At 45.5% G+C, this 288,358-nt stretch overlaps 5 protein-coding genes across 10 annotated transcripts; 2 read left to right on the forward strand and 3 right to left on the reverse strand.

Annotated features, from left to right (window-relative positions):
* Window positions 1-939: 939 nt before the first annotated feature.
* On the reverse strand, window positions 940-4,930 carry SRM (spermidine synthase). The gene is made up of 8 exons (XM_036925195.2): window positions 4,687-4,930; window positions 3,990-4,110; window positions 3,387-3,479; window positions 2,414-2,567; window positions 1,765-1,848; window positions 1,542-1,687; window positions 1,334-1,456; window positions 940-1,228 (listed from the first exon to the last, which is right to left on the reverse strand). The coding sequence occupies exons 1-8, from the start codon at window positions 4,851-4,853 to the stop codon at window positions 1,208-1,210; spliced, it is 909 nt and encodes a 302-aa protein (XP_036781090.1). The 5' UTR covers window positions 4,854-4,930; the 3' UTR covers window positions 940-1,207.
* A 5,137-nt stretch (window positions 4,931-10,067) lies between these two features.
* Window positions 10,068-29,209, reverse strand: EXOSC10 (exosome component 10). Of its 3 annotated transcripts, none has more exons than XM_036925188.2 (25): window positions 29,054-29,209; window positions 27,358-27,494; window positions 26,574-26,697; window positions 25,456-25,560; window positions 24,996-25,161; window positions 24,719-24,833; window positions 22,970-23,045; window positions 22,659-22,769; window positions 22,321-22,464; window positions 21,613-21,803; window positions 20,498-20,654; window positions 20,186-20,334; window positions 19,959-20,009; window positions 19,197-19,308; window positions 17,859-17,909; window positions 17,649-17,727; window positions 17,450-17,559; window positions 15,755-15,850; window positions 15,412-15,486; window positions 14,177-14,264; window positions 13,005-13,078; window positions 12,307-12,478; window positions 11,498-11,559; window positions 10,862-10,938; window positions 10,068-10,208 (listed from the first exon to the last, which is right to left on the reverse strand). In XM_036925188.2, exons 1-25 carry the CDS (start codon window positions 29,162-29,164, stop codon window positions 10,178-10,180), a joined length of 2,664 nt encoding a protein of 887 aa, XP_036781083.2. In that variant the 5' UTR covers window positions 29,165-29,209; the 3' UTR covers window positions 10,068-10,177. The 3 variants fall into 3 exon arrangements, 2 of the variants coding, with proteins under 2 accessions (XP_036781083.2, XP_036781082.2); XM_036925187.2 differs by having other exon boundaries at window positions 10,165-10,293; XR_005032611.2 differs by lacking the exons at window positions 10,068-10,208; window positions 10,862-10,938; window positions 11,498-11,559; window positions 12,307-12,478 and adding an exon at window positions 14,916-15,018 and having other exon boundaries at window positions 14,177-14,877.
* Window positions 29,210-31,828: 2,619 nt separating this feature from the next.
* On the reverse strand, window positions 31,829-176,475 carry MTOR (mechanistic target of rapamycin kinase). Of its 4 annotated transcripts, none has more exons than XM_036925182.2 (58): window positions 176,354-176,475; window positions 173,540-173,753; window positions 172,792-172,900; window positions 171,885-172,117; window positions 170,387-170,587; window positions 169,473-169,607; window positions 165,888-166,163; window positions 165,695-165,803; window positions 162,788-162,974; window positions 161,828-161,956; window positions 160,896-161,140; window positions 159,613-159,828; window positions 159,056-159,261; window positions 156,392-156,514; window positions 155,686-155,775; window positions 155,470-155,562; window positions 154,667-154,801; window positions 154,317-154,446; window positions 152,710-152,960; window positions 139,033-139,119; window positions 136,325-136,492; window positions 135,760-135,872; window positions 135,280-135,454; window positions 134,161-134,253; window positions 133,324-133,470; window positions 129,272-129,414; window positions 109,828-109,990; window positions 109,544-109,689; window positions 73,872-73,947; window positions 70,793-70,932; window positions 64,656-64,756; window positions 62,740-62,855; window positions 61,477-61,554; window positions 61,157-61,264; window positions 58,352-58,477; window positions 58,124-58,255; window positions 54,448-54,563; window positions 53,503-53,620; window positions 50,942-51,187; window positions 50,226-50,326; window positions 49,459-49,555; window positions 49,022-49,120; window positions 48,609-48,731; window positions 48,231-48,413; window positions 47,686-47,820; window positions 47,306-47,480; window positions 45,572-45,707; window positions 44,799-44,946; window positions 44,062-44,184; window positions 42,920-43,002; window positions 40,310-40,382; window positions 39,735-39,809; window positions 39,216-39,351; window positions 38,491-38,556; window positions 36,528-36,608; window positions 36,185-36,265; window positions 33,425-33,530; window positions 31,829-32,779 (listed from the first exon to the last, which is right to left on the reverse strand). In XM_036925182.2, the coding sequence occupies exons 2-58, from the start codon at window positions 173,699-173,701 to the stop codon at window positions 32,764-32,766; spliced, it is 7,659 nt and encodes a 2,552-aa protein (XP_036781077.1). In that variant the 5' UTR covers window positions 173,702-173,753; window positions 176,354-176,475; the 3' UTR covers window positions 31,829-32,763. The 4 variants fall into 4 exon arrangements, with proteins under 4 accessions (XP_036781077.1, XP_036781076.1, XP_036781078.1 ...); XM_036925181.2 differs by having other exon boundaries at window positions 173,540-173,715; window positions 176,354-176,472; XM_036925183.2 differs by lacking the exon at window positions 176,354-176,475 and having other exon boundaries at window positions 135,280-135,442.
* On the forward strand, window positions 95,918-101,954 carry ANGPTL7 (angiopoietin like 7). The gene is made up of 5 exons (XM_036925186.2): window positions 95,918-96,561; window positions 98,854-98,954; window positions 99,544-99,738; window positions 100,395-100,593; window positions 100,825-101,954. Exons 1-5 carry the CDS (start codon window positions 96,192-96,194, stop codon window positions 100,992-100,994), a joined length of 1,035 nt encoding a protein of 344 aa, XP_036781081.1. The 5' UTR covers window positions 95,918-96,191; the 3' UTR covers window positions 100,995-101,954.
* Window positions 176,476-180,316: 3,841 nt separating the features above from the next.
* UBIAD1 (UbiA prenyltransferase domain containing 1) lies at window positions 180,317-190,503 on the forward strand. The gene is made up of 2 exons (XM_036925180.2): window positions 180,317-181,191; window positions 188,052-190,503. The coding sequence occupies exons 1-2, from the start codon at window positions 180,663-180,665 to the stop codon at window positions 188,537-188,539; spliced, it is 1,017 nt and encodes a 338-aa protein (XP_036781075.1). The 5' UTR covers window positions 180,317-180,662; the 3' UTR covers window positions 188,540-190,503.
* Window positions 190,504-288,358: the final 97,855 nt, after the last annotated feature.

The following is a 288,358-nucleotide window of genomic DNA, read 5'->3' on the forward strand; positions in this document are numbered from 1 at the left end:
AAGGCAGAGGCACGGTTGGGGATGTTCCAGCATCACCTCCAGACTGGGGCCACTCTCTTTCCTCCCCCCTGACCCCAAGTCTCTCCCAGGCTAACTCATTCCCTGGTGTGCCTTGGCCTTACAGTGGGGAAAATGTTGGTGACACCAGCTTTTTCAAGGACCAGGGGCCTTTCCTGAGATCCAGACACAGGGTGGGCTAGAGGCCCTCCCTTGGCTGCACGCTGCTGCGGTGGCCCCTCTCCCACCAGCAGAGCCTGTCCTGGAGGCCAGGGGAGGGGAGGCACCAGGACACACTCGATGGTTCAGCACCTTGGAGAGGGGACAGGCCTGTGCCCTGGGAGTCCTGGAAGGCTCCCACACCTGCTTTCTCAACCTCTCAACCTGTGGGGTAAATTCTGGGAATTTAACAGAGGGCACTAAGGAGGAGGCAAAATTTGAACCCAGGTCTGAACTGGGAGCCATGTCAGGGCCCCTGATGTGCTTAACACCCCAGCCAGCCGCCTGTAGGGTCACTGCCAGCATCTACCCCAGGATGGGCCCTGGCAATCTTGTGAATGGCCCAAATCCTTCTGAGAACACTCAACGCTGCCCCAGAGGAAGGCAAAGGCCCTGCGTGGCCCCACCATGGTCATGTCAACTCCACAGCCCTGGCCCTAGGGGCCTGTCATGTCCGGCCTCTGGGGCTTGAGGGAGTAACTAACACAGCTTACCAGGGCTGACTTGACTGCTGTATCTGGGCAGATGACAGCGGTGTCCCTTGGTGCCACTGAGGTCTTGGGGCTGGTTCAAGGTTACACAGGGAGAGCATGGCCTGCCTACTCACAGACACGCAGTGGGCACTGGAGGCCAGACACCAGGCCAGCTCAGAGCCTGGCACCCATGAGTGCCCAGAAGTGGCTGCTGCAGCCCCTGCAAGGTCTGGGGACACACGATTCAGAATTTTGTTATAAATACACGTGTTTGGTGAGTAAGGGGTGACAGAAGGTGGAGACAGTGCTATACACAGCTGGTATACGCGTGGAGGCTGACCCCCACAGAGAGAGACAGACAGTCTGCCCAGCAGGGCAGGCCGGGCAGCATTCTGGGGCCTGTAACACTTGGTTGGCGGGCACGCTGGCAGAGGTCTTGTCCAGGGCTGTCAGGGCCCAGGCGCCCTGGAAGCTTCCTTGCTCCAGGTCCTGGGCGATGTCTGCAGTGGCAGCAGGGCTCAGCTCACATCATTCAGGGCCTAGTGGGACACGGGGACTCATCAGGAGGATGCTGGGCCATGTGGGGGTGGAGGCAGCCCCTCGGGGAGCCCTGGGTCCCCTCCCCCACCCCGCAGGCAGCTCACCTTGCGGGCAAACTCGGGCAGAATGAAGGCTGCGCGATGTACATCAGAGTTGTAGTATTTCAGCTGCATCTGTTCCACCTGCTTCTGCATCAGCTGCCGCACAGGCTCCCGGAAGTTGGTGCTCTGGGGACAGGGGTGTGGGGGGGGCATCAGGGGAGTTCTCTCGGGCCCACCTGCCCCCTCCCATCTCAGGACAGCCCCAGCTCACTGGGTCTTTGCTGCACAGCATGAAGCCAATCTGCCCGCTGGGATAGGTGGGGATGGTGCAGTACGCGTAGTCCACTACGGGGAAGAGAGACTTGCAGAACTGCCGCATCTCCTTAATGAGGTCCAGGTGCAGCCACTGGCACTCCCCTGCGGGCAGTGGGCAGGGTCAGCGTCGGGCAGGCGGCCCCCTGGCCCGGCCCCTCCCGACTGCCCCGGCCACTCACCCTGGCAGCAGAGGATGCCATCCCCCTTGAGGGCCGTCTTCATGAGCTGGTAATAGGACTCCTTGAAGAGACTCTCAGCAGGACCTGCGGGGCAGGGAAAGGGAAGAGGGGCAGCGCACACACTCTGGCTAAGACCTCCTGAGCCTGGCTCTGGGGGAGGCAAGACCACTGTCACCCCACACCAAGACCGGTGCAGCTGCCCACGGGCAGAGCGGATTGGAACCCAGTCTGTGACATTCAGCAAGCAATCGCGAAGAGGCTGTTTTTGAGGTGGGGCAGGGGTCCATGCCAAGTGCCTGAGGGGGCTCCACATTTTCACCCCATTCCTGCGGGATTCTCATTGGCTCTATGTCAGGGGACTCGCCACCCGGGCCTTGGGTTGAGACTAGACCCCTGCCCCTACATTTTGCTTGTCAAGAGCAGAGAGGAGGCTGAAGGGGAAACTAGGGCCTCAGTGGGCCAAGGCTAGTGCCCCACTCTCCTTCAGGTCCCCAACTTTGGGTAGTAGCCTGGTCTCCCTACTCTGCGGGGTCATGTTTGAGTGACAACAGAGAAGGGAAAAGTCCAGCTCTAGTTCTGCGGACCCCCCATCCTCTATTCTGCAAATCAGGCCAGGGGCACAGATGGCCCAGGGCCAGCCCTTGCTTACCCATGGGGTCTGAGGAGTCAGTGATAATAACATCGAAGGCATCCTGGTTCTGTTTCATGAACTCAAAACCGTCACCCACATGTAGCGTCAGCTTTGAGCTGGAGTAGCCAATGGCCATGCTGGGCAGGAACTTCTTGGAGACCCGAATGACATCCTGGGGAGCAGAGGGACCAGGCTGGGCCACAGGGACTGGGGGCCCTGGAGTCAGATGGAGTGAGTGGGACGCCCGGCAGCCCCTCTCAAAGCCTGGACATTTTGGGCGAGCCATTCACTTTGTGGAACCTTGGTTTCCACATCTGTAAGATGGGGAGCACTGTGGTACCACCCCCTCAGCTCGGTGGGCTGGCTCCTGCCCGCTGCTCAGCCCACACCTCCACCTCCCAGTTCCCTCCCCCGAAACCAAGCTGCCCCCGCTGAGTAGCTCTGCTGGTATTTCAGAGGGTCGCGATTCTAGCCTCACCAGGAGAGCCTTTCTCCGTCTCCATGTGGCCGGCTGCTTCTCCTGCAGGCCCAGCTCACACCCACCTCGAGGCCTGTCTTGACCAGCCCCCTGCAGCTGTCCTGCCTTTATCAGATCACTCTTGATGCTTCCTTCTAACTAGAACACCAGCTTCAAACGGGGCAAGGACTGGGCCTGTCTGTTCACCACTGGACCCCAGCACCTAGACCAATGGCAGCCACACAGAGGTTCATTAAAAACATGCTGAGTGTGAAGGGTACATACCCTAGTAGTTGGCATGCCCTGGGCCCTGAATTAAAAACCAGCTCAGTCTATGAACCAGCATCACGGCTCACCTACGATTATGATGTGCCAGGCCCTCACTATCCAGTTTTCCTATGGAATCCTCCTCAACATGTTTTTGAGACGAAGAAACAGGCCTAGAAACGGTAAGGGACTTGCTCAAGGGCATGCAGCTGGTTTAGGGCAGAAGCAGACTTGAACCCAGACCACAGCTCCGCTCTGTGCGCTCACCTCATCGATCTCACACTGGACCACCGATTCCACGGAGGGATGCTTCACCACCTCCCGTAGGACACCCCCATCCCCGCCGCCGATGATCAGCACCTGCGAGGGGAGGGGTGGTCAGGAGCGGGCTGGAGCCGGAGCGGCAGCCCCACCGAACAGGCTCCAGCAGAACTCGGTGGCCTGGACCCTCACCGGGCAGAGGCACTCACACCAAACCAGCTGGAACCAGCTGGAACCATATGGTACAGGGTATGTATCTCAGCTCCTCTGACCCACAGACCCCCTTATTTCATTTGCTACTCTCAGAAATCCCTTCCTGCCTCTGGAACCTGTTGCCAGGTGAGTGTTCCCTTTTTCTGGAAACTCCTCCCAGGGCTGCTCCTTCTTGAGCTTCAGGCGTCAGCCAGAACTGTTTGCTTCTCAGGGCTGTGTCAGCACGAACTCCCCTTGTCCTTGCTGGCACTTTCTCTGACAGCTGTTTAGGAAGCACCTGCGCTGGGCACAGGGCACATCCAGGACCTCCAGCACTGTTCGGAGGACACTAAGTAGTGGGTTTCCTATGGCAGGGGGGTGGGGGGGTGTCTCGGGGCTGTTCTTGGGGGCCGGTACCTTGCGGGGATTGGGGTGGCTGCAGAGGGGCAGGTTGGCTATCATCTCCTGGTAGGAAAACTCGTCTCTCTCTGTGCACTGGATGACGCCGTCCAACACCAGCACGTTGCCGTAGCTCTTACTGTGGGGCAGGAGTGACAGTCAGGTACCTGGGTCCCCTGGAGAGGCGGGCAATGTGGCCCAACTGGCCCTGGGTGAGACGAATCTCCCCCGACCTGACAAGGGGTACCAGGGGTTGAGTACTGGGGATGACACGTGGCAAGAATCTGCAGGAGGGCCTGCTGGGGGGCGGCTAGGGTTGGAATAGGGTCCGGCTCTGACGTGTCGGGGACTGACACGTGGAGTTCCGTGCGTCGGGTCGGCGCACACTCCGGCTTCCTCCCGCCGACGAGGACTGCTCCAAACGCCGGCCCCCAGCCCGGGACACGGGATGCTGGGTCGGGAGGGAGCTCAGAGAGGAGACGGGCCTAGTTCACAGGAACTTCTGACAGTTTTGCAGGAGGAGGGGCGGGGGCAGAGCCAGCCGAGGGGCATCCGGAGGTAAAGCGCTCAAGACAGGGGTCTGGCAGAAGAGGGGTAGTCCGGGCCGAGGTCAGGGCAGGAGGCGTCTCGGCTGGTTCGCGCGGATGGGCAGCTGGCGGTCTGGGTTGAGCGGACGCAGGGGCGCCAGGGCGCAGGGCGGGGCGGGCGGTGGTACCTGCGGAAGACAAGGATATCCTGGTACTGCGAGCGCTGATGGTGTAGCAGCTGCTCCACCTGCAGCGACAGGGCCTGGCCGGGCCACAGGCTGCACGTCTCCCGGAACCAGCCCTCGCGAATGGCAGCTGGGCTGGAGGCGGCGGGGCCGTCGGGACAGGGCTCCATGGCGGGCGGGCGGCCGGCGCGGGGCGCGGGCCCGGACTGCAGGCCGCGCGGAGCCGCAGCACAACGGGACCAGCTCCGCCCGCCGCCCGCGCCGCAACCTAACTTGGCTGGAGGGGCGGGGCCGGCAGGCAGGGGCGGTCCCAAACTCGCCAATGGCGGCGCGGGAGCGGGCTAGTGGCCACGCGGCGGCCCTGCCCCCACCAGCGCTCTAAGCGCGCTGGTTGGCCGCAGGCGCTCAGCGCAGTGCCCAGTGGCCCCGTCGGGCCGTCAATCGGTGGCAGCAGGGTAGTCCGGCCCGCTCGGAGGGGCCACGTGGGGCCGAAGCCGGGCGGCCTGGCGGAGCTGCGGGGCGGGTTCCGGCTCCCGGACGGACCGGGCCGGCGGGAGGGGACCGGGCGGTGCAACCCCCGGAGCCCTGACCCCTCCTCGAGGCGCGAGGGGCCACAAGAGCCGCAGAGAGAAAGCGAGCGGTGTCTGACTTGGGAGGGGAAACGAGCGGACATCTTCGGCTCGGGCGGAGTTGCGGACTGCTGGACGTGCGGACCTCCGGCTTCAGCCCTGGAGCTGGCGAAATGGGAGCGAGTGGCTACCTGTCTGCGAAGAGTTACGTTGTCGCGCTACATCTATAGAGTGGGATGTCTCTCTCGACGCGTCTCGGAATTTGGCTCCTTGTAGGACTTGAACAGTGTATGTGGTTTGTCGGGGGCGCAGGCGGTTTTTATTTACTTGAAAAGGACCATCACAGCCCCGAGACTTCAGCTGGATTTAACCATTTTCCCTTCGATTCTCTGATCCATGAGCTTATGGCTGCTGAATAAGAAGTTCTTTTCTAGAGGAGCTTCTAAATTTACCAGCAGTATCGCGGAAGAGGCCAACACATGCAATCAATATTCAGCACCAAAACGACTGGCACGTTTTTTTTTTTTGTGACAAACTGGTGTTTGCCTCTTGAAGGGTGGGCGGGAATGTGCTTTCTGTTTCTATGAAAATGTCAAGGAACATCTCTGAATCACATTAAGCATGCTAATTAGCAAATATTAAATGCTAATTACTTTACACGCGAAGTTTCACATGCCAACGAAGGGGGATGAAACTGGTATAAACTACTGGTGACATGGCAGGGATGTTTTCTGACTGACATTTTGCAGCCTCCACTCGGAGGTGGGAAGCAAGTTCTCTCAACCCCAGATGAGTAACACATCATTCATCAGTTCGTGCAAACTTCAGGCTTTATTGCAACAATTTTGCCTTGGCCAGCTTTAAGCTCCCTTTAAAGGCGAGGTGAGCCAAAGCAGTAAAAGAATTGTTAGCAGATGACCTGACTAGAACAGTTGCCCAAGGTCATTCAGAAAAGGATGACACAGCGGGTAAGACACAGTCAACCAGTATGTCCTGTTACTACAGGCTTGACTGGGTTCAGGCCTGTAAGTGGGTCACGGTGTTCACATCAAGCCTGCACTTCCTCTAAGACATTTACACCTCTGAGCTGTGATTACCTGTTTACTTCCATGTACCCTGAACTAGACTGTAAGCGCCACGAGACTGGGGATGATGTTTAGCTTGGCAGCACTTGCGTAACGAGGCTGAATGTGTGTGGGAGGCCAGCGTGCTGGTCCAGACATCTTAGAGTCAGCTGTCTTGGCTTGCTTCCAGCTGCCGCACAGCTGAACCCAAACAGGGGCTCTGGCATTCCAGGGACACTGCATGGGGTTGGAGGAGGGGAGCAGTGGAGGATCAAGTACATTTCATCCCTCCTGCAGGTTGAACAAAGTTGCTGCAGCATGTGCATTCTCAAATGAGGATCATACAGCCTTTGCCCTCCTGTAGAGGTGAAACCATGGTCTTGGCATCACCAATAGCAAATTAGACCTCTGGGCTAGTGTGTATAGCAGTAGCTCAAACCTTCCAAGTTCAAAGAAAATGAAGGGCCTAAATTACTAGCAAAAAAGCCCTCACATGTACAGGACCTCTATGAGCCCAGAAATGTCACCCGACTTCAGATCCCAAGGAAGAAAAACAGGGTTTGCCAGAAGTTGCCATCATATTACAGCGCAATTAAACTCACAACTGATATGGAAAATCAGTATGGAGAAAACCAAGATATAATATGAAACACTTCCCCAAATTAGGGCCAATGTGCATTTAAATTTCAGTTGCAAAGCCTAGGGAGTTGACTATCCCAACCTCCTAAAGCATGGATACACACCTTGGAGATACCGGGGATTTGGTTCCAGACCACCACAATAAAGTGATTATTGCAGTAAAGCCAGTCAAATGAATTGTTTCCCAGTGTATATAAGTGTTTACACTATACTGTGTAGTGTGCGTTGTCTAAAAATACAACGTACACGCCTTAATTAAAACATATTTCATTGCTAAAAAATGCTAACCATTACCTGAGCTTTCAGCAAGTTGTAGTCACTGATCATAGATCACCATAACAATTACAGTAGTGATAAAATGTTTGAAATAATTGTGCAAATTACCAAAACATGACACAGACAGTAAGTGAGCAATGCTGTTGGAAAAAACGATGCTGACAGACTTGACACAGGTTGCCACAAATGTTCAATTTGTGAAAAACTATCTGTGAAACAATAAAATGAGGTATGCCTGTGGTTTATAAAAGGGCAGAGGGAAGAGGTGGGTGGCTACTGTCCATGGCCATGGTTTAAGTGGGGGCTGCCACAGTGTAGGTATGTGTATCCCTCTCACTGGAGAGACTTTTGAGCAGTTAGCACCTGAGTCATTTTTTAAAGCATTGTGTTTAGACAGGCAGATGGCTGTGGTTATGAGTGGGAACAAATTTGGCCATTATCTGGTATTACTTGGTTGAAAATGCTTATGGCAAGCTGCCTAAGCCACCACCCACAGCAGGGGCCGCCTCGAGCTAAAAGCCTTTCTGCTCAGAAGTTCTCCCTCCACCTCCAACCCTGCTGGTCCTGCCAGAGCCCTCTTTTCAGAGCTCAGGCCCAGTCACGGCCTCCATGGTTCAGCGTCACCAAGCAGTCCCTGTCTGACACCCTCCCTATACTCACCACGCCTCTGCTCCTAGGCACCCAAGCACTCTCCCCATGACTTGCAGCTTCAGTGAAACAGAGATATGGCCGTTCTCCAAACACCCAGAAGGCTCGCATTTCTGTCCCATGGTCAGCAGTCCTGGACTTTTGGGTTCCATGGTTCAGTAAAATTTCAAAAACACATCTGGGGACTGACATCAGGTTGCCAATGTTTCCTTTTGTAAGAAAGGACACTTAAAAAGACCTCAACTCCTATGGTCTGGTGGTCACCATCATTTTAAAAAACAAAAAAACACTGTCGCTAAGACAAAGCTATAAGGATACTTTCCAAATAAAGGACAAGGACTCAATTTTACCCCTATGAGAAATGTAACACATCTTCCCCCTTGGTCTCATTTCACTGCTGACCAGTGGGTAAGCCCACTTGGCGCACTAATAAAAGTCTGGGATGCGCTGCCCTGCTTACAACAGTGTTTCTTAAACCTAAGGATGCCTAAGAATCACCTGGGAGCCTGCTAAGACCAGGTTCCCACGCCTGCCCCTCGGTCTTGATTGCGCAGCACTGGGAAGGAACCTGGGATTCGGCCTTCCTAGCCAGCTCCCAGCTGCTGTTAGAGGCCCACGCCTTGAGTAGCACTAGCTCCAAAGTTCTCTGGACTACTTTAAATGTTCAAGGTCCAACCCAAATGCACCTTTCATGATGCCTCCTCAGGCCATTTTCAGTAAAAAATAATTTCTCACTTAAAAAAATTCCCATCTGCCCATTTTTTATAGCAGAGACCGACATTTTTTGGCAGGCAGCTCATTGTGCCTCAATATCCATTCTTTCCTGATTCTATAACAGGACCCTGCATTTTTCACCAGGCATGTGGGCAGTAAAATGACCTTTCCCAGTATTTTTGGCTGTGGCCATTTGACAAAGTTCTGGGGAGTGGAAATAGGCTGTATCCTTTTAAAGGGAGTTGGGTGCTTCTCCCTTTCCCTCCTTCCAGCTGAGTGGCTGAGGATGTGATGGGTGGAGCTGGGGCAGCTACCCAGCCTGCGAGGTGGGAAGCCCTGTGTTCAAACTGAGGATGGTAGAGCAGGAAGACAGGAGCCAGCATCTGATGACACTAGCTCTGGACTGCCTACATGTACAGGAGAAAGAGGAACAACATGTGCTTGCTAAGCTACTGATAGTTTGGCTTTTCTGTCAGTTTCAACCACTCCAGTGCAAACATCAGCCCATTTTGGGACAAGCTGTTCTCTGCTCTTCTGCTCACAGGTTGCTCTCTGGCAGCAGAGCAAGGTTTGATTTGGCCTTATAGTCCCATAGTCAGCCCTTCCAATAATTTGTGGGAAAAACTTCCAAGAAAATAGGTTCCTTATTTTTGTGAAAACAAAAATGGCATTATGTTGGGCTTCCTTGATTTAATAGCTCATCTCAGCATTAAAATCAAACAGAATTCTGAAAAAATAATCAGAGATCAGGCCACAAATTTACACAAGAAAATCAATCCTGCATTATTAATAGTACAAAAATGGAAACTTCAATGTTTAATAATGAGGGTTAGATAAAATGAATTTTAGAATAAGCAAAGTCTCTGAATATAAACTTTAAAGGTAAAAAACTATAGATACAGAAGTCCAAGTTTGTAAATTAAATATATATACACATGAACCAAAATGTCAAAGGCTATCTTTGGTAGGACTACAGATGACTTAACTTTTTTCTTTGCACTTTTCTGTGTTTTCCTCATTTCCTACAATGAACATACTACTATTTCTCCAAATAGGAAAAAAAAAGCTAAAAAAAGGGGGGGAGAGAAAAAGGAACAGAGGAGAGAGCAGGCCCTCTGGAAGCCAGCGGGCTCCCAAGCACCCCATGAGCTTTTCTTCCCAGTGGCACTTGTTACCATTTGGCTTCATTCGCATTATCTGAAGGCCTGTGAAGGAAGTAAAATGGCCCACAGAACCCTCTTTGGGTGGCGAGGCAGGTGAATGTCACCCTCTGTGCCCTGCAGATGCTGCCCTTTTCTGAGTCCCAGGAGAGCCTCCTGCATCCACTCTTGGGGGCAGCTCTGGATTTCTCCAGAAATCAGTGTCCTCTGGAAGCGCACTCACCACAGGCAGCTAAGGATGCTGATTTGCACAGCCTGGGACCTGCCCTCCTGCCAGAACTGTGGTGGCAGCAGAAGAAAAGTGGGGAAACAGCTTTCGTCTAGCCAGAATTATCTTTAATGGTTTAGAAACGAGTCTGTACAAAACGAGCACCACCATGTGGTGCTTCCAGTCCGCCGGGGTATCCCAGAGTCTCTTCCAACATTATCTCGTCGGCCAGTTGTGCCTGAAGCCTCTGCAGAGACAGTATGGGAACACGTTACTTCTTTCAGTTTGGCTGGATGAGAGCTCTGGGAGCTGGCTTATACAATGTGGCAAATCTTACTGCAGAAATGAGGGTGCACGGTTTGTTCCAGGGTCCTGGAGAACTGACTGAGGCGGGCAGCAGTGCGCCCTCACTTCCCCACCCACATGGGCAAACTAGAATGTGGGCCAGGGCCCAGCAAGGGCCGTCTGAGCTGACCGGACCTAAAGGCACATCATGCCGCAGCCTAGGGGCGTGTTCTTTGACCTCAGGGTCCGCTCTAAGGATAAGGGTTTCAAACTTTTAGCTACAATATGCTTAAACGATGACAAAAACCCGTATTTACTGACTTTTTTCTCATTCCTCAGAAAGGGGCTGATCTAGAAAAACTTCAAAACCTATTTGCTTTGAGGTGATCCCAGAAGCCTCATGGAATAGACAGGAAGCGCTAAGAGTGCACTGGACCCCGAGTCTGGGACGGGTGCCTACGCGGTGTGTGATACCCAGCGATCCCCTCCCGACCTCCTATCTCAGCTTCCTGAGTGACAGGATTTGGCTGTGAGAGGCTCTCTGTGAGTCTTTCCAGTTGAGACCTCTGAGCTGCTGCGGAGTTCCCAGGGCCATGCCGGCCCTCCACCACATACCTGTCTGACTTTCCAGTTGGAAAGGACATGCTTTTGTTTCCCACAGATTGTTTAAGTTTTTTGGCCGCAATGCATTTCTGAAAAGATAAGAAGCCATTTAAGCTTAGTAACAACCATGATCACAGATACACATGATAACACACCTGAGCTCGGATGGCCTGTTCAAGACACGAGCACCACTGGTGTGACTGGTTTTCTTGCAACTGGACATTTTTGGGTGCTTCTGAGGGCAAGGCTGTCAGGATAACATACGAAAGGAACACGAGGGCTCCACACTGGCTTCACCCTCCGTATACCAAACTTTTAGTCACATCTGCCTCTGAAGGGCACTGAAACCCACACAAGGCAAATGCAGGCTTGTACTGGCAATGCAAGGTTTTGGCTTGTGGCTGTAATTCTCATGGTAGCAAACACAGAAAAACATCCTTTAAAACCACATGCCAGCCTTTATAGCCTCTTAAAATTTTTTTTTTATTGCTGGAATAGTTGATGGGTATTGTCTGTACTTGGGAAGAAATGAAGTGAGGAAAAAGATGCAAAGGAAGAGGACTCCTAGATGGACCCATCTTCCCAGCAACCGAACAGGTAAACAGCAAGCCCCATGAGCACGCTGGCGTCCTCAGGTGTATTTCTTACCTTGCCAGACTGGGTCTGCTTGTTTGGATCAAACTGGGAAGAAGGTTTGGATTTGCCGTTTCCTGAAAGGTGAGAGAAGAGAGATGCCAGTGACCGTGTAAATGAGTGCACACGCTGCAGGTTTATTCCTGGCTGGGAGCACAACGGTCAGAAGCGTGGGCTGTCAAGGCTGCCCCCTGACCACAAAGGCCTTATGGCTGACATGCATTCACTCATCACATTCCCAGTCAGCCCGAAGACCAGGCACATTTCTTACAGGCCTATTCTCAGGAGGCTAGTGGCAGGTGGCCACGCACCGGGCACTTTTACATCAAGGAAACTATTCTGGTCTCTGTATGCCAGATGGGGCCACTGCTGGTGCAGATTCTGAGGTGACAATCCTGCAGAAAAGACCATCCTGCACTCTTCCTCCTCAAAGGGATGTGTTCCAAGGTGGCTGCTATATACCATCTGCAGCCCCTTCAAAGGGGATGGACTCTTGCTGGCTGAGAAACCACAGAACTCCATCTTATAGGTCAGCCTTTTTCGACAGAATCTTCACCATGTTTATGAGAGTACTGCCCTGGGACACAGCTACTGGGAGGCAGGATGGAGCCAGCATTAGGAGGGGTGCCATCTTCCTACCCCTCCACAGGGGCTCCTGCCAGTGAGCTCCAGGGCAGGGGGTTCTGGGCTGCTCTCGGAATTCCTGCTAGTGTGCGTCTCGAGAAGGGAGGAGTCTGCCTACCCTGTGCTCTTGCCTCACTCTGCTGCTCCCTCCCATCGAACGTGGCCAGACGTTCCTCATAGGGGACCAGTTTCAGCCTTACCAGCAAAACCTTGGAAATCTGACTTGCTGTAGTCGTAAGGGGTAAAATCTTTTTCTGGTGGATCTGGGTCTTTTGGCTTTTTGGAAATTTTGAGTCTTTTCTTCTCTTGCTTCTGTTCTATGGTCCTGGGGTCACTAGTTGTTCGCTCTCTCTTCTTGGCAGCGTTTTCTAGCTGTATAGGAAGCATGGACGTGTGTGAGGCAGGAGGCGGTCCCCCAGTGCTGGCACACCACTTGGGACTCAGCTGCCTGCTGGGTGATAAGCCATCATCTAGCGACGGGGAGAGGAGCGCTGACTGGGGTCTGTGCGGGGCCAGTGCCAAGTGGAACATGGTCTAGCTGGAGAATGACAACAGGCCATTTAAGAAAGGCAAGGGTTCAGTACTCCAGAGTACTCTGGGGCTGGCACAGAAGGAAACATTTACCAGGGCTTCCATACCATGAGCTTCAATACCCTGTCTGCTACGATAGGCAGGTGGTATGGTATAGAGACACGGTAGAAAACATCAAAGAGGAATTACAAAATAAACTTTTCTGAGGGAAAATGAGGCAGGTACTAACTGACAAGCCCAAATGAAATAGGAAAACAAAAGCATTTAATCTGAAGCATAGGGCGGGCCCTCCGATATTCCAGGAAAATCCTGACCACACCCAGGGGCATCTCGTTTCTGGAGAGGAAGCAGAGAAGCCAGCACGTACGGCAGCCTGCTGTCGGACAGACACAGCCTGTTCCGCTGGGGCTCTGCACTCTTCCTTGGCCTGGTCCTGCACAGCTGCGAGAGAGAGAGAGAACTGTCCATGAAATTGCTGCCTCCAGCAGCCCAGCCTCCCTCCCCAGCTGTTGAGGTTGTTCCCACACCTCCCTGAGCCCCAGCAGCCTCTGCTGTTGCCCCCACCACCCTGGTCTCGAAGGATGGCGGCCTTGGCCCACACTCTCCTCTTCACATGCACGCTCCCTCTGCCGGCTGACCTGTTCCTCTCCTAAGAGCCCCCAACCAGGCACCTGACAGCCTCTTTGACATCTCTGAGGACATTTAGGAGGAACCCCAACTCTAACATGTCAGGGACCAGAACCAAGAGCACCCCTGCCCAACCCGGCTCCCTCTGCAGTCCTGCTGCTGACGGCAAGCCCATGGGTCTCGGTGCTCATGCCCACAGCTCCCTCCTCCACACACACCGTACTTGCCGTCAAATGCTGTCAGCTTTGCCTCAGGACACATCTGGGTTCTGGATGGCTTCTCCCGCCTGGATTGCTGCCCTGTCTCCTAACCAGCTCCCACCCTTGCCTCCACTTTCTCTCCCATAACAGCACTGACTTTCAGAAATGTAAATCTGTCTGTGCCATCCTCTGCTCAGAGCCTCCAAGGCTTTCCAGCTCACCCGGAGTGGAAGCCACGGTCCTCACCACGGTCCTGCCGTCTCTCCTTCCTCACCCCCACCGCTCCCCTCCACGCATGCTGTCCTCCTCGCTCCTTCCTGGGCATGCCCAACAAATGACCACCCAGGCCCCTGGACTTGCTGTGCCCTTGGCACAGAACACTTTTCCCCTGGACTGCTGCAGGTCGCTGCTCAATGCCACGCTTATTAGACTGCCACCTCTAAGGACTGCAGAGAAACCGCCATCACACTCCCTCGTTCCCAGCTGCCCAAGCACTTCTAGGTGCCCCCTGCCATCTGACAGGACATACGTTTATTGGTTTATTGACCTCATCCCTCAGTGGAAGGCAAGCTCCACAGGGCAGGGGCTGTGTCTGTCCTGTTCAGGGCTGTATCTGGCCCTTTGCTGAATGACTGAACCAACAGTATGACACACAGAACTCTTCTCTAACAAACACACGGACTGGCTGAGTTTGTAAGGAAGTGGTTGCTACCTGTTTGCTCAGCTGCCTTCTTCTTGGCAGTTTCTTTAGAGTCTTTCTGTACCTGTACCTGGCTTGCCAGCTTCCAACGGTTGCTGATCTACAATGAAAACAAAACAGAAAAACTCCAAAATTCAGCCACCGAGGAGTGTTTTATTTTTTCAGTGAGGTGATGTAGGGCATGCTAACCTAACAACTACATATATTTTAAGTCATAAATTCCAAATCTGATGACACGGAAAATAAAATCTCATGCTAGCTTTATTTATAAGGACAGAGCACAACTGGGCTGGTGCTTTCACACCCACTGTCTCACTTAGCCCCTTCCATAATCCTAGGACAAAGGGTTTACCATCACCACTGCTTCAGAGACAAGAAACAGGCTCAGAGAATCTAAGTAACTTGTCCAAGGGGACACAGTGAATGGTGCAGTTGGGATTCAGGTGGGACTTCTGCAAGTCTGATGTGCTCCTTTATGAAGCATTCACCTGTGGCATCAGAACACATCTGGGTAATATGGAACATATGCACGGTGAAGGATGCACAGCTGTTCAATGTGCCACAACCGGTGGGGGGGAAGGAGAGAAGGCAAAAAATCCACCTGATTGCCCATTTCTAAAAACAGCTGGCTGACTACCAGCAGCAGGCCCAAGGCCCATCAGCTGCCCAGCCCGCCTCTTGCTGCCTAGTGCAAGACCAGTGCTGGTGGGCAGGGGAAGCCAGGCCACCCATCTGATCAGAGCAGGCACTTCCTGCAGAGGGAAGAAGGCTTTTAACAGACAATTAACACGCTGGCTCCCAGGAGCATCTCATGGGGATCCAGGGAAGGTGTTTTCTTATTCTTATTCATAATGCTGTTAAAAACAAACCAAATAATGTAAGACAGAGTGTTTTAAAATTTAAACTGCCACCTTTAAGAGCCTTAAAGTAATATTCACATATAAAAATGCATCAAATTGTACATTTAGTATCCATGCACTTTATTACGTGTAAATTAAACCTGAATTAAAACCACGACCACCACCACAACAAAGACCTATTTCTTAAAAGACTCTCAAATGCTTTTGAGCATTGGATTAAAGTTCTGGCCCCTCTCTAGAAACAATGCTTATACATGAAGCGGTTTTTGCATTCATTTTCAGAGGGTTCACAAATGGGTTGTTTAAATTAGAAATCTGGTTCAAATAATAATTAAGTCCCCCTTTTTTTAGAAAGTCACTCTTAGAAAGGGTAACAAATCCACTTACTTCATAGATTTTCGATGATGGATCAAACTTTGCTGCCTGAGAAATGTGAGCATGATGTTCGAGTGATGGCAGAAACTGGAGAAATGGAAACCGCCACGTTAAAGTGCTGTAGGGCACGGACCCTGGACCCAGCTTCAGGGGAGGTGGGTGGGGTATTCTTGTTGGTCTCATCTTAGAAGACCTCCACTCCAAGTCCCCAGCCGGACACCAGGGACAAGCGTACCCACTGCAGTCACAGGCACCCTCTCCCGGAAGACTTCCAGCTTCCTTCCAGGCAAAAGGCACCAAAGGTTGCCGAAATCTCTGCATATTTCAGCCCTTAACAGATACAACTATTACTTACCATCCTAAATGGATTTTCGAAGGACTCCATTATGTTCTGGGCTTTTTTCTGTGCAACTGTTAATGGACCTCTTCCATTTTCTTCAGCACTAGGTTCCTACAGGGACAGAAAGAAAAAGACCAGTTGTAATTAAAACCAGTTTGTTACATTAAGATGCAAGCAAGAGAATAACAGTGACAGCAATAATAACAATGGCGAATTTTTAAAGCCTGCCATGTGTGTGAGGTACTATAATAGCATACAGTAGGATGTTTGCATAAATATTTATTCATTCAATGAATTTTACCACATCCTTACAACCCATGTGGTAGGTGGTATTATTTCTCCATCTTAAAGAAGAAACCGAGATTTGGAGACGTTAAGAAAGTCTTCCAGAGCCTTACACCTAATACAAGGGGAACAAGGATTCGAACCCAGGTCTGTCTGGCTCTAGAACTTGAGGTGGTAACCTCACACTTACGGCCTCCTTCAGAGCAAACACAGCTCTTTCACCTTCCCGCAGGCAAAAGTTCATGCTCACATTTCTGGCTGCCTAATCAATTTGATGGCTCAATTAAACGAAAGCTCCTAGACTCTTTTTCTCACAAATTACTGAAGCAAGGCCCAATTTAAATTTATGTAATTTAGTGAAAAAGAAATGTGACTCCCAGACAGTACATTTTTTATGCGGCATGTCACCTCCTTGGCTCTGGCCCTGCATCTAGCCTGATGGAGTGGCCGTGAAGGGTAATCCCGTAACCTCCTGAACTGCCTGCTTATCACTTGAACACCGGCTAAGCTTGATACTTGTCTTTATCCGAATACATAGCATTTTTGCTTCTATTTCTTTCTAGAGATTATGATTTTTCCTTGAGCATGTCTGCTCTCTGCAATAATCAGAATTTTACGGGTGTATTTCCCTTTTATCCCCGGTCATTTCAGTATTCATCCATCCTGACCAACAAATGCACGGTGGTCGGCCTTCTGCAAGAACCTGCAGTTAAGTCACTGAGATGTGAGACGCCTGTTGGGTAGGACAGATTGGGATAAGCTTGGTCACCGCCCAGTACATACTCCAGGAACACAGTGCAGCCCAGGATGGCCACGCTGGGTCTCCAGACTGGTTGGAGTCACTACCTACCATGACTCGGCCTCTTTTTGGGATGGGAAACAAGTTCCTACCCACCTGCTAGTAACTGTATATCCTACTCTTCACTTTCTCTAATGAGCCAGTGTAGACAACTGCTTCCAGAGTTTTCTCCTTTCACTCAATGCACAGGCAGATGGTGCTGGCCTTTCCTGCAGTCGGGAAACGATCTACAGCGCACACCTGCAGCACATCAGAGAGTCCACCCCATCCCTTCTGGGAACTGGGATGACTGTCCTGTGACTGTGACTCTAAGGGGAAAGTCCTGCTCATGCACCACGAACCACGCTCACCTCCTGCTTGGCGAGAGCTACTACCGAGATGTCAGACCTTCCTTGAGGATCCCTTCACACAGAGCTCACAAGAGAATCCTCCACCCACCTCACGAACCACCTCATCCAGAGTGCAAATGCCATCTTCCAATCTGCCTCCATGCCCATTCCCACTGCTGCTTGTCTTGCTTTTGGCATTAGTCTCAAAGGTGGATGCAATACAGCCAGGCAGACAGATAAACCCAATAAATCCCCGTGGGTCTACATCACCTCACGAGCATTTCCGAAATGACTCACGTTAAACAACGTGATGACAGCAGTAGCGATAAGGCATCTGGCATCCAGCAGGGCCTCCTCTTCTTTTTGGTCAGGGAAGAGGCTTGCCTGTTTCTGCACTGCCACAGGCCCTAGAGGGAAGGAAGTCAGTATGGCAAAGCCCACCGGATATTTACAAGGCAGCTTCCAGCCTCTCCAGGACACCCCAGATGTACCTTACCGTTGGCTGGGGTAACAGGATAACCATCTGAAGGGGCGTGGGAGCAGTCATGAGGGCCAAAGAGAACATTCTCCAATCTCTGCATCAAAAAGAAATCCAACAGGCCAGCATGAACAATGGACAGGAATGCAGTAGCTTCTGGCCTGCAGCGTCAGGCGCTGGCCTCTGGCGGTGACCGACGTCCTCCCCAGCGAGGACGCACCGCCCTACCTCAGGGCTGGGCAGAGGTCCGCTCTTCTTCACTCCAGCTGCAACTTCAGACTACGAGTAAAAACAGAGAGAATTTGAGGAAAGTTGCCTATACTTGACACCAATATTTTTTTCCTCAGCACAGACCATGTCTCTTCACTACACTGTTTTTTAGATTTTCTTTCATCCTTTCTTCCCATACAGTGCCTGGCCCTGTAATTACCCCGTGCTCAATAATTATTTGTTGAATGGAAGAATAAAACCCTGTTTTGTTCTAGGCACAATACAGATGACTGTAAAGAGCTTAAAAAAGACTCTTTCTTATAACCAGGGTTTCTCTCTTTACCTGGACTAACTATAGAGCTGAGAAATTTTAACGTGAAGATTGTAAATGTGTTTATCCCGAGTCTCTTCTTTCTCATCGCAAGGGGGCTGATTTTAAGTCTTCCTTCATCAGTAATCTTTCAAAAATTTCCAAACATGATTTACCACATATTAACATTATTACTGAGGCAACATATTAAAAACTGTCCCATTAAAACGTGTTAAAACATACCAAGCCACTTGAACACGTGTGATCTACAGAAGAGTGCACTCACACACACAGATGCATGCTGGTGTACATATATCTATGCATATGTACACTCCGAGAGATACAGGGCTCTGTATTTTTGGCCAGATATCTTGCTTCCACATAAATTTGTCTAACTTTTACATCTCCTTCACAATATTAGCTCTTTCTGAATTCTCCATTTCTATTTAAGATGCTCTTATTTCCCTAATCATATAGGCTTTATATTTGGAGTGAGCTATCTTTGATTCTGCCTCCATTATCCCCAAATCCACTTGCCATTCAGAGAACGCTCTCTAAGTACTTAGCTACGTGCTCAAAGGGAAATGGCAGCCATTTTCATTATCATTGCCAAGTCCCATCAGCCTTTTCTTCTGGTGATGCTTCCTGGACCTGTCCTCTCCTTTCTGCTCTGTGACTACTGCACTCCGTAGGGCTCTGCCACTTCACAGTCACACCACTGCTAGCCTTCTAAAGTGCACTCCCTGTGCTGAGATTCCCCAGTCCATATTTTCACACCAGGTATATGCTTCTGAACAGCAGCTGATCGGCTCAGTCACTAGACATTACTTGCTGTTGGTTTATCATAAGGTCATAAAATAAGGGTAAACTTCAGCTTTTAACTGTCATAAAGAAGAGCCATCCAATGGATTTCCTAAGCCTTAGTATTTCCTTGGGGTTTTTTAGAATGGAGACCAGATCATGCATGTAGGAGACTACAAGGAGTAAGATGCCAATGGACAGAACAGGCCTGCTGAGCTGGGAACCTCAGCACAAAAGCCTCTTACCTTGAGAAGGGGCATCTCTCGAGCCTGCTGGATCAAAAGGTGCATTTCATTGACCTGCTGCCGCACGAGGGGTGGCACAGGGTTACAGCAAGCGATGACACCCTGCGGTTCCCTGAAGACAAGAAAGAATGAAAGAACATACTCATCACTTCGGAACACAGCCCCCAAAGAGGCTTCCAGACAAGAACGATGACCGGGAAAATCTGAGCGCTGCAGCCAGTGAGACGGGTGTACGCATTCGCGCCAGGCAGCCCGGGGCAGCTGCGTCCGCGCGCCTCTTCGCTGCCCCGTGCTGAGGACACTCCCCTCACGGCCTGTTCCTGCTGTGGGGAAAACTGCAAAGAGAACCACAGCTCTGCTGATCTGGAATTCTGCAACGGGGTGAACAGAAGATATGAATTCTGAGTCTTTGCTTATACTCTGATAAATATCATAAAACATCTGAAGTCATGAGATGATTTAATTTGGAAGAAAGCACAGATGAGAGAATCTGAGACACTCTTCTTCCTTGAAAGTGGATGCTGTAGCCTCAGAAACTTACACTGGACTCCATATAAGACACAACCATTGCAGTGACTCCAGTTCAGAAGTTTTAGCTCCTAAAAGGCAGCCCAAGGGCAGGAATTTTGAACTCCTTGGACTCGGAACTTCCTAAGAGCACTAAACAGCCTTGAGGTAATAACAGTCAGGGAAGCTTGACTTTGAAAGACAGAATGTCTCTAGTGAGAAAGTCACAACCTATTAATCAGTTCTCAGACTCACTTAGGCAGCTCCTCCGCTATCTTGAGCATCATGTGGTTTGGCAGTACGTATCTGGAACAAAACACACAATGGGATCACATGAAATGCTGCCGGCAAGTTCCAGCAAGTGCTAAAACCCAGAGGAAATGTAACCAACTTCCATAGCAGAAAGAAAAAAAAGCCCATAATTTCCCCATTACCAGACCTGCTCAGTCTCAGAGCAAATAAAAGAATCGCTGATTCCTTACCCGTAACTTTCATCCTCCCTACGAGCAGTTTTATCCCTCCAGGCAAACAGCAGCTGAAAGGCTGTCAACTGCTGTGTGTTGAGATGCTTCTTTTGTTTCCGATATAGTTCCAGGTAGGACTCGTCAGTGAAGATAGGTTTGATGAATTTCTGCAAAATTTTAGAGGATATTCTCAGTCAATGGATATCAAAATTGCTCCCGGGGCTCTTCAAAACATTTGACCCCTTTTCATAAATGTAAAAAGCAAAGAAGAGAACTAGGACCTGACAGAAACAGAGAGTGGCCGGGCTTGTGTGCCTGGCCAGGTTTTACCTTGAGGCAGATGTCCCTGCTCCGCTGCCACACCACCTGCAGCTGCACAGGCTGGTCGTTGCCACGCTCCCACAGTTCCAGCCGCATCTTATCATAGATGTAAAGCAAGTAATGGGTATCACCTCGGGCATAGCTGAGCATCTCCTCAGGCAGAGGCCTAGAATCACAACAGAGGAAACTACTTCACTGATTTCCCCTAGAGAACCCAGGGGACTTTAGTCTGGGGTGTGAAGGCTTCCTTGGCCCCTTTTGTATCAAGGATTCTTTCACAGCCAATACTGTAGTTATATCAACATTTCTTACATCTTAACAACTCACTGTTTTCACAGCTGGGTAGAAAGGGCAGTAGGGTAATGATGTGGTTAAAATAAAAGGAGGGCCCTGTTGTCCTGAACTTGAGTCTTAGCTCTAGATATCGGTCCTTGGACAAGTCACCTAAGTTCTCTGAGTTCACTTTCCTTACTTGTAAAATGGAAATAGGGCAGCTCATAGGCTGTTGTGAGGATTACACAGGACGGTTTCCCTGAAGCTCTCAGTCCAGTACGTGGTGGCCACAAGGCAAGGGTTAAATAACAAGTGGTGGTTTTTAGATTTTATCGATTTTCATCTTATATTTGGACTTACTAGATTTAGTGGCTTCTTCATACAGCAGCTGCAACCTCAAGGAGGAGGCTAGCCATCAAAAATGATCAAGCTGAGCAAGAATTCCAGAAGAACGGCAGGACTCTACCACCATCTTATACCAAGTAAACACTTGTCATAAAGCCAAAGCAACCATGTACCTCAGAATTCTCTCTCATCTACCTTACATATAAATACAAGCACCCCTCCTAGGGAGACCCAAGTCTTCAACAAGAGCCTGGCATGGAAAAACACTGACATGGCACAGCTCTTTCAGCAACTAGTTCCATGAAGCTTAATGTAACAGAATCAGCCAATGAAAGCTCCCCATTATCATTCCAAAACTTCCAGTTGAGTTATGCCACTGAAAACAGCTGTAGAAAAGCCTGACAGCATTTAACTCAAGATTCATGAACACAGATCTCCGTGGGAGAGAGGTGGATGAAGGCCACACTTCCTTCGGCCATCCATGTCTCCCTGTCAAGAACACTGACCGTATTCTCCAATCAGCCAGCTGATACTGCTTGTTTGACTCCACATTGCAGTAGAGTTTCAGCAGATGATCGAGTGAGTGCCTGCTCAGGTTAAGAAGGCGTGCAGCCTGATGGGTGTCAAACATGTTCACTACATACGACCCAAAGTCTTTCTGTAGCCATTCTATATCTGAATCAGCACCATGGAAGACCTGAAGAAAAAAAAACAAGAGTCACACAGTACAATGTGAATAAAGCCACTTGTGTTCTGAAATGAACTCTGCCTCTAGGTTATTAGAACCCTGGAATTAGAAGCCAGAAGGAACAGCAAAATGGGTTCAGTTTTAAATGATTCTTTTAATTTGGGCCACTGCCTCCTCTACTAATTGTATACTCTTAAAGTCTGAAACTGCTAACAACCAATGATTCTAAAAAAGCAGCGCTCCTAGCTTCAAGGGTAGTCATTAAGTCCGAGCAGTGCTGGTGGCACAGGCTCGCTGCAGTAGTCATTAAAATAATTTAATGCTTCTCTGGGTGGTAACGAGCTAAGTCTTAGCTGTCCTAATAGGGACTTAGAAACAAAACCATTTTAGTGTGCGGTACCCTAATGTAGGAAATTACAGTTATTTTTCTCAACTTTACTGGGTCTGTGTTGAAGTAATGAAACAGTAAACTGAAAAGCACTTAAATCTTGCACTCACATGCAAGAGCTGGAAAAGGCTGGCTCACCTTAACAATCGCTGGGTCTGTGAGGCTCTCATTGAGAATGTACATGTCGCTTCGAAGCTCCAGGGTGTCAATGATGAAGTCTTCTGTTCGGGTGGAAATTTGCATCAGGCAGGTCAGCCCTAGGAAGCTCCTGTACGAGTGGTGCTGAAACACACAGACGGACGGGAGAGTGTGAAAAAAATGATTTTACTCAGCTCCCTTTTACTGATTTTGAAAAGCTGGCTATAAAGCAAAGTTATGTGGTTTTTACCAAAAAACACATTGAAGTTAGTACTTTTTGAGTAGGAGAACTCACAGGAAATATATAAAAATTTCATTCAAGGCCATGTACAAGTTACCTCCAAGTCTACAGCAAATTCTTGACAATTCAAGAGTTTTTCGTTGAGTTCCACTAGTTCATCCAGGGAGGATACAAAATGGCAGGGTGTTTCTCCTACAGGTCGATATAGCTGGATCACAAAGGTACAGGTAGAAAAAGAGGAATATTAAGGTCATCCTTTACTGAGTGCAAGATCAATTATGAGTTCAAGAAATGACTCAAAGTCACGACCTTCTATTTCAAAGATATTTAAGGAAAGACAAAATTACACTTTTTTGACTCCTCTTGGGCCACTCAAATACCGTCCATAAACTAAGTTTGGGTACTAACCTGGGGCTGTGGCTTTTGAAGGACTGAATCTGGCGGAGTGAAGTGATCTAGTTCGTACTGATAAGGATGTGCAAACCTGAATAAATGAAACAGAAAGAAAAATATTTTATATTAATTCCATGAGTCAAGGAAAAACAACTGTTAATCCATTTGATTTGTAAAAGCAAATGAGAAAAGATCATTGTGAAAACATTTTCTCTTTATAAAATGCATCATTATTTCAGTGATAGTTGAAGTGCATCAAAAAAATCAGGCCAGAGTTCACCCTTAATGTATGATAATTAAAATCTACTCGTTTATAAAGATTTGAGCACTCATTTCAATTGTATGGCTGGTGTGTGAATGATACAAAAATGTGAAATAGAGCTGATCTCTGAACAACATGAGTATGAACTGCGTGGGTCCACTTATATACAGATTCTTTTCTTTTATTATTATTATTATTATTATTGTTATTAAGGTATCATTGATACACATTCCTATGAGGGTTTCACAAGAAAAACTGTGGTTGCTACATTCACCCATATTATCGAGTCCCCCCACATATCCCGTTGCAGTCACTGTCCATCAGTGTAGTAAGATGCCACAGAGCCACTTGTCTTCTCTGTGCTATACTGTCTTCCCCATGACGGACGCCCCCCCACACCCTGTGTGCCAATCATGATACCCCTCAATCCCCTTCTCCCTCCTTCCCCACCCCTCCCCTTTGGTAACTGCTAGTCCCTTCTTGGAGTCTGTGAGTCTATACGCAGATTATTTTCAATAAATATACTGGAAAATTTTGGAGATTTGTGACAACTTGAAAAATATTTTCTCTAGGTTACATTATTTTAAGAATACATGATACATGTAACACAAAATATGTGTTAACTGACTTGATGTTATTGGTAAGGCTTCCAGTCAACAGTAGGTTATAAGTAGGTTCTTGGGGAGTTAAAAGTTATATGCAGATTTTTGGCTGCATGGGGGTCACAACCCCTAACCCCACACTGTTCAAGGGTGAACAGTATATAATTCCTTTTGGTTTGGAATAACGATTCTGTGAAGTGAGAGAGGATGGGGCAAAGCCTCAGCTGGTCATATGCCAAATAGTACATTTTTGTTCCTCTATCATACACTTGCATAAAAATCCTGAGTCTGCGAGTTCCTAGAGGGCATGGCTGCCTTGCATTACCCTCCTTTCTTTAGCACTCAGCCTGCAGCCTCAGAGCGCAGAGCTGGGCTGAAGGAAAGAGTGCCCAGCACTCTGATTTCATGTGAGAACAAGGCCAATACTAACATAGTTCTTAACACCCTTTTTGTACATACTGAAGGCAAAGTCCATTTGTCTATTTTAAGCAATTCTTCTGAGATGCTTAAACTGCCAGTGAAAACTGCCTCATCCTTACTGAATTCATTAGTGGGTCCTCACCTGACAAAGGCAGAGTGGTACAGAGGAAGGACAGTTTTAAGAAAGTGTGGTTTAATGTTCTAGTTCTGTGGGAAGTCAGCACCTCTCGTTTTGTTTTTACATCTATACAGTAGGGGTGAGAGCAACTGCTACCTCTCGACTGCAGCGAGCATTACACTAGACAAAGCTTGTGCAGGCCCTCCATGAACACAAACAGGAGGTTTTATTGATAATACCCACGACAGAGTAGGGTGAAAAATTCCTCAGATTCTTTGTTTTCACTGATATACTTTACAAGGTGGAAATGTGGCATAAAGGTAAGTGCTCCCAGTGGAAGGTTCAGACAGGCAAACGCTTACATGTCCTGCTCCACCTGCTGGGTCCTCTGCTGATGGATGAAGTCCGCCAGGGCGGGGGGCACATCCAGGTCCTCGGGACGGTCCTGCGGGCGCTCCCGCCTTTCCTTGGAGAGTGCTGAAGACGCCCCAGTGACAAAAACACCGTTAAAAAAGAGGTAAACACATTCTTGTCTTGCCTAGTTATGATGGGGTTAACTGCCTCCTTTTGAAGAAAGGAAGGTGGGAGGGAGACTTTTTCCCTTTTCTTTGTTTTTGTGAGGCAGTTTGCACTACTTACCCTGAGGGAGGGGTTTCTGAGCATTGGGCTTGATGAAAATTTTAGGAAGAAATGGTGTATTGGAATTGTCAATCTTTTCTCGGAATTTAAGCTGAGGTCGGATGATGTTTTTTGCGTGAAGTAGTCGGAACGTTTCAGATTTTGTTTTTTTGCTATATTCTCCTGCCTAGGGTCAACAAATACAAATACTTTATAACATAACAACTTGATGAATTAGAAAAGTAAATTCGAATTTATGCCTTTTAAGAGCATTCATTTATGAATGTACTGTGCATGTGAGACTGGGGGTTGCAAAGTAGGGAAGAGGTATAGTCAGGTTGCACCTCCTTATGAGAGTTAAGTTAGGGATTGACCAGGTCTGTGTCCAATAATTAGAATGGAAATGCAAATTAGAATGGGCAAAGGCCCCACTATGAAGCTGACATTAGAAGCCCTAGCTGATCTGAAAGGAAGCCCTCACCTTACGGTTCCAGCTGGACACTATTGTCTTGGGGACCTGCAATCCTGCAGGAAGGACAGGCTGCTGATTCTTATTCACACCCGAGGCTTCATCCAGTAAAATACCCTAAGAGTGGAAGAGGTATTAGTTTAGTATCTGCCTTTCAGGGCTGATCACCTAAAATTTCAAATAAATATATTCATAAATTATGTGTGAGAATATATACATATGAGAGTTATTCCAAATAATTAAAGCATTATTTGCTCAGAGACAGGGCAGTAATCAGCCATTCCCAACCCTTGACCAACTTCCTTTACAGTTCTGAACTGGGCTGAAAATACAAAATGATCTAACAGTGTGGTGCGGCCCACCAAAACAATTAAAAAGACCCTAGATGCATATACTAAACATAGAAGGGTGGTATATTTACAGTGAGAATGGAGGGTGTCCTATCTACTCTGTACTGCAGAAGCAGGTGTGGGGCATCAGTCTGGGCACCAATAACAGAAGTGCACCCAGGTGACCAATGGTAGCCTGTCATGACAGGGCTTAAATCATAAAACAGGAGAAACCACTGCAAGACCCGTGGGCATTTAGACTATGGAAGAGAAGACTTCATAAGGCAGAAGGCACAATTTAAATTATCTGCAGGGCTATCATATGGTTGAGTGCTGGATTTGTTTTGGACAATGGCAGTGTATTTCTGTAAATAATATTCTGCTGTAGAATCAGGCATAAACAGACAGTAAGCTAAATTGTATGATCTGCATTTCCTTCCAAAGTCAGGGTGTTCAGCCAATTGTGGATAACTGTAAAAAGAGAGTAAATTTTGGTTGGGTTCTTATCCAGAGGCCTCTTCTATTGTAATGCAAATAGGATTTGCAAATCTGGAAGGTAGATGTGTAATAAGGCACTTTAAAAATAGGCTTCCACTGGGCAGTGGTATGTTGACGTGACATATTTGAAGACAACTGTTTTATGTTTGGGAAAAAGAAGCTATATTAGAGTAAATGAATGTCCTTCTGGGCAAGAAATGCTCAAATTCCTTCTTTTCATTTCCTAAGATACTTGGGTATCACATTTTAATAACACAAAAACTCTTCATTTGTTAGTTATCTTAAGTTTGTTGAAATACTCACCACTCTTTCGAGAATAACATCATTGGTATCAACTAGTAAATCAAACTTGTCCTCCAGCTCAGTCACTTTATTTCGATCCTTCATGTTGCTTCGACACCCGTGGTACTGCATTACCCTACTCATGCTAGAAGCAGCAGGAAACCAAGGTTAGTTTGTACACTCTTATTTATTTGTTTACAATCTTGGAGGAAGTTCGAAAGGCCTGGCTCAGAACATTCTCAATAGTTTTTGACCAAATTAATAAAACCTGCACCTTTACAGCAAAAAACATCGCTAGTTGTGTAGCTTTAGGCAGTTCACTAAATCTCACTTTCCTCATCTGTTAATTTGAGGAGTGGAAGAAATTACCTCAAAGCTTCCTCTAAATTCTAAAATTTTTATAATCATATGTAAATAATGTACTCTGCATGTTTTAGCATGAAATCTAAAATAGATTGTCTAATTCTGTCATGCAATAAAACAAAACCAGTGTTTGTGTATTGTCTACCCCAATACACTTATGAGAAAGCAAATACTGACTGCAGTTGTAAGAGAGAATCTTAGATCTAGGTTTTCAAGTCCCATATCAAAGAGATACACTGTCTACATATGTAAAAGTCGATATATTTCTTAAAAGTTAAACTGCAAATTTACTAATATTTCCCCAATCAAACTCCACTGTCTCACTGTTACATGTTATAGCTCTTTATAGCACTGATAATTATGGTAAGAAAAAACAAATTTCAGGAAAAACGATACTTCTTTACCTTAATTTTTTTCAACATGAGAAAACAACGTATCTTACCACTGAAGCAACCTGTCTCCCTGTGTTTCACAAAATGCCTGGAAGCCAGGAAAACTTCGGTAAAAATCATACTCATCGCCAAACTGTGGTAGGCCCCCAGACGCCTTCGTGACTGCCACCACTAACCCAAGAGCAAACTGTAAAAACCAGAAAAACAAGCATGCTTGACATGTGAATCCCCATTCATTTAGCAACTCATTTTTTTCAAGATCTACTATATATAATGCATCGTGCTAGATGACGAAGATACCCAATCTTCATGCATTCAACAAATAGTCATTTAATGGAAATTTTACCTCGCACCCTTGGGACACAATGGTGAACATAAAATCAAGTTTTGGAGCTTACATCCTTGGGAGAGTGGGCAGAGTAACAAATACATATATATATTCCAACTAAAATTCAAAATGGCCTGTGTTTGAATCTTGGTTCTGCTACCTATTAACTGAGATCTTGGGCAAGTTATTTATTTAGTGAAAATCACAGGCTCTGAAAAATAGGCACAATAAAAGTGCCTACACCACACAGATGTTGTGAAGAATAAATGAGCTGCTAATATAACCACTTAGGATAGTGCCTGGCAGGCACATAAGTGCGACTTTATTATTACTATTCAAATTCAGATCCATGAGCTTCCTACAGGAATTTGTGTTTCTGTTTGGACAATCATGAAATAACAATGTAAGAATATTCTAGGTTCTTTGGATGACCAATTTATAATGCCTACTGCCTATAACTGGACTTGTGTTTCTACTTCCATTTAGAGCCAAGTGGTTCTCTATTTTAATTGCTGTGTGGTGAAAGAAAACCTGAAGTGGCTGTCATGGATAAATTGATGGTTGGTCATATGAAGTCCAAAGGTCATCACTGTGAGATACGTAATAAACATTTTCCCAGAGCAAAAGAAAGGAAGTGGGAGCTTGGGCCATGGCTAGTGATAACAGGAACAATCAGAGCCAAATAAATGAATTGACAACATCTAATGATAAAGTTGATATAATGTGAATGGAATTCTTGGGCATTTGTAGTGCTACCTTTCAAATTATTTTAGTTTCATGATTTTGTAAGAGCTATGCATGATGTGTTTAAACCTAGTTTTATGTTTGTTCACATTTAAGCAGCATTACACAATTTAAATGAATGGTCTTTGGGTTCTTTAGAGGAGGTATAGATAAACGTTCTATGGTACCTTAAGGAGGGAGCCTCGGTGGCGGCTGTTAACAGGTGCCATTAAACCCAGGACCCGGGATTATGCAGGACGGCACCACAGGAGAGGGAAGAAGCGCCCCACCCCACCGCCGCCGGAGGGGCGGATACCCGCAGGCGTGGGAACCGTCAAACGGCCGAGCCCCTCGGGGGTCCCAGGCCTGGGCGGGGTGGGGACGCGAGGGCTCGGGACATCAGAGTAAAAAAGCAGCCCTTCCCACGACGCGGTGACAGCGTTCACACTAGGGGCTGCATGGACTCAAGCGGGAGAGCGAGGGCTCAGGGAAGCAGGGCCTCCCTCTGTCCGCGTGAGGGGGCCCCAGGCCCGGAGGATGACCTGAGAGCGCGCCCGGCGCGGGCAGCGACCCCTCGACTCCGTCCCGGGGCTCCGCGGCGGCGCGCGCGGCCGGCCGGGCGGCAGCAGAGAGCGGGGCCTGCTGTTGCCGACCGCAGGCGGCTCCCGGTGTCACGGGGGGTCCCGCGTACTTACCTTCACGAAGCTGTCTGCGTCCTGGAAGCCCGGCAGCACCATCTCCTCCTCCGAGTTAGCAGCGCTCGTCGCCAACGGTGCTTTAGATTCTCGCGGACCGGGAGGCGCCATTTTTCCGGCCTGCACGGCTCTTCTCGCGAGAGTGCTTCGGCCGACGCGGTGTGCACACACTGCGCATGTGCGAAGGCCACCTTCGTGGGGACGAGCCGGTGGGAGTATGGTTTGGGGTATAACCGCGGAGCGCCCCACCCAGAGAACTTTACGTTTTTTCTTTCACCTCGTATTGTATCATCCCAACAACGCTGTGATTTACGGTGGAACGCAGAGGGCCCAATTGCCCTATTTAAAGCCAGCCTCTCCCAGGTTCTGATTCCGTGCCCCCATCACCCACTTGATCTCGGCTGCAGCAATTCCATCCTCCCTCTGGCATCATCTACCCCCTCCCTTGCTACTGGTTCATTCCTAACAGCCTACTGCCGTTCTGGCATCTCCCCCAACTAAAGACAAAAGACAAAACAACGCGCCACCCCTCCTTAAGCCACCGGCACATTTCTCTTGCCCTTTATAGGTGAACTCCTGGAAGAGGTGTCCACACGGCCCACGGTGCTCTGAAATTCCTCCAGTCAGGTGTTCCTCCCCATCTGCACCGCTGGAACCACTCTTGTTGAGATGCATAGTGGAAACTCCAAACTTTAAATGAACCCTGGGAGAGCTCTGGTTGAGGGAGAGGCACTACTAGGCATCTGGGGATGGATTCTTGAAACTCGGTGGGGTGTATCCTCTCTAAGATCTGGGTAGCATACCCTTAATTACAATCCATTTGGTTTAGTAAGTGTTCAGTGTTAGCTGTTATCGTTATTCATAGTATCTTATTAACAGGATGCTTGTTTTTTCACTTTTTTGTTCCCCTTTGTGTACCACAGGTATACTGGCAGAGCAAAGGCCCAGCCTAATTCATTTTAACAACTAGTATTTTTGAGCACTTATTTCATATCGTTTCACCTACTACCATGAGTCAGGCTGTGCTGAGTGCTTTACATGGATTATCTCACCCTCAAAACAACCTTAGGGGTTAGATCATACTATGATCCACACTTTCAGAGGAGGAAACAAGCATAGACAAACTAAGCACCTTGTCTAAAGTCACCAGGTAGTATGAAGTGGATTTGAGATTTGAAACTAGATAATTTGACACCTTAGCCTTAACTCTTACAAATTACTTTATACAACTCCAGGAGTTTTAAGGTCCAGCCCATGGAACCCTAAGAATGCAAGGATCCCTCTGAAAAATCATTCTTTTCCATATCCCTCCCTTCAGCTGGGGTTAACATGAAACCATCCCAGAGCAACAGGTTCATTAGACTGTCTTTAAAGGCTTCCAGTAGCTGTCCACCTTCTGGTAATTCATTGCAATAGAAGATTTTGCTTAGCTATAACTTAAAACCTGCTGGACTCACCAAAAATCTTGATCCCAAGGACTCTCATGTCCTAAGGAGGTCTTTACCATTAATGGCCACCATTGACCAGGGTCCATTCAGTGCCATTCTGTTTATCTTTCATGAAAGGTACATAGTCATTGATAGTTATTTCATGTAGAACCAAGAAAGTTGTGATTGTATTTTCTAGAGCAAAATAGTGGATACATGGCTTAGGACTGTATAGAAAATCTAAGGTAGGTATGAGACTTCCTATGTGAGGGCTAAAACTGTTAGCAGTATCACTATTGAGAGTTAGATCCATCTGAAATACAGGAGTCCTCAGACATGTGTTTATGGAGCACCACTGTGGGCCAGGTCTTCTGGTAGATTTGGGGATGCAAAGTCACATGAAGTATGTATGGTTCCTGGCCTTGTTATTCTCATGTTCCTCCTAATAAAGTTCTTTGAACAGCTTTTATAATGATTTTTCATTGGGTAGCTGTGGCCCATAAGCATTTAGGAAAAAAAATTTACTTGAACAATTAAACACAGTATTCTCTGGAAGTTCTTCCCAGACATGCCCTCTCTTTAGAGGTATCTATATATATTATTTGCCAGCTCCATTTAATGTTCTCTGTTCTTCATTATTGCAACAGCTTCTTTACTAGGTCTGGCAGCTTCTCATTTTCTTTCCCTGTTTGACCCCTGTTGTCTTGTAAGAACGCTACTCAGATTCTACTTAAGACTTACCATGGTTCTGTTTCTGCAGCATCAGGTTCAAACTCCTTGCCTTTGAACTGTGAGGTGGGGCACAGGCTGGCCCCACTCTACTTTCTAGCATCCTTTTGATTCCCATAATTTCTTGTATTCCCCACTGGTGCACTGAGCCTGACATGCTGAACTGTGAGGTCAATCTGTGTGAAACTGACATTTATGTCAAAATGATCTAATACCTGCAATCTAATATGGTTCAAATTAATTCTTGCTGTTCCTGCACGATATTTTATACCTCTTTTCTGCTGAGAATGTTCTCATGTGCTTTATCTGACAGACACAAACTCTCGCTCTTCCTTTAAGACCCATGGCAAATGTTTTCCTGGCTCCTCCAGTGGAATTAGTGCCCCCACCTGAGACACCCTTTCTGTGGCTCTTCTCACAGTTAGCTTGGTGGGGTTATTAGCCCACTTGTATGTGATGATGGTTCCATCTTGTCTAGCCTGTGCACACCTGAGGGACAGGACTATGTCATGTGGATCCTGTGTCCTGCATAGTCCCTTGTACTATTGCTTAAAGAATGCTGAAAGAATAGCTGCTTCCTTTATGAACTAGTAATTATGAATAAAAAGCTGCTCATATGTATGTTTTTAAAGTTCTGATGTCATTTATTGGCACAAAAATTATTCAGATACAACATGGTGCTAGACATGGCTACACTTTATACTTTGTGCATTTAGTTTAATAACTCTTTTGCTCATAATCCCAACATGTTAGCTTTTCCCTCCCCATATTCAGCACCTCCATGACAGCATTTATGTTTTCCAAGCACAGAGCTTGGATCATAGAGCATTCAGGCCTCACTGAAAGCATCCCAGAACTGTGCTGGAGAAGGCCACTGTGGGTCAGCCTGCTGTACTGTGGGCCCCACTGTGCCTGTGCTTAGCTGAGACTGCCCACCAATCTGAGGAAAACCTGCTCCCAGCAGTTCAGGTCTTGGGCTGAAGTGTGGGAGTCACAGCATCACGGGTGAGGCAGAAGACACACCTTTCCACCCATTTTGGCCCATCTGGCAAATGCTGTTGCTGTTCATGGACCAGCGAGGTAATGGATGGTGAAAGCGATGGAGTTGGCTCCTCCGGCTTCCTTACAGCCCAGAATCCTACACATGGCCTCTGTGGCCTGAGGACTCTTGACTGAACTGAGTTTGCTGTATCCTTGTTGAGGACCAGGCCATTCTTCTATCAGCAAATGCTTGTGATGAGTTCTCTTGTGAGTTAAGACAAAACCCGTATTTCTAAAGTTATGGATCTTCTGTTCCCTAAAATCAATGGCTTGATTTATCTAGTATTACTGTCCTGGGAACCAAATCAAGCCTTGTGTTTCTGACAATATATTCTTCAACAGCAGCTAGAAGGTTGGTTCAAACCAACTTTTAATATACAGTAGTTCTTTTCATTTACATTTCAAAATATTTAACAAAGTCGAACTTTCTGACCATGGTTTCAGTTTAGCGGAAGCATATACCAAAGTAGAAAAGCCTCAGGAGAGACACTGTGGGTGCATCTGGGTCTCCAGTTACCAGAAAGGACACCTAAGAAGACAGAGAGAAAAGGAGTATTTTAATAATTTGGGCTTCTTCAAAGCTTTCCGCTGATACATTGAAAATGGAAAGACCAAGCTCTGACAAGCCCTGGGACATTCCTTGAGATCTCCTACGACTATGTGTAGAACACACTCATCATTATTTCCAGTCAGCGGCTGATGCCTGCTGCAGTCCCAGGACACTCCCCATCGCCCTCTCTCTCAAGTTTCTACCTTAAGCGTGCCTCAGGCAATTAATCAAAGCAGACCCTTCAGGTTACAATCCCAGATCATCGATTTGTCTTTTCAGCTCCTTCTCTCTGCCACTGGTCTGGCTTTTCCTTTGCCCTTCCTGTACCTTTGAATTGACAGCAAAAATACAAAAAGAATCCCTCTCCTAAAAAGGGGGTCTTACCTACTAGACACCATTTTTTTAGTGCAATTTAAATTTATTTTGGTATTTGCCTTTCAAATTTGCATCCATATTTTTAAGTTTTCTCCTTTTCAGTACAACGAACACACAGTGAACACAAACTTTCAAAGATACTCAGAACTATGATCGCCCTTTACGGTTACCTCCCCAAATCATTTTTTGTGACCCTGGGTTTGGAGCACATGATTGCTTATTTTAACGAAAGTACTCTGATGTGCTCACCAGCCGATGTAGCACTGGCAGAGGTTTTCATGGGACGTTGCTTGTTTGATGAGCAGCTCAACTTGCGTTGGGACATCCAAAGTTTCATCATGAGAGAAGTCCCGACCTAGGACAGGAGAAACAAAAACATTTCACCTGCACTTGGTTATCAATTCCCTCCTTGTCCCATCTGGCTTACTGTGTGTGCAGCCTAAGTCAGTTTATCCTCATACACAGTATGAAGGCTACATGGTAGCTGGGTTTTAAATTCACCTCCATGTAACTTGAATGAACACCAGTCTCCTTCTCCTGAAACAGACTTGGTTCAGAGTGGGTAAAGTCCTGCACTGGGCTGAGTTCAGGAGGGGCAAAGGTCTGGCCAGCAGTTTTAACCCATAATCACCCTTGAGTCCAGCAAGTGGATGAGAAACCCTGTTCGGTTCCAATCCCACTAGCCTCCATTCTTGACCCTTTCCTCCCAGAAGGCAGCTTGCTTCCATTATAAAGTCATAATCCCCAAGCTCGAATGGGCACTCACCCTGGGTGGCCAGCTTACCATGCTGCCTTAGCAGCATGCTTTTCCAGGGCCATTGCAGGTCCTCTGGCTTCCCACCCTCTGTGGAGGCCCTCAACACACACGCATACACAGTGCTGGACCCCTGATAAGTGAGGCTGGGTTCTTCAAGCAGATTGTTCAGCAGGAGCTCCCTTCTTCACTCCCATCACTCTGGAGAGCTGTCCTCCTTCCCCTACTCACACTAAGTTCACCTGCTTTGGGTCCCATCGCCTCCTGCTTTCTGAGGGGCCTAGGTGTCAACTGCCCTTCCTCTCACTCCTGTCTTCAGCATCCCCTTTTCAAGTGTTTCCTTCTTCCCGTTTGTAAACCCATTCCTCTCTCCCATTCAAGAAAAAAAGCCTCTCATCCAACCACTTCCTATCTAGCATGGTCTTCTCCTCTAGAAAGAGCCAAACTTCTCAAGAGTTTTGAAACTTGTCTCCACTTGCTCACCTCCTTCTCCTTCACGTTCTCTTCGACTGCTTCGGTCTAGCTGCCAGGCTCTTCCCAGCTCTCAGAAGGTCGCCACTGACTTGGGTGCATCCTTGCTCCCTCCTCATCTCTTATGCCTCATCATCAATTCTCTTGATTTTACCTCCTGAAGACCTTGTGAATCCATTTCCGCTGCCCCCACCCTAGTCTAGTCAACTGTCTGGCCTGGATGACCATGGCAGCTGCCCTCTCCCCTCCATCCCACTCTTCCCATACAGCTGGAGCAGGCAGCATTCACGATGCAAACCCGCCCAGGCCCTCCTCCTCCCTCCCACCCCACTTAAAGCTCAGTGGTTTCCCACTGCCCTTCGGATGTAGGATAAAAATGTCAAGTCCTATATGACCTGGCCTTGGCCAACTCAAGAGTCAAAACATTTTGCATTGTGCTTGCTTTCTTGGGGGGCAGTCATACTAGTGGCTTTCAGACCATTTTCCTTCCCTCCCTCCCAAAACAGTGCCCTTGCTTCTGCTGTTTCCTTTGTCTGGAACAATTTCCCTCTAATTTGCCTTCTTTCAAATCTTAGCTCATGGGTTGTTTGCCTTGAAAAGCTTTTCCTGAACTCCTGGACTTCAATTCCCCTATTACTGGCACCACAGCCTGAGCCCCTCTCTTCCACTTGTTCCCTCACTGGCACCCGAGTTCCACAAAGGGAGGAAACTATCTGTTTTCTTAGCATCTAGTACTTGTAGGTGCTCAACAAACAAATATACCTTGACCACAGAGTAGGTGCCGGACCCAAATTCTAAGCGCCTGGCCATCCCATGTCTCACTTAAGCCTCCCGCCTTCTGAGAGAGCCATTCTTGTCACCTTCCAGGTACAGAGACAAAGGCCCAGGGTCACAGTAAGCGGTGGAGCTGGGGTCTTTGGCTTCCCTGACTCCCACCCCCAATGTCACACCATCTGGTCAATGTGACATGTCTTCTTTTCAAAAGTCTGCATTTCTCCTCTTCCACCTTCTCCATATGCCATAACAGCTACCAAAATACAGACAGGCAATGAATCAGAGGCGTTAGATTTGTTCTAATATCAAGCCATGATGACAAAAGAAATTTTCCTCAATTTGGCTGACTTTGGATCCAACAGACCTTTACTTACCTCTCTTAAAGTGAGGTTAACGACATTATAGGCACACCTCAGAGACATCGTGAGTTCAGTTCCAGACCACAGCAATAAAGCGAATATTATAATAAAGTCAAATAAATTTTTTGGTTTCCCAGTGCATATAAAAGTTATGTTTACACTATACTGTAGCCTATTAAGCATGCAAAGCAGGATGTCTAAAAAAAAACAATGTACATGCCTTAATTAAAAAACACTTAATTGCTGAAAAACGCTAACTACCATCTGAGCTTTCAGTGAGTCATAATCACTGATCACAGATCATCGTAAGAAATTCATAAAGAGAAAGTTTGAAATAGTTTGAGAATTACCAAAATGTGACAGAGAGGCACAAAGTGAGCTCGCCGACAGACTTGCTCAACACAAACCTTCAATTTGTTAAAAATACAATAAAGCAAACCCAGTGAAATGCAGCATGCCTGCGCTTTTTGGTCATTAGAAAGACAACCTGAGACAATGCTTCACTGACGGCCTCAGGCACACCAGTTAGCCGTACTAAGTTCAGGCACCAACACCACTGGAAACAGGGCTGGTCACCCACTAAAGAAGAGAAAAGTCTCTCAGAGTTCATGTTCCTTTTACATAAACACATACACACACTGACACACTCACCAGTGAGCTTATCTCGAACCCTGTTAATAATCTGAATAGCTTTCTTGTTCAGGGCCTCTGGTTTCACCAAACCATCTCCAACTGGAATACACAAAAGCAGAAAAATAGCAGTAAGATTGGATCATCACGACAGGCCTAAAGGATGCCCTTGTTTTCCTCAAATATTCACTTTTCTAAGTGTTGAGCAATTCTTCCTCTATCTTTTGTCTTCAGAATATAATGAGAAATTCACGGAATCTTTTCTGCTCAAAGGCAGTTTTGTTGCTCCCCCTTAGGGTACAACACAGCTGCTATTTTCTTAAGCAGCTAGTCATTGGTGCAATTCCCCAGAGGTTGGACTTACTGAAAGAATGAATAGACTCTGGCACTGTGGTCCCTGTTTTCTTATGGGCTGGTTCCCCAAGTTCCACACCATCCAAAATTTCTAGGGGGAAAATAATCAATTAGCAGAAGCCATTGTTCCAAGGTATTAGCTCTAATTCTCCAGATACTTGATTTCCTTTTACATTTGCCCTACCTACCTCAAAGTGGAAAGGAGAGGGGAGGCATTATTATTCTTAATAATATTTGAAAGTTTTTAAACTACAAAGCATGAATTTTCAAGCCAACAGCATTTATAAAGTGAGTGTTCTGATATACAGAATAGGTGCATGAGTCAAAGACCTGTTGACAAAATTTCTTTGGTTCATCAAAAACTGATGATAACATAAAGAAAACTAGGTTTTAAGGTTCACACACATGGACAAAGTATTAGTTCCTCAGAGGAATTTATATATCAACTGTAGAAAGAAAAAGCCCTAAGGCTTTAGGGTCACCATCCAATGACTGTAGTCTTTAGGGGAGAAGAGTTTAGAATCAGAATTATTAAATTATTTACATTGTCCTTGTTCAACACAGGTCTTCAAATGAAGCTACTGATTATAAAACTTTTATTAATGACCCCCTGGAACTTAACTCTTAAGCCACATAAAAAAAACAGGTGCACCATCACCTGCTGCCACCAGACCTGGCTGTCCTAATTCCCCTCTGCACGCTACAGGCAGCATATAGGAGTAACCCCGTAACGTATTCATGAGGTGGACTCTGCCAGTTAAACTCCTAAGTCTCACATAGTTCGGATGAGACCAGTCACCTGCATAAGGTACCTCAGGCACCATGGGTGACTCAGGTATCATTCACCAATCCTGTCAGTGTCCAGGATAGGGAACACACATGCTCACAGAGGACACTATAATCCAGGACCCGTTTCCTGCTCCAAACACGCTATTCCTTTCTACCCATTCAGATTCCATCCACCCAATAAGGCTCAACTTAAATTCTACCAACCCAAAGGCTCCCTTCGCTACTGCAGTTCTGAGTGGTAACTCCTTTCTCTAAGCCCCACAGCCCAATGTTCCAAACCAAAGCTCACTGATTACACAGTACAATGTACTGCTTTATTATTTCGTACGCATTTTGGACAACTCTGTGATGTGATTCTGTGCCTCTCCAGGGTAATCTTTGTATGTCATGCTCTTTTTGCACCCCATAACATTATTTGCTTTGTGAAGTACCTAGTTGCAAATGTTTCATAAATGTTTGTGGAGAATATTTACTTTTTAACACCCTTCTAGTATGTTCCAAAGTGTGAACTCTGTAGGGCATTGTCAGATGTTATGAAGGGAAAAGGGGCAGGCTGGGGTGGGGGGCTGAGGGGTAGGTTAAACAAAGTTTGGCAGCTTTCCTCTATGACCTCTGAGGGCGTTCAAGGCACAAGCCCTGCTCTGGCCCTTGGTGGGGCACGGTCTTCCTGGGACCAGGTCCTGTGGACCACACTCTTGGAAACAATTTTTCTTGTGGTTTCCTGGCTTCTCAAGCAGCAATGTGAGTACATTTCTGCTGCTTCCATCTTCCCATTTCTAAGCTATTAACAACACTTTAGCATCAAGGTTATAGACCTAATAATTATCCTAAACCAGACACCATTAAAGGGCATGATAAATACTAGCTAATATCCAGACATTCTTTTAATTGTGTTTTCATAGATAAAGATCAGAGAGTTGGATCAAAATTTCTGAGCTGTAGGTACTCACTCCATCCTAAAAAACGTTTAGAAATGAAATAAAATCTGTTAGGTGATATTTTCACAGGGACAGGATTATCACTCTTAAGAGCCTCTGGAAAAATTTGTTTACTTCCTTCATATGCAGCATCTGTTAACTACTTTAAGTCACACCTCCTAACGGCAATAACAAAGCTCACCCTGTTTGAGAAACACTCTGGACTAAAGGGGACAGAATCTGCCGTCTCCCACAGGACGTACTCACCTACTGACTGGCCAGCAGAGTAGGAATCTGTCCTCGTTCGGGACCGCTTGTTACCTTTGGTATTTGCTAGGAAAGGTAATAAAGGGAGGATTAAAAAGTGACTCAAACTTTGACTTAAAGGAAACACGGTTGATATATTTTCTTGCAATCACAAAAATACAATTTTTTAAGAGGTATAGCCCTAAGAAGGAACCAAAGATGTCTTCTTCAGAAGTGAGTGGGTGGATGTTGGCAGGGGTATCCAATCCTGAGGGACACTCAGCATTGTCAAGCTGGGTTTGGATAATGGACACCAGATAACATAAGGTGAAAATGATGACTTAAGGGCAGTGGACTGGATGCCTCTTGTTAGTAAACTTCTCCTAAGGAGGTAGGAATAAAGAGTAGACTCAGACATTGCTGACCCAAATCACAACTGCTTAAACTTCCTATCAAAATTCCAGCTTGCTACTCTATATGAAATCCAAACATATGAAAATCATTCAGGTGCTTGATTTATCCTGAAAAATATTTTAGTATCTAAACTGGTGAAGTTTTCTGTTCTAGTTAATAAAAATCTTGCAATTCATACCCAACTACCAGAGCTGCTTTGTGAAAATGCTGCAGTAGCTCAGTGATGTACCTCAGACTCCAGGCTTGAAGGGGGACAGCTTAGTGACATGGGATATGTCAGATATTCCAATGGAAGGTGGCAACTGCACCCCCAGGCACTTGCCAGTACTCACTGTCCATCAGCCTCCAGTTCAGCAAGGGGTCATAGACAAAGGCTTCCAGCACGGCCATGACACTATCTTTGTGTTCTCGAAGCACTTCCATCACTGTATGGCATGTGATTCTGTAGTTGCCGTCCAGACCAGTAACCTGAGGGAGGGCCAGAGCCACTCATCACGGAAGTTGCTGACACTGGGCCCTTACGGACTCATGACCAAAAGAAAGTCGAGAGGGTCTGTCACCCTCACTTAGGAAGCAGACATGGGTCATTACTGATACATCAGGCTGGGAATATCTTCAGAGCAAGGAGTCAGGTCAGGACTGTGATTCATGAAACAAGTTCTGATGTGAAGAATGGGTGGACTTTCAAAGACTGACCATTTCTAACACAACAGAAAATACCAGGAAACGACTAGAGAAATAACCCGGGCATTTTGGGGAGCTGCTGAGATCTAACAAGCAAGTATGCCCCCAGCGAGGGCTGGAACTATATTGGTCTCAGTCTAAGCAGCTTGCTCCCAGCACCTACTCACCTCCATTGCATTGGTCAACATTCTCGTTAGTCTAAACGGAATCTTCTCTGGGAACTTCTCTCTGGTCATAGCAACCTATAGGGTAATAAGAGGAAAAACCAAGTCCACTGCTTAGGTTATGTAGCTGTTTTAGCTAAAGCCAGGGGGAGACAGGTGGTTTTCCTTTCTACTGATTTCAGTTAGAGCACAGAAATGAAGTAGCTTGAGTTTAGTGAGGGGACTTGTTATGGGGATTTAAAATACAACTTAAAAAAAAAAAGAGCAAGAGAGAGAGAGAGAGAGAAGGAAGAGAGGAAAAAAGAGAAAAAGAAAAGGAGAAGTGTGCCTCAGGCCCAGGTCTTCGACCAGCAGGCCACGTGGGGGATGAGGATTTCTCCAGCCACGAGTGGCATTCACCCCAAGGGGGGTTAGAGTCCAAATATAGTTACGTACCAAGAGCATAGGTTTCATTTCTTAGATTGTCTTTCTATCACCTTGGTAGGCAGGGAAGGGGTGAGGACAGGGCATCTGAGGTTTTAATTTGCCTAAACAATCAGAGGAAGGTGAAAAGAGGTCATCCAGGAACACGTGTTCACCTCAAAGCAGTCCCCAAAGTCAATGTGCAGTATCTTCCCACTCAGCCGGTCCAGCATTAGGTTGGACGGATGTCTTTGAGAAGCAGAAGAGAGACCAGAAAGGGGTCAGGACAGCAGCACAGATGAATACATCAACAAGCATGTGATACTCTAGGCCATAGGTTGGCAAACTACAGCCCTCAGGCCAAATTCAGCCCCCCACCTGCCTTTGTAAATACAGTTTCACTGGAACACAGCCATGCTCACTTATTTATGTATTGTTCAGGCTGCTTTTGTGCTATGATGGCAGAGATGAATGAATAGTTGTGACAGAGGTCACATGGCCAGCAAAGCCTAAAATATTTATTATCCAGCCCTTTATAGGAAAAGTTTGCCGACCTCTGCTCTAGGTCTGAGACGGGAATTTATCTGCGAGAATCACAAGTTGCCCCATGACACCATGATAATTTGCCTTCCCCAGATCTTTGGTCACAAGATAAATTGTTTCTGGCATCTGAGTGACAAGGCTCTGTCATTACTACTCAGCACCTGTCACATAGTCTCATCACCCTGAGTCCCCAAGCCATCTAGGCAGGATCATCTCGTTTTTGTCAATAGGAATTCTGCTAATTTGCTATTTTTAAAAGCAAGAATTTATTATTTTTGTGGGATAAAATTATTTTTACTCTCAAATAATTGCATGAGACATGATCCCAGGAAAAAAAAGAGTAGACATCAAAAGAACTAGCTTTTTAAAAAGTCTTAGTAAGTCAGTTTCTGAACATTCCTAAGCTACTTTTTCAGTCAGTACAAGTGGATGAAATTTATTATGCAGAAATACCAGAAGGATCTACTTTGGTTGGTTTCAATTACAGAAATAGAATTATTTAACTTAGAATAGTGCTATTTTGGGATGTGAACAGTCCCCAGGAATGGGTTGTTTTAATTTATCTGAGTTCTCTCAGACTGTTCAAGTTCAGTTGGACAATATCCACCATACCATAGATAGGTTTTCACAAATGCCTAAGGTGCCTAACTGGTTTTCTTGGTTTCACTGGAGATGGCTGGTAATTACAGGTATGCTCTGGTTATGTAACTATACTCCTATTATGTTAATGTGTGTGCGCAATTTAAGTAGTAGCTTAAAACCTATCCATGCTGAAGTTACTCTACAAGAAGATATGTCAAAGAAATAATCAATCTTCCCAGGTTTTCTTCTGCCTGCTACTTCTATAGCTTTTCTTCTTCCTACCTAATTACAACCTTTAAATAGAACTCGTGCCACATGTCGAATCTACCGAGTATCATAATTCTTCCAAGTGGTAAAGGCACCTCAAGACAAATGCTGGGCATAGAAGCCACAGGGCATAAATATGCAAAGAAGTAAAAAGCTAACCTTTTCAAACAATAAGGCTTCTCTCTCACTTACCAACTTAACATTTCCCTGTATGGCCCCGGAAGATGACTGGTTAGCCAGAGATGGGTAAGATTCCTCAAGGGAGGAACAACCTAAGACAGGCACAGTCGCAGGGGGGCCATCAGGTGAGTAAATGGGGAGCAGCAGAGGTGAGGCTTAGAACCTCCCCCCTCATGTTCTGAGAGAAATCTTCTGCATACATGGATGTTTATTGCCCTGGTCTAGCTTGGATTAACACATAGTCTACAGGCACACACCTGATCATCTACATTTGCTCTCTTACAACACTAAACTCTGTTTTCTACCTTTATCTCATATCTACCTACCACTTCAGCATTTTATTAAAAATAATAATAATAAAGAGAGAAATGTGGTATCCACATGTAAATCAAGTTTAAAAATCAAATGAATATTCATATTTGAACTGTTTATAGTTCATAATGCATGAACAAAACCGAAAGCTTCTGTGATGACTGCCCTTGTACTGTTCACCATGTAACTTATTCACTATGTAAGAATTTGTACTCCATGTAAGAACTTGTTCGTTATGCTTCAGAAGATTGGAGAATGACGAAAATTAGGCTTGGGGTGGATTAATGATTGTGCATTGAGTATTGACCCCCCTATACAGAATTTTATTGTTGTTAACAACTATTTGATCAATAAATATGAGAGATGCCCTCACACAGATAAACACACTTCCAATTGTAAAATAAATAAGTAACCGGGATGTAATGTATAGCATAAGGAATATAGTCAAAATATTGTAACAACTTGGTATGGTGATAGCTGGTACCTAGAATTATCATGTATATAAATGTTGAATCACTGTGTTGTACACCTGAAACTAATGTAATACTGTGTGTCAACTACCCTTCAATAAAAAAAAAAAAAAAAAAAGAATAGTGCTATTAATAAGTATTTATTGAATCAATACAATCAATTGGATTTAAATGGTTTTTAATTTATTAAACCAACCTATGGAGAAAGTAGTACCCTTGAACTATGGTTCTTCTTCTCTTTAGTTTGATGTGTTGTTCTGTTGGCAAGGATAGTAACTTAGGGGACTAAGGTTGATGCTGCAAGAGGGGCCTAAAGTACAAAATACAAATATTTATCAAATGGTCATAAGTCTTCCTAGAAAAAAAAATGAAACCATTCATGAAAGCTAAAGGGAGAAAGAAGACTAAAAGAAACAAATTAAATTCACTCACCTATCTCCCAGGCCCAAAATATACCCAACCATGGACATGACCGCTAAAGAGCGGGTGTAATTGGTCCTTCGGTCAAACCACACCTGGAACATAGGAGCACACATGAACCAAGGCTTGTTTCATGTTTCACTAGTTTCTGTACTGTTCACTAGTTTCAGTATGACTACACCTCAATCATTTGTTTTCTTATATTCCATCAGTAACCAGTTAGAACATATAATGGAACAAAGATGCCATTTATAATTACAACAATAATAAACTATTGGAATAAACTTAAGAGATGTACAGAGGTAGATGAATAAGAAAATTAAACCTTGCTTAGGAATATAAAGACCTGAATAAATGAAATATCCATTTAAGAATAAGCAATTAAGGTTATAAACATGTAATATCCTCCCAAGTTATGTGACACATTTAATGTAATTCCATTAAAAATTCAGTGGCACTTATTTTGGGAGGAACCTTGAAAAAATGATCACAAAATTTATTAAGAAAATTAAGGGAAAAAAAAGAAAACAGCCAATGAGAAGAGCCTTGTATTAATAGTAGTTGAGGAGAAAAAGGCAGCATATCAGTGAAACAGAATAGAAGCCCCATAAAGAAAACCAAGGGCAGATAAGAATTTAGTGTACAATAAAAATGGATTATCTTACCAAGTGGGAAAATGATGAATTATTTGGTAAATACCGTGGTGTTAGAGAATCATCTTAAAAAAGTAAATTTATATCCTGATCTTAAATTCCAAATTGGGTTAAGGATTTAAATGTAAAAGCAAGTATTATAAATAGTACAAGAAAATGTATATAAAAAAGACACATAATCTTGAGGTGGAGAGGGCCTTTCTAAATATAAAACCAAAGGTAGAAATGTGAATGAAAAGGATTAAAAATCTGATAATTTCTAACTTCTGGTAATGTCTATACTGTCTATCAAAAACAAAACAAAACCCCCCAACCAACATACCATTAACAAAATTAAAACAAATAAATAAGAAATTTACAACGCATATGAAAACTGTGTTTAACCACAGCTAATGTCATAGGAGAGTCCACCAGGCACAAGTGAACAAACAGGAGAGACATTCCTGCAGGGTGAGTGGGCCAGAGGGCGGAGGCGTGCGTGGACAGCTGAGCGCGCCTTACCTCAGAGCTGGGGCTTTTCAGCCACAGCAGCTTGGCCAGGTCATCCCCAGCTGTATTATTGACAGCGTGTTCAAACACCTCGACCTTCTGCATCAGAGTCAGGTGATCGTAGTCTGGAGCCATCTGCATCAGGACACAACCATTCTGAGAGAGCAGCCCCAAGCAAGACCAGCAGCTTAAAGCCAGGAAGAAATAAGGCTCTGGGTCCAGGCAGAGCTGGGTTCCAATTTCAACAGCCCAGCCCAAAGGTGAATGAAATAAGAACACTGCAAAAGGTAAAAGGGGGTGGCCACTCTAACTTGATGGCCACAGGAGCTGCCAGGGCCTAAGCGTAAAACAGGCCCCCCCTTATAACAAGAACACTGGAGGGGTCAAGGTTCTGAGGAACAAACAACTCTCTTATTAGTTACACATCTACTAAACATTACTTCCCCGTATAGCCAGTGCTATACATAAACTAGGTGTTCAGTACACAGATGTTGCCTGATTGTCCAGTCTCATCTAGGATGATGAAAAGCTAATTTCTGGGCTTCAGGGTCCTTCTGTTTCTTAGAGAAGGTTATCTGCTTTAGGACTTATGTCATTAAACCTTCTGCAATAGCCAATTCCCTCAAATAGATATTTCAGTGATGTACATACACAGAAGAACAAGAAAAGTGGCTTTGTATAGATTTCCTGACTTGTGAGTTTTGCCTCTGAGACATTAAAGGATTGAGTTTGGCAGCCTCATCACATACCCGTAACATGATGCGGTGCTCGATATTGAGAAGGATCTTCTTTTTCTCCCTGTAGTCCCGGATGAGGGCGTGCAGTGTGTCACAGTGGGGGACCCAGCCAATGAGGCCCGAGTTGGTTGATAAGGGGATGACTGCATATCTCTGGATGCTGGCACCCACAGGGAAACAGGGTTATTTTACAGTGAGCAGAGTAGACACGTGATCCATTCATACCGTGCAAACTAGTTTTAATGACCCCCGCCCAGGGCTGTTGTGAGGTGTGCAGGGAGAGGCCTGTGCAAAGGCCAAAGCATCACAGGAAGATGTGCACTCATGGTAGAAGCGCACTGCCCATCTTCCCAACCTGCCCAACAACTCAGTGCTTTGGGGGAACAATCCAGTGACTATTTCTAAGCCTAAAATAACCTCCCAACTTAACATTCATGTTCTTAACAGAAAGAGGAGGGCATACCGAGGATGGGAAAGGTTTGGCTGGGCTATGACCCCACAAGGGGTAAAGCACATCCCATCTGGAGAATCTCCAGTCTAATGGCCATAAATTGTTCCAGTCTGGATCCTCTGGAGGTTGTTAAAGGCAGTTAGCAGGAGAATACCCTGAAGAATATAGAGACTTTTTTCTCTTCATGTTTGACACCTTGGCTAGTGATGACCTCCTGTCAGGTACATACTTTTATGATCTATTTCATAAAGGTATGTGACTATGTGGCAGAGATGTAAGAAAAAAAACTATTAGACCCCTCAAATCACTGCCATTTTCATGGCATCCTGAATACCTGAGATTCTTCCGAAGAGACGTGGGGTCGTTGGCCAGGAGGGTGTTGACCAGGCCGAAGAGCTGCATCACTCGCTCATCCTGCCGCAGATCCTCGTGGCCCTTCAGGAGGAAAACAAACTCATGCCCGTTGCTGCCTGTGAGGAACGGTGGGAGCAGTCAGTGCGGATCAGAGGGTCCCAAACCCATTAGCTGGTAGACTAGGACTGTTTTCACAAGACCCCAGACTATACATACCTGACCCAGGCACACCTCTACAAACAAAAAAAAACACTCCCTGGAATTGATGGAAAAAAAAAAGGCTCTGCTTTTGATGGTCCCCCAGGGAGATGATGTCCAAATTAAAATTAAGTGAAATGAAGAAAAGCTCTGTGTCTGAGGACGAGGAATGATTCTGCAGAGTCAGTCATTCTCTACGTTCCCTTCCCCAACCTACTCTCTGTCCTTCTCTGTCCTGAGAAGCCTGATCCCTAGGGGCTGCACCATTGTGCTCCCAGGTGGGCTTGGCCAATGGGGGCACTGGCAGGAGGTCAGATGGCAGGAAGAGGGAGAGGTCAGGGTATTTGTCCAAGACCACTGGCCAGGCTACAGTTTTAGAAGCAGCTATGACCCTGTCTGGGCTTCAGCCTCTTTCCAGCTTATAAGCCTTTGATGATGTCTTGCCAATGGGTTTCAGCCCCGGGCAAGTTTGCTATGGAGTCAATGTGACCAAAGAAATTGACAGCAAAACCTTCTTTGGGGTGAAAGGGTTTATTACCCGGCTTGTTCTCCTGGCAGTAGGTCGAACACTAACGTCTCTGCCTCCGCCCAGAGCTCTGGGCCGAGCTCTCTATATAGCACAGTAATAGCTTATTGCCTAAAGGTGTGGAAGTGGTAGCCTAGCAACAGGCCAGTTACATCATCACGTGGTTTAAGTTCAGTGAGGATCCTGGCCATAGGAACCCCAGCTTCCCCACAGATGGGCTCCCCACCCTCCATGTCTGGAGGGTGGGTGAGTGACAGCTTCTCACCTTTGGCTCTAGGATCTCTGTTACACGTCTGGAAACAGTTCCCTCATTACCCCAATTAAATATGCTGAGAACCTGACTGACACCTATTTCCGTATTAGAGGATGCCAGCTCATGTAGAGATGGCCACCTGTGACCATGACTAACTGGTGCTGGTGAATAATCACTACATTCAAAACACATGAGCATTATTAAAGGGGAAAGACCTCAAAGTGTGATCAGAGTACTCAGGCCTCCTGAAACTACCCTAGATAGGAAACAGCATCACTGTGAGAATTCATTTCTACCTCAGTTTGTTCACTTGGTACAATTATTTCCCTCAAGGAGACTGATGGTAAGAAAGAATATTCAAGAGCCCAGAGGCCCCCTTCCCTCAGGCTGATTTGCCACTGTCCATGCTCACATCCAGATGCCGCTTTGTCGGCCTCATCAGCTCCCCAACAGCTGCCTACCACAGCCAGTCCTCCACACTGCATGCCTTTACGATTTCCTTCTGCCCGTTCTCATGCAGGATTATAATGCTTCGTCTGAACAAGCACAGCTACATGAATAATCCAGGAGTCCCAACGAGGGAGTACTAAGGAGAAATGCCCTGGTCTTCCGTTCCTCTCTTAGTAAACATGGGAGGGACGGAGCACAGGCGAGATGAGCAGTGTGAGTAGTCAGCAATAATTCCAGAAGAAGGTGGGAGGGAGACGCAGGTGGCCACAGTGCACAACGGTCCTTACCCATGAGTGTCAACTTCCGGGGCCTCTGCTTGGATGTGATGACTTGTAAAGACGGTGCTATCGACTGAATGCGAATGATTGGCTGGTTGGGGTCGTAAGTTCCTGGTACAGCCAATTCGAGGTCCCGGCACATCAGAAGTTTTGGGGAAACATACTGCAGCTCTAAGGATGTGAGCTGAAAAATTACCACAGGGTTTAGTTTTCTGACTCCAGTGAGGAATTTAAATGCAATTTAAGTATTTTTCAAAGGATTGCTAATAGCAATGATCTGTGTCAAAGTCTGCAGAAACCAGCTGCTTCAGAATTACGGTTATAATGTTCATAGAAAGCAAAACACAGACTATCGTGACAGGAACCTTGCTAGAGCCTGAGGACCCTACCTGCGGCAGCTGCTTTGAGATTCTTCTGAACACATGGTAGTAGAGGTCCCAGGCTTGGGTGAGGTCCTTGACATTCCCTGACTTCATGTACTTCCGGCACCACTCCTGGGCCTCCATTAAATCTCGACCATATGCCTGAGAGGGAGAGCAGGGAAAGCAGGCGCATTGTCAAGACGTCGGCTGAGCCACAAGGCTGGCTCCTGGAGCAGCAGGCGGAGCACCTCAGGGGCACCTGCGGCAGGAGGGCACCAGCATGACGGCCCAGTCAGAGGAGCCCCGCAGCTCCCCAGAGCTCCCCGCCTCAGGGTGCATCACTGGGTAAAGGAAGGCCAAGCAGAGACGACATGACCCACGGGGGAGGCACGTGGTTTTCCAGGAAATATTTAGGGAGGGTTTTTATAACTTAATGACAATTGAATGTCTGGTGTGTTTATATCTGGGACCTCCACTGGAGTACATTTTATTCAGGTCAGCAGAAAGCTCAGGCTGGAAGGAGTCTGGTCACGGCTGTGGGTCACGTTGTTTCATGCTCCTGGATTCCATACCTGGTTAAAGGATGTCTCCTTCAGAGTCTGCGGTCCCCGCTCCATCATAGCATGCAGGGGCTCCAGCACCTCAAACATGCCTTTCACGTTCCTCTCCCCGAAGTACAAACGAGATGCTTCTTCCAGGCCTTCGTGCCACATCTCATGCCACAGGATGGCCACTCGGATTAGCTCCTCACTCACCTAGATCAAAGAGGGGAGGAGAGAAGCAGCAAGGATAAACGAAACCCAGAAAGGCCGGTCTTGGGGAAGCAGGAGGTACTCTTCCTGGCAGCCAGAGGGGGCATGCAGCAAGTTCCTGAGGAAGGAAAACCACCTCTGGGGAGCCCTCTGGCTGGGTGCCCAGGACCGTGAGGTCCGCACTGGCTCCTCACTCACCATCATGGCTTGCTGTACCAGGGTGTTACTGTGCTCGCACATGTTCTTCAGAATCTTGTTGGCTGCGTTGTGACGGGCTGTGGTGGTAGACTTAGAAGCAACGGTCAGGGGGTAGATGAGGGCCTGAGCAAATACAGAAGGAACATTTGCATACAAATTTGTGAAAGCCGCCTGATACTAACTTTAAGGAGGACTAAAGAAATGTGAGTATGATATAGACACTCATTTGGTCAGCCAGGCAGGGACAGCTCCTTATTTGCGGGAAGGGCCCTGGATCACTGGGACTGCCGGCGGGGCAGACCTTCCTAGGCTCCTGGTTCCTAGGATGGTCTCTAGAGAAGCTTTGGGGAAGGCTGAGCACCAAATCAAAAGGTCAGTTGTTAGATGAGAAACTGCTCAGGGTCTCCACATACCTGTGGGTGATACCGACCAATGTCGGTGAGAAGCTGGTGAATGAGACGTCCCACCAAGGGCCTGGGTGTATCGATTCTTGCAATGAGCTGAGGTATAACCTGGTATTCAAAAAGACACAGTATGCATATCAGACATAGAAAAACTCTAGTTATTTCTCTGGACAATGACCAGATCCTGTCACTGACCCACTGACCCTGTCAGTGACCCACATACACAGGTGCATCTTGGCAGATGCGGTTAGGCTCTGAAATGGCTCACTGCCTTTAGTTCTCTAAAAGAAATTAAAGAAGATATGGAGTCTTGCTCTGGGGACTGAGCCCTACGGCCTTGGTGCTACACAACAAATGCTCCCTTGTTACCCCGGACACCGCATGATTCTAAGGGACACAGGAGTTGCGAGAGCTGACTTATCCTTACCTATAACAAGCATCCTCACCTGTAACCAAGTGTCAATCTGGATGGCTTTCACCCCTTCCACTAAGGCTTCATTTACATCTGGCCAATGACCATAATCAAACCATAAGGTGAGGACTCTGGGAAAGAAAAATGAGAAAGTCACAGGAAATTTAGTTTTCCCACTTTTGCTGTGTGTTTTACATCTTTAAGATTCCTGAGAAGAGAGAAACTGTCAGGTGGCTCTCCAGTGTTTAGTCTCGGTCCACTTGGGAGTGGGTGGCTGGTGATGGCTGGCAGTACTTGACTGAATACAAGCAGGGTCATTCCAAGTGGATGATTATTTCATTCCAGATAATGTACAAAGATCACCAGAGTATAAGCTCAGAAATGGATAACCCATGGGTAAACTTTGCACATGGGAGTCCCCTGCATAGCAGTGGCAACAGGTAAACCTGGGACTTAGCCAGCCACAGATCCTCAGAAGAAGGGGGGGGTACCTACCCCCATCATCTGTAGTCTCTGGGCCATTTGTTGAGGCCTCTTATAAAGTTGCCTCTAAAAGCTGAAGGGATTTTAGCAGTACTGCAAGAAAGAGATGACTATCTCCTCCCTACATAAAAACCACACATGGAGAATTCTCAGGTCCCTTCTCCTCAATGGGTGCAGATTTCACCCACACGGGGGCCTGGTCAGCTATTCCCCTTGGATGTTCTCCTCAGGATGGGGAGGAGAAAGAAGACTTTAGGTGTAACTTCGGTGTCCTGCCATTCACACGGCCTGCAGGGCTTCCCTTCCCTTCCCCAATACCTGAGCGTATCCTGGAGATTGTTGCCCCGTGACAAGGAGATGGAACGGAAGAAGCCCTGGACGGCAGGGACGGTGTACATCAGGAGGGTTTTGGACAGATCCTGTTGGAACACACGTGTGTTAACGGCACTCCTGCCTTGGCTTTCTCACCTGTCAGACGGGCATAACAGCATGCTAGTAGTACCTACCTCAAGGAGTGGCTCTGAGGAATAGATTAGTTAATGGACAAGAGCCTTTGCATTAGTCCCTGGTGCACAGCAAGCACCCAGTAAGTGGCCACTGTGTCATAATTGTTACTATCTTGGGCTAATGGTGGCAGGAGATGGGGCTGAGGCTCTGACCATCAGGATCTCTGGCCTGTCAGCTGCCCCGCCTACTCTGAACAGACAGCCCAAGAGGAGCGGGTGGAAAGGAAGGCAGAGGACAGATCCTGCCAGGCTCTATCCTCGGACTGGACCAGCAGACGCGCATGGCCACCCACGCACACAGGGGCAGGGCATTAACAGAGTAAGCTCACTCTTCCGGGGCCCTGGCGGCAACCTGAGCACAAGCATAGGCACAAAAGCACTGTCTCAAACACTGCTGGAGGCAACGAGGCAACACTTCCTAGCTTCATCTGGCTCTTGAGAGTGAAACCTCAGGTTCCTTTGAGCTCCTCCCTCCCCACAGGTGCCTGTGCCTGGCCAGTCCTCAAGGGAGGAGGAAGGGAAGGGTACCTCGGTGACCTTCTTCTGCAGAGGGGAAGGGGTGGGGCTGTTCTCTGTGCTCTCAGCCTCACTCTCGCTGTTGCTGCCCTCGGTGCTGGTGGCCGTGGCGGTGGTCGCTGTGGTGGCAGCGGTGGCTGTGCTGGTGATGTTGGCCCCACTGGCATGACGCAGCTTCTTTTTCTCATCACGGGCTTGGTTCTGATGTTTATAGTGTAGCACAGCTTCAAAGTTCATCACTGCCCATGCGTGCCAGGCCTGGGTGGGGCGGGGGTCAAGGACAGACAATGGGGGCTGTGACCAAGAGCAGTGGAAGGAGCTTCGAGGAGCGTGAGGCTAAAGCTCAGGAAATGCTGTGACCGTCCTCTCTTCTCAGCAGACAGCAGAGCAAAATTTCACTTCAATGAAACACTCAGGAAAGGGGGGTTTTACTAAATGCCATGTGATCCCTTCACTGTGTGACCCGCTCACCCTAGCAGTGACCACACTCAGTGCTGTTGGGGAGGTGGCGCAAAGTGGAGCAAGCTCTGGTCCTTACCAGGGCCCTTCTCTTCTAGTGGGGCAGCTAAATCATCGGTCTAGCAGTGGGCAGACTGCAGGGGGGCACTGTGGGATGGACAATGGGAATGCCAGGGACAGTGAGTGGGCAAGGTCCAGAGAGCAGAGATTTGGGTAGGTCTGGAAGAGAAGCCTTCCATGGGCAAGAGAGGGCAGCAGCAAGGACCTCCTGGGCTGGGGCAGGGCAGGGACAAAGATGCGGGCTGGGCAAGCACAGGATGGTTCATGGGAAACAAACGGCTCTGCCTGAAGCTGGGGGGTATGCAGGAGAGCGGTGAGGGGAAGCCTAGCAAAGTGGCAGGGTCAATTGTGGAGCCACTGGCATGCTAGCCCAAGGAGGTCCCATTTCTTTCTGGGTTTTAAGGATCCCTTGGGCAGCAGTCTGTAACACAGATCACTTAAGAGAGGAGCAGCTAAGGGGAGTGAAGGTCTAAGTCTTAACCAGGTCATACGACAGCAGGAAAGGGAACAGAGGGCGAGCATTATGGAGCTTTTCCTCCATTTAGCTCTCACACCTGGTGCGGGCCTATGAGACAGCCAGTGCTCACTGCCATTGGCTGGAAGAAGGCTCCGGTGCTCATTTGGGCAAAGGAGGAACTATTCACACCACTGAAGTTTTGAGTTACTGTGACACTATGGTATAGCACTGCCTGGTGTAGAGAGCCTGGGGAAGTTTGATTTGTAAGTCTGATCTCGTAAGTTTGCAGCAAGACATTAAATAATCTACTAAAATAGTTGGGCTTCCTGGATATCAGAAAATTTCTATGAATTTCTTGCTAAAAACTTTTAACATAAATGTGTCCATTTCCCCACCAAAGCAGAGTAGATTGATCCTATTGACCTTTATTTGGAAAGAATTCTACAATGACCCAGGTTCAGTTTTCTCATATGTTCATTTACTTAACAAATAATTCTTCTGTATCTACCATATGCAAGGCACTGAACTAGAATGTCGAGTGAGACAGAAACAGTCCCTGAGTGTGCACAGACACACTGATGGCAAGAGACAGCACAGACACCAAGGAGTGATACTAGGAAACAATGGAATTCCTGGGACCAGTTTTTTTCTTGTGACTTGTTTCTTTCCTAAAAACTGAATGAAGAAAAGTACTCTTGTTAGGAGATAGCTCTAATTAGTAAGGTTCCAGCTAATTAAGGGTTTACTGGATTTATTTTTTCTAGCCTTGGACTGAAGCTGTCCTAGATAGAATAATTATTGTTGGTAACATGAATCAATTTTTCAGATCAGAAAGAAGCATGATTAAACCAGGAAAAGATTTTTACTGTAGATGCCTCTGTGGTCTCAGATGCAAGTTTTGACACGGGAGGGATTAATTCACAAAGTATTAGCAAGCTAAGGAAATACTGCAGAGAAATTGATGACATACATCTTACAGGCCAAGCAGCTATTACCAGGAAACGCCTCAGAAAAGATTTAAAAAATGAGGACGTGTGCTCTCATCAAATACCTCCAAGACCTCTCCTTCACTAGTTCAATCACATCTTTATACATTTCTCATTTTGTTTATCTTCTTGAAAAGTTTCCTATGATATAACAGGATGCTACCGAGAGCCTTCCAATAAAAATAGAGAAAGTTATGTTCTTAGATGAGGAGCAGGCAGGGATGGAAATCAGAAAAAAGCTGGAAAGGGACAGATGACCTAAGGGAAGATAAAGTTCCAGAGACTGACCATGTATCCAGATGCTCCAAGGTAAACAAGCAGCTGAGTCTGTAGGTCAAGAGCATTCCCCAGTGCCACACACATAACAGTGCAATAAATTACTTTTCGAATAAAAGAATCTATCAATCTTTGTATCAATTAAGCTTGTAAGGGGCCTGACACACTGGCTCTTGGCACTCAAAGGAAGCAAACTCACAGTATCAGACCAGTACCAAAGCTTGGCTGTGAGCCAGCGGGCACAGGCGAGCAGAGCCAGGCTGACAGACACAGACAGGGCTTTACATTTGGAGAAGGCACCGCGGGAACCCCGGCCGCCCCTGCGTCTGGGTTACCTTGTACCAGCTGCGGTCATGCTCCGTGGCGGCGCTGTAGTACTGCAGGACCTTGGGGATCGTGCTCTCGTTGATGCCCTGTAAGTTCAGCTGCCACTCCCCAAGTTTCAGAAAACATCTGAAAACAGAGAAACAAGCCCCGCTGCTCCTTCCTCAAAACAACCCTCTCAAAGAGGACAATGAATTATGTTAGGGATGCAAGAAAGCCTCTTGATACTCACTCTGGCTCTCAGAAAGCAACATGATGGAACCACTAGAATTCCTAACCACATGGAAGGAAGAAGATGGGCTTTGTGGATAAATTTTTAAGGTATCTCTTCTACTTGACCTTTGTCATTCAATGCTAGCATAAACCAGGTATTTGGTATAAAGAGGTCTGTATGGACCTATCTATGCCAGATCCAATTTTTGTGGGTGACAGCTGTTGAGAGTAATTTTTCTTAGTGATTGCTATATGGCTTCTCCCTTACTTTCCCCTTCTCCATTCTTTACGATGATACTATTAACAGCTAACATTTGCTGATTGCTACCATATTCCAGGTATTGTTCTAAATGCTTGGTGTAGTCTTAACCATTAATCCTTATACCACCTTCTAGCACCCTGGGAACTAGGAGCTCTCACTATCTATCTCTTTTTATATGAAGACAACACTGAGGCACAGAGAGGGTAAGTTGCTTAAAGTCACACATCAGAGTAGCAGCATAATGGCATTGAAAGCAGGAACTCCAACTCTAAAGCCAGATAACTAGGAGGAGAACAGCACATGGGGGTCTTGGGCTGCTGGGAAAATAAGGAGCAGCATGATTGACTGGCTGCCTGGGATTCCCACTGGATGAGGTGAGAGCACTGTAAGCAACCAGCTGCCCGGGCAGCCTTGAACGGTCCCCTTGAGGTGAGGCTGCTGACAAGCAGGGCTAGTGTTCCCCAGCCAGTGGGAACCTCACCGGGCCATGAGCTTGTGCAGCTCTTGCTTATGCTGCTGGTCCTCGGTAGCGATGGCGTGCTGGGCTTGCTGCTGCACGGTCTGAACGAAGTGCTGCATGTGCTGGAAGGCATCAATCTGTAGCAGGACAGAGGCACAGGGAGCCACTTGGCACTCGGCCTAACTTCATGGAAAGAAACTATTGTTCATCTAAAAGGCATGTGAGCCAACCCCTCTCCCAAGAGAATACCCCAGAACAAAGGATAAGGACCTTGTAAGACAGAGGACCAGTGCATGATGCAGGGAGATGGCTGGGCTTTTCAAGAAGATTTGTATTTTTTCAACTGAAGTCTTAGCTCTCCTTGGCCAAGTGTAATTACTGTTTTAATAAGGCTTAGAAGAGCTACTTGCTTGGCTACCCCAAATAACAATTCACATGAAGTAATTTGAAACAACTGCTTACTTCACTATCAATATATTGCCCTGGGGGAAATTAGGCTTATGGGGAATTTTTTCAGGCTAGTAAAACTTAATTATTTGTTTCAAAAGCTATGGTATCTTGACCCTCCAGCAGAGCAAAACCCATAGTTTAAAAGATCTGATAGAACCCTTAGTACCCAAATAAGAACATAGATAGGGTAAAGCCCCATACATTCAAGTGGAAATAGGGGAAGACACTAGGCAGCAGACATCTAGTTGAACACAGTGGCTTAGGAGCAAAATCTTCAGAGCATCCTTGAGCAGTTAGATGTATTTATACTACGAGATCTTATACAAAGTGAGCAGAAGGCATCTGGATTAGGAACAGAGAGCAGAACTAGGGATGAGCAGAGACAGACTCAGACATCTGGGGCTTAAGTTATAGGCCATTTATGTGAACCAGCCATGGCCACCAACATTAGCATCTTGATAAATGGGGTCCGTACTATTTTTAAAGAGCTTCAAGGATGGAGGTAGACAGAGCACAGACATCAAAAACTCAAAGAGAAAAATGGTAAAAGCTAAATCCACCAACATAGAGAATAGAGACAGTATGTGAGGGAATGTGAAAAAGAGGCTGTGTGTTCTTTGTTGCAGGAAAGGAGGGAAAAAAACACTTCAAATAAATAACGTCAGAATTTCTCCTTATAGTAAATCATATAAGTCTTTCTTTTCTTTTTTTTTAAAATAGAAACATGTCATTGGTGATAGCCTTGATGGAAAAAACAACTCCCTGGCTTGGGGGCCAGGACCAACCTCAGATACTTCTCAACATAAGCAATTAACTGGCATCAAGAGACAGGGCTTAACCCAGAGGCAGAATGATGTGATGAACAATTTATCAGGCAGCTAATCCATGCATGAGGACAGGGCAGACACACAGATGTTCCCACAGTTAACAAGACACCTGTCTCCCTCAGACACCTGCCTTCACAGAGTTCCATTACTCACCACTGGCTTTGAAAAATGAACTACATTAGCATCCCACATCCAAGAAGTGATAAATGTTCCTTTAGTTTTTCTTCTATGAGACCTACCCTGACCAGACTTAAATGTGATTAAAAAGAAAAAAAAAAAAAGAATTGGGAGGCAGTACTAAAAAGATCAATCTTGGAAAAGGTGATTGATAATTCAGTGTGATTAGCGTGCACATTAAGCAGGTGAGGACTAAACAGTAACTGATACCAGGTGCTTTCCTGACACACAAGCTATGTGTCATTATAGCCCAGACATAAAGTTTAAACTCTTTTTGGGAGACTAGACAAGTTGTTAGAGAAAAAAAAAAATAGCTGCCAAAACTGGGTATTGGTTTGGATTTGAACTTACTAAATATGAAATTTAGTAAGTTTATCTGGCATGGGAAAATAAATTAGCTTTCAACTCTGTGGCACAGAGCTAAATTATTTTCACAGAACTGAAAAGGTCCTATTAACAACTCCTTTTCTCCATCCACAGGAAGTGAGGAAGGGGAAAAACAATTGTTTCTCTTAGAGGAAGGACCGGTCACGTGGAAGATGGGGCTTCTCTCAGGGCCAGAGTTTAAGCTGAGCATAGCATTCCTGGTTCTGGACTACCTGAGGGCTGTGGGCAAGAAGGATGTTCTCAGCTTAGTGAAATTTCACCAAAGGACCAACCTGTCTTTAGATTCTGTGTGTGTTTCATCTAGGACAAAGTTGTACATTCACCCATTGCCTGATGCCTTCCTGAAGAACAGGGTCTGCTTTTCTCCAAACACTTTCATCTGCCTCAGGCAAGGCACAGAGTACAATCCTTGTTTATTGTGAGGGAAGTAAAGCTCAGAGAAGTGAAGTGACTTGTTCAATAGCGTAATTATTATTAAGTGGTCAGTTTTCTTTGAGTAGCTCCTGAATTTTTGTGAAGATGTGACATCTCTAGCTTTGAGCTTGAAGTTCAAGCATCTAACTTTAAATAGGTCTCTAAAATTTTAATCCATGTGGTTTTATGGTCTCCTACCAGAGTTTGGGCCCCTAAGAAAAGGGTAAAACCTGTGGAGAAGTTGGACTATGGTTGTATGTTGAAAGAAGCCACTCTTGGTTGAGATATTAGCCAAAGGGCTCCTTCTGCCTCCTTTTGGCAACATATTCAAAGACTTGGAGGCTATAAGTAGGAAGGAAACCAGGCTATATTCTGATTCAGCACCTTCTGTTTTTCTCATTTGCCTGGAGGAAGGTAAGGCTTTGAATCAGAGCTGCTCTGGCCAGGGAGGCTCACGGAGACCAAGCAAAAGAAAATAAAGCCCCCAAAACTTGTATTTTGGAGAAAGAAACTTGGGCCATTACTATTGATGTTCACCCCAGCCAAAGACCTAGCATCTAGGTGCAGAGGTGTTGATCCCACTCTGGGTGGCATTCCCAGTCAGTCAACCACCCACAAAAGAAGTTGATTTCTAGACACAGTCTCTGAGGATCCCCAAGTATGCCTGCAGCAGAGACAAGTGCTATTTATCACATCGTTCCACAGCCATGGCTCTGGTGGCTACTCTGCATTCCGTTCTCATCTCAGGCACCACCGTGGGGAACGCAAATGGGAGAGGAGAGCCGGGACTCTCCTGTTTGGTAAGGAGGATGATGGGAGAGCCAAAGCAGGTGACGAGTCTGCCTCAAGGGCCTACTTGTTAATCATCACCATCATCCAGGGAGATTGTTTAAAAAAAAAATAAAAACAAAAAAACCCCACCAGGAGCCACATCTATTTCCCCAGGACCTATCTGCTAATAAAGTGAGAGGAATTCCACATTGGCTTCAAGATGACTTCCCCCATGGACTTCGGCCATTACACTCTTGAGCGTTGCTGCTTTTGCCAAACTGATGATAGGAAAGCAGATGAGAAGTCTGAAAAACCAAATTGGTCTTGTGAAAGTTCCAGTCTGTGTTTCCACAAAAATGCTGCTTTTTTAAGTACCAAACAGCCCATCTTCTTTTAGGGAGCAGAAAGTTGTTTTTTTCTATTTTCCAGCACATTCTGGCTGCTGATATAACTGTGATTACACTCATTGGTTTGATCAGTGGTATACGTGCATGCTGTCAAATATGATTTACTTTTAGAAATCTGGCCAAATAGCTTCCTAATAGGAGCAAACTCCTGACACAATGATTTGGACATTGCTTCCTCTGGGGCCTTGAGGAGGCAGCGAGCAGCAGAGAACGTGAGCATTCTGGAGAAACACAGTCTCTTGCTGGATGGACTTGGATACAGACCTTGCGGGCACTCTTCCACATGTTTTTCATGTAGGCATAGGTCACCTGAGGGTGAACTGTTGGCAGGGGATGGTCAAGTTGCCGAGATGGGTCAACTCCCAGGAGCAACACTAAGGTTTTATGAGCAAGAGCCTTAAAAACAAGACAGATTGGTTTTTAAACAGAGCTGGACCAGAGCACCACTCCCTCTTCAGCCTCCCACCTCACCTTGTGCTGGGGGTTACTCACCAGCCTGCCACTCTTGCCACACAGGCTTGCGTACTTGAGCCAGGTCCGCATGTCCTCATGAGGGCTGACCACAAGCGACCGCACCATCAGAATCTTCTGCCAGTCCTCCACAATACGCTGGCAGCCCTGGAACATTCAGAAGCGAGGCTTAGATTGTCCTCTGCTGTATCGTAACCCTCACTACCAGCAACGGCAAAAAACCGCCCCCTGAACAAAAAAGAGATACATTTGCATAATCTCATCAATGTCAGTGAAGGGCCCTGTGAATGAAATCCCTGTTAGTAACTTCTCAAAACCTGAGAAGCAATAGACTGGGGAATCTGCAGCTTGAGTCCTGGCTCTTCCCCTTACTATCTACATGACTGAACAGGTCACTTAACCTCTCTGTGATCAATCTGTAAAATGGGATAAAAATAGTACCAACTTCATAGGGGTATGGTGAGGGTTCAGTGAATTAAATTATTTACATTTCTTTTCTGGGTTGTAAATAATGCATTTTTAGCTTTACTTTTCTTGCTTTGGTCTTTGTGATTGTAGATGACTAGCACTGACAAACAAATTAAATTTAAAATATATCATCCAAAATTCAAAACACTAGTTAAGTATAAAAGAAGTTCAAACAATAAAATTTTCAAATGATGATATTTTTAAAGTTGATAGCATTTATATATCTGAAGTTATTAAAGCTTAAACCTGCACTGAGACTTTTGGCTTTGCTTAGACTCTCTCTCCTTAATTTTTGTCTCAGATCAGCACCTGCATATAGAATGGGAAGTGCCTCATTCATTTACACACATTAATTCTTTTTAGTTAAAAAGAAGAGTGAATTATTCATTATTAAAGGGGCTAAGCTAATTTCAGATCGAAGAGTAAAGTGACCTGAGAGTAAAGACTCTCCTTTTCCACCTTTGCTGATAAGAAATCAGACTTGGAGACAAACCACCAGGGGAGATGGGTTTCTGAGATCTATCACTTCATCAGTGAATTCCATGAAACCAAAAGTGCTGTCCTCCATGAACAGAAGTCTAAAAAAGTCTAGCAACAGTGGTTGCAGGTTTTTAAACATGACAGGATGCAGTTTGAGTCTGAATAAAGAATTTAACACAAGTAAGACTGACCTCTCAAACTGCCCCATAGGGGACACTGAGGACTTCAGTTTTAAGGACTTGACCACAAAGTGGCAGTCTTCGAGCCTACGCAGCTTGTTGAATGTTTTGACAGAAAGCCATTCATGAGAGCCAAATTTCTACCACAAACTTAATGCTTTATTTTCAGGCCATGGACCGTATCTTTCCATTCCATTAAGTGTGACAACAGTAATTTGCAAAGTTAGAAAAAGAGAAAAAAGTACAGAGTGATTGTTTTTGGTGACTTCTTGCCATCTGCTCGTTTCTCCCAGATGCTGAAATAATTTGGCCCCCTATCAGCCAAAAAGCATCTTGCTATCTCAAGGTAGGAAAGTCATGAAGGCTTAAGATAATGACAGTGTCTCAGACACAGTAAAGTCAAACATGGGTCTCCTCTTGCCAAGACTCGTTTAATCCACCCCTTTTCCAAATTGTTATTTGGATGAAGTCCCACTTGTTGAATGGCAGAAGACTGATCAGATAGATATCTGATTTGGAAATCCTTCATCCCATTACAAGCACTTAAAAAACAGGGGTGTGTACAAGTTAAGTGGGAAATGCTTGCTTTGTGGAATTCTTTTTGGGTGTCCAATAGACAATTTTCCATCAAAACACTCAGTGGGCATTTCATAATTGCTAATAAAACATGTAAAAGAACTGCATGTGCTCATTTCAGAGCATAAACGACTGTATTCATAGGCAATGCTTTGTCCACTGCTCTTCCTTTCCAGTGGAATGTGCCCTGAGCTTCCAAGACAGGCATGCAGCCTGGAGTCCAAAGCCTTGTCACAGCCTACGGAATGAGAAGCCCGGAAGCACAGATCTCGACTGGTCTGGAGACAGAATTGGGGATGAGGTGTGGATTGGGCCAAGAGGAAAACAGTTTAAAATTGAGGAGGTCGATTATGACAAGCAGGGGAACAGATGGCTTCTGGGGTGGTGAAGGCTTTCTCTCTTTTGCTGGTGAACCTCCCTTCCTACCTCCTCAAGGAATGGAAGAACTATCCTTTCCAAGAACACCTGAGACTGCTGACTCCCAGATGTGGAATTAACAGCTAAACCGATCAGAATGTACAATGAAAAACACTTGATGGAGAACTTGGAAGAGTTTCTCTATGAGGGGAAACTTCAGTGGAAAAGAGTCTAAACACAGATCATGGGATGACTGACCTGAGGAACTGTACACAGCAGGAGTCGGTAAATGACAACATCAGGCAGCCCCATTTAATGAGCTGGCTGCAGGTGGCCCGTTAGCAGATTCAGAGCAGTGGCTCTCAGCATTGGCTGAATACTGTAACCATCTGGGGAGGCTAAAAAGATACTCATCCTGGGTCTGTCTCCAGAAATTCTGATTTATTTGGTCTTATTTATTTGGGGTGGGTATCTGGATTTTAAAAAGTTTTCCAGGTCATTCTATTGTGCAGCTAAAGTTGAGAATCACTGATTTTGAGGTTAAGATTCTTAATGGGCTGGACATAAGTGTCACTGATTAAAAACATTTTTTTATTCCTAGAGAAGTGTAAAAAGAGGCAAATCGGTCATTCTCTTGCTGCTAAAGGCTTAGGTGAAAATCCTTTCAGTGTCAAATTGAGCCTCTGTGGGGAAACAGGAAGCGTATGTTGAGCAAGAGCAGGGGTGGAAGGGTGGCAGGCTAACCTGGGCTTTCCACGAGGCTCACCTGCAGTCTCTCCCACCAGATCTGCCGGATGATCTCTCGGCGCTCAGGGACAAGTTTGTACTGGATAACCTCCTCCAGCTCAGAGAGCATGTGGCAAGAAACCATGGCCTGATGGAAGCAAATCACATTCCAACTTAGCACTGTATGAATAATCCCAAAGCTGGGATTCATTTCAATCATTCCTTCTGGAGACAGGGCATCTGCTGAGAACACACAGGCACAGCAGTCCTCAGTAGCCTGTGAGTCCTCAGTGGCCCACTATGAAAACAGAACTGAGAGGAGCCTGTAAAATGACAATGTGCAGAATGTTTGCTGCTCACCCCATATGCCCGACTGTAGCTCTCTCCTGCCATGGCAGTTAACTCGGCATCCAGCAGGTCCCTGGCTTTGTCAATGCACTAGAAGAGAAGCAAGAGAACCTTGAGACTGAGCTGTGGACCTGGGAGCTGAGGGTAGTGCTGTTATTTCCAGGCTTCCCAACAAGCTGTAGAAGTTAAATTCCAGTGATGAAGAGAAAACTCACCAAAGGGCAGAATATTATCAGTCCTGAAAGGCTAGAGAAGAATATTATCTGATTTCTCATTAAAGACAGAAATGTATGGTAACCAAAAGCTCAACATCCTAAACCTTGGGTAACAAGGGAGAGGAAACAGAATCACTGTGTTCTTGCATCTTGAGAGGATGACTTGATCTACCTTCTTTCAACTTCCGCTTACTGGGCATATTTGTGAAAACACACTGTGCAAACACTCAAATGGCTCCAGGTGATTGTCTCTGGCTTCTGAGCCTCCTGTCCTCATGAGGGAGTACCTCTGAAGTTGGCAGAGGGATGCCCAACCCTCTCCATGTAAATGGGAGCTTTTGAGCCTGACATGGAATGCCTAGTGCTCAGTTCTCGCCACTTAAGTCAGAGCTCAGGGGATGGCCATAGGACTGTAGCTTGAGTTTTCCTTGTTTCATCAATTAAAACTCTGCAAGTGGAGCTTTTCATTTTTTGATTGTTTAAGGTTAATTACTGTGTCCCCATCCCTTGAGTATTCCTGTCATTTACCCCAGCACCTCATCTAAGACAAGCTGGTGCCTTGCAGGGTGAATGTGATTACTTCAGTATCTTAGTCTGCAAGTCAGCAGAGCATTTTCAAATAAAGCTTTAGTTTTCCTAGAAGGCAACCAATGTGTGCCACCTGCACAAGAACCCTGAGACTGATCTTTGCTGTTGAGGGGGGACTGCTGCTTTCCAAATCCTCCTTAGGTGAAACATAGTTTCTTTCCACTACAAAGAATGCTAAAGTAAGGCAGTAAAAAGCATGCAAAGATGACCTAAGAAGCTAACTCCCAAAGCAATGTGAATGGTAACTTGCAGAACACATTTGTCCATCTCTGAACAGAAAGTGGCTCTGGCTGATGTGCTGGCAGTCTGCTTCTGATTATTATGCTCCAAAGCCGTTCTAATAATCTCACAGAGCCAAACACCAGAGCTGAAGTACAACAGCCTATTTTCACAGGTACTGCATAACTAGGACCTGACAGGACACGCATTACCTTTTCTTTGCAAGAATGTCTGGGTATATGTAGGTTTTTACCTGTTGCGCCAAGGAGAAGAGGTCCTGATGTAGTGCCAGCACAGCTCTATAAAATGCCCCATCGTGGGTGTCCCGAGGGATCATACAGGTGTATTCTTCCATGCTGTCCCACTGACCTACCCACACACAGGAACAGAGAGAGTACAAGAGCAAGGACATTAGGGTGGTCAGCTTGCTGGGCTACAAGCAGCATCTCAAACAGATCTTGTCATTGTCACTTGCATTTAGCTTGAGATTCACACAAGACAAACTTGAAGCTGATGTATCTAAATCCTGCAGAGATCCTCTGTATACTGTGGAATCCCAAAGCCAATTTAACAAACAAAGCCTCATCCGTCTTCCCAACACAGGACTCCAGTGCTGCCCTGGGGAGATCCATGAAAGATGGAGAAACCACACGCGTGCAAAGCCTGCATGTCAAGAGGGTTTAATGCAGCACCTCATTAACCTAGAGAACTCTCTCAGGTTTCTGTAGGTGAGATGGAATAGCTTTCTCCCTACCAGTGAAGCATCTCACAGTTCAATGATACATTGGAAATTACATTTTCCCCCAAACAATTTAAAGTCGCCATTACGCGGACAGGGGACAGGATTAGACAAATAGTTTGCCCACCCCTCTCTGGCAATACCTTTGCCTCAGGATGAAGGTGATAAATATTTTAAGAGGCTCTGTTGTAACAGAAAGATGGTCTAGGTCATAGCACAGTAGTCTCTGTATCATGGCAGGCTGGGGAAATGGCTGCATCTGGGAAGAGATATTCATTTCCCCTGACGGGGTGAACGTGAATCAAATGCCAGGTTTTCCAAGACCATCTGCAGAAAAGATATCAGCTTCATTAGCTGCAAACTGCAGGGCTGCCGATTTTACAAGGTATTTTCCTGACTTTCACTCCAGACCATTGGCTCATCCATTCTCTGCGCCTCTGGGCAAAAGCAAACAGCAAATGATGACTCCTCAGGAAGCAATTTGTTTTTGAAAAATGCTCTGGATACAGCCCAGAGCCCATGAAAGGGAAGGATATAAGCTCTGTGACTCAACAGGGCTAGAGAGTGGAGGGAGGAGGTTATGTAACCTTCCTCTGGACTCCACAGGTGAAGTTTTCACCTGGAACATCCTATGGACTCTTTCCCCTCTTCCTGGAACATCTCTGAAATAAGACATTGGTAATCCTCTCAGCTGGGGCCTGATGTCAGAAATCTACACTTGTCCATAGGGATTAAAAAGAAATCTCTGCTTTAAAATACTTGAGGAGTAGGACTAAGATGGGTGAGTGTTGGACAGCAAGGAGGTGAGGAGAGAAAATGAAACCACCAAAAAGTCTTTAATTGTTGGAGAAGGTGAAAGGCATATGGGGGTTTGTTATACTAGTCTCTTCACTTTTATATATATTGGGAAAGTTCTACAATAAAAGTCAAGAAATAAAAGGAGATAGACAGCTGTCTTCTCTCTTCATTCCTGCTTGAGATAGGACATGATGGGTGGAGCTCCAGCAACAATACTGGATTATGAGGTAGACCTGAAAACAGAGGCCCCATGAAAAGTCAAAATAATGGAAAGAGGCTTATGACAATGGTGCCAGAATACTAGTTCGGGAATTCCTACCTCTAGATTTCATTTATAAGAGAGAAAAATAAACCCATAACTTGTTAAAGACAAACACAGCTCACTAAATATCTCCATTGTGATGACTGCTCACTGGTTTCCTCCACTGCCCCATGAAGGGCTATTTTTACCTATGCCTAACAAGTCATCAGGTAGAAAGGAGAGATGGAAAAGGCAGAAGCAGATACAGACTGGTTTACACTTGCATAGACCTGACATCTCTACCTGCAGCCACAATGCCTGACTTTTCAAATGTGAGTCCTCAGCCTTGCTCTCCTCACACGGACTGCTGTGCCTATGAGGGAAGCCTTACCTAAGCCCCAAGCAGCTGCAGCAGCCATCCGGGCCATCTTGGCTTGGGTTTCATCATTAACCAGGGTCCACTTTTCACAGCACTGCTGATGGAGCTGTCCCCTGAAGGAAGAGAATTATAGTCAGGCTAACTGAAATCACCTCCAGAACCTGCCCATCTTCCTCTGTAGCCCCCGGGGTTAGCTGTGGCTACAGAGAACAGGGTGACAGAGGTCTGCTGTGAACTGGGAGCCTTTAAATAAAAAGCACTTTTGACTGGGTCATGTAAAAGAGACGTGATAAGCAATTTGTTGTTTTGATGGCCTGGGGCTCATAATTTGCCTGACAATGAGTTTATCAAAGGTAGGGACCATGTCTAACTCTATGTGATGTGAAAGGTCCCAAACATCTGGCCCTCTTCATAAATACTAAATAACTTCTCTCCTATGCCAATGAACTCCGGGCTCTTTCCCCTTGGCAGGCCTACAGAGAAAGCAATCTGAGGAGACACATCTGGATGTTCATTCTCAGCTCAAAGCTATAGGGAGAACTGGCTCTTAAAAGTATTACATAAATGGCTACAGTCTGAAATGAAACTCAAATGAAATCAATCTGCACAGAAGGAAGAAGGCCCCACAATGGTCACATCTATCAGAAATCCAGATGCTGCTTATTCTTAGCATTTTGCACAACTGCTGTGAGTGTGAGGACTGTGAGATGTTGAGATATGAATGGTGCTCAGCAGACTCTAATACCCAGACAGCAGAAGCCCCTCTAGAACAGAGATGTCCTACACCGTTAAAGCTTGCCTCCCATGCTCCACTTCTGATTGTAAGGAAATAAAACTTTTACTGTGCAAACATGAGCTCCCACTTTCATATGCACTTTACAACTTGGTGAGGAGGTACCTTCATCTTTCCTGCTTTCTGAAAAAGATGCCACAGGATGTTTTAACTTGGTATTGGAAGTGGGTCAAGGAAAAAGTCCAAGAGGCCAGGCTCAGAAGCCTCATGGAACATGAGCTGCACTGAACCACATGGTGACATGGGTGGGGATGAAGACACTGAATTTCAGTGCTGCAAGGATTTTGGCTGAGCTCGCTGAGAAGCTGCTGGATGACCACATCGAGGAGGCCACCACCCAACACTGGCATGGCAGTCACTGGCTTCACCATCTTGCTGGCAAATGATCGAGAGCCAGGGACACAAGCTTTGTAGCACAATACACAACAAAGATCAAAATGAGAAAGAGGAAGTGGGCAGCCATCCTGCCCTGTGCACCTTCTGAAGCCCAGTGACAGAAGTAAGCTGAATGTCAGGGTTGGTTTCCTGCCATCATCCTTCACCACTGGGTCCTGCTGGGGGTTATCTTAGCAGAGTAGTTCTCAAGTTGTCATGTGCATCATAGTCCCCTGCAGGGCTCCTTCAAGCACAGCATTGGGTGCCACCCAAGTTCAGGAAGTCTGGATTGGGGCCTGAACATGTATATTTCAAACAAGTTTCTAGGCAATGCTGATGCTATGGTCCAGGGGCCACAGTCTGAGAACCACTGGCTCAGAGTGTAGGAATAGCTCCTCTAGACAGCCTATTTTTTTTGAGGTTCTGCTTGGAGGGAGGGGAGAAAGCTACATGATCTCTGAACAGTCCTTCCAACCCTAGAATTCAGTTTTCTAGCTGGTGGCCACAGGCAATTCAGTATTCCCCTACTCTTTTGTCAGGACCGCCCATTTCCATGCCATGGCTCAGGGGATGTAGCTTTTCATCTAGAGGCAGAGGGGGAGTTCAGTATGAAACACCACAAACCGTTACAAGAGATAAAGCAGGGAGGTGCAGGTGCAGTGTCCTGGAAAAGCAGCCCCTGACGGTGGACAAAAGCATTGCCTTTGAGCTGTGGCTGTGCCCACAGCTAGCAGAACCCTGCAGTACACACTGAGCTATCAGAACCCTCTCCCGCAAAGATCAATTACAAGTAAGATTGTAGAATATATTGAGTCCTCACTTGGGCAGGGGGAGAACAAAATCTAATAAATAAAAAGCATGAGACTGTCTGTGGGGCAAACACTAGGATCTGTTTTCTGGCACCTCTCACTGCACACCAGGGAGGACTGGTATAAGGCCCATAGTCCAAGACTTCTGCTTTCCCACTAGTCCATAAGCAAAAACCTTAGAAAGTGTTCTTGCATTTGGAACACCTAAGTGGTTGGCTGCCTATGATCTCACTCCTGAGGAATCTGTTCTCAAGAACCGGAGGCCATTTGAGGAAGAGTGTGAGGAGGGGGTTTACTTAGGTCCACCTTGGTTGCAGGCTGGGGCTATGTGCACCCCAGGGCTGAGTTGGGGGGCCAGCACTTGTAGTTAACTTCCTGGAGGCAGATGACTATGGGGAAAGGGGTAGGTTCTTCACGCACTGGTAACCCCAGATCACTCCTGATGCCGCCTCTGTGAAGATCTGCCTCAGGCATGTTTAGGATATATACTCAAAGCAAAATCAATTGAGAAATTGCACTCTAAATATAATTGACTGAATAACCTATATAAAAAACCTGCATATGATCAGAAAAAGAACTCTGCTTCTTTCATTTTTAAAAAAAATCTCTTTTAGTCTGCTGCATTCTTAAATCCCTTGGTCAGCATCACTAGCCACTTACACTTTATAGTTAATTATAAAGCTGGAACTAATCCAAGAGATCAGAGGTAGATGGGGCCAAGTACTGCGATGTCAGGAGACCTGGCTCACTCTGTTCTTGGGAGACTCCAAGTAGGCCATGTCAACTTAAGGAGCCTCAGTTTCCCAACTGTCACACAAAATTACATCTAACGTCCCTCCTAATACATTCAAGTTGTCTCTACTTAACCCACCTACGGAAAAGGGAGGTGGGGGCAGAAGGGGCCAGGAAAGGTTTCATGGAGGAGAAACAGTTCAGGTGGATCTTGAAAGATGGGGAGAATTTCAAAAAGTAGAAAAAGCAGAAGAGAAGGTGGGCAATTCAGGGAACAAATGCAGAGAAAAAATTCTGTGGGGTTTGGAGAAGATCAGATAGTTTGGCCCACAGCTCAGATTATGAGGGAGAATGCACTGAGAAATGGGTTGAAGAAGTTGGTTGGAATTAAGACGTGAAAAGCTTTGATGTCAGGCTGTGACATATGTAAATTCAAGGCCTATAGGAAGACACTAAGCATTTTAAAGAATTGATTTGAGTTGAATTTAAAGAACATTTACATCTTTTTTTTTATCTTAATAGGATATAGTTGTATGATAACCAACTCAAAAGTAGAAATAAATTTTTGAAATCATGTGCCTAATTCTTGTTAACATACTTATTTGCTTTATAGATCAGCACCAGCCAAGAGAATTTTCTACACTAATGGGAATATTCTATATCTGCACTGTCCAGTATAGTAGCCACTAGCCATATGTGGCTACTGAGTACTTGAAATGTGCCTTGTGCAACCGAAGTAGTAATTTTATTTAACTAAAAAACAGCCACATCATATTGCACAGTGCAGTTTTAGATACCTGTTGGACATAAAAAATCCCAACTTTAGTTGTACAGACTAATGAAGTTGATTTGGTAGGCTATGCTTCCTCAATTTACTAAGGTGGATGAATATGAAATGCTAATCATGAAAATAAATCAACACTTGAATCTCCCTAATGATGGTTAAATCAGACAAACCAATTCCAAATAATTTTATACTGTTATCTATATATGTTATCCAATGCCTATGACTAAACTCTTTGGCATTATATTTTCATGCAACACAATTACATTATCTATTTTAGGAGTACAGTAATAACTTTATATTAAGAAATAAAAATAGCAATTGTTTGCCACAGGAATATCTGTAATAAGGCACATGCGTAGCAATGTGTAGCAAGCAACTTATCTTTTTAGAAGCCTTACTTTGAGTTTTCCAATAAAACTCTTTAAACTTTCCAAGGTATAAAATTTCTAAACAAATCATGTCTATGTTAAATAGACTAAAACTTATTATTAATACAATGGACTATTATGTAGCCTTTAAAAAAAAGAGGCAGCATGTATAGGTACTGATAAGGAACGGCAGCCTAGACTTGTTAAATGAAAAAAATAGGGTGAACAGTACATAGTGCGCCCACCACACTGTGCATACTTGCAGACACATGGCTCACCCCTACAAATCTACCCCTGGTCCCAGTGCCTGCAAATCTGGGTGACTGGGGAACAGCAGAAGGCTTGGTTTTCACAGTTCTGACAGTTTTTTACTATTGCATTTTGTGCCACATGCATACTACCTTTTCAAAAATGTAATGCTTTAAAAACAAAAAATGAATATAAGAATGTAGATTAAAAAAAAAAAGCCTTCAGGGACAGAGGTTTCATCTGCAGATTCAAATGCAAGGCAACAGGCTGCAGGATTCTGCCTCCCCAGATGGCTCCTCAGAGGCTGGTTTTAGGGGAGCCTAGGCTCTGGGTTGACCTGGCCTCTGAGGAGTTCTGAATGTGCCCGCCTCACTTTCATTCCAGGAGTTCAGACTACATTCCTTCTTCTCTCCACTTCCACATCTAATGGGGTCTCCAAACCCTGTCAGTGCCACCTCCTAAACATTTCTGGATCCAGCCCCTTCTCTCTACGCCCCCTGCCCTCACCCCTCCGTATCTGTACCATCATCTCTCCCATTAGGCAGCCTCTGAACTGGTCTTGCCATCTTCTCTCCAGCCTCCCTCCAATTCCATGCTCTAATTTGCTTTTATAGGGTTTTTGTAATGCAAACCCATAAACCATGCCTCTACAAATGCTTGGAAAAAAATCTCAGTAGCCCTTAAGTTAAAGTCCAAACCTGACTTGTTCTGTAAGGCCCACATGATCTGGCCCCTGCCTACCTCTCCTCCCTCACCTTTTACCTCTTTCTACATCACACTTGAGCTTTCAGCTACACTGAACTTTCAGAACCCTGAGCATACTATGCTTGTTCTGTCTCACTGGAGAGGTCCAAGTTAGATATCACTTCTTCCTGGAATTCTTCCAGAACCTTCCCAGCCTGGATTGGGGCCCCTTCTTATTTCCCACAGCCCCCTGGCCGTCCCTTTTATAACTGTATTCGCTGGGCAATACAGCATCCTGGTTGTCTGCCCTGTGAGCTCTGGGAAGGCAGAGGCTATGTCCATCTTGCTCACAGCTATGTCCTTGTGGCGTGGCATACACTGGCAATAAATAAATGCTCAGTGACTACTGGTTGAAGGAATAAACTAGCGGCCTCCGAGTCTCATGCCCAAGAAAGAGTCAGAATAATCTGCTCATGGGGAGGTAGTATATAACATTTTAGCTATTTAAAACTGCAGTTAAACTATTTCATGCCTGTGGTAAGCCGTTCTGTTTGAACTACTTTTCAAAACTGCACTTGATGCTTGAAAACAGAATTTTTCTTCAACATCCCCCAACAGTGCCCTACACGAAGATCTAGGCAAGTGTTCTCTGTTAAGCATTACGTTGCTTCCATCTGGAATACCCTTTCCTTCTCCCCATTCTCCTCCAACTGTCTCTCAACCTGACTGCTTCCTCCAGGAAGCCTTGCAACATCACCCCACTCCCTCTTTGGGTCTTTCAGAGTCGTCTGCTCATGCCATGGTCCCTGTCCTCTCAGGCTTCAAGAACTAGCTGTACGTGCCTTCCCCATCAATGGCACAATGAGGGAAGGCCTTGTTTCAAGGTTTTTTAACCCCTGAAGCCTGGCATAGTGCTGGACACATAGTAAAAATTCAATAAAGGTGAAGCACCTAAAGAGGGCAGTCATTTTTCCTTTCCAAAAATCAGTGATAAGAATAAAGAAAAGAAAAAATCACGGTTGCAGAGTATGAATACAAGGTCTTCCTCAGTCAGTGAGGGTTGTGAGGTAGATGGCCAGGGGAGGGGTAGATCCAGGAGCACACTCAAACCTGTCCTATCCTAGAGCATTATAGAGTTTAAGTTAGGGGGGACAAAAAGGGAGCCTTTCTATTAAGCACTGAGATAGAACATAGAGAAAAACACCAAAGTGATAGATGGCTCTTGGGAACATATTAAATGAAACAAAAATAAGCATCTCAGGTGAGAACTGTTTGGGAGAAACCTCTTGCATCCAAAGATCAAAGAGGTGATGTGTGCAGCCGGCATGCAACCTGCTCCTGATGCCGCTCACCATTCCCCCAAGGCCTCGAGGCAGCGCATACGGCCCAGCATCAGCTCCGGGTCATCCTTGTTGGTATCCATTTTCTTATCATAGGCTACAAGGGCATCCTCCCACTCATGCAGTTTCTCGTACCAGGTAGCCTGGATTTCCTGCCACGTGGAGAAGAAAGAGGACTGTTGTGAGGCATGGAGGACAAGGGGGGCACATTTCCTAATCTACACACACACCCTCTTTTGGAAGGGGCTGTGTTGTATGTGGGATACTTCACCTATCACAGTATGTCTGGGCTTTGGTAGAAAAGAACTTCAGAACATCTGGTGGTGATGGTGGGAATGCTAGTTCCTTGGCACATGGATGGAATGATCCTGGGACAACCTAAGAGCAGACAACAGGCCATGCTCCATCCCCATCACTTCCTGCCCAGACACAGGGTTCACCAGAACTCCAGCATGTAGGGCTTCAAGGACAGTGGAAGTCATTTTGGACAGCAGGAAACCCTGACAAGAGCTCCTACAACATGGCCCCAGTTTAATGGAATGCTGACAGTAGGCCACATGGCAGCAACGGCAGCTGCTTTCCTGATGGAACCAGAAAGACCAGGCCACGTTGGTAGATTTGCTGGAGGAAAACAACTCACTTTTTAAAAGCTCTTGACTCTCTGCATTTCTTAATGCATTTTTAAACTTTCAGGAAATAATAATTTAAAATACAATACAACACTACCACTTAAAATTCCTTCTTCTAGAGTCTCCCATCCAATGTTCTTTCCTGCTCAGTGCTTGGCAGCTTTACTGGTGGCCGGGGCCAAGGGAGAGATCGCTACCCGGGCAGATGGCGTGCCATGCTGAAAGGCAGTGCTGGCCATGTAAATGAGGGGTGCTATGGTCTAGAAGTCACGGACTACAGCTCCCTAACTGATCAGGGGCCTGTTTTATGGCTCTGTCTGCCCTCCCTCTGCCCTCTACTCAGTTTGTCTTCTGGGCTTCTTCATCACCAGCTTAGTAAATGACTATTTCTCTATCAGGCCAAGGTAGTGGCTCTCCCGGGATTTCTTTAACAGCAATACGATTTCACAGTGGAATTTGTATGACATAATGCAGGGCCCACATTCGTTTTCCCCATTACTTTCCTTTCCTTTCTAATTAAAACTGATATTTGAGCAGCGTATATATTAACAGTTACTCTGCTAAGCTATGAAAGGACCTTTTCTTCTTGAACTTCTGTAAAAAGGCCATTTCTATTTTAGGTTGTTAACTTGTGCCTACTTCCCTCATTTGTTTTTGGCAGTCCCAAGCCCCTGTGCTGCCCCTGCACTAATCCTGCTGCCACAACGGCCCTTTCCTCAAGTTCAGGGTTCCGAACTGAGTTTGCCAAAAGGGGCATATCTGGCTCTGTGGAAGGTAAAACTACCTAACCTTCATTTTCCCAATTTGTTAAAGAGAAAACTTAGAACACAGTGACTGTAATGACAATGTAAAATTAAAAACTCTGAAATTAAAAAATAACACTGGTACATTTCCAGTTTTGAATTTGTACATTGGGTGGAAAAAAAGGGGCTAAGTGACTAATGTAGGGCACACACCCAATATGAATAAACAGGAAGTGGAGGAAGGAGCACCAGGAATGGGTTAGGTAGGGGGCAGGATATTTTGAATTGCAATAGATTGCAGAAAGTATAAGGTTTAGGCGACGCATCACACAAAATTCTAATGAGACTGCTGTTACATAAATTGTGCCGACAGAGCGCAGGCTCTGCCAAGAAAAAGCAAATCACTGTCAAGCTTAATACGATTCAGCTACCTAAATATAACAAAAAATACACCATGGGTTTAGCAATAATCCTAGAGCTAATGGCAACCTCTAGAACCTGGAGAAGGAGGAACTCTCATTTAAGGTTGGCGCTCCAACCACTGAGGTATAAACTATCTGTTGGCAGATCACCTGAATACCAGATGCTCGTGGAATCCATTTTAGTCAGCACTTAATGTGATCTAAACTCTAAGGATATCAAAGGACAGGATATCTTTCCTGGGTGGACTACCTTAAGCGCCCTCTCTGCCCACTTCTTTCCCTCTGCAAACAAGGACTGTGGCAAAGATGGATGAGACAGTCCTTCTGGAGGATGCTTTCTTAGTCTAGTCACAGATATGTGCTCAAGATGACAAGATATTCCCCGACAAGTTTCACTAGCCCTTGCGTGAGGCAAAAAGCCTGTGAAACAGCCACATTTTCTTCAGTGTAACATACGGGGCTCTTGACTAAGGCAAACCAGAGTAACTGACCTCCATAATAAAAGGTTTCTCATCAAATATATGGATCCAGGACTTCTTGACCTTCCAGGAAGTCAATGTTAAGTTGATTAAATTAATGCTTTATAGACAGTTAGGAAGTTACCAAAGTACCCTCCCAGGACCACAAAGAGTAACAGACACATTTTAATATTGGTAGGACAGAGATGGCAGGAGAGAAGCAGCTGTGTAAGCAATAATGAAATGGAACAATCCCTTGATATCAGGTAAAAAATATTTTTTTTCTGGAGAATTGGTCATGGTTTGCTCTGAAGTACACACTTAGTGTTAACTGTAGGCTAGCTGCCACAGACTAAACAAAGATAATTCAGGTCAGGGTTAAACACCTGGGCTCTCATGTAAGACTTCCTGGGTTCAAACTGTGGTTCTGACATTTATTCAGCTTAGGTGAGGCTATTATCCTCTTGGGACCAGTCTTCTCATCTGTAGAGTGGGATAATGATAGCACCTATTCATAGGGCTGTTGTGAGGACTGAATTAGATGAAGTATATAAAGCACTTAGCAAAGGGCTAGGCTTATGCTAAGAGTTTGATAAATATCAGTTAACATTTGTGAAAGTCCCTCAGTTTATTAGAATCTGTCCTCAAGATCTGTGTTCACTTCTATATACTCCATATAGCCATGTCTCCTTCATGCTTGAGATATTGGTGAGTCAGCATGGAATTGTTACCAATTGGGAAAAAAATACAAAACAAAAGCAACTCCCTCAAGGTTGTGGCCGAATGCCCCCTAACCAGGACTCCATATCCTGTTTCTCTAAAAGGAACGAGGCACTTACCAGCTCTCCAAAGTGTTTCATGGCGTATTCTAACACCCCGGCAGCTGCTTCTGGCTGCTGTAGCTTATTATTAATGCTGGGAAAACAAAAGAAAGAGGTGGTTATACTCAACATGTGGAGGGTGGGAGGCATGGGGGTCATTTGTGAGCAGATGGCTCACCAGCACGCTGGGGACAATGTCATGCAGATGTAGAAAGAGCACACCAATCATCTGTTACCACCCAGCAAGCTCAGCTGGAATGATTTCATCTGAGAAGTGATTTCATCTTGGTTCCATACTCCTAATATTGAGGGGGCAACACCTGGGAGACAGGAAGCCTTGTTTGCTCTGGGGCCCTCTCTCCAACCAGTCCATGACTGGTTTCCTCTCAGATATTCAAGTTAAGGCTGCACATGTCTGTTTTTCAAAAACCAGAGTCCCTGGATCCAAAACTTCCCTGTAGTAGAGCATAATCAGATGAGGTCCCTCTGAGCTTTTAACTCTTACTTCCTCCAAACAGCTGCCTTCAGTAATAAGAACAATTAAAATAAATAAAAATCACCAGGCTCTATAGGTGACACAGAAGTGGCATTGAGGCTGAATCATCTACTTCGTTGACAGAGAACACTGGGCAGTGAGGTTATGCAGCATCTTAAATGCCCCCTTCAGAGCTGGACGCCTCCTTAGCCCCTCTTCAAGGACCACGCTCTCCCTCTGGAGCAGGCTGTGAAGGGATCACAGCCAGAGTTACCTGCCTGGTGTCTCCGGTGCAGAGATGCTTTTCACTAACACACCACTTTGCTGATGTCATCTGTGGGAAGTTTGCAGCCATTTGGGACTGAAGGACTGACTGCAACTGTACTGCGGCAGCTAGACAGCAACACTGGGAAGCCTGGGGCCTGGAGTCCGTAAGTCAGAGAGGCTGCAAAGCGGTCCCGCAAGTAGGAGAGCCACAGGGCTTAGACCTTCGTTCTAACAGGAATGTTATATAAGAGAGTAAACAGCAACTAACCCAACCCTGAACATAGGCTTGAGTTTCAGTGGAAGGAAGAGGGAGGGAGTAGGCCTGCAAAAGTCACAGGGTAACAATGATTTTATCTGTTCAAGGGTAGTGAGCAGAATGTGACAGACCAGCTTGGGAGTCTAGATTGGTTTAATAAGCAAGGATCCAGTTTATTGCCCTGAGTACAAACTGTCTACTTGACTAGAATTATTTTTTAAGTGATTTTGGGAAATTCCAGGACTTGGGTTCCATCTGGTAACATGGCAAGAGATTGCTGTTATAAATATTTTTAAACATTCAGATTCCATCATATTCCTTTCAATAAAACTGAAAGCGAACTGCCCCAAAAGCTGACAAACTAGAGAAGTTAACATTTGTGAAAGTAATAATCTAATGCCTCATGTTTATAAAAAGCACATTTCAAATAATCTTTCCAACCCATGACTCCTCTGACCTCACACATTCCTAAGAGATGGGAAGGGAAAGGTATTACAGCCTGGTTTTACTCCTGGGGAAATTAAGGCCTGTGAAGGCAGTGATTTTCACCAAGGCCCACAATGAATGGGGACAGTCCCCATGTGATCTGAAGCCATCTTATGTCTCTTCTTTGCTAAGGCGAGGTGGAGGGGGGCGGTGAGGCAGCTTTGCATTTGGAATCAGACTTGTGTTTACATTTCAGGAGGTCTGGTTCTGCTATTTTAAGCTGTTTGACCATAAGCAAATCACCTTTTCTGAGTTTTAAATTTCTCATCTACATAATGGGCTAATGCTACCTCCTTCACGGGGTTTTTCAGGGACTTAAATGAAATAATGGGTAAGAAATAGCTAAGCAGGTCCTTATAAATGCTTCTTCCTTCATCTATTTTTGTCCAAGGATAAAAGTTGCTAGAAAGAGTTATATCCCTGTGTAAAGAAAGAAGGCACATCTAAGGTTAAGATGGGAGCCAGCACTAAGAAGTCATCAATGCAAGTTCCAAACTCATCCTGAAGAGCACTATCTGAGTGGATCCAGGCTCCAGGCCCTGCCAACAAGGTGAAAGTCACGGTACAGACCTTCCTCTCCTTTATTTATAGGAGTAGACAGGTGACCTCATGAATGATTTACTAGGCAGGCCCACTGGTGTTTCTCTGCTGGTTCTAAGCAAAGCAATGAGCTGGAAGGTTCTCCAGAAGTTATCTGCTGCAGGATTCAGTAATGTTTTTAATTTCAAAGTGAAGCTATAACATCATGGTTTCCTTTAGGAAGCCCTATATGAGTTTTTCTAGCTTACTAACTAGGAGAAGCTCATTTGCTGGGTGAACACTATTACTAATAATACCACTGAGTACAGACTTGTGGTTATCTAGTTCCTTAAACCTGAATAAAGACTTTGGAAGCCTAAGACAGGACAAGAGAAAGCAGTATATATATTATGATGTATTACAGCCAAATATATAATATACCACATATAAATATATATAATTATATATTCTTAATGTGATCCAAATGTGGATTATTGGGATGGCTGTGGTAGGAATATAAACTGTTCTGATGAGGAGGATAGGTGTTTTTTGCCTGAACCAAAAGAATCAGACATAAAAATCCAGGAGCTCTAATAAATATCTTCCCATCTTGTGTTCTGGAACATGTCTATTTTCAAGAACAGACTACAAACACTACTAAAGCTTGCCCCACTTGGGATAAAGCAACACACAAAAAAGCAAAATACTCTTCCCACCCCACTCTCCCACTTGCTATACATTAAAAGGAGGTATACAACAAACTGATCAAAATCAGGAAGTAGTGACTAGAAACCTCAGATGAGAAATACAAAATTTACCTTAATATTGCTACGGCTTTGATCTACCTCCTCTAAGGCCAGACCGACATAGCTCTGTAATTAAAAAAGAAAACTCATAATCTGGGCCCAACTCCTTTTAAGAGAAAGTCCAAATGCACCTAAGTGTGGGAAGTGGGTGAGGGGGCAGACAAAGCTCAGTGGGAAGGAAGGAGAGGAGCTGGGCTCATGGGGCACTGCCAGGCCTTTAGCAACTGCCAAGAAAATAGGGGTGTACCTTGAAATTCATGACAAGCTTGTCCAGGAGTATGGTCAACAATGAAAAATGACAGCTTTAGCTGGACTAAATGTACTGATGATGAGTGAGTGGGATCAGTCTGAGAAAGGGTCCCTTTCAAATCTTAAATTCTTGTTCTCTGATTTGAGGACCTTAAGGAAAGGAGATTGTACACACCTACTTTCAATCGTTCAGAAAGTGGAGATTTTAAGCTAACCAGCTGCTGTCACCCTGTTTATTCTTTCCTCCTCGTGTTTTCATCTGACTCTCCTACAGAGCTTTTTCCCTTAGCTACCTCGCTCTCATGTCTCCTTCCATGGAGTCTCTCATGCATGCCTACAAAGCTGCTGGAAAATGCAACCACTGGTGGGGAGGTCCTGGAGAGGTAAGTGAATAAAACCCTTGGTGAGTAAGTATCTGTCATCCTATTTAAGGCCTTACCTTTTTCTTCCTCCACAACTGCTGGCACTCTATATGGGAGGGAAGGTATCAAAACAACAAAAAGATACCTAAATTTATTAAGAGCTTACTATATGAACCAGGCTTACTGCTTTTATGTGTTACCTAAACCCTGTGAAGTATTCACTATTATTAATATTCCCACTTAACATATGAAGAAATTGTGGCCCAGTAGGTCACAGGCTATAGGATGTAGGTCCTTTCCCTTAAGACTTGTCTCGTTTTACTGACAGGATACTGTGACGAGTGCTGCAATGGAGGGGCAGTGTCTTAGTCTTCTATTCTCAGCATCAGCAGGCACCCAGGAAATACTTGTAAGACAAATGAATGAAAGCACCAGATGGGATGTTTCAATTAGCTAACTCGTTCTCTATATATATGCCACGCAGGAGAAAGGAGCCCTACCACGCCTTCATTAATTTCCTCACTGTCACCATGGCTAACTCTCCCTTCTGGCCTCTAAGCTCCCACCCTCCTATTTATTTCCCTTCAGAAGCTTCCCAACCCAAGTCAGCCATGCCGCCACAGCAGGCTGTTCCAAGGCAGCTTTGTGTGAGGCTGCCGGGCTCATAAACAGAGCCCAGATGCAAAGTGTAGGATAAATCAGTCCCTATGGAAACTCAGTAGTTCCCAGCTACCCAGTCCCAGTCTCCTGCCTACTTGGGTGACACAAGGCTGTCACCCTGAAATATTCTCCCTTTAAATTCAGATGTGGCTTTATGACATGAAGGGAGAGATTGTATGTTTGGCTCATGTGAAGAAATCACCTTTGCTCAAAAGCCCCCTGAATAAGTAGCTCTTGTTTCATGGGGCAGTTGGGAGTTTTCTGCAGGCCATTCAGTGAATGCTCCCTTACGTGCCCCTGGTCTTTTTCTATTAAAGTTGGAGGCTTTTTAAACGGTGAACTATTCTAAGCCTCTGCCCAACAACAGAGTAGTGCTTAACGACACAAACGAGAGCCCACTGACACTGGTCAGGTTAAAGAGATCTGACAACTTGTAAACAAGTTTAGAGACAGAAGTTTAGAGCAACGAGTGTGCAAGAATGATAGGTTGACCATATTTCCTATCTCCTCTTGATGGGCACTGAAGCCAGAAAGAAAAAAAGAACTGCATTGTGTGAACTCTGTTAGCTGGCAGATACCCTCTGCTGTCTTAACATGGGTGTAGAATGTAATTTGTATTCTATCTCATTTTCCAGTAAGAACGTCAGTTGAGACCTTATACAGCTGTAAATCTATACAGCAAACAGAAACTGCCTATCCATGTAATAAAGCCCAGAGCCTGCAAATGAAGCTGGTGTTAGAAGGAAAAATGAGACAGACAGGAAAACAGTGGATCTGGACACCAAGGGGGAAAGAGGCAATTATGCAGACACATTCGCTTTCATTCATTCCCCACCTCCCCTCCCCAAGATTTAATATTTATTAAAGGAAGCTGAGTTAAAGAGCTCGACACTGGGAAAATTCTTGCCAATTGAGGGAAACATTTTCTAGAGTTGAGCGGAATTAACAAATAAGGATAAGAAATTGCCTCAATGCCTTCTATTCCAAACAGATTATACCAAGCATCTTTTCTCCCAACTATCTGAAAATTTCTCTCCAGGAGTAGGGAAAGTGTGTGAGCGGAGTAAGCGAGTCAGATGTGAAGGAGCTCCCCACTGCCTTGGCAGGTTTCCTGATGAAAGATGGAGAGAAGCTAGTGCTGGGAGCGAGGCTGGCCTACTTCTCCATGACTTTCCCTTTGGAGCTTTCTTCAGTGCATTTCATGGACAGGTGGTGACCACCTTCCCTGAGGATTAGATTGACAGAACAGGTTGGTCATTAATTGCTCAAGGTCTCAATGCTGACCCATATCAAAGCAATAAGAGGATCTCTGGCTTGGCATCCAAATGTCATGAAGAATTCTCAAGAATTCTGTTGTTTCCTAAAGGGCTTCCTGAGTCATTGATCCATGGGCTTCTGGACTGATGTCAAATCCAAAGTAATTTAGCGTGGTGATTCCTTCTTATAGGGCTCATTGGTTACTGACCTCATCTCTCAGCTGTGGTGCCTTGGTGACCTTCAGGCTTATGAGCAAAGTGATGTAGGACTATTCAACACAAAGCCTGAGCCTGTTGGACAGTCAAATGAGAAACATCTGCAGTCACATCTGGGGGACCACTTGGGCTTTCCTAGTGCTACCATCAGGAATTTATGAGAACATTATGCATTGCTTCCCAAATGGCTTTGGGCCCTCTTTCTCCTGTCAACTTCTAGTGTAGACCACAGTCTGTGTTTTATTTGGTTCCCTGTCAAGTAAGAATTCTCTGAATCCCCTGATGCTAGGCTGGTGACACATGTAATACAGCTGACCAGGGACCTTGGCAGGTCTGACTAAGGTGCTCTTGACCAGCCCAGATAAAGCTGATCAAAAGCTGGATACTGCTTCGAGTCCTTACCACCAACCCAAGCAGTCTCCCCTGTTTCTCTTATAATGTAGCTGCCTCAAGTCATCCCCTGGAGCTGTTACCTTGAGACTCTGGGAGCAGCAGAACACCCTGGGGAACTTGAGGATGTGATCATCTCTTTTTGGACAGGGTAATTTAAAATCAAAAGGATGGCAGTGAAGACAGAAGGCAATGTGAGAACATCTTGAAGTATGACATGGAGAAAGGTTGTGAGGAACATTTTAAACCTAGGCAGTAGGGAAAGTGAAGGGAGACTGCTGAGCCTTCATTACCCATTTAAAGCCAGAGTTAGGTGAGGAAAACAGCATCCTGGGGAATGTCAGGGTTAAATGTTCCCTTCTTGGTTCAGGAACTCAGGAAAAGTAACTTTACTCCTTTTCTACATATTCAGAAAAAGAAGCCTGGCTCATTAGGAGGCTTTAAAGCTGGACCATCTGGTTTACTTGGAGCTGTTGGGGACTTAAGGCACCAAGATAAAAAAGATCTGGTGTAAGAAATGTGGCTTGCCTTGGATAATTAAATGGACAATCCAAATGGGCTCCTGACCTCTCAGTACAGAGTCAAGGATAAAGAGCTCTTACTTGGTCTTCACTCCTTCCTTTGGTCACAGTTTAAACGGTATGCCTGTCACAATACCTAGAGGGCACGCTTGATCAGTATGTGGGAAAGTGGGAGCCCTTAAGAAAAAAATAATGATGAGGGCTGGGAAGATTAGAGAAAGGGCAGACAAAAAGATCCCATCTTCGGAGACAGGATTAAAGATGGCAGAGTGAGAGCAGAGACAGAGGCCTCCTCCCAAAACCACATATAATATAAAAATATAGTTAATACAACTAATCCTGAAAGAGCAACAGGAAAGACTGTGCCAGACTGCATACACTTGGAGAAAAGAACAGATCTCATGGAACAGGGTAATATACCAAACCGGTGATCTAGCAGGATCCAAGCCCTTCCCCCACCCCAGCTCACCAGCGGGAGGAAGAGAAAGGGAACGGGGAGGGGGTGGAGGCCTAGGACTGCTCAACACCCAGTCCTGGAGATCTGCTCTGGGAGCATGAACCTACATTGCATGGTGCTCTGGAGATTAGCAGGGTTGGAAAGTTAAGACAGGCAGATTACTTGGAGAGACTGAGATTCCAGCCACATGTGGAAAACAGTGATCCACATCTGGCTGCTCTGGGACAAAAGAAAGGCGGGCAGTCTGAGAGACTTCCTAACAGTGAGAGGGCTGCTAAAGGGGCAAGGATTGCACAGAGCTTGCTGCTCAGGAGAAAGGACAGGTGGACAAAACTGTCCGAGTGCAATCTGCCTAGCAGGTTGGGAACTTTTAGGAGCTTCAGGCGCTCCATACCCCTAGCTGGCTACGCAGCTCTGAGGAACCCCACTGTGATATACACCCTGCTGCGCCTTTCTCCTAGCCAGCTGACACCAGCACGCAAACTGGAAGCCCCTGCCCTGGCATCAGGTGAGCCAGAGGGAGGCCCCAACATATAGCAGCTACAAATGCAAAGTATAGAGGCTTACACCAGAGCTCGGCCCATAGTTATGGCAGTGAAGACAGGCACAGCAGCAGAGAACTAGGAAACAGCTCTTTCCTCTGCCCAGGCACCAGGGCTGCTCTCCGATGACCCCCGACATTGCTCCAGGGCTGAGCAGCTCCAGAGAGTAGAGCATCTGGGCACTAGAGGACACCACATACAAAAATGAAATGTCAAAGGAACCTGGTTCAAATGAAAATCCCACAAACACCAGAAAAAGGGCCAAGTGAAACTGAACTCATCAATCTTCCTGAAAGATATTTCAAAATAAAAATCATAAACACACTCATGGAGGTACAGAAAAATATTCAAGAATTCAGGGACAAATTCAGAACTGAGATTAAATCATTAAGGAATTTAATATCTGAGATGAAACATACAATGGAGGGGCTTAAAATCAGATTAGATGTAATAGAGGAGACAGTAAATGAACTAGAAATTAGAGAAGAGGAATACAAAGCTGAGGCACAGAGAGAAAAACATATCTCTAGGAATGAAAGAATATTGACAGAACTGTGTGACCAATCCAAATGAACAATATTCACATTATAGGGGTACCAAAAGAAGAACAGAGAGAAAAAGGGATAGAAGGTGTCTTTGAGGAGGTAATTGCTGAAAACTTCCCCAATCTGGGAAAGGAGATAGTCTCTCAGGCGATGGAGGTGCACAGATCTTCCAACACAAAGGACCCAAGGAAGACAACACCAAGACATACAATAATTAAAATGGGAAAGATCAAGGATAAGGACAGACTATTAAAAGCAGCCAGAGAGAGAAATAAGATCACATATAAAGGAAACCCCATCAGGCTATCATCAGACTTCTCAGCAGAAACCTTACAGGCCAAAAGGGAGTGGCATGATATATTTAATGCAATGAAGCAGGAGGGCCTCGAACCAAGAATACTTTATCTGGCAAGATTATCATTTAAATTTGAAGGAGGGATTAATCAATTTCCAGATAAGCAAAAGCTAAGAGAATTTACCTTCCACAAACCATCTCTACAGTGTATTTTGGAGGGACTGCTATAGACGAAGTGTTCCTAAGGTTTAACAGCTGTCACCAGAGTCAATAAAACCACAATAAAGAAAGTAGAAGAGTTAATTACTAAGCAAATGCAAAATTAAATCAACTACCCCCAAAGTCAATCAAGGGATAGACAGTACAGAATCTGATAGCTAATATATAAAGAATGGAGGAGGAAGAAAAAGGAGGAGAAAAAAAGAACCTTTAGATTGGGTTTGTAATAGCATACTAAGTAAGTTAAGTTAGACTGTTAGATAGTAAGGAAGTTAACCTTGAACCTTTGGTAACCACGAATCTAAAGCCTGCAATGGCAATAAGTACATACCTATCAATAATCACCCTAAATGTAAATGGTCTGAATGCACCAAGCAAAAGACATAGACTCACTGAATGGATAAAAAACAAGACCCATCTTAATGCTGCCTACAAGAGACTCACTTCAAACCCAAAGAAATACACAGACTAAAAGTGAAGGGATGGAAAAAGATATTTCATGCAACTAATACGGAGAAAAAACATGAAGTTGCAGTACTTATATCAGACAAAATAGACTTTAAAACAAAGAAAGTCACAAGAGACAAAGAAGGATATTACATAATGATAAAGAGGTCAGTCCAACAAGAGGATATAACCATTATATCTATGCACCCAACACAGGAGCACCGACATATGTGAAACAAATAGCAAGAGAATTACAGGGGGAAAGAGAATGCAATGCATTCATTTTAGGAGACTTAAATACACCACTCACTCCAAAGGACAGATCAACCAGACAGAAAATAAGTAAGGAGACAGAGGCACTGAACAACAAATGAGAAGAGACAGACCTAACAGACATCTATGGAACAGTCCACCCAAAAGCAGCAGGATACACATTCTTCTCAAGTGCATATGGAACATTTCAAGAATAGATCATATACTAGGCCACAAAAAGAGCCTCAGTAAATTAAAAAAGACTGGAATTGTACCAACCAGCTTCTCAGACCACAAAAGTATGAAACTAGAAATAAATTATGCAAAGAAAAAAAAAACCCCACAAACACATGGAGACTTAACAACATTCTCCTAAATAATCAATAGATCAATGACCAAATAAAAATAGAAATCAAGCAATATATGGAGACAAATGACAATGTTCAACACTGCAAAAATCTGTGGGACACAGAGAAGGCCGTGCTAAGAGGGAAGTATACTGCAATGCAGGCCTACCTCAGGAAAGAAGAACAATCCCATATGAACAGTCTAAACTCACCATTAATGAAACTATAAAAAGAACAAAGGAGGCCCAAAGTCAGTAGAAGGAGGGACATAATAAAGATTAGAGCAGAAATTTAAAAAATCAAGAAGAATAAAACAATAGAGTCAATGAAAGCAAGAACTAGTTTTGAGAGAAAATAAACAAAATAAACCCCTGGCCAGACTTACCAAGAAAAAAAGAGAATCTACACACATAAACAGAATCAGAAATGAGAAAGGAAAAATCACTATGGACACCAAAGAAATACAAAGAATTATTAGAGAATACTATGAGAAATTATATGCTAACAAACTGGATAACTTGGAAGAAATGGACAACTTTCTAGAAAAATACAACCTTCCAAGGCTGACCCAGAAAGAAACAAAATCTGAACAGACCAATTACCAGCAACGAAATTGAACTGGTAATCAAAAACTACCTAAGAACAAAACCTCTGGGCCAGATAGCTTCACCGCTGGATTTTATCAAACATTTAGTGAAGACCTAATACCCAACCTCCTTAAAGTTTTCCAAAAAGTAGAAGAGGAGGGAATACTTCCAAACTCATTCTGTGAGGCCAGCATCACTCTAATACCATAACCAGGCAAAGACACCACAAAGAAAGAAAATTACAGACCAATATCCCTGATGAACATAGATGCAAAAATACTCAACAAAATATTAGCAAACCGAATTCAAAAATACATCAAAAAGATCATCCATCATGATCAAGTAGGATTTATTCCAGGGATGCAAGGATGGTACAATATTTGAAAATCCATCAATATCATCCACCACATCAACAAATAGAAGGACAAAAACCATGATCATTTCCATAGATGCTGAAAAAGCATTAGACAAAATTCAACACCCATTCATGATAAAACCTCTCACCAAAATGGGTATTGAGGCCAAGTACCTCAACATAATCAGGGCCATATATGACAAACCCACAGCAAACATCATACTTAACAGCGAGAAGCTGAAAGCTTTTCCTCTAAGATCGGGAACAAAACAAGGATGCCCACTCTTCCCGCTTTTATTCAACATAGTTCTGGAGGTCCTATCCATGGCAATCAGACAACACAAAAGAAATAAAAGGTATCCAGATTGGTAAGGAAAAGGTTAACCTGTCTGTTTGCAGATGACATGATATTGTACATAAAAACCCTAGGAATCCACTCCAAAACTACTAGATCTAATATCTGAATTCAGCAAAGTTGCAGAATACAAAATTAATACACAGAAATTTGTAGCATTCCTATACACTAACGATAAACTAGCAGAAAGAGAAATCAGAAAAACAATTCCATTCACAATTGCATCAAAAAGAATAAAATACCTAGGAATAAACCTATCAAAGGAAGTGAAAGACTTATACTCTGAAGACTACAAGACATTCATGAGAGAAATTAAAGAAGATACCAATAAATGGAAACACATCCTGTGCTCATGGATAGGAAGAATTAATATTGCCAAAATGGCCATCCTGCCTAAAGCAATCTACCGATTTGATGTAATCCCTATCAAATACCAAACTAGAGAAAATCATTCTAAAATTCATATGGAACCACAAAAGACCCCAAATAGCCAAAGCAATCCTGAGAAGGAAGAATAAAGCTGGGGGGATTATGCTCCCCAACTGCAAGCTCTACTACAAAGCCAAAGTAATCAAGACAATTTGATACTGGCTCAAGCACAGACCCATGGATCAATGGAACAGAATAGAGAGCCCTGATATAAACCCAAGCATATATGGTCAATTAATATATGATAAAGGAGCCATTGACATACAATGGGGAAATGACAGCCTCTTTAACAACTTGTGCTGGGAAAACTGGACAGCTATATGTAAGAGAATGAAACTGGATTATTGTCTAATACCATACACAAAAGTAAAGTCAAAATGGGTCAAAGACCTGAATGTAAGTCATGAAACCATAAAACTCATAGAAGAAAACATAGGCAAAAATCTCCTGAATATAAACACGAGCAGCTTTTTCCTGAGTGCATCTCCTCAGGCAAGGGAAACAAAAGCAAAAATGAACAAATGGGACTATATCAAGCTAAAAAGCTCTGTACAGCAAAGGACACCATCAGTAGGAAAAAAAGGCATCCTACAGTATGGGAAAATGTATTTGTAAACGACATATCTGACAAGGGGTTAACATCCAAAATATATAAAGAACTCACATGCCTCAACAACCAAAAAGCAAATAGCCCTATTAAAAAATGGGCAGAGGATATGAACAGACACTTCTCCAAATAAGAAATTCAGATGGCCAAGAAGACATATGCATCCCTATGTTTACTGCAGCACTGTTTACAATAGCCAAGATATGGAAGCAACCTAAGTGTCAATCAGTAGATGAATGGATATAGTAGATGTGGTACATACACACAATGGAATACTATTCAGTCATAAGAAAGAAAGAAATCCTACCATTTGCAACATGGATGGAGCTATAGGGTATTATGCTCACTGAAATAAGTCAGGCAGAGAAAGACAAATACCAAATGATTTCCCTCATTTGTGGAGTATAACAATGAAGCAAAACTGAAGGAATAAAACAGCAGCAGACTCACAAACTCCAAGAAGGGACTAGCAGTTACCAAAGGGGAGGGTTAGGGGAGGGTGGGTGGGGAGGGAGGGAGAAGGGGATTGAGGGGTATTATGACTAGTACTCATGTTGTGGGGGGCATCGTGGGGAAGACAGTGTAGCACAGAGAAGACAAGTAGTGACTCTGTGGCATCTTAATACACTGATTGACAGTGACTGCAACGGGATGGGGGGGCTTGATAATATGGGTGAATGTCATAACCACATGCTTTTTCACGTGAAACCTTCATAAGAGTGTATATCAATGATACCTTTAAAAAAAAAAGAAAAAGCCCATCTTCTCAAGATTGGCGGGGGTGGGTGTATCTTTTTTTCTTAATTAAGAAAAATTTGGGGAAGGGATGTTCACAACAGTTTAATCACCTTTCCCAAATATTATTTTCACCTCTGCATATTCTGTATAAATACATATTTGACACACAGTGGTGATCAGAGCTTTCACAGAATTTCCACTTTCTCACATAAAAGAGGCTTTTCCCACTTTATCCAGTCTTCATAATTACTTTTAACAGCTGCATAATTTCATCCTGGATTCATCATTAGATCCCATGCATGTAACCAGTCTAGTGGATGCACCCCCTTGGCTGGCTGAGAACAGCCTTATTAGATTACGAGGCATCAGGAGGGCTGCCTAGGAGCACACATTCAGCTCTCTATGCTCTTCAAGTATCTGTCCTGTAGGAGTCTGCAAGGTCAGCTCTGGGAATCAGTGTGCCCACCCCTTGAGGGCAAACACAGTGCTGAGCAATAATAAGCCAGGCAAGTTGTCCCATTTTACACAGCACCTCCAGGCACCTCCAGGCTGGACGAGGAGCCCGGGTGCACTGGCACAACCCAGCACAAGGCACTGAGAGGCTGCACAGCCTCAGAGTGTCAAAGCACACAATTTGTGCTGGCCGGGTTTCCAACCCAGGGGCCTGTCAGAGGCATGTTGTAAAAATGATGAATGGCTGTCACATTTCCAAGGCTCTGGGTGATTTAGGGAGCTATTGGCAGGCGCATCACTCCCAGCATGTCAGCCAGTTAATTACTTCCAACTTTATCTTTCTTGTCAACACTTCCTGACAAATTGGCCATTATCTTTTTATTCTACGACAATGAGCACTACTCCTTTTCTGGTGGTGCCTGGAGGTTTTTCTCCTCCTTTCAGCTTCTTCACATCCAGAGTGAAATGAAGAGTTCTGAGAGAGACAATTAAAAAGAAACAATCAGGAAAAGGTGAAGAGGAATAAAAGCAGGGAGGACTGGTAGACTAAACCCAACGTTAATTTTCAATTACTCTGACTCAAAGCAGAGTTGGTATTTTGGGTAAAATCTTGATTTCTTGGCTTCTCAATGTTCAAAAGCTCTGACTCAGTCTATTATGTGGATGAAGTTGGGAAACAAAAATTACATAGGCTGGCATCTAGTGATTTGGCAACTTTAAACTCTCCACACTTAATTGGATAGGATGTGAGCTAGTCTTCTAGTCCATTCAGGAGTTAGGCCACATTATAGAAATATTGATGCCCATTCTGGGATCAGGGAGAAGAAAAAAAATATGCCTAACTTCTTAGCAAGGAAAAGTGGACAGAAGAGGATCACTGTGAATCTGTAACTGGGTTACCAAGATTTAGAGCCAATGAGATGTCCAAAAGAATTTGGAGAGACCAGTGGTGTCATCACTGCTACATTTCATCATTACTGCTGTGTCAGAGGTGGCTGTGTGGTGGAACCCAGCACCTCCTGTATTTCATCAGTTCAGAGATGCACACTTTAACTTCTGAATCATGATATAGTTTACATAAGGCTTCAGAGCAGTCACACAGTTTAGCTGCCTGCAGTTTTTCCCACCCCTCTGATAAGTGGTACATAAAAATCAGAAGCAGCTTCTCTAACTCACCGTAAGAGTTGTCTCATTCAATCTCAAAGCACTCCTGCAGGGGAGCTCTATGCGGCAGAAGAGCCGAGGCTTACTGATGACCTACAGACACTTCTCCCTTTAGATTGTCTTTGGTTGCAATGAAAGCCCCTCTGTCCTTTTGGACATCTTCAGGAGAAACCCCAGGACTCTTCCCTTCTTACAGCTCATTGACAGCCAGCTTTCTGCACAGAAAAGCAGTTTTCCTTGGGGTTTGTAAGGTGCTCTATAAAGGCTAGCTGTTGTACAGTGAACCTGTAGAAGTCTTAAGAGAAATGAATTCACACTCTACTTGTGATTGCTGAGACCTGACGTCCTGGGGTTGGCTGGATGTGAAAGGCAATTCAAGCAAACGGTGAGGCCAAAAGGAAGATACCACCTGTGCTTGTGCTCTGGCCACAAAGTGGGCTCCTCTGCCTGTCTGCTCTTTGCCACCTGGAGCTTCTACAGGGAGTATAGATCCCTAGAGGCACATAACACTTTTGAAGTCAGCATGAGCAAGGTTTGGAATGTATTTTTGCCAAGCAGTGAGGAGCTTTGAGCAAACCCTCACCCCTCTGGATGGAGTGCTTTTTCTTCTGCAGAGTTGTGAAAAAAGAATAAGACTGTGTACCTTTTCTGGAAGCCACGGGACAACTGTAAAAGCAGGACTCACACTCCAAGTGCACACAACAGTGACACCCTGGGAACATGTGTTTAGAATTAAGACACAGAGTGGGTTTGTTTATCCATCTCGCTGCTTGTCTGGAGACTCTGAAGCCCAGTCACCCCTGCTGTTAACTGGTCATTCAGGCATAACGGGCTCACTTCTCCAACATTTTGGAAGAATTACAGCCCTCTTTCCCATTAGTGCTACCGAAGTGTGGGCAGCAGCAGTCCAGCCAGCAGGGAAGCTCTGAGGTCCCAGGGTGACTGGGCACAATCTTGTGATCCTGTGCTGCACCGGTGACAGGGGCTGGTCTCTGGCTAAGAGTAATGTTCTGCAATTGTAGTGTAATGGGCATTTGATCCCCCTGTGGGGAGATTTGTTAGGTCGCTGGATAAATTATAGAAATACAGATGCCCAGAATATGGCTGTTTTTATGGGGACATGTTACTTTCTTCTTAATTGCTACATGTGGCCCCTCAGGCTGTGATGAAAGTTAACTGACAGGCCAGTGCAGGTTGAAGTAATCAGATAAGCGAGTTACACAGGCCTCCAGAATAAACTGGAGTGGGACAAAACCCTACCCCAAATGTGTTGTGGTCCTCTCGCTCATCTTTTCATATGTAAAGAAGGGGGGCGAGGCACCAATTGATGGTTTTCAGGGAGACAAAGTGATTATATAGTAAGGATGCTACCTCCAGTTACTGATTAAAAATAAGGTTGAACCAAATCATTTCAACTCTTCCAGGTCTCACTGTGATTCTATGACTAAGACCCACAGAAGAAAATTGGACTTACAGCAGGTGAGACTGCAGTGCCTTGCAGTGAAGAGCTTCCCAGGACAACACACTAGCAGTGACCATGGACAGAGACTACATCTCCATTAACAGATGTTTATTTAGGGGAAGAGAACCTTCTGTTGAGAATTCATTACTTCATTTGACAAGTTCCAATTAAGTATGTCTTTTGTCCTAGGCATTGTGCTAAGTACTAGACGCTAGAGCTACTGTGGTATAGCAGACAGATAAGGTCTTTGCTTCCACAGAGCTAACAGTCAATGAGGTACATTACCCAAAACAAACTGAAGTAAGTGGTGTGGAGGTAAATACCATGGAGAAAGCAGAGCACTAAGAGAGAGAGTAACATGGGAGACTTATTTTAGATTTGGGTGGGCAGGGAAGGCTTTTCTGATGAGATGATAATTGCATACCTAAATAATAAATACTTCATATTTGCTGGACACCGACTATGTGTCAGGCACTACTCTAAGTGTTTCAGTGCACTATTTAAAAACAAACTTCCTAGCTGAAGTACCAAGTACAGCACACATACATAGTAAAGTATACATGGTTATAGCTTGATAAATGATCACAATGTAAAGATACCCTTTTAACTACCACCCAAACCAAGAGACAGAGCACAGCACACTGCCAGCATCCCTAACGCAGCTGGGCCTTCTGCCAGTCACAGCTCCCTTCCCATCCCTTCATGCTCATCTGACACCTGACATAATTGGTTAGTTCTGCCAGGTTTGAACTTCATACAAACGTTCAACATTACGTTTGTGCATGTTGGTGTTGCACGCCATGGTTTTTTCTTTCTACTGCTGAAGAGTATTTCACCGTGTGAATACGCCGCAATTTATCTTTCTCACTGTTGATGGGCATTTAGGTTGTTTTCAGTTTTTGGCTATGATGAGTGATGTTACTATGAATGTTCTTACACGTGTCTTTGCTGTATGTGTGCTTGCATTTCTGGTGGGAATATATCCAGCAGTAGAACTGCTGAGTTACAGGGTATGTTCAGCTTTAGAAGATGCTGAAAAATTGTTCTCTGAAGTGGTTTTATCAATTTACGCTTCCACCAGAAGTGTATGATGATCTCAAATGTTCTACATCTTTGTCAAGATTTTCAGTGTTTTCCTTTTTGGTCATTTTGGTTGGTATGCACTAGCATTTTATAGTTTTAACTTGAATTTCTATAATGACTGATGAGCTTCAGCAGCTTTTTCATGTTTTTTTGCCTTTTGGATATCCTTTTGTGAAATAAGAAGCTATTCATATCTCCAGCCATCATTAAAGTGGCTACCTTTAAAAAAAATTGTTTGCTAGGAGTTCTAAATATACTCTGGATACAGTAATCACAGAGGTATACATTGGAGTTATCTTCTTGGTATCTTCTGATGAACAAAAATGACTCTTTCTATTGCATTTGATAATGCTATCCTGTATAGTTAGTATTTTTTGCATCTTAAACCTTTGCTTATCCTGAGATGCTGAAAATAATTTATTGTCTTCTAGAAGCTTTAGTTTGACCTTTCACATTTATAATTTAAATCTCCTCTGGACTTGAAGTTTGGTGTGTGGTGTAGGTACAAAGTCTCACAGGCTTCTTCCCCTCACTTTACCTGGCTGCCCCAGCAGAAGGTACTGGAAAGACTGTCTTATCCTCACTGTTCTGTGGTGCTACCTTGTCATAACTCAAGTGTTCATAAATATGTGGGTCTGTTTCTGGACACTTAATTCTGCCCCATTTATCTATTTGACTATCCTTATGTCAATACTATACTGCTTTAGATCCTTAATGCAGCTTTATGATAAATTGTAATTTCTAGTAGTATAGTTGCTCCAAATTTATTTGTCTTATTCAAAACTGCCTTAGCTATTTTTAGTCCTTTGCTTTATTTAACTTAATCCTCATAAAAATCCTATGATGTAAAGTAATAATGACTTTCATCTCCATTTCACAGATTGGTAAACTCAGAGAAGTTGAGTCATTTGCCCAGATTATATAACTACTAAGTGATGGGAAGGGATAAAAGCCCAGATTTATCTGATTCTAGACCCAAATATTTAAAGTCCTTCATATACAGCCTCCTTCATCCTTAAGCCAGATGATCCCTTCAGGGCACTTAATATGAATGCAATATAATTTTAAGAAATGTTCATGTTCTAAGTCACCCATTGCCAGTTAAAAATCTTGTCTGACAACTACAAAAAGCCACTTCCTAGTGAGACTCAGGAAAACAAACAAGAGTTAAAAGCTTCTTGGATTCCTTCCACAACCCCCTCTGTCTCCAGAGTAACAATCACATCCCTCACATGGACTCTTAAGGCCCCTGAGGCCTGGCTCCCCTCCACCTTTCCAGCTTTAACGGACACTCTTAAGCCATGCTCAACGACTTCTATTCTCCCAGTAAGCCAAGCTGCACCTTTGCTCAGAATGCCCTCTCCCCCTCCGTTTTCTTTACAACCTGGTACCACTTGCCTTGGGAGGCCATTCAGAACCTCATCTGCTTGGGCACTTCTCCTCCTCTGAGTCCTCTATTCCAGCATGCCACACTGTCCTAGAGTTCCGCTGTCTGTCTCTCCAACTAGACTTCAGGGCACTTGAGGCTGGGCCGGCACTGTCACCGTGTTCTGTAATGAGTAAGCTAGTGAACAGAACAGATGTTTGCTACAAAGTCCTGAGAGAGATCAGAGACACACTTTTTTGCTAAGTACTATAAGTAAATAATAGACTCTTGAGAGGAGGTCTGAGGGAAAAGAATTCTAATGTACCCAGGACGTACTCTTTGGGAGAAGTGGCACATTAGAAGGCATAGGGAGGTGATGGAAATACCTTCTGTGATGGACTTGGGCTTGCAGGTGAGATAGAAATGGGACTGAATGACAGAGGGTCAAGTGTCAAAGGACTATATATACAGTAAGGCAAGCTGTGACTCACTAAAAGACTTCAGAAGAAGTGAAAGATTGCCATGAAGTATACAATTTAACAACAAGGCAGGTTCTTCTGAGATGTATTCATTCAACAAACTGAGAGTCTGGTTCTCAGGGGAGCCATTCTCTCCCTCACCAATTTTGAAAGCAACACTTTAAGAATAGGGGGAGGAATACATTAGAAAAAGAGGAGTCTCTTCAACAGGGATATTTTCAAGAAAATAAGGCATGCCCCTCCCATCTGGGTAGAAGGAGACCATCCCTAGGTCTTTCCCAGCTCTGTAATCCCCAGGCTGCTTGAATGCGTCCAGTCCGTTGCGCCAACCCAAGGCAGTGTAGCCCACACTGTGAAGTCTGGGAATTTCCAGTTTAAGTAAAAGCTCAGAGGCTTTTCTCACTAATATAAGCTTTGTTTTCAAAACATCTTTCCCAGGAGCACCGAGCTGATTCTTTTAAACTACCAGCAAAATGGATAAAGGGAAAAACTATAAAGTATCCAAAAGGTTTTCACCTTTTCTCAGTTAATTCCCATTTTTATGGTCACTTTGTTTACTGAAGGGTGGAGAGAGGATTAAAAGCCTCTCAGAGAGTGGAGAACTGCTCCAGTCCTGGCTTCCTCTACTAGTTTAGCTGTACTCAAACAAGGATTTACTTCCCCTTCTCTTAGAAATTCAGAATCCAGGACATCACAGGGTTGTGGACATTGTGGAGGATAGATAATCTTCTGGCATAAGAAACACTCTTAGTTGAAATCTTCTGCATCCGTGGATGTTTTCTTGCCCTTGTCTAGCTTGGATTAACACATAGTCTACAGGCACACACCTGATCATCTACATTTGCTCTCTTACAACACTAAACTAAGTTTTCTACCTTTATCTTACATCTACCTACCACTTCAGCATTTTATTAAAAATAATAATAATAAAGGGAGAAGTGTGGGATCCACATATAAATCAAGTATAAGAATCAAACGAATATTCATATTTGACCTGATTGTTTACAGTTCATAATGCGTGATCAAAACCAAAAGTTTCTGTGATGACTGCCCTTGCACTGTTCACCATGAAAGAACTTATTCACTATGTAAGAATTTGTTCACCATGTAAGAACTTGTTCGTTATACTTCAGAAGATTGGAGACTGTTGAGAATTAGGCTTGGGGTTGATTAATGATTGTGCATTGAGTCCCCTACACAGAATTTTATTGTTGTTAACAACCATTTGATCAATAAATATAAGATATGCCCTCTCCAAAAAAAAAAGAAAAAGAAAAAGAAACACTCTTAGTTTTTTCTTTTTTCAAAATTTTGGGGGGTTTATTGACATTTGGCCAATTTAGATGATCTAAGAAGATCTTCAAATAAGAAAAGCTTTTGTCTCCAACTTATGCCTTATTTAGAAATAAGTTTCCAGAAAAATAAATGTCAGAGCATAGGCACTTGTGCTAAAAGCTAGATGCTTCTGATCCAAACTACCTTTCTTAGAAAGGATTGCTACATAGGTTGCAGATATGAATGATTGATTCATTTTCTGCCCAGATATGAAAATCTATTCATAACATTTTCCTGTTTGGGCAGGGGAAGTGACTATGGGGACGAACAAACAAAAAGCTAGCTGGGAATCCAAAAAGCTCCACTGTTCCATGATGTTTTCTCCGTGACGTTGCCATAGAGAAGCTCTAAGACAGCAGGGGCACATGTGATGTTACCTATGACTGTATGGCACACGGCACTTCTGTGGCACACGGTTTAAGCTCAGTGTCATTTGATGGCCAGGAGACCAACGTGAAAGTCCTCATGGACTTTAACAGACCCTATTGGATGCTGACAGCTGGGGCCAGGTTCACGTTAGTGAAACGAACTCCATGTTGCTAAGACTGTAGTGCCCGGCTGGGCTAGATATTTGCCAACAGACAGCAGGGGTTGCTGAGAGTGCCAATTCTAAACAGACTCTTCTGAGCAGAATGACAAGTTGCCATAGGGTGCCCACAACATCCTCACCCCTTCAGGCAAAGGAGACTAGGGAGGTGAGAAAACACACCCTGATCCACCTGACCCACTGCTGCTTTTTGATTTAGGGATAAAAAATGTCTTTGCTAACTCTAGCTACCTGAACAGAAATGACTTTCCAAGAAGCTAGAAGCCGTGCCCTGAAAAGGACTCTGGGGGATCTGAGGGTCGACAGGCATCAGGTTTGTGTGTGAAGGATCCACACTGAATGGCAACAGTTCAAGAACTACTTCAGTGGCTCCAAAACATGGAAATGGCAAAAGTTCCAAAGACAGACTTACTATTTAACGACAGAGGGACCTTTGTATATATTCTGAGTGAAAGCTAATTTCAGGGATTTAAGATCTGCTGAAATCCCAGGTATTTTCCATTTGTTTTCAAAGGAAGTGTCCTTCAAATACAGTATACAAAAATTTACAATAGCCCTATTTTCAGGAATACGTAATATTTAGAGTATAAAGAATAATTTCAGATTTTTGCAAACCATATTGCATAGGAAGAGGGGAACTAGATTCCAGATATGGGTTTACTAGGTGATGAGGACTCTTTTCTCTGTGGTTTAATATGTTTTCCACGTTTTGAACCCTGGGCAAAGGATGGCCTGTCCCCTGTTTTACCTAAAGACTGACAGAAGTGTGGGTGACCATTTCAAAACCATGTCCAGCAGTCCTGAATTTTCATCCCCGTTCTGTGACATCTCCTTGCCATATGTCAAGTATGAAAAGCTAGTAATGGCCCATTCTTTAATGAAGGAGAAAATATGTAAAAAAAAAAAAAAAAAAAAAAGACAACTAAGCAAATCCTGTGGATACAAACTACAAAGCCTTTTTTTGCTTCCTAGGAGGTTTACTCTATCCTTCTATTTCTAGAGCTTTTTCTAAATTGGATATTTTCAAATATGAGAAAAGTGTTAGATCCAGATCAAATCAGATTTTGTAAAACACTGCATGATGATCAGAGAAAGGAAAAACCAGCCCTGTTCAAAGCATTTTCAGCAGGATGACAAAATATACCAGATCCTTGCACAAACAGCATGGATTACATTAACAGGCCTCCCTGGGCGAGCGGAGGACCTTATTCTCAAATCTCTTTGCCTACCTTACACTTACCCCATGGTTATATAACCTTTAGAATGGAATTGGAAATTCTTCTGACCCTGCCCTGCTTGCTGAGAGAGCTGAGCCAGTGGCTGGCAGGGGCATAATCAAAGAGGTGAAACTGGAAACACACAAGTTCACAGTCCTCTTGTCTCAACCCAGAGACTGTGCAGGCAGAAAGACAGACTCACCCCTGCCTCCCTCCTCCCTTCCTCTGGCCTAAGTTTACGCTGACTTCACCCAAAAGGCACCTGACCCTCCCAGAAGAGCTGGGAGGGGCTAATAGACCATGCGCAGACATGGTGGGGCTGGAGGTGCAGGCAGCATACCGTATTTAAGATGCTGAGTTTGTAGAGCACTCAGCTTGGGAAGGAAGACGATAGGATACCCAATTGAGCTGCACTTTTGGAAACTCAAGTTTTGAGAAAGGCTAAGCAAGAGCAAGCAAAGACAGAAACAACGGAGTGGTGAGCACATCAAGAGGGAAAGTGTAAGGCTGGAATGTGCTGCAGCTTTGCAAACCTCCACTGAGCACGTCTAGATTCCCCCAAAGGAAGATCTTTTTCATCCAGGCCCACGAAAGATGATGAAAAAGACCTTCTCAGCTGTGACCTGGCTCTGCATTTTCATTGTGGCTTTTGTCAGCCACCCCGTGTGGCCACAGAAGCCCCCTAAGCGCAAGACACCCGCACAGCTCAAAGTGGCCACCTGCTGTGAGGAGGTGAAGGAGCTCAAGGCCCAGATGGCCAATCTAAGCAGTCTGTTGAGTGAAGTGAGTCAGAAGCAGGAGAGGGACTGGGTCAGCGTGGTCATGCAGGTGATGGAACTGGAGAGCAACACCAAGCGCATGGAGTCCCGGCTCACAGATGCTGAGAGCAAGTACTCCGAAATGAATAACCAGATTGACATTATGCAGCTGCAGGCAGCTCAGACTGTCACTCAGACCTCGGCAGGTAAGGAGAATGTGTCCTCACACTGCTCACCCTGCTCCCCGGAAAACAGCCAAGTGTGCTCTGTCTGTAGCATTGTTTCTCGGTAACTTGGTTGTCAGGATGATTACTGGGAGTTCTTCTGGAGTACACTTTCCTGTGTACATGCCACCAGCTCTATTTTCTCTTTAGTGAAGGCTTACGGAATTCTTCTTTTGGCATCTAATATTTTGTAAATTTACCCAGTACCTGCATTTCCCTTTATTCACACAATATTTCAGCATTGTGAAGGTTATGAATTACCGAGAGATTATGTGGTTTGCCCAAAGTGACACAGCAAGTCCTAGAAACAGAATTCAAGTCTTTGTGATTGGTCCCTGTCCTTACCCAGAGCTGACAGGTTGTACCCTCAGTCTCAAGGAAGCAGGAATGAACAGCAAAACTAACATCTATTGCTTTGGAAACAGTTCTCTCATGTCCCTAAGATTTAGTACAATGGGCACTAAAGGAATTTTGTGTCCTCTCTTTTCTCAGTGGCTTGGAATTAAGTATACACTGTCTAAGCCATTTAAAGAACTCTTTGTGTTCAGGAAAGGTGAGGCTCCTCAAATTTCCTGAATTCTGATATTTCTATTTTTTCCCCTGATATCAAATAAAGTTCTCCCCAATAAGACAGGAGATAAGACAGTGCAATGGTGAAATCTGGATTTTCAGTAGGTCAAAAATAAGATACATTTAATGTTTTCTTTTGCAAAATGGCTTTCTAGTTAGCTTGGCTCAGATGGGCCAAGGTGAATTTATTGTTCAGAGAGAACTCTGATTTTCTGAGATTATCAGGAAAGTGTTAGTTGTAAGGAGCATATCCTATGGTTATGTCCATTCTTGCTGATGTAAAAACTTTTTGGTCACATTATAAACCAAGTCAAGAACAAAGTACAGAGTAAGTCACTGGTTACACGCAGCTCAAATGAACAAAAAGTGTTAACATGAAATAAAGCTTAAAAATGAAGCTTAAACCAACATGCATAAAACACTACTCAGTTCAGGACTAGAAAGGAATCCGCATCCATTTTCCAGACAAGTGAGTCCTGACTTGGTCTCTGAGATGAAACCAGATACATGGAAGACCAGGCCAGGCAGAAGACTCTGACCCTGCTGCTTCCCGCTCCCCAAACAGGGGTCTTCTCACCTGTCAGCAGGCAGTTTCCTGGGGCCAAGTGCAGCTCTCCTGCTGCGCCCGGACATCTCCCTCATTTTTCTTCTCTATTACCAGGTGCTGGGTCACCCTTACACTTTGTAAGCAGACAGCCCCAGGAGAAAGCAGGAAGCTGCTGCTTTCCTCAGTCACAGGAAGTGAAGAACTCTGAGGGGGAGAAGGCCAGCGGCTCCCCTCTCCCTCCCACAACGTGCTCAGCCTGGGACAGTTCCCACAGCAGAAGTGCTATCAATTGCTATCTGTGCTCTTCTTGAAGGTTCAGTGCAGCCCCCTGCCCCCCGCCAACCCCCAGGGATCGCAAGACACAGAGGGCAGGAAGCATCTCCTGGGCAGCGAGAGTCCTCTGAATCCTTTCAGGAAAGGCTGTCTCTTCCATATTCACAACAATGACATTCAGACAAAATCGGACATAAAGCAGTAGCCCCAGGGTAGCTAAGGAAGCATTTAAATTAACCCCAGAGTGAAAACAAGCCTGTGCAATGCTCTGATTTCCTTTTTAAAATAATGTTGCCAGGGGAAGTCCTCCAAGAGTGCTTGTACTTTCATTTGAGAATAGTGTTAGAATAAGGTGGGGGATAAGATTATAAAACCTATTTAGGGTCCTAATAGGCAATAGCCATTATCTCTGAAAAACAACAAAAACAAACAAACCAAGAAACAACAAATTAGACCCTATGAGATACTCGTAGCTTATTTGGTAACAGAGGCTGGCTGTCCCAGAAGTTGAAATTTAAACAGGAGCATCTGTCACATGACTCTCACACATTGTAATGTTTCTAGAATTCATGGCCTAGAGCTACAGCAAGATAATTTACTTCTGAGTTAACTTGAAACCATCTGTTTGATGCTACCAAGGTGAAGGGCTTCCCCACCCTGCAGCCCCACCACAAGTGAAGCCAAAACACACTTCCTCTTCTTCTCCTGATGTCATGTCTCCAAAACCCAGACATTGCCCAGTAAAGAACACTCATGTGAATTTTGTGGTAATAATGAAGTCTCAGTTTTTAAACTTTCAATTTAGATGCAGCTGAAATGCCTGCTTGCTACGGAACCCCTGGGTTTGGATGCCAACTCCTATCTGTGGTTTGCCCCTTTTGTAGATGCCATCTATGACTGCTCGTCTCTCTACCAGAAGAACTATCGCATCTCTGGAGTGTATAAGCTTCCTCCGGATGACTTCCTGGGCAGCCCTGAGCTGGAGGTGAGGCCATCACAACCCAGTGCCCACGTTCCATCATCTGTCCTCCACCCCCTCCGAGGGCTGGGAACAGCAGGGCTGGTTACAGTCTAAAAATAAAGGAACTCAAGACAGAGAAGCAAACATCAAATACCAGAACTATCCAAACATTCAATTTATGGAGAAAAAAAAATCCAGTCATTTGTTTTGCCCCTTCAAATCACTATCAAATACCAAACTGTCTAACATCGATTAGGTAATTTTATAACCACACTTAACTAGTTGAAATCTCCTGCCATGTTCTAGAGCAGCTTCTCTCTGGGAGAGGATAACAGAGGTTAGGTGTAGAGGCATTACCAGGAGTGCCTGAACTTTCTTCCCTTCCAACCATATGCACTCGCCCCCTCCTCAGTGCTGATAATTCTTCCTCTGCACACCTTGCTCCGGCTTGCCCGCACGTGGGTAGTACCGCCGCCAGAGGGAGCCTAGGTGACAATGGAAGTGCACACATCCACTGCCTCTGGGGGAGGGGAGAAAGGTGCTGAGGCCTGCCCTCGCCCTCCTGCCGCCTCGCCTCTGTGGGTCCCTGACCAGAATATCCTCTCTGTTCCAGGTGTTCTGTGACATGGAGACATCAGGGGGTGGCTGGACCACCATTCAGAGACGAAAGAGTGGCCTTGTCTCCTTTTACCGGGACTGGAAGCAGTATAAACAGGGCTTTGGCAGCACCCGTGGGGACTTCTGGCTGGGGAATGAACACATCCACCGGCTCTCTAGACGGCCAACTCGGCTACGTGTGGAGATGGAGGTGAGCACAAGGCCTGGGTCCCCAGGACTGGATCAGGCTGCCACATACAACTGTGCACTGCTATGGGGATGTCATTCCTATTCTTATTCACCATAGGCTTCTATATTTATTACAGTGGTTTTTCTGCAGGTTGTAGTACAGTTGAGGAAGAATATGTTTTTTTCCTATTTTTCACAAAAGTGAGGCTGCAGATACACAAGAAGCTGGACTTAGCTCAGAGCAGAGTAACCCAACAGTTAGCTGGGCTAACCACCGGCCCGGACATGAGGTCCTCTATGTGCAAATCTTACTGGTTGGTAACCTTCATCAAAGACCTTGAAGCATCAATATATTCTCAAATTACTCTTATGGCATCTCTGAGTGGGACAAAGCAAAACCACACATCTACAACTCACAGATAGGGAAGTGAGGGGATACAGAAAGATAGACTAATCAAGGCCATATGGTGACTCAGGAGAGAAGTCTGACTTAGGACCCTTGTTTTCTGATTCCCAGGTAAGTGTGGTAAACTAGAAGTAAACAAGTAATAAAGCCTTACTAGACTCCCAGCAGTAAAAAGTTGTATGGCTGTGGGATGGAGAGAGAGAAGAGGTACAGGGTGATATGAAATGAAGCCCTGGCCACAGTTTTCTAAGGCTCTGCCTCCTCCCTCTCAGGACTGGGAGGGCAACATGCGCTATGCTGAGTACAGCCACTTTATTTTGGGCAATGAACTAAACAGCTATCGCCTCTTCCTGGGGAACTACAGTGGGAACGTGGGGAATGATGCCCTCATCTATCATAACAGCACAGCCTTCAGCACCAAGGACAAGGACAATGACAACTGCTTAGACAAGTGCGCCCAGCTACGCAAAGGTGAGATTTAAGGGTACGGGCAAGTTCAGGTATAAGCCCACAGTCCCACTTGAGGAGAAAGGCTGAATTTCTAACTGCACAGTTGGTGTTCTGGCTTTTGCATTTCTTGTTGACATTGCCATAATTGCTTAGCTACTGTTCAAAAAAACAAATCCCTGATGTCCAGTCTCTCAGCTATTTCCCAGGGGAGGATAAAGTCTGCTTACTAGCACTGCTGTTTTTTTGTGCCAGGTGGATACTGGTACAACTGCTGCACAGACTCCAACCTCAATGGCGTTTACTACCGCCTTGGAGAGCACAACCAGCACCTGGATGGCATCACCTGGTATGGCTGGCATGGGTCTACCTACTCCCTCAAACGGGTAGAGATGAAAATACGCCCAGAAGACTTCAAGCCCTAAAAGAAGGCCTGCTGTGGAGCGGGGCTAGAGAAATCGGGACAAATGGAGGCTGGGCAAGGGCAGAGGAGAGGAAGAGAATACAGAAAGGGGAGGGGCCTATACTCTTCACCAAGAGAGTAAGTCTCTGAGAAGCACGATAAATTATATATACCCAGGATGTTACAGTCAACGGGATGAAGCTTTTAAACACAATGGGTCCTGATACACACACTTCTCAGGAGGCGGCCCTGAGGGGGCTCTTTCTGCCAGTGATCCCTATCATGGCAGCAACTTCTCCTTTCTACACGATTTTCCTGTGAAATCATTTTCTCTATTTACGTTATGGCCGAGGTTATGTGAGGGCAGAAAACAAATCCCTTTGCTAAAAAGAACCATATTATTTTGATTCTCAAGGAGAGGCCTTGGGGTGGTAGAGAAAGGTGTGAAAGAAGGTGGTGGAGTAGAGGGGTTTCTATTTTTAAATCCAGTGAAATTACTTTCAGTCTACACTTTTTTTTTTTAAGACAAAAATTGTTCTGCTGGAGGTGAACTGACCCAGGCTGGACTTGCTTGGAGGAAACTTGAGGGCACTGGGCCTTGCAACTGTCCTTGAAGCACCTCCCCTTCATGGCCTCAGTCAGGGTACAGCACTGACAGACACACAGTGGGTCTAGCAGTGGCTGGGGAGCTCCAAGTGGAGCTGGGGGAAAGTCCCTCGTGCATGCTTACACAAAACTTCTTTAAAATATTCAATATTTTAGTCAACACAGATATATTTACTTTTATTTACTTTATAAGGAAAGAGCTCAAAGAGCTTCCGTTTTTATCTTGTCTATAAAAAATGGCTGAAGAAGGGAGGTAGATTACACTACGGTTAATAATTCATGCTGTACATACGCATTTTGCTTTGTAAGAAAAATTGTAGTTTGATTTATACATTCAGTTTCTTTTCCTTCTACAATAAACCCTTTTAAAACTTGTTTTTCAATTATTACCATTACCATTTATTTAGAGTATGGCAAGAAGTTTAACTGAAAAACCAGAGGGTCACCAGTGAGAAAGAGTCTTGCAGTCTTTGGGGAAACCAAAGGAGAAGCAGGAAGCCAAAACGAAAAAACGAGGGACAAAAAGGGCAGCAGCCATTGGAAGAGGTCAGATACTGGCCTACCCACCTAATCCTGACAGGGGCCAAAGTCATCACTTGGCTTCAAAATACTTTGCAAACCAACACTCCTGTCTTCTACATGAGCAAACTAGCACATAAATGAGTAGAGATGCATACTGGAGTAGGGCTCCCACAGGGCGGTCATTTATGCAGAAACTTCCTAAGGTGGGTGTGGGAATCTGAGATGCTCAGCAGCCAGCACAGCGCTAGGAAAGAGAGTATTGAAAGATCAGGAGGTTAAAGGAGATAAAGAGGAGGAAGAGTACAAGATGCCTACGGCAGAAGTAGCTAATAATTTTCTCAGCTCCTATATACCCCACAACTAAAAAACCCTGAGGCTCTAGGCAACAGAAGCTAAAATAAATGACTGGGACTACGTCAAACTAAAAAGCTTCTGCAAAGCAAAGGAAACCATCAATAAACCGAAAAAGCAACCTATGAATTGAGAAAAAACATTTGCAAAATCCAAAATATATAAAGAATTCATACAACTCAACATTGAAAAAGCAAATAATCCAATTTAAAAACGTGCAAAGGACCTGAATAGACATTTTCCAAACAAGGCATCCAAATGGCCGATAGATAACACAAAAAGGTGCTCCACATCATGAATCACCAGGGAAATGTAAGCCAATACTGCAGTGAGACATATCACCTCACACCTGGCAGGATGGCTATTATCAAAAAGACAAAAGAAAACAAGTATTGGAGAGGATATAGAGAAAAGGGCGCCCGTGTACAACACTGATTGGAATACAAACTCGTACAGCCACTGGAAAACAGTATGGAGGTTCCTTAAGAAATTAGAACTAGAACTACCATGTGACCCAGCAACTCCACTTCTGGGTATCTATCCGAAGGAAATGAATTCACCAGCTCAAAGAGAGATGGGCACTCTCATGTTCACTGCAGCATCATTCACAATAGTCAAGACATGGATACACCTACATGTCCTTCAACAGATGAACAGATAAAATGTAGTACACATACATACACACACACATGGAATAGTATTCAGCAGTAAAAGAGAAGAAAATGCTACCATTTGTGGCACCATGGATAAATACGGAGGGCATTATACTAAGTGAAATAAAACAGAAAGACATACTGTATGGTATTACTTATATGTGGAATCTAAAAAAAAAAAGCTGATTTCATAGAAACAGAATAGAATGCCAGGGTATAGAGGATGGGGAAAGAGGGAGATGTAGGCCAAAGGGCACAAACTTTCAGTTGTCAGATCAGTAGGTTCTGAGGATTTAATGTACAGCATGGTAACTATGTTTAATAATACAGTATTGTATACTTGAAATCTGCTGAGAGTAGATCTTAAGCATTCTTACCACACACACACACATACACATACACACACATGAGAGGTGACTATGCGAGGTGATGGATGTGTTAATTATCTTGATCTTGGTAATCATTCCATAATGAACATCAAATCATCATGCTGTATATTTTAAACATATGCAATTATTTTGTCATTATTCCTCATAAAGTTGGGGGGAGCAGCTATATTGCTATATTGTACTAATCAAAACCTATAGTTGCTGAAATTTATTCATATTTTTATATTTACACAACTGAGTAACTTAGGTGTGAACTTTTTGTAACAAGGTTAATGTTGGGAAAAAAAATGTTACCATAAAAAACAAAAAACCAAGGCTCTAAGTCAGCCTCTGTGGTTGACCTCACCTTCTGGGAAAATTTCTCAGAGAGTGGGGTAGGGGGAGAGGGGAGAGCAGCTATTAAAGAACAGAGTATTCCCAGACACTAACCCACAGTGGTGCATATACTGACTGTAACTACAACTTTTTTTTTTTTCTTTCTACAGAGGTCTCATTTATGTTTCTTATGTTTGAGAGTGATGACCTACTTGTCCTTGTGGTTAGGCAACACAGCCTGACCATTTTAAGTGTTAAAAGCAACTGTCATTAATAGCTTGTTTAGCCCATCAACTGTAACTACAACTTTTAAAGTGCCTCTCTGGTGCTATTGATGGATACTAAGGATTCAGAGACCGTCACAGCAGAATCTGTGACCTCAAAGAGGGCAGAACCATCCAGAACTGGGAGACCTCAGTGTCACTCCTGAAGGTAAAGAACATTTGGTTCTGACCACATCCTCTAAGACACATGAGAAGAGAAGTTACCAAAAGTATGAAAAAGAATAGGCTTGATAGGCAGTTAGAGCTGCATGTCCATTTAGTAAGCACTGGCTGTTTTGTATCTTTAATTCTATAGATGTCTCAATCAGAAACATTTTTGGTAAGGTGATTAGGTCATGGAGATAGAGATCCCCAAAATGGGATTAGTGTCCATATAAAAGAGCCCCTAGAGGGCAAGTGCTCTTTGCTCTTTGTCACTTGAGGACACAGTGAGAAATTGGCAGCGTGCAACACGGAAGAGGGTACTCACCAGTACCCAACCATGCTGGTCCCTGAGGTTGGACTTCCCAGCCTCCAGAATTATGAGAAATAGACATCTGTTATTTAAGGCACCCAGGCTATGGCATTTTGTTACAGCAGCCCAAATGGACTCAGACAAGAAATCGGTACCAAGAAGTGAGGTGCTCAGTAGCAAATACCTAGAGATGTGGAAGTGGCTGTGGACCTGGGTAACAGGCAGAGGCTGGAAGGAGGGCTTTGAGGTGCCTGCTAGAAAAGCCTAGATGCCATGAAGGGACTCCAAAGGCAATTCTGATGAGGTCTCTGAAAGGAAAGAGGACAACTGGAAAGAAAGCCTCTGTCTTCTTAGAGATTACCTAAGTAATCATGAACAGGATGTTAGTGGAAATATGGGCAGTAAAGGCCATTCTGATGAATTTTCAGATGCAAATGAGGACTGTGTTATTGGATAGAGAAAGGGCAATCCTGTTATAAAATGACAAAAAAAAAGGTTGAATTGTGTCCATTTTCTAGTGTCTTGTGGAGGTAGAACTTGTAAGCATTGAAAATTGGGTATTTAGCTGAGGAGATTTCTAAATAAAGTGTTAAAGGAGTGGCTTGGCTCCTTCTGACTGCTTATGGCAAATGTGAGGGAGAGAAACAACTTGGTGATAGCATTATTAAGCAAAAATAAACCAGAACTTACAGATTTTGGAAAATTCTTAGCCTATCCATATTGTAAAAAATGAGAAAGTGTTTGGAAGAGAACACAAGTCTGGCTACACGATGCTGTGATATGGAAATCAGTATGGACCTGATCGGCTCCCCTAGCAGGAAACTACCAAGCCAGTCTGAACGACAAAGAGACAGGAGGATAAAGGAAGGCTGTTGGGACTTCTTGGATTTGACAGGAGAGGACTGCGGGGCTACCCTGCAGTGAACGTGCACTATTATTTAAGACAGGGTAAGAAAGATCCTGAAGGTGATTCAGAGATCAGGGCTGCCTCTTCGTTTTTTTAAAAGGGGGACCGACAACAACAAATGCTGACAAGTGACCCTCCTACACTGCTGGTGGGAATGTAAATTAGTTCAACTATTGTGGAAAGCAGTATAGAGGTTCTTCAAAAAACTCAAAATAGAAATACCATTTGACCCAGGAATTCCACTCCTAGGAATTTACCCTAAGAATGCAGGAGGCCAGTTTCAAAAAGACAGATGCACCCCTATGTTTACCACAGCACTGTTTACAATAGCCAAGAAATGGAAGCAACCGAAGTGTCCATCAGTAGATGAATGGATAAAGAAGATGTGGTACATATACACAATGGAATATTATTCAACCATAAGAAGAAAACAAATCCTACCATTTGCAACAACATGGATGGAGCCAAAAGGTATTATGCTCAGTGAAATAAGTCAGGCGGAGAAAAACAAGTACCAAATGATTTCACTCATCTGTGGAGTATAAGAACAAAGAAAAAACAGAAGGAACAAAACAGCAGCAGACTCACAGAACCCAAGAATGGACTAACAGTTACCAAAGGGAAAGGGACTGGGGAGCGATAAGGGGAAAAAGGGGCATTATGATTAGCACACATAATGTGGGAGGGGGCATGGGGAAGGCAGTATAGCACAGAGAAGACAAGTAGTGATTCTATAGCATCTTACTACACTGATGGACAGTGACTGTAATGGGGTATGTGGTGGGGACTTGATGATGGGGGGAATCTAGTAACCACAATGTTGCTCACGTAATTGTATATTAATGATACCAAAAAAAAAAAACCACCAAAAATATAACAGTATCAAAAAAAAAAAAGTGGGGGGACCATTGCCTTGCTTTTAACAGGCCAGCTGAACTCTGCCCAAAGCTACGGGGGCAAAGCCTCCTGGAAGAGCTGCCTGCCTGGAGGAGCTGCAGGGGCAGGACTGCACCCCGGTGGGTCCAGAAGGCAGACTGTCACCCCAGAGGGTTTGGAGGGCAGAAGATCCAGTCAAATGGGATTATTCTCAGGACTTGAGAGCTGAGGAAGTTTGCCTTGCTCAGTTTTGCACTTGTCACCCCTTCCTTCTTCCTGTTTCTCCCTTTAAGAATGGGATGTCTATCCTCCCCTGTCCCATCAGTGTACTTGGGAAGCATATAACTTCTTTGGTTTTACAGGTTCACACCTGGAGACAAATTCTGCCTCAAGATGAATCATACCTAGAATCTTACCCATACCTGATTTAGGTGATATTTAGATGAGACTTTAGAGTTGATCCTAGGATGAATTATGACTTTTGGGGCTGTTGGAACAGAATAAATATATTTTGCATGTTTTCTAACATGAATTTGTGGGGCCAGGGAAGGAATACTATAAACTGAATATATGTGTTCCCCCAAATTCGTATGTTGAAGACTAATCCCCAAAGTGATGGTATTTGGAGGTGGGGTCTTTGGGAGGTGACTAGGCCAGAAGGGAAGAGACCTCATGAATGGGATTAGAGCCCTTTATAAAAGACACCCCAGGGAGCATGTACTCTGCTTTCTGTCACATGAAAACACAGAGAAGTCAGCCATCTGGCAACATGGAAAAGGGTCCTCCCCAGTACCCAACCATGCTGGCACCCTGATCTTGGACTTCCCAGCTCATGGTGATTTGTTACAGCAGCCTGAGTGGTCTAGCTTGGCAGTCCACTGGACTTCTACCCTGATGCTGTGGTCTAACCAAGTAAAAGCTGAGTGTAAGAGCATGTGTGTATGTATGTTTCCAAATAATCCAATACCCGTTTTATCCTGTTTCCTTAAGAAGCAATTATACTTACTGATATATATGAGCTTTGAGGAGATGGGAGTAATTTATGCTGTCTCAGGGTTAGCCTTGATTTCAGAATTATTTGGGATTTAAGATGTCCTGGTGCAGAGAGGTAAAAGTGTCAGTAGGTAGGAAGACAGATTGATCCAGCAGCAAGAGAATAATATTGTCAGCACAGCACAGCCTTTTGAAACAAAAAACAAAAAGTAAGAGACAACTGTGCAAAGATGTTTCTGTGTACAGTTAAACCTGATTGTTTCAAAGGGAATTTAAGGTAGTTGATTCAAATGCAGAATAAGCTTTTAAAAAGTGGACAAATAGTAAAGGGAAAATAAGAGTAAGAAAGGTAAAATAAAGCTGGAGAGGGGAGAGCAATAGACAACAGATCAGATGCCTGTAATTTGTTGGTGTTGGGCGAGGAATGCAGACAGAGGCTCTCCAGAAGCCACTGTGAAGAAGGGAATTCTGTCTACTACTGAAGAGCAATGTCTCCCCAAAACCAGACCAAAAGCAGCAACTCAGGGATGTACAACCACCTCTGATCCCTGGGAGGAGTTTCCACAAGGCTCACCCAGAAGACTAGGGTGTCTCGGAGAGCAGATTCAGTAAGAGCGGCTTTGCCTAAGGCTGTTTCTTAAAACTTTCTGCAGTGAAAGTGATAGCAGAAAATCACAATGGTGCTTAGGAAAAGCAGTTTTACAAAATTAGTAGGAAAGGCTGAAATAGACACAAAAAAGCAGCATACTGGGAAGATCCAGACCAACTGATGGGAGGCAAGGTGAGCTGAATAAAGCTAGGAAACAGCACAGAGCTTAGAGCACTGGCTTTACCTAGGAATGGAGGTTTTGTTTGTTTTCCTAAAGTCTAGATCAATCTGCAGAGAATTCTTAAGACTTACTTTTAATTGTATTGGCTTAAGAAGGTAAATGACCTTCTTAGACACTTTTACAGGCTTCTGACTATATCCTTCTACCACAAACTTGTATAAACATTGATGTCTCTATGTTTGTCTCAACTACGGAGAAAAACCTGGGTTGAGATGAGGAAGGTTTCAGAGGGTTATCAAACCAAATAAGGTTAGCATGGAAATTAATATGCAAAACTGGCTAGTTGACATTGAAGTTATTATACTCAGTTACCAGATTTTTCTATTGGTTACCAAAGAAGATGACATTACCTAAGCCAGAGATGGGAGGAAGAAATGCAGGTTTTCATATTTGCTGTGCCTAATTTGAAACTGATGCCTACCCCATTGGATGGCACGTTTATAACTGTTCCTATGTGGTATTTCAGAAATCATCATCCTCTCAAAATCCAATTTATTTATGCAAAAATATGATTCTATTTCTATCGTTTTGGCCACTTTTTCAAGTGTTTAAAGAACACTTTTTAGCATATACTCAGAAGCACAGCAAGTAGAGAACTTGGCTATTTGATTATCCTCTCAAATGAAGGAGGCACCATATACAGCAGACTGTTTCAGCCACAAAGGAGGTACTTACTAGCCAGGTGATTTTTCCCTAAACTATTTGTAGTGAAATCATCAACCATGTTAGCATTTACGTGCAGATAATTAGATCCCAGAGTTAATATTCTCTGATAATCATTAGGGGAAGTGAATGGTTCTCCAGAAGCCGAAACTAACATTTTGGGCTGCTTGTAATTTTGTAACTGCAGAAAATTTATTAAACAACCTATTTTTTCCATACCCAGAAGACTCAAAACCATTTGACGAGAGGAGAGAAATAACCAAACCAGGGGAAAAGACCACTGAATCTCAGACGTTGCTCAGCCTTTTATATTCACAGAACTCCAGAGGAGGAAGATTCTGGCAATAAAATCCTGCCTTTGAGGTGCAGGAACCAGCACTTCCTACTCCTGCCCCAGAGAGTACTATCTAACCCAAATATAAAAATCTATCTTTTTTACATTGCTGTTGCCACAGAATTGCTTCTAGACTGATTTCACTGGGACAAACAAGCACAGGCTGGAAAACAACAGGAGCCCATGTACTATGGGTCAACAGAAGTGACAATTATGGCTAGAACACTGGGGAGAGCCATCTGCAGCCACATCTCATTTAAATGAGTTGGCAGCCCCAACGGCAGATTTCACGGATCAGAAGTCTCCAAGCATCTCTAGTGAAATGGCACAAGGCAGTGGCAGAAAACAGGTTATTTTAGCTGAAGGCAGCAATTAAAAAGGGGTTATAGCCTACCTGATGAGAGACTCTAGGATGGCGGGAGTGGGGCCTTTCTGGAACTCCAATTCTTTGTAGTGTAGTGCTTTGGCATATGCTCGGCACTTGGCAGCCCTCTCACCCAGCAGAACAATGCCATTGTCGTCTCTCAATGGCAGGGGGCCCTAGAGGAGAGCAGATCCCCACAGCACAGGAAAATTGCAGACAGGGCACAAAACAAGAGTAGGCTTCATGGGTGTTTCTCTCCTCCCACCAACTGGTTTCCCGTCAGGCTCCATCTGGACAATAGGGAAAAGTCTCACCTTGTCACTGTGTTCCATGAATTCAGCCAAGTTCAAGAGGGTTTGTGTGACTTCAGCAATATCCTGTGAGGTGAGGGCTAATTCAATGCTTCGGATGAGTTCATCCTGCTGGTCCTCATTCAGTTCAGACCAGCAGGACACAAATGCAGCATTGAAGAGATCCCTAAAGGCAGAGGAGTGGAGAAAGATGTTGCAAATGCCTCATGCCTCTCTGCCTGTTGCCACAGTCACACCATCACTCTTCTCATGGCATCACTGATTTTGGTTACACAGTCCAGTGCTCTCCAGTAGGACTTGTTGGGAATGATCTCTATCTTCCTTGTCCAATATGGTACCCACTGATCACTGAGCACTTGAACTCTGGTAAGTGTGACTGAGGAATGGAATTTTAACTTTTATTTAACTGTAATTAACTTACAATAACCACACGTGGCTGGTGGCTACTGTATTTTACAGCACAGGTACAAATATTGTGGCATACAAGGAAATGTGGGGGGTGGGGGAAGAGAACAGACAAAAGTAACTTCTCTCCACAGGTACATTTCTTGGCAGTTTATACTTCATTTCTTGTCATTGGAGGGGAGGAGCAGAAGGGGAACTTCTAACATAGAAGTCGGCATTAACGGGTTCATAAAATAGTAATCTTCAAATGATTTTTGAAAATGCTTCTCAGGCAATGTTCAAATTTCAAAGATCAGAAGTGGCAAAGGTAGGATCTGCTATTGCTTCTCAAAATGTAATCAGAACCCTTACTTGGAAGGTCATACACAAAATGACAAGAGAACTTAAGAAACTAGAAACTTTAGAAAACAGAATCTAAATCCCTAAGTCTTCAAAGGTCCTTTAAACCAGTCTCTACCAGCAGGAGCCTTTACAAAGACCTGGCACCAGCTGTGCCTTTCAAAGATTATTATAACTACTTTACATCACAATAGCATCACAAAGACAGATTTGCTACCCAACATCTGAATTTTAACCTTACCCCTTCTTTTTTGGTGAATGTTGGGGCAGGGAGTTGAAACAGGATATGCCGGCAATGAATGGGTTTAACATTTGATACCTCCACATATACATTACACATACATATTAAAAAGGTTAAGTCAGACCAGTGTATAGAATTTTGGAATCTGCTGGGAAAAAAAATTTTGAAATTCAAAGGATAACATGAAGACTGAAAGAAATCCTGTGTAAATTAAAAAATAAGGTTTCTGATCGAGGTCCAAGATCACATGTGACCCCAAATGAACATATGTGGCACAAAGGGGAAAAACACATATGTGTATTTTTCACGAGTCTCTTTCAGATGACACTGTGCCCAAAAAGTGAGGAGGAGCAAGAGGGACACTGTGTCGTCTGAGCATACGCAACCTGCACACTATGCAAACAGGGAACTCCTAGGAACTACTTTTTCAAGCATTAAAAAATACTTGAAAAAAATTAGATGAACCAAACCATGGCATCAAATCCACAGTGTCAGTGACCATGACTCTACTGCTAAATACACTCCAAACAGCAAACCAGCTGTGCTGACTAAAATGAAACGCACTGCTTTTTGTTACATGCTAATGAGAGGACGGCTGTTTGTTAAACAAATCACCATTTTATGCCTCATCATAAATAATACAACTCCATTGCACAAAATTTTGGAAAAAAGGCAAAAGATAAAAGAAAACAATCATTTTTTTACCTTCCTGCCTACAGATAATCTTCAGGGTATAACTTGTTTTTTTGGTATCATTACTGTACAATTACATGAGAAACATTATGTTTACTAGACTCCCCCCATCACCAAGTTCCCCCCACATTCCCCATTGCAGTCATTGTCCATAAGCGTAGTAAGATGTTGTAAAATCACTACTTGTCTTCTCTGTGTTGTACAGGCCTCCCCATGCTCCCCCATATTATACATGCTAATCATAATGCCCCCTTTCTTTCCCTTCCCCCCTTATCCCTCCCTTCCCACCCATCCTCCCCAGTCCCTTTCCCTTTGGTAACTGTTAGTCCATTCTTGGGTTCTGTGATTCTGCTGCTGTTTTGTTCCTTCAGTTCTTCTTTGTTCTTATACTCCACAGATGAGTGAAATCATTTGGTACTTGTCTTTCTCCGCCTGGCTTATTTCACTGAGCATAATACCCTCTAGCTCCATCCATGTTGTTGCAAATGGTAGGATTTGTTTTCTTCTTATGGCTGAATAATATTCCACTGTGTATATGTACATCATCTTTATCCATTCATCTACTGATGGACACTTACGTTGCTTCCATTTCTTGGCTATTGTGAATAGTGCTGAGATAAACATAGGGGTGTATTTGTCTTTTTCAAGCTGAGCTGCTGCGTTCTTAGGGTAAATTCCTAGGAGTGGAATTCCTGGGTCAAATGGTATTTCTATTTTGAGTTTTTTGAGGAACCTCTATACTGCTTTCCACAATGGTTGAACTAGTTTACATTCCCACCAGCAGTGTAGTTACCCTTTCTCCACAACTTCACCAACATTTGTTGTTGTTTGTCTTTTGGATGGTGGCAATCCTTACTGGTGTGAGGTGATATCTCATTGTGGCTTTAATTTGCATTTCTCTGATGACTAGTGATGTGGAGCATCTTTTCATGTGTCTTGTTGGCCATATGAATTTCTTCTTTGGAGAACTGTCTGTTCAGCTCCTCTGACCATTTTTTTTTTTTTTTGAGAGGGCATCTCTCATATTTATTGATCAAATGGTTGTTACCAACAATAAAATTCTGTATAGGGGACTGAATGCACAATCATTAATCAACCCCAAGCCTAGTTCTCAACAGTCTCCAATCTTCTGAAGCATAACGAACAAGTTCTTACATGGTGAACAAATTCTTACATAGTGAGTAAGTTCTTACATGGTGAACATTGCAAGGGCAGTCATCACAGAAACTTTCGGTTTTGATCACGCATTATGAACTATAAACAATCAGGTCAAATATGAATATTTGTTTGATTTTTATACTTGATTTATATGTGAATCCCACATTTCTCCCTTATTATTATTGTTATTATTATTATTATTTTTTTAAATAAAATGCTGAAGTGGTAGGTAGATGCAAGATAAAGGTAGAAAACATAGTTTAGTGCTGTAAGAGGGCAAATGTAGATGATCAGGTGTGTGCCTATAGACTAAGTATTAATCCAAGCTAGACAAGGGCAACAAAACATCCACGGATGCAGAAGATTTCTCTCAAAACAGGGGGGGTAGGGTTCTAAGCCTCACCTCTGTTGATCCCCAATTTCTCACCTGATGGCCCCCCTGCGACTGTGCCTGTCTTAGATTGTTTCTCCCTTGAGGAATCTTACCCATCTCTGGCTAAACAGTCATCTTCCAGGGCCATACAGGGAAATGTAAAGTTGGTAAGTGAGAGAGAAGCAATATTGTTTGAAAAGATTAGCTTTTTACTTCTTTGCAGATTTATGCCCTGTGGCTTTTATGCCCAGCATTTGTCTTGAGGTATCTTTACCACTTGGAAGAATTATGATACTCGGTAATTTCATTATGAGGCACGAATTCTACTTAAGGGTTGTAATTAGGAAGGAAGAAGAAAAGCTATAGAAGTAGCAGACAGAAGAAAACATGGGAAGATTGATTATTTCTTTGACATATCTTCTTGTAGTGTAACATAAGCATGTATAGGTTCTAAACTACTAATTAAATTGCATACACACATTAACATAATAGGAATAGAGCTACATAACCACAGCAGACCTACAATTACCAGCCATCTCCAGTGAAACCAAAAAAACCAGTTAGGCACCCTAGGCATTTGTGAAAACTTATCAATGATATGATGGATATTGTCTAACTGAATTTGAATAGTTTGAGAAAAATCAGACAAATTAAAACAACACATTCCTGGGAACTGTTCACATCCCATATGTTCTTGTAGCAGTAGATAGTCTGTAGTCGCAAGATTTTGGAGCGCTGCAACTTGTACTTCTCCTAATTCTTGGTTGAGTTCCAACAGTATAGATCCAGTCAAATTTGTTGTTTTACTGTATGCACAGGCCAGCTTAGATATCTCCTTCTTCATTCCAATGGCAAGTCCAGGAACCGGTGGGATGAATGCAGCTATAACTGCAACAGCGCCAGGATCTTTATTGAAAGTTTTTTTTTTTTTTTTTTTTTTTTTTTTTTAATAATTATTTTTTATTGAAGGGTAGTTGACATACAGTATTACATTACATGAGTTTCAAGTGTACAACACAGTGGTAGAACATTTATATACATAATTCTAGGTTCCAGCTATCACTCTACAAGGCTGTTACAATATCTTGACTATATTCCTTACGCTATACATTACATCCCGGTTACTAATTTATTTTACCACTGGAAGTCTGTCCCTTTTTTTTTTTTTTTTTTTTTTTTTTTTGTGAGGGCATCTCTCATATTTATTGATCAAATGGTTGTTAACGACAATAAAATTCTGTATAGGGGAGTCAATGCTCAATGCACAATCATTATTCCACCCCAAGCCTAATTTTTGTCAGTCTCCAATCTTCTGAGACATAACAAACAAGTTTTTACATGTAGAACAAATTCTTACATAATGAATAAGTTACATAGTGAACAGTACAAGGGCAGTCATCACAGAAACTTTTGGTTTTGCTCATGCATTATGAACTATAAACAGTCAGTTCAAATATGAATACTCATTTGGTTTTTATACTTGATTTATATGTGGATACCACATTTCTCTCTTTATTATTATTATTTTTAATAAAATGCTGAAGTGGTAGGTAGATACAAGATAAAGGTAGAAAACATAGTTTAGTGTTGTAAGAGAGCACATGTAGATGATCAGGTGTGTGCCTGTAGACTATGTGTTAATCCAAGCTAGACCAGGGCAGTAAAACATCCACGTATGCAGAAGATTTCTCTCAGAACGGGGGGGTGAGGTTCTAAGCCTCACCTCTGTTGATCCCCAATTTCTCACCTGATGGCCCCCCTGCGACTGTGCCTGTCTTAGGTTGTTCCTCCCTTGAGGAATCTTACCCGTCTCTGGCTAACCAGTCATCTTCCGGGGCCATACAGGGAAATGTGAAGTTGGTAAGTGAGAGAGAAGCCTTATTGTTTGAAAAAGTTAGCTTTTTACTTCTTTGCATATTTATGCCCTGTGGCTTCTATGCCCAGCATTTGTCTTGAGGTATCTTTACCACTTGGAAGAATTATGATACTCGGTAAATTTGATATGAGGCACGAATTCTATTTAAGGGTTGTAATTAGGAAGGAAGAAGAAAAGCTATAGAAGTAGCAGGCAGAAGAAAACATGGGAAGATTGATTATTTCTTTGACATATCTTCTTGTAGAGTACTTCAGCATATATAGGTTTTAAGCTACTACTTAAATTGCGCACACACATTAACATAATAGGAGTATAGTTACATAACCAAAGCATATCTGTAATTACTAGCCATCTGCAGTGAAACCAAGAAAACCAGTTAGGCACCTTAGGCATTTGTGAAAACTTATCTATGATATGGTGGATATTGTCCAAATGAACTTGAACAGTCTGAGAGAAATCAGACAAATTAAAACAACCCATTCCTGGGGACTGTTCACATGCCATATGTTCTTTTAACAATAAATAGTTTGTAGTTGTAAGACTTTGGAGCGCTACAATTTGCACTTCTCCAAATTCTTGGTTGAGTTCCAACAGTATAGATCCAGTCCAATTTTGTTGTTTTACTGTATGCACAGGCCAGCTTAGATATCTCCTTCCTCATTCCCATGGCAAGTCCAGGAACTGGTGGGATGAGTGCATCTACAGCTGTAGCAGTGCGTGGATCTTTGTTGGGGTTTTTTGATGATCATCTTCTGTCATGAGTCTTCCAGAGAGTGCAGATGTTGGAAGTTCTTTTTCATATCGTATCTTAGTTCATTTTCGGGGTAGCCCAATTAGGCTTTGATCCTCTGTATAAACACAAACAGACCCTTTGCCTACACTTTTATATGCCCTTTATACCCTTGTGTAGAACTCGTTGGAGGTTACCACACAGGAACTGCCCTTTTTTTTTTTTTTTTTTTTTTTTTTTTTTGCTATCACTAATCTACACTTACATGACGAATATTATGTTTACTAGGCTCTCCCCTGTACCAGGTCTCCCCTATAAACCCCTTTACAGTCACTGTCCATCAGCATAGCAAAATGTTGTAGAATCACTACTTGCCTTCTCTGTGTTGTACAGCCCTCCCTTTTCTCCTACCCCCCCATGCATGTTAATCTTAATACCCCCCTACTTCTCCCCCCCTTATCCCTCCCTACCCACCCATCCTCCCCAGTCCCTTTCCCTTTGGTACCTGTTAGTCCATTCTTGAGTTCTGTGATTCTGCTGCTGTTTTTTCCTTCAGTTTTTCCTTTGTTCTTATATTCCACAGATAAGTGAAATCATTTGGTATTTCTCTTTCTCCGCTTGGCTTGTTTCACTGAGCATAATACCCTCCAGCTCCATCCATGTTGCTGCAAATGATTGGATTTGCCCTTTTCTTATAGCTGAGTAGTATTCCATTGTGTATATGTACCACATCTTCTTTATCCATTCATCTAATGATGGACATTTAGGTTGCTTCCAATTCTTGGCTATTGTAAATAGTGCTGCAATAAACATAGGGGTGCATCTGTCTTTCTCAAACTTGATTGCTGCATTCTTAGGGTAAATTCCTAGGAGTGGAATTCCTGGGTCAAATGGTAAGTCTGTTTTGAGCATTTTGATGTACCTCCATACTGCTTTCCACAATGGTTGAACTAACTTACATTCCCACCAGCAGTGTAGGAGGGTTCCCCTTTCTCCACAGCCTCGCCAACATTTGTTGTTGTTTGTCTTTTGGATGGCAGCCATCCTTACTGGTGTGAGGTGATACCTCATTGTAGTTTTAATTTGCATTTCTCTGATAATTAGCGATGTGGAGCATCTTTTCATGTGTCTGTTGGCCATCTGTATTTCTTTTTTGGAGAACTGTCTGTTCAGTTCCTCTGCCCATTTTTTAATTGGGTTATTTGTTTTTTGTTTGTTGAGGCGTGAGAGCTCCTTATATATTCTGGACGTCAAGCCTTTATCGGATGTGTCATTTTCAAATATATTCTCCCATACTGTAGGGATCCTTCTTGTTCTATTGATGGTGTCTTTTGCTGTACAGAAGCTTTTCAGCTTAATATAGTCCCACTTACTCATTTTTGCTGTTGTTTTCCTTGCCCGGGGAGATATGTTCAAGAAGAGGTCACTCATGTTTATGTCTAAGAGGTTTTCGCCTATGTTTTCTTCCAAGAGTTTAATGGTTTCATGGCTTACATTCAGGTCTTTGATCCATTTTGAGTTTACTTTTGTATATGGGGTTAGACAATGGTCCAGTTTCATTCTCCTACATGTAGCTGTCCAGTTTTGCCAGCACCACCTGTTGAAGAGACTGTCATTTCGCCATTGTATGTCCATGGCTCCTTTATCAAATATTAATTGACCATATATGTCTGGGTTAATGTCTGGATTCTCTAGTCTGTTCCATTGGTCTGTGGCTCTGCTCTTGTGCCAGTACCAAATTGTCTTGATTACTATGGCTTTATAGTAGAGCTTGAAGTTGGGGAGTGAGATCCCCCCTACTTTATTCTTCTTTCTCAGGATTGCTTTGGCTATTCGGGGTCTTTGGTGTTTCCATATGAATTTTTGAATTATTTGTTCCAGTTCATTGAAGAATGTTGCTGGTAGTTTCATAGGGATTGCATCAAATCTGTATATTGCTTTGGGCAGGATGGCCATTTTAACGATATTAATTCTTCCTAGCCACGAGCATGGGATGAGTTTCCATCTGTTAGTGTCCCCTTTAATTTCTCTTAAGAGTGACTTGTAGTTTTCAGAGTATAAGTCTTTCACTTCTTTGGTTAGGTTTATTCCTAGGTATTTTATTTTTTTTGATGCAATTGTGAATGGAGTTGTTTTCCTGATTTCTCTTTCTGTTGGTTCATTGTTAGTATATAGGAAAGCCACAGATTTCTGTGTGTTGATTTTGTATCCTGCAACTTTGCTGTATTCCGATATCAGTTCTAGTAGTTTTGGGGTGGAGTCTTTAGGGTTTTTTATGTACAGTATCATGTCATCTGCAAATAGTGACAGTTTAACTTCTTCTTTACCAATCTGGATTCCTTGTATTTCTTTATTTTGTCTGATTGCCGTGGCTAGGACCTCCAGTACTATGTTAAATAACAGTGGAGAGAGTGGGCATCCCTGTCTAGTTCCCGATCTCAGAGGAAATGCTTTCAGCTTCTCGCTGTTCAATATAATGTTGGCTGTGGGTTTATCATAGATGGCCTTTATTATGTTGAGGTACTTGCCCTCTATTCCCATTTTGCTGAGAGTTTTTAACATGAATGGATGTTGAACTTTGTCAAATGCTTTTTCAGCATCTATGGAGATGATCATGTGGTTTTTGTCTTTCTTTTTGTTGATGTGGTGGATGATGTTGATGGACTTTCGAATGTTGTACCATCCTTGCATCCCTGGAATGAATCCCACTTGGTCATGGTGTATGATCCTTTTGATGTATTTTTGAATTCGGTTTGCTAATATTTTGTTGAGTATTTTTGCATCTACGTTCATCAGGGATATTGGTCTGTAGTTTTCTTTTTTGGTGGGGTCTTTGCCTGGTTTTGGTATTAGGGTGATGTTAGCTTCATAGAATGAGTTTGGGAGTATCCCCTCCTCCTCTATTTTTTGGAAAACTTTAAGGAGAATGGGTATTATGTCTTCCCTGTATGTCTGATAAAATTCCGAGGTAAATCCATCTGGCCCGGGGGTTTTGTTCTTTGGTAGTTTTTTGATTACCTCTTCAATTTCGTTGCTGGTAATTGGTCTGTTTAGATTTTCTGTTTCTTCCTGGGTCAATCTTGGAAGGTTATATTTTTCTAGGAAGTTGTCCATTTCTCCTAGGTTTCCCAGCTTGTTAGCATATAGGTTTTCATAGTATTCTCCAATAATTCTTTGCATTTCCATGGGGTCCGTCGTGATTTTTCCTTTCTCGTTTCTGATACTGTTGATTTGTGTTGATTCTCTTTTCTTCTTAATAAGTCTGGCTAGAGGCTTATCTATTTTGTTTATTTTCTCGAAGAACCAGCTCTTGGTTTCATTGATTTTTGCTATTGTTTTATTCTTCTCAATTTTATTTATTTCTTCTCTGATCTTTATTATGTCCCTCCTTCTGCTGACCTTAGGCCTCATCTGTTCTTCTTTTTCCAATTTCGATAATTGTGACATTAGACCATTCATTTGGGATTGCTCTTCCTTTTTTAAATATGCTTGGATTGCTATATACTTTCCTCTTAAGACTGCTTTTGCTGTGTCCCACAGAAGTTGGGGCTTAGTGTTGTTGTTGTCATTTGTTTCCATATATTGCTGGATCTCCAGTTTGATTTGGTCATTGATCCATTGATTATTTAGGAGCGTGTTGTTAAGCCTCCATGTGTTTGTGAGCCTCTTTGCTTTCTTTGTACAGTTTATTTCTAGTTTTATGCCTTTGTGGTCTGAAAAGTTGGTTGGTAGGATTTCAATCTTTTGGAATTTTCTGAGGCTCTTTTTGTGGCCTAGTATGTGGTCTATTCTGGAGAATGTTCCATGTGCACTTGAGAAGAATGTATATCCCGCTGCTTTTGGATGTAGAGTTCTATAGATGTCTATTAGGTCCATCTGCTCTACTGTGTTGTTCAGTGCTTCCGTGTCCTTACTTATTTTCTGCCCAGTGGATCTATCCTTTGGGGTGAGTGGTGTGTTGAAGTCTCCTAGAATGAATGCATTGCAGTCTATATCCCCCTTTAGTTCTGTTAGTATTTGTTTCACATATGCTGGTGCTCCTGTGTTGGGTGCATATATATTTAGAATGGTTATATCCTCTTGTTTGACTGAGCCCTTTATCATTATGTAGTGTCCTTCTTTATCTCTTGTTACTTTCTTTGTTTTGAAGTCTATTTTGTCTGATATTAGTACTGCAACCCCTGCTTTCTTCTCACTGTTGTTTGCTTGAAATATGTTTTTCCATCCCTTGACTTTTAGTCTGTACATGTCTTTGGGTTTGAGGTGAGTTTCTTGTAAGCAGCATATAGATGGGTCTTGCTTTTTTATCCATTCTGTTACTCTGTGTCTTTTGATTGGTGCATTCAACCCATTAACATTTAGGGTGACTATTGAAAGATATGTACTTATTGCCATTGCAGGCTTTAAATTCGTGGTTACCAAAGGTTCAAGGTTAGCCTCTTTAGTATCTTACTGCCTAACTTAGCTCGCTTATTGAGCTGTTATATACACTGTCTGGAGAGTCTTTTCTTCTCTCCCTTCTTGTTCCTCCTCCTCGATTCTTCATATGTTGGGTGTTTTGTGCTGTGCTCTTTCTAGGAGTGCTCCCATCTAGAGCAGTCCCTGTAAGATGTTCTGTAGAGGTGGTTTGTGGAAAGCAAATTCCCTCAGCTTTTGTTTGTCTGGGAATTGTTTAATCCCACCGTCATATTTGAATGATAGTCGTGCTGGATACAGTATCCTTGGTTCAAGGCCCTTCTGTTTCATTGTATTAAATATATCATGCCATTCTCTTCTGGCCTGTAGGGTTTCTGTTGAGAAATCTGACGTTAGCCTGATGGGTTTCCCTTTATAGGTGACCTTTTTCTCTCTAGCTGCCTTTAACAGTCTTTCCTTGTCCTTGATCTTTGCCATCTTAATTATTATGTGTCTTGGTGTTGCCCTTCTTGGATCCTTTCTGTTGGGGGTTCTGTGTATTTCCGTGGTCTGTTTGATTACTTCCTCCCCCAGTGTGCGGAAGTTTTCAGCAATTATTTCTTCTAAGATACTTTCCATCTCTTTGCCTCTCTCTTCTTCTTCTGGGACCCCTATAATACGGATATTGCTCCTTTTAGATTGGTCACACAGTTCTCTTAATATTGTTTCATTCCTGGAGATCCTTTTGTCTCTCTCTATGTCAGCTTCTATGCGTTCCTGTTCTCTGATTTCAATTCCATCAATGGCCTCTTGCATTCTATCCATTCTGCTTATAAACCCTTCCAGAGTTTGTTTCATTTCTGCGATCTCCTTTCTGGCATCTGTGATCTCTTTCCGGACTTCATCCCATTTTTCTTGCGTATTTCTCTGCATCTCTGTCAGCATGTTTATGATTCTTATTTTGAATTCTTTGTCAGGAAGACTGGTTAGGTCTGTCTCCTTCTCTGGTGTTGTCTCTGTGATCTTTGTCTGCCTGTAGCTTTGCCTTTTCATGGTGATAGGAATAGTCTGCAGAACTGGGACGAGTGACGGCTGGAAGGACTTCCTTTCTTGTTGGTTTGTGGCCCTCCTCTCCTGGGAGAACAGCGGCCTCTAGTGGCTTGTGCTGCGCAGGTGCGCGCAGACAGGGTTTCTGCTTCCTGCCCGGCTGCTATGGAGTTAATCTCCGCTGTTGCTGTGGGCGTGGCCTGGCTCTGGCAGCTACTCCAAAATGGTGGAGTCGCGTTGGAGCAGGAGCTGCTGGGAGGCTATTTATCTCCGTAAGGGGCCTCCCTGCTCCCTGCAGCCCAGGGGTTAGGGTGCCCAGAGATCCCGGGTTCCTACCTCTGGATTAAGTGACCCGCCCTGCCCCTTTAAGACTTCCAAAAAGCACCCGCCAAAACAAAACAACGACCACAAAAAAAAACAAGAAAAAAAAATTTTTTTAATTAAAAAAAAAAAATTTTTTAATTAAAAAAAAAAAAGGTGATCGTTCGTTTTTCTTTATTCTCCGGTGCCAGCCTCAGGCCTCTGCTCACCGGTCTTTCTGCCCTGTTTCCCTAATATTGGGGTCCCTGTCCCTTTAAGACTTCCAAAAAGCGCTCGCCAAAACAAAGCAGCAAAAAAGCAAAAAAAAAAAAAAAATGGTCGCGCGCTTTTCTTATGTCCTCTGTCGCCCAGCCTCCAGTGCCTGCTCACTGTTCTTGCTGCCCTTTTTTCCCAGTATCGAGGGCCCTGCACTCTGGCCCGGATGGCTGGGGCTGGGTGTTCGGCAGCCCTGGGCTCCGTCTCCCTCCCGCTCTGCCTGCTCTTCTCCCGCCGGGAGCTGGGGGGAGGGGCGCTCGGCTCCCGCGGGGCCGGGGCTTGTATCTTACCCCCTTCGCGAGGCGCTGGGTTCTCTCAGGTGTGGATGTGGTCTGGATATTGTCCTGTGTCCTCTGGTCTTTATTCTAGGAAGGGTTGTCTTTGTTATATTTTCATAGATATATGTTGTTTTGGGAGGAGATTTCCGCTGCTCTACTCACGCCGCCATCTTCCGCCACCTCCCTATTGAAAGTTTTTTGATGTTCATCTTCTGGAATGACTCTTCCAGAGATTGTTGATGTTGGAAGTTCTTCTTCATATCGTATCTTAATTCGTTTTCTGGGTAGCCAAATTAGGCTTTGATCCTCTGTATAAACACAAACAAACCCTTTGCCCACACTTTGATATGCCCTTTATATCATTGTGAAGAACTTATTGGAGATCACCACACAGGAACTGCTGTTAGTCCATTCTTGGGTTCTGTGATTCTGCTGCTGTTTTGTTCCTTCAGTTTTTCCTTTGTTCTTATACTCCACAGATGAGTGAAATCATTAGGCATTTCTCTTTCTCCGCTTGGCTTATTTCACTGAGCATAATACCCTCTAGCTCCATCCATGTTGTTGCAAATGGTAGGATTTGTTTTCTTCTTATGGCTGAGTAATATTCCATTGTGTATATGTACCACATCTTCTTTATCCATTCATCTACTGATGGACACTTAGGTTGCTTCCAATTCTTGGCTATTGTAAATAGTGCTGCAATAAACATAGGGGTGCATCTGTCTTTTTCCTCAAACTTGAGTGCTGTGTTCTTAGGATAAATTCTTAGGAGTGGTATTCCTGGGTCAAATAGTAAGTCTATTTTGAGCATTTTGAGGAACCTCCATACTGCTTTCCACAATGGTTGAACTAATTTACATTCCCACCAGCAGTGTAGGAGGGTTCCCCTTTCTCCACAACCTCACCAACATTTGTTGTTGTTTGTCTTTTGGATGGCAGCCACCTCTGACCATTTTTTAATTGGATTGTTTACTTTTTGTTTGTTGAAGTGCATGAGCTCTTTATATATCTTGGATGTCAACCCTTTATCGGATCTGTTATTTATGAATATATGCTCCCATAATGTAGGATGCCTTTTTGTTCTATTGGTGGTGTCCTTTGCTGTACAGAAGCTTTTCAGCTTCATATAGTCCCACTTGTTCATTTTTGCTTTTGTTTCCCTTGCCCGGGAAGATATGTTCATGAAGAAGTCACTCATGTTTATGTCCAAGAGATTTTTGCCTATGTTTTTTTCTAAGAGTTTTATGGTTTCATGACTTACATTCAGGTCTTTGATCCATTTCGAATTTACTTTTGTGTATGGGGTTAGATAATGATCCAGTTTCATTCTCTTACATGCAGCTGTCCAGTTTTGCCAACAACAGCTGTTGAAGAGGCAAGCATTTCCCCATTGTATGTCCATGGCTCCTTTATCATATATTAATTGACCATATATGTGTGGGTTAATATCTGGACTCTATTCTGTTCCACTGGTATATCGGTCTGTTCTTGTGCCAGTACCAAATTGTCTTGATTACTGTGGCTTTGTAGTAGAGCTTGAAGTTGGGAAGCGAGATGCCCCCTGCTTTATTCTTCCTTCTCAGGATTGCTTTGGCTATTCGGGGTCTTAGGTGGTTCCATATGAATTTTAAAACAATTTGTTCCAGTTTGTTGAAGAATGCTGTTGGTATTTTGATAGGCATTACATTGAATCTGTAGATTGCTTTAGGTGGGATGGCCACTTTGACAATATTAATTCTTCTTAGCCAAGAACATGGGATGAGTTTCCATTTGTTAGTGTCCTCTTTAATTTCTCTTAAGAGTGTCTTGTAGTTTTTAGGGTATAGGTCTTTCACTTCCTTGGTTAGGTTTATTCCTAGGTATTTTATTCTTTTTGATGCAATTGTGAATGGAATTGTTTTCCTGATTTCTCTTTCTGCTGGTTCATCATTAGTGTATAAGAAAGCAACAGATTTCTGTGTATTAATTTTGTATCCTGCAACTTTGCAGAATTCAGATATTAGTTCTAGTAGTTTTGGAGTGGAGTCTTTAGGGTTTTTTATGTACAATATCATGTCATCTGCAAATAGTGACAGTTTGACTTCTTCTTTACCAATCCGGATGCCTTCTATTTTGCTGTTTTGTCTGATTGCTGTGGCTAGGAACCCCAGTACTATGTTGAATGGCAGTGGGGAGAGTGGGCATCCCTTTCTTGTTCCTGATCTTAGAGGAAAAGCTTTCAGCTTCTCACTGTTAAGTATGATGTTAGCTGTGGGTTTGTCATATATGGCCTTTATTATGTTGAGGTACTTGCCCTCTACACCCATTTTGTTGAGAGTTTTTATCATGAATGGATGTTGAATTTTGTTGAATGCTTTTTCAGCGTCTATGGAGATAATCATGTGGTTTTTGTCCTTCTATTTGTTGATGTGGTGGATGCTGTTGATGGATTTTCAAATGTTGTACCATCCTTGCATCCCTGAGATGAATCCCACTTGATCATGGTGTATGGTCCTCTTTATGAATTTTTGAATTTGGTTTACTAATATTTTGTTGAGTATTTTTGCATCTATGTACATCAGGGATATTGGTCTGTAATTTTCTTTTTTGTGGTGTCTTTGCCTGGTTTTGGTATTAGAGTGATGCTGGCTTCATAGAATGAGTTTGGAAGTATTCCCTCCTCTTCTGTTTTTTGGAAAACGTTAAGGAGAATGGGTATTATATCTTCTCTATGTGCCTGACAAAATTCAGTGGTGAATCCATCTGGCTCAGGGGTTTTGTTCTTGGGTAGTTTTTGATTACCAATTCAATTTCTTTGCTGGTAATTGGTCTGTTTAGATTTTCTGTTTCTTCCTTGGTCAGTCTTGGAAGGTTGTATTTTCTAGGAAGTTGTCCATTTCTTCTAGGTTTTCCAGCTCATTAGCATATAGATTTTCATAGTATTCTCTAATAATTCTTTGTGTTTCTGTGGGGCCCGTCGTTATTTTTCCTTTCTCATTTCTGATTCTGTTGATGTGTGTTGATTCTCTTTTTCTCTTAATAAGTCTGGCTAGGGGCTTATCTATTTTGTTTATTTTCTCAAAGAACCAGCTCTTGGTTTCATTGATTTTTTTCTATTGTTTTATTCTTCTCAATTTTATTTATTTCTTCTCTGATCTTTATTATGTACCTCCTTCTGCTGACTTTGGGCCGCATTTGTTCTTCTTAGTCCAGTTTCAATAACTGTGAATTTAGACTATTCATTTGAGATTGTTCTTCCTTCTTTAAATAGGCCTGGATTGCTATATACTTTCCTCTTAAAACTGCCTTCGCTGTGTCCCACAGAAGTTGGGGCTTTGTGCTGTTGTTGTCATTTGTCTCCATATATTGCTTGATCTCTGTTTTAAGTTGGTCATTGATCCATTGATTATTTAGGAGCATGTTGTTAAGCCTCTATGTGTTTGTGAGCCTTTTTGTTTTCTTTGTACAATTTATTTCTAGTTTTATACCTTTGTGGTCTGAGAAGTTGGTTGGTAGAATTTCAATCTTTTGGAATTTACTGAGGCTCTTTGTGTGGCCTAGTATGTGGTCTATTCTGGAAAATGTTCCATGTGCACTTGAGAAGAATGTGTATCCTGCTGCTTTTGAGTGTAGAGTTCTGTAGATGTCTGTTAAGTCCATCTGTTTTAGTGTGTTGTTCAGTGCCTCTGTGTCCTTACTTATTTTCTGTCTAATGGATCTGTCCTTTGGAGTGAGTGGTATGTTGATGTCTCCTAGAACGAATGCATTGCATTCTATTTCCTCCTTTAATTCTGTTGGTATTTGTTTCACATATGTTGGTGCTCTTGTATTGGGTGCATATATATTTATAATGTTTATATCCTCTTGTTGGACTGACCCCTTTATCATTAAGTAATGGTCCTTCTTTATCTCGTTACTTTTTTTGTTCTGAAGTCTATTTTGTCTGACACAAGTACTGCCACACCTGCTTTTTTCTCCCTATTGTTTGCATGAAATATCTTTTTCCATCCCTTGACTTTTAGTCTGTGTATGTCTTTGGGTTTGAGGTGAGTCTCTTGTAAGCAGCATATAGATGGGTCTTGATTTTTTATCCATTCTATTACTGTGTGTCTTTTGATTGGTGCATTCAGTCCATTTACATTTAGGGTGATTATTGAAAGATATGTACTTACTGCCATGGCAGGTTTTAGATTCGTGGTTACCAAAGGTTCAAGGGTAGCTTCTTTACTATCTAACTGTCTAACTTAACTCTCTTATTGAGCTATTAGAAACACAGTCTGATGATTCTTTATTTGTCTCCCTTCTTATTCCTCCTCCTCCATTCTTCATATGTTAGGTGTTTTATTCTGTACTCTTTTGTGTTTCTTTTGACTGCTTTTGTGAGTATTTGATTTTATTTTTTGCCTTTAGTTAGTATTTGGTTGGTCTGCTTTCTTTGCTGTGATTTTATTTTCTCTGGTGACATCTGTTTAGCCTTAGGAGTGCTTCCATCTAGAGCAGTCCCTCTAACATAGCCTGTAGAGGTGGTTTGTGGGAGGCAAATTCCCTCAACTTTTGCTTGCCTGGGAATTGTTTAATCCCTCCTTCATATTTAAATGATAATCGTGCTGGATACAGTATTCTTGGTTCAAGGCCCTTATGTTTCATTGTATTAAATATATCATGGCATTCTCTTCTGGCCTGTAAGGTTTCTGTTGAGAAGTCTCATGATAGCCTGATGGGTTTTCCTTTGTAGGTGACTTTTTTTCTCTCTCTGGTTGCCTTTAATACTCTGACCTTGTCTTTGATCTTTGCCATTTTAATTATTATATGTCTTGGTGTTGTCCTCCTTGGGTCCCTTGTGTTGGGAGTTCTGTGGGCTTCCATGGTCTGAGAGACTATTTCCTCCTCCAGTTTGAGGAAGTTTTCAGCAATTACCTCCTCAAAGACACCTTCTATCCCTTTTTCTCTCTGTTCTTCTTTTGGTACTCCTATAATGCGAATATTGTTCCATTTGGATTGGTCACACAGTTCTCTCAATATTCTTTTATTCCTAGAGATATGTTTTTCTTTCTGTGCCTCAGCTTCTTTGTATTCCTTTTCTATAATTTCTATTCCATTTACTCTCTCCTCTATAACATCCAATCTGCTTTTAAACCCCTTCATTGTATATTTAATCTCAGATACTGAATTCCTTAATGATTGAATCTCAGTTCTGAATTCATCTCTGAGTTCTTGAATATTTTTAGGTATGTCCATGAGCATGTTTATAATTTTTATTTTGAAATATCTTTCAGGAATATTGATGAGTTCAGTTTCACTTTGCCCTTTTTCTGGTGTTCATGGCATTTTTCATTTGAACCAGATTCCTTTGATGTTTTATTTTTGTATGTGGCGCCCTCTAGTGCCCAGAAGCTCTACTCTCTGGAGCTGCTCAGCCCCTAGAGCAATGTCGAGGGTCGCAGGGGAGCGGTGTTAGTGCCTGCAGGGAGGAAAAAGCTGTTTCCTGCTTCCTGGCTGCGATGCCTTTCTGCACTGCCAGAATCAGTGGGCCGAGCACAGAGGTATAAGCCTCTATGCTTTGCATTTGTAGCTGCTGTAGGCGGGGCTTTCCTCTGGCTGGCCTAACCCCAGGGTAGGGTTTGCCGGTTTGCGAACGAGGTGGAGCTGGCTGGGAGGAAGGCAGCCGGCTGTGTATCACTGATGGAGACCTTGGAGCTACGTAGCCAGCCAGGAGGCTGGAACACCTGAAGATCATTTAAGTTTCCAACCTACTGGGCAGAATGCACCTGGAGAATTTTATCTACCTGTCCTTTCTCCTGAGCAGTAAGCTCTGTGCAATTCTTGCCCCTTTAGCAGCCCTCTCCCTGTTAAGAAGTCACTCAGACTGCTCGCCTTTCTTTTGTCCCAGAGCAGCCGGATATGGATCCCTGCTTTCCACAAGTGGCTTGAATCTCAGTCTCTCCAGGTATTCTGCCTGTCTTAGCTTTCCAACCCCACTAATCCCAGGAGCACCATGAAATGTAGGTTTGTGCTCCCAGAGTAATCTCCAGAGCTAGGTGTTCAGCAGTCCCAGACCTCTACTCCATCCTGCTCCGTTTCTCTTCCTCACACCGATGAGCTGGGGTGGGGGAAGGGCTTGAGTCCTGCCAGTCCATGGCTTTGGTACGTTACCCTGTTCCGTGAGGTTTATTCTTTTCTCCAGGTGTATGCAGTTTGGCGCAGCCCTTCTTCCTTATTGCTCTTTCAGGATTAGTTGAATTAATTATATTTTTGTATTATATGCGGTTTTATGAGGAAGCCTCTGTCTCACCTCTCACGCTGCCATCTTTAATCTCCAATGTGTTACTTTCTAATCTTTTCCCTATGTACGTGTATTTTTAATAGTTGAAATCACATATTTATACCATTTTGTATTCCATTTTATTCATTTACATTACACTGTAAATCTTTCATAGGCATTAAAATGTTTTATAAACCAAGTTTTTAATGGCTGTGTAAGATTTATTATTTAAAACAGTATTTTTTATGCAAAATCCTATTTTGTAAAGAGGCTGCAACAGCAGCTGTTGTCCCATACGCTCTTTCAGATTCTTGCTACTCCTCTATGAAGAGATGGCATCCATGTGTCCTCCTCTTGAACATGACTTTGTGACTGCCTTAGATAAGAGTGTGGCAGAAGTGACACTATGTGACTTCCAAGGCTAAGTCATACAAATACCGTGTACTTCCACCTTCTTCCCTTGGGGACACTCACTCTTGAACCCAGCCAGTATTCTGTGAGGAGCAACCCATGGAGTGACCCACGTGGAGAGGAACCACGGCTCCTCAGCCAGGGATAAATTTCCGATTGACAGTCAGTCCCAACCTGCCAGACATGTGAATGAGCCATCCTGACAGTGGATCCTCTCGCCCCTTGGCAAACACAACCGCTGACACTGTGTGGAGAAGGGACAAGTTATCCCCATAGGTCCTGTCCAAACTGCAGATTCATGGGCAAAATAAGTCGTCGTTTTAGACCAGTAATTTTTAGAGTATTTGTAATACAGCAATAATTGGAATATTGATATTGGAAACAAGCTATGTCAAACTATTACATAGTTGTTTTCAGAGTTATAGACGACTTTGTAATTAAAATTTTGGACCTAAATCTACTAAGGAAAGGTCTACTAGCAAGGTTAAGCTGTATGCTTTCCTTGAAATATGAGCTTGTTTAATTTGCCTTTCTTTTTTTTTCCCTTCACTAGTTAGCAAAATAAAAAATACTAGCCCTTTTACTATTACTGCTAATAAAACAAATTCTTATACACCGTCTTCTATGTGTGGTTCTCTTGAACCCAATATGCAGCTGGGAAGAAGGGAACCTCACACCCCATACCTGGCCATTGGGTTGTAGGCCTGAGCCAGGGCCCAGCAGGAGCGCAGGGAGGGCGATGAGGAGTCCTTCAGCAGCTCCAGACTCAGCCGCCTCAGCCATTCCAGCCAATCATCTTTGGAGACCCTTCTGGCAGCTCCCCAGGCCTATAATCACACAGACAACAATGGAAAAAGATCAGCTTCAAGGGCCAATTATAAAGAGCCCTCATCTACTTAATGATTATTCTACATCCCACATTTATAAAACTATACCTCTCATACTAAAATTCCTTCAGAGCACAAATACTAAAGAGTAATATTTAATTAAAAACCATAAAACAAAAGCAGCAACCTCCAGAATACAGCACAATATAGAAGCCTTTTTCACAACTCATTTGTGCTGGGTTCTATCAGCAAAGCTGGGAGCTATACAAACCCAGAATGGATGGGGACTGTCACAATCAGAGTGCATTCAATAAAGCCTAATGGCCTACAGCCATGTGTGACAGGCCCTAGGCATGCTGCATTAGGACACTGGCTCATCTTAGAGCAAAGAGTCACACAGGGAGAGGGAAAATGCCCAGGTTCACACCATCATGAATCATGTTACAATCAGGTGAGTAGTGGGCCCAAAGCACATGGCACTAGGGTGGAATGAGACAAAAGAAGTTGAACAGTTTTTTTTACTTTCTAATTTATCCCCTCCAACTGTCCTCAAATCTCTGAGCTCTCCAGGCATCAAGAGTTAGTACCAAGGACAACTATAGGAGGTGGATGGAAAGACTCAGGCTCTGGAGGCAGGCAGTATGGTATAGTGGCCAACAGCCATGCTTTGGAGCACAAAGGACTGAGTGCACTTACCTAACTTACAGGCTGTCTGACCTCGGGCAAGTTACTTAATTTCTCTGTGCCTCAGTTTCCTCATTCATAAAATGAATACACTAGTTCCCACCTGATAAGGTGTTTTAAGGATTAACTTATGTGTAGAAGATTTATAACTCTGCTTGGCATAAAATCAGTGCTACGTATATGAGTGCCTATTACTCTGAAGTCAGAAACACCTGGCTGGAATTCTGGCTCTGCCACTGAGCAGCTGTAGCAACTACTTGTGTGTTGCATCTCAGCCTGTGTCCTTCTCATCTAGGGATAATGCATCTAAAGGGCCTAGTTGAAAGAGATGAGCAAAAAATGGTGGTTATTATTATCAAAATGGCATCTCTTTGAACTGGCCTAGCCCTAACTACTAAAAGCCCTAACTTTAAAAATATATCATTAAAAGATTTTCCAGCAGAACAGATATATGTTGGTCCTTCCAAAACTAGGGAAACTGAGTAACATAGAGCAGAAGTTCCCAAGTGAAGTGGTCCAGGGAGTCAAAGAGACCCCCATGTGCTATAGCCCTGACCCACCGACTCAACCCATCACTTTCCTGGGATAAACTGCAATCTGCTGTGGCTTTTGACAAGTTACCAGCAAGAGACATTACATAAACAATCATATCAGAAACCAAAGTAGAGATATTACAAGAGGCAAACCAAAAAATCATCTGAGGGATTCCCACTGATCATACAATGAAAACCCCTGAACTAGAAGGGAAAGTGACACTAGACACCAAAGACTTGACTTTTCAACCTTGTTCTCTTGAATGAAATGGGAACATCAAGTCCTTTCCTACTGTAGGTTTCTGGCTGCCTCCTTACTCAATGGATCTCTGACAGCTGCATTGTAGTACATTGCATTTTAAAAGCTGGACATATACAAGGGAGTATTATTAATGTCTTTTCCCTCTAATGACATAAGGCTGAGCCTGGGTAAGGGAGGCAATTCAGCACAGTGGTTAAGAGACTGGGCTCTGGAACCACACTACACAGGTCAAATCCTTAGTTCCACAATTTACTAGTTGATACTGGGCAAATTACTTAACCTTTCAGTGCCTCAATTATCCACATCTGTAAAATGGGACAATAATGACAGCATCTAAGTCACCGGATTACTGTGAAGATTAAATGAGTCAATATATGTAAAGTGCTCACAGTGCCAGACACATGGAAAACACTCAACAAACGTTGACAGTTGTTACTGTTCTCATTATTGTTGTTTCCATTTAATAAATAGTAGCAAAGAGGTCTTCAAAAAATCTCAGTGGCAACTGTGCAATCTATCAAGCAGGTTAAGTCCCCCACATGAGCCTTTCCCCACTGCTCTTTAATTTAAAACATAATCAGCTCTCAATGCTCAGGCTTCTGTAGCAACTTTAAAACACTAGGCAGTTTCCTTTTGCTCCCCATCACTGCTGACAGTCTCACCTGGTAATACTGGTGCATGTTGATGGAATGCCAGCTTATTCATTTAGGACATAAGCCCAAATAGATTATCCTAAAACAGCAAAGCTGCTGAAAATCCTGGAAGGCATCCTTCAGGCTTTTATGTTAGCATGGCCAATAGAAAAGTGACTGAGGTGGCAAACTGTCACTTTGAAAGTTGATTAAAACTGGTAAATATGCCAATCCATAATTACCTTCACATGAATATGTGGGAGCACAATTTACTTTTCAATGAAATGGATCTGAGAGTCAGCTCTGGAAGATTTTGCTTAGGGTTTTTGAACTTGATCTGTTCTCTCAAGTGAGAAAAACTAGAGATTCTTTTTTCTGTTTGGCAAAGGTTAGGCTGATTTTTTCAAGTCCTGAGTAGAAAGCAAAACTTCCTGGAAGCAAACTAGACTACTGGGGAATTTCCTAAAATAGAGAAAACAAAGCTCTAAAGCAGGGTGGACAGCTGCCTGCTTGGAAGAACATTCTGAACCTAGGCAAGATGAAAACATCTGGGTGGAAATGTGCATTTGGCCTCCTTGCTTGGCCCCTCCCTCAGGTGTGAGGTGTCAGCAGGGTGGCCTCAAAAACCACCTGGGAATGCCAGGTGACTGATGGCCTTTTTCTTCATCCTACGTCTCAGACTAGCAGTTACAAAATCCAAAGAGGGAAAACAGCATCTCTCCTGACCCGAGGATCTTTCACCACTTCTGTCCTAAATCATCAAACGTTTCTCAGCAGTGGTCACTTCAGCTGTATGTGCTGGTAGATGATACAATAGTTGGTAATAAACCCATGTTCCAAAGCTGTGTGTGAACACATGCACATACACACAGGTCTGTGTCCACATCTTCAGGGGCATGGCCAAAAGAAGAGAACAAGTTAGGTGGGACCCTGGTCTTCCAGTTCTTTCTCTCTCTCTGCTTCTACACTTGAAGTACAGCTGCGTGAGCCAGCTGCTAATGAAGAAACACCACCACCATGTAGAAATCCAAACTGGGAGCTGCTTACAGCCACCAGAAGCACTAAAGACTAACGAAAAATGTGGAAAATAAGCAACCTGGTATATTTATTTAAAAGTCAGTGATGTAACTATGATTATTCTGCTCAGATCCACTAGAGATGCTTTGAAACTGTCTGTTTTTAAGTGGATGGCTGGTGGCACAGGGGGAAAGCTGGTTATATATATCCTAGGTTTCGGTCAGCATAGAGAATTCAGTATTTAGCTGCAAAGATCTAAAACTTTGTTATTCAGAAGTGTGGCCCATGGACCAGCAGCACTGGCAGACCTGAGAGTTTGCCAGAAATGCAAAGTATCAGGCCTGGCCTTAGACCACCTGATTCGTAACAGGCATTTTAACAAGCTCCCAGCAGTTGGGAAGTCCAGTGAATCTCAGAAGTTTAAGAAACACTGCTTTAAAAAGACTGCATCAGCCTCAGTGCTAAGTAGGGGACTAACTGGTTTTACTCCATTCACATGAGAAATGAGAATGTTATTTGCAACAAAGGGTTTTACTTTCAAAGCTCCAAGGGAGCACAAAAGGATACTTACTTTATTCTTCTTTCTCTCTGTTAAGAAAAATTTATAATTCAGACACCTGGAGAAAGACAAAATGACCTAAGTTCATGGTACCTAGATTTTCAAAAATGCTTGGGCTGGTTTTGGTTGTTTTAAACTGAGGGTAGCAAGAGCTAAAAGTTTTCCACAAGAAAGAAGAGCAGGACTCTCCTTTCCAAGTGCCCCAGAAAAACATAGACCTGCCTTTTGAAGGTTGATGGTGCTGACATGCAGTTTCTTCATGGGTCCTGTTTCTACTGGTCCACTAGCCAGTGCATCTCCTTGGCCACTCCTCAGCATTCGATGTTGGTAAATCAAAGGGTCCTCTTCTTCATCAGCAAGGGTGTATCCCTGCAAGCAGAGATTTACAGAAGAAAGCTGTAACTCTAGTAGGCGCTCCCAGTTTAGAAAACATCCTTAAACCTTTGAGTTCACACTTTCTGGAAGAGTCAGGATTTCAACAACAAGTAAAAAGCTACATGTATGGACAAAATGCATCACTGGTGAGCTGAATTCCCCATTGTAGACCAGTCTTTGCTGGTCACTCTTGGTCACTGACAAGCACTGACTTAATAGTATGAGCATGCAATTGGCAAAGATGAAACAACTGTGAGCAGTGATAAAAGTGACGGCTGGGATGATAGCCTGCTACCTATTTTTGTATGGCCCAAGAGCTAAGAATTTTTTTGCATTTTTAAATGATAAAAAAAAAAAATCAAAAGAAGATCAGTATTTTGTAACACATAAAAATTATCACAGAATCTTATTTTGGTGTTCATAAATAAAATTTACTAGACTGCAGCTAGGATCATTCATTTACACTGTATCTGGCTGCTTTCAGGCCGTAGGGGCAGAGCCAAGTAGTTGCATCAGAGACCACGTAGCCTACAAAGCTGAAGAAAATTTACTATCTTTACAGAGAGTTTGCCAGTCCCTAGTTTGGAGCTAACAAGCTAGATATTCTGCCATAGTTAAGATTACATGACCACCAATTGAGAAAGAAAACGGGGTACTTTGAAACAGAAATGAAGCACAGTTCACCTTGACAATTCTGCAAATGAGGACATCATAGCGCTGATGGTTGATTCGGTGTCGCACGAGAACTTTGTTCACCATGGGAATGAAAATTTGGTACTACAAAAGGAGAGGCAAGAGGTGTGAAACCATTACCTTGGAGAGTGGGAAGTAGAGAAGAATATTCCTACTACCACATTACAGCTACTTCTTCTGGGTTTGGAGCTAGCTCTGTGGTATTTACAAGGATCACTTTACACACACACAGACACACACACACACACACACACACACCCTAGTTCCTGTCATCTTCCATGGGGTTAAAATGCTAGGTCAGATCATAGTACTACTGTGCTTAAAATCCTACAAGTTCTAGCTCTGCTCAGAGTCCGAGCCAAAGTACTTAAAATAGTGTAGATCAGTGATGTGCAAACTGGTATGGGCATCAGAATCACATGGAAGGCTTATGAAACCAAAATTTGCTGGGCTCCATATGAGTTCCTGGTTCATGAGGTCTGGTGCGAGGCCTGAGAATCTGAATTTCTAACAAGTTCCCAGCTATGTAGATCCTAACACTGCGTGTCTGGGAGTCACATTTTGAGGACTATTGGCTTACAGTAACCAGTCTCCATGCCCCATCCCAGCCCACCTTATCTTATCTCTCTATGTTCTTAACCCCAAGCACTTTCCCCTTTGCTCTCTCCTCTGAAGTCACAACTACTCTCCTCCTACTCCTTGCGGTTGCTGTTTGCTTCTGCCGGCGCCAGACTCTTTGGGCTCAGACCTCTATTTAGGTCTGCACTCAAATCTCAACTTACCAGAGAGGTCTTCCCTGTCTACCCTATATAAACAGCATCTCTCCCCATTCTGACCCATCCCTCTTATGAGACAAATGTATTTATTAGCTTTGCTTCACTGGAATGTAAGCGTTGTGAGAACAAGGCCACTACTGTGTTTACTATGTGATCCCCAGAAGAGCCCACATAGGTGGCTCAATAAATATTTGCTGAATAAACGAAGGGGAAAACAAGCAAATCTGAGTTCTCTGATGGTGGCTGAGACCTACAGACTACCAAATAGAGAAGTTCAAAGCCATCTTCTCAAAGGCAGGCAGAAGAGCACATTTGTTTGGGTCTCCTGCCTTACCTTCTTCCCTAGTTGAAAGACAAGTGAAGACAGCGTGTCCATGGCTGTGGGACGCAGTTCTGGGCTCTGGTCCAGCGTTCGAACAATTGGGTGGATGATCCGGGAGGCATAGTCAGTGAAGTCCAGGGACTCTGTCAGGCGGTCCACTGTCTCTAATGCTGCCCTGCAACAATCACTAACATACAGTAATTGCTAACATATGGTCCTGAAGTAAGAGAGGTGGCTGAGGGTTACTTTAACAATCAACACCGAATGGGAAGGAATGGCTTCTGAAGTATTTTAGGTAAAATGGATCCAACATACATTCCAATGGGATGGGGACAGTTAGGATTTCCAAAAACCTGAAACATATCTGGACCAAAATAATGGGAGTTAAAGGAACAAAAAAAATGGAAAGACAGCCTGGCAATTTAAGAAAAGGACATTTTCAAGAAAACATTAAAAGCTCAATGACTGTTAGACCCAAAGGCAGGGGCTTACTTTCGAGATGGCAGTGGAACTTCAGGGGCATCAAACAACTTCACGATAGGGGGCAGCAACAAATGCAGATAGTCGTCCAGGTTGGCACCAAACAGCTGGATGGCAGCCAACAGCTGCAAAAGGGAGCAAAGGTCAGTATCAGTAAGTATTTACATACATGGGCACTTCAAAATTCTGGGGGGGGGCTCTGGAAAGCCCAGGTGAAGTGGCTTTGAACTACATTCTTTGGATAACATTTTTCTCCCCTCATTTTATTTTGGTTATATATTACTTTACTTTCTCTGAGCTTATTTCAATTGCTAAGCAATCAGTGCCGGGTAACAGAGAAAATTGGTCTGGTATAAAATGTTTACCAAGAATAATCCATTAAAGAAGACAGAACATAAGGATAATCAAGAGAGGACTATAAAATTCTGTAAACTGCATGCATCAGGTATTCATATTCTTGGGATTTGATCTTGTGGTTCCAGCATCACTCTGTCACTCAGAGCTCATCTCTAAGCTGATTGGCCAGAGACGCCAATGGGCACTGGAAATCTCTCCAGAGGGTGCTAGGGGTGCTCACCTTGATGGAGACGATGCGGCCTGGGCTGTTGTCATGCATGAAGACACGTAGCATGTGTGGGATCAGCTGGGGCAGGTAGAGCTTAAATTCACCCCCAAGAGCTACCACAATTTGCTCGATGAGAAGAATGATAGTGCTTTGGATTGAGGTATTCATGACCCAGAATTCCTATGAGGAGGGAAGAGATAGAAGAACAAAGCCAGGTGCCTTTCTGCTGTAATATGAACCAGGAAACTGAGATGCCAAAAAGAAGCAAAAAGAGCGAGCATGGTCTGCCCCAAGATGGACTCCTTCCCTGTCCTCCTCTCCCTGGGCCTCCTTATAACTCGTGTCACAGCCACAGTGAACAAATTAAACTGCATTTCCCTGGTGCCTCAGGCTGCTTCGCTCCTCTATGCTTTGCTCATGCTGATCTGCCTAGAACCCTCTCTCTCTGTTCAGCTAAGTCCTGTCTGTCTTTCTAGACCTGGCTCAAGCCTCAATTCTCCTACAAAGGCTTTCCTGTTCTTCTTCTATTATGCATTTTGGGTCCCTTTGCCCTCCTCTTTTCTAGCACCTGTAATACTTCATTTTGTTTGCCACCCTCCCTCTACTAGACTGTAAGCTAGTAAAGGGCAAGAAATCCCTTTGATCCATCTGTCTCCCCAGGAGCTCCTGGGATATTCCAGCCATCCAAACACAAGTTTGCAGAATAAATGAGTAAGTTCATGTCACTCTAGGAGCTCTCAAGCTGCCCAGGGTGTATTCTTTACTTTGAGTACCACCTGGTCTCTACCAGAGGATAGAGATTCCAGTGTTAACAAGATTTTTTGCCCTTTCTGGATTTGGACTTTGTTAGACAGCATCTGACATCTGTCCCAAATTTATTTTCAGGCTTGAAGTGTACCACAAAAGGAGCATTTTTTCTATACACATGTAATTATATTCCACATAAGTTACTAAAATAAAAATTTGGCCAACTGGCCACAGATCCTGCCTGGGTACCGTAACGCAAATGGTTCAAGTCTCTGACTCCAGGGAAAGCTGTCATTTCAAATTGACTCAAAAAGACAGTTGCCTGCCACTTTTTTTAAAACTTCCAGGGTAATGATGATAGAAACTCTACTAATGATGGCAACAAATACATATTCCTACTCTTGGGTCCCCAATTAATTCAGAGGAAGAGTCAATGGAAAAAAAAAAAAAAGATAACTCCTCAGATGAAAGGCTTTATTTATAAAGCTACAAGTATTTTAATTAAAAAATTTTTTTTAATCATAACAGTTTGGAAACTAAAAACCTTACTATAAATGCTAGTAAAACTTTCTCTTTGCTTGGAGAGAGAAGTTTTCTCTCCACAGAAGCTATCTTCTCTAGATAAAAAGCTTTGCCAAAGAAACACCACAGATTTTACTGCCTCCATGGTTTGTCTGATGTTCATTCACTTGGACCACACTTTCTGCCTTCTTTAGAGAAAGCCCACCTGCCTCTCTACTGTATTACTATTGGCTCTCACCAGGGGTTTCTCTACTTCAAAGAAGCCAGGCAGCCTGCCCAGGGATCACCGTTCACAAAAACTGTTCTCTTCCCAGGCTCTGCGGAGCTCATTAAAATGCCCTGGATCAACAGCCAAAGGAAGAGCCCCTGTTGCACCTTCTCCAGCTTGGAAGAAATGAAAGCTGTATTTTACAGGTATGAGGCCCCCTGCCTCAAACTCAATGCTTTAGTCCTAAGTTTTTTGGGGGGAATAAGTCACAGATTACTTCAGCTTCAAACCACTCATTCACTGTTTCCTCCCTTGCCCCCCCCCCTCGTGCCACCAGGCTTTTAGCATTCTTCCTAACTCTTCTTTGTGTAGAGCCTCTGTGGCAGCAGTCAGGGAACAGAGCAGCTTTTAATTATTCATACATAGAAGAGTTTTTCAGTTTGGAGACCCAGTTTCAGGGAAGTTTCAGTTTGAAGCCAGCCACTTTGATTTTAGTCCTGCTGCTTCCTCCAAGCTAACTACAAAGGCCTCATGTAGAAGAACAGAACTCATTGGAAGAATTGTCTTCCAGTTCTTTGAGGACACGGCCATCAATGCAAAGCAGTCTTCCCAACAGAGACATTTAAATTATATAGAACAGTAGGACGCAGGCCTCCCCCTCAAACAGAAAAGTGATATTGGCATTGATAGGGAGCTTCTGCACCCGCTTAAAGCGTGTTATAAAATCTGGGATGTGAGCCTTTTCTCACATGCTGCTGCAGTCAGGAGGTAGCATTTATGCTTTTGGAGGTAGCAGGGTAAAGCATCACTTTCTTTCTCAGTGCCTGACAGGAGTCCATCATATTTAATAGCCCTCAGAAAACCCAATCCCCAGGCCTCTCTTAAGGCCATGGTTTTATAGGCAGTAAGAAAGAGAGCTTTCGTGGGAACAGTCAAGCACTGTTGTAATATTAAATGAAATTGCTTTGTTGTGTGTGAGGCAAAGAACCTGAAAGTCTATTTCTGGTAAACAATTACTTCAGGATTCCTCCTCAGACTCTTTGTACTCTTATACCTGGGAGCCTGCAGCCACAGCCCGTCCCCCCCTCGTAATCTTGTGGGACATCTTGCTCCACTTCTTGTACTCAGGTTGTAACAGCTCTAAGCTGACCCATGAAAAAAATGTTCACATTATCCAAACTGGCTTCTGAACATTCCTGACCTAGATACTGATGAACAGGCCAAAGCATTAACTTCTACTCACTCTCATGAGGGTGACTATTTCATCCATGTAAGGTCTGATGTGGCTCTTTACAAATGACACCAACATTCCCAGCTGCTGGAACAGGAACTGAAATGGAGAAGAAGAGGTCAGCAAGTTGGCACCATAAAGGATGCAGAACTCCTGGGCTTACCATAAGTCCATGTGAATAAATAAAGATAAACCAATCAATCAGTTTCCACGCCACCATATCTACCTGAGACTAAATTTCAAAGAATCAGACATAAAACCTTTGGTGATGATGGTAGTGGGGGTTAAAAACAACTGTCTGTGGTTTTACAGACCAGGCCAGCCAGTTACTGCCTAGCAGGGGGTTTGGGGCCAGACAGGCTGTTTTGAGTCATTATGTTGCCTCTTAGCTTTGTGACCTTCATTAACCTCTCCACATTCAGCCTCTTCAGCAGTAAGATGGAGATAATAGTACTTGTCTCCTAGACTTGTTCTAAGAGTCAAATAGGAAAATACCTAAACAGCACTTGAATAGCAATATGAATACTGTTAAGTGCTCAATGAACACCATCTATCACTGAATAATTTCTGGAGTTACTAAAGACTTAAAATTGGACATGAAATTCTTATCAACTATAAATGTATCTTTTGCTTATTCAGTCCCAATTCACTACTATTTACCTTCTACAATAAATATAGCTAACTATTATGGATATTGTGATTCATTTATAGTAATTAACTCAATTAATTAGATCTTAATTAGACAAGTGTGTCTAAGAAATTGTTATCTAAAACAGCAAGCAAATTGGGGGAGGGATGGGATAAGGGGATTCTGTTTAGGTTGATAACCTTGCAACTGTAAGAAGAGATGCCATCACTAAATAAAGTTGGAAATAAAGAGGGCTTGGGTAAGGGAATCCCAACTACTTTCCAGGTTAAAGATGTCTTCAGGGTAGAGTTTTTATTCTATTAAGATCTTTAGATAGTGCTATATATGTCAATAGTAAGTAGCATTTTCTAAACCTCCATCCCTTAAAGACTTTAAGCTCTCTATGCCTTTGCTCTCCACCATTAACAAGGACAGGATAATTTAGCAATAAACATACATATTTTAACGCTAATCCACATTTTGAAACTTGGGTAAGATGGGATAAATGGAAAGCGTTGTTTCAAACAGTGAGTAATAGACTTACCACACTCAATACCTAAAGATGCGAGACTGACAGGACATCAAGGATTGGGCTCAAAGACAGCTGGGACTCATTCTTTAATGACAGGGACACCAACGGATTATAAAGCTAGAACTTGGTCACTATGGCACAGGCTCGACTCAGTCAGGCCATCACTACTTATCTCCTGGGCCCCTCCTCATATAATCACTGCTGACAGGTTTTGTGAAACGGTCTCTATAAAAATACATTACAAAGATCAAGGGACATGAGACTCTTAAATAGAGTGGTTCTTTAAATGTTGTTATATAAAACCTGAAAGGAGGTAGAAAATCTAAGTTGGAAGAAAAGCAGGGCATTAGGGATGGCAGGGAGGCCAGGGAAAACCATAAGACAGAGGACAAAAGCCTCCTGACGCTTGCTGTCATTTCCTCTTGGGTATAAATGGGGGAGCCTCTGGGGCAGACTGATGAGGAATGGTAACACAGTGGACACACACAGGTGAGTGTCCCATTCCCAGGTAAGGAGCCCCCACTGCCACCTCATTTCTTCTCCTTTAGATTCATTCACATGCTTTTTTCTTTTTTCTCCTGAACATAAGTATTTTAAAAGAGCACATAGTTTTGTTTCTAAAAATATGGTGGATTAGATCTCCCAGATTCCCCTATGAAAAGCCTAAAGGTAATGCATAAAAGATAACAGACATTGTTATTAGATTATCAGAACTGAAATCTTTCCTATAAAGCCAGACTTTCAAAGGCTACATATTGAGAGAAATGGTGAATCCCACCGCACCGTCCCCCTCCACCCACCCCCAATCTGCCTACTGGCAAAAGAAGACAAAGTTTGTCAGTCTTAATGTGGAGTCTAGGTAGAAAAAAACGTCTCCCCTGGAGAGTTTGTAATTTTAGGCCATTCTCCTATGAGTTTAGGGTGTGATTTTAATGATCAGTGCGGCCTGAGAAACTCTAAGCCAAAAAATTAAAGTTCTCCTGGATTAGCTGGCAGAGGCAAATGCAAATCCTCTCTGGAGAGATGAAACTTTGGAGCAGATTTTCTAGTACTGCTCCAGGGAAAGCCCAGATGAATATGATACATGATCTAAAAGTATAAAACACATAAGGATAAACACTGTAAGTGTGACTCAGCAGGAACTAGAATTAAATTTAGATGCATCAGTAATGTGATACATTTGTAATTATTGGATAGAAATCTATTTAAAAGGCTTAAAGAAAAAGTGATAATAAAATAATGAGAAAGAACCTAATATGACTTCAGAAATTAAAAGACAGAATTGAAACTAGAAAATCAGTGATGAGCCAAAAAGACATAGCTGAAGAATTAGTGAACAGAAAATGGATGTGAAAAAATATTCAGAATACATCTCTGAGGGACAAATAAGAAAAATATGAACAAGAAACTAAGAGATATTAAGGACAGAGTAAGAAGCTCTACATGTTGAATCAAATTCTGATAGGAAAAAGTAGGAGTGGAGTCCTCACATTCAGGAAACCCACTGATCCCAAACAGGGTAAGAAAAAGATACCCATATCTAGATACACAATGGTGAAACTTCAGGACAACAAAAATAATGAGAAGATCTGAAATAGCTGCAGAGAAAAGGGAGATTAAGTAAAAAGGAATAATGATTTCTCAATAGCAACAAAAGAAGTCAGAAAACAGTAGGACAGTATCTACAGTTGCAGAAGAACCCCGAATTCTATTCTCAGCTAAATGAAGATTTTAAAAGGGGGCAAAATAAAGATTTTTTCAGATAAAGAAAAAGAGTTTACTTCAATAGATGCTCACAATAAGAATTTGCCTTATGAAGGAAAATGACCCTAGGAGGAAGCTATGAGGTGGGAGACAGAAAGAGAAAGAAATGGCAAGTGTGGATGAATATAAACAAACACTGTCTAGATAAAATAATAGTAACAATGTTTAATTCAGTGGTAAAAAAGAATGATATTCCATAAGAAGGAAAGGAGATAGTTTGAGCAATCATTCTAAGGTTCACATATGGCTGAGGGAAAAGATGGATATGCTAATTTTAGACTTTGTGAAATTAGATATGCAAACCAAATTTTTAGGGTGAAAAAGGTAAAACCAGATCCATTTCTCTTACTGTACACTGGGATCTATTCTGCAGAACAAAGAGTTAAATGAAAGAAATGAGGCCAATCAAGTACAAAAGATCAAGAGGTGAAAATGATGTATGCATAAAGTTTTTTACTATGGGATTATTTTAAATATCAAAAGACTGGAAAAAAACATGAACGTTCACCAGTGGGGCCTGGTTTAATAGCTGCAGTAGGTTCACACAATGAAGTCCCATATAAATGCTTTGAGGAAGGAAGGTGGAGCAATATTCCCTTACATTTTCAAAAATAAAACAGTGAAAAGATAAATTTAGACACCAATAAAAATGGTTAACTTTGGGAAAAGTGTGGTAGGCAGAATAATGGTACCCCAAAATGCCCATGCCCTAATCCCTAGAACTAGTGAACAAATTACATGACAAACAGGACCTCTGAAAATGTGAGAAAGGTCCAGGACCTTGGGACGGGAGATTATGCATGTGGACCCAATCTAACCATGGGAGTCCTTAAGAGCAGAGACACTTCCCTTTCAGTGGTTGGAGAGAAAGATCTGACAGCAAAAGAAGGGGGTTAGAGACAAATGCAATGTTGCTGACTCTGAAGGCAGAGAAAAGGGGCCAAGGAATGCAGGCAGCCTCTGGGAGCTAGAAAAAGCGAGGTAATGGATTCTTCCCTAGAGCCTCCAGAAAGAACCTCAGCCTAAATGACACCCTGATTTTAGTTCAGTATGACCTGAGTCAGACTTATGACCTACAGATCTATAAGATAATAAATTTGTGTTGTTGCTTTAAGCTACTATGTTGGTGGTGATTTGTTATGCCAGCAATAGGAAACTATGTTAATGTCTTACCTAACTAGAATAAAAGTTCAATTAGAAAAATTCAGAGGAATTTCTAAAAGTTGAAAATAAACAGAAACAAATTAATTTAACTATAAACTAATGTGAATGCACAATCACTCAAAGAAGGATTTCAAGTGACTAAACCCAGTTTTTTGGTGTACACTCCTAACAGGACACATCCTAAAAACAACACAAAAAAATTGCAAAATCTTGAACGGCATTTAGTAATCTCACTGTTAATACTGGTCATTTTATATGTATTTTATATGTATACAAAATACATATAGGTAAATATTCTGCAAGATAAAGCAAGTACACTCTGAACCAGACAGAAAATAAGTAAGGACACAAGGCACTGAACACATTAGAACAGACTGATCTAACAGACATCTATAGAAATCTACACCCAAAAGCAGCAGAATACACATTTTTCTCAAGTGCACATGGAATATTTTCAAGAATAGATCATATACTAGGCCACAAAAAGAGCCTCGGTCATTCAAAAAGATTGAAATTGTACCAACCAGTTTCTCAGACCACAAAGGTATGAAACTGGAAATAAATTATGCAAAGAAAATGAAAAATCCCACAAACACATGGAGGCTTCACAACATGCTCCTAAATAACCAATGGATTAATGACCAAATAAAAAGAGATCAAGCAATATATGGAGACAAATGACAACAATAATTCAACAATGCAAAATATGTGGGACACAGCGAAGGCCGTGCTGAGAGGAAAGTATACTGCAATACAGGCCAACTCAGAAAAGAAGAACAATCCCATATGAGCAGTCTAAACTCAAAATTAACGAAACTATAAAAAGAACAAAGGAGGCCCAAAGTCAGTAGAAGGAGGGACATAATAAAGATTAGAGCAGAAATAAATAAAATCAAGAAGAATAAAACAACAGAAAGAATCAAAGAAAGCAAGAGCTGGTTCTTTGAGGAAATAAACAAAATAGATAAACCCCTAGTCAGACTTTATCAAGAAAAAAAGAGAGTCTACACACATAAACAGAATCAGAAATGAGAAAGGAAAAATTACTACGGACACCACAGAAATACAAAGAATTATTAGAGAACACTATGAAAAATTATATGCTAACAAATGGATAACCTAGAAGAAACAGACAACTTTCTAGAAAAATACAACCTTCCAAGGCTGACCCAGAAACAGAAAATCTGAACAGACCAATTACCAGCAACGAAATTGAACTGGTAATCAAAAACCTACCTAAGAACAAAACTACCGGACCAGATGACTTCACCGCTGAATTTTATCAAACATTTAGTGAAGACCTAATACCCTTCCTCCTTAAAGTTTTCCAAAGAGTAGAAGAAGAGGGAATATTTCCAAACTCATTCTATGAGGCCAGCATCACTCTAATACCAAAACCAGGCAAAGACACCACAAAAAAGAAAATTACAGACCAGTATCTCTGATGAACATAGATGCAAAAATACTGAACAAAATATTAGCAAACCGAATTCAAAAACACATCAAAAAGATCATCCATCATGATCAAGTAGGATTTATTCTAGGGATGCAAGGATGGTACAACATTCGAAAATCCATCAACATCATCCACCACACCAACAAAAAGAAGGACAAAAACCACATGATCATTTCCATAGATGCTGAAAAAGCATTCAGCAAAATTCAACCTCCATTCATGATAAAAACTCTCACCAACATGGGTACAGAGGGCAAGTACCTCAACATAATAAAGGCCATATATGACAAACCCACAGTCAACATTATACTTAACAGCGAGAAGCTGAAAGCTTTTCCTTTAAGATCGGGAACAAGACAAGGATGTCCACTCTCCCCACTTCTATGCAACATAGTCCTGGAGGTCCTAGCCACAGCAATCAGACACACAAAGAAATAAAAGGCATCCAGATAGGCAAGGAAGAAGTTAAACTGTCCCTGTTTGCAGATGACATGATATTGTACAGAAAAAACCCTCAAGAATCCACTCCAAAACTACTACATCTAATATCTGAATTCAGCAAAGTTGCGGAATACAAAATTAATACACAGAAATGTACTGCATTCCTGTACATGAATGAAGAACTAGCAGAAAGAGAAATCAGGAAAACAATTCCATTCACAATTGCATCAAAAAGAATAAAACACCTAGGAATAAACCTAACCAAGGAAGTGAAAGACGTATACCCTGAAAACTATAGGACACTCATGAGAGAAATTAAAGAAGATACCAATAAATGGAAACACACCCTGTGCTCATGGCTAGGAAGAATTAATATTGTCAAAGTGGCCATCCCACCTAAAGCAATCTACAGATTCAAGGCAATTCCTATCAAAATACCAACAGCATTCTTCAACAAACTAGAGCAAATCATTCTAAAATTCATATGGAACCACAGAAGACCCCAAATAGCCAAAGCAATCCTGAGAATAAAGCTGGGGGGATTATGCTCCCCAACTTCAAGCTCTACTACAAAGCCACAGTAATCAAGACAATTTGGTACTGGCACAAGAATAGACCAATGGAAAAGACTGGAGAGCCCTGATATAAACCCATACATATATGGTCAATTAATAAATGATAAAGGAGCCATGGACATACAATGGGGAAATGACAGCCTCTTCAACAACTGTTGTTGGCAAAACTGAACAGCTACATGCAAGAGAATGAAACTGGATTAATGTTTAACCCCATACACAAAAGTAAACTCAAAATGGATCAAAGACCTGAATGTAAGTCATGAAACCATAAAAACTCTTAGAAGACAACATAAGCAAAAATCTCCTGAATATAAGCATGAACAACTTCTTCCTGAACGCATCTCCTCAAGCAAGGGAAACAAAAGCAAAAATGAACTCATGGGACTACATCAAACTAAAAAGTTTCTGTATAGCAAAGGACACCATCAACAGAACAAAAAGGCATCCTAAAGTATGGGAGAATGTATTTGTAAAAGACATATCTGACAAGGGGTTAACATCCAAAATATATAAAGAACTTACAAGCCTCAACACTCAAAAAGCAAATAACCTGATTAACAAATGGGCAGAAGATATGAAGAGACAGTTTTACAAAGAAGAAATCCAGATAGCCAACAGACACATGAAAAGATGCTCCATGTCACTAACCATCAGAGAAATGCAAATTAAAACCACAATGAGATATCACCTCACACCAGTTAGGATGGCCAGCATCGAAAAGAACAACAAATGCTGGCGAGGATGCGGAGAAAGGGGAACCCCCCTACACTGCTGGTGGGTATGTAAGCTAGTTCAACCATTGTGGAAAGCAATATGGAGGTTCCTCAAAAAATTAAAAATAGAAATACCATTTGACCCATGAATCCCACTCCTTGGAATTTACCCAAAAAATACAACTTCTCAGATTCAAAAAGACATATGCAGCCCTATGTTTATCGCAGCACTTTTTACAATAGCCAAGATATGGAAGCAACCTAAGTGTCCAGCAGTAGATGAATGGATAAAGAAGATGCAATACATATACACAATGGAATACTATGCAGCCATAAGAAAGAAATAAACCCTACCATTTGCAACAACATGGATGGAGCTGGTGGACATTATGCTCAGTGAAATAAGCCAGGTGGAGAAAGACAAGTGCCAAATGATGTCCCTCATTTGTGGAGTATAACAACGAAGCAAAACTGAAGGAACAAAATAGCAAGCAGATTCAGAGACCCCAAGAAGGAACTAGTGGTTACCAAAAGGGGAGGGGTGTGGAAGGGCAGGTGGGAAGGGAGGGAGAAGGGGACTGAGGGGCATTATGTTTAGTACACATGGTGTGGGCGATCACAAGGAAAACAGTGTAGCACAGAGAAGGCAAACAGTGAATCTGTGGCATTTTACTACACTGACAGACAGTAACTGCATTGGGGTATGGGTGTGGACTTGATAATATAGGTAAATGAGTAACCACAATGTTTTTTCATGTGAAACCTTCATAAGAGTGTGTATCAATAATACCTTAATAAAAATTTTTTTAAAAAGACAAAGCAAGTAATTATAGAAATATCAGAACCAAGGCCAAGTTTTTCAGTGTAACAGAAAAGACATACAAGTGTAAAATCAGAGAGGTAAAAACGGTTTAATCTTAAATTTGAATTGGAAATTTCAGTATTAAGTTTATGATTTATACTTCCTTTTTCTAAACATTATACATTTCTAGTTCTATTCACCAAAAAGGCCTAGAAACAATAATAACCCAGTAGCAATGAGCACCCCAGCATACAAACTGCAGTCTCTTAAGTATCATCTCTCGCTTAAATAAACCATAGCTCCTTGAAAGTAGCTCTGCGTAGGCTTGAATGAAATGTACTTGATAAGCTAGGAATATCTATTTTATTCTTCCTTTCCTGCATAAACTATACTTCAAATTAATAGCTGATGACATAAACTTCTCTATAAATGATTTCTAGCTAACAAATCCAGAAGGAATATTGGAACCAGAAATTCACCATTTTGTACTTTCTAATCAAATAATGGTTCTAGGAAACAATCATCAGTGAACACTAAAATGATTAGGAGAAAGGCTGCTAGGGAACACAGGATCACAACGCCTGAACCTACTGATTAACCTTCCTATCATTGCAAACAGATCACTTAGAAAATACTCAACTAAATGTTGAAATAGCAAGTATAAGGTACCACCTATGAAGTATTTCTCGCCAAAGAATGGAACCTGAATCTAATCAATCCTCTAAATCTAATCAGTTTACAGGAAGTTAAAAGACATCTTGAAGATACAGTTAGCCAAATACAGAATGGGAAATTCTATAGGACAAATGACCTGGATTCTTCCACAAATATATAACATGAAATAAAAAGTGAGGGAAAAGGAAAATAGATAGAAAGAGAACTGGACATATCAACCAAATGCCACAATTGAACCTTATCTGGATTTGAATAAAACAAATGTAAAAAGATATTTTTAATATAAACAAGGACATCTGGAGAAGATTGATATTAAATGATATTAAGGAATTATTACTGATTTTGTAGGTATCATAATTGTGGTTGTATAAGGAAAAAAAGTATTTACTGGTAAAAAACTGACGTATCTGGAATTTGCTTTAAAATACCCCAGAAAGGGGTTAACATCAAAAATATATAAAGAACTCACATGTCTCAACACCCAAAAAGCAAATAACCCTATTAAAAATGGGCAGAGGATATGAATAGACATTTCTCCAAAGAAATTCAGATGGCCAACAGGCACATGAAAAGATGTTCCACATCGCTAATTATGAGGGAAATGCAAATTAAAACCACAATGAGATATCACCTCACACCAGTTAGGATGGTCAACATAGAAAAGACTAGGAACAACAAATGCTGGTGAGGATGCAGAGAAAGGGGAACCCTCCTACACTGCTGGTGGCAATGTAAAATAGTTCAACCATTGTGGAAAGCAATATGGAGGTTCCTCAAAAAACTCAAAATAGAAATACCATTTGACCCAGGAATTCCACTCCTAGGAATTTACCCTAAGAATGCAGGAGCCCAGTTTCAAAAAGACATATGCACCCCTATGTCTATCACAGCACTATTTACAATAGCCAAGAAATGGAAGCAACCTAAGTGTCCCTCAGTAGATGAATGGATAAAGATGTGGTACATATACACAATGGAATATTATTCAGCCATAAGAAGAAAACAAATCCTACCATTTACAACAACATGGATGGAGCTAGAGGGTATTATGCTCAATGAAATAAGCCAGACAGAGAAAGACAAGTACCAAATGATTTCACTCATCTGTGGAGCATAAGAACAAAGCAAAAACTGAAGGAACAAAACAGCAGCAGACTCACAGAACCCAAGAATGGACTAACAGTTGCCAAAGGGAAAGGGACTGGGGGAGGGTGGGTGGGAAGGGAGGGATAAGGGGAATAAGGGTCATTATCATTAGCACACATAACATAGTGGGGGGCAAGTTTATAGCACAGAGAAGACAAGTAGTGATTCTACATCATCTTACTATGCCAATGGACAGTGCCTGTTATGGGGTATGTGGTGGGGACTTGAGAATGGGGGGAATCTAGTAACCACAATGTTGCTCATGTGATTATATATTAATGGTTCCACAATTAAAAAAAAAAAGAAAGGGAAAAAAATATCCCAGAAAAAAGTGGGTGTATGTGTGTGTGTGTTGTTGGGGGGGAACATAGTAAGATGAGACCAAATTGATCAAATGCTAGTATTTATTGATAAGTATGAGAATTTAAGTTGTCTACTCTTGTTTATGATTGAAATATTCTGTTACAAAATACTTAATAAATTTAAAGGTGGCCAAAAGTAGAAAGGAAAAAGAAAACAAAAGCTCAATCGAGTGCAAAAAGACAGAAAAGAAAGAAAATAAACAAATAATTAAAGCAGGTCAAAAATAAAGCATGAAGATGGTGGAAATAAACTCAAATATATTACCAATCACAATAAATGTAACTAGACTGATTGCACTGATTAAAAGACAAATATTTTCAAATGGTTTGAAGAGATAATCTAGCTCTATTATTACATAATTATGAGAGACCCATCTAAAGCAGGAAGTCACAAGATAGTTAAAAGTACACAGATAAGAAAAGACATAACACCCTCCAAAAAAAAAAAAAAGGCTGGCCTAGCTATATTAGTAGTGATCAAATAAATTTTAAGGTATTACTAAAGATAAAAAGGATCCTTAAAAAAAATAAAAGATTTAATTTACAGGAAGGTAATGATGATTAACAATTTGTATGCACCTAATATAACCCTCAAAATATGTAAAACAGAACTGACTAAACTATGAGAAATTACTAAATCCACCACTGTAAGGGAGACTTATTTCACTTCTTTTAGTAATTGACAGATTAAGCAAACAAAAAATGAACAAGAATACAAAAAATTTGAACGCAAGTAGTAAGTTTAAATCTAATGACATATGTAGAACCTTGCACTTAACATCAGCAAACACACACCATTCCTAAGCATAGAGGAAACATTTATCAAAATCAAAAGCATTAGACTATCCAGGTAGTTTCAGCAAACACCAAAGAATTATAAACCTAATGCAATTAAGTTTGAAATAGACATCCAAAAAATAAATTTTAAATCCTGTAAGTTTGCAAATTAAAATATCCACTTCTAAATAACTCAGCAGTGAAAGAAATCATAATAAACATTAGAAATACTTATTTCTGAACAACAATGAAAATATTACATTCAGCAATAAAAAAGAAATGAAATACTGATCCATGTCATGACATGGACAAACCTCAAAAGTATCATGCTAAGTGAAAGAAGCCAGACACAAAAAAACACGTATGATTCTAATTCTATGAAATGCCCGGAAAAGGCAAATGTTAGAGACAGAGAGTAGATTAATGGTTGCTCAGGGTTGAGGTAGGAATGGGAAATGAATGTAAATGGAAGATTTCTTTCTGGGATAGTGGAAATTTTCTGAAATTATATTACAGTTATGGTTACACAACTTTGCAAATACACTAAAAATCACTGAATTCAATACTTACGAACAGTGAATTTTACGGTATGTAAACTTCAACTCTATTAATAGAGTTTGGAAAGTTTTGAAATGCAGCTAAACATTTAAAGATAAATTTACAACCTTAACAGATTAGACAAGAAGGACTGAGTTAATGAGCTAATGTTTAAACATAAGAATTAAAAAAAAAAGCAGAAAGAAAATATGAGAATAAAGAGATTAATGAAATAGAAAACAGATATAAGAGCAAAGATCAACAAATGCAAAAGTTGGTTCTTTGAAAAAGAAAAATAATAAAATCTCTATCAATAAATTAAAATATAAAAGAATAGCGTGACCAAATTCATGCCAATGGATTTTGTTATTTAGATAAAATGAATAATTTCTCAGAAATATGGGGCCGAACTGTTCTTCTTTAAGAAGAAACATAAAAGCTAAACTGGTCTTTGAACCCATGGTTAAAAAATAAGTACCACAGGCCAGTTTCACCCAGGGACATAGTTGTAAAAATTCTAGATTAAATATTATATATAAAATCTATATATTGAAAAAATACATCATAACCAAGATGGTTTTAATACAAGAATTGAAGGATATTTCAACATTAGAACATAAATATAATTCAACATATTAACACATTGAAAGGGAAAAACATGACCGTCACAACAAACAAAAAGCATTTGGTAAATCCAGTACCCATTCATGATAAAAGCTCTTTAATAAATTAAGAGTTAATGTTTAAACCTAAGAATTTTTAAAAAAAGTAGAAGAAAGAACATATGACAGAAGTAATAATAAAGAGCAGAATAACGATCTTACATCTTTTAAAAAGCTATCCACTAAAACCCTATAGCAAACATCATACTTAATGGTGAAATCTTAATAGCAGTCCCATTAAAGCCAGGAATAGGATTTCCACAATCAGAGTCTATTCAACACTGCAGTGAAGGTCCTAAGAATGCCATAAAGAAACGTAAGAACTGGTTTACAGATTAAAACCAAAACTGTCTGTCTGCAGACTATATGATTATTCAGAGTGAAGACCTGGGAAAATATTCAGGTAAATTATTAGAATTAGTAAGAATTCAATGAGGTTGATTACATAAAAACAAACTGCACATCTACACTCCAAGCACAAAATTAGAAAATACACTTTTAAAAAAGATATTATCCTCCTCTAAATGTACATCAAATTGAACATATAATCACAGAGGGAAAAACAAATCAAGTATTGTTTAAACACACTACTTGGACTGTACACCCTTGTGGAATATATTCAAGAACAATAGGAAGTGCAAAGCCACCTTGAACTTCATTTAGTAGGTTTGCTGTTGGAAGTGGTATAGATATAGTAATCAAAGAACCATTCTGCATATTCTGTAGTTTAGAGAGAGAAAAAATACAGAACAAGACAGAGAAAGGAGGAGGCAAAGGGGAAATTTCTTCTTTACAGAAAAGTGCCAGATGCTACAAGTAGAAGAAATGATAGGACTAGAAAGTCATTATTTTACAATCAGTGTGAAAACTGATTCAGGCAAGAACCATGAAAAGGAAGCTAAAATCATTAGGTAAAAGGATAGTCACACAGTCTCAAAGTATCACCCCAGAGATTACTTACTGACTAAAGAGAAAAGGTAACTTTACAATGCAGCGATCTGACAAATGCCAACTTAACAGTGCTGAAGCTCAGGATCAACAGTAATGAGACAAACTGGACATCATGAGATCTGGTAAGAAATACACACCTTCACCTCTGCTGTATTCTCACTGAAAATTTTTTGAGTTAAGTCTAATAACGAAGAAGCAAGCAGCAAGCCACTCTGTGGGACGTTCTACCGGACAACTGGTTTGAACCTGGAATACTGAGAATGACAATGCTGTCCCACCCTCTAGGCTACTCTTCCTTTAGCCTTTTTGAGGGGATACACCAGGAAGTTGTGCCCAGCTGATTAAGCCTATAGACTTGGGTGCTAGAAGTTAAGGGGAAGGAGAGCCATTATGCTCAACAGCAAGCAGAGTACATTATTAGGAAGCTGAGGCAAAGATGGATCTTCCATGCGGGTGTGGCTTAGAGCCAGGAGGGGCAAGCGTTGGGGTTTAGCCACTTACTTCCCGGATGGCCCCATCACAGACCCGAATGACATTCAGGAAAGTAGGCATGACCTGGGGCAGGAACTGCACACACTTGAGCCCCAAGGACTTGAAGATGAAGGTGATAGCCTGGACAACCATGGTGTGATGGTGAGACAGTGACTGGTCTCGGAAGATCCGCATCAGGGCCACCATGGACACGGCTGGGTAGAACTCGTCCAGGGGCAGGTTTCCCATGTTGACCAGCATTTCACTGGTGCTGTAGTCAGCTACGACAAAAACAATGGTGAGCCTCATGAGCTCTATGGGATGTGATTCTGACTTCATGCAGACATGGTTAACAACAAACAGAAGACCTCCTGGCAGTCATTAGCATTCATATCTTTCTCCTTGCTACATGCTGACACCACTGAGAATGCAGCATGTATTAGGACCAATGAATAGGCTCTCATCAGTGAGGACTCAACAGTTCTTGGCTTTTCTACTACTCAAACCACAAAAGCCTAGAACAGTCAGTACATGATGGGCTTCTTTAAACTGCTATATTTAACTTTGCTTCTTATCATTATAGTTCACAACTTTGTAGCTGAAACCATAAATAAAAATAATTACTCCCTCAAATGAAAGTAAAGGTAATTAAATTAGGCAAACATCAGCTTAGCAGCTGTTTGATCCCCACACGGAATCCAGACAAGTGAGTGGCAAATGCTACCTGACCTGGACAACAAGGATCTCCAGGACTTGGGGCGGGGTGGGGACACTGGACGACAGATGAGGGTTAACGGTGCCATGGAGTGGGTTAGAACTAGAACTGTCAAGGGGCTGGATGACTGGTGCAGCTGAGTAAGGAGGAACACCTGGAGGGACACAGCTCAGAATCTGCTCCTGATAGCCTGGGGTCTGGAAGGATTAGGCACACTTAATACAGAGAACAAACTGCATGCGGTATGATGCCATCCACACAATTTGGAAACAAATTACATTATTTTGGGAAAATAATATTTTGCTGGCATAGTTGGGAGAGGCATTGTTGAACTTTCACACTTTGAGAAATAAGCCTGTCCAGATGGACAATGGGGTAAGTTGAGGGCGTCCCTAAGCCCTAGCCAATCTCTCAGGCTCCTTGTCAAAAGACAAAGGGGCTCTAGGGCCAAACCACATGATGGAAAAAAGAGCCCTGGATTCTGATCACTAATAGTTTTTCTATGCCCCTGAGCCTTGCCTCAGATACCCCAACAATTAAGAGGAAGAATAAATTCTTGCCTCTTTATCCTTGGGTGCCATGGGAACAGAAAACATCAAAGAAGCACTAACAAAGAATAGAGAGAACAGGGTGATGAGGTGACAAGTCACATCTCTCTCATCAGCCCCCAAAATGAGTACAGACTTAGCCTACTGACCCTTGACAAAGAACCTGGAAAGCTGTGAGAGCTCTGGGTACACTGGGAAACAGCGTCCCTGCTGTGATTCAAGAGGAGACTGTTAACTGTCCTTTGGAAAGCTGCAAAGTGAGCCAACATGCTGTGATTCGAGTCATCCAGCCTAAGGCTCTTCCTAAACGTGGCTGGCAAGGGGCTCTGCGCAGCAGGAACTTGGCAAGTCTCTCATGGTTCTTCTCAACTTACAGGAATCCTGACTTGACTTGGATTCTGACAGGCTGACAGCAGAAGCGTCACGGGACTGGTCTATCATGCCGATGTTCACTTTGTGCTTGTAGGGATCCAAGGCCCCCAAAAGCCCTAACACACGGATGGCCTGTGTGGGAAAGGGTGGGGAAAAAGGAAACACAACATCTGATTACAAGTTAATCCTCTCATGCTCTGTGATACCCAGTTCATACCCGAATGTCCAACTACATGACCAGACGGAGACAGACAGGTGGTCTAGTCAATACTGTCAGAGCACATTCATGCCACAACCTTCTCTCTCTCTCAATCCTCCCAGCAAAGTCTTTAAAGTTTGCCATGTTCCCTACCTCTCTCCGTGTACCCTGGTTCTGCTCAGTCTTCAGAAAATTTAGCAGCACCTCAAGCAAAGTGGGGTACTTCCTGTAGGGCTCCACCACATAGCCAGTGCTGGCCACCAGCTGTCCCAGTGTCCATAGGGCCACCTGGACAGGCAAAAGATCATATACATTGTTGAACCAGTAAGACAGAAAAGAAAGCATAGTTTGTACTCTTCATTAAATGATTACAATGAAATGTTAAAGGCTTTCACAAGTTAAGAAGTTTCTAGTAGAGAGACTAACCATGAACAGAAATTCTGAGAATCAGGACCTAAAAACAAGGCTGCAAATCAACAGAGCAATCAATACAAAAGCCCTACCCTTCTCAAAGGAAATACATAGTCCTTCCATATCCAGAATGATCAACAGGAGAAATCTGACTTGAAAGGAAATTAAGACTGCTTTGAATTTTAGTCTAGTCACCTAATGCTCTCAATGGCCAAAGTGAAGCAGGACTCGGGGAGGGCAAGCTGAAGCTCTGCTTGCTTCTACAGCAGACACCCAGGCTTTCTAGTTCCCTGTAGGGGTTGGGACTCCGATAGATGATCTGTGTTTTCTTCTGTCTAAAGAAACTGGCACTGGTCAGCCCTAATACTGAAAGTGACTCTAGGTCAGGATGATAGCTAATTCAGGTTCCAACTTTTTTTTATATACTCAACAGATACTTCTGAGTACCTAATATACGCTATGCTGTGTTAGGCTGGGAACTCTGAGAGACTTAAAAGGGACTAGGTCCCTGGCCTCCCGATCAATCAGGAAGGAGTGGTACTCACCTGCCTTTTGGCCAACAGAGAGGAGTCCTGGAGCATATCCATGATGATAATAAAAAGTTCATCAACCCATTTCCTCATTTCTAGGCCACTAACCTACAAGATGAAAAAGAGCGTGGTAGGTAAGATTAGAAATTATGGCATTACTAAGTATTTTGACTTACTCAGAGGTTAAAAAGTATTCTTTCCATCCTATAGAAAAATCCATTGTTCCCTTACCTGAGCCAATTCTCCTATTGTAGCCAAGACATTATTGATCACACCTGGGTTTGGATCAGGGTCTGGATCTTTCAGTTTCAAAATTAAAGCCTATGTTAAGAAGGTATGAGAAAATGAATGCAGAGCAGAATCCACTAGAAACCTTTCTTTTACATAAGTAAAATTCACCCAAGAGACCCTCTCAATCACAGGTAAATTACTTCTAGGCCTTATGAATCCAGGATTTCTCTGGAATGGGGATTCTCAAACATTTTTCCCATACCGGGCACAAGTCTGACAAGAGAGAGCTGGGAAGTGCCATGATTTAAAGTCATTTCCCATGTCTCTTCCAAACTATATCTGTGTGGTCATTTGTCCAGATTTACACAAGTTATGGAAGACTTCACATGACTCTAAAGTATTCAGATGTGAAGGCTGTTTCATATTTTAAAGTTCATTTTTCCTGTCTGGGGGAGCTGTTTTCTGCCACTATCCACCTACTTCTCCTTTCCCAGCACACTTGGTGATGTGCTTGGAGCATCAACTCTTACCTCTTGTAGGGAAAGCCCTTCCCTGCAATTGGTGGGATTCTTGGTATTCTTTAACTGACATACCCAATGTAGTCCTTGTCCCTGAGCCTGGGACTAAAGAAATGATCAACGGAAACACTCCCATTGTCCCACACAACGTGACAGAAGTGCCAGTCTCTCCAGCTTTTGTGAGTTACCTTCAGGATAGGCTCCATGTAGGGGCGGATGAGCCGGGGGGCATTGGAGACCAGGTGCCCCAGCATGCGGGCACTCTGTTCTTTAATTCTTCCAATGCCACTGTGCTCCAGCTCTGTCAAAATCTGTAGGGAAGAAAGGCTGAGTATGGCACAGGAAATTGTAGAGAGGAAGTGTGTGTCAAAAGGGAAAATGAGGCTGGGAACTAGGGGAAGGAACCAGAACTCCACTGTGGATCAAGTAGCTGCTAGATACTCCACAAAGGACCCCTCTGCAGCTCACCAAGTCGTCTTGGAGAAAGCAGTGACTGGAGAGAAACCTGTTTGAAAACAGTCCTTCTCCAAGGCCCCACAATCCTTCCCAAAGTATGGCTTTTAACAGCATAGCAGTCATAGACAACTGGGAAAGCCACTAGGGACAGCTGTAAGCAGGGTTTTGGGGAAATAAGCAATGAAGGAAGGGCTCTCCACAAGAAAAAATTTGTCCACACAGCAAATCCTAAGAGGGCTTATAAATAAGGACAAAAGAATAGAACAACAGTCAGAACAGCTATGAGAGTGAAAGAAATAATTGATATATAGCAGCAGTTTCAGGCACATCTAGATAAACCCAAATAGTTCAGAATCCTATCAGTAGAATCCCCTTGAACCTTAATAAACAGAGATAATATGTTTGTTCTGACATCTTTAAAACACCAGCAATTCAGCACATTCAGCTCACGGCAACAGAGACATCAACAACTTAATACAGAAGGACTCCTGGAGAGCAGAAGTTGCCAGAAGGACATCTCTGAACAGTGAGAAAAGCTCATATTAACTCAGCTACCCAGAAGAGGAGTACAATTTAATATTATATTTTGTTTTAGGTTATTGATTTAATAATCCTAATGTTCTGGATTCCACTGGCAGCCTGTTTTTCCTCAGTCACAGGGACAGCAGCGAGAGGGGATGGAGAGGGATATTACAGACAAACCCACAAGAGCAAAGAGAGATGACTGACAGGGCAGAAATGGCTATCCTTGAGGGGAGCATGGCTTCCTGGGGCAGCACAGATTCACTTCCAGAGACAGAGAACACTGCTGTATCCCAAAACAATACCTAATGCCCACCTTGATGCTCAAAACATTAAGCAGAGGCCAAAGCACATTTAGGTAACATCTCTTACTAAGGCATGAAAACCTGTTAGTCAACTTGGGAAAGTGTGTATCCAAGGTTAAAAACAAGAAATAATTCTTTAAAAATCTGGAGTTTCAAGAGCTGAGTTCAGTTCATGGTAAATTAATTCCATGGTGGTGCACATTCTCCAGTATCAGAAAAATGAGATGGTCTGATAGCTTGATAGTTTACTGCAAGCTTCTAGAGAACACAGGCCATGCCTGTTCATTGGATGTTTCCAGCACCCGGACGAGGGGCAATGACTATAGGAAACACTACTGGAATCATTCTCATGCTTGGCCTCTGTGCTTGACCTACCAGCAGCAGAACAGCAGAAGAGTAGAACATACTAGGTGCTCGAAACATCTAATGATTGAATGAACATACCGATACTCTCAGGAGATATTTTATATCAAGCTTAGTTAGCACAATTTGAGCTGGCAGGCTACACAATGATTTTTTCTTACCAAAACCTTGGGTACTTTAAAAAGACTTGAAATGACAGGTACTCTTAATAAAGGCTAGCAGTTAGAGAAATGAACCATTAGACTAAAAAAAGTGCCAGTATAAGTATAAACTTCCAATTTGTTGATTAATGATATAATTTGCAGTCACTTTAATTATGATAGATTGTGAATAAATGACATTTCTCTAAGGTGAAAGCTACATATATTAATGATTTTCTGTGTTTAAGTTCTTGGTATGTTATGAAAGTGTTTATTTCAAAAGAAACCATGGGGGAGGGTCAGGAAGCAGAAGGCAAAGTGGGCAGAGTAGAGGTGGGGGGTCAGGAAATAACTGAGTGGGCCACACTGAGATCCAGAAGAGATGGGTGCAAATAACTTGAGGCAGGAAGAACTAGACCATGTATTGCTCACAAGGAGGCCAGAGGACTTTTCTGGGTAGGTGAGGGCAAACACTGGGGAGACAAGTTTCAGCAGGAATTGAAAATCCTACTAGGTCTAGAAGCAATACCAACCTGAAACTATCTTAGGCTCTAGTCCAAGCAGCTTAGCTGGCATATCTCACATTATTTAAGAATAAAAGCCAGGGACCTCAGACCAGGGCAGTGATTCTGGGAAATAATAGTGGAGGCATTCTCATGCTTGGCCTCGGTGCTTGAACTATCAGCAACAAGAAAAGCAGGAGAGTGGAAGGATGGACAAGCACTGGGAAGACTGGCACTCTCTGCAGCCAACTGAGCAGAGAGGGCCAAGAAATGGAACAATGGAACTGCTGGTGACTTGCCAGGAAAACAAAGAGCTGCAGGAGAGGTTAGCCTGGGACTAAGAGGCACCCTGGAGTCATACTAACAAGAGGCTTTTGAGGTGGTAAGTGCTAGGGCTACAATTACAAAGCCAGGAAAACATGCAGACTCTTGAAGCCAAATGTGGCTTCTACCAGGAATCTCAGTCTTTCTCCTCCTCCCTAGTCCGCAGCTCTCTTTGCTCAAACAGCTCTCATGATGAGAGTACTTTCCTACTGCCCCTAGGTTCGACTTTCCATCATTACCTGGATGAGCATCTTGCGTAGGAAAGGCATGACGAAAGCTGGGTTCATGCTACTGAGTCGGCCTACGGTGCAGATGGCCAGCTCCCGGATCTCAAACACTTGGTCATTCAGGGCCACAAACAGGGCCTGTAAATTCTCAGCCTGGGCCAGGTGTGCATCAAAGCGCTCATCCAGGGATGCCAAGACACAGTAGCGGATGTCAGGGTCTGCAAGAGTGATTGGGCCTTTGAACACCCCTTCAATAGGCTCCTCCCTCCAGTCCTTGCCCAGTTTCCACCTCTGCTGCCATGAGCCTAGTGAGAAGATACCAGAAACCTTTCTCTTATTTAACCTGTCACTCTTTTCTCTACTCATAGGAGCAGATATAAGGGAATTAAAGACAGGTTATCTTACACCACTAGACTGGAGTAGCCAGACTTAATGCCTTGGCAGAGAAAGAGCTGAACATCAGCTTATTGAGGCCACCAGCCTTTGGAGAGGCCATGCAATGAAACTAGCTACTTCCAACTGCCCCAAGTGCCTAAATGTCCCTGGACTGCTTATGCCTCAGACTTTACCAGGATCTGTTATCCCAACCACGAGCAATTTGCTGAGCACATCTGCCACCACTTGCACTGCAGTCTGGCTAACCACGTGAGCATGGCCGCTGATGAGGTGGACAGAGGGTGTGAGCAGGCGGGAACAGGTGCGGGCAGCTTCCATCCGGACCTCTTTGTGCTCACTGTTTAGGAAATGATCTGCACAGTGCCGGACAAACTGGGTCAGAGAGTGGCCTGGATCAAAAGGTAGAAAGAAAAGCGACTAAACACTGCTGCTTTGGACAGTAGGACTGCAACTTGCTAGCTGCATTTACCATTTCATGTCTACTAATTCAATTTTCAAGAAGATATTGATCAGTAAGATACTGACATAGAACTCTTGTCTTAAAAAGGTAACAAATGGGTTTTCAATCAGCAAGAAGGCAGAAGGGAGGCAGAGGAGGAGCTAGGAGACATAAAAAGGCATCGCCCCAATCCTATTCCTTTCTTTATTCCCTTCAAAGAATAATTTTGTTTTATTCTGACTCAATCCTTCATATTCCCAGAGTAAAACAATTCTTGGTCAAATTCACCTTGTTATTTTAGTTCCCAGATTTAAATACCAAAAAGAGAGTCTGGCATAGGCTGGGTTTAAATTTAGCTACTTTCTATTCATTAGAAATAAATTATCCTGGGTGTCAATCAATGTAAGAGGAAGAGCTGCAGCAGGGACCACAGATGGCTGTACAACTCAGGTGGTGTGTTTAGGCTTTTTATACTTGCTTTTTTCCCTGCAGTCCGGACCAATACCACCTACACAGTATTACATTTCAGAAGTATCCATTTATCTCTTCTAAAATATATCTCCCTAAGCCATTAATATGGGTTTATATGCAGCCTAGAATTCCAAAGTGAACTACACATTATAGCATTCCTGAAAATCATACTGCCATTAGAATGGAAACACCTAAAAACCCCTGCTTAGGTTTTAAAACATTTTAAAACATAAATCACCATCTCAATTACACAGAGGTGGAAGGTGAGCGTATCTATCTCTGACTTTCCCATCTCTGAAGCATTAATTCTTTGGATCAGTGCATACTTTCCCTGAACCCCATCTGGCCCAAAGTTCACTCAGTATGGAGCAAAGAAACAGTAGAAATTAGCAACATATAGAAAGAGTGTTGGAAGGATGAGCTACTACAGAATCAAGCCACTCTTTCTCCTAGATCCCCAGCATAACCCAGGAATTCCAGGCACCCTCCTCCTTTCTTGAGATTCCCAGCATCACTATCTTGGCAAGAGCCAGTGTAATTTCCTACCTTCAAATTCAAAGCTGCCAAGAGTTCGGAGGGCAAGAGTAATACTGCCCACATCGCTGGCCTCGGGAAGGGCTGTGAGTCCAGGGGAAGCCAGCTGATGGGCCAGGCCCTTGGGCATGCCTGGATGACGGAGGGGTTTGTGCATGAGGACAAGGGACAGCATCTTCAGTAGCCCATCTTGGATATCCTTCTTCAGCTGTGGAATTTGACGGCTCAGGTCGTAGAGCACAGCAGTGAGGGCAGGGCTGAGGGGAAGGAAACCAGTCACATAGGGGGCTGTTTACATGACATTCTCTGCTCTTGAAAACAGCCCTTCTTGTCCAGCCAGGGGATGAGGTCCCATCACTATTTGTTTTTTAAAGTAGAAATAAATGTCCTGAACTTCCTTGGTCAGAGATTTCATATCAATCTATGAGTTTCTGATTTTTGCTGTGGGAGAACTTGCTTAATATAATTCAGCCATAGTGAAGATCAAGTCTCAACAAGCAATCTGGAAAGTGAATTGAAAGCATGGTCCTTATTTTATAGATGAAGAGAACTAAGTATAGGAAGCCTAAGCAATTTGTCCAATTGTAATATAAATAATAGCTGCAAACATAATTGAGCACTACATTCACAGCACTGCACTAAGAGTGGCTATTTCATGGACTCTCACTTAATCCCCACGACAATCCTAGACAACAGGAATTGCTATTGTACCTCCTTTCCAGGTAAGAAAACTGAGACTCAGAGAAGTTAAATAACTTAGTTAAGATCACACAGCTAGCTAGTGAAGAAACTGGAACTGATGAAATCAGCCTGTTTAGTGTGTTATCCTGCCTATCCAGCCTCACGTGCAAACCACCCTGCCTCATACTTTCAATACCATCGCGATACTGTGGCACAAGCCTCATTCGATCCGAGACGGGGAAGGTCAGGTTTCTGACACCCACCTCAGTCCCACTGCCAGCATGGGCTCCAGCAGCTCCTTGATATCCTGCTGGATACCCGGCCCCATTGCTCGAGCCAGCATGCTGATGCAGGTGAACACTGTGGCATCCACCTGCATTGCCTTCTGTCTCCTGCAGAGAGCCAAAGAGTGGCTAGTTTAGACAAGATTACTCTGTGATGCCCTACCTCAAAACTGCCTTCATCACCCTGGCAGGGCCAACACATGGGGGTATGCAGATTATCTACTATACAGTTCTGGGGGTCCCATCACACTGTAGGGGCTATAGATTTGTACCTATTTAGGAAGCAAACCCAGCAATGTGTACATCAGGGACCAGACTGCAGGGCACGGCCATCATATGGAAGAAAATTCTCCTTATGATGAGAATGTTTGGCTTTAGAATGAGCAAGGCTCATTAATACTCCAGAAAAATCCTTGCAGGGAAATATAAAAATATAATTGTAATTAACACTGACCCCCTTAGACTTAGAGAAGACACTCTGGCCTCTCCATCATGCAAGGTGCTGAAGGTTTTTCTCAAATTTTATTTCATTAGGAGGTTTCAAGAGGTGGAATAATGTATCCAACTTTACTGATAAGGAAAAAGGTGACCATTAGGTCCCTTGAGTTCCAGTGCAAGGGTAACCTCATGCCAAAATAAGACCTTTGAAAGCCAGAGAAAAGAGCAAACAAGGAAATTGCCAGTAAACAATAATACTGAAACAGCATCTAACATGCTCAAAGGGTATTCAACCTCCCCACATATTGCATATATGTCATTTCATTTGGAAAAGGCTGGACCTCAACTGATGAAGAACTTCTTTATATGATCTGCTATACCCTTCCTGAAAGTTAACAATGCAAAGAACAGGCTTAATTAAATTCCATGGAAATTGGGATGGAGCATCCCTCCTCCCCAACCAAATGGGGTGGAAGGTAAAATCATAATAGAGATGCTTACTTGTGGGCAAAGTCCTTAGGCGGCAGGGCTGCTCGGATGATGTCCAGCACACGAGGTAAATAGACCTTAAACTCAGACCTCACAGCCACAGAAAGTAGCCCCAGGGCTTGGAAGGCTGCTGTACGTTCCTTCTCCTTCTTGACACAGCTCAGGACATGGTTCATGGTATCCTGGAGGTACTGGGTATCTAGACAGAGAAAAGACGAAGTGTATGGCTCAATGTCAAGGTTGGTCTATACACCCAAGGTCACAGTTTCTAGAAAACACTTAAATTTAAGAATAAATTAAGAGACTGTTGGGAAGATGTTAAGGAGATTTAGAGGATATACTAACCAAAGTCTTATGATGGATAATCACTCCTCAAAAACATCTTTTGGAAATATTAGAGACATGTTTTTTTCCTTTAATTAAAAAAACCCCAACAACTTAAAGGGTCTCCAAAACAAAAGTAATGCACAATCGTCCACATTAGTGTTGTATTTTAAGGGAAACATTACATGCTCTTATTTAAGAAATGTATGTTAAATCTTGCTTAAAAACAAAGAGAGGGTCATCTAAACTATTTTATATTATATTGAAATTTAAAATAATATTGAATACTATTTGCAATAAACAGGCCATTCCATTCGGCTTAGGCCTGGAAATCACTTTGCTATTACCTAGAGATTTCTGTTATAGTTACATTTAATAGAACAAGATTTAGTCTGCAATTTGGAGAGCCACATGTGTATTTTCATTAAGCTTATATAAGCCAATGTGCATGGGTAGGCGATTCTTGGGCAATTTAAGCTAAACTGTTATTACTGCTCTGAAGGCTGGAATTCCCTGATTCTTGCCTCCCTTCTATTTCTTCCCTTTCATCTTGCTGGCCTCAAGTCCATGCACCATCAGTACACACATGACACCAGGAAAGGCAAGACCGTACATCCATTAGAAAGTTAGGAGTGTTGAGAACCCAATTAGGAGACAGTGAATCAGACTCTCAAATAGCATATACACATCACTGCATGTACTCTAATGAGAATGTCTTCCCCCACAGTTCATGTGACCATTGAAAACAGTCAGAACATCAGCATGATGCAACCCTAAAATCAGAGTGAACCAACAGGGAAAACTGGACCTTGTAATAGGGGGACATCATTTTAGCAGGAAATGAGCTTAAATCAAGATGGGAATTTCTTTTTCCAGATTTAGCACCCTAAGAGATCTGACACTGTTGGAGATTCCAGCCCAATCTTAGGGTAAATATTTCTTATATTCCCAAATCTTACATCATCAGGAAGTTCAAGCAATGACTTCCAAACAGCAATTTTTGAAAAAGTGGCACTTTCCCAATGAGGCTGTACTTATGGAAGCTACCCAGGCTGAATTACAATGACATATTTTAGTATATTATTCAATAAAACAACAAAAACCCACATCAAAAGACTAAACCAAGGGTCCCTCTGAGCCTTTGTATCCTGCTGCTATGCGGTCTTTTGAACTTACTAGGGTAACTGCTTCCACAATATGCCAGACTTTGATCAGATTTGGCCTAGTTATTACTTTCTTTTGAACCACAGACTTTCAAACCAAGATTATTTAAAGCTCTACTGAACAGGGGCGTGTCTGGTCATTAAAAAAGAGAAAAGCTGCTGGGTACCAGGTGGGAAGAATGGAAAACTAAAAAAACACGGGTGATTTTCACTGTATCATTTCTCTCTGGTTCAGTGATTTATGTGGCTACTTGTTTTGTCTGTACTCCCCCCTTTCTCTTCTCACACACAGCACATTCAATGCCTCACCAGCTGTATATTCCTCCCACCATTTCGTCTAGGCTGGGTGGCATGAGATGCGTCTGTGTGCTAAGGGAATGGCGTCTGCTGAGGGTAAGGCTAGCTTCCCACTTACACTCCTGGCTCTCGGTTGGTCCTCAATGCTTATTCGTCATAGGCAACGTGCACCACAGTGAAGACGCAGAGGAATGTTCAAGACAGGGTCTCAATGCTCAGCAAGTAGGGAGGATGTGAAGTATGATCAGGCAAGTGGAGTATTATTATAATCTTTACCTTATTTCCGAAATGGATTTGAAGAAGCTAGAGGGGGCAGTAATTATGTAATAATGGCTTCCATTTATTGGTGTTTCCTTGTGCCAGGCATTTAGTAGATGCTTAGGAATGCAGTTCATCTTGTGGGCCAGGGATTGTTATTCTAATTTTACAAGTCAGGAAATGAGGCCCAGGAAGCTCAAATAACCTGTTCAAAACCTCTTAGTTGGGGACAGAGGCAGGATTCACCCCAGGCCTGATGCCAAAGCCTTTCCAAAGTTGGGGGTTATAATGGAAGAGGAAAAGATTTCCAGCTGGAGTAATCCAGGAAGGCCTCCGGGAAAAGCCAGTATCTGAACAGGGACAGCTTCAGAAGCCAGGAGTTCACATTGCCCAGTGAAAACAGAGCAGGATTATGGAAAGACAATCTATTATCCCTGAAACCTGCCTCTGAACATGCAGTCCTTCCCTGTGAGTGGTGAGACAGCCCAGTGACCACCTCAGGGGCAGATGTAGGATAGTCACCAACTCCTCCCTGGCCCTAAGAGATGCTGCTGCACAGTATCAAAATGGAAACTGCTGTTCCTTTGATCTCTTTCAAGTCCATTCATGAACTTCCTGGCTTCCAAACATGAGAAGTTGCTTGGCTCTAGAACTGCCTCTCTGCCCATATACTCTGTTACTGTGTCTGCTGCCTGACATTTGTAGAAAACCTGAACCAGATGCCACTGAAAATCAACATGAGGCAAAGAAAGCAGAGACCAGCCCTTTAGTTGGCACTGCTTCCAACAAGAAGCCGACATAACTTTTGGAACTACTACTTTTCTGTTTAATTACTCTTAAGTGGGTAATGACATGACATGTCCATGGACATCCTCACCTGTGAAGGCAGAAGGCCGGAATGCAGCCAAGCGGGGCAACAAATTAAGGATTGTCATCTGGATCAGCGAGTTCTTGCTATTCCTGCATTTCAGCACCCATTGGCACACCTGAGAGAGGAAGGGTACAGGGTTGGCAGAGGAAAGGGAGGTGTGGAGTTTGGGAGAAGAGAGAGTGGACCTCTTGCCACTTACCTGGTCAAATTTTTCCTCCATCAAGTCTCTGCAACACCGACTCTCCACCAGAGTGGACTTAGCTGGGCTGGGGGAAGCCCCAAATCCCATGAGGCCTTGGTGAGAACTGTACCCCAGCAGTCCCACCAACGCGTTTGACTGCTGGGGCTGTACAGCCTGGAAGCTGGTGAAGGGGGTGATGTGACGCGGTTTTGTTCCGAAGCCCATGAGATCTTTGCAGTACTTGTCATGGACCAGCTGCTGCTGTGTGATTTCTTCCATTTCTTCTCTCAGGCGCTACAGAGGTGGGGGGAAAGCATCTTACGTACAAATAAAGTAAGCACTGTGGAGTCTACACAGCAATGCATCTGCCCAACCCTGAAATATTAACTATTTCTAAAGTGGATGGCCACCCTTCATCTTCAGGATTTGGATTTCCCCAGAACCTTTCAGGGGACCTGATTTTGTTCTAACTGAGGCAGAAGAGCACCACCTACTGAACAATGAAGAAGCAACAGGGGGCTGGCTGCCAAGGATAACCCCACCGCTGCCACCCATGGTTTGGGAAGGCTGATTTGCAAACTGCCATTAAGGACATTCTGCTCTCCTTGCCAGAAACCCAAGTGGAACAATTTAGGGAGTAATTCTCTCAGAATCCTAGGAATTAATAGGAGGTATGGAAGACGCTGACTGGCTGAGAACTTACACCTACATCTTAGTCAAAGGGCTCAGCTGCTTAATAACTCTTCCTCCAAGAGTCTAATTGAGAATATAAAACAATTTTCCAAGCTTTTCTTGACACAAACATTTTCATTTTTCAGAAATAAATCTTATCCACTATTCCTGTCAGCATCACAAATGAGACTTAAGCTGCTAAATGTAGCGGTTAACTCTCCGTCCTCATCTTATCTGATGTACCGGCAGGGTTTGATCCGACTCACTACTCCCTCGTCCTTGAGGCTTCCCTAACTTGGCTTCTTGGGTCCTGAGCCCTCCCGGCTCTCCTCCCACCCTACGCTGGCTGCTCCCTCTTGGTCCCCCTTGGCTCCTCCCGTCTCCCGACCTCAGGCTCTCAGGCCCAGTCTCTTCTCCAGCTATACAGTTTCCTTGTGGTTCTCATCCCATCTCATGACTTGAAATGACAACTCTATGCTGATGACTCTCCACTCTGTGTCTTGCTCAGACTACTCCCCGGAACTACTCAGTATCTCCACTCAGATGCCCATCTTAACTTGTCCAAAAGCCAACTCCTCACCTACCCAAACCTGCTCCTTCCATCTCAGTCTTCCCATCTCAGTAAAGGGCAACTCTATCCTTCCAGGTGCTCAGGGCAAAAATCTTGACGCTTCTTTCTCTCCCATTGACCTTCAAACCCAAAATTCAGAATCCAGGTACTTCTTGTACCTCCATAGTTCCCACCAAAGTCCAAGCTGAGAAAGTCCTATGCTAAGACTTCTGCAGTTCCCTCCTAACTGGCTTCAGCCCGTTGCCATTCCAATAATCCATTTTCAACACAGAGACCAGAATGATCTTTTTGAAACATGAGTCAAAAGTCATGCCACAGCTCAAAACCCACTAATAGCTTCCCACTTCACACACAAAGTCTATACAGTGGCTTCTAAGACCCTACGTGACATGCCCCCTCCCTGCCCCACTTATTTCTCTAGCCACATCTTCCACCACCTCTTTCCTCTTGCTGGGCTCAATCACAACGGCAATCCTGCCCCTCAAAAAAGCAGCATGCTCCTGTCTCATGCTTGCACAACCAGCTCTCCAGAATGTCTTCCCCAGATATTTGTATAGCTTTTCTCACATCCTTCATGACTGCTCAAATGTCACCATATTTTAAAATGCACCCTTAGTCCATGCTCACATCCCCCTTCCCTTTCAATGACCCGCTTTTCTCGATAGCACTTACCACCATGATATACTCTGTATTTTTGCTTGTGTATTTTCTGTGTCCCCCTGCTAGAATGTAATATTTTCTGCACTATTTTAGCTCTTAAGACTTGGTGTAGCCAGTCAATCAGTATTTGATGAATGAATGACAAGTTACAAAATTATAATACTTAACACTGGGATAGTTCTTTAAAATAAAACATCACAATGAGTACTATTTCATTTAAATCTATGAGTTATAAGATATAATCTTATTTTCCTGGGAGAAAACAAAGGTCTCTGAGTTATGTGGGCAACAGTGGAAGTACCAAGCTAAACCCAGGTGGGGAAATCTCTGAGGGCTGCCATGTACGGAGTGCTCACTATGTATCAGGTATTGTGCGAGGCACTTCACACATATTTAGAAACCTCACAGGAACTTAGTAAGGTAAAGGAGATCCCATTAAAAGTGAGGAGAATGAGGCTAAAGGAGGTAAAGTGATTTACCCAAGTCACACAGTATCGAGGCGTGGGGACTCAAAGCCAGATACCTAGGGTCTACACTGCAGCACATGCTGTCCCCATATCTAGGGCATACCTGTTACCAAATGACTACTCAGTCTATTAGAGCAGGAAGCCCTGAGGTGAAACTTCACACCTAGCTCCCCATAGGAAGACTCAAAGATGGAGCTCTACCTCCCAAATATATCCTGAATCCAGTGTCAGTGGATTGACACTGACTCAACTTCCCAGCATCTGCACTGCCAGCTAGTCAAAGCCCCGACTACTCTAAGAGCCTCCTGAGGCAGCCATGAGGATGGGACCTCCAAACACAAGGAGTGTAACTGACCAAGGCCCCCAGCTACTACTCTGAAATTAACTGCTGTGTTTATGCCAAGGCCACACTCTTCATGGGCTGCTTCTAGCCAATGACAGAACACGGCAGGAATGCCAAAGTGGGCCTCCTCTGACAGCCAACTTTGGCCTAAGGACCCTGTGATGGCTCTGCACGGTAGACTAGGATGTTTCCATCCAACTTTTCTTCCCTCCCTTATTTACACAGGGTCAGATGTGCACTGAGGGCTGATGGGTCTTCCAGCCTCTCCCAGCTACCTGCCCATTTTCTCTTGCATGCTGTTTCCCTAATAAAATCCCTGCACTTTTAAACCTGTCTTTGCAGCTGCCCTCAAGCTAACACAACCCCTACCTAGTCTCCCTGCTTTCGTTCCTGCCTCTCCAGAAGCTTCTCCCCACAAGTACCCAACGACTGTTAAAAATGGCTATAACATCATTACCCTGTACATACATCTCCAATGTCTGCCTTGAAGGAGAATAAAAGCCAGTGTTTACCACAAACTATGAAGCCTACCAGTCTGACCCCTCCCTCCAGCTCCTTGCTCCCGGTCCACCAGTTTCCCTGGTGGACCTTCTTTCTGTTTCCCTGAACTAAACAAACTCCCACCTCAAAGCCTCTGCCTGGAATACAATCTCCCTGCCCACTGCAAGGCTGGCTCCTCCCTGTCATGTGGGTCTCAGCTCAAATGACACAACTTCAGGGAGGGAGTCACACGGCGACCCCTCAACCATTACCTCCACCCCATTTCTCCATGGGACTTGCTGCAATTTGAAATGGTATGGTTTACTTGTTTACTGTCTGTTTCCCCTATAATTGTCAACTCCATGAGGACAAGGATCTCGCCTGATCTTGCTCATGGAAGGGTTTCTCACCTCTCCCTCCATGCTGCTGATTCGGACGAGCTCATTGAGGATCAGCAAGGCTCCATGGATCCGATCATCCCGATTCATGCCCTTCTCCTTGGCCAAAGTCTCATCAAACCCTTTCTCTGCTTCTTCGAATGTGTGCTATGTAGAGATACAGAATGCCTTAACTCCCCAATACCCGAAGTTATAAAGAACACAGGCCCACCCCAGGGACACGGGCGTGGGAAGGGGAGGTTCCAAGGCATCAGTGCACCTGTTGAGTAACATGTGCCAGCATCATCAAGTATGTGTCAAGCTCTCTCCTTTAATATAGCTTCAACTCTCACAACAATACCACGCGGCAAAGAATATTACCATCCCTATTTCATAGATGAAAAAAGAGGCTCAAAGAAATTAAGTGACTTGTCCGAGGTCACACAGTAAAGCCAAAACTAGAACCCAGGTGTTCAATCCCATCTTCAGGGCTCTTTTCGTAGTACAAACTTCCTTAGTAAGTCCTCTTGGCAGCAGCAATCAGCACAAGACTCGTGATACTAAAGGGGAGAGGACCGGCACTTTCTAAATTAGTATCAACTGTATTTTATCACTTTCAAGACATACATTTTTCTCTATTTTAACATCTCTGAAAAGATATGTCCTATAATTGTTGATAAGAATACAGTGAGTCACAACTTAATTGGCATCACTTTTCATTCTTCATGGTACGTAAAATAATGGTGTGGCTATCACTGGATCTTTGCTTTAGTGAAATAAATAACAATAAAATAACTATGGATTTATACTTAGCTCAAAAAATCACTGGAGACCAAAACAAATAAGATACTCACTCTGTGGCAAGAGGACTGTTGTTGCCCTTTCGGCCAGGTGATACTCTATGTAAATGTACTTTGCTGGTGGCTGAAATGGAACCATCTCCTTACCCTGTACCACTGGGGCTTCTGCATCTCCTTTGGCTCACGCTGGGTGGTGAGAATCAGACAAGCACGAAGGGCGGCGACAGCTCCCTCACGGATGGCCTGTTTGGGGTCCCACACGGCCACAAAAATATTGTCAAAGAAGGGTTGTACTTGCTGGAAGAAGAAGGTGGGGACACTGATGGCCAGCTCACGGAGAACCAGAACCTGGGAGAAAAAAGCATATGGAGAACTCATCTATATCAGAGTTTTGCTCTCTCAGGAATACAGCCTCTTGACATCACAGAGCCTATAAACATTAGGAAAAGAGCAGACTTGCCCCCTCTCTAACTTAGAAATCCTGAGGACCTTGAAAGGAAAGTAAAATTGATCAAACTTCTCAGTGTTTATTTCCTAGGGTGTTTATAAACACAGAATGCTTGTTAATGCCAGAATATAAGCTGTGGGAGGACAGGTGTGTTTTACGATTGGTGTACTGCTCCACTGACAACCTAGAACTGTGACTGGAATGCAGCAAGTATTCAATAGACACTTGTTGAATGAATGAATGATCCTGTTTAATATTTAATCTTACTATTATGTTCATTTGACAGTGGAAAAAACTAAAAGTCACAGGCTGCCCCAAGTGACAGAATTAAGAAGTGGCAAAGCCAAGACTTGAAACTAGGGGCCAAGCGTGGGTCCCTCACCCAGAATAAGGCTCCCTCCTGTGGTGCTGCCTTGTAGAGGGAGCTGACTGGAAAGGATCTGACTGATGATTCTGATGATCCTCACATTCTTTCCTAGATTCGCTCTCTTAAGGACAGGGTCTTTTCCATATTACAGCCTGGACTCCTAGCCCAACCACCAGCCTTTTTCAGGGACGATCCTTAAAAAGTAGTGAGGATGTGCCACTAGAAGAAGATGGTAAGACACTACCACTCCCCCCAATGCAGAACTGCCAATGGGGAAAGAAGTTAGGGCTAGGTACCAAGCAATCAACAAATGCCTAAAAAATAAACAGGAAAGGTCTGGGAGAAGGCGAACCACTGTCCCTCCAGAATGAGTGAAGGAAGTCCCCCCGGCTCCTTCCCTAATCCCAGGACTTCCAGAGTCCCTTGGTACGTGCAGAAATCTTGACAACACACTGAGGAATCATGTAGACAGCACACCTGAGGCTTTGTAAGTCTTCTGTCTTGTAGCTTCTACTCCTGCCTATGCCTGAGGAGTACCTTCTGCTTAGGAGGCAATTTTGATTCTAGAAAATCAGAAGTCAAGTTAAACACTGCCCTTAGGGCAGCCTCTCAAGCAACAAAAAAGAACTGTTAAGTCTCCTATTCAGTTACAGGGCTCAAGGTGAAGAGAGAAAGGACAGAACCTAAGGGCACCCAGAAGCACAGTGCCTTCACCTGGAGTATCCCTCTCATTCTCTGCTTTTCAGGAACCTGAGCACATTGTATGATGGACCCCAACACAGTGCCATGGCTCCCCAGGCCTGGCTGTGCTCCTCCCCACAGGCACTCACAGCTGCGTGTCTCCGGCCCTCATTGCGGTCAGCACCAAGCCACTCCAGGGCTCGCTTCACCTCAAACTCCACATACTCAGCGGTAAAAGTGTCCCCTGCCATGGCAAGGCGACCAATGGCCTTGGATGCCATTTCCATGACAACTGGGTCATTAGAGGGTAGGAGGTTCCGAAGGTAGTTAGCAAATCTGCCGATTCGGGTGGCATTCCCACCTTCCACTCCTATGAGGCTGGCTGAAAAAGAGAGGAAGGCAAAGGTGAGGTTGGGCGTGTGCTGTCCAGCAAAGCATGCTGCCTTTAAAGGAAAGCTGGAGGAGGACCCTTTCCTTTTTCTTTGAGTACAGACTGCAATTTCCAGATGTAAGGATGCAAAAAATTTTCATTTAACCAATAGATTTGATATTTATGTCAGAACTACTTACAACCTCATTTTGCTATATATAATTTGTTTCCCCAAGGAGAAAAGGAAAACAAACTGGGACTGAATAATAATCCTCAGGATGGATAGCCGTCCCTGGGAACTGAAAATTACCTGTCTTTTATTCACTGTATCCCAACTCTACTTGTCCATTTGTGAGCCCCGCTATACCAAACTTTGCTCTACTGAGAAACCAGAGCCTGCAAAAACAACATGAAGGAGTGAAAGGAAGCTTTCTGGCCTCAGCTCTGGCATTTTGGGTGACCGTAGAAAAATTGCTGAAGGGTTCTGAGACTCCATATCTGAAAATACCTGCTTTGTCTATGTCCCAGGGCTATTGCTGGAATTAATATCTGAATAAGTAATCTGAAAGCCAAAAGGCTCCTTAAAATTCATCAAATAGGAACTAAATACCTCATAAGCAGCAGTGTGCACAAAGGTGAACAGTCCTTTACTCAGTGGTTGTGATCACCAGAGACTCTGTCCTTACCTATGGCCAAGATGCCACCTTTTCTCTCATTGGCATCCGAGCTGGAAACCAGTTCAAAAATGTGATGGTTCAGCTGATCATAGAAGCGAGTAGACTCCTCTTGACTCATCTGCAAGGGAAGATAACAATCAGAACAATTTCTGATTGTGATGGTGGTAGGAGGGTGGTTTCCAAAGATTAGGACCTGAGAGGTAGTGAGCAGGTACAGTTCAAACCAAAGATGACAAAGCTACTGCTTACTTCTACAGTAGAACAACCGAGCTGGCGATTTAACTGTTTATTTCACAAACACTTGTTGAGTGTCTGCTCCATGGCAGGCTGTGTCCAGCCCTAGGTTCTACCTAGTTCCAGGGGTACAAGGATGAACAACACATTGTTCCCAACCTCAAGTCTGGTCCCTATTTAGAAAGCCCCAGCTACCAACTCTGAATTCAATACCATCCCAGCCAGTTATCAAGACAGAAAGAACTGGAATGTGATGGTCTGGAATGTGATGGGGAAAAAAAAACTGAAACAGCTGATGCTACACTGACTCCTAAAAGGTCACCATGACACAGGAAATGCCACAGAAACATATAAGCATTGTAAAGGAACCTACAGTCTATGGACATGAGACATTGGGCAGCCTTCTAAAACAGAATCTCTGCATTTTTCAAATCCTTGCTTTGCTGTCAAAAGAAATCTAAGCCAGTGATGGAACATTTAGCCCAAACACTCCATGATGGCCCCAAATCAAAGAAGCCCCAACCTCTCGAAGCTCCATGGTGACATAGTGCTGGAGCTCCTTGGCCGCTTTGGCCCTGGTCTCCTCATTCCGGCTCTTCAGGCCACTGGCAAACTGCTGCAGAACGCTCACGTTGCTGGAAGTGGTGGTAGTTGTGGTGGCGGCGGCAGGTCCGGTTCCAAGCATCTTGCCCTGAGGTTCTTTGGAGACAAACTTCCTTTAATATCTGGATAACAAACTATGGAAATGGATATATTTATGGCCCCAGTTTGTCAACACAGATCTCTACCCTGTCCACATCAGGTAGGGAATCCTAAAAATAAAACGGTGGGAAGACCTCACTGAGGAACATGTAGAAAGCCTCAATTCATCCAACAGTAACTGATGTTTAAAAGCAGCAGCATAGTAGAGAGGGTCAAACTGTGGGCTGTGGAGCCAGACCACCTAGGTTTAAATCCAGTCTAGAATTATATACCTTGAGGAAGATACTTAAAATGTCTCTGTTTTCTCAACTTCAATATGAGGATAACAATACCTAATCATATTGTCTAGCTCAGATTAACACATAGTCTACAGGCACACACCTGATCATCTACATTTGCTCTCTTACAACACTAAACTCTGTTTTCTACCTTTATCTCGTATCTACCTACCACTTCAGCATTTTATTAAAAATAATAATAATAGAGAAATGTGGTATCCACATATAAATCAAGTATAAAAATCAAATGAATATTCATATTTGAACTATTTATAGTTCATAATGCATGAACAAAACCGAAAGCTTCTGTGATGACTGCCCTTGTAATGTTCACCATGTAACTTATTCACTATGTAAGAATTTGTTCTCCATGTAAGAACTTGTTCGTTATGCATCAGAAGATCAGAGACTGACGAAAATTAGGCTTGGGGTGGATTAATGATTGTGCATTGAGTATTGACCCCCCTATACAGAATTTTATTGTTGCTAACAACCATTTGATCAATAAATATGAGAGATGCCCTCACAAAAAAAAAAAAAAATATATATATATATATATATATATAAACACACTTCCAATTGTAAAATAAATAAGTAACCGGGATGTAATGTATAGCATAAGGAATATAGTCAAAATATTGTAACAACTTGGTATGGTGATAGATGGTACCTAGAATTATCATGTATATAAATGTTGAATCACTGTGTTGTACACCTGAAACTAATGTAATACTGTGTGTCAACTACCCTTCAATAAAAAATAATTATAGAAAAAAAAAACAAACCTAATCATAGGGTTGATGTGAGGATTCAACAAATTAATATTAAAAAGTGCTTAAAATGGTACTGGGGTCATGGCAAGTTCTTCATCAGTTAGCTATTATTGTCATTATTATTACTATATGCACGCAGCACAGTGCCAGATTAACTAGAGCTGGGGAGGCAGAGAATAAAACACACCCAAGATTGACCCCTTCCTCAAGGAGTTCAATATGAAGAGGGAAATTGATTATTGTTCTATACCAGCACTCCAACAGAAATACAAGCCACAGGTGTAATTTTAAATTCCCTAGTAGCCATATCAAAAAAGGTAAAACAGAACAGGTAAAATGAATATTTTATTCAATCCAATATATCCAAAATACCATTTCAACATGTTATTAATATAAATAATTACTGATGTATTTTCCATTATTTTTTCATACTGAGTCTCTAAAATCTAGTGTGCATTTTACACTTATGGCAATTTCAGTCTAGATTAGTCACATTTCAAGTGCTCTAAGCCGCATATGGCTAGTGGTTATTGTATTGGATGGTGTAGTTCTATAGAATACTAGCGCTTCTAATGCTAGCTAAAAGAGACTGATTAGTTCCTGAGATCTTTCATTCATTCCTCAATGATGTACTGTCTCTTCCCTCAATGAGCTTACAATCTAGGAGGAAATACAAATAATCAGACAACCACAACAAAGTGCCCATAAGGCTCAGCCCAGGTTGCTGTGGGGATAACATATATAACTATCCTAGGTATGTACAGATTATATTAGAAAGTTAATTTTTCAACATTTTTATTTTTGAAAGAATTTGTGAGATTCCGAGAAATGGGAATAATTTGCTTTGAAACACTTTTAAATACACTAGTGCCAAGAAAAAGGCTGCAGAAGGAAATGTTCCTTCACAGGCGAGGAAACCCAAGGATCCCTGAAGAGAAAACTTTCTATAGAGTATGTCCCAAGTGTCTGATGAGGGGAAGGGAGGCTGGCAATTTCCATTCTCAGGAAAAAAATCAGCATATCTTTACAAGGTCTAAGGCCCACAGGCCATCTGCTCCAGGCAGAATTCAGTTAAAATACCGTAAGTCAAATATTCTAAGGGTCTTGGCGGGGCTTACAGAAGTTAAAGTTGGGTGGCCAAAAGCAGGAATGGGGGTCGAGGAGGCCAAGAGGATGAAACCCAAGGGCAGATCCGAGCTCAGCTCCGGGGACTGGGTCCTTGAGAGGTCTCCAGGGTGGGGCGCGTGGGCTGACACTGCCGTTGGTCCCCTCTGAGGACAATTTGGAGGTGGCTCAGGAGGGGTGACTGACGGAATCGGGGCTAAGGCGCCGGCCTTCGCGGCGCCAGAGACGCACGGCAGGCTGAAGGGGCGGGGAGGGTGCTCTGGGGGTCCGGGAGGTGGGCGTTGGCTCGCGGGGTGGGGTCAAGGGCTCAGGCGGCGCCCAAGTCCTTAAGCCGGTTCTGAGAGGACCCCACGTCTCAGAGGGACGACTTCCCGAGGCCCACCCACGGACCAGGCTGGCTGTAGATCTGAACACGTGGCCGCCTTGAAGGGGTCGGTGCCAGGCCCCTGACTGACTCACCGCGCGGCTTCGGTCAAGGCCTCAGCTGCCGCCGCCAGCGCCGTTACCACCGCTTCAGGCCCCCGGCCTCACCACCCGCCTTCCCCGCTGTCCTCTAAACCCGGCGGGAGGGAGGGCGGGATCTCAGCCCTAAAGACCAATAAATGTGCCAGAGAAGAAAATGGACTGTAATACAGACCAATAGTAATGAAGGAGACGTGAGATTCCAAGACCGGCTTCTCCAGAGGGCGGGGACTGCTCAAATAGACAACCCACACGGCCAGTGGCAGCCTAAAGGGGGCTAGGGTCCACTCAGGGGAACCAATCCGTCGTGAGTTGACTTCAGTCACTTCCACGCATACATCCGGTGTATCACTGCTATAATTCCCCTCTGCCTCTGAGCTTTTGCAGTTCGGGCCTCTACGTGGGTGGGTACCAGTGGGATGGGGCCAGGAGGCCATAGACGGAGGTTCGCGACCCCGCCCCGTTGAATTTTGACCAGAGCGTGAGCGATACTGGCACCCCTGTTTGTGCACATTTTTTGTTAAATGTAATATGCATTTGAAAGCGTTTTTAGACTCCCCCCCTTCCAAAATTACTTAGCTCCCAAGATGATCCATGAGAAGCCATAGCCAAGTTTTAACTAAATAAGCTAATCGTAAATAATTTCAAAGTAACATCATTTTTAAAAGATCCTTGTAAAAATGGAATTTGACTACATCTCAATTTTTTTTAAATCACGGTCTGTTTTTTATAATAAATATCGAAAATTCCTAAATACCTCACAATGGGGATCTGACTAAAATATGCATTCATAAGGAAAACATGTAGCCATTAATAATGATAATAAAGACGAATATTTGCTAAGAAGGTAAAGGGTTCATAATTTGTCCTAAAAATACAAGTTATACAATATAAATATAACCCTTTAAAAAACATTTGTATATTTCTTATGTGTCTGTATTCACATGGGGAAAATATACAACTAAGATGTGATAGAATTTGGGGAAGGCATACTTTTTTCCTTATACTTTACCATCAATTACTTGTGTAATAAATAGAAGTCTCTGTTGAAGAATGTAAGTTTGCAGAAGTCCCAAACTGCCAAATTAAAGAGATTTGGTAATATGCTGTGGCTAACCAAATGCTGTGGCAGATTTTTTTTTTAGTTATGATTACTACTTCAGGTTTAGAAACTTTTCATTGCATTGATTCTTCAGTGAATAATTCTTTCCACTAAATTTCACATTTTTCACTTGTGTTCAACATCTCTATATTCAATCGCTAAACATTATTGGAGATGTAATATATTTGCTGTTCAAATCTTAAAATAAACAAAAGTTTCATATTTATCACAAAAGGTCTTGCTCCACCCCTGCCCCTTCACTACTTATTTTCTTAGTTATGTATCCCTAGAATTTCTTTATGTAAATACATGCAAATATAAATATATATTCTTATTTTCCCCATTTGCACTATACATGTTCTTCACTTTTAAAAATTTTAGTATATTTTGGAGACATTTCTATCCTAGTAAATAGAAAGCCTCCTTGTTCTTTTGGTGTTGTTACAGCTGCTTAGTGTGTTATCACATGGATGTTCCACAGTTTATTTTTCCAGTCCTCTTTGAGGGATACTTGTGTATCCAAATTCTTGCTATTACTAACGAATACCTTTTTAATTATGTAATTTTATTCCCTGGCACCTATACCAAATAAATACCCAGAAATGGGGTTACAGGAGAGGGTAAATGCCTGTAGTTTGATGGATATTGTCAAATTGATCTCTGTAAGGGAGATACCAATTTTCATTTCCACCATAATATATGAGATTTTTGCCACCCTGAGACGTGATAAATCCCTGCTTTCTAACTAGCAATCAAAGATGGTTTTATAGGAAAAATGGTCAGTGCATTTGTAGGTCTCCTTTCAATTTACAAAGAGCTTTCTTATCCATTATGTTGAAATAATAACTAATATTTATTGAGCACTTACAAAGTATCAGGCATTTTGGTGGACATCCTAGAGTGGTGGTTAAAAGCAACTTGGAGTCAAACTGAATCTGAAACTTAGCTCCAAAACTTATTAACTATATAAGCAAGTACTTAATATCTGTATATCTCCTTATTTAAAAACTGAAAGGATTATAATGTACTTAATGCATGTAAGTACCTAAAACACCACATGACACACATGAACAGTCAGTAAATGCACTTACCCTTATTCCTGAACACTTCTATGAGGCAGGTTGCATTGTTCCCACTTTATAGATGATGTAGAGTGTGACTGCGTCATAGAATTGGAAAGTCATAGAGCCAGGGTTTTAATATATCTGCTTCTTCCTCTTGCCCCATTTGGCAACATGGGGCATTTGGGTTTGCCAGCATTGAGAGTATGTGCTGGGTGGTTATAAGTGTTTAACATCCAGCTAACTGGTAAGGAAGGGGGGCATGTATGTATATACAGGGCTGGCTCCATGGCTGTGTGGCCTGTAATGCTGTAACATTCTGTCTTGAAATTCTTAGTGATTTTTGAACAAGGAGCCCCACATTTTTATTTTGCACCAGGAACCAAAACTATGTAGTTAGTCCTGTGTACACACGTTATATGTATATTACAACTTCCATTGATATAAAATATGTGTAGCACATAACTTACAAATAATAAAATATGCAACTTTTTATTGTCAAGTCCTTATAAGCCAACTAATTCTAACAGTATGCTTTTTTTGATACTGTGTAGCCTCCCTATGGTTGTAATTGACCAATGAGTGTAGCTTGGACTTGACTATTGGTTCGTATTTTCTTTATGTTAATGAACAAGAGGAAAGTGCAACAATCAAAAGATGGGTTGAAACTTCACTAGCTTGCCAATCACATGAAGGGCTTTGCTGAATTGGATAATAATTTTCCAGTACTGGAAGAATATTTCCCCAATTCTTGCTGATATTCACAATGTGACAGCTACAGTTGACACATTTTTCAAGTTTAATCTACATTATTAAATTTTCTCTGGCACTTGATCAACAAAGCAATTGTCAAGCATTTACTGATTTGTTTGTTCTAAATACTCCCACTATGGCAGATTTCAAGCTACCAGTGTATGTCACTGAATGAAAAGTTGGGGAGAGATGAGTGGTAGGTAGTATGCCATTTTATATAGTATTTCCACATTGCAGATAAAACAGATGTGAACAACCTGAAAAGCACAAATGGTAAAATGTAGTGAAACAATTAGGAAGCAATGAGTTTCGAGTACTTGTTCTTTTTAAAAAATACAATTTATCTCATGTGTAATTTAAAATTTAATGACTGTGCTTAATAACTGGCTCTCAAAATTCCTAAAAATTTAACAATTGGCTTTCTCCATCCAGAATGAGTGACAGATATGGGCCATAAGCTTCCGGAAGGCAACTGACCACAAATAACCACCTGGTAGAGTGGGGAGGAGGGTGGCTATTTGTATGAACAAGTACATAAAGTAGAATACAGATAAATAGAGAGGCTAGGCAGTATATGGCATATGGTAATAGAATAAAAAGCGGGAGTTATTGCTGTTGTGATTATTACTAGAGATAATAATTTCTGAGACTTCATTTCTCATTTCAGAGCTTCAAGTTTCCCATTTTAAAAGGGGGGAGGATAATTATGCTTTTCTTATTGCCCTCAAGCACACCCTGATTTTTCTCCATTTTGTTCACTGCTCTGCTGTGTACAATTGTAAGTGCTCATTAAGTGCTTGTTTTATACAGAAGGCGCTCAATAAACGCTTATGAAATGAGAAAAAAAGAATCAGTCCTATTTCGGTGAATGAAAGCTCCAGCAGGTCGTAAAAGATGCACGCATTCGTGGCGGTCCTCGCGATACGAAGGGAGGTTGTTTCCCGCGAGTCTGGGAGGAGCTGCGCGGGGCGGCCCCCCAGCGGGAGAGAGGGGTTGGACCGCGCGTGGCCGCCCAGCCCCAAGCCCGGCCCCGACCGCGCGACCAGCCCCTGTTTCCCGGCGGGCCCCCAGGCCGGCGCACAAGATGGCGGCCCGGGTAACCCGGAGGAGACATCCGCGGCTCGGCCTTGGGCTCTAGCGCGAGGCTAGGGTCCCGGGACAGGCTTCGTCCAGGTGACGGGAGGTCGGGCGGTGCCGTCGGGCCCCCTGGGGTGTCAGGCCTGCTCGTGGCTGCCCCGGGGCCCCGCCGCCTCCCCAGCCCTGCCCCGGGGCGGAACCGAAGGAAGGTTAGGTTCAGCGCCCCGCCTTGTCCCGTCCCGCCTCGCTCCGGGACGGTCGCTGTTCTGTGGCTGGTTCACTGTTAACTTTTACTTAAGCACGTGCAGCCTCCATGGCTTCGTCGTCGGGCCCGGGAGAGAAGATTAACATCCAGGCGGGAGAGACGGCCAAGGCCGGGGACAGGGACTTGCTGGGAGACGACAGTCCGGAGCAAGACAGGCACCCCCAGCGCTCTTGGAGGCAGAAGTGCGCCTCCTACGTGCTGGCCCTGCGGCCCTGGAGCTTCAGTGCCTCCCTCACCCCGGTGGCCCTGGGCAGTGCCCTGGCCTACAGATCGCAGGGCGTCCTGGATCCCAGGCTGTTGGTGGGTTGTGCGGTGGCCGTCCTGGCTGTGCACGGGGCTGGCAATTTGGTCAACACTTACTATGACTTTTCCAAGGGCATTGACCACAAAAAGAGTGATGACAGGACCCTGGTGGACCGAATCTTGGAGCCCCAGGATGTTGTCCGGTTTGGAGTCTTCCTGTACACTTTGGGCTGTGTCTGTGCCGCTTGCCTCTACTACTTGTCCACTCTGAAACTGGAGCACTTGGCTCTCATCTACTTCGGAGGCCTGTCTGGCTCCTTTCTCTACACAGGAGGTAAGGATTGGCCTGTTTCCTGTGCTGCCGGTTTTGGTTGCATGTATTGGAAACTGCCGTTTTGCATAGGAGTTACAGAGCAGAGAAGTAGTGTCCAAGGTTCTTTTCTGAATTAGACCATTACCTGAAATCTATAATGTGTGGGTCATGTGAATTTTTTGAAAATCAGTAGTGAGTATATGAATATGGAAATTTTTTTCTAGCTAGTTAGTTTCCTTTGGTTGGTCATTCTTATAATGCCACAGTCTCAAATTTTAGTGGAATTAAATTTGAAGAGCTCAAAATTTTACAGCTAATTGCTTTCAGCTGATTTGGTGACTCCTTGCAGCAGGCTGATGAAGGTAGCGATGGCAGGTGGTTAAGTCCTATTTATTGAGCACCTATTGTGTGCCATGCACTGTTCTGTGTGAAGACAGCAGTCACAGATTCTTGCTCTTGTGGAAGTTATTTTATGTACTGTGAGGAGAGACAGAAAGTAAAAATAGTAAATTTTAATAGGATGACCAATGTCTTGGTTTGCTCAGGACTGAGACGGTTCCCAGAATATGGGACTTTTGGTCCTGAAATCAGGCAAGTTCCTGGTAAGCCAGGATGACTTGGTACCCTGATCATAGTATTAGAAAAGATTAGTACTATGAGGAAAAAAATAAGCAGAGCAAGGAAGGTGGACAGAGCTGACTCAGTTAATAGTTTGATCAGGTAGGCCTCATCAAAAAGGTAATGTGAGCAAAGATTTCAAAGCTAACCTCCAAAGCTAACCTCAAGGAGGTTAGCTAAGCAAATATCTGGAGGAAGAGCATTCCAAATCTTGGAATGGCAAATGCCAAAGGCCTTAAGGTAGGAGTAGTCCTGAAAAGTTGGAGGAATAGCACAGAGTCCTGTGGGTGAGCGACAGAGCTGAGTAGAAGGAAATAAAGTAAGAGAAGTATGTTTGGGGAGGGCAGAGAGGCACAGAGATTACGTAGGCTTTAATGTTTTAAAAGAATTAACTCTGGCTAAGGTATTGAGAATGGATAGATGGGGTGGGCAAGGACAGAAGCAACAAGCCCAAGGAGGAGGCTGTTGGGTGACCCAGGCAAGAGGTGTTTGATGGCCTGGATCGGGGGGGCAGGTGGAGATTGGAAGTAGTAGTCAGATTCGGAATATATTTTGAAGATAGATGGAGTTTGCTGACGGATGAGATATGAGGCAGGAGTAAACAGAGGAATTAATCAAAACCCAAAGGTTTTGACCTGAGCAAATGCAATACTAGAGTGGATGTTCAAGTGAGACAAAGAAGTTTGAAGATAGGTTTTTGGGAAAAAATTTGGAGATTAAATTTGGACATTTTAAAGTACTAAATCTCCAAGTGGAGGTGTCAAATGGATAGTTGGATACTAGGAGTCTGGGTTCAGGGGAGAGGCCTGAACTGGAGAAGCAAATATTTGGGAGTCATTGGCACAAAGATGAAGTTGTGCACCTGGGTGAGGTCACCAGAGGAGGGGCTGTTGATAGAGATGTAAGGGGAACCACATCTGAGTCCTGGCACTCTGACATTAAAAGGTGGGGAGAAAAGCAGAACAGGTGCGGGAGACTGTGCTGGAGCATCCAGAGGAGAAAGAGGAAAGCCAAGCGACCATGGTGCCCTGGCAGCCAACCGTATAAAGTTCAGTACAGGAATCAGTAGGGTGCTGTAACAACGGGCACAGTGGTGGTGGAGAGAAGTGGCCCTGTTCTGTGAAGGTGACAAGAAAACTTAAGCTTGAAGGCTGTGGAGTTTCAGCCATGGGGCAGAACTGTGGTCTGATTTGGGTGCCCAGTTCTTCAGGGCTGAAGGAATAGCAAAGGCAAATGTCCTGAGGTAGGGGAGAGCTTGGCATCTTCTAGGATCTACAAAAGGCCCATGTGATCTGGAGGGAGAATGAGACAGTTGGAGGAGTGGAGTAGGCAGGGGCTAGATCGTGCTGGCTTTGCAGGGCCCCCGTCTCCTCTGCTGGTTCCGCCTCACTCCCATGCCAACCTCCAGGCTCAGTCTTTGGGCCTCTTTCCTCTATCTCCATTTACACCCTTGGTGATTTTAGTCAGTTCCATGGACTTACATGCCATCTGTTAAATTGGTGACTCTCAAATTTATACCACGGGCCCAGATCTCTCCACTTAACTCTAGACTCACATCCAACTTCTTACTCAGCAACTTCTCTTCGAAGTCTTACAGGCACCTCAAGTTTAACATGTCTGAAACCAAACTTATAATCTTACCCCCCAAAGAAACCTGCTCTACCCATAGTTTTCCCCATCTCATTCAATGGCAACTTCATCCTTCTAGTTCCTCAGCAAAAACTGTGGGCATCACCCTTGACTCTTCTTTCACATCTTACATCCAGTCCATCAGCAAATCCTGTTGACCACTTTCAAATGCATTTGGACTCTGACCACCTCCCTCCACTGCCACTGTCATCTCCCTCGATTATTGCAGCAGGTTCTTTACTGATCTCTGTGCATTCACCATTGTCCCTTTTAGGGTGTTTCCAAATCAGCAGCCTGGGTAATCTTGTTAAGACCTAAGGCAGCTATATCATTCCTCTGCTCAGAACTCTCTGGGAGCCATTGTCTTGTTCAGAGTGAAGGCCACGTTCTTAACGATGACCCCAAGGGCATTACATTATCTGCCCACTCTCTCCCCTCACCCCAGCTCTCTGACCTGCCCCCGTCTTTCCTCCTGCTCACTGTGCTCCAGCTGTTTCTAGTTCACAGAAGGCATGGTTCTGCCTCAGGCCCTTTGTCAATGCTGTTTCCTTCCCCTTTCTACCTGTATGGTCCACCTACTAACCACCTCCACCCATTTGCTCAAATGTCAGATGTTCAGTGAGGTTTTTCTGCACTATTTAAAATTACAAAACAGTAAAGCTTTTTGCAGCAGCTGGAAAAATAATTAAAATAAAATCACACACACACCCTGTGTTCCCCCTGCAACACTTACCCTATCGTTCTTCTCTGCTTCATTTTTCTTCCCAGCACATACTACCTTCTGATATAACTTAAACAGGCACACCTCAGAGATACTGCAGGTTTGGTTCCAGACCACTGAAATAAAGTGAATATCTCAATAAAGTAAGTCAAATGAGTTTTTGGTTTCAGCGCATATAAAAGTTATGTTTTTGCTATCCTGTAATCTAGTAAGTGTGCAACAGCAGGATGTCTAAGAAGAGTACATGGCTAAAAAAAATGCTAGCCATCCTCAGAGCTTTCAGCAAATCGTAATCCCTGATTACCATGACAAATAGAATAATTATGAAAAAGATTAAAATACTGTGAGATTTACACAAATGTGACACAGAGACATGAAGTGAGCAAATGCTGTTGGGAAAATGGTGCCAACAGACTTGGTTGCCACAAGGTTGCCACAGACCTTCAATCTGTAAGAAACACAGTATCTGCAAAGTGCAATAAAGCGAAGCACAATAAAATGAGGTCTGCCTGCGAAGTACTTAACTGTTAATTGTCCTCCCCCTTAAACTGTAAGTTCCCTAGGGCTAGAGATTTTAGTCTCTTTCTTCTTTGATGAACCCATCGTACCCAGAATGGTGCCTAGCATATAGTCAGTACTTAACATTCATTGAATGAACAAACAGGGAGATATCAAAATGTATTAAGCAGAGTAATGACATAATCTGATTTGTGTTTTTTTTATCATTGACTTACTGATATATAATTGACATACTGTGAAATGCACATATCTTAAGTATTATAGTTTGACAAATTTTAACAAATCCATACAGCTGTCTAACCCACACCCATCGCATGATGCAGAACATTTCTGTCCTTCCCAAAAGCTTCCTTGTACTTACTCACCATCAAGCCCCACTCCCCACCCCTATCCAGAGGCGAACATTGTTGTGATTTCTTTCACTTAGCTTCATTTTGCCTGGTCTAGAACATCATATAAATGGAAGCTTTTCAGTATGAACTCTTGTGGCTGCATGATGATGGTTTTGAGATTTCATCATGTCATGTGTTACCAGTAGTTCCTTTTTATTGCTGAATAGTATCCCTTGTGTGGACATACCGCCATTTGTTTATCCATTCATCCTGTTCAGTGACAGTTGTATTTTTTCCCATATTTTGGCTGCTATGCCTGAACGTGAATGTTCAAATCTTTTTGTGGATATTTCTTTTCATTTTTCTTGGGTAAATGCCTAGGAATGGAATTGCTGGGTCATGGGGTAAATGCTTACTTTGTGAGAAGCTGCCAAAGTGTTCTCTAAATTGGTTATATTACGTTTACATTCCCTTCACCAGCATGTGAGAGGGTTCCAGTTACTCCACGTCCTTGCCAACATTCTGACTGCAGTTGTAACACATTCACTCTGGCTGCTGCGTGGAGTACTGGCCCAGTATTTCACTCTCCTGCTCATTTAGAAAATGGTGTTGGGAGGGGAGGGAATGCCTAAAAGGAAACTCCCAGGTGGGTCACATCTCTGAATCAGGTGGAGCATAAGAGCCATGTGTCAGGCACTCAGGAAGCAGGGCTTCCTCCCAGAGCTCTGTCACTGTCAGATCGCCTCAGCGAGGTTGCCAGACCTTTTTCATCCCTAGAGTGGGTTTGTGGTTGATTCTTCATGTAAAGTCTGTTTAAAGTGGGGGCTTATCTTTGCAGGCACAGGTTTCTGTTCAACTTTGCTCACATCATTTTTTCCCCAGTGATGGAAGGAGATGCTCTTGGGTAATCTAGCCAGAGGTCAAGACTATAGAGATGTTGCTTTTTTTCCATAGTCAGAGCCCTGAAGTCAGCTTAGAGAGCCGAGAACACACTCAAAGGAATAGTGGGCAGCTGGTGGAGAACCTTGTTAGATCTGTGCTGAGAATATTCCTGCCCAGCATCTTCCTGGGGCAGGGGTAGTTTCCTCATGGTGTGAGGTCCTGCAAGAGACGTCAGTTTGCTAATTTAGAACTGGAACCAATGTTCTGCTTGAGAGAACTTCCTCCTGGAGAGCATGTCCTCAGACAAAGAAATTATTTATCAAAACACTGCTTGGGGAGTACAGAATTAGCTTGCTTTGTGCTGGTGGGTGTCGCAGACCACGCCTGTGATAACACTTCCCTGGGGATGCTTCATTCTGAAGAACCAAAGGTGGTCATTTAGCACCAAAGAGCCCCGACGAAATGAAGGTGTTCTAATACTATAATCATCCTGCAATATGTAAATGTACCACATCAACATCTTAAATTTGCACAATGTTATATGTCAGTTATCTCTCAGTAACGCTGGGGGACAGGGAACAACCCCAACTACTAGTGTGAAGGTGAACTTGGGCTGAATCTTGTTCTTTGGCTGCCATGGCTTGAGATCCTCTTCAGACCATGACCCCTTACCATTTTAGGCTGGTGAAAATGCAGTTATCACCTAGTATTTTTTATTTATTTTCTGGTCCCAAGGCCATGCCTCCGTAGCTTGGTTGGCTCTAGAGGTTTCCCAAGCTTCTGTACCAGTGTATGTGTGGATCACCTCCCATCCATTCCGTGCTGCTTTGCTCTGAGTGGGACATTTTTCCTGACCTCAGTCCCAGGTGCTTGTCACTGCAGCTCTGTGTTCAGCTCAGTGCTGAGTGTTGGGGAGCAAGCTGTGAACCAAACACAAGGCCAGCCCTCATGGAATGTACGGTTTGTTGGGAAAGAACGAGATTAAGTAACCGGAAGTGTGGTGATTTATGGATGTGGAAACCAAGGTGCCACGGGAGCAGATTGCAGGGGGACCTAATGTGGTCTGGGGGGAGAAGGAAGGCTGCCTTGAGGGATGGTCTTTAAAGTCTTGAAGAGTGAGTAGGAGTCAGCCAGAGAAAGGGGGCACAGGGGCTGTTCTGAAGGCCCCGAGGAAGTGAAGGAACTAGGAGCTGAGGAGGAGGGAGCTCAAGGAAGGCGAGGCAGGGCCCGAGGTGAGCCAGGGTGAGGATCTGAGGCTTTTACTTGTGATGAGGGTTTCCAGGGGCAGTCGGTGGAGAGGGCAAGGTCAGATGAGTATTTTTAAAGGATCCTTCTGGCTGTGGTGTGATGAGGGAAGTTGGGTGGTGGGGAAGGCTGTTAGAAGAATGGCAGCCACTTAAGAGGGCGTCTCAGATTCCAGGCCTAAGATGTCATGGCTGGGTTTTGGGGGTGCAGTGAGTGGGATGGAGAGAACTGGGCAGGGTTGGAAGAAGTGGCCTAGATGGGACTGGAGGTAGACTGGCAGCACATGAGGAGGAGTTAGGGCTGATTTCAAGTTTTGACTTCATGGGAGCCAGGCAGGGGAAGCCGCATTGGAACTTTGCTGTCTGCGCTGCTTTATTCATTATGTGGTGAAAGTTTCTTTATGTGGTGTTTGGGACCCCTGAAATTTCACTGTGGTTCACTAGGGGTTTTCAAAACTGGAAGATGCCTGCAGAGGTTGTAGAGGAAGGAGGCAGAAAAGGAAGAGATGGAGGTCCTGCGAGGGATTGAGCTGAAGGTGTGACATGGCAGCGAAGTCTTGCAGGCATTCGTGAAGGGGAAAGGAACCAAAAACTGGATTGTAAGACCGCTTTTTGACCTTTCTGGTCTCTTGTGTGGAGCTGTGTGTGTGGTGGGAACCCTCTGCTCTCCGTTTCAGGACAGTGTTGTGGGGACAGCAGGAAACTTGGGTATGACTGACTCAGAGACCTGACTGGGTGCTAAGGGTCAGTATTTTCTGCCTGTGTCATGGAGAAGGACTCAGGCTTTGCTATGGTGGGGAAGGGAATGAACACCCACTCTCTCAGTCTGAGAATTCACCCCTCCCAGCCAGAAGTGGCCTGCTTTTTGACTGACAAACAGTCCCTCAGTTTCCAGCCCTTAATCTCACACCAACTGTCTGGGTTTTCTGCCTGTAGGAATTGGATTCAAGTACGTGGCTTTGGGAGACCTCGTCATCCTCATCACTTTTGGCCCCCTGGCTGTGATGTTTGCCTATGCTGTCCAGGTGGGGTCCCTGGCAGTCTTCCCACTGGTCTACGCCATCCCCCTTGCCCTTAGCACTGAGGCCATTCTCCACTCCAACAACACCAGAGACATGGAGTCTGACCGGGAGGCCGGCATCGTCACACTCGCCATCCTCATCGGCCCTACCTTCTCCTACATGCTCTACAACACGCTGCTCTTCCTGCCCTACCTGCTCTTCAGCATCCTGGCCACACACTGCAGCATCAGCCTGGCACTGCCCCTGCTCACCATTCCCATGGCCTTTTCCCTGGAGAGACAGTTCCGGAGCCAGACTTTCAACAAACTGCCCCAGAGGACTGCCAAACTCAACCTCCTGCTGGGACTCTTCTACGTCTTTGGTATCATTCTAGCACCAGCGGGCAGTCTGCCCAGACTCTAAGGGGACCAGCTCCCCTCCACCTGTCCCTGTCTTAGAATGTGCTGAAGGCCAAGAATCTGAGGAGGGAAGGTGATTTGGTAATGAGGAGCCCAAGGATCGCTCATGAACACCCACCTCTTTTAATTACTATGTTCTTAAAGATAGTGTTCTGTTTTTATTTTTGTTTTATGGGGAATCTTGAAACCACTCTGGTCCCAGAAGCTGAATTGGATGCATGGCCCTTGTTTTATTTATAATTTCCACTAGAGGGTGTTGTCAGGTCACTTTGAAGTGGACTCAAGGACCCTCAGACTTTGTGAAGGAGCCTCCCTGATTGGCCTGCCCCCTGTCCTGAAAGAGCCATAGTAACTGAGCCAAGTGTCCTGATACCTTAGTCTTGCAGGATATCGTAATGATTGGTGCCAGGCCCCAGTGACACAGGCAGCACCGGTCTCTTACTCTGAGCATCTGGGTCCTGAAATACACTGCTTGAGAGAGAGAGTCTGTCATTGACAGCCTAAGGTGGCTGGGGGCTTTTTGCCTACATTGTGATTCACACACTTTTGTCCTTTATCTTTCCTTTCACTTATTGCCACAGTTAAGGAAAAATGTCACATCCCTGTGCAAGCCTGGACTGGAAAGGGGAACAAAAGACCCCACCTGAGAAAATCACTCTGCTTTTGGATAGAAGTTGGTGGGGTGGCTGTAGTCCCTTTGTAGAATCCACTGGAATGACCAGGACTACTAGCCCTTTCAGTAACTGTCAGCAGCCCTGACGTTGTAGAGGCACTGCCATCCTCGCAGGTGACTTAAAGGCCAGAAGACATCTTCCCCGCCCCTATTGCCATTCTGAACACTCCCCTGCACCCACTCTCCATTTCTGTTGGGTTCCCATTTCTGTGTGTCCTGTCCATGCAGCCTGACTACTTGGGCAGCGGCTTAGCCTCTGGGTCAGGGGCAGTTGCCACTTAACACAGAGCCACAGTTGAACAGACCAGGAACACCAGCTCCTCCACAAGTGGATTCAAGTACGTGTAGGAATTGGATTCAAGTACGTGGCTTTGGGAGAGCAAATAGCCAAACAGTCGTGACTCTGTTCAGCCAGCACGACAGGCCCTGCCAGGGAAGAAACTATGTCTTCCTTCTTGAAAACAGATGTGCGGTATTGACCCTGCTTCTCCCAAAGGCTTCAGTTGCCGCGTGCACCCAAAATGGGGTAATTCCAATGTTGATTGAAGTTGCTTTTCATTTCATTGTCTGGGAAGTATAATTTCTGAACCGGAATTGCTCCGTTGTGTTTGGTCCAAGACTGAAATAGATTGAGGTCATCATCATTATACATTTCTGTTGTGATTATATATAGCCTTAATGGTAGGTATTTCAGGATCTTGGCTGCAGAAAATGACAACTAGTTCTTAATCCTTAAAATCAGGCTTATTATGATTTGGCTCCTTGTGTTAGAATTGGTCAGTTTACTTGGGAAAAATATATTTTGAAATTGCAAAAGCTCCTCTAAGTTAACGGTGGCTTGTCTGCAGATGGCAGAATCCTTGAATAGTGCTCAGAGCCCAGTAACAAGGGAAAGGAAGACAGCCCTTCTCCCCTGCTTTTCTCCCCAGCACCATTTTTGTTTTATGCCAAGCTTGTGGCGTTTTGGTGCTCATAGGGGTCCTGTCTTCAAAGGCAAGCTCCTCTGGCTCCCTTACAGAGGCAGGCTATCCTCACATGGGGCTCACCCCTGAGGCTGAAAGGCCGAGAGCTTCCTGCGTCCACGGACCAGACCCACTTTTTGTCAGGGTGTGAGTTAGCCTCTGCTCTGTATTCTGGTGGAGATTTTAATGCATATTTTTATATATAAATGTTTCTAAAAGGCCAAATTTGTTGCCAGGTTTTATATTCAGGTCACCATAATTTGTAATACATCCCCTGATTCAATGAAGGTTTTCTTTAGACTTGTTAATAAAAAGAAAATATTTATCAGTGTGGTCCAGCTTCCAGTTTTCCTTTGCTTTCCTCCTACTTCTTGTCTTATCGTCTGATTGTGAACTCTTACTCAGATTTCAGGAGAGCAGCGCAGGGACATTGGGATATTGGGTGGCGTGGGACACCTGATCTTTGGTGATGAGTTTGGATAGGGTCTGACCAGATGTGGTGAACCCTGAGGCAAGACAATAGGGAACCACTTAGAACCAGTACGTATTTGCCAAGAGCCAGTCAGGCCAGATTAACCTCATTTCCTTCCGTCTTTTACTACTTTCATTTTTCTTTTTTCTTGATAGTGTCACTGCGCTGATAGATTGAGAACATGTAGTAGATAGAGTACATTTGGGTTTCAGCATTTAACAATATATCCTTATGAACAAAGGAGAGATATGTGGGGATAACAGTCCAGTTAGATGAATTTCTGGGAGACTGAAAAAACTGGGAGAGAGTTGATGGATCAGCGTGTCAATGTTAATGGGGAAGGAAGCATGTGTGAGCCTGCCTTCTGCCCTTTGCCTGGCTGGGTTCAACACCTGTTGGGATTGACTGGAACTAGGCAGCCTAAATTACAGGTTTTGTAAACCTTGGAAGAAGAGCTTAGAAAATGGCTGACCATTAAGGTCCTCATAAATGAAAATTTTTCTTTTATGGGTCAAAGAAAAAGTTAACATGAATAAATAAAAATATATGTGGGCCTCCCAAATTAACTGTATAGCATCAAAAGGGGGAGATGTATGGAGTGACTTAAAACCATGTCAAAGGAGACTCACAAGAGGGCTCTTAGGGAAGAGAGATTGGCGCGCGCGTGTGTGTGCGCGCGCGCTTCAAAGGACAAAACTACGAACAATGGGTGGAAGTTATATGGCTCCAAGTTGAAGCTCTTAAGTCAAGAAGAACTGCCTAACCGTTAGAGGAATCAGCAAGTGAGATGTCGGAAACGTCCCACTGGGCAGTGGGTTCACTGTGGCCGGAGGCATTCAAGCGGAAGGGTGATTCCTTGTCAGGAACACTGAAGTGAAGAGTTGGACATCAGGGAGGGGTGGATGAGGAAACCTTAGGGGTCTTCTGATCCTGTGATACACTTGTTCTGTGATTATGGGATTGTCTCTCAGGCCTGCCCCCAGGGGTTGGGAGGACAGTAGAGAAACATGTTGACATTCTTCTCTGTGTTGTCAGACTGTGGTCGGCCCCTTGTAATAGGCGCAGCTGTGATTGATACTCCTTTTCTTATATTAAAGTATCACTGACAGACAATCTTATGAAGGTTTCATGTGAACAACATTGTGGTTTCAACATTCACCCATATTATCAAGTCCTCACACCCCCCTCCATTGCAGACACTGTCTATCACGTAGTAAGATGCTGTAGAGTCATTACTTGTCTTCTCCGTGCTGTAATGCCTTCCCCGTGACCTGCCTATGAGTGCAAATTATAGTGCCCCTTAATCCCCTTTCCCTCCCTACCCACCCACCCTCCCCAATCCCTTCCTTTTGGTAACCTCTAGTCCCTTCTTGGAGTCTGTGGATACTCCTTTTTTTTAAAGATGATACACACACATGTGCACACACACACACACAGTGGACACACACACATACCCACACATGCAGTCAATTTCACCCTCTAAAGCCTTTGAAGTGAGGTGGATGACAGCTCCTTTCCTCTGAGCCCCGTGGGCCCCTCTGCTGCTGATGGACTGTCAGCTTCTTTCATTACAGGCCTCAGACTGTGCAGGCTGGTGTAAAAGTGGCACCTGTGGCAAGAACCTGGCACCTGGGTCTCAGCCAGTCAACACTGGTTATTTGCCCTTCCTGAGATCAGTACAGCGCTCCCAGCATGAGTAACTAAGCCGGGATGCCTGTGATGTAATCCAAGCTGGGTCCCCTTCCCGGAGAGGTGACAAGAACCAAGTCTGGGTTCTTCAGGAGGGCCTGCAGGCAGTTCCTGAGTTGGAACGGCAATCGCTGCAAGGCACGGGACCTTCAGTGCCCCTGACTCATGATCAGAGAGCTCGGGAACTCTGGGAGGATCTTGAGGATCTTGAGAAGAACAGTGAGGGCCTTGATCACATGCTCTCAGCCAGGTTTTGGGGGTAAAGGGAAGTTGGTCTGGCACTCTACTATGGTCATATGTCCAGAGAGGCAGCCCTCTGTGCAGTGTGACTCAGGGGCACCCCAAGTTCACCCTCCTGCACTCCTGCCATGTCCTTGTCCCTTTCTTCCCCCAGCCTGCCTTATAATTGCCCTGTCAGGTCACAGTGGGTTTAACAGGAAAGGGCATGGCCTGGTGTGTGGGTGTGTTACACGTCATTAGTTTGTTAACATGACTACTGTCAGTCTCTCCCAGCAGGTGATAGGACTAGAGTATAAGGACTATATCTGCTTTAGTTACTGTCCTAAGTCAGCATTAGCACAGTGCTGGGGGCAACAGAGCAGGCACGCAGTCACTGGTGGCTTACTGGCTGCATTACATGGCTGTGTCTGGACCTAGGGCTGAGCAACAGGTGCATGTGTTTGGACGGCTGCATCGTATCTGCTGCTGACCCTGAGCAGTAAGGACAGGTGTGTTCTACTTGGGGTACAGACTGGAGGGAAATACAGCAGTAACTCTTAAGATCTTTTAAGGTCCAGCTTGTCTCTTTGGTACATGGAAGCCTCTAAATAAAAGTGTTTGCTGAAAGACTGAGTGAATGACAGTAACAAAGCTATCATGTTCCAGGCACTGTGCTAAAAGCTTAAATATATTCTTTTAATACTCATCACAACCCCATGGATGGAGTACCCAGGTCTCTTTCATTAGGAAACTGAAGCTTAGGGAGATTATTAAGTTTGCCCAGGGTTACCCAGCTAGCAAATGATGGAACCACGATTCACACCTTGGACTATTTCACTGCAACTTCTGCCCCACAACTCTGTCTTTGTGTGTCCTGCAACACCTGGTACACTGGACTTAATCTATTAGTCTGTCCTGAATAGAGGGTGGTAAGGAAGGGGGAAACAAGGCTGATGGTGGGGAGATGCCTTTGAAGGGGGCTTCAGAAGCATCAACACAGCCTTCACAAGAACATGGCCCCCAAATACTCCTGGAGTTGTTTCCAAGAGTGTGTGGTGATTGGGCCAGCTGTAGGCCCACAGAGGGGCCCAGGGCCCTGGGAGAGGGTCCGTATGCCAGTGCCACCGAGCTGGTACCCATCATGGCAGGATAACCACCTCTGTGCTGGTGGTGCTCCAGTGTGGGAAGCAGAGAGCCTCAGACCTGGCAAAAGAGTCAAGCAGTTAGAGGGAGGAAGTGCCCTGGGCTGAGCCTCAGCACTGGCCTGCTGCCCTCTGGTCTTGGAGCAGCTCCCCAGGCCCTTTGCCCTGTATCTTCCAGTGCCCCAGGAGGTCAGCTCTAAGGGGATGACTATCAAGCCCACTTGTCTAACCTGCTCTGACTGGCTGGACTAAGGTTTCAGGTCAAAGTGTGCCCATTTTTGGATAGGGAGGGTGGCTACTGCCCACCTACCATGACACGGGAAGGTCTATCCTCAGGTTAAAGGTCTACCCCTATCCCCATCTGCCTGTGTCTGTTTTCTCTGTTCCTTGCAGTTGTCACCCAGCCACTGGAGCGGAGTGCCCACATGAGGAATGTGGGTGACCCTGTTTCCTGAGAATGTGGCCACAAAGGTGGAGGCAAGACAGAGAGAGCCCTTTCCCACTGTCAGGAGGAGCAGCACCTGAGCTGAGAGGTACACAGTGTCTGGCACACAGACAACGTGCTCTTTGGATTCAGTGCAAAGAGGCTGGTGCATGTCAACCACAGCATAAACCCCGGCCTTGGCGCATAAAACAGCCTTGGCGCATTAAGGGTAGAGATGGGGGTGCTGGGTGGAGCTAACCAGGAAGAGGTGGCTTCCAGGAAGAGGTGACCGTGAGGGTGATTGTTTCCTAGGAAGCAGAGGTGCTGGGAGACACTTGTCCCCAGTTCTCCTGATCGCTGCCTGAGAGTGTGGGGAAGTCTTGCCTTCACCTCTCTGCTGGCACAGCCGGACAACTGCAGCATTGAGGCAGGTGTGCTGAGGGCCATCGCACCACTGCCAAGGTTGAAGCCTGGAGAATGAAAAACCCTGACACCTTCTTGCTGAGAAACAAACAGGAGGGGATGGTGGGGCATTTAATCAGCCAAGGCTGCCAATACCTAATCAAGATGAATGAATGGCCTTGAGAGACAAGGCCCAGGGAAAGCATCAAGTTAGGGGATGGGAAGACTGCGTCAGCTCTGGGCCGCCCTGAGGCCGGGAAATGCCAGGCAAAGAGGGTCCAGATAAAGGGAAGATGCTGTGGGGGTCAGAGGTCACCACTGTCACCAACTAGGGCCTTCCTGCCGGCGCACTCCCCCACCCACAAGGACCTTTACTGACAACCTGGTCTGGGCCAGCTCTGTCTCAGAGTCTAGATAAATGAGGCATGCCCCTGCCCTTTAAGGACTCATAGTGAGCTGGTGGAGAACACACATGCATAAATTATTCTGATGCCATCCCATGTGTCATAATAGAGGTTCAAAGGGCTGTGGGAGAATGAGGGTGGCTGAGATTAATTTCCCCATTGTGCCAGACCCTGATGGATTTCACTGCTTATGAGAAAAGCCTCTTTCACCGTCATCTTCTGGCCTCTGATTCTCTCTGACATGATCTGCAGATGGGGGCTGCAAGGCAGGTCAATCATTCACAATTAGTTGAGCAAGTGTTATGTTACAGCCCATGGTTAGGCTGTGTGTGCGTGATTTCCTGGGAGGTTCTGCTTTGACGTCCACACGGTTTTATGAGGAAACCAAGGGGTGATTATTTTGAAGCCTTTCTCTCATGGAGAGCCACGCCTAGTTGTGTGAGATTGAAATCCCAGTGGGGTGATTATGGGAAACTTGCCATACTTTCCCACACCACAGCCGTCAGGTTCTGGCCTTGGGGCTACAGTCTGTCAAGGTAGCTTCCCACTGGAGTGTGCCCAGCCCCAGGAGCCTAGCCATTGATCAGGTGCTAAGAGACTATTGGATGGAGAGACAGACGGCCTGGCATGTGGTTGTGTGTGGCCTGTCATTCAGAGAGGCTTCAAGAATCTAGGTTAAAGGAATTTTAAGGGGGTCCTATTCCCCAAATGTGCCATGGGGAGAGGTAAATTCAGCTCCTTGGGTTCCTGTCCAAGTTCAACAAGGGAAGGACATCCAGAAAATATCTGAAGTCTGTTTTGCCAGTGTTGTCATCATATTAAAAATATTTGCTATGGACATACAGTGGGGAAATGATGGCCTCTTCGACAAGTGGTGTTGGCCAAACTGGACAGCTACATGCAAGAGAGTGAAACTGGATTATAGTCAGACCCCATACACAAAAGTAAACTCGAAATGGATCAAAGACCTGGATATAAGTCATCAAACCATAAAACTCTTAGAAGACAACACAGGCAAAAATCTCCTGAATATAAGCATGAGCAACTTCTTCCTGAATGCATCTCCTCGGGCAAGGGAAACAAAAGGAGAAATGAACACATGGGACTATATCAAACTAAAAAGCTTCTGTACTGCAAAGGACACCATCAACAGAACAAAAAGGCATCCTACAGTATGGGAGAATGTATTTGTAAATGACATATCTGACAAGGGGCTAACATCCAAAGTATATAAAGAACTTACACGCCTCAACACCCAAAAAGCAAATAACCCAATTAAAAAATGGGCAGAGGATATGAAGAGACATTTCTCCAAAGAAGAAATTCAGATGGCGAACAGACACATGAAAAGATGCTCCATATCACTAATCATCAGGGAAATGCAAATTAAAACCACAATGAGATACCACCTCACACCAGTAAGGATGGCCAGCATCGAAAAGACTAAGAACAACAAATGCTGGCGAGGATGCGGAGAAAGGGGAACCCTCCTACACTGCTGGTGGGAATGTAAGCTAGTTCAACCATTGTGGAAAGCAATATGGAGGTTCCTCAAAAAACTAAAAATAGAAATACCATTTGACCCAGGAATCCCACTCCTTGGAATTTACCCAAAGAAAACTTAACTTCTCAGATTCAAAAAGACATACGCATCCCTATGTTTATTGCAGCACTTTTTACAATAGTCAAGATGTGGAAGCAACCTAAGTGTCCATCAGTAGATGAATGGGTAAAGAAGAGGTGGTACATATACACAATGGAATACTATTCAGCCATAAGAAAGAAACAAACCCTACTTATGCTCAGTGAAATAAGCCAGGCAGAGAATGACCAGTACCAAATGATTTCCCTCATTGTGGAGTATAACAATGAAGCAAAACTGAAGGACCAAAACAGCAGCAGACTCACAGACTCCAAGAAGGGACTAGTGGTTACCAAAGGGGAGGGGTGAGGGAGGGCAGATGGGGATTGAGGGGTATTATGATTGGCACACATGGTGTGGGGGAGATCATGGGGAAGACAGTGTAGCACAGAGAAGGTAAGTAATGACTCTGTGGCATCTTACTACACTGATGGACAGTGACTGCAATGGGGTATGGGGGGGGACTCGATAATATGGGTGAATGTAGTAACCACATTGTTTTTCATGTGAAACCTTCATAAGAGTGTATATCAATAATACTTAAAAAAAAATATTTGCCCCCGTGCATGTGTGTGCATGTGTATGTGTGCACTTGTTTTACATGAGGGGACACCTACCCCCTGGCACCAACAGGGCAGTTATTATTCTGGGTATTCAGGAAGAGCCAAAAATTAATGGAACCTAATGCAATGAGCGACACCTTGTAAAACAATCTCAATTACCAGATAACCAATCTCTGTGCAATTCCAGAGAGGATAGACACCACAGGGGCTGTGAGCAAATGATAGCCCAGAGCCGCTGGCAGAGGCAGGGAGATGGAGCCCTTCGTTATCTTGTCAGCTCAGAACAGAGGTTGGGCACAGGGGCGGGCTACTCCGCTGAGAAGAGCCATTCTTTTTCCAAGAAGGGACAGTGAGGAGATGGTGAAGAGCAAAGATAACTGAATTAGTCAAGTGGGGAAGAGTGCTGTGCAGTCTGTGCCCTGGACCATCGTGACTGCAGCTGTCCTGGTTCTGCTTGGGACCTGGGATGCCCGCCTCCCCAGGAGGGGCCCCATGTCGTGGCAGAGACCAGTCCCTGCCCTGGAAACCCGCTGCCTGCCCTGGGTAGTCTGTGACACTCCCTCTCGGGCCCCTCTCGGCAGGTCTGTTGAACGGCCCGGGTGGCAGTTCCTGGGGTTGGCCTGGCCTGCTGCCAGGAGGGTGTCCTGAGTTTACATCCTGGGTTTGTCCTGAGATGGAGACGTGGAGAGAGCAGTGGGAGTGGCAGCAGCCAGCCCACACCACCTGTGTCCACTGTCAGGTAAGAGTCTCTGTCCCCTAGGGCTGGCAACAGGGGCCACCAAGCCTTTCTCCAGGTGTCTCCGAGCCTGGCCTGCCTGTGGCCCTGAGAGGGGCGAGCTGGGCTTGTCTCACCAGTTGAGTGTTTTGGGGACTTGCTCAAGATCACAGGCCATGAAACAGCAGCTCCTCGGCCCAGATCAGCTCTCCTCTAACTCTAGAGGCAGCACTCACTTAAAGAGCTTTTGCATTTTCAGCACTTCTCCTTTCATTTGAAGGGGGGGAGCATGATGAGTTGTTTTGTTTTTTAAATAAATCTCGCTTTCAATTTAAATCTCTTTTAAAATGTTGAAAGAACCACAGTTGCCTCTCTCATTGTCTTCACCTCCTGCCTCCTCTCATTTCCTTCCCTGACCCTTTTCCGGCTCCCCTGCCTCCCCCTGTCCATGGCTGGCTCTTGAGCTGGTTACTCTGGGTGCTGGGGGAGACACAGACGAGTAGGGTTGGGCCCATGAGAGAGGGGCTCAGGGTTCCCAGTGTGTGAGAAGGGGATGGCTGATGCCATTCGGAGGTCGTCTGAGCCACCCCTTTGTTCTAGAGCCGAAGTGCAGCTCCTGTACATTTGGTAGACATCACCTTTGGAGGTGAGCCTCCTCAGACAGTAGTGCCTAAAGAAACCCACACTGCAGCGTCTCACCACACTTGTTCTTCCTCTGATCTGAATTAGGCTCACATATATGTGTGTTACCACCTTTGCGACCCATAGCAATTCTGTGGTGGAGTCATGATAGTTTTCATCTTATAGACTAGGAAATTGAGGCTCCTGCAACAAGATTAAGGTCCTTGCTCTCAATGTCCCCAGGCAGATACAGTCAGCCACCCGAGGTCGCAGAGCCAGAGGCCAAGCTGGGGTGAGGAGCCGGGTCCTCTAACTCCTGAGCCAGTGCTGTTTGCACCAAGCTCCGTGGCGAGGGCCAGCTTCCCCACCTCGGCCCCAGCCTCGAGAAGGCAGGGCTGAGTTGGGAGGACTTGTGGCTTCCAGGTTCCTCCTGAAACGGGGGCCCGCCCACAACACAAATAAAAAGCAAGCAGAGAGGCAGGCTTGACTCTGCAGAGCACAGCGAGCACCCCGCCTCCCCCCACAAACCCAGTGAGGATGAAGCAAGCTGGGAGCCGCTGATTGGAAGATAAGCTCTCTGAGAAATGATCGAGTGCCAGTTGCTTCAGCAGCTGCAGAGCTGCATCTGGGCCCCAGTGCTGACGTGGACTCCACCCCCAGATCCGCACTGTCACCGGCTTGTTGGAAAAACAGATGTTATTGTCCTCTGTTCCTGTCCCTTTGTCCCTAATAGGCACTTAAGTGCAGGAGGGGGAACAGAGAGACAGAGACAGAATTGTGTTTCTATTTCAGGCTCTTTCCGGAATCTTGCACTTCTGTGGACTTGGGGTTTGGGTCAGGATGGGTGCAGGGAAGGACCCATTCGCCTGTCCTGAGTGTTCTCGGGCCAGCCTTGGGGTGGAGCTGCCCCACTGGCCCTTTGTCCAGGCCAGTGGGCCCAGAGGACTGGGTCTGGAAGGAGGTGCCTTTCTTCTCTCCTAGGTTCACCGTCTGTACTGGACACAAGGCTGATGTTAGAGGAAGGGATGATGGGGCCTGTGGCCTTCTGCCTTAATGCCCAGAACTTGGAAGGTTAGGTAAGGTCAAAGGCCAATGAGATCAAGTTCTTAAATTCTGTTCTTGTTTGGAATTCATTCATTCATTCATTCATTCATCCAACAGCCTGCTGCTGAGCACATTGTTAAAGGTTTTACCCAACACCTGATAGCAGCATACTGGTTTGCAGGTAAAAACTTTTCCTGGGAAGAACAGCACATCCTCTTGCCGTCAGGTCACCATGGCTGTGATTTAGTGGGAGCTCAGACGCTCTCCTGTGCTACATCGCTCTACCTGCCCCCCGTGCCTCGGACTCCACTGTCACTCAGTCCTTTGAGTGAAGGCATTATATTTCCCAAAGGTCTTGCCTAAAATACGTGCACATAACTGAGGAGGGTTCAGAGGGAAAAAGAAAAATCTGCCCATTACCATGGAGAACAGAGGATGGGGCCCAAATGAATGCTATACAAAAATGGGAAATTTTTGATGGTAGACAGATAAGAAGAGAAACTCCAGTCCTTGGGCTGTGCCTTGGGAGGGAGGGGCTGAGGGGCTGTCAAAGAAGTAGGAGTTTAGAGGCAGCAGTTCTGAGAGAGACCTGGTTCCACACCTCACTGGTTGTCCCATTCTGCTTTGAAATCTGCAGCGTGAGACCAAAGGACTATCCCAGCCTTTCTGCCCTGGCTGGTGTTGGTGGGGAGGGTGCTTTTTATGGTCTGCTGACCCCCAGACCCTCACAGCTCAGAGGTGGGGCCACCTCTCCTCCCAGGTGCCTCATCCATAACTCAGTGGGCTATAAGGAGCAGAACTGGGGTGGGCACAGATGCCCCAGTATCTCATCCATCTCCCACGCCCCTGCTGTGGGAGCCACACCCTCCCTGTGCCTTTCTCATCCCCCTGCTGGGGCTGAGGGGCTGACTGCAGGTGAGCTCAGGTCCCCAGCCAGTGGCTTCCCAGGGGCAGGGAGTGCCCTGATCCACACGGACCGCTTCGATGAAAGAAGAGAGGACCTGATTGCTGGGTGGGGGCGGGGAAGACCCTGTTTTGCCATCCCCCCTTTACCTGATGGGTATCAGGGAGCCAATTAACTGGGGAGGTGCCCACCAGGCAGAGATGCTTTTCCCAACCTCTTGGTACTTAATATTCAGAACGTATTTCAGCTCCCTGTAGCAAAATGTCTAAGAAGTCACATAATTGAAGCACATTACGATTCATCTGAATTGGTTTCCATAAAGAGTTTTATTGTCCAGTGATGATTCTAGGTGAGTGCACAGGCTGACTCCATACCAGAGCCCCCTCCCCTTGTGGCCCACCCACTCTGTCCTGCCCCAGGAAGCTCTCCAGAAGGGTCTGTGAATGTTTCCTGATGTCCTCTCACCCCTCGTCCTGCCACCTCTCCTGCCTTCCACGCCAGCATTAATATACCACCCAACAGCTTGCCCCGCACTCCCAGGTGACAAGGGGCTGGATGAGAAACCTCATCCAGGAGAAAATGGAAAGAGGAAACTGACCAGAGCCCCCAAAGACTTGCTTACCTCTGGTGGCTCTTTCTTGCCCCACTTCATTCCTCTGCCCCGCCCCCCACTCTCCACCCCTGCTCCCATGCCTGGATCTGGTTTGACAAAAGAGGTGCTTTCTGGAATAAAGGGCTTTGCCCCAGAGAGGAGCCCTGAGAAGTTGGAAGGCCAACTCCTTGCCCCCAAGCAGGAACTCTTGATCTAACAGCCCTGAAGGCAGTGATGCTGCACCGTCATCCCCCATGTCTGGGACCTGGGCTGGGCAGATGGGCCTCCTTAAAGCATGTTCCCTATGAATGTACAACCTTTAAAAACTAACCTATGTTTCAGGCGTCAGGAGAATGGTTGTCCTTTGGGGGAGATATTGGAGGGGGCTTCATAGCACAGATTAAACAGGTACATTTGCTTGAGAAGTTTCATTGAACTTTACATTTACAACCTGTGCACTCATACGAATGTATGTTAATTATACCTCAATGAAATGTTTACCCCCAAAGCCCTTTGTCAAGTAGAGATTGTTAATACTACCATAATTATTTCATTGCAATAAATAATCTCTGTTAGGGTGGGATGGCACAGATAGTTGAAAGCAATGGATAATCCATAATTGTTTTTGACTTGGACTTGGAATGAGTGCATTAACACAACAGCACTTGTTTGCAGAAGATTTACTCTGAAAGTGTATATGCTTTTGCTAATATTAAAATTACTTGTCGGCTTCTAAATGCATACTACTCAGCCCCGGGGTGGGGGGGTTGCAAGTGAGATGATCTGGAAGTATTTCCAGTGGGAGGGAACTTGGGTGGGATTAAGAATTTGACATAGATCATCTCATTCCACCTCCTGTCCCTTTGCTCATTGTTGGATGTGGTCACTGTTCAGGCCCCTGGAATGCACATTTCTCTCCTACTTTGATGGGTAGCAAATCCAGGTCTTGAATGCCAACCACTTCCTCTTCGTGTGAAACAGCACTGGAGGAGGCACGAGAGCCTGACCCCAGACTGGGGACAGCAGTCCATCCCTTGGCACACCCCTTTGCAGGGAGCCTCTCCCCCACTCTTCTTGTCACGAGGCAGTGTCTCCTTCTCAGTCCGTTAAATCTGGGTTGGTCTTTGACTTATTTTGGCCACTAGAATATGGCAGAAGTGTGGCTTCCCATGACTTCCCAGCCTGGGCAGAGGGGCTTGCAGCGTCAGTTCTCCTCCACTCGGGACTCCTCTGAGACTGCAGGTGAAGGAGCAGGGACCAGCCTCCGGTAGGGGGAGAAGCCACAGGAAGCAGCTTTGAACTGTCTCAGCTGAAGTCCTCAGATCATCCAGCCAACAGCCAGCATCAGCCACCAGACATGTGTGCGAGGTTGGTTTTAGACCCTGTGGCCATTGCAGCCATCAGCTGAATGCACGCAAGTAAGCCCAGGAGAGACCAGCCCAAGCTGTCCACCCACAGAATCACAGGCAAATAAATGGTTGTTGTTCTAAGCCACTAAGTTTTGGGGTGGTTTGTCACAAAGCAATTCACAACTGATACAGTTATTAAAATCTTGTTTGAACACCCACTGGCCAGTGCCAGCATCCTGGGGAGCAGGACTGTGCCCACAAATGCGCTGTCCATTCTTCCACCTAGAAGCTTCAGAAGCAACTATTTGCTCAAGATTTGTTTCTTTGCTCATCCTCACCAGTTTCCAGGGCTGACACGGCAGCTCCCATTGCTCTTTATTAGTTTAATATATGTTGAAGCCTCCAAATAGATGCTGGGGCCCAGGTGGAACAGATGAAATGTGACTAAGTTCTGGGGGATGATTGATAATGAGTAGGGACTGGAAAATCAATTGTGTTAATTCCTAGTCTGTCACTGGGACCAAGAATTAATGAGAAAATCTGTCTAACTTAATGGTATTTACACATTATACAGAGTGTGATAAAATTGTAGGCAGGTGCTGCCTGGCATTCCAATTATACATCTGAGCCGTCCAGGATCTGGGCTGGGCATATGGTAACTTACTGCGATCCCCCCAACTACCACACTGTGCCCAGGCCCCTGCTTGGATCTCATTGGCATGGCTGGTCCCTGCCACATGTAGCCAACTGGCAGCATCTCAGGGATTTGCTGGAGGGCACATTTATGAGCTGCTTTGAGGATAACCACTCCAGAAGCCAGAGGGCAGTTGGACAATGGCCGAGTAGGTTTAGTCTTATGTGTGGACATGATCTGAGGGACAAAGATGGTCCTCCTGACCCCCAGGGAAGGTCAGCATCAACCCTGTCCTGTACCTCACCAACCCGACCAGTCACTATTGGAAGGTACCTTGAAAAGCCTAATGGAAACTGATGGAAGAGTCTGCTTTGGAGTACTGGTGTTGGCTCCCCTGCAGCCCTGTAGACCAGGGCTTACCCCAACTAGGGCTACCTATGGAGGTGCCCCCCCGGGACCCCCAACCCCTGGTAGTCATACCTCTTTGGGTCTTCTTTCATATGGAATAGGGCTGATCTGAGGGTCCAGTAAGATCCTGCAGAAAAGACTGTAGGTGACTTCTGAGGCCAGTTCATAAAAACCACCACACCTGCCTTTCCCATCTCCATGCCCTGAATAAGCTGCTTTCCCAGTGACTCCAGGCTGGGCCGGAGGGCTCAGCCCATCTCACCATCAGAGCCAGCAGCCAGAGGGCTAACAGAGAGATCGCAGTGTTGCTTGTAGGAGAGGCTCTGCAGAGCTCGGGAGCCCTGTAGATTTTAATCTTTTCCCTCTTTAATCTTTCCTCCACCTCCTTTGGCTCACAGATTTCCACACGCACTGCAGTTTCAAAAGATAAGCCCCACAACCAGAGATGGCAAACCACCCTTCTCTGCCTTCAGCAGGAGTAGAATTCAGCCCAGCAGAAAATCACAGAACCTCCAATTGGCTTCTGGGAGCCAGAGGAGCCTGTGGAGGTCAAGGACCCAGGAATCCCCACCTCAAGGTGTCATTTATTTCCTTTGGCCTCTGGCTCAGCCCTGATGAAATCCCACAGAGTCCCTGGATTGGCTGGTTGCTCGGGGTGGAGAGAGTGTTACTCCTGGAGTGGTTGGGCCTGGTGAAGGCAGTGTTGCCTAATGATCCAGAGCAGGGGTCTTTGAAGTCAGGTAGGCCTGGGAGCAAACCTCCACTCTGCCACTTCCTGCCTTGGGGCCTTGGACACATGACGTATTTCCCTGGGACTCGGTTTTGCTGGGCACTCAATAAATAGAAGTAAGCCACGGGAGAACTCGAGTCTGTAGGTGACCCCTCCCTGATCTCAGCCCCTCTCAGCCTGCTCAGTAAACTGGCCAGCCAGGCAGCTATCCTGCCTCTGAGCGAGCCAGGCGGGGACACATGTGACATAAAGACATTAAGCAATCCTTCAGGCCAAAGAATCCCCACATAACAAATTCATTCTGTGCAATAAAGAACTTGGCTGCTCCCTTGCTCCGGGCGTTTGAGATCCAAACTGCTGCCTTGGCACTTCAGAGACAGAGAAAGGAGAAATGAGCTTAGGGTTTCTGGGAAAAGACCTTCAAACCTGTTTCAGAGATCAGATTTGTCTGACTGCCGCTCATCTCCCCTCCAGGTTTGGATGAAGAGAAGCCACTCCGGAGGACTGCCTGTCAGGCATGGAAGGCAGTGAGCAAGGAAGCTCAGGGTTCAGGAAAGGGATGTGACAAGGACACACCAAACACAGGGACCTCCAAAGGGTGCCTCCTCCTCTGACTGGGGGGTGGGCAGCTCTGGGGCAGCATAAGAAAGGAGCTCCCCTGGTGGTGGTCGGATGAGCAGACCTGAAACTCACAGACAGCTAGTCAACAACCCCACCCTTTCCATTCATCCAGGTCAACCTCTGCCCTCCTTCTGATTGCCAATGGTTCCTCCGTTCCTCCCCAAGGCTGCCTCTGATGCTTGCTCGTTCATTCATTTATTCATTCAACACTCTTACACTGAGCTTCCTCTGGGTGCCAGTGAATAGGAAGGAAGGGCAGAGTTGATTAATGAAATTCAACATCTAGAGTCCAATTATTGCAGCTCAGCTCCCTCAAGTATCTATTAAAAAACAAGGATCACGGGGGTGCCAAAGAAGGTAACAAAAACTTCCCAAGAGCGAAAGGGAAGGCATTCACAGAGGAAGGTGCATTTGGGCTGGGTCTTGAAGGCTGAGTAGGAGCTCATGTCAGGAGGAAAAAGAGAAAGAGGAGGAAGAAGTAGAGGAAAGGGAGCAGGAAGGGTACTCCAGGCAGAGAAAGCAGCATATTCAAGGCATGGAAGTGGGAAGAGCAGGGTGTTTGGGGAAAGCGGCAAAACACAGAAGTGGATTTCACTTGAATAAAAATCAGGAAGAGAAGAGAAGATACTGGGGGTGTCTTCCATCAGTCCCACACCCCAGTGGGAGATACCCCAGGCCCTGCCCACCCATCTCCCCCGACAGCTGTATTAGTTATCTATTGCTACATAACAAATTACCCCAATACTTAGTAGCTTAAAACAATAATAAACGTCTGTATCTATGATCTCTCCCAGTTTCTGTGGGTCAGGAATGTGGGAGCAAGCTCGCTCGGGGTCTCTCTTGAGGTTGCAGTCAAGATGTCAGCACAGGCTGTGGTCCTTTGAAGGCCTGCCCGGAGCTGGAGGACCCGCTCCCAGGGTGGTTCGCTGCCATGTGCTGGCTGTCGGCAGGAGGCCTCAGTTCCTCCCTGCATGGGTCTCCTGACCTGGGGGTGGCTTTCCCAGCATGAGTGATACGAGAGAGAACAAGGCAGAGCTGCCATAGGTTTTTATGAACTGGCCTCAGAAGTCACTTACAATCATAAAAGCTAGCAGTTACTGTTCCCAGCTTCCCACACCCTCCAGATAATCATGCTGAGAGCATGGCTACTGGGGATCCCTTGCGGTGGCTATGTCTGCCTCCAGAGTGGCCAGTCCCTAAAGTCTATGGCATTGGTGGCCCTGTGACTCTCTTTTAGAAATCATGATGTGAGCAACTGCAGCCTGGGAAGGCAGACCCTTGCTGCACACCCATTCCAAACTCGCCACCCTCCATTCTACCCTCTGCCTGCTGCACCTCCCCACCCCCACCATTGCTACATCTTTTATATCTCAAGAAGATGCTCTCAGCAGTGATTGGAGTACAGGGGAATCTGGGAACAGTGACAGCCTATGGTTATGGAGTGCTTACTCCACAGTAAGTCAGGTTGATATGGAGCACAGTACAAGTGCTAACTTCTCACGGCCTCTTTGTGGGGTTGGTACCCCCCACCTCATTTTATAGATGAGAAAACTGAGTCAGAGAGAGGGTAAGTAACTTGCCTGAAGCCACACAGCCCTTAAGTGGCGAAGCTAGGGTGAGCCTCCAGAGCCCACTTTTATAACCTTGTTGTCTTGCCAATAGGTTTCAGCCCTGGGCAAATTCACTATGGATTCAGTGAGACCAAAGAAATGATAGCAGAACGGTCTTGGGGTGAAAGGGTTACACCCAACTTTATTCCCACGGTGGCAGGTCAATCATTGGAGTCTGTCCACTCAGAGCCAGTCTGCATGCAGCAAGCCAGTCTCTGCCTCTGGGCCTCTCCGCCCCCGCAGCCGTCTCAGTCTCTGTCCTTGGTGCTGGTACCACTCCGGTCTCTGCTCTCCTGCAGCCTTGCAGCCATGCCACCTGTCCCCCAGAGCACCGGGAGGAGCTCTTTATATAGAGTCAATAACAACCTATTGCCCACACATGTGTAGTGAGCCAGCCAACCAGGGCCAGGTGGGAATCCTTCATTTTATCCACACTGGTACTTACAGTATCTGTGATGTGAGGCTACGTCCCTCTTCCATATAAGGAAGCCATAGTTCATCAGACAGAGAGGGGGATTCACAGTATAGCAAGATAGATGGAGGTTAGACACCTGGAAGGCTTTCCAGAACATAGGTTGTAAGGCCTCAGAGAAAGCAGCTTTGTCCCCCGAGCGTGCTCAGGAAATGCGGTCTTCCAGGCTGTAGCAAGCCCTGAGGCGGCAGCCGGGCCAATGGGCTGTGGCCTATTTCTTTTTTTTTTTTAGTTTTTAAAAATTGGTAAAGTATACATAATATAAAATTTATCATTTTAACCACTTTTAAGAGTACAGTTAGTGGCACTCAGGACATTCACATTGTGCACCCCTCCCCCCGCCCCCAGCGCTTTTTCACACTACCTTGAGGGCTCTGCTGGCCCCTAGTTCTCTGGCCAGCCCAGGCCCCTCCGGTCCTGCTAGCAGGGCCTTGACGAGTGGCGGCACAGGCTTCTCCCCCAGAGGGGAGTATTAACATGATCCAACTTTAAGGTCTGCTTTCTGCTTCAAAGGCCCCCGGCAGAGCTGTAACAACAGCGTGGAAGGGAGTTTATCAATAGAACCCAGAGCTCAGAACTCATAAACCTTTCATTAGTTTTACATCGATGATGGCTCAAGTCCTAGGAAGTAGATTTAGGCTGGAAGATGGATGTCTCCATAAATCATCGTCTCTGAAAATTAGGGAAACGGAGGGAGTCTCTTTATAGGATTTTCTAGCAGCTCTCTCTGGAGTCTTATTTCCTTGTTGCCTTTCTGAGCTGATTCCTTGTGTCCTCTGGCTAAAAAGGCAGCCAGAGACTCAGAGAAGGGACTAGAAAGAGCACCAAGCCCCTCCCCTCCCTCCTGGGGTGCCTCCAATCCTGGAGGCTGCAAATCTGGTTGTATTTGGACCATATTGTTATCTACAGAGGGCTCAGGGCAACAGCTTTCTGGAAGGTGTTTGTGTGAGAGAAAGAAACAAGCGTCAGGAGGGGAGCAGACAGAGGGGAGCTTTGCAGTCTAGTTATCACCAGAAGTGAAAGAGGCTGAGCTTTTCCTCACTAACATGAGTAATGGTGATGACAGCACTTAGAAGACGGTTATCAGTATGCCTCAGCTATTGTTTTGAACATATTTTAGGTGCTGTGTACTTTATTAGTGATTTATTATTATTGCCCTTCCCTTTTACAGGTGGGAAAACTGAGGCCTACAGAGGTTAAGGAACTTGCCTAAGATGACACAGTAAAAGTGTCAGGGCACTACCTGAACGCCCCCTACATGGCTGCTCCTCACCCTGATGTCTCACGGTGATGAGCAAATGTTGCTTGTTCCCAGTTCACGGATGAGGAAATTCAGCTCTGCCCTCTGCCTCTCCCTCCCAGTTCCAATCCCACAGCAGTAAATGACCAGGGCCGGCTGGATGTGGGCCCGGCTTACACTGTATGTCTTGATCACTTACACTGGATGTTGTAAAAGGCCAGCAGGCACCGTAGTCAGTAACAGGCTCTCTGGAAGCCCAGGTCTCCAGACAAGATATGAGGGCATGGGTCCCCCCTGCCCCTTTCTCCTGGGTGGGCATCCTCTCAGCTGGTTCCCTTCTCCGCTCTGCAGCCTCCCACCTACCCGGGCTGCCTATGTGCTCAGGCAGGCTAATTACAAGAAACGGCAGAGAAGCCCCGGCAGAGAACTGGGCTGGCGATTTGGCGGACGGGGCCTCGGGACTCAGTGATGTTCTGGTGCCGCAGGCTCCGGACAAATCAAAGCCTTTTCAGTTTCCTTCCCTTTCCCCTTGTCTTGTCCCGGGAGGATGAGCCAGTGAGCCAGCGAGCCAGTGGGGGAGCCAGGGAGAGCTGCTGCCGTCTTTGCTGTGCGCTGGCTGTGGAACAAGAAGGCTCAGAGCAAGGAGCGTCCCAGGAGAACTTTTACTTTGGAATAACATACATGAGGATTTATTTCCTCATTGCTGGGCTTCCAGATGATGTTCAAGCTTGTTTCTGCTTGGTTCTGGCGGGAGGAGAACTCAGCTCAAAGCTTTCAGTGAAACAGCGAAAAATCCGGATTCAACCGGCCATTACTGAGCACCTACCGCGTGTGAAGCCCTGTGCCCACGGCTTTGTTCATTCCATCCCATTTAAGCCCATCACAACCTTCTGAATTGGGGATTCTTATTCCCATTCTACAGATGGGGGAGGTGACGTCTTCAGGAGTCCACTGTTAGTGATAACACTACCAGTCAACGCTGCAGTTACTTGCCTTGTGCTGGGTGTACTCAACAAGCTCTATCTTATTAACTCACTTAATTCTCCTAACCACCCTATGAAGTAGATGTTGCTATTATCTCCATTTTGCAGATGAGGAAACTGAGGCCCAATGAGGCTAAATAACTGCCCCAGTTATAGGGGTTGTAAGTAGTGGAGCTGGGACACAAATCCAGGCCAGCTGGCATCAGGGACTACATGGCAGAGCTAGAAATTGGGTCCAATTCTTTGGATTCACACCCAGTGCCTAAAAATCACAGCTATTCTTGGCCTGATGCCCTTCATGCCATGGGAGGGGTCAGCTAGCTGAGACTTTCTGTATGTCTTGATCAGGACATTTCAGTAGTAAGCTGTAAAAACCCAATGTAAGTTGCTTAAACAAAAAAGGGACTTTATTGGCCCCAGTGACAGACAAGTCCAGGGGTGGATCTAGGGGTCAAATGATGTCATCAGGGCTCTGTCTGTCTCTCTTCATGACCTCACTCAGCAGCAGTTCTGTCCTCTGTTCTCATGCCAGGGAGGGCGGGGGCTGCATATGTTGGCAGTTTAGGCACTGCTCAAAGGCCCCTAGCTAAGGGGCCAAGTGGGAGCTGAAAGGCATGCAATGCTCTGCTTACCAAGCTAGTGGTGACCCTGGCCCCTCCTCCTGGTGCCCGAGGCCAGCCTCATACCAGCCTGCCTGCATCAGATGCATCCGTCAGTGCACATTTGTGGGTCCCCACCACAGGACAGGTACTACCCCAAACTTCTTGCCCTCCTGCAGCTTATGTTCTGGGAAGGGATTCAAGGGGCTTTGCTTTAGTCACGTGGTTACACTTGGACCAATCACAAGGGAATGAGTGTTACTGTGATTGGCTGATGCCCAGGACAGATGCCCACCCTTTTGGGGAGGCAGGACACTTGATCGATGGCCTTACAGGACTATCTGGCCTGGGGATGGTTTCCCAGAGGAAACAGGAGGACTAGGCTGCAGAAATAACTGATATCTCAGTGGATATCTCTGTGGGATCCTAGGAAAAGCAGTATCCTTCTCTTCCTTGGCCAATAACCCTCCCACCTGCATTGGGAGATGCCGAGACCCCAATACTCTGAGAAGAGTGGAATCAGGGTGGTCCTGAAGGGCCCAGCCACTGGCCTATCACAGGTGAAAACTCCTTCTCCTGCTCAGAAGGTTACAGGTCATCAGGACTGTTTTCCCAACATCAGTGTGGTCATGACTTTCAGTTTGGGGAAGAAGAAAAATAATGGGCAACGGGGAGTGTTGAGGGTCCATGTCAGGGAGCAGGGACTGAATGCTGCTCCCAGTCCCACTGTTGGTGGGTTGCTGGGGAGCTCGTAGGTGTGATAAACACTGAGCACTTGTTATGTGCCAGGAGCTTTATCTGCTTTGTCTCATTTAAGCTCCACCCCACTGGGTATGTGTTATTATCCCATTTTGTTGGCAAAGAAACTAAGGTTCCGGGAGGTTAAATAATAAACATGTTCACTCAGGTGTGCTGAGCCCGCAGGGCCCTGAGGCCGCAGAGGCATAAGCAGAGAGCGCCCTCCCCAAGCTGCCTCTCATATGCCCAGGACGGACCTCTTGTGGACATGATTTCATCTCCTGATCCCTGGCCTCCCCTTCTCTAGCTCACCTACCCCTAGAAACCCAGCAAACCCTCCCGCATCCCCACCTCATACCATTTCCCCTGCTCCCACTCACATCTGATGGCATCTTCCAGTTTCCTGAGCACTTTAACGTGTTCTCACCATCAAAGGACAACCATCATCGGGTCCCTGAGGCCATCTCATCATTCAGGGACACCTGCGGGCCCAGATTCTCAGGGCAAGATCAAGCCCCAGCTGAGCCGGTCTGCTGCTAGAGGGAGCTCGCTGTGTGGCCTTGTACCTTTCTGAGGTGCTGAGTGGTGTGGCGGGGTAGAGGGACCAGCCTGGGGACGTCCTGACAGGGTGGCACATCCTGGTCTGTGGAACTGGCATCTCTATTACTAAAGTATAGATCTGGAGAGATGCCAGGTGGCTGGAAGAGGAGGCCCACCATCCAGAGCTGTGGGCCAGGTTCCGCCTCCCCTCCCACCCATGTCTGTTCATGCCCACTCAGAGCCGGAGAAGAGCACGTGTCACTCATAGCTGCCCAGCAGCTGGTTTCTCACTCCTTCTTTGACTGACTCATTCATTCACTAAATATTTAGTGAGCACCTACTAGGTACAAGCTCTGGTCTAAGCCTTGGAGATATGTACCGTGGTGACCCACACACAGCCTCTGCTGTCATGGAGCATTTGGTTTTGTGGGGGAGAAGGAGATGCGTAAACAAGCAATTGTAATGTTGTGTGTTAAATTCTACAACAGGTGTAAGCACAGGAGATTCCAGGTACAAAAAGGGTGTATATAACCTCTGCCTGGGGTCAGGAAGGCTTCTCGGGACAGATGACATCTAAACTGAGACTTGAAGGATATGAGGAATTAGCCAGGCAAAGCAAAAAGTGGTTCAAGAAGAGTGATCGGTTTGTACAAATGTCCAGGAGTGACAGAGCATGCATGCATGCATGCATCCATTCATTCATTGAACAAATACTTTTCCAGCATCTACTATGTGCCAGGTAGTCTTCTAGATGCTGGGGCTGGCTACAGTGGTGAGCCAGACAATGTCCCTGCATCAGGGCGCTTACATGCTTGTGGAATGTGGCCATTCAGGTAATCCAAAGAAATCTTGAGACCAGAGGGAGACATTGGTAGGGACAAGTGGCCTCTCCTCTTGCCCAGGGTACCCCAGGCCCCATCTCCACCCTCCTGCCGAGCCTGGCAGCTAGCCCCTAAGCCTTCCTGCATTGGTCAGCTATGGGGAGGTCACCCAGTCTACTGGGGAGCCAGTGCCAATGTATTAATAGCCCAGCTGAAGGCCTGGGGAGCAGTTCTGTCAATTACAGTGATTAATGGGTTTAATTTATTTAGTAAGAGTAATATGCTGTCACTCTGTTGTCAGAGCTCAGCCTCGGTGTCCCCTCCCTTTCCTCTCTCCTGACAGGTGCCCACCCAAGTTCTTGCAGCCTCCCTACTGGTGGCCCAGTCTCCCTTGGGCCAGGCACCTGCCCACCCATCACTGTGCTCCCTTGGGACCTCTCTGCTGCCCCCCTGGTGTCAGGGGAGGTAACTCTTATTTGACCCCACTGTAGAGAGCTGTGGAGCCACAGCTAGTCGGAGCAGGTAGACCTTCCCATCCCTCAAAGTCCCTCTGTACAGGGCTGAGTGAGCCCCCTCATCTCTGGTTGTCCCACCTCCCCACCTCTTTGTCTCACCCCATGGAGCACTCATGCCAGCTGAAGTCATTTACGTGGTTCCCTTTTCGTGAATACCTTCCAGCTCCACAGCCTGAGGACCCTCAAGGACAGCCACCTTCTCAGGTGCTTTGTTTGCTGAACAAGTGAATGAAGGAGTAGTAATGAGAGCCTCACTCCCGCTCCCCGCCCCCCACCCTGTGTGCTTCAGTCCTCAGTAATAGCATGACTTTGGATCTGATGCTTTTCTTCCCCAAATCTCACATGTCTCCCTTCTCAGCTGTCCTCCTAGATGATGTCTGTAGGTGACAGGTGGCCGAGGGTTTTCATTCTGCAACTTGGAAATGCAATACCGCACAGCCCAGAGTCCAACCAGACGTCCAGGCCTGATGAGCAAGGACATTAAGACCAGAGTGTTCTGCCCCACAGCCAAGCAAGCCCAGGTCCCATTGCTAGGGATGGTTTATGCCCCTAACTGGAGCTTCCTTTAACTGCTGTCATTTTTCTGGTGATCCCATGGAGGGGCAGAACTTCCTGTGATTGACAGTCCTCTCCTGCCATGGACCTAACTCCGTCCCTTTGCACCCAATGCTGCTCTTCATCAGTGTAGTCGGGTGGGCCTAGGGTAGGTCTGTCTTCTCAGGGGCTACCTAGGACCTTTCTTCCACTTCCCAGGCCAATCCCAAGCCCCTCCATGTCCACTGGTTCCTCCAGGCACAGGAAACTCTTGTTGCCCAGCCCAGGCTGCCTGAGCCTAGTCCCTCCACACCACCACCTTCCCAGGGCAGCTGCAACAAGCTTGGCTGTGCAGACAGCTTGGTCAGGGGAGAAGGGGGTGGCATTTGTTTTGTTCCTTCACTGCCACGTGTGGCTAAAATGAGAGTTCCTGTGGCCAGGATTCTCACCTGGCCCTGGTTGACTAGCTCACTGCACACCTGTGGGCAATACACGGCTGTTGACTCTATATAAAGAGCTCCACCCAGTGCTCTGGGCGTGACTGTTGGCAGGGCTGTAAGGCTGTAGGAGAGCAGAGCAGAGGCTGGAGTGGTGGCAGCGCTGAGGACAGAGGCCCAGAGAGTGGCTGTGTGGGATGGCTGTGCAGCAAGGCCCAGAGAACAACTGTGTGGCACGGCTGTGCAGGTAGAGAGGCCCAGAGGCAGAGACCGGCTTGCTGCATGCGGACTCGCTCTGAGTGAGCGGTATTTTAGTGACTGACCTGCCACCTGGAGATAAAGTTGGGTATAACCCTTTCACCCCAAGAACATTTTGCTGTCAATTTCTTTGGTAACATTGAACCCATAGCAAACTTGCCCAGGGTTGAAACCCATTGGCAAGACACCATGCTTGCCTGAGTAGCCAGCCAGCTGGCTGGGTGCCCAAGGGAGCCCTTCCCTCAACCAAGCCAAGTTTGGTGCTAGGAGGGGAGCAGGGTTTGGTGGGGAAGGGCTGAGTTTCCATTTACTCTTCCTGTAGGGACAGGAGACCTGTGGATAAAGTGAAGGTTCCTGTGGTCAGGATTCTCACCTGGCCATGGTTGGCTAGCTCACCACACAGGTGTGGGCAATACCTTGTTATTGTCTCTATATAAAGAGCTCTGCCCAGTGCTCTGGGCGACACAATGGCACTGCTGCAAGGCTGCAGGAGAGCAGAGACGAGACTGGAGTGGTGGCAGCACCGAGGACAGAGACTGAGACAGCTGCAGGGGGCGGAGAGGCCCGGAGGCGGAGACTGACTTGCTGCCTGCAGACTCGCTCTGAGTGGACGGGATTCTGGTGACTGACCTGCCACCGTGAGAATAAAGTTATAACGCTTTCATCCCAAGAACGTTCCATGGTCATTGTTAGGTCTCACTGACTCCATAGTGAACTTGCCTGGGGCTGAAACCCATTGGCAAGACAAGATCTCACCTGTCAACTTTTCAGCCTGATTAGAACAGGACAAAGGCAATAATGTAGCAAGAGGGATTGCAGCCAGATTTGAAGAGAAAACACCTTCCCAGAAGGGAATGAGTCAGAGAACCGGGATGTCTGGGCTCCAGAGGAGCGACTGCCCCAGCCTTGCCGCAAGCTGTCTGTGACTGAGGCAGGGCCTGTCTGCTTGGCCTCAGTACCTCCATCTGTCCTATAACAGAGGAACAACTGCATGAGCTGAAAACCAAGGTCTCTTCTAATTCTGGGATTTAGCACCTGTGAATTCCTGCCTCATGACAGCCAGGAATGGAGCAGAGTGGACCCCGGACCCTGTGTGGATGGTGGGCACTGGCCAGAGGTGCTGGCACCTGATGACCAGCTCCCTGCAGACGGGAGAATTTCTGGGTCTCAGCAGGCGAGAGGCCAGATTGATAATTGACTCCCACCACGGGGCAGCCAACCGGCCTATTCAGTATGCAGTGTCCGTGCAGAGTGCTTAAGAAAAACTTATTAATTTCCCCTCCACAAAGACTGAGAGTTTGACAATAATCACAGTATCAAGTCGTAATAAAAAAAAAATCCCTCCATTGAAAATAGCAGTTGGGACTCTGGAGAGTTCAACAGGAAAAGATTGTATTAAGATAAAGGAGATTATAGCTGAGCAGACATTAAAGGTTGTCATTGTCTGGTAAGTCACATCTGCGAGGCCCCAGGATGGCTGTATTCCAGCGACAGAGCAAGGACCCCACTCCCGACCTGGCATCACACCACCCGCCCACCCCCGCCCGTCACCCCGCTGCCCTCCTAGGCTGGAGCAGACTCGAGGCTTCCATGTCCCTGCCATCCCAAATTGGCCCGAAACCCTCATTAGGGGCAGAGGGTGGGACAGTCTACAGATTCTAGAGGGCGGAGACCTCGGTCCTGGGCACTCTGACAGTCTGGCCTGATGGCGGGGGCTTTGGAACATTTGCCCTGTAGTAGAGGGACCTGGGGTCGGGGTGTTTTTGGGTTGTCCTGATGGCATCTTCCCAGTGGGGAGGGGAGTATGGGGCCTGAACCCCCTGGGCACTGCCCTGATCTGCCTCCTGGACATAGGCTGATGCATTGACACCCCGATTTGCCAACGCAGAGTCCCAATCCTGGTGGAAAGCCAGAATTCTAGCTAGGGATTATTAGGTGAAGCCACTATACTCGGGTGCCAGACGACCACTGGCCCATGAGGCTCTTACCAAGTAGTGGGTGGGTGGGGTCCTGCTCTTTGACATCTGCACTTGGGCCAAACAAGAGGTTGATAGGCTCTAATGACAGTCTTACCAGAAAGTTATACCGGACTCAGGACAAGTTTCCAGCTGCTGATGGTTGGGAGGCCTCCTGTAAGAGTGGAGTAATGATCCGTGTCCCTTGTCATTGTTGAGGGGGCAATATAAGGTGGAGGTTGAGAGGACAGTCTCCCCAGCTTTGATTCTTGACTCTGCTATGTATTAGCTGTTTGTCTTTCAGCAAGTTGCTTAACCTCTCTGTGCTTCATGGTTCTTATATGGTGATAATAGTATCTACCTCATAGGGTTATGATGAGGATTAAATGTATATTGACACAGGAAGAGCCATAAATAGAAATCTGCTCTTATCTCCTAATTGCCCTTATCTAAGGTCACACAGTTAGTAGGTGGCCAACCCATATCATGGGACTGCCTCCTGCCTATCACCTTTTCCATAAACCACTTCTTGGCCAGTGTGGTGTGGTGGCCAAGGGCTGGGGCTTTGGAGCCCAGAACGCCCAGGGTTCAAGTCTCGGCTTCAGCCTGGCAAGTGACCTTTAAACTCTCAGCTTCCTCTCCTATAAAGTGAGGAAGTCACCCCCCCCCCCAGGAGAAGCTCTGGTGCTGTGAGCAGCTCAGAAAGGGGCAGCCTAGGCAGGCAGCTTCCCCCGGGATCTCTGCCTGCGGACGCCCTGCCCAGCGAGGCAGCGCTCCGTCTCCCGGCCTTCCAGGCGGCATCTGGCCCTCTGCAGCGCTGAGCCTCGGGCACCAGGGACTGTTCCCGGGTTGCCCTGAGTTTCTGAGGCTGAGCCGAAAGGACCAGGTGTGTTGAATGTAATGGGGTTGTGTGGAGATTAATGTGAGGCCGGCTGCAGTAGCCAGGCCAGAAGTGTTCTTAGTTAATATGCACATTTAAGGACTGATTTGAGAGTGTGAAAACATTTAAAAGGAATGCTAATATCAGCTGGAGAGAGAAATGCTGGGAAGGAGACCTTAAGAGAAGGACAGAGTTGGGGTGGGGCTGGGGTGGAGGGGTCCGGTGGCCCTGTTCAGAATTCAGCCCCATGGGATATTTCTCTCTGTGCCCACCAGTCTGCAAGAGCACAGGCCTTTAGGAAGGCTCAAAGTAGAAACTGGTTGGATGGAGAAGACTGGACCTAGGTTTGGGCCTCCCTTGGCTGGAAATTCAAGGAAGTAGGGGGGGTCCTTGTCTGCATTATCGAGAGTAAGGAGGGGAGGGGGTGCAGTTCAGAGGGACAGAGTCATGGTATGGGCTGGGAAGTCTTCCTGGAGGAGGCGTCACTTGGACTGAAACTTAAAGATGGGTTAGGAGGAGGTGGGACCTTAGGGATGTTGGGCTTTTCATCCAGGAGACCCACGTGGGATGGGGCAGCCCACATATGAGGTGAGACCCAGGCTTCCTCAGGCCTGTGTCCAGGTTCCAGAAGGGTCTTCGTGAGCAAGCCTGAAGGAGGCCAGGGAGAGTAGCCTCCTCCTCCCCAGGTCATGCTCCCTCTTCTGGAGCCTGGGGGTGGGAAATGCAGGCTCTCTGCTCCCATATGCTGCAAATATCACATGGCCCCGCTCAACCCGGAGGCTGGGCATGGTACTGACCCACCTTGCTCCTGCCCTTCCCTCCAGGGCTGGCCTGCCCTTCCCATCTCATCTTCCAGCGCGAGAAAGTGTGTCACCCAGGACTTCCCAGGGGTCCCTGACTCCAAGACCCCCACCCATCCCATCCACTTGTCCAACTTAGAAGTGGGGTGAGCCCTCCCCAGCTTCTGGTTCCTTCTGTTTCCACCAGAGACCTGAGCACCGAGGAGATAGGGCCTGCAAAGCCAGCTGGGATGAAAAACCTTTCCAAGTGCCCAGTGAGGTTATTAATGACGTCTCTCCGCTCTGAATGCCTCTTTAATTCCTCTGCTTAAACCACTCTGGAATCCATAGCACTTGCCCCTTAGCCTGTGGTTCTTCTACTCCCTTAATGGCCTTTTATGGAGGGACCTTATTGAAAGCTTTTCCCCAGCCTGAGTAAATCATGTCCTCTGGGTCATCCTTGCCTGCAATTTTATTAACTTACCAGAAGTCAGAGGGACTGGAGGGAGGCCAGTGTTCCCTCAGTGTTCTGTCCCGCCCGGTCCCAGCACTGGCCCTTACCTGGCTGGGGTCCTCAGACGAGGAGGAGACTGGGGACCGTGGGCATCAAGAACGATTGGGGTGTCCCACCCAGTGCCCCTCCCTCCAGTGCTTCTATCTGCCAGTCTCTCTAGGTGGGTAGGGGCTGGGAGACCAAGCAGTGTGAGCTGGGCATAGGGGAAGCAGGGGCAAGCAGTAGGAAGGGCGGCACCCACATCAGTCACCTGGCATGTTGTCTACCTGGTGCACCGGTTACCTGGCACGTGGGTTACATCAGTCGTGTGGTGAACACTGGCTCTGACAGCGGGGAAGGGGAAGCAGAACCAGAGCAGGATACTGGATCCCCATACTGGAAACTGGGAAAGTAAGGGACCATAGTGATGCCAGATGTCACCAACAGGGAAAGCTGTGTGCCGGGGAGAGGGAAAACGTGGGAGCTCTCCGTATCTTCTCCGTGTTTCTGTAAGCCCAAAGCTTCTGTAAAAGGAAAGTTTGTTAACTTTTTTGAAACATGCAAAGGAGACTCCAGGAAATGGAGATGGCTAGAAAAGATCAGAGGGTCCTCCTGAATGTCTGGGATGACTTTCGGGGTGCCCATGTGCCTCCCACTGCCCCCGCAGAGAGATGGGAGGGGAGCAGGGAAATGCTGGGAGGTGGGAGGCAGGTAGAAGTGGGGCTGGGATTGATGTCAAGAGGGGGTTTCTTAAGGGAGCCTAGACCCATCTCTGCTGTCTGTTCCAGGGCGCCAAAGAGAAGCACCATTTTAGACTGATATCCAGCCGCCCCTTCTTGCCCTAACTCATCATCACAAGATGCCAGCTCTCCCCTCTGGGCTGGTAGAAGGCAGCCAGCCCACCCAGCCCTGAAGCTCTGTTGGACCCTCTTCCCATCCAGAGGGTTAGAAACTATCTTTATGACTGCAGCGACGGCACCACTGGGAACGGGGAAGTGGCAGGGGGCAGGGCTGAATCCCTCTTTGGGAGGGGGCCCGTGTCTTCCACCAGCTCCCCCCAGGAAAGGTCTTAGAGGGGTTCACAGCACTGGTGACGAGGGGCAACGGAGGTTTTGCAAATTCTATCTGGAGCCTAGAAAGATGGATCCCCCATGGGCAGCTCTGTGGGAGACCACACCATTGCTGGTTCCCACCATCTAGGTTCAGGGGGCTGGCCATTGGAGGAGAGGCCTGGGAGTCCCCCCTCCTTCTCCCCCTCCAGGAAGTGGAGCGAGCAGCAGACCTGGAGTGAGGCACGACTTGGGCTACTGCTACTTCCTGGTAAGAGGGGCCAGTCCTGAGTTCTGACCTGCGGCGGGGGAGAAAGTAGGCTCCGGCCGCCCCAGCTTCCGCTTTGGCAGCTCCGGGCTTGGAGGCGAAGGCCAGTTCTGACGCTCTCACCCTTTCTGCCTGAGTGAACCCCTAGTAATAATGGCTGGTGGGCACAGGCACTTATCCTGCTTTACACATATGACCTCATTTCATCCTCCCAGGTGTCATGACCCTTCTCTAAATGGGCCTCTTCCTAAGTAGCATCTTCTGTTGCACCCCTATTCTCTGCTTTCTAGCCCTGATCACAGTTGTGGTATTGTTAACTTGCTTCCAAGACTGTAAATTCCCCTTGTTTGCTGAAGCCTCCCCAGCATCCACTCTAGGTCCTGGGACATAGTAGATGCTCACTATGTGTTGGCTAAATAAATGAAGGACTTAAGTGAACAGGCTGAGAGGTAAGTCATTTTCTCAGGGTCACACAGCTTGTATCTGGTGGAGCTGGGATTCATACCAGGCTGTGGACAGCACAGTCTGAGCTCCTCCCTGCTCTTAGCTGCTCCCCTGTGCTGCTGGGGGGAGCTTGAGTCCCAGGCCCAACAGGGAAGCCAAAAATAACCTGAACTCTGGGGCCTTCACATTCCTCTCTGCAGCAGGGGTTGAGCTTCTCAGCGGTGCTGGGAGCAGGATCAGAGTCTTCCCTGGGCTGGAGCCGAGGTCCCTCTTTCCTACCCTGCAGGTTAACTGAAGACATGGTTTCATGACCTGGAGTAGAGCGAGCCTCAGGCTCTCTGCCCAAGAGGGACAGGGGAGGACACTGCCCCCGGCGAGGTGGCTATGGAAGTAAAGGCTGCATCCCTCCTTCCTGCTAGGACAGGAGGAAGTGAGAGAGGCCGAGGACACCGGCCGGGCCACCAGGTCAACTCGCAAAATACACCCTGACTCTGATGAGTCTTTCCTGGCCCCCCCATTGCTCAGCTCCCCATCGCCGCGCACCTGTACAACCCAAGCAGCTTTCTCCTGGCCCGGCCACCCCTACAGGCTGCTCTCCACCTAGCAGCCAGAGTGATTTTAAAACAGACCGCTTAAAAGTTCCAATGGCTTCTGCCCATTCTACTTACAAAAAATCCCAAAGCCCTCTTGACGCTCTGCCCCCGATCTAGCCCCTCCTTCCTTGTCCGGCTTCTGCCCAGGCTGTGATTCCTCCTTCACCAGCCCGGCACACCGGCCTCTCCGCCTCCTCCCCACGCCTGCCCTTGCTGTTCTCTCTGCCCATTTCTCTCTCCTCAGAACGTCCCCAGGCTGCCTGCCTCTTACCATTCAGGCCTCAGCACAGATGTCACCCACTGGGAGGGCTCTCTCCTGACGCCCAGGTGAAAGTAGCCCCAGGAACCCCGTCTGTGTCCCTTGCTCCACTGCTGCGTCACCCTTAACACTGCAGGTCTAATATCTAATAAGATTCCCTCATTTATTTGCATCGTATTCATTTCATGTCTGTCTCCCCACATGGAGACTGTCAGCTCCGCGAGACCAGAGCCGCGTCTGTTCACTGCTCTGACCTGGGGTCCTAGACCCGTGAGCTCCTCGTAGTGAATGCTTAATACATGTTTGATGAATGAGTGAATGAACCTTTCACCTCCAGTTGGGAGGCTCCTTTGGGGCATCCCGGCTGGCAGCACAGCTCCCTCCTGGGCCCAAAATGCTGGCAGGCAGAGGAGGGGGTGGGGGGTGAAGGGCTGCAGCTCTGGGCCTGTGTGCGGCGCCCCAGGTGCTCCAAGTGAGATGGATGCACCTGCAGTGGGCAGCCACGTGGGAAGCAGCCGCTATTCATACTGGCAGTAGCACCTGCCAGGAGGTGTGGGGGGAAGCGACTGTGATGGAGATGGAAGAATGTGTCCCCCCACTCCACACACAAGCCAGCCAGACACGAACAGGGAAATGGCACCATATTTTCTAGACAAGAATGTCACTTTTTATTAGGACTGGCTTGTAAGTGCGTCTGTGGCTGATCCTGGACGTTCTCTGCGGATGGCCCCTCCATGGGGAGTGGGGAGCCAGCAAGCCAGCCGGGGAGAGGAAGAGGGGTGTCCCTTCCCCATCCTTGGCTGTTTCAGCCCCCACAGAAGCCACAGCTCAGAAGAGGGCACTGTGGGCCCCGGGACTGGGGAGGCTGACCTTTGCCCAAACTCTTCTTGACTTCTGCTCGGGGCTGGGAGGTGAGGGACAGAGGGAAAGTGGAGTATGGGAGGGAGGAGGAGAGACAGAAAGAGCGCGGCCTCGTGGTGACAGATGGGACGTGCGCTGGGAGGCCTGATTTGGACCCAGTGACATCTGGCGTAACCCCAGCCCTGGAGCGGACGGGGGACTTCGAGAAGCCACTGGGGCTGCCAGCAGAAGCAGAGTTGAGCTGTTTTCTCTCCTAACAAGAAAAGAACCCCTGTGGCTGTTATTTTTAGGAGAAACACAGCACCCTGCCACCTCCTGAGATCTGCAGCCAGCAGAAAGTAGCTCTCAGCACCTGACAAATGAGGGTGCCGCAGACAGCTCTGCCCCCCACTGGAATCTCTGGTCTCCCACGTTAAACAGATGCCTTGACAGGACCCCTCAGAGGCCTGACTCTGTGGCTGTCCTGCTTCCTCTCCCTACAGCCTGCCTGGAACCCCCTCCCCCCGACTCCTCTATCCCCTGCCAAGCCCCCTCCTCCCTGGGCCTCAACCCCAGCGTGGTCTCCATCGTCACGCCCTCTCTGAGCCCAGATCCTCCATCCTGAGTCCCAAGGCCTTGGACACATCTACAGTTCCACGACTAGGGTCTTTGGAAATCCTCTGGGTGCTCTTCAGAAGCCCCACCCCCTCATACACAGCCTCTGAGTCCGTCTGTTCCAACCACACCCCCAGCCCAGCCCTGCCACTGAAATTCAGACTGCTTCCCACCCCAGGCACCATGACTGCCCACTCTCCGGAGCAGCCTGGAGTTGGCAGGGAGGCCTGGAGGCTTGCTCATTCTATCCTGAGCTGACAGAGAACATCATTAGCAGGTTCCTAACTGGGCCATGAGTCCCCAGCTGTGGGGACAGTGTGTGCACTGTGCCAGAGAAACATCACACCTCTAACATCTCACTCCTTGGGATGGCAACCTGAGACTCCCACGTCTACCTGTGAAATATCCCAGCCCCAGGCTCCTTCCAGCCACCTCTCTTTGTCGCCTCCCTCTGCCGGGTTGGGGGTGTGTGTATTCTAGGGGTGTCTCTGTGTGACTTTAAGCATCATTTTTAGCTCTCAGGCCCTCCCATCAGTTGAGATTTCTTCTCTGAGCCCCTCCATAGCCCCCATACCTCCACCCAATCCTGGGATAGTTCTCATGACCTCACAAGGTGTCAGCTCAGGAAATGGAGGGTCAGAGATGTTAAGCCCCTTGCCTGAGGTCACAGAGCTAAACACAGGCAGACCCATGATTGGGATGTAGGTCTGGGTGGCTCTGACCTGGGTCTGTGGGGTTCAAGTTGTCCCAGGTCTGATTGGGGGACCCTGTATGGGCATTTCTAGGTGTCAGAGTCTGTGTAAGAGAAGGAGGAGAAGCTGGGTCTGGACTAGTCTGGGGGGTCAGACACTGATCTCCTCCATGAACTAATCACCTCCCAATACCATGGCATTGGGGATTAAGTACACATGTGAATATAGAGGGGGGACACATTCAGTCTATAGCATGCAGTGTACACATATTGCCCACATAGTGCACATTAGTGTACATGCACTGTACGTGGTGTCTGTAGAGCGCGTATGTATAATCAGTGTATGTATGGTGCTCGGTGGTGCTCCTGCCAGGTTCCAGGGGCAGACGCTGCCTTCTCCATACTGGTCCCTAGGGGGTGCACTGCCCTCCGTGCTGGAACCACCAGACCCCGCGGAAGCCAGCAGAAACTCTGCTTTTTATTTAAACTAATTTGTTATTGAAACAACTTGAATTACGTTCAAAGTAAGTTTTAAATCAGAAGAGATGGCTCCCCTGGTCTCATAAATCAAGGAAGATACAAAGAAAGCCGGGAAACAAAGAGATCAGGGAAGCCTGGAAACAGATGGGCTCGCATGGCCACGAGGAGAGGGGGCAGGTTTCTGGGCCAACACGGCATCCTGGGAATGGATCTTTTCCTTCCTCCACCTGAAAAGCTTGGTCCAGAATGTTCCTCCTCCTGCTTCCAACGTGGTGGGGGAGATGCTGGCATGTCCGTGGTGGGGGTGGATTTAGGTCTGAGGCCCCTTGTCCTTCTCCTGAGGGCAGTGGACATGCCCAGAGGCACCTTCCTGGCTTCTGGGTTCCTGGTGTGCTGGGGGGTGGGGGAATCTCTGTGCTGGGGTGGTTTGGGGCCATAGCATGGAGATGCCTGTGGAGAGATGAGGGTTTTGGAGTCTGGTTGTGAGGCCAGCTGAGACCGCTCAGTGCATGTCTGTTGTGCCCTGTGTACCCGCGCGTGCCTGTGCACGTGTGTGAGCGCCTGAGCGTTCAGCGGGGCCTGGCCTGGAATACCGAATCCATTCCTGCTGGCTGCCTGTTCTGTTTCCCTGACTACTCCTTGCCTTTGTGCTGGATGCCTGCGGCAGGAGAGGTGTGGGGGCTCCCTCTGCCTGTAGCAACTCCTGTCCGGGAGGTCCTGCTCTCCCGCACCACAGGTACATGGACCCCTGCCCAGGGTCAGTCAGGTGGAACTTAGAGACCAAGGCCGATTGCCAGCCGAAAGATGGGCGACCAAGGACGGCAGGAGAGTGAGTCGGGGGAGGACACACCAGCAGGGAGACGTCATGAGGGGGTAGAACGTGCCAGGGGCAGCAAGAAGGCTGGGACAGAGGGGCCGAGTGGCTGACCCAGAGGGCAGCTTCCAGCAAGTAAGATGGCTTAGAGGGAGGCAGGAGGCGGCAAAGTACCAAGCAAGAGAAATCCAAGGCGCAGGACCTCGCTGCTCGGCTGGCGCTCGGTGGGACAGGGAGTTTGATCCCAGCCTGGCCTCCTGGCACGTGATAGTTGGTGGGCAGATGTGCTCATTTTTTATTTCAACCAGGTCCTCCAGAAGGTCTGCAGAGAAACAAACCTTGTGAAGCATCCCTCGCCTCCGTCATCTTCTTGTTGCTTTTGTCTTCAGGATAAAGAGAATTAGAAACTCCTGAGCTGGATTTTGACACAGCTGACTTTTGCTCTTTCTCTCTGCCCCCCCTGCCTTCTTTCCTCCTCATTCTCTGTGTACCTTTATTCCCCGCTCCCGGCCCTGGCCCAGGGAGGTGGCCTCTCCAACCCCACGTGCTGGGGTCTCCGTCCAGGTCTCTGTCGTACTGCCATCTGGAGTGTCTGAGCCTCCCCTGTCCTGTCCCCCAGCCCCTGCCCCACTCCCACACCTCTGGCAACCCTCTTCGGGCCTCCTCCTCCCCTCCTATCCTGCCTTGGCCTGACCGGAGGCTGCTCCTGGTTCCTGCTCCTTCTGGCTGTCACTGCGGCCCAGCCTGCAGACTGACAAGTCGCATAAATAACTGTAGCAAGATGGCCCAGAGAGGAGCAGGGGTAAAGCGCTGACACAGCCCCAGCCTTGGGAGCTGGGGTTCTCGGGTCTGCCGGGAACTACTGGGGTGCAGAGCCCGTGGCTTCTCTCCCTTCCCAGTAAGCATCTTGATTCCGGTGCCTGTGTTGGACGCGCTTGAGCTGGCCTTGCGCAGCTCCATGGAAGGTGGCACAGGAAGAAACAGGTCAAATATGAAGCGGGGGGGATTTAGGTTGGACTGAAGGAGGAAGAACTCACTGTGGTGAGGATTACCATTGGAGAGGGGAGACTTGGGAAACGGTGAAATCCCTTGGCAAGGAGTTTATGGAATTTGGATAGATTCTGTCTGGGGATTTTCATATAATGTGCTGCCTGGAGACAGGGGGATGGACTAAATGAGCCTCTCAACACAGAAACCTTTGCTTTGTCTGAAGGGACACTGGGGGTCCAGGCCCTGGGAGGCCATGGAACCAATAAGTTATCAGTGGGGGCTGAGGGGCCATGAAGCATGACGTGAGATCCTAGCTTCCCCTCTGACCCACTGTGTGCTCTTGAGCAAGTCTTTCAACCTGGCTGGTCTTCATCTGTGAAATGGGAACAGTTCCTTTTCATAGAGTTGCTGTAAGGTTCACAGGAAAATGTACATAAAGGGCTTGCACACTGCTTGGCCCAGAGTTCTCTCCAGAAAGCATCACTGCTATTGTCGGGCAACCCTCAGCCTTTCTAAGGCTCAGTTTCTTCATCTGTAAAACCAAAAGCTAACCATCACTCTCCCATTCAACACACATCTGCTGAGCCCCTACTATGTGCCAGGCCCCATTCTAGGCACTGGAGAGGCACACAACAAATGGACAGGGTTCCTAACCTCATGGAGTGAACATTCTAACTTGGGGTGCAACAGACAAGAGACAAGTATACGTGCTATGAGAAAATGAGGCAGGATTAGGGTGAGAGAGTAATGGGGTGGCACAGGCTGCTCTGATAAGGTGACGTTTGAAACAGAGACCTGCTGAAAGTGAAGGCAAGAGCTGCAAAATACCTGGGGAAGGAGCATGCAGGCAGCAGGAACAGCAAGTGCAAAGGTCCTGAGGCAGGAGTGTACTTGGTGAGTGTGAGGAACAGCAAGGATGTGAGTGTAGTTGGGGTGAAGGAGAGGAGAGGGTCAGGGGATCCTGTTGAGGAGGAAACAGCTGTTATAAGGACTTGGTCTACTGCCCTGAGAAAATGCTATGCTCTTGCAGAATTCCATAGTGGAGTTCACCTACAGCAGGGGGCTCTTTGGTTCCAGCATCCTGGAAGAGGTGAGCTTCCTGCTGCTCCTACTTGTTCAGGACCTAGAGACCAGTGAGTCTGAGGCTCTGTCCCCTACAAAACACTGTGTGGTCTGTAGTATGTATGGCTTTTTAATAATTAAAAATAGGCAAATCCTTTATTGCCATAAGTGGAGGGAGGACTTTAATGCACTCAACCTTGTCCCAACTGGCAGCTTCATCTCCATTTTATAAATGTCACAACGAGGCCCTGGAAGGTTCTGTGCTTGCTGGAGGTCTTACAGGCCATATGGTATGGAAGAAAGGGATTTCATTGACCACTGGTTTATGAGCAGCTTTGTGAACACACATCTTTCAAAATTCATGCACACATATACACAGAGAACCTCAAACCCAGAGTGACATAATCACAGGGCCCTTCCCCTAAAGGCCATTCACTGCTAAAGGCATCATAAATGCTAAGACAGTGGACACATGATCTGAGCACCACCATCTCCCAGGCTGTTGCCATGGCAGACCTCCCTAATCGATCACAGGGCTTCTTCATGCTGAGCTCAGATGCAACCTCAGAATTCTAGAAAGCCCTCATGGGGTTGGTTCAAAAAAGGAAACATATCTGCCATTTCTGCAGCAGAAGCATGCAGTCCTGGGGAGTAGGGAACAAAGATGGCCTAATCTCTGCACTTGGAACCTCATTCTTTGAACACATGCAGCTGCCTCTGCCTGATTGATAGACCGACCACAACTCTAGTATATGAGACAGAATCAGGACAGCCTCAGAGGGTGCTGCCCTGAGATTTGGCTTCCCATCTCCTGGGTCCCCTGCCCTCTTCCTGCAGGTGTTCAGAGCAGTCTGGGTTGTTTGAATTCCTCTTGGGATTAGTTCCAGCTGCCAGATAAGGACGCAGCTTGTGACTGGTGAACCCAGACAAGGGTACCTGCCACTTAATGAGCCGGATATAGAAGTGGCTCCTGAAAGCAAATCCTTCCATTGGCTCAGGTGTGTGGATCAGATACAGAACCAGGAGGGCTGCCTCACCAAGCACAGCAGCCAGAGGGAACTGAAAGATGGTGATTTGACAGAGAGGAATGGGGACAGGGAGGAGATGGGGGAAGGGAGAGGTGCAGGAGAGGAGAGGAGAGGGGGGAGATCATGGACCAGCCTTTGATCAACCCCGGGACTCGGGGCTCTGCGGCAGGATCCTCAACCTCTAATGTCTTTTCATATGGGATTCATTGTATCAGGGGCTCCTGGAGGTCTTGAGCCCCTGTTCCTGGGGTCTATTGAGGGCAATAGGAAGGGCAGAATAATAGAGTGGAGACAGACCAGGGTTCAAATCCTCATCCTCCACTCACTTGCCTCAGTTTCCTCACCTACAAAATAGGCTTCATATTTCCATGAGCAAGGATGTAATGCTCCCAGCTTGGCATATTTTCCAGCTGAGCTTTTGGCAAGTGCCAAACCTTTGTCAGAGGAGTTCTGGTGTGTCTCTCTCAGCTGGACCTGCACTCGGATGGGGAGGCTGCGAGTTCATTTATTAGGATCAATTAAACCTTAACAGTAGCCACCCCGTGAGCTTAGTGTGAGGATGGCTGAGTGATGGCACCTTTTACAGCTGGCTCCAGCTGTGTCTGTATCACCTATACCTAAGTCTATATCATCTATCTGTATCTCTGTCATCTCTCCATATCCTCTATCACTATCTCTCTCTCTAGCATCTATACCATCTATATACCTAAGGACCCAGCACAGATTGGCACTCAGTCCCTTTTCATTTGATTGATGATTCCCTTCTAGGCTCTTCCTTTGGTGCCATTGTGGGGAGGGGTCAGGGAAGGCATCCCCCTGCCTTCCTGGAAGAATGGAGCCACTTACCCTGAACAAGGACAGGAGCAGCACCTCCCTGAGCGTTTGATCCTGGTGCTCATAAGTACCACCTGGTGCCAGGAACAGTGCTGTGTAAGACAGGCACGGCTGTCGGGGACTTGCTATAGCTATATTATTGATAATAAGAATCATAATAAAAATCATGAGAATGCCGCCAGTCCACAGTTTCTCATGGGAAACTGTGGGGCTAGATGCACTTCAGATTCCAAAATTTTCCCAGATTTTAGAAATGTGATGCTCTGCATATTATGGGCACTCCAACATACTCATATTTCCATAGCAAATACATATAAATAGTTCCAGCACATGGGATAAGTAAAGACCAGAAGTACCTCCAAGGTCAGTTCAGTTCAAGTTTTGCTGCCAAATGAGTTTTGAAAAGCTTTTTTGGTTTTCATAGCTCTGGGGATGTTGGAATTGCAGAAGAAAGAAGAGGGACTGTCCACTTACGGAGCTTGGAGTGGGCACTGGGCCAACCACTTTTCCTGGATTAATGTCTTAAATCCTCATAATAGCCCTATGAGCTTGGCTCTATTTTTATTATCCTAGTTTTACAGAAGAAGAAATCCAGGCACATAAAGGTTAAATAACTTGGCTAAGGACACATAGCTAGTAAGTGGCAGAGCATGGATTCAAACAGATCTGTTGGGTGCCAAACCTGCCATTATCGCATAGTTTACAATGTGGTGTGTGTGCGTGGCATGAACGCACATGAACCAGGTGATAATTACAACATGATGGAGCAAGTGCCCAAAAGGGGAGTCCAGGTCCTGAAGCCCAGGGGAAGGGCCTAACCCAGCTTAGGGGTTGGGGAGGGGCCCAGAGGAGGGAGCATCTACATGGAGATCTGAGGCGTGAGCAGGCCCTGGCTAGGCATTGGTAGGGAAGGAGAAAGTGTTTCAAGCAAAGGGAACAGCATAAACAGCAGGTGCAAAGGCCTGGAGTAGAGAGAAGGAGAGAACATGAAAAGTCAGAGAACAGAAAGGGATTGCAGCCTGAAACTGGAAGCCAAGCGGGGCTTGGAGAGGTAGGGAAGGCCAGCCTGACAGGGCCTGGGGGCCGTGGTTTGTTTCCCAGGCTGTTTCTGCCTGGCTCAGCCACCCACCCCCTGTGGAATCCCATGATAGGAGGAGGTCAGATCTTTTGCTATCTTGGCCAGGAAGAGAGGAAACTTGGACACAGGGTCATTTGGTCACCACGCAGACTTCTGAGTCTGCAACAGCAGCACTTTTGAGGGGTCCCGGCGGGCGCCCACGGAAGGAAGGACTGTTGTTGATCTTTGCCCGGGAGCGCCTGACTGACCGCCAGGGGCTGGAGAGGCTGGGTGGGAAGTGGATCAGACCTCTGAGCGTCAGGATTCCCGCGCTGCGCTGCCTCCCCGACCGGGGGCGCTTGGCTCCAGCCGTTACCGTGCGAGCAAACCCTCTGAGTGCTGAGAATGCACAAGCTGTCTCTTTCCCGGAGACAGATGAAATCTTTATTATGATGATGTTTATTTGGGGGCGTCCGTGTGTTCGCGCGCGCGCGAGGGCGTGAGTGCGTGCGCATCTGGGGCCCAGCGCAGCAGCTGAAGTCCCCGCAAATGTGGCTCATGAATATTCCACCGCGGTGCCCGCCACGCTTTGCAGTCATCGATTATTTATACGTGAAATAACGAAAGCTTCATAAATAATGAAAGTGCCTGCGTCCCAGCTGCCTCTTGCTCTTCCCGCTGCCCGGCCCAGGTGAGGAGGTGGGCTCTGCTCGCATCCCGAATAGCTAAGGCATTCACCGACGACCCTAATCACATCAGATTCCAAGTCCTTCTCATCAGGTCAGGGGTGGGGGGCGGTGTGTGGCACTGGAGTGTAAAGGTGCGTATATGTACCCACGTGCGCACCCAGGGAGAGGTCCGCACACACACGGTTGAGAAGCTGGGGGGTCTACACTGCGGATTCTACAAGAAGGCTCCACTCAACAGAGAAAAGCCTTGTACTATATGAAACACGAGCTGGGAAAGCATCAGACATCTCCTAGTTAAATTCAGTTCCAATCTCACCTCTGGGGCTGTGGGCTGAAGTGTACCAGCGTCGATTCATGAGTTCTTCTCTGTGTTACTCCTTCAGATATGCAGCAGGTCTTACAGAGCCAGAGACATCCTCCCATCAGTCTTGGTCCCCGAACCCAGTGCTGGGAGGGTTCAGGCAGGCGGGGGGGTGTCAGGTGTGTCCTTGTGGAGAGGAGGCCCCAGGGGTGAAGTGAAGACCTGTACCCAGTTCCTCAGCACCATCGAACATTTGACAACAGTGTCTACCATTTGTTTTTCGGGTGACTCACCTCCATTCCTTCAACCGACAGCCACCTTTTTAAAGCAGGTGTAATTATGTGCCACTTTGCAGAGACGCTTAGTGAAGTTCAATACTTTGCCCAAAGTTGCAGAGCTGGTGAGAAGGAAAGCCTGGGCCTGTCCAGAGCCCATCGCTTCACCATGAAGGAATTGATCATTTTCTGGCTAGCACTGGGCCAGGCCACTATCTGAGGGGAGCATATTTTCTCTTTGACCATTGCAAGTGTGTGATGAGACTGAGCTAAAAAAAAAAAAGCTAAATATGACAGGTATACTCATCCCTGGTTGAACAGACTCACTGGAGAAGCTTTAAAAATTTTTTTTTGCATGACAAAGGGTCTTTATTTTTAAATGATAATTAGGACACATACCAAGTAATGACATGAACAAGTTCTGGAATTCTATCATCTAGTAATTTTGATTAAGAGAAACTATAAGTAGCCCAAACAATTATACTAATATTCATTTTTCTAACCCTCAGCCAGAAAGGACTATTTTAAGGCTGGTGCTGCTTCATATAGAGTACAAATAACTATTGACTACTTTTCATAGCTGAAGTCCCTGACCTTCAAGAATGCTTTAGGGAAAAGAATATTTAATCCCTTTCTCTCTTTAAAAATTTGGTTTTCTTACTATATATACCTAAGAAAGCAAAAGTCAGTATTAATATACATGTGGCTTGAGCTAACAGGCATAGGAAAACTATGTACAAGTATTAAATCTCTAAGAAATATGAGATAAAAAGATGAACTCTTTGGATATGCCCAAAGTTTGTACAAAGAAGCTGGATTTGCCATTCCCCAAAGAGTGAAGGTGCCCGCTATATACTATGCAGAAATCATATAATGCGTTTCACAAGAAGATGAACCCAAGCTTTGCTAAAGCTTCACATTCCCTGAAGTATGTCAAATGCCAATCCATGGAGCAGGTGCTTTTCCTCCTTCCTCCCCTATCCATTGTTGTGGTGGATTTCATGGATTTCTGGCCGGATGTTGCAGACAAAAGCCAAGAGGTCATCCAGGACCTCATCCCTGCTCCGCCGGAAGTAGGTCTGGAGGGCCGTCCTCTTTTCCTGGGTTTCTTTCTCATGTTCGGTGCCACAGCCGCCGTGAGAGCCCAGAGCTGCGGCTTCCTTTGCCTTGAACTCCGTCTCCCTTTGCACGCTGCTGCTTTGGCCTCCTTCAGTCTCTGGTTCTTCTGCTTGTGGGACTTGAACACCTTCTGGGTGGCCTTCTCCTCCGCCTGCAGCAGCCACTGATTGTCCCGCAGCTGACTGGCTATGGCGGCGGTGACTCTGAAGCCGAACTGAGCCTAAACCTTTTCTTTCAATTAAACTTTTTTATTTGGACATACTTGTGGATTCCCATGCAGTTGTAAGAAGTAATAGAGAATCCTGTGTTTCTTTCCCCAGTTTCTCCAGGGTTAACATATTTCTGAACTGTAGTGTGATACACTAGGAAATTGACATTAATGTAGTCCATTGAGCTTTGTCTGTTTTCTTCAGTTTTACAGGTAAAGTTTGTGTATGTTTATGCAGCTTTATCACATGGGGAAGTTTTCATATCCACCTCCAGTCAAGATACAGAACAGTTCCATCAATGTAGGGATGCTCCTGTTGCCATTTTGTAGATACCCATCCCCCACACACCAGCTCCATCACCCTCACACCCCAACCCCATTCGTGACCCCTGGCAACCACTAGTCCATTATCTGTCTCTAGAATCTGGTCATTCAAGGATGTTACATAGACAGACTCATACACTGTAGAACTTCTGGGACTGGCTTTTTTCACGTGGCATAATTCTCTGAAAATCTGCCCTGGTTGTTGCCTGTATCTCTAGTTTGTCCTTTGTTATTGCCAGGCATTATTCCATGGTATGAATGCTCTGCTGTTTGTGTTGTGAAGGATATCTGGGTGGTTTCCAATTTGGAGCTGTGGCATACAAAGCAGCTACTAGGGGAGCTTTTAAAAATTCAGCTAAACTAACCCCTGCCTTGGAGTTTCTGACTCAAACAGGGATGGTCTGGGGTGAGGCCCGAGACTGGGTGTGAATATTCATGCAGTCACCAAGCAGGGTGGGGCGTGAATGTATTGCTGTGGAAGAGAGTTTGGTTTTCATAGCATCCTTATCACGCCTCTAATGTGTAAAACAAAAGCATGTTTGTCAAAATAAAGATGTACACTTTATGTGCGGCTCCAGATTTCACTGGGATTATTTCTATCTTCTTTATATATGGATAGAACAGGCAATTTGGGTTTGGGGAGAAAGTTCTAGTCTAGTTTTGGAGGATATGTGTCCCACCACTCTCTCTTTTATATCATTATTGACTCACTATAAGCCTCAGTTTCTCCATCTGCAGACTGGGAGCCATATTTCACTCCTGTAGCTATCTGAGATTAAAGAAAGCAGTTGTGGCTATGAAATTCTTGGGCTTCCTCCAGCACAAAGACCTGGATTCGTCTGAAGGAGCTTCTGCCTCTCGGCTGCCTGTGAGTTGGGAAGGCTGGGACCGTCCCAGGAGCAGCTGGTCCTGTCGCCTGTGTCCATCTGCAGTCTATGCAGCTGAAACTACTCAGATGGGAGCTTGTCACATGCAGCTCAGGTCCTGTCCTGTGTCCCTGCATTTTGGAGAAAAGACAACGTCAGGGCTAACGAATGAGGCCTGGTTGCACATCACCTCCTCCCTCTGTCTCTCTCTCCTCCCTGTCCTACATGATGGCCCCTTGCCCCAATTTTCTTACTCCTCTGGGCTCTCCCTTGGGAAGGGAAGCCAGACCTTCCCTCTGCTTCCAGACCAAGGCTGAAATTATTTAATGCCAAATCAGTAAAAGTGTCAGCAGCTTGCAGCTTAACTGCTAAGAGGCATGATTCATAACCCCATGCCAGGCACTGAGTATTTCCTCCCCATCCCATGGCCCACCCCTTGAGAGAAAGGAGATAAATTACTGTCATTGCTTTTTATGGTACATATATTCGGGTGGCAACATGGAGACTCGACTCATCTCAAAGTCATTTACAATGAATTATTCATTTGGCTGAAGAATTCTTCAGCTGGGTTGGGAGAAGTAGCCTCTCTGCTCTTTGGCTTGGGCTGCCCTGTGGAGGGGAGGCCGGGCCGGGGAAGGTCCAGCCTCTCCTTGACTTCAGAATCCTGAAGTGTGGGTGGGGAGGCAGGGGCAGGGCATCTGAGCTGCAGGAACCCACTTACCTAATCAGCTGGGGAGGAGGGCACTGGGGTCTGGACGTATCTGTCTCTCTCACTGCTCAGAGGGGACCCCACGTCCTTGTTCACATCCTTCCCACTTTCTTTCTTTCCTCCCTCCCTCCCACTTCTCTCCCTTCTTTATTTCCTCCTATAAACATTTATTAAGTTTCTACTAATATGTGCACATCAGTCAGGAAACGGTAGCTTATGGCACAGTGACACACATCCCCCTGACATCGGTGGCATAAGATCACAGGCATGTTTCTCACTCAGGTTATGTGTCACCACAGGTCCTCCCACGCTCTGCTCTGTGTCACTTTGGGAAACAGGCTGGTGGAGCAGCCACCTTCCTGAATGTTGCCGTTAACACGTTCCTCCTCTTAAAGCTTCCACTCAGGAATGACATGTGTCACTTCTACATCTGTTTGCCAGAGAAAGTCACATGGCCACATCTAACCTTTAACTTGGGTAAGAAAGTGTCACCTTATATGTGCTCCAAAAGGGAGATCTGGGAATGCTCCTGATGGCTTTCCCACAGGCCCTGCATCAGGCCTGGAAGGTGACAATGAAAGGGACAGTCTTCTCTCCATGAGCTCATGGTCTAGTGCAGGAGACAGATGGGAGAGGCAGATGCACAGTCAGTGGCAATCCAGGGGGCTCAGCGTCAGGGAACAGGTCTTCCTGGGACTCAGGAGAGATGTGGGTCCAGCATCCGGAGGTCAGATCCCTTGGGGCTCTTTAATTATAGAACAGGGAAATGCATTCCTCTGAGCCTCAGTTTCTTTCTCCTTTTCCTGGGGCTGATGATGGTGCTACAGTAACACTCCCCCCACACAGGGTGGTTGTGAGAAATGCATGAGCTAATGTCTGTAGAAGCCTGTGGAAGGTGAGGCACCAGCGCTGTTTGCTATGAATCCATTTACACCCTGTTTTAGAATAACAGCGCTGAGTTGTTTCCCGCAGGTACGTTCAGTTCCTGAGCATGCCCCCCACCCTCTGTGCTCCTGCATCAAGGGCCAGCCTGGTGGGCTTGGTTGCTGGGAGCTCTCCAAGGGGCTGCCCTCAGCTCTGTGAAGACAGAGCAATTACCCTGGGAAACTCTAGTGTGGGCTGCATCAGAGAGCTGCCTCCTGGGACATACAGTAATTTATTTAACACATATTACCCAGGTGCTGGCATGTGCGAGCATTGTGCCTGGGCTGTTCTCATGGTGCTCACCTTCCAGTGGGGGAGCAGGTTATCTTCATGGCGGATGCTGGTGGTTGACCACATGCCCCTGGGGTCCCTGTTACTATTTCTGTATATGCATTCCTCAGGTTCTGTATGTGTTGCTGCTAATGGCTGGCCTGCCTCTGCAACTTTCTTCAGCTGTCTGCCCCAGGTTGTCTGAGCTGGTGTGCCCACATGTACAGAAAACTGGAAGTACGCTGGAGTTTACATTTCCCCAGAGGCAGCCCTTAGCCAACGACTGATGAGTGTCAAACAATGACAGTCCCACTTCCTTTCCTTGAGTTGGGACAACCCTTGAGATGTAATTTCTGTTCCAGAGCTCTCCCACAGAGCTTCACTGTCCTGCTTTCCTGGTCCCTTAGTTTCTTCTAGGAACACTTCCTTAAATCACAAGTACATGAAGCTTCATCTCAGGGCTTGCTTCTGGGGGGCTTCCCTTCAGACACCTACCTAAAGCCCCTTCTTCCTCACTGGGCAGATCCTCAGTTTTTTCTGGGATCCTTTTCTCACCCTAAATTAGCACGAGTACCAGTTAATCTGACCATTATGCTCATCTCATCCTCCCTTCTGGGTTGGGTTAATTGGGGGCGAGTGACTCAGACATGGGCTGGGACACAAGATGGGCTGTCCACCAGGGCGTCAGGGAGTGGTTTTCTTAAAACAGGACACAGAAGGTGAATCTACTTCCCCTGCTGGACACGCTGAATGTGATGGCTGGAACCCTAGTGGCTGCACTGAAGAAACTGACTGACACACGGAGGGTGGCCCAGCTCATAGGTGAAAGGCACCCAGATATTAAACGATGCTCACAAAGCTCAGAATTTATTCTACCTTGGAATGTCTTGTTCTGTGAAATGAAAGAGCCCCTATTTGGTGAAACCTGTTTGAGTTGAGTCTGCTGTTATTTACAACTGGAAACATCCCCATGGATATGATTCTAGATGATGATTAGTTACATTGTGATGTGGATCCTTCTAGGTCTCTGTTCTGCCAGGTGGGTCCCATCTGGGTTTGTCATGTACCAGGTTTGGGATAAATTACACAGCATCACCAGCATGGGTTAAGGAATTGGTTTTATTGGCCAAAAATAAATCTAACAAGGGGGACCAATAAGCAAAAAAAGGGAAGGCATGGGGTCATATGCCAGTGGGGAGGACTTCAGGTCAGCTGGGAGTGTACCCTCATGTTATTCTCCCAGTATCCAACATTTCTCCTGAACCAGAATTTTTTTTGCCCTTAGGGAGTCTGTAAATCTTGTTTCCTTCTTTGCTATGGCCACCAGGCATCTCAGAGTTGAATTCCTGGCACCTCTCACTTGTTGTTAGGATCTTATAATGTGCAGCTTTGTGTTCTCCTCTTAGCCTGACATTATCTTTTTCCCCCTTTCATCCAAGTTCCTCATCCATTTGTTTTTATTGTCAGGCCTCTGTATATTTCTGTAAATTCCATCAGTTACTCTTTAGCCGTGAAGCAGGATAGACATCAATCCATCTGAGTATCCTTGAAGGCATACTCAGAACCTCCCTGAGGCTGGTGGCTGCTAAGTGGCTCCTGAGAGCTTCCCCAGGCATCTGGCAGACTGAGGAAGAGCCCAGAAAGGCCTCTTGCTCTGCAGCTTCAAGGAAGTATTTGCTGGCTACCTTTCAGCCACACTGCAGCTGTCAATCCTGACATTCCTCAACCTATTCTCCTTTTCTAGGCCTGGGGAAGAATGAGGGGTCCACCCCAACCTCCCAAATGCCAGGCCTGGGTAAAGGAGTAGAAATCTTTTGAAATTCCCAATAAATAAATAAAAATAACCCTGAGGGCCTATCACCATGGAGACCAAGGCTTGGTTAGTTGTCATGGTGACTCTTGGGCAGGCTCTCTGCCTGAAATGATCAGCAACCCTAAGAAAGAAGGGCCAAGAGATGAAGAGCCATGGGTCACCAGCCAGATTTCTAGAGGCAAGTCAAGAACAAGGGCAGTGTGTGTGTGTGTGTGTGTGTGTGTGTGTGTGTGTTGGAGGCTGGGTAGGGAGAAGCAAAGTGGAGAACACACTGTCTTCTGGAACTTTCTTCCCCAGCAAGCTGCCACTCCAACATTCACATTATTCCAAGAGGCTCCTCCTGATCCCTTCTCCTCCTGTGCTCTGTGCTCCCAGGACTGGGAGAGGAACCAGGCCCCCAGCCTCGGCCACGCTGCCAGGGAGTCTCCATGACAACACCAGCCCCCACCTGTGGGAGCGGAGCCCTTGGCTGGGACCTCCAGGGAGTTGCCTGGGTAACTGGGCTCCCTTGCCCCACTTACCCACCAACCAAAGCTCCTTAGCCCTTCCTCCCAGTGAGTGATGGGAGAATGAGTGGACAGGGTCACCATGGAGACCCAGCTTTCCTCCTAGTGCCCCCTTTTTCCAGAGCACCTGTCTCAAGATGGCTGTTGGGAGGGGATCTCTGGGTGAGATCCTTGTCTGGCTGGGGAATGAAGGGGTCTACTAGATGTCAAAAGTTCAGAATAACAGAAGTAAAAACAGTCAATCACCGAAGTAGTATTTAGTAAAAGTTTATCGTGCACACACCAAAAAGACTGTGTGAACCAGAAGCACTCAAGCAAACACATGGAATGAAAATAATACAGTGAGATGACAGTGGCCTCATTCTTCACAGGGACTGACTTAATATTAGAATTTTCTTAAATGATAGTGAATTGGCCAGTGGCTACCTCCTATCAACCCTGGGGAAAGTTAAACTTTTGCTTATGATTTTTAGGGGCATAAGCAAGATATGACCCAGATCAAGTTAGTCTTGCAGAATAAAGTAAGCTTCTTTGACTAAACTGGCTTTGCTCAGGAAATTTTTTTTTTTTTTTTAAATAATTATTTTTTATTGAAGGGTAGTTGACACACAGTATTACATTACATGAGTTTCAAGTGTACAACACAGTGGTAGAACTTTTATATACATAATTCTAGGTTCCAGCTATCGCCCTACCAGGCTGTTACAATATCTTGACTATATTCCTTATGCTATACATTACATCCCGGTTACTAATTTATTTTACCATTGGAAGTCTGTCCTTTTTTTTTTTTTTTTTTTTTGTGAGGGCATCTCTCATATTTATTGATCAAATGGTTGTTAACGACAATAAAATTCTGTATAGGGGAGTCAATGCTCAATGCACAATCATTAATCCATCCCAAGCCTAATTTTCGTCAGTCTCCAATCTTCTGAGGCATAACAAACAAGTTCTTACATGGAGAACGAATTCTTACATAATGAATAAGTTACATAGTGAACAGTACAAGGGCAGTCATCACAGAAACTTTCGGTTTTGCTCATGCATTATGAACTCTAAACAGTCAGTTCAAATATGAATATTCATTTGGTTTTTATACTTGATTTATATGTGGATACCACATTTCTCTCTTTATTATTATTATTTTTAATAAAATGCTGAAGTGGTAGGTAGATACAAGATAAAGGTAGAAAACATAGTTTAGTGTTGTAAGAGAGCAAATGTAGATGATCAGGTGTGTGCCTGTAGACTATGTGTTAATCCAAGCTAGACAAGGGCCATAAAACATCCACGTATGCATAAGATTTCTCTCAGAACGGGGGGGTGAGGTTCTAAGCCTCACCTCTGTTGATCCCCAATTTCTCACCTGATGGCCCCCCTGCGACTGTGCCTGTCTTAGGTTGTTCCTCCCTTGAGGAATCTTACCCGTCTCTGGCTAACCAGTCATCTTCCGGGGCCATACAGGGAAATGTGAAGTTGGTAAGTGAGAGAGAAGCCTTATTGTTTGAAAAAGTTAGCTTTTTACTTCTTTGCATATTTATGCCCTGTGGCTTCTATGCCCAGCATTTGTCTTGAGGTATCTTTACCACTTGGAAGAATTATGATACTCGGTAATGCTCAGGAAATTTTTAAGGCTGGTCTCTGTTTGTTCTTTATTTTAACAATTCCCCCATTTTGGTCATTCTATCTGGGGACTGACTGAGAGTATGACCAACTAGTATAGGGTTACCCTTGGTTACCACTGTCGATGGAGTCAGGCCAAACAGTGTCACTCACATTCAGTGTATCCAGTTGAGTCATCAGGCCAGAGGGACATGTCTTCCCGTCTCCATCATCTGTGTGTTTATTGTTAATTTCATCCTGATGTCTGATCCTGATGGATACCATTTGGCTTGTGCCTGGCTGCTGACAGTCGTGTAAAACCCTCGAAAGTATACGATGCACGAGAGAGGTTAATATGATGACTATAAGGAGAATAACAGCCAAGGACTGAAAAGTTCCCTGGAGCAGAGATTCCCAGCAGCCAAGATCTAACCAATTAAATAACTCAGATGGGTTACAGGCGCAACATAATGCCTCAGCAAACACATATCCTCTTGATTACTTAGGACATGATGTTGTATTTCAAGAGGCAGTGCTGCAGACGAGCTTTCATGCAAATTAGGTCTCTATGAGCCATCAGGTAATTTAATGAGAGGCTTGTCTATGGAAACAAAAGAAAAAGCAAGGTTAATAGTTCAAGCAAATGATAAATTCAGTTTCTGAGTTTGAAGAACAGCCAGTTAAGAAGATTTCTAGATGTCGGGTCCTAAGCATCTTCAGGAGTGAAGGCAGGTTGTGACAGTCCAACAGGTTCTCCTGGTTTGCAGCATGAAAAGATCTCTTTTGATCTTTCTGAATGGCGGACACAGCAGTAGGCACAAGATTATTGGCACATGAGCTGCTGGGGTGATTTCTCTGAAGTTTATATCAAGGACTCCTGCTTTGGCTTACGTGGCTGTGGGAAAAGGGCAGGTTAAGTTTCACAGTGACTCCAAGTCAGAAGGGTAGGACAAGACTGGAAATGTTAGTTTGGAGAGTTCTAGCCAAATATTAGAGGAAACAAGAAGAATTCAGGCTCTAGTCTAGCGGACAGGTAGAAAACAAAACTCAAAGACAATTAACAGCATTAGAATCTGATATCCGCAAAGGTACGTTACTGCAACATAATTTTTCTGTCTATCATCATCCCATTTCTATCAAAGATAACCACAGCATTTGTTTGCAAATTATGTCTAGTTTCAATAAAGTGGGCTTGATTATTTACATAAATGCAGCAAGAATAATAATTGACCATATAGGCTCTTTTAAATATGCTTTGCTGGAACTTCTCTTAAGGAATCTCCGATTGGATTTTCAAAAGCCTCTCAAGGCTGGGAAGCCAAGCCAAGGACTTGCCCAGTTGTGTCCTTTTACAAGGTGAATGGATTCTTAGTGAACGTATGCAAATATACGTATGCAAATATATTGTCATGAAAAATAAGAATATTTAATAAGCGTTTTTGAATTTTGGAGGGATCAGGTAGGGAGAAAAAAAGAAATGTTTTAACATTTGTTGCTAAGATACACTTTACCAAATTGCTCTAAGTTATAGAGAGCTTAAAAGTGAGGAGAAAAGGGGGGTCCTTTACCTCTATACAACAAAACATTAAAAAACTGGCAATGTCTTAAATGAAGTCATAAAAATCATAATCATCTTCATTGTCTCATTCAGTCTTATGTAATTAATTCTTGTTTTGCTGCATTTTGGGTTAGCAGCTTTATGAATCAATTGGTTTTCATTAGAGTTTTAGAAATCTCACCCCCACCTCGGTGTCATGATCTTAAAGTTATCAGAAACCTGCATTTCAGAGGACTTGTCACAGTCTTTTCCATGAATCTCTTTGAAGATTGTGTACTTTGGTTTGTTGTTGATTGTAAATGCTCTCAGAGAAGAATCAAGAATGAAACGATAACTTAACAAATGGCTTATAGATGGCCACAGTTAAAAGATTTGGTGAGGTCACCCACACACACACGATGCAACTGACAAGAGTTTGGTTACTTCTGTGATACACATTTGAAGATAATAACTGGAATTATGACTGAGAACATTATACCAGGACACACCAGATTTTTCAGGATTTCACATAATTTCTGAATTACTTATGTTAATGCTAAATATCCTATATAAATATGCTCTAACAAGGTTAAGCATTACTTTTCATTGGACAATATTTTCCATGCAGTTTAGTGTATCAAATAAGCCTAAATAAATTAACATTTCTCTTGTCATTTAAAATATGACTTGGGGCAATGTTAAATATGTCAAAAGAGTTGAAACATTCGATAAGATCAGATCATAGATCACTGTGAAATGATACTCAGTTATCTATTCGATCAAAGTGACTCTGTAGCTCCAGCTGTCCTGAAACCCACTGAGCCCTGGGCTAGAGGAGCTGTGGCTCATTCAGCAGCTAAGAACGCTCAGGTGGTTAATGAGCATTTATTTCCCAGTCAGGAGACAGTTACATGATTAGCTGTTATTTTATCTTGCTAATGAAAATACATAAAAAACAAAATGGCCAATTAGTAAGGCCATTTATTCCCCAGGGCTTGGCTGTTTTGTTTTGGAGAGAACCGTTCTTTGGGCACAGAGCTGGCCCCGCCATTAATGCCCGCTGGGCCCCACCCCTGTTCTGTGCCCCCACCATCCTTGCTTGGATTCCTGCTGTGTCTCGTCAGCATTCAGGCAGCACTGCCAGCCCCTCCCCTCCTCCACAGCAGACCAGACACACCTCACTTCTCTCCCCCTTTCCTTACCACTTCCTTCTCTCACTTCCAATAGAAAAATTCATTTTCTCTGCTTCTCCCCCAAGCAGACTGCTTCAGAGTCCCCACCCTCATTGCAACATTAGTTTGAATCCCTCCTCTTCCAAGAAGCCAACCCTGATAGAAAGGGTTAGGGCCAGCTAAGAATTGTCTCTTGCTTCTGGATTAACCAACCTTCCAAGAAGCCACATCCTCAACCCTTCTTATCCAGAAAAGTTGAAGAGTCCACCTATACCCCCAAATGGTCAGAAATGTGGCATTTGGGCCCTGGTGCTAGTGGCTCTGGGGTGTGCCGTTGAGCCTGGATCTCTTACATATTGTGATAGCTCCTAGGCCATCATGAGCACTCCAGTGGGTGAGTGGAGCAATCAGGCCTTTTCCATAACAGGTGAGATCTGCTGCTTACAGAGAAATGAGATTGATGTATTCCATATTTATGGCCATTTGAATTAAAGTGAGACAGGCAGAGAGGAGAGAAAAGACAGTTGGGGGAGGGGTGCTGAAACGGATCCCCAACTGTCCCTGGCAAGCTTGGTGACCACTGAGCAGGACTCAGCCTGGCAGTTTGACCGATTCCCTGCAAATAGAGGGAAGCTTCCTCCCAGGATGGTGAGTGGCTGACTCCCTGCAGCAAAAGAAAACAAAACACAACATACGCTTAGCTTATCTGCATCATCGCAGAGGAGTAGGGCCTCGGGTGGACAAAGTTGAGGAGCCGCCAGTGGGGAGGGGAGTGAACAAGAAAGTGACTTCATGGATGGGATCCCCATGGGCACCAGCCAGAGAACCCAGAAAAACACACTCACTGGGAGCCTGCAAGCACAATGGCTCCCTGCTGGTCCCTTCCATGTGCAACCTGCAAGGTAATTACTATCAACCCCATTTTATGGATGAAAAAACCAAGAGAGGAAAAGCAGTATATCCACGAGGAGGCTGTAAGCCAAAGTGGTGAAAAGTTTGGAATCCTGAGTCATCTGCCTAGCTTGGCATTTCTGCCTTGGTAGCTTCTGGCTGCGATGTGGAGCGCACACTCTCAACCTCAGCTGTGTCTTCTCATCACTAATGGCCTTATGATTACTTAACTCACAGGGTCACTGTACGAATTCAATGAGAAAAATGCATGTCTAAAGGTCTTAGCATGGCACTTTGCACATAGTAAGAGCTCAATTACTATTGGTAGCTATTATTATAGCATGTCTTCTGGGCAGATCTCATTCCATCCATCCATCCATCCATCCATCCATTAACCCATCAACTTTGATTGCCAAACACCTGGTACACAAGTGTTTAAGGAATAGTTCTTACAACAAGGGGCTCTGCAAGCTAGTAAGGGTGACAGACACACAGACCCATAATCAAATACCCCGGGACTGTGACAGATTTGAACAGAGTCTGTGGCAAGGAATGGGGGTGGGCCCCAGAGGGAATGCCAATTCTCCAGACAAAGGAGGTCCAGGGGCAGAGACCTGAGCTTAAAGATGAGGGCTGAGAAATTCCTCTGAGCTGGGAAGCTTTCTCCACTCGAAGTGTGTAGCCAAGCCTGCCTCACCATCTTGGCCTTCCTGGTGCACCTGTTCCAAAGCCCCTGGGATAATGGGAGGGACTCATTTAATCTGTAAGCCACTGATTTTCCCTTCCCCAGTTCACAGGGCAGGGTGGCCTCACCCTAGCAGCAGTGGGTGAGCAGCAAGCACCAGGGAACTCCTGATGTCTTCTCAGTTCAAGATCGATGAGGAGGGGCATGGGCTCCTCAAAGACTGTATTATGTCCACCACCTACATTATGCCCTGGCTTCTGGAACGTTTTGAATGCTTTGTTCCATTGCCATGAGCAGGCTCAATTACCTTACAAGTACAGGGACTGGAGTTTATGAACCCCAAACCAGAACACATGGTCTGGTGTGTGATTTGGCAATAAAACAGATTAGGATTGCTATGAAATGGAAAATACAGGTAGGCAGAGGGGCATACCTGTACGATGTGATTGAGGGCCTGCATGATATGATAGGGCCCCCAGCAACAACACACAACACACACACACACACACACACACACACGCACACAAACACACACATTCCTCAGCCCCTACTTAGCTCTCTATGCCTGGAATTTCCCCATCAGGGACGCATTCCTTTGTGTACTATTTATTCATACCTTTAAGACCCCTTGTATACATGAATGCTTTTAACATCTGTCGAGCTCCTCCAATGCCAAGCCCTGAGCTAGGCACAGAGGACCAGAAACAAACAAATCCCAGTCCCTGCTCACCATCATAAAATTCACTCTTGGCTGGAGAAAGAAGGCTCACAAACTGGCAAGCAAACACAGCATGGCCTGAAGTGAGGCATCGGGCATGGGGTGCTAGAACATTGTTAAAAATCACCTAGAATTGCTGAGGGCCAGCCTTGAGGATTGGGAAGGACAATCCAAAGAAGGCTTCCTGGAGGAGGTGACTCCTCAGCAGGGTGTTGAGGCTTGAGTAGGAGCCAGCTTATCAGAGGGTATGGGATTACACAGGGGGGTGTTCCTGTTGAAGGTGAGGCCTGGGCAAAGCTGTGATAAGATGTCTATGGCACATGATTTTTCTCAGCTGCCACTCCTGGGTGTATCATGGACACTCCTGAGAGCATGTGGAAGCAGAGGAGGGAGGGAGGTGGTGCTGGATTGGGAGAGCCCTGAACCCTGGGTAGCCTAAAGAGGGTAGGGACAACTTCCCTGGGCTTCAGCAAGGAGGGAACAAGGCCAGGAAGAGGGCAGAAAAGGAAATGCTACCACATAGCCCCTACCTCTCGTATCATGTGCTAGATTTGACCCTTTGCCCCGTGTTATAAAAAAACCTGGCTATTTTCTCTCTCTCCTTTATTTGGGGAGTATTTATTCTCCAGTCCCCTCAGCTGGCTGGTTGAACAGAGTTTGGGTCTTCTTTTTCTTCTGTTTTTATTAAAACAGCTTATTCAGGCTCTGCACATCAGAAGTGGTTAATAAATGATGACTTTTGTAGAAATAAGGGGCTCTAGCCGGGTTTCCAGAAAAAGTGCCTTTGGTATTCACGATTCTCGACAATGTCCTCAGGACACCCTAGACACAGGTGTTTCGTGGAAACCTCGGGCCCTGATCCTAACCATGGAGCTTGGTAAGTCCCTGGATCTCTCTGGGCCACAGTTTCCTCAGCTGTGAGACGGGGGTGGGGGTTTGGTGACTTCTGAGGCCCTTCTTGTGGGCTGATGTGTAGCAGCCCCCTCCTCCCTCATGTCAGCCTGTCTGTCATGCCTTGTGCTATTCTTTATCCTTGGCCACCAACCATATCTTGGGAAATTGTTACCCGGGGGAAACCATGAGATCAGTAACAGGTTCTTTTAACAAGTTCAGGCTGCTGGAATGCTACTCTATACTGTGTGTTCCGCCATAGTCTCTGTGTATCTTGTAGGTGTTCACCTCAGTCAGCCCAACGTGGCCACTCAGCACATCTAGGGGGCAGGACTTGTGACTTCACACTGTGGTGTATTGGGGGGAGCAAAGAGAGGAGAGGCAGAAGAGCAAGAGGCTGTGTGAGTGAGTACACGAGTGTATTAGTCAGGGTAGCACACGTGTGCTGCGTAACAAATCAACAGACCTTAGACTTAACACAACAAAGGTTTATTTCCCACCTCATATGTTCAGTGTGCCTGAGAGGGGATGGGAGCTGCCCTGCTCAGAGCGGTCAGGGTCTCTCGCCGGCAGAGGACCATCACTGCAGGGTCGCACCATCTGGAAATGAGTCCCCCTTGGTTGCCACAGCAGAGCAAGAGGGAAACCAAGTTGGCATGCTGGTTCTTATACGTTTCAGCCTCACAGAGACTCATGTTGCTTTCACTTAGAGCTTTGGGGCCAGAATAAGCCACATGGCCCTTCCTGACAGCAGACAGTCTGGAAAATGTGGTGGAGAGGTGAGTTTTGGCGGGCTGTACAAACTTCTCTGCCACAGTGACCAGGAGGCGGATGGTACGGGGCATGAGGAAGTGAGTGAGGTGAGGAGCTATAGAATAAAATCCCAAGCGGAGGGTGGAATGAGTGCTGTGCGCAGGGCTGGGAGCCCGGGCAGGCCCGGCCAGAGTCCCCGGGGCCCTGGCAGCCACACAATGCCATCCCTTTCCTGCGGGCTGTGCCAGCCGCTGTCTTCCTGTCACCTCTGGGATTACATTTCAGAAACTCATTTTGAGAGACAAGCTAGGCCCTGGAGGGCCATATCTCTGTGTCTTTGTCCTTGGGAGGCGGAGAAAGGAGAAGTGGAGGAGGAGAAGGAAGGGCACTGGGAGGGATAGGCCAGGTTTCGCAAAGCAATTAGTAGAGAAGGGAAATGACTTTCTGCGGGTTTGGCTTTGGCAGCTAAGCTGCCGCCATTCCCCTGGGGCTTCAGGAGGGCTGTGCAGAGGGCCAGGCTGACAGCCTTGGCCCGGGAACCACTCTGGGGTAGGGGCTGAGGTCTAGGGAGTCTGAGGGCCATCCCCTGGCCTCTCCCTGGGAACGCCTTGCCGTGGTCTGGGCTGCCACATGCCATGGGGTCTTTCTGCAGGTTATTCCACTAGCTGCATCAAGAGCAGGGCTGCTCTGCCTTTTCATCCAGGCATCCCTGTGGGCCAGCTAGTGCCTGGAGGTCTTAGTTGGGGTTGGCCCCCACCCAGAGCAGAGTCTGAGGCAAGGACTTGAGTGCAGGTAGTTTAATTGGGAGGTAGGCGTTAAGAAGCCAAGAGAGAGTGAGGGAAGGAAGACGAGCCATATAAGGGCGCCGTATTGAGGTTGTTGCTGTGGGCAACAGTTGGAATGCCTCCCAGGATGCCCATCTGAGGGACAGGAAGCCTGAGCATTTTGTCCACTGGCTCCTTTCCCCACTGACTGAGGGTTGCTCTGGGGAGGTCAGGTCCCTGACTTTTGCCTGAGAAGGTCTTCCATCTGCAGTGCATTCAGGCAGAGGCTGTCAGCCCGAGGAGTCTGGGTCCTCAAGCTGCCGCTCACGTTAGAGGTGGGCTGGGGATGCGGCGCCGGGTGCAGGAGGCCCGTGCCACAGAGGGCACTGTGCCTCCTCTTCAGGTGGTGTCGGGAGCAGGGCAGCCTTGGAGGACTGGGGTTGAGGACATTTCCACTTCCTACTCTACTTCCATAAGGCAGAGAGCTCAGAGAACAGGGAACCTGCCTTTTATATTTCTGGGTTCCCAGCATCCTGCCCAGAGCTGAACATGAGGCTCAGAAAACATGCCATAGAAAAAACCCAAATCCTTGGGTGGGGCAGGGGTCAGTATGTGTGCAGCCCCTTGACCCTAGAATGGTCTTCCTCCTACTTGCCTACATTGGGCAACTACAAGGATTCTCAGAAAGCCCCCTAGATAGAGCTCCTGGGTTCCATCTCTGGCTCTTGTTTAATAATTTCCCACAGGGATAATGCTCAGTTTACTTGGACGCGTGGGGAAATGCAGCCCAAGCTGATGCTGAGGTTGTAAAAGAGCCACGGGAAGGGTGGAGAGGTTGTCTGCAATTTTTGTTTTCTGTCTGGTTTCCCGCCCCCACCATATTCTCTCAATGTCCCAATCCTTTTGGAGAATTGCTTTCTTCTCATTCCAAGTGCATCTGGACCATGTGATCCAGCCACAGCCACAGTGATTGGCTCAGGAATGGGCACCTGACTCAAGCTGGGCCAATCAGAATCCTTCCCTGGGACTGTTCTTAGAGAAAGAGGAGGCTTCTCCTTTCCTATGGACTTCGGAATGGAACGGTGATTTCTGATGTCTAATGGCAATGTTTTCGCAGTTGAGGTGGCCACCCAGACAGAGGGAAAAGCCCCTGGGCAGCCCCCGGGGTCTGGTGGCCTGCCATGCCTGGAAGGGCCCAGGCGGGGCCCCGTCCTCCAGTGGAGAGATCCCACTGGGGCGCCTCCTTCGCAGCATGTTGGGGGCTGCTTCAGGACCCTCTGGCCTTTTCAGTATGCACTTATGATTGGCTGCTTGTTCGAATTTAAGCTGCCTGGCCATCATAAACAAAGTCTTCTGCTTTGCAGGTAGAAAGGTTAGATTTGTATGAAGTGGCTTATGTAAATCCCACTGCTTTTCTCTTACCGTTGCTCACCTCTGACGTCACAAGTTGGGGCCTGGTTGAAACAGGGGCTGTCCAGCTGCCTGGACTCCTCTCCTCCTTCGGATCTGAACCCATCTCCCACCCTACTCTCCAGACTCCACGGCAGGACCCTCCTCTGACCCCTACAGCACCTCCTTTCCTCTAGATCAGCACTATTCAATAGCAATGTAATTTGAGTCACATAAGCAACTTAAAATTTTCTAGCAGCCACATTAGGAAATGTAAAAAGGACACAGGTGAAATTAATTTTAATATATTTTCTTTAATCCAATATATCCAAAATATTATTTCAACATGTAATTAATGTAAAAAATTACTAATGAGATATTTTACATTCTGTTTTCCCTACCAAATTTTACTCTCAGTTTGGACCAGGCACATTTCAAAGGCTCAGCAGCCACACACAGCTGGTGGCCACTGTGCGGGGTGGTTCAGCACTAGGCCACAGTCTGGTGCAAGAAAGCCGCCTGCCACCTGCAACAGCCGGGTGATTTTGGCCTTTTCATTTCAGCTCAGCTTCTCATTTGCATTAAAATGCATTGGGTCTATGATAGAATCTTGGCAGTGAGCCCACAGGCCAGACGCAACAAGGCAAGGTCCTGAAGCCAGAAATTTCTTGGCCCTGGGATAAGCAGAAGGGAGCTAGGGTGGGTGTTGTTTGTTTTTAACGTTTTGGGGAATAATTTTAGATTTACAGAAAAGTGACAAAGATGGTACAGAGAGTTTCTGTACAAGTGTCCCCCAGTCTCCTCTAACGGTAATGTCTTATATAATTACAGTACATTTATCAAAACTAAGAAATTAACACGGGTGCAATCTGTTCGCTACACTTCAGACTTTGTTCAGATTTCATCAGTCTTTCTACGAATGTCCTGTTTTGGTTTCAGGATCAAATGCCGGATGCCACATTGCATTTAGGGGCCTTGATTTTCAATAAATAAATACATTAAGCTATCATCTAGCTATCTATTTATAAAACAGCTTTATTGAGGTATAACTGACATACAATGAATTACACATGTATAAAATACACATTTGGTAAGTCTGACCTATGTATACACCATGAAACCATCACATGGTAGCTGTTTTAGATGAACCATACAGTAACAAATAGCCAAACTTATTTAGAGTTTCCTAAATACCAAACAATGTTTTAAACACATTATATGAATGGACATATTTAACCCTTATAACAACTGTGGTAGATGGGAGAACTGCTGCCATTTCTTCACTCTCTAGTGTAGAATGTGCCCCTGCACTCTCTGCCTGTGGCTTGGCAGGAGCGCCCTCTAGAGTAAGGGGAGTATATTTTCCCACCTATAATGGACAGAATCCTGTCCCTGCCGCAATCTGTATGTTGAAGCCCTTACTCCCCATGTGACTGTTTTTGAATATAGGGCCTTTAAGGATGTGACTAAGGTTAAGTGAGGTCATAAGGGTGAGGTCCTAGTCCAAGAGGACTGTTGTTCTTAAGGAAAAGGCAGAGGCACCAGGGGTGGGTGTGCACAGAGGAAAGGCCATGTGAAGACACAGTGAGAAGGCAGATGTCTGCAAGTCAACCAGAAACCAACCCTGCTGGCACCTTGATCTTGGGCCTCCAGCCTCCATCCAGAACTGTGAGAAAATAAACTTGTGTCGTTTAAGCCACCCAGCCTGTGCAGCCTGAGCAGACTAATGCACCTTCCCGTTGGTACTGGGCTTGGCCATGTGACTTGGCCAATGATACGTCTGCTATGTGATGCTTGCAAAGGTTTTAGTGTGCTTGGGAGACTTGGCTTGCCCTCCTGTGCTCCTGTGATTCTCTGTGACAGAGACAGAACCCAGGAAGTCACTGGTGCACTGGGAATGAGGAAACATACGGAACCAACCTGGAGCCGAGATTGGCTGGTCCCCGCCAAGCCCAGCAGAACCTCAGCTGATCCACAGACCTGTGGGCAAGAAAATGATTGTACACAGAGAAGACAGGTAGTGACTCTGTAGCATCTTACTACACTGATGGACAGGGACTGTAATGGGGTATGTGGTGGGGACTTGATAATGGGGGGAATCTAGTAACCACAGTGTTGCTCATGTAATTGTATATTAATGATACCAAAATAAAAATAAATAAATAAATAAATAAAATGATTGTAGAAGTTATAAGCCACTGAGACTTTGTGATTGTTTGTTATACAGCCAAAACTGACTAATAAACAATGAGTGGAGGTACTGTTATCCCACATTTTATCAGTGAGGGAAGTGAGGCACAGAGAGCTTAAGTAACTTGCCCAAAGTCACACAGTTAGTTTGTGACACATCCAGTATATAAACCCAGGCAGCCTGGCTCCAGTGCCCATTCGCATAACCACTACATTATGATTGGTCCTTATAGGATAAGAATTTTCCACCATCCTTTGATTTGGTGATTTCCACAATTCATATTTGACTTGTTAACTCATCAAACCCTTATACAAGGTAGGTTCCTTCATTAGCTTCTCTCATGACATCCCTATTGTCTCAGCAGTTACCCATATTTGTCATTGATACCTGTCTGTTTCTCTACTGGTTAGTCTGTCCCTCTTGCTAGATTATAAGCTTTATGAGGGCAGGGACTGTGTCGTCTTTATTCCCACTGTATACCCAACCATAACAGTCAATAACTGCTTGTTAATTAAAAATGAATTGTTAAATGCAAGCCCTGACTACATTTTGGGGACATAGAATTAAAACATGTTACCTGCCCTCAAGGAATTCTTGTCAAGTGAGGGAGACAGACACCAGGATTGCAACATGGGAAGCTAATGGATAAGCAAGATATAGACAGTGGTGGAACAAAGACAGACCATTTCTTCTGCTGCCAGGGGGTGCATCACAGAGAAAGATAAATAACGGGCTTGAAGGATGAGAAGGGATATTTTCTGACTCAACAAGAGAAGACAATTCCTTGCAGCGAGAACAGCCAAGGGAAAGGCATGGAGGTCTAAACACCTGGTGTGTGCTGGAGCCTGCAGGTCATTCAGGCTGGCTGGGGCATGAAGTGTGCAGGGTGACTGTCTGGAGGCAGCTGGAGGAGTGCGCAGGGGCTGCTCCCCAAAAGGCGTGCTAAGGACCTTGGACTCTCTCTGCAGGCCTTAGGGAGTAGGCAGTTGCCCTGTTTCTGGAGGTGTTGGAGCTGCAGGCAGTTTTGTTAGATTTTGTAAAGAGCATTTATGCCTCAGAGGCATCTAGGAAACTGCACCCAGATTGTATAACTACATTGTTTAAAACTTTTTTTATTATAGTAAAATATATATAACGTGAAAATTAGCATTTCAACCATTCTTAAGTGTACAGTTCAGTGGCATTAAGAACATTCACACTGTTGTACAACCATCACCACCATCCATTTCTAGAACTTCTTCACCACCCCCAACAGAAATTCTGCATCCATTAAGGAAAATAGTGTCCATTCCCTCCTTCCCCCAGCCCCTGGCAACTTCTATTCTACTTGCTGTCTCCATGGATCTGTCTCTATGGATCTGTCTACATTAGATACTTCAAATAAGTGAAATCATACAATACTTCCCTTTGCATCTGGGTGTCTGGCTTATTGCTGGGTGTCTAGCATAATGCTTTTCAACCTTTATTCAACGTTGTAGCATGCGTCAGAACTTCATTCCTTTCATGTCTGAATAATATTTAATTGTATGGAGATACCACATTTTGTCAATTCATCTGTGGGTAGAAACTGGGTTGTTTCCCCTCTTTTGACTATTGTGAATAATGTAGCTATGAATATCCACGTACAAATATCTCTTTGAGTCCCATTCTCAATTCCTTTGTGTCTGCACTTGAGAGTGGAATAACTGTATTCTGGGTAACCATACCCTGCCATCAATTTGCTATGTTTTCTTTTAACTTTGTAGGCTGAAAAAGCCTGAGGGACAGCTGACGTGCTGAAAGATAAAAAAAAAGTATAGTGTGTACAGGGGCCTGAAGGGTCAGCCTTGATGGGAAGCCTCCAGTTACAGGGGAAAGACTGGTGTCAAGAGAGGCGCTACCAAAGGAAACAGACAAGGAGTGTGGGTGCAGGGAGGGAAGAATGAATGAATTCTCTGGGATTGGGAGGAAGGCTAGGAATAAGGGGGTGGAGAGAGAAATAACAGCCGAGTACAAAGGAGTGCTCAAAACAAGGCTGTTACTTTGATTTGATAAGAGAGGTTGGACTCCACATAAAATCTGGACCAAGAGCCAGAGGTCTCATCATCTGGGAAGCAGGGATTGTGTGGCATGAATGGAGGTCACTGGCTGCCGGAGCAGGACCTGAGACAGCTCTTGGGTGTACCAGGGTCAAGCTGTAGAAACAAAAGGACTGAGAATCAGCCTTTCATTATTGAGCTTACAGTAAAGACATTGCATTATCAAAGGAAAATTGACATTCGTGGTGGATGTACATATTACTTTATTTATGTGGACCCTGGCTGGTTCCATATAAAATTTAAAGAGGGCAGATTTGGGCATCAGATAATGACTACTGTATTTTTTGGCTTTGGGCAAAGACTGTAAGTAGGTAGAGTGTGATAAGCCCCTTCTGTTGATGTTTCTTAATAACTATTATTTACTGAGCTGCAGCTGACCTAGTGTTAGCTCAGTTAATCTTGGTTACCTTTGTTAGATAACCATTTTACAGGTTACCCCATTTTACAGATGAGGAAATAGTTTTGGAAGGTGAAGTGACATCACATCAGAAGAAGAGCAGAGAGGGGGCCCGACCTCAGCCACCCAGAACCTCTGCTTTGGAATCTCCGTCTTTGTGGGGAGAGGTGAGGTCTCTTCACTCTTGGTCTTCACTGGCTCCTTCCCTCTTCTTGGAGATTTCAAATAATGCAGGAGACAAAGAGGCCTGAAGGTGGTGGGGGAAGGGGATGGATGAGATGCCCTTGGGATTCTCCCCAGGGCCTGATTTCTTCTCCACTGGGGGCAGGGACAGGTTGTCAGCAGAGCAGGTGACCCTGATCAAGTCACTTGCCCTTTCTGAGCCTCCACAGCCTCCCTATAATCTGGAGATAATGACACCGCTGTGTGGATCACACCGGTCAGAATGTGACAGGTCCTCTGAACAGCCAGGCCTGGGGCGCATGAGGGAATGGTAGCCCTGGCCGCACTGCCTGGCAGGGCCCCGTCTTGCCGCCATCTGCTTGCTGTGGTGTTTTCAAAGGGAGCAGAGCCCCTCAGCTTTGAGCCACATTCAGGCTTCCAAAGCCCCATGAGGGAGAAACAATTAGGGCAGGTTTAGGAAGGTTGTGAGGAGGTGAAGCTTTGGCCAATCAGCGCCTCCCCTGTGGGTGTGTGAATGTGTGCATGTGGGTGTGTCTCAGAGTGTGTGTCTGTGTGTATGGACTGTGCATGGTGTGTAGAGTGTATGTGTCAGTGTGGGTGCATGGATGGGTTGTATGTGAATGTGGGTGTGTGGGGTGTGTAGGAGTGCTGGTGGGTGTCTGTGTGTACTCATGCATGTGTGGGTGTGCATCCATGGCTGTGTGTGTGCCTGGAACCCCCATCCCACCTGCCTTCCCAACCTCAAGCCTGGTGGCCCCAGGCAGCACCTTGCCGGCTGTAACGTGTGCCAACAGCAGGCCCGAGGCATCCCCTCCTCCTGTCTCCTCCCCTGCTGCAGCCCGCCCCCAGAGGGAGAGCCCCCAAGCGCCTCTAACTAGGGTGCTCACAGAGCAGGTGTGATCACCCTCTCGCTCCCTTTACTCTAAAAGACTTCTTATCTCCAGCAAGGACAGATATTGGGGTCACGGTGACCTTGCCTGTTTTAGCACTTGTCGCACTGCGGTCCACATTAGCCCAGACAGAGGCTTGAACTGAAGAACTGCCAGAGCAGGGGTGCAGACCTCTTCCTTGTGGAGGGGTAGGAGACCTACCCTGTAGGTGGCTGCACCTGACTGACCGAAGGGTTTCCAAGGCTCACGGTCCCCTCGGGGCATTTCAGGCTGATGTTCAAAAGGCCTCACAGGCCGTTTGGCCAGGCACTGACCGGTAGAATGGATTCCATGTTTGACAAATAGCCAATCTTTTTTGATTTTTGTTTTTGTTTTTCCAAAGGCCCATCAATAATCATCAATAGAAGGATAAGGAGGGAGTGGGCGTGAGCCCCAGGAAATTCTGGCACTGGGGCATTTGGACTGTCCTTTGTCTCTGCTTCTCTTAGCAGTAATATTTGCTCTGTGCCAGGCACTGTGCCAAGCGTGTTATATGTACTGAATCATTCAATCCTCACACAACCCTTTGAGGTAGGTGCTGTTACTATCGTTCCCACTTTACAGATGGGAAAGCTAAGCCCAGAGGAGTCAGGTCTGTGGCCTGAGATCACACAGCCAGTAAGAGCCAGTGCTCCGGTTTAATCCTAGGTGATCTAGGCTCTTCCAGTTCCTCTAATGCTCCCATTTCCCCGCTGGGGAAGCCTGCTGGGGTGGGGTGGGGACCACCGCGGAAAGTGGCTGTTGTAGCTCTCAGGCTTCCTTCAGTAGAATTCCCTGTAATTCGATTATAAGTCATATTTCTAACGACCAGGCTCTGAAGGTCACTGGTAATCAAACTGTCAGCAGGCCATCTTCAGTGGTTGCCACAATCAGGACCCCGAGTCAGGAAAGAGCGCAGGCTTCCTGCCGGCACCGCTGTGGGTGGGCAAGAGGCCAGAAGTGGGAACAGGCTGACGGGGCTTGGGGCTGGGTTTGAGCGGCAGCTGCGCTTCTGCCTTGTGGATAATGAGGGAGGAGAGAAGCTCCAGCTGCAACTCAGCTCCGGGTCAAGCCACTGTTGGCAACGTTGACTAAGTTGAACCTCCTGCTCCAGGAAAGAGGGCAGCGTGCGAAGTTCTGGGAACATCCATCCCATGGATGTGAGCTGGGGGTCTTCCCTGGGGACGTGGAGCCTTGGTGGGAGGTGTCAAAAGAGTTCCGTTCCTGCCAGCAAAGTGGCAGACGCACACATGGTCTCGTGTAGTCCATAAGGTAGTTCCAGGTGCTAGCGAGTTTCTCGTATTATCTCCATTTCCTGGAGGCTCCGATTGGCAAAGGGGCCATAGCTTGCAAGAATTCAGGTTGGTGTTTAGACTTATCTCTGGGTTTTTTTCCTTTTAACTATACCAGTATCCTCCAATTTTGGAATAAGGCTGGGAAGAAGTCTGCAGGACTTTTCATAACCTTCAACAAACTGGATCCTATCTCTTCACAGGAGGAAGGATGAGAGGCAACTGGGGACTCTGGAGGCTCTGGCAGGGAGAGGATTAGAACCGCATCCCTCCCTGCTCCAGTTGGGGGAAGGCCCCAGCCCACCAGGACAGCATGGACTGGCTCGCTCTCCAAGCCCCTGCTCCCCATCTAGATGCAGTCTGTGGTGGGTCAGGCCAATGCCCGGACACCTCCCAGGAATGCCTGGAACAGGGTAGGCTGGCATCACTAAGAGTTTGCTTTCCCTGGACTGTTGAAGAGGTCACTGGCTCCCTTGGGGGCAGGTGGATCATGCTGACCCACCCCCTGGTCTCACTTCTCGTTTCTACTGAGGCAACAGCCGCCTCTGCCTTCCAAGTCCCCCTGTATTCTTGAATTCTAGGCAACTTCCTTCGAGGTGGCTGCTCCTTAGATGCTCTGGGGCAGGGCTGGGTGGGCAGGAACTCTCAGGCACCTCCCAACTCACCACTGGCATCCAGGTTAGCTCCCATCAAAGTTAACTCCTGGATTCATCCGTGGGAACGCCTCAGCCCCCACCCCAAGAACAAACAGCAAATGAATGAAACAGATGGGCTCTGTCTGTGGTGGGTTCTCAGCACTGCTCCCTAATTTGAGAGCAGGACCCAGCTTCCCTGTTGTGCCCAAACTGTCCTAAACCATTTCTCCTTTGCTCCTGGCACACAGCTGGACTACATCTCCCAGCCTCCTGTGCAACCAGAGTGGCTCTGGGCCGTATAACAGAGTTCTGGCCCACGGAGTGTGGCAGAAGTGATGACTGCCACACTCAGACCTGGCTTAAACCTCCCATGCAAATGCTTTCCCTCTCTTGTCTTTTCTACAGGTGAGATGCAGAAGAAGCCCAAGGCCTTAGGAGATGGTGCAGAACAAGTTGGGAGGAGCTGTAAAAGTGAGAAAGATATGGGTAAAAATCTCAACTCGGGAGAAGTCTGTTCTCCTTTACAGAAATACTTACCTCTGGGTTCTGACTGAAGACATTATTTGGAAGTGGTCGTAGGAAGCAGACTTTAAAATGGAATTTTTGAGTTGCATACTTGCTGGTCAGCTGGTAATAAGAACCCCGTCTTGGGTGGTAGGTGGGGTGCTGATAATATGCCTGTCCTGCTGCATCAGTGCAATTGCTAAACTTGTCACTGGGCGGGGGGACGGGGATGGAGAATCTGTGGAAGGGGTGCATTGGTGGGATACAGTATCTCAGGCATTTAAGAGGGTCGGAGGAAGTACTCATTACAAGGACTAAGGAATCAGATCGCTTTCAGGGGGTGCTACCAGTGAACTGGAGAAAGGCTGTGAGAGGCTGAGGGTGATTAATCACAAACCAAAGTGAAGTGTGAAATCCAGAGGGCCTCCCTGGCAGCATATATCAAGAGACTTTCATCTCCTACAGCTCGAGGACGGCAAGAGCTGAGGATCAGGCCCAGGACTTAATTAAGTGGAGCTACAAAGACTCCAGCAGGCCTGCTCCTTCAAGGTCAGAACCCAGACTGGAAGGAGCGGGATGCTGATGTATGGCATATGGACGGGGACATCTGGGTGATGTACTTGAAAATCTTCAACCTCTAAATTCTCCTCAACCCTCTAGGCCTGAGGAAGCGGCTTACCCCTCCCTGTCAAAGGCAGGTCTCCCAGCTTGCTCGAAGACGAGGCTGAGACCTCTGGTTGGCACGACAATATGTGCCTCCACCTCCTGTTCTGGCCCCCAAGCCTTAGGAGCTAGAGTCAAGTTACAGTGTGATCCGGTTTATGCTAAAGGAAGAAAAATACTACTTGCCAAGGAGTCTACAGGATCTAGTCAACATGCAACTGGAGAAATCAGAGGAGTATAAATGGGAGTAGACCGTGAGGGTGCGGAGATCAAAGTCAATGGAGCGGGACGTTGGGTAAAAAGATTTCATACAGGAAACCCCACCCAGGGTACAGGATTTAACAGCCCGGCAAGGACCCTGGGCGATGGTGCTAACCTGGTGTTAGGATGGCTCTTGGAAGCTTGGAAGCAGCAAGGGCTCACACTAAGGGAACTAGAAATGCCAGCACTGCTGTGCAGATGGCAAAGGAAGATATCGAAAGGCTCAGAGAAGGGGGCAAGCTGTCATGGATACACACTATGTAAAGCTAGAAAATCCGTCGGCTAACTGTGTTCCATGGGAAGGCCTAGAGGACAGTCCATTTACCAAAATGATAGGGCATGTGCTGGTGAGACACATGACAGCACAGTTGAAAAGCTCAATGGGGACTGTCCTCTATAAGCCAAGGCTGCCAGTAGGAGATGCAGGGACAGAACTGGGCTCCCTGATAGTACGAGGGAGGATAGGATCCTGAAATAATGGAGTCCAGTGGTGGAACTTAAACATCATAAGCAAGGTGGGCAAAATTATTGCAACAAACAACAAGATCAGAGTAGCAGTTAGGGAGCCTGGCCTGCAGAAAGCTACAAAGATGGCTACTAGAACACAATCTTGCCAGGGGCAAGATAGGTGGGCAGCCAAAAAGAGTATTATGTAATTTACACAACCCAAAGACATGAAGGATGGATGATCAGAAGGCTGAAGCAGCAGTTCCAATAAAATGCTAGTGCTCAGACCCAGAGCCCACTCCAGGAAGGAGAGGCCACACCCCAGGAAGGAGGAGCCTGTGCATGGCAACAATTACCCCAGTCCTTCTGCAGAGGGACCCGTGGCCATTTAGCTGTACCCTGGGGAAATGGGAATAGCCTGACATTTCTAAGACTATTGGAAAATGGCCCAAGATGACATTGATACAGAGGGATACAGTGAATCATCATCATCTCCTGTTAGATCTCTGTTAGAATCAGAAAATAAATAGAATCCTGGCCCATGCTTTGGCCATAGTGGATCCACTGAGTTCATGAACCCACCTGGTTCCCTGGTTTCTGAATATATAATTCAAATGGACACATGTAGTTGACAGAACTCTCACATGCTCCTTGGCCGGAGGGCTACAAGCTATTGCCATGGGGAAGGCCAAATGCAGGCCTCTGAAGCTGCCCACCCCTCCCATTCTGGCCAAGTGAAAAACAAAATAACGAACAAAATCAACATCACATCCCCAGGGGAATGGCAGAGTCATTAGTGTCACCTTTAAAGATCTCAGATCCTGGGACATGAACCACTTCTTTTTCTTTTTTGTTGAAGTATCATTGATACACAGTCTTACACTGGTTTCAAAGATACCACAGAGTGGTTCAACAGTTACCCATGTTATTAAATCCTCACCCCCACTAGTGCAGTTTCTATCTGTCAACATGAGAAGATGTTACAGAATCATTGACTGTATTCTCCATGCTGTACTACCATCCCAATGGCCAACTTGTATTATGATTCAGCATTTTTGTGCCCCTTTAGATGATCCTCTTCTTATTCTTATCCAATTCATTAGTTTGGCCCCTAAGAAAAAACCCAGATGACTTCTAGCAGATGAGTGTAGGCTTCCAGAAATGCAATCAAGCAGTAGTCTTGACGGCAGCTGCTGTGCAGTGTATCTCTGGGAGGGCAGGTCAACAGCCTCAGGTACGTGGTACTGGGCCATTGATCTGGCAAGTGCTTTCTTCTTCTGTTTCTGTCAGGAAGGGTACGCACTGCAGTTTGCATTCATGCAGGATGGAGAGGAGTACACATGCGAAGCTCTGCCTTATGCATATGCTAACTGCTGCCCTTGCCATGATACAGTATAAAAAGTGGGTTTCAACTGGGATATTTGGCAATGTGTGGAAATATTTCTGGTTGTCACAACTGGGGCTGGGTAGAGGTTAGGGATGCTACTGGCATCCAGTGGGAAGAGGTCAGGGCTGGGACAGGATAAGACAGCCCCCACAACAAAGAATTATCTGGTCCAAACTGCAAATAGTGCTGCAGGTAAGAAAGCCTGGGCCAAAGGGATCTGGACTGCCCTCTCTTTTCACAGAGTGCCACACTGCCCATCATACAAATGACGTTGTGTTAATCAGGATGGATGAGCAAGAAGTGGCAAGTACTCTGAAGGCCTTGATAAGACAGAGGCACTTCAGAAGGTGGGAACTATCAGTGAAGATTTTAGGGGTACAGTGGTTTGGGGCATGCCAGGACGTCTTCCAAGGACAGGACAAACTATTGCATCTTGTGCCTCCCACAGAGCAGAAGGAAACACAACATCTGAAAAGCCTTTTTTAGGTTCTTTAAGCAGCATATTCCACACTTGACAATTACTGCTCCCATCCATTTCACCAAGTGGCATGGGAGGATGCCAGCTTTGGGGGGCGCCCACCATATGGGAGGGTCTGCAGAAGCTCCAGGCTGCTGTAATCAATCCCACTACTTGGGTCATGTGACCTAACAGATTCTTTAATAACAGACAGCTTTGTGGTGGGAAAAGACACTCTGAGGAGTTTATGGCAAGCCCAATAGGAGAATAACAACATAGATCCCTAGAGTTCTGGCACAAGGCCATGGCCATCTGCAGTGGAAAATTATACACTGTTCGAAAAATAGCTTTAGTGTGCTTCTGGGTCTTGATAGAGCTAGAGCACCAGCTTGATAGAGACAGCTCAGAGATGACACCCTCTGAGGATGGAGGGCTATTCCCAGAACATGATACATGCCCCCAAGTTAATGATCATTATGTCCTGGGTCCCCAGTAAGTAGAATATGAGTCTGGAGTCTCAGGGGTGCAAGTAAGAGTGGCCCTGCTTACCCCCAAGTTTCCACCTAGGAAACTTGTTTCCTGTCCCTGCAAGGTTAAGCTCTGTGTATCCAAATAATCTGTTCCAGTTCCCAGATGGGGAATCACTTTCACCAGGAGTTCCATTAAACTTTAGCCTACATCCGCCATCTGGTCATTTCAGATGCCTTGAATCAAGACCAGGAGGCAAGGAAAGGAGCCACCAAACTGGCAGGAGTCCTTGACCCTGATCAGCTGGCAGGAGAAGGTAAGATTCTGTTATACAAAGAGGGCAGGAAGAAAAGCAGCCTTGGTAGCCAAGGGATCCACTGGATTGCCTCCTGATACTGCCTTGCCCATTTTTTGACAGTAAATGGACAAGTGTGGCAGCCGTGAACTGATCAGGGGCCCAGACCAGTCAGAGGTAAGCCTGGGTTGGCCCATCAGGTAGATTACCCGGACCAGCAAAAGTGTTAGCTGAGGTCGAGGGGGACTCTAACATGGGCACTTGAGGAGGGAGAAGATGGCTATCAGCTGCAGCGTCAGGTCTAGTTGTAGAGGCAGAGAAGCTGGGGTTCGACCCACTGGCCATCTGCTTTGAAGTATTTACAGGGAAGAAGACCAACTAGAGTCCTGGAAGAATTGTCCCTAGATGGGTGGACTTACTAAATGGAGCAAGTGGTGGTCTGTAGTGGGTGCTGTGGTGACCCATGCAGATCTCCCACTGAGGACCGCAGCAGTCGTCCCCCAGCTGCTGGGAATGTCAGTTATCAATGGTCCCTTCCTCAGAGTTGCCTTCTACCAAAGGGAGTTGTCTCATCCAGAATTATGCCTCCTCTGTGAGGGCAACGTGGACTCAATGACTGGCCAATGCAAGGGAGCAAGCATTCGACCCCCTTGCTTGGATCGGGGATGGCTTCAAGGAGCCAGCCCAGCTCCGGAGCTCCCTGTGGGACTGGCTGAGGTCTCTGGGGCAGCTTCATCGCGCTTTGATGTGTCCTTCTGCCTAATCCTGTTTTTCTCATACTCTCAGAGTTGCTGTTCATGAGGGTTTGCCCTGAAAAACCTCCTGCATGCAATTGTCTGCCTCAGGGTTTGTTTCTGGGAAAGCTGACCCCACACACTGTGGATGGGGAGGCATGGGGGCTGTTTTTGTTCCCATCCCACTGGTGTGGCATCAGGGAAGCCACACAAGGCTAAGCCACGCCACGACACAGCGTTGCTCCCCGCCCCACACCAGGCTACGAGAGCTCAGCAGGCAGCTCTGAGCTTTCTCACCGCACGCATCCCCCTGTGGATTTAGAAATGAGCACATTGCTGGAGCATGAGAGGGAGACAAAGTACGAGAGCCAAAGATAAAAAATGGGCTGCACAAATGGGCAGGTGGAAAATTCTGGATGAATCCTCAGGAACATGTAGACTTCCACCCCAAATATGAGCGTCCAACCTCACAAAGCAGGTACAAAGGGAAGCTCATTTTTTTAAATAAAAAGGATCACCCCAGGATTCATTTACAGGGGATGCTTCTACTGCATTTAATACACATTTGAATAATAAAATAATAGGAACGGGTTTACAGATGACGTGGTTAACAGGCACCATTCTCTTGTTAAAGGCTCACGGGAACCCTGCGAGGATGGAACCATCACAGTCTCCATCTTACACAAGGGGGAACTGAGGCTCAGAGAAGTGAAGTGACTGACCGCAGTCACACACTATGCAGCAGAATCCATGTCAGACCCAAGCCTGCTGCCAGCCAAAGAAGGTACCGTGGTAACTAGGGAGCCCACGTGGGAGGGCATGGCCTTGTGGTGCCTCCCTTACTGATGCTTCCATCTTACGCCATCCTCTGGGCCGCTCTGGTCCTGCCCAAAGTCCCCTTCATGGGGCCAGTGAAATGGCCGTGAAGTGGACCTCTGGGTGAGATGCCGGTCACCCTGCCTCTCGCTGTTTTCCCTTTCCTACTGCCCTGTGCCTGCCTCTCCCTGCCTCCTGCCCCCTGTGCTCCCACCTGCTCAGACCTACCTGTTGACTTCAGGATGTGGCCTCAGGATGTGGCCTCAGGAAGTTCCCTGCCTCCCACTTCTCTAACCTTGTCTTGGTGCCAGGAGCTTGGAGGGACCCCATTCTCATCGTAAGTTCATGCCCACGTGGGTCCAGCCTGGACTTGGGGTTGCTGTCTCCTCACTGTGAGCTCCATGTTCTTACCTGCACAATGGGCATAACAACATGTTCGTCCACAGATTACTGTAAAGATTAGAAGGCACGTGAAAGGGTGTTAAAAAATGTCGGGTCTCCCCTGTCAGTATCTCTCTATATTCCTGGGCCCCGGGCTCTCCAAGCACATTCCTCAGATGTCCTCCGGCTGAAGTCATCTTCGTTTACTTGTCAGAAGAAATGCCAGCCTCTGGGTGTAGATCTAATCATCCTCTGTCTCCCAGGAGAGTGGCTGTGGGTCTTCCTGTACCGGCCTCCGCGGCCGCAGGGCTGGTCTGGCCTCTCCCCAGGCCTCTCCCTCTGCCTCGCCTCCACCCTTCCCTGCTCTCCATCCATCTCCCAGGCCTCAGCGCTCTGCTGCCATTCGCCTGCATCTCAATTGCCTCCTGGTTTCCAGCGCACAGTTTGTTGTTGCTACTTTTGATTAAATTTCCAGTCTCTTTTCAAGTTTATTTCCCCTGGGTCTGCTGGCTTGCCTGGAGTCAGGAGGGATCAGAGGTGGCTGAATCTTTGGATGGCTGGGGAGCTGGAAGGTGACGGGGGCAGCAGGGGAGCGCAGCCCTTCCCACTTTGGGGGAGGCACCCCAGAATCTTCCTGATGCCCAGGATCCGCATTCTGGAGTGGGAGGCTCTGAGCTGCCCTACCGTCTTGGACCTCCTTCCTCTAATTTCTGCTGCCTGCCCTTTGGGTCCTTTCCCAGTTTCATCCGGTACCTGAAAATGCTGCTTGCAGCAGGAGGCTCCGCTGGCCCAGTGTGACCCACAGACTCCCTCGCCCCGCTCTGAGGTCACCGGGGTGAATGGGTGACCATCTGCCAGCCTCCATCCCTGGCTCCTCCGATGTGGGCCTGCCCTGGCCTCTCTGCCCCCACGGCCTTCTCTCTAGCTGCCGTCTGCAGGAGCGGGTCTGCCTCCTCCTACTACATTGGGCCAGTGCTGAGAACCGAGGCCTGGGAGGAAGCATCCTGAGTCCCAGTCCCCACTCTGGTTATCTGAGTCATCGTGCCCCGTTGGGGAAGCCGTGCAGCTTCTGCTTACGCAGCACGCTGAGTTGGAAACTATCTTAAAAGGTCCACACTGGGCAGCATCACCACTCGGTAGCTGGTTCATCAACCACCCTGAATCTCACATTCCTTAGTGCCCCCCACTTGGAGCTTTTAGGAATGTTGAAGGTGATGTATTCTATGTGCCTGGCTCGGTGTCTGACCCACAGTCTGTGCTCAAAGAGTGGTAGTTGTAATTATTACTAATGTTGGGATGGACTGTGAGTTTTCTTAAAGAGTTGAGTTTAGAATATGGAAGACTAAATGGCTTCACAGAGAGGAATTCAGGTGCTAGAGTTACCAGGAGCTTTCTTGGTTTTCCCTGTTGGGGATAGCCCTCGGAACACAGGCCAGAAGGACACTGCAAAGAGATCGTGAGAGCACGTGACAGTAGAAGGGACAGGAGTCAAGAGTCGAGAGAGGTGGGGGTAGGGATCAAGGGGACAGCACGTCACGTGGGGGCAGGCTGCAAGTGGGTGAGGGAGAACCACACAGGTTTTTAAGAAGATGGCAAATACTAAATCTCCTTCCAAGTTCACCTCCTCTACCCACAATCCTTCAGTAAAGTTGCTACCATAAAGCACCACAGGAGGGTTTCACTTTCCAGGAGGGTTTTCCTGGTGCAAAATTGGAAAAGCCATGTGGGATGGTGAGATGGTCCACAGACTGAACTACTCTGGGTGAAGGTGGAGCTTGGAGGCCGAGGTGAACAGATCAAAATGGAAGAGGCCCCGGCCCCCCACTGCAGAAACTGGGGAGAAACGTGTAGAAAAATTGGGAAGGATGTGGAAATCATTTGACTCCTTTTTAAGTGTCTTTTCCTCTGATGTGTTTATTTTTAGATTTTGAAAATTTCAGACCTGCAGAAAAGTTGAAAAGGAGTCCATCAGACATCTGTATGTCCACATTGATCCACCTGCTCTTCACATTGACCTTTTTTACTTCTCTTTCTCTATTTCCTTCTCAGCATTTGGAAGAAAATTACAGGCATCACAACTCTTCATGTCTAAATATACCAGCACATATCTTCTATGAACAAGGACGTTCTCCTGCATAGCCATAATGATACAGTTAACACACCCAAGGACTTTAATACCCATCCAATAATGTTATCTCATGTACTGCTCATATTCAGAATCCCCAGTTGTTCTAAAAATGTCTGTTACAGTTGTTTTCCCTCACTCAGGACCCACTCAGGATCGTGCACTGCATTTCATTGTCATGTTGATTCAGCCTCCTTTAATCTAGTCTTTTGGTCTTTCTTGTAATTGACATTTTTGAAGACTCCATATGAGATGCCCTGTAAAATGCCCCACAGTCTGAATACATCTGGTTGTTTCCTCCTGATCTGATTTAGTTCAAACATTTTAGGTTTGGGTATTGATTAGAATACCACATAGGAGATGTAAGATAAATTCTAGCCGGAATAAGCAGGCAAAGAGAGGCAACAAAGGGCCAGGTACTTTATTTAAATACCCCCGGGTGATGTTCTCCCGGCCTGGGTACTACAGGCCGGAGAAGTCACGCCCGGTTAGGGAGGTGGGGGCTTATAAGGGATTAGGAGGGGGGGGAGTGGGCAGCTATCCTAGGGGGTGTTGAGAGGCATGATTGGCTAAAGGTGACATAACAGACAACTAGAAACTTTTTTCCTTCCAAGAGGGAGGAGGCTGACATCCGGGTCCCAGTTGGCACATCAGGATGGAATTCAGGGAGAGCTGTCCCCTTTCCATATACGGCACGGACTTTGGGGTCTGGTCTGTTCTCCCCCTATGGCATCTCTCTGTTCTGTTTGCATGTCCTTGTTTTTCCTTTCTCCAGCCTAACAGGAGATGTGTGCTTACAGCTGTATCACCCAAAAAGACATGTGATGTTGGTTTGTTCCATTGGTGACCCTACATTTGATCACTCGGTCAATATGGTATCTCCAGATTTCTCCATTGGAAATGTATATTTTCCCTTTTGTGATGAATAAATAAATCTGTAGAGATATTAGAAGTCCGTGTGAATATACTCTTGCTTCCAGTGATCATCCTTGGCTGGATCAGTTATGACACTGGAGTTGCAAAACTCACTTGTCTCTTGAAGGGCCAGAATGTCTGCTGGCATGTGGCTTATATGCACGGCCATGTGAGCTCCCTCCATGCACCGGCCCAGGTGGGTGGCTTCAAGAGGGTGACAGCCAAAGATTGTCCTCAGTGGCCTGTCTCAGCCCCTTTTCATCAGCCTTGGCCATTGCTGTCCTTGACCACAGGCACTAGCTTCTCTGGCCAGACAGCAAATCTTCCCCCAGATGGAGATACTTGGTCCCATGGGACACCCAGTCGAATGGCTGCTAATCCGCTAGGTCAGCCAGCTGGTCTCTGGGAGTCTGGATGTGCACGTGTGTGTGTGTGCACACGCATGCGTGCATGTGCAGGCATGCTGGGTGGGAGGGAAGTCTGGGGACTTGGAACCCAGAGGCAGCACATCTGCTATGTGCTTGGGAACTGCAGGGTCCTGGGCTCTGGTCTTGGTTTCCATGGCAATGGGCAGCCTCCTTCTGCAGTCTGCTCCTCTTTGGACTAGCTGACAGTCATGGGGCCAGGGGCTTTGGGCCAGAGAAAGATGATGGGTGGGAGGCCCTCTGTGACTATCTTGGACAAGAGAAGCACCAGACCCTCCACGGATATCTTAGAGGGAACTTTGGGCAACTGCTCCTCTCACCAGTTATAGAGTGGACTTTTCAGGGGCCCCTGGTGCCCTCCCCCAACATGCTGAAGAATGGACTCTTCTGTCAGAAAGGCCTGTGACACCATCTACGTGGCAGCAAGGTCCAGCACTTTTCTTATGAATTCAACTCAAGCGTTAAACAGATTCAGATCCTTGAGTTCTTGATACACACTCTTGATCTTCTATTTACATACATGATCTGTCTTGGTTTACAAGTCAGCCATTTGAGGTGGGTGTTACCATTATTCCTATTTTACAGGATAGGAATCAAGGCTCAGAGGACTTGCCTAAGGGTCATGTGGTAAGTTAAGTGGGTGAAGCCAGAATGGGAACTCAAGGCAACAATGTGGTAAAGCAACTAAGAGCATGAGTTGCAAAGTCAGGCAGGGCTGGTTTCAAAGTTTGACTCTTTTGCTTATTAGCTGGGTGCTTTTTAGCAAAGATGGAGACCATTTATGGCTGGGGCTGGGGCACCCTGGAGCCCAGAATCTGCTCTCAAACTTACAAGTCAGATACCCCATGTTCTCAGTTCACCCAAGGCTCCCAAGGGAACTTATATCAACCAAAGTCCCTGGAGACAGATGTGTCCATGTGATTAAGTAAGTAATGAAAAGTAAGCGTAGGTGATATATGGGACTAGAGGGGCTGTGCCTTTTGTCTCTGGCTTCCCTTCCTCCTTCCTGCTGTCAAACATGTTATGATGGATGAGCACCGGAAGGGACTAAGGGGTGACCTTGAAGAAACAGAGAAAGACCCTGGGTCCCTGACAAGTTCATGCTGTCTACATCCGAACTTAAGGGCATGAGACTATAAACCCTTGCGTGTTTGAGCCACTAGTTCATAGTGGTCTGATATTTGCAGCTGAACGTAATTCCTACCCAATATACCAAGTGATCCATTTATAGTGAGAAAAAGCCCTTCCCATGACCCTGACTTCTACTCACCCACCACCTGGGACTGAGTATTCCGCAGAGGCTGGGCAGAGTCCCACTTCTGGGTGGGGATGAGCCTGGAGTGCACTGTCCCGAGCAACCAGGACACCCATACTGTCAGTCAGTGTCCCTCCTCTCCAGCACGGCCCAGGAGGGACACTGTTTGTGTATGATAGGCAGGTCACAGCATGCTTGGTTCCACTGGACTCTCCAATCCCATGGAAAACCTTTCAGGTGTGCCCCTCAGCCCGAGAGCCTCTCTGGCCTCTGCTGGGATGCAGGAGACACCTGGCCGCCTTTGCTTCTTGCAACACTGACCCACTGTCTCTGAAGTTGGTGCATCTACCTGTTCTTTGTTGTTAGATATTGACTCTGCGATTTTGAAAGGTGACAAATCCTGGGTAGGCCCAAGGTGTCGGGATGGTGGTGGGCAGGGTGGGCAGCTTCCTTCTAGAACCTCCCACCCACTGGGTGGACCAGCTGGCTTAGGCTGCATTGCATGGCTCCCTTTTCTACCCTGGCTCCTCCTCCCCAGAGCTCAGAGTGCTGGGTTATGACTTGCAATGTCCCAGCTCCAAAGTGCCAACCCTTCCCTCCCTGTCTTTTTTACTAGCTTTCTGGTGCACTTGGGGAAAAGGAATTCAGTGTCACATTTTGGTAGTGTCATCCTGGGAATTATATAAACACTGGGAGGGATGCTATTAGCATCGCCTAAGTTGAAAGAGTATTTTCCACATTGCCAGAATTCAGGGCTTTACCCATTCACCCATCCATCCATCCACCCAAACCTGTCCATTCACTGAGTCAACATTGAGTGAGGGCTCCATGTTCCAGGCAGTGTGCCAGGCATTGGAGATAAAGAAAGAAATAGGAGATGGATCCTTTTCTCAAAGAGCCCACAGGTACACCTGCAATTATAACATGTGGCTAAGTGTGCTAGGAGTGGGGTGAAGCCAGGGGTTCGTGGGAACTCGGGAAGGGCAGCTATGCCAGCTGGGGTGAGGATGGCAAACTTCCAACTAGAGGTGATTTTTTTAGCTGAGACCTGAAGGATGAGTGGGAGCTGGTGGTGAGGAGGGACGGGGTCCCTGGCAGAGGGAGAAACACCCGCCAGGGCCTGAGGCCGGAGCACGGGCTGCTCCCTGGGCTGCAGGCTGCCGTTGGGTTGGGTTGGGTCTGGCTGCCGTGTAGAAGGTGCGGAGGGCACAGGAAGTCACGAGGGAGAGGTGGGTCCATCTGAGGTGCTAATGGCATCTTCCTTCTGCAGTGCTCCACAGGTTTTTGGGTTACCCAGGGAGGACGCCAGGAGGAAAGAATTCCTAATCCTGTGTCCTGGGGACCCTGAGAGGATGAGTGGCTGGACCCACAGCCATTCTCCAGCAGGCCCGGTCTTGGCTCAGGCCTGCCTCTCCCCTGACCTACCCAGTGGGCGGAGAGCGCCCCGTTCTTGCATGCCCCACTGGAGGAAGCGGCAGGGACCCCGTGCCCCTCTCTAGACAGCTTGTAATTGAGCTGTGCCCTCCCCTCCCGGCTGCTCTGGACTTTCCCCAGGCCTGTCGGGCTGCTCGGTTATCAGGCCGTCACAGTCAGCGCCCCCTGCTTATTATCCCTCCAGCAGAGTCAGCAATGATGCCTCCTCCTGAAGGCCTGGGAGTGGCCTGACCCAGGTCCGGAGGTCCAGGGCTGGGAGAGGGGAGCTGGTGGCACGGCTCTGCCAGGCAGGCTGTGGGCAGCTAGAGTCCCTCAGCTCCCTCCCCTCCTTTCCCTGCCCCCTTCCCCTGGTCATCAGAAGGCCTTGGGTCGCCTAGATTGGCCTCATGGAGTTGGCCATTATGGCCTTTTGGCCAACAAGGGTCTCTGCAGAAAAGGGTGGACAGCTCAGAACCTATCCAAATGCTGGGTCTGACAGTGCCCTGGACAGAAGGGGCCCTGAAGGCTGGTTTTCCTGCAACCTGAACTAAGGGGCAGAGCATGCCCACACCCCATGCAACCCACTGACCACCCAACTTACACAATACCCAAACCACCTCATGGGCAACACACAGTATGCACATACCCCATACGGCTCACCCACCAAACCCAGGGATGCCACACCCATGCCACATGGACAGTGCAACATACATACACACAGACACTACGTGTAACCCAGATACAATGCATGTGCATGTGCACATACACCATACACAGTGTAGACAACACACGATGCATCCATTGCAATGCATACAGGACTTTATAATGTTAATCATGATAATAGCTGATGTTAGTTGGGTGCTAACTTCACACAAATAAATTTATTCCTTGCTACAACTCAAGGAAGTATGTACAATTATCCCCATTTTCCAGCTGTCATGTTCTGGCGGAGAGCAATGTCCTCTCGTGTGTGTGTCCCCTGTTGCCTTGACAGGACATATTCTCCTCTGCTGCATATGAGCTGTCAGCCACCCACTCCTCCCTCCAGCCCCTGGGTTTCATGCTCAGGATGTGGCATAGTAACAGCGGTGCTTTTCTCTCCAACAGAAAGGGTGCAGTTGCCACAGTGATGAGTCTCCTTGTTCCCAGCTCCCCAAGGACACAACCTACCTACCAGGCCCCTGCTGGCTCCCAGGACCCCATGCACGCCACCCACATGAAATCTTCCAGCTGTTGCTTAGCATGCAGAGGTGACGGAAACGTCAGAGGAGATGGCAGCCCAGGCCGTTGCTCTGGGCCTCCAAGGCCCCTCCATCTCCTCTCCTCCTGGTCCTCCTGGTCCTTCCCACTGGCCTCTCCCCTGGCCAGAGGGACTTGTCTACAGGTGAGCCCAGGGCACTCAGGTGCCTGGCTAGTCGAAATCGCCCCCAGTTCCTCTTCCTCTTCTACCTGCTTGCTGTCTGGGGAAGTGCTGGTGTGTGTGGAGGGGTGGGGGTCCTGCTGGGGGCAGTGGGGCATGTGAGACCCCAGGACAGCGCCACATCAAAGCAGACCTTTGCACTTGTCAGAGAGCCTCGGGGAGGCTGAGTGGTCCTGTCCTGGCCCAGATGAATTAATGGTGGTCATGGGGTGAGACCGGCTGGGCGGGCAGGCCAGGGCCTAGAGGTTTCCTGATGAGTCGGAACCCTGTCAGTTCTGGACAAGTGTCGGACCCTGTCAGCGCTCCTCTCAGCCTGTTCACCCCTCTCCTGAGCTAGCACGGCCTGGGGTGGGCCCGCCTGGGCGGCTGGCTGTTGGCCGAGGCCTCCTCCCCCACCTTGCATAAAAAATACAGAACTTAGGATTTCTGAGAGGTGGTCTGTGGCGCCAGGGCATGTGACTGTTTGGAATGCCCAAGGGAGTGAGCCGCTGCCAGGGCTGTCTCCCCCAAGTCTGCAGACAATGCCCTGTGCCTTCCCCTCGCCCCCACCCTCAGACTTGGTGCTTCCCGTGTCCTGAGGGGAGGGGGTGGACTTAGGGGCTGGGGAGCCGTGGGATGTTACTGGAACTTAGCAGAGGGTGATGTCTCTGTGGGGTCTTTTTCCCAAACAGGTGGGTCTTGGTTCCACAGCCTTTGTGGCAGGCCTGAAACAAAGCCCTAGGGCAGACCCAGCTCTCAAATCTGTCATATGGGGAAAATCTAGCAGGCTCTGGCCACAGTTGGGACTTAATTTCCATTTACTGACTGGCTGTGCTAATGAAGGAGGACAAAACCTATCTCACTCTCTGAAAATCGTTGCTGGCCCTGTGGTCACCCCAGATGATCAGCGGGCCCGCCCTCCCCCGGGAACCCACTGCTGCTCCAGCCCCCTCTTTTCCTTGGAGCCACAGAGGACCCCGTTCCCCAGTTGGTGGGGGGCATTGTGAGAGGGCAGTTCCTTCTCCGCCACCCTTCTCTCTGTTCAGAGCTGACATCTGGCCTCTCTAAAGGTGAGGAAGGAGAGGTGAAGAGACAGGAGCGGGGTGACAGGGAGGAAAGGGAGGGGAGGGAGGCAGGGAGAGAGGAGGAAGGAAATAGGGTTCCTAGGGAATGGCAGGGAGGACAGAGGGCGAAGGGGGTGAAAGATAAAGGAACCCTGGGGCCTAGGGCTCACTCTCTGCCTTTTCAGACTTTGTTGAACTGTCACTGATGGGCTTCAGAGCAGGCCACCCCCAAATAGGCCATGTTGGCATAGTGATTATTTTGAATTAAAGTTACTTAAGAAACAGCCAGTATAACAAGGATGCCCTGACCCTCCTCTGTCCACCCTGAAAGCCGGCAATAAATCCCACATGGGGAAGGTACCTCCCCTGTACCAGGAGAAAGAGAGAGACCCCCTTATCACCAGGCACTGGGGATTCAGGCCTGAGACAGCTGCATAAACACCGGACGGGTGTTTATAATTTACCATCCAAGCCCAAATCCCTTGTCTAGTCAACTCTTCTCAAATATGTTTCTTGGCCTAAAAGGCATAATAACTGCCTGCTCTGGTCACTTCTCTGAGCCGCATATTTCTATGAGCTCCCATATAGAGGAAATTAAATTTGTTTTTCTCCTGTTCATCTGTCTTACATCAGCTTAATTGTTAGACCAACCAAAGAACCTAGAAGGGAAGAAGGGGAAAGTCTTCCTCCCCCACAGGTCTGGTGAGCCAGCCAGGACACTTCCCACTGGACACGGCTTGTTCCAGGGCTGCCACTGCCGCTGGGAAATCCGGGGACTTCTGACATGCGCCCCTCAAAGGCAAGAATTCTTACCGCATCAGTCTCCTGAACCTCTGCCTGCAGGGTCTGTTGGAAGTGAGACTGGTGAGGGTCCTTCTCTTTTTCTAATTTTAGATGGACAGAAGAAAATAGTTGAGCTGGTTCCTTGGGTAGAGTGACCCTGGTAAATATTTAGTAAAGAGTTCTCTTGTATATATCAATCCTTTTTTTCCCCAGAGGTAGTCATTGCTTTCTTTCATCTACTTTATGACCGGTGAGAATATCCTCTGGTCTGCACCTGTTGGAGGATGCATATGTGTCTGGCGGACAGCTGAATAGGCTAGGGATCCATGCTTAGGGAGTGTGAAAACTTTAAAAGAGGCTTGGCAAGTCACCCTATTCTCCTCAAGAGGTGGGGGGAAACACGTGATTTCCCGTGTTTTGGAACAGCTGTTTACAAGCAGGGCCCCTCATAGTTGGTGCCTTTGTTTTCTTAGACTAAGTCTGGGAGTGAATTTTCTAGACCCTGTGGGGGCTGCATCTTTGCACTCTCTTCTGGGACACCCCTTGCATCCTTGGTTAAGCCATAAAAAGGCTTATTGGTTTAATCTGCTATTGAGATTAATATAAGATTCTGCTTGTCAAGGGCCGGATGATGGATTCTTTGAATTGGCTATATTTGAAAGAAAAAAATGGTTTTAGAGAGCTCACATCCTAAACAATTGTCTTACTGGTACCTTTAGAAAGACAAAATTAGAAAGTGGACATAATGGCTAGCCTTAGAAACGCCCTTAATAGGATGAGAGAACAGAAATGAGATTCACAAGAAAACTATAAAGTCCCCATCCAACATAAATTCCCCTTCTTAAAATCCAGCCCCATCCCTCCGCAAATTCTCCCAAAACTCCTCCACCTTACCCAGAAAATCCCTTAAACATCCTGCTGTTTATTTTAGCTTCCCTTTCCCTACAAGATTTACAGAGAGCAGTCCAGCCTAATCTCTAGGCGCAGGGTACACAGGTTATGCATGTAAATACTAAAAACCAGGAAATAGATTTTAACCAAAGCACTTGGGACAGACAAGGCTTGTTTTGCTGGGCTCTATAATCAGGCTCTGCCGGCTTCAGGCCTTCCTATGCAATGTCCTTTGTGGATATATCCTAGATACCCCCTCCCCACCCAAACAATTCATGTCCCCTAGACGGCAAACCTAGAAATCTTTTGACTTCCATCCTAGTCAGAAATTTTCTCCCAGATATAAAAAGGCAAATTCAAAATAGTGTGGTCAAGGGGACAAATCAACCTCAAAGCATTTTAATGGAAAAGGCTACCCAATTCTTTGAAGATAGCTTGTAGGAATGCAGACAAAAAGAAGAGTTAAAATCAATCATTCTTATCTTACAACTTGATCCTTTAGAAAAAAAAGTGTAACTCCTAACACAACACAAAATCTATCCAAAGCTTTTCCTATTTGCCCCCAGACATTTACAGATATTATAAAAAATCAACACCATACAAGAATAATTGTCCTGCACTTAATAAAAGGAAGGAAAAATTTAAGTAGTAATTACGCTACTTTTGATAATAGAGAAATATATCCAAAACTCCTAGGGGAAAACTTGCATACTTTCTCTGTCCCTTGAAGATGTAAATCTTACCATGTCTTTGAAATGTAAACACCCCAGGAGGTAAATAAAACTCTGCCTAGAATGAAGGGGAAAAAAAAGAGGGAAAGAGGCCTTTATAAAATATAAAGTGCTAGAAGGGCTCTCTTGCCCAAACTCTAGACCACAGCCTCCTTAAAATTACTTGTCAAGGATAAATACAAATCTTTAAAGTCTTTCACGAATATTAGCAAAAAACCTTTTAAGCAGGTTACCCTAACTTTTTCTGTCTGCCAGAGACACAATTATTTATAAAACCAGTGAGTTTTGTATTGTACCTGATTCATGGCTCAAGTTTTGGAATAAAAGCTGTGAGATCTCTGATTGTGTCCATCTGTATGTTTATGTATATAGGTTATAAATATGGTATACCTCTGGATGGTATTGCCAAAAATAATTTGTCAAGAGATCTATTTAATTGGCTTCATACTTATGAATTAAGTATTTCTAAATCTCATAAATATAATAGAAACTAACCCAAATGTTTTTCAAGTTCACATGCTCTAGGATAATTTTCACTACATCAAAGCTAATTTAAGTTTGTTGGTTTATTAATACTGACATACCTTTAGAGTTACAGCATTAAATGTAATACTGTATTCTGCCTAGGTTTACTGGAAATCAAATAAGCTCATGTTATCTCTGTTACAAAATTTGTCAACAAGAAAGATAACTTAAGATGATGGCTAACTGCTTTAATGTCTCATAAAATTTTCATGAGTAATCTAACTATGATTGTTAAGGGCAAATGAATAAATAGGTGTAAAGGAGATAAAAGTTTTCAGGTGAACTTGCAATGATTGTTTTATGATATGTTTGCTTAAGTAGTTTCCCAAATCTCTTCAGCACCTTCAACCTTTAGCATTTTGCTAAGTTAAATTAAATTATGGGAATTCATTGACTGTCTCTCATGTCCAAATAAGATAAAATACTAAAACATTAATTGCTAATTAAGTTTACCTACTTTTGACCTCTTACGACAGAGGAACTAAAGATATTTGGGTCTGTTAACAAATGTGTCTTGTGCGACATTGAAAAATTATGAAGAAGGCTATGCTTGAAATTATGAAATATAGTCATAAATTTGCCAATCTAAAGAATGGTGTAACAGATAGTTCACAACTGCTTACTTCTTAGTTTTCATTAGAAATGAAGGGCCCTAAAGATTAAGAATTCTAATTAATATAAAGCCACTAGAAATAATGAAAACATCTCTGCATGTGATATATGTTTTGATGAAAAGGGTTATGAGGAATGGAGATGTATTTTTGTTGAGAGAAAATAAAGTAATTTTGTCCTAAAATAAAGCTGGGTATTTCTGAATGTGAAAGAGAACAAGAGGGAAGCTAAAATGAACATAGAAACTTGTAGATGGTTTGTGAAAATGGAATCTTGGGAAAGGAATTTTATGTCTGACCAAGCTGGCTAAGATCGAATGAATTTGTTATAAGGCTTTTAATAATAGGTTTTAATATTAGTACTTATGTAAAACTAGAACTTAATTTTCTTTCATTTGCTAAAAAGGCAATGTTTCCTTGGATTATTGGTCTGTTATTGATAAGAGATTATGAAAGGTTTCTCCTTACCTTGTAAATAATCTGCCTAGAAAGCAAAGAATTTGTGTTTTATCAAAATAATTTCCTGTGTTGCCTTCATCAGGCCTTTGAATATGTAAAAAAAAACAATGGAATCTTCTTTTGTAAAAGCTAAGTATTTCTACAACTACTAAGCTTTCTGTATTTGCCTTGAAGTCTCTTTAACTGTCAACATGGTTAAATGGATAACTAAGTATTGTTTAATAGTGACCTATGATCCTATTTGACCAGGTATGTTAAAATCTTTTGATATTTTTGACAAACTTCCCCAGAATCAAATTTCAAATGAAGTCTTTTTAACCTGGAAGTAATGGGATTTTCCAGAGGGAAAAACATCTCAAAAGATTTGTACTGTCTCCTTATAAAAGAGAGATATTAAACTAATTAGGCTTATTTGCCACACTAAATTACATGGGAATCATCACCAAATAAGTGATGATAAACCCTCTTACATTATATAATATGGGTGAATGTTCTTAACATAAGTGTTCTAGAAATTGTATGAAATTCCTAAAATTCAGATATATCCCGATATAATGTTATCAGCCATAACCCTAGTTATTATCTTAAAATGTTGTATGTCACAGAAATTATCAAACTTTCTTGTCAATTGCATTCTAATGAGCTCCAACTAGATTTTTAACCATGGTCAATTTTAAGTCTTTTGTCATTTACATTTATTATTTTACTCTGATGCTATTGTAAAAGTGTTCCTGAAAAAGTGTTTCCTCTTCAGAGAAATTCATGGAAAGGACTCTGACAAGAACTCTAGAATACAGGGCTTTGATAACTTTCAGATAATCTCACTGAGTTTGTAAAGAATGTACAGACCCCTAATGGATAAACTAATGGCTTCATAAAACTAATAAAAGATCAAGATCAACAAGATTTAATTGCATGGGACTGAATTAATTAATGAGGATGATTATAATTTTATGACCATTTTTTGTTTGAAATATTGCTGATTTTTTTAATGCTTTATTTTTCCAGATTTAAAGAAACCTTTCTCTCTTTTCTCTTAAGAAAATTGCTCTCTGACTTAAAGTAATTTGGTAAAATATTACCTTTGTGAACAAAGATAAAACATTTATCTTTTTGTCCCTACCTGATCCCTCCAGAATTCAGAAACCCTCAGAGAGTGTTCTTATTTTCATGGCAATATAGTTCATTGCATAAGTTCACAAAGAATATGTTCTTCTTGTAACAAGACAATTGGAAACATTGGTTATATCACCAAGGCTTTGACTGGCATGTCATATTTGAGAGATGTATAAAGATTCGGATATGACCAGAAAGCTCTAAAGAACTAAGGTTGACTTTATAGAACCAATAAAGCCCCTTAGAAAAATTGGATTGGTACCTTGTCTACAGGGCTCCCAGTAGCCTTACCAAGTGAATAGAAAGGTCACTCCCTGGTAGCACAAGAACCTCAGGATATTTTGGAGACCTTGAGAAGAGAGGAATTAACCCAAATCTTAGATATTGCAAGTGAAGTCTGATGGCAAGTCCTTGGCTGATGGCAAGTCCAATCTGAGACTTATAAAAAGTTCCAGCAAAGCAGACAAAAAGATTCTATATGGTCAATTGTTATTCTTGTTGCATTTACATAAATAATCAAGCCAAGTTTATTGAAACTAGACTTATTTGCAAACAAGTTTGTCTTATTTTGGTTATCTCTGATAAAAATGGGGGTAACTATATAGAGGAAAATTACGTTTCAGCAAAAATCTGTAACACATCTTTGCAGATATCAGATTTTAGTCCTTTTCCTTGTCTTTGAGGGTTTGTTTTCTACCTGTAAACTGTAGACTAGATCCTAAAGTCTTCTAGTTTCCTCCTATATCTGGCTATAACTCTCTAAACTGTTTCCAATTTTTCTCCCACCCTTCTGACTTAGAATCATTAAAAACAAAACCGCCTTTTCCCCCAAAGCCATGCACTAAAACTGGACAACTTGATATAAACTTCAGAGAAATCACTACAACAGCTCATATATAGACAATCTTCATGCCTGTTGCTATGTGGGCCACTCAGAAAGATCACCAGAGACATTCAAACTCCAAGCCAAGAGAATCTGTCAGATTGTCACTGTCTGTCCTCATTCTATCTAAAGATGCTTTGAGCCTGACATCTAGAAATCTTCTCAATTGGCTACCCTCAAAACTCAGACACTGATTTATAATTTACTTTGATCATTAACCATAGTTTTTCTTTTTGTTTCCATAGAAAAGACTCTTATTAAATACCTGCTTGTTTGTGCAATATAGGCCTAACTTTGGGAGCCCACCTACTCTACAACCTCCTGAAATGAGTCACAGCTGTTCTCAGGACTAAAAGACTCACTGGTTCAATGAGATACAGAGCCATTTACTACTCAGTCACTAACCCATTTCTGCTCTCCACGGCCATCAGCTTAGCTTTTAATATGTGAAACTTCCAGAAAGTTTCAGGAGGAAATTGATGGAGATGAGAGGACAGGCTACCCCAAAATATACCACTTTGGCATATTGATTAATTTGAATTAAAGTCATTTAAGAAACAGCCAGTATAAGAAGGATACTCTGACCCTCCTCTGCCAACCTCAAAGCAGGAAATAAATCCCACATGGGAAAGGTTCCTCCCCTGTATCAGGAGGAAGAGAGAGACCCCCTTATCATCAGACAATTCAGGGCTGAGACGGCTGTATAATCACACCTTGCTACTTCTTTACTAATTTACCATGCAAGCCCAAACCCCTTGTCTGGCCAATTCTTCACAAATATAGTTTCTTGGCCTAAAAGGCAAAAAAGTGGCCTGGTCTGGTCACTTCTTTGAATCTCGTATTTTTATGTTTCTGTATGTAGGAAATTTAACTTGTTTTTCTTCTGTTAATCTGTCTTATGTCAGCTTAATTATTAGACCAGCCAAAGAACTTAGAAGAGAAGGGAAAGTTTTCTCCCCCTCTATCTTCTCCCAGAAGCCTCCTCTGCCCTCACTATCTAAGATGGCAACTGCTCGCCCCGAGTCGTGACCCCTAACTCTGCTTTTCCTTTCTTCTTTTTCTTACGTGGCTCTCACCCTCTCCCAACACACCATCTAAATTTACTTACTTATTATGTTTTATTTAGTTGTGGACTATTTCTGCTTACCCTGCCCCGACCACCGGAATGTATTTTGTCTGTTTCGTTCACAGCCTCAGGAAACAAGTGCTGACTGAATGCATGTGTGAACACCCTCAAGCTGAGGAACAGGTTAAACAAAAGAAACCTGCCGAGGGGTGGAATCAGGCCTGCAGTGCTGGAAGTCTTCACCTGAGTACATCTTCCTGGCGTGCCTGTGGTGGAAGAGCAGGGGCCGGGCACCGACCAGCTGTGTGGGCAGTAGATGGTGAAGTGGGTGGGGGTCAGCGCCCCATCCTGCCAGGCCGCGGGCCCACCTTCCCTTCCTCTCCCAGCTGCAACTGCCTCAAGGGCCATGTCTGCCTGGACACAGGCTGGACTCCTCTCCCTCCAGCCCCGTCCAGGACCAAGGGAGCAGCCTCTTGGGGTCCTTCTCAGCCGTGGCAGGGACCATTCCCAGCTCCAGAGCATCCCGCGAGAGCATGTGCTCGGTGCCTCACTCCTGGCAGCCAAGGTGTCAGTGCCCCCAGCTCTGAGTGCTGGCTCCTTGGGGGCCTTTGTCCACGTTCCTCTGCCCGGTAGTGGTCTCTGTCCCAGCCATGCCGAATCTCCAGAACCTCTCAGAAGCCTCTCTGGAGAGGCCTGGCAGCCGAGGTGGGTGTGGCGAGGCCTTGCTCTGGCCTCCTGCTCAGCAGCCACCTGGACCTTCCTTCTGAGCAAGGCCGCAGTGCCTAGTCCAGAGGAGGAAGGACAGATGGGCTCCCCACCTACTGCGGTCCAGTTTTCATCTTCAGGGAGGGTTTTTGCTGGTCAGGCCCGGGCCCCCCATCATCCTGGGGGTATGGTTCAGGGCCCCTAGAGCTTTCCTACCTCCAGCACCCAACCTGAGGGTCAACGGGCTCCAAACTAAACTCCTTCACCCCCACCCCAGTCTCACCTGCCTCAGCGAACGCCACCCCCACCTGCCTAGGTGCTCCGCTCTAAAGCCCTGGAGTTGTCCCGGATGCCTGATACTCACACGCTGTCTCTCTAGAAATCTGTCAGCTCTTCCTTCACAGAATAACCAGAATCCAACAACTTATTACTGCCACTGCCCTGCCCTGGTCAGAGCCACCACTGAGTGGGTCCAGCCGTGGTCTCCTAGTTGGTCTCCCTGATGCCCCCTCTGCCCTCCCCAGTCTATTGTTTACCCAGCAGTTGGGGCTCCTGCTAAAACCTAAACTGCTTACGTCACTTCTCTGCTTATAGCCCTGCCAAGCCCATTACCCCAGCCATAGTCCCACCACTCGCTGCCCTCCTGCTCTCTGAACTCATTCTCCGCCCTCACCCAGGCCCTGCCCTCCAGCCACACTGGCCTCTCTGCTATTCCTTGCATGCACCTACCTCAGGGCCTTTGCTCTTGCTGTGCCCTCAGCCTGGAATGCTCTTCCTCTAGATCCTGCATGGTTCACTCCTTCCTTCAGGTCTCTGCTCAAGTGTCACTTCCTCAGACAGGCCGTTCTCGGCCGCCCTGTATAATAGTCCCCACCTCTTCTCTTTCACCCCCCTCAGCCTGACACATGTTTCCGCATAGCTCTCTCCAGCCTTATATTTTATAAATACTTGTCTTTCATGTCACCTCCATGAGAACAGGGGTATTTTTGTTTGCTGTTTCATTTCCATTGCTTAGAATTGCCTAGTCCAATATGGTAGCCATTAGCCACATGTGGCTATTTAAATGTAAATCAAATCAAATCAAACAAGGAATCCAGTTCCCCAGTCCCACTAGTCACCCTTCTAGTGCTCAATAGCCCCCTGTGGCTAGAGGCTGTGTATTGGATCCTGCAGAGATAGGACATTTCCTTCCTCGTGGAACATTCTACTAGGTGGTGCTGGCTTAGAACACAGTAGGCTCCCAGTGAATACTTGTTGAATGAATTATGAATGAATGGTGCCCTTGAGAACATCGTCCTTAAGGGAGAGTGGGAAGTTCCTCTCACTTGCTGGGCATTTGGCTGGGAGGTCTTCAAATACCGGCTCAGCTTCACAATTGCAGCACGAGGCAGTTCTCAGAATCACTAGTCTACAGGTGAGGAAACTGGGGCTGAGAGAGGCTAACGAGCTTTTTTAACAGCTTTATCGAGATATCATCCACAGACCTTAAAATCCTCCCATTTTAAGTGCACAAGGCAGTGTTTTTCAGTGTGTTCACAGGTGTTGCATCCTGACCCCAACCAATTTAAAACATTTTTCATCACCCCAAAAAGTATCCTTCAGCAGTCACCCCGCCTTGCTGCCACTCATCTCCTTTCTGTCTCTATGGATTTGTGGGTTCGGGACATTTACAATAAGCGGGATCCAACAGTATGTGGTCACGTGACTGGCTTGTCTGGTGAATGCTCGAGTTTACAACTCCGGAATCTTGTTATTAAATAACCTATGGTTTACAAAAAAAAAAAAAAAAAAAAAAAACGAACACAATGGTTTTCCTGTATTTGAAAGGAATAATGGAAAATATTTGGAAGATAATCAGTGAGGCAGAAATGATAGGTACAAGGAAAGACCCTGGGCCTTGACGAGATACGTGTGGGCTCGTGTTCATAGCAGTGTTATTCACAAGAGCTAAAACGTGGAAGCGACCCAAGTGTCCATCCACAGGTGAATGGATAAGCAAAATGGGGTCTATACATACCATGGAATAGCATTCAGCCTTAAACACAAGGGACATTCTGACATACACTACAACATGGATGAGCCTTGAGAACGTCAGGCTAAGATTTTGAAGTAAGCCATGAAAAGACAAACACTGTAGGATTTCACTTACCTGAGGCACCTGGAGTGGGTGAACTCACAGAGACAGAAGGTAGAGAGGCGGTAGCCAAGGGCCGAGGGAGGGAGTCACGGGGAGCTATTGCTTATCGGGTGCAGAGTTTTTACATTGTCAAGATGAAAAGATTTCTGGAGACGGGTGGTGGTGAGGGTTGTATAACATTATGAATGTATGTAATACCACTGAACTGTACCCTTAAAAATGGTTATGATGATAAACTTTATGTTAAATGTGTTTTAGTGCAATAAAAAATTGGGGGGAAAAGAAGGAAGACAGACCCTGGACCAGGAGACATGAGTCTTGAGTTCTAGTCCTGATTCTTCCTTTCACTGTGTGACCCTGTGAAAGTCAGCAACCTCTCTGGGGATGCCAGTAGGTCTGTCCAGTCACCCAGCGACTGAGGGGAAGTGGCCAGAGTTGCTGTTATTCCTACAGGTCAGGCAGGGGAACTCGTGGGGCAGACCTTTGGCTGAGGAGGCTGGAGCTGTGGCTGTCCCAGCAGGGGGCCTGGGACTCCGGCTGCCATCTGCCCCAGTCACTCTGGTTTTCCCAGCCAGCTCCTCAGGAATCGAAGGGAATCCATTGATTCAGGGCTCTGAAAAAACCCGGGTTCAAATTCCTTGCTTTTTACCAGCCCCATGCTAGTCTCCATGAACCTCAGTCTCCTTATCTGTAAAATGGAATAACACACACATCCACAGCATAGGGCTATTGAAAAATAAATTCAATAAAGCATGCGGCCAGCAGACAAGTGCTTGGCAAACAATCCCGTCCTCTCTCAGGCAAGAACGCTTCTCCTGAATGATCATGAGACGGCTGGGGGACTGGGGGACGGGCAACTTCAGATGCCAGGACTTTCCTCTACCATCCGGTTCTCCTTCAGGGTCTGCAGCCACAGTCCCTCCTGCATTCTGGGTTCAGTCCGGGACTGCCGGGTGGTGTCAGGGCGCTGGTGTGGGGTGGGGACGCAGTTACAGGGCCCATTTATTTTCCCCGCCGGGAACACAGTGGTCTCGTTGCTGCACCATCTATCTCAGTGGAGACCTTTGCTGAGATTTATTGTCCTGTTCCTGCTGGCTGCGGACTGTGGGAAGGTAAAGAATGTCCTTTTTGAGGCAATAAAATATAAAATGGAACCCAATTTCTCTCCAGGGTAAGAATCATTATGTTTGACAATGGCCGTAAAGTGTGCAGCCGTGAGGGGTGGGGTTGGCTTCTGGGGGCCTGGGTGGAGGGGGATGGGAGAAACCCCTGCAAGATGGGGCCATCACTCCAGTGGGCCTGGCAGGAGCCCAGGGACCAGGGATGCCATCCCATCACCTGTCTGATGAGTTCGCCAACTCTTGAGGTCTCCTCATGGATTTGATGCCCATTTATCAAGTGCCTGTGCTGGGATGCCATGCTTGCTGCACTGGCACTTTGGAGAGAGAAGAATACACATGTGCTCAATGACATCAAACTGAATTGTCAAGGGGTTTGGATATTATGCAAGAGAATCAAGAAGTCAAGTTTTAAGAGTTTGTGTGTGTTTAGATTTTTTTGAGCTATGACTTATAAAGCACTCAAGTCATCAGTGGGCAATTTAATACATTGTTTGCACATGGTCATATCCATGTCACCACTACCCAGACCAAGATACAGAGCACACATAGCACTCCGGGACGCTTCCTCAAGCCCCTTCCAAGAAATGCTCCGTGACAACCACTGTAGATGCGTTTTCTCTCCTCTTGGATGTCATGTAATAAAAGATGTACAGTGTGCAAACTTTTGAATTTTCCCTTCTTTTGCTCATCAATAAGGTTCATCCATGCTGTTGAGTATAGCAGTTCATTCTTTTTTATTGCTGTTTATTATTCCATGTTAGGACTGCATCACAATATATTTATCCATGATGGTGTGGATGGACATCATGGTTGTTTCAAGTTTGGGGCCTTGATTAGTAGTAAAACTACAGTGAACATTCTTGCATGTGCCTTTCAGTGGACATAAGGAAGAGTTTTGAGTTGACAAGTGATGGGGTTAGATTTTTTTTTCCTTTTTCCCTTGTGATGGTTAATTTTGTGTCAACTTGACCATATCACAGGGTGCCCAGATATTTGGTCAAATATTATTCTGAGTATATCTGTTTGGGTGTTTTGGATGAGATTCAAATTTGAATTGGAAGCCTGAGTAAAGCAGATTGCTCTTCCCAGTGTGGTGGGCCTCATCCAATCAGGTGAAGGTCTGAATAGAACAAAAAACACTGACCCTCCTGCAAGTGATGGGGAATTCCTCCTGCTTGACTGCCTTGAGTTGGGACACTGGTTATTTCCTGCTTTTGGATTCAAACTGAAACACTGACTCTTCCTGGATCTTGAGCCTGCTGTCCTTTGGACTGGATCTACACCATCAGCTCTCCTGGGTCTCCAGCTTGCTAACTGCAGATGTTGGGACTTCTCAAGCCTCTATAACCACGTGATCCAATTCCTTATATAAGTCTCTTTGTATACATCTCTATCTATCTAAATATCTATCTATCTATCTATAGCCTATTGGTCCTGTTTCTCTAGAGTACCCTAATACATCCCTTTGACTTTTTATTTTGCACAACTTCAAATTTATTGAAAAGTTAAGACCGTAATATGATTGTGGTAAATCCATTGCATTAACGATGCTTGCTGCCCTGTGTTGCCCTCTTTAGAAATGTTTTCCCACTCTGACTCTGGGCTTGGCCACAAGGCTTGCTTTGACCAAGGGATCAGCAGTACAACGGTGTGAGCAGCAGACTGAAAGCATGCATTCCTTTTCCTCTTTCCCTCTTGGAGCCCTGCCATTGCCACGAGGACACTCAGGCCACCCGGCCTGCAGGATGTGAGAGGCTGATGGCAGAGAGCTGAGTTGTATATGCTGTGCTCACCCTGGACCAGCCCACTCACCAGCTGGACCAGACCCAGACTCACTGCGTCTGTGGAAGTGCCCTGCTGATGACCCTAGGCTTGGAAGAAATCATAAATAGCTGTTATTTTAGGTTTGGCATGGCTTGTAAACACAAACGACAGAGATATGCAAATAAAGACTTATTTATCCTTTACTTAGATTTACCTATTACTAACATTTGGCCATATTTGCTTCACTGTTGTTTTTACGCTTCTTTCCCTGAAACATTTGTAAGTCGCCAACATCATGACACTTTGGCTCTGCATACTGTAGCATCTGTCTCCTGACAAAGCCATCATCTTGCAGAACCGTACTACCATGATCATACCAAGAACACTTAATATTGTTACAAGAATGTCATCTACTATAGAGCCTATTTTCAAATTTTGCCAATCACCCCAAAATGTCCTTTACAGCAGTTTTACGTGCAGGATCTGATGAGGCTCATTCCAGTACCCTGCCCTCTTCCATGATCCTGTCCTTGTACACAGGGCCTGGCCCAGGGTCAAATGACAAGGACCAAAGCAACACATCCATGCTGCCCGGGTTCAAGTGCCTGCATTGCCACTTCCAGCTGTGTGACCTTGGAAAGTTACTTCATATCAGCAAAATGAGCACGTTACTATCATCTACCTCATGGGATCATTGGGAGCATTAAATGAATTACACACCAAGGGGCCTATATTGTAAGTCACTGTGGAAACATTAAGGATATTTGTCACAGAGACAATCATTATTGCTCTTGTGTCTGCTGAGCAAAGCAGTTCTTGTCATACACATTTCTATGAGCTTCCTGAACAATGGCAGCGGGGGTCCTCTGTAGCTGGGATAACAGGGTTCACACACCTGCTCTGATAACCCCCATGTAGATTAAGAGAGGCTGCATAGTTTCAGGGAAAGAGCACCCTGTCCTCACTCTACCTCTAACTTGCTGCTTGACCCTGGGCAAGTCACTTGCCCTCTAGGTCCCCAAATTCCCCCTTGGCCCCCTCCCCCTGCCCTCCTCTCCTTTCCTTCTTTCGATCTTATTGATTGAAGGTTACCCCCGCCCCTGCCCCATTCCATTCCCCTCTATTAATTTGGAAGTTATAATACATTGCTATTTCTGTTCTCTTGTAATTACCCTAGAAAATTCAACGTGCATATTTAGGTTATAATTGTCATCTATGATTTCTGTCTCCGCCCTCCTCCCACACAATTCCAGGACCTTAAAATGCTTCAGCTCTGGTTCATAGTATTCTGATGCTTTCTCATTTGCTTGCTTTAACCCCACAGATTAAGCATTTTCCATTGTCCGTGTTTCTTTAAATTTACCCACATGTTTACTGTCTCTTTTGCTCACTGTTTTTTCTTGCATTTCAGACTTCCTGCTGGGCACATCTTCCTTTTTTTTCTGAAGTTAATTCTTTAGAACTTCCTGTAGTGAGGGACTTGGTTATAAACTCTGACAGTTTTTTTAAAAATCAGAGGTACATCACAGTGGTTCAACAGTCCCCCTTTCCTTCCCTGCAACCCCCTGCCTCCATCCCCTCCCATCCCCCTTGGTAACCACTAGTAACTTCTCAGTGAACTCTGACAGTTTTTGCTTGTCTGAAAATGTCTTTATTTTGCTCTCAGTCCTGAAAAATCATTTCAGAGGTTAGAGAATTCTCAAGTGGCAGTTTTCTTCTCTCAGCTTCTGAAGGTGTTATTCTACTGTCTTCTGGCTTTCAGAGTTTCTTTGAGGACCCTGCCATCAGTCTATTTGACGTTCCTTTTTATGTACTTCTCTTTTATCTCTGGCTGCTTTTAGGATTTTTCTCTTTGTCTATGATATTCTGTAATTTCCCCACAGTGTGTTGAGGTAGAGATCTCTCTTTATTTACCCTGCTCGGGATTCACAGGGCTGTCTGAGTCTGGGGATTGGAGTCTTCCACAGTTCTGGGGAGCTTGTAGAAAATTTCTCTTTGTATTTAATTTCCCATAATTCTCTCTAATGCCTCCTTTGGGAATTCTGATGAGATACATGTTCGATCTTCTCATTGTATCCCCCATGTTTCTTAATCTCTCTTGCATATTTTCTGTACTTTTGTCTCTGTCTGTTGTCTTCTGGGAAAGGCATCGTTATCTTTTTCCAGTTTACCAATTCTCTCCTCAGCTGTGTCTCATCTTCTGTTTCACCCACGTTGTTTCTAATTCCAGTTACTCTTCTCATTTCTAGATATTTTATTTGATTCTTTTTCAAATCAGCCTGGCAGTTTTTCATGATCTCACATTCCTTTGTCCTACATTTGGCATCCACTTTTACCTTTTAAACATACTTACATGTTTATTCTATATTCTATACCCGATAATTCCCACATTTGCAATCTTTGCAGGTCTGAGCTGTTGTCGTATCTACCAACCATTGCTCATAGTAGCTTGTTTCCTTGTGTGTTTTGGTTTTTAAAACATTGGGCACCCATGCTTCCTGGAGCTTGTTTGCTATAGGAATTCTTTGAGGCTGGGGTTTAGAGGGTGTTTCTTTAGAGATTTGTGTGTCCTTCTGCCAGGTGCCACTACCAATGGTGAGCCAATTTTCTGCTTGTGGGTTTTTAGGCCACATGAGTAGAATGAATTCTGGGCCCAAGCCCAGATGAGGGCAAGCTTGTGGTTAAGAGGGGAAATCCCACCCCACTTCTGCCTGCCCCTGTTTTTCCCTTCCCACCAGCACCAAAGCAGGATTTCTTAGTCCATGTAGGGAGGATCCCACTTTATGCAGTGTTGGCAGATTTGATCTCCCACCTTGCTCAGGCTCAGACTTGCCCCCCTAGCATGGTGTATCAAAGTCTAGGCTTTGGGTTGACCAGATGCTCCCAGGGAAATGCTCACTCACTTCTCTGGAATTACACATGCCTATCCATCCATTAAGAATATTTTAAATAGTTCATCCAGCAATTTTAAGTGTCCTGCAGTAGGAAGGTACCTACAGGTTAGAACTCAGCCACATGGCCCAGTTTTATTTATTCTTCATTCACTCATTCACATAAGCATTTCCCTAGTGCCTAGGAGAGGCCCCGTCCTGGGTTAGGCAAAGGGGGTTCAGAGATCAATAAGACAGTTCCTGCTCCTGGGAGCTCACCATGAAGTAAAGGTCCTTAAAAAAATCACTTGATGGTATTTGGAGAAGTAATTCAAATGATACAAATAACAACTGCTACCATTTTTTGAGCTTCTCCACTGTGCCAGGCACTGTGTCAACTACTCCACCTGTATCATTTCATCCTCTGCTCTTGACAACCCCGTAAGGAGGCAGTATTATTAACCCATGGAGGCTCAGAGGTTAAAGAACTTGACTGAAGTCACATAGTTGCAAGATATAAGAGCCGTAATTGGAAGCAGGCTGTCTGATTTAGGAACTGGGATCTTAACCTCTGTGCTTAAGGATGGTCCCCCACCTTTCTACTCTCCTGCCTTGAAGACACCCTCTTCCTCCAATCCTTACCTTCATGACTTCCTAGCCCTGCCATGAAATCTGGGCCAGACCCATTGAAATGGTGTAGTCTTTTCATATATATATATATATATATATATATATATATATATATGAATATATAACAATATTACACACAGCAGTAATAGTATAAATCCATTTGGGTTCCCAGACCTGATTCCAATGTATGTATGTGTGTGGTCGGGTCGGTTGCTGTGGGGGTCTTCCACACATACTAACACCAAGCAATTCTCAGAACCCCAGCAGGGTGTCCGAGAACTCAACAGTTCTGCTGCTATCTCCCCGAGGCAGCACCAGATTCCCAGGTTAAGGGCTCCATCTGACAAGACCGCACCCCACCCCCCCAACTCCAGATGCTGGTCGCCAGCCCCAGGCAGTTCCCTGTGCTTCTGACCTACCGGCTACAGATGGGAGGTTCCCTTGACCACCCCCTTAGGTTCGATTAATTTCCTGCAGCGGCTCACAGAACTCAGGAACACACAGTTTAATAAAGGATACAAGTTAACAGCTGATGAAGACATACACACAGGGCAAGCTCCCAAGTAAAGCAGCTTCTATGCTCGCGGAGCTTGGGGCCTGGCTCCCTGGCAAGTGGGTGCGCTCTGGCTCCCCAAGCTTAGATGCTCTCCCTGACTGAGAAGCAGGGTCCCACCAAGCAGAGCAGAGAGAGCAGAGAGTGATAAGCTCTTCTCAGGGGTTTGTGAGGGCTTCACTGCATAGTCATGATTGACTAAATTATTGGCCACTGGCTGATTCAGCCTCCAGCCCCACCCTTGGGTGGTGGGTCCAAAAGTCTTTCATTAACATAACAAAACACCCGTTTCACCTTTAAGACTCTGCAGTGTTTTCAGGAACTGTGGATGAAGACCAAATATACCTGGGAAATATATATTTGGTCATCTGAATAACCAAATATGTATTTCTTATGACTCATTATATTGCACCCATGCTGGGACATGACTCCCTCCCAACGTGACCTTGGAAAGACCTCCTCCCTGCCAAGAAGCAGCTCTATAAAAAGGCTATGGTGAGGGCAGCCTCATTAATATTCTTTCCTTCTGTTGTTTTGTCAGGGAGTACTGATACTAGGGAAGGAAGATGGTGCACCTGGCAAGAGGAAAGGTCTTGTGGCTTCATGAGAACAGGTTTAACCTAGCAGAGGGGTTGGGCTGGGTGGAGGGAAGGGAAACATCCTCAGGAGGGGGACCCCAAAGCATAGGGAGAAAAGGCCTGGAATTGACAAAAGGTGAGGGGACTAGGTCCCCATCCCCCCGGGGGACAGAACCAGGACCACCTCCCAGCTGGGGCTGACTCCTTAAGTCCTACAGGGGTGGGCTAGGAGATATTCTTTACAACCAGCCCAACCAGTCCTGTACCAGGTGTTCATGTACATGTAAATGCATGTGCATGTGCACGTGCACACACACACATACACACATATACACGTGTGTACTCCCTGAGGAAGGACTCTGATAGTCTGAGTAATCTCTTTGTCCCCAGCACACTTAGCTAAGAGCCTGGCTCTTAACTATAAATATCTGCTGAACAGATCATGGCTCTATGTATCAAAAATTTCTTTCTATTTAATTACATGTGTTATATCTGAATATGTGCTCATTGTGTGATTCAAGCACAAAAGAAGCATATTACGGAGATAAAGCAAAATTCCTTGTTTTATCCCATTCCTTTCTCATGCCCTCAGAGGTAACTGCTCAAAGCAGTTGGGTGTGTCTCCCGCGAGATGGGTCTCCAGAATGCGTGTGTAGGTTCACGGAGCAGACCACCACACACGCACACGCACACGCACACGCACAACACCAGGATCCCCTCCACCCCACCTTTGCTTTGGCACCCACAGGTCTGGAATAACCCCTGCTCTTCCCCATCCCCTGTTGCTATAGGTCATGTTGCCCCAAAACCACTCCTCCAAGGTCCTGGGCTCAGCAGGGATGCTGAGCAGAAAGGCAGGTGCCACCCCATCCCCAGTCCCCTCCTCTGCCAAGAGGAAGGGGATGGGGCAGGGGAGCCTGGGAGGGGTCCCCAAAGGGTAGGGAGAGGAATCAAAAGACTCAGGAGTGTCCGCATTTTCCACAGACCCGCTTTCCCCTGGGACCCTCCCCTCACCCCCTCCTCTCCTTCCCCCTTCCTGCTCCCTCTCCTCAGCGCCCCCCCATCAGGGTCCCAGCCTCCTCACCTGCCCCCATGTGGAACCCTGCACGGAGGTCTTGCCTTGCTCTGAAGGCTTGTCATGTCTGCATTTAATGAAGTTTAATTATCTTCCAAGATTCAATGAATAATTATAAATCTTTTCAAGATGCAATCA

Source organism: Manis pentadactyla, chromosome 4 (assembly GCF_030020395.1).
Source record: "Manis pentadactyla isolate mManPen7 chromosome 4, mManPen7.hap1, whole genome shotgun sequence".
NCBI classification, from domain to species: Eukaryota; Metazoa; Chordata; class Mammalia; order Pholidota; family Manidae; genus Manis; species Manis pentadactyla.

Excerpts from the sequence above, each read along its gene's own strand:
- ANGPTL7 (XM_036925186.2), top strand. The coding sequence starts at position 96,192 with ATGATGAAAAAGACCTTCTCAGCTGTGACCTGGCTCTGCATTTTCATT. Across the intron at positions 96,562-98,853 it reads TGTCACTCAGACCTCGGCAG|ATGCCATCTATGACTGCTCG; the intron begins GTAAGGAGAATG and ends CCCCTTTTGTAG. Across the intron at positions 98,955-99,543 it reads TGGGCAGCCCTGAGCTGGAG|GTGTTCTGTGACATGGAGAC; the intron begins GTGAGGCCATCA and ends TCTCTGTTCCAG.
- EXOSC10 (XM_036925187.2), bottom strand. The coding sequence starts at position 29,164 with ATGGCGCCTCCCGGTCCGCGAGAATCTAAAGCACCGTTGGCGACGAGC. Across the intron at positions 25,561-26,573 it reads ATGTTATTCTCGAAAGAGTG|GGTATTTTACTGGATGAAGC; the intron begins GTGAGTATTTCA and ends TTCCACTCTTAG. Across the intron at positions 17,560-17,648 it reads TCCTGTTACCCCAGCCAACG|GGCCTGTGGCAGTGCAGAAA; the intron begins GTAAGGTACATC and ends CCTTCCCTCTAG.
- SRM (XM_036925195.2), bottom strand. The coding sequence starts at position 4,853 with ATGGAGCCCTGTCCCGACGGCCCCGCCGCCTCCAGCCCAGCTGCCATT. Across the intron at positions 4,111-4,686 it reads GATATCCTTGTCTTCCGCAG|TAAGAGCTACGGCAACGTGC; the intron begins GTACCACCGCCC and ends CCTGCCCCACAG. Across the intron at positions 3,480-3,989 it reads GCCACCCCAATCCCCGCAAG|GTGCTGATCATCGGCGGCGG; the intron begins GTACCGGCCCCC and ends CTCCCCTCGCAG.
- MTOR (XM_036925182.2), bottom strand. The coding sequence starts at position 173,701 with ATGCTTGGAACCGGACCTGCCGCCGCCACCACAACTACCACCACTTCC. Across the intron at positions 40,383-42,919 it reads ATTTTGGGCCTGGGAGATAG|ACATCCGTCCAACCTAATGC; the intron begins GTGAGTGAATTT and ends TGCTTCTCAAAG. Across the intron at positions 38,557-39,215 it reads GAACTGGAGGCTGATGGACA|CAAATACCAAAGGTAACAAG; the intron begins GTGAGTACTGGC and ends TACCTTTCCTAG.
- UBIAD1 (XM_036925180.2), top strand. The coding sequence starts at position 180,663 with ATGGCTTCGTCGTCGGGCCCGGGAGAGAAGATTAACATCCAGGCGGGA. Across the intron at positions 181,192-188,051 it reads CTCCTTTCTCTACACAGGAG|GAATTGGATTCAAGTACGTG; the intron begins GTAAGGATTGGC and ends TTCTGCCTGTAG.